This window comes from Leptosomus discolor, unplaced genomic scaffold (genome assembly GCF_034619465.1).
Source record: "Leptosomus discolor isolate bLepDis1 unplaced genomic scaffold, bLepDis1.hap2 HAP2_SCAFFOLD_30, whole genome shotgun sequence".
Taxonomy (NCBI): domain Eukaryota; kingdom Metazoa; phylum Chordata; class Aves; order Leptosomiformes; family Leptosomidae; genus Leptosomus; species Leptosomus discolor.
Window position 1 is genome coordinate 3,178,425 of NW_028237788.1, and position 288,358 is coordinate 3,466,782.

The following is a 288,358-nucleotide window of genomic DNA, read 5'->3' on the forward strand; positions in this document are numbered from 1 at the left end:
TGAAAGTAAAATAAATCCTGATCTAGAGCCCAACGCACGTCCCGACGTAGAGCTGAAAGTAAGCTAAATCCCGACGTAGAGCCCAACGCACGTAGCGACGTAGAGCCCAACGCGCGTCCCGACGTAGAGCTGAAAGTTAGCTAACTACAGACGTAGAGCCCAACGCGCGTCCCGACGTAGAGCCCAACGCGTGTCCCGACGTAGAGCCCAACGCACGTCCCGACGTAGAGCTGAAAGTAAGCTAAATCCCGACGTAGAGGCCAACGCACGTCCCGACGTAGAGCCCAACGCACGTCCTGACGTAGAGCTGAAAGTAACCTAAATCCCGACGTAGAGCCCAACGCACGTCCCGACGTAGAGCCCAACGCGCGTCCCGACGTAGAGCTGAAAGTTAGCTAACTACAGACGTAGAGCCCAACGCGCGTCCCGACGTAGAGCCCAACGCGTGTCCCGACGTAGAGCCCAACGCACGTCCCGACGTAGAGCTGAAAGTAAGCTAAATCCCGACGTAGAGGCCAACGCACGTCCCGACGTAGCGCCCAACGCACGTCCCGACGTAGAGACCAACGCACATCCCGACGTAGAGCTGAAAGTAAGCTAAATCCCGACGTAGAGCCCAACTCGTGTCCCGACGTAGAGCCCAACGCACGTCCTGACGTAGAGCTGAATGTAAGCTAAATCCCGACGTAGAGCCCAACGCACGTCCCGACGTAGAGGCCAACGCACGTCCCGACGTAGAGGCCAACGCACGTCCCGACGTAGCGCCCAACGCACGTCCCGACGTAGAGGCCAACGCACGTCCCGACGTAGAGCTGAAAGTAACCTAAATCCCGACGTAGAGCCCAACGCACGTCCCGACGTAGAGCCCAACGCACGTCCCGAGGTAGAGCCCAACGCACGTCCCGACGTAGCGCCCAACGCACGTCCCGACGTAGAGCTGAACGTTAGCTAACTACAGACGTAGAGCCCAACGCACGTCCTGACGTAGAGCAGAAAGTTAGCTAACTACAGACGTGGAGCCCAACGCACGTCCCGACGTAGAACCAAACGCACGTCCCGACGTAGAGCCCAACGCACGTCCCGACGTAGAGCCCAACGCACGTCCCGACGTAGAGCTGAAAGGTAAATGCCGACGTAGAGGCCAACGCACGTCCCGACGTAGAGCTGAAAGTAAGCTAAATCCCGACGTAGAGCCCAACGCACGTCCCGACGTAGAGCCCAACGCACGTCCCGATGTAGAGTCCAACGCACGTCCCGACGTAGAGGCCAACGCACGTCTCGACGTAGAGCTGAAATTAAGCTAAATCCCGAGGTAGAGCCCAACGCACGTCCCGACTTAGAGCCCAACGCACGTCCCAACGTAGAGCCCAACGCACGTCCCGACGTAGCGCCCAACGCACGTCCCGACGTAGAGCTGAAAGTTACCTAACTACAGACGTAGAGCCCAACGCACGTCCCGACGTAGAGCAGAAAGTTAGCTAACTAAAGACGTAGAGCCCAACGCACGTCCCGACGTAGAGCCCAACGCACGTCCCGACGTAGAGCCCAACGCACGTCCCGACGTAGAGCTGAAAGTAAGCTAAATCCTGACGTAGAGCCCAACGCACGTCCCGACGTAGAGCCCAACGCACGTCCCGACATAGCGCCCAACGCACGTCCCGACGTAGAGCTGAAAGTTAGCTAACTACAGACGTACAGCCCAACGCACGTCCCGACGTAGAACCCAACGCACGTCCCGACGTAGAGCCCAACGCACGTCCCGACGTAGAGCCCAACGCACGTCCCGACGTAGAGCTGAAAGGTAAATGCCGACGTAGAGGCCAACGCACGTCCCGACGTAGAGCTGAAAGTAAGCTAAATCCCGACGTAGAGCCCAACGCACGTCCCGACGTGGAGCCCAACTCACGTCCCGACGTAGAGCCCAACGCACGTCCCGACGTAGAGGTGAAAGTTAGCTAACTACAGACGTAGAGCCCAACGCACGTCCCGACGTAGAGCCCAACGCACGTCCCGACGTAGAGCTGAAAGTAAGCTAAATTCCGACGTAGAGCCCAACGCACGTCCCGACGTAGAGCTGAAAGTAAGCTAAGTCCCGACGTAGAGGCCAACGCACGTCCCGATGTAGAGGCCAACGCGCGTCCCGACGTAGAGCTGAAAGTAAGCTAAATCCCGACGTAGAGGCCAACGCACGTCCCGACGTAGACCTGAAAGTAAGCTAAATCCCGACGTAGAGCCCAACGCACGTCCCGACGTAGAGCTGAAAGTTAGCTAACTACAGACGTAGAGCCCAACGCACGTCCCAACGTAGAGTTGAAAGTTAGCTAACTACAGACGTAGAGCCCAACGCACGTCCCGACGTAGAGCCCAACGCACGTCCCGACGTAGACCTGCAAGTAAGCTAAATCCCGACGTAGAGCCCAACGCACGTCCCAACGTAGAGCCCAACGCACGTCCCGACGTAGAGCCTAACGCACGTCCCGATGTAGAGCTGAAAGTAAGCTAAATCCCGACGTAGAGCTCAACGCACGTCCCGACGTAGAACCCAACGCACGTCCCGACGTAGAGCCCAACGCACGTCCCAACGTAGAGCCCAACGCACGTCCCGACGTAGAGCTGAAAGTTAGCTAACTACAGACGAAGAGCCCAACGCGCGTCCCGACGTAGAGCTGAAAATTAGCTAACTACAGACGTAGAGCCCAACGCGTGTCCCGACGTAGAGCCCAACGCACGTCCCGACGTAGAGCCCAACGCACGTCCCGACGTAGAGCTGAAAGTAAGCTAAATCCCGACGTAGAGCCCAACGCACGTCCCGACGTAGAGCCCAACGCACGTCCCGATGTAGAGGCCAACGCACGTCCCGACGTAGAGGCCAACGCACGTCTCGACGTAGAGCTGAAATTAAGCTAAATCCCGAGGTAGAGCCCAACGCACGTCCCGACTTAGAGCCCAACGCACGTCCCGACGTAGAGCCCAACGCACGTCCCGACGTAGCGCCCAACGCACGTCCCGACGTAGAGCTGAAAGTTACCTAACTACAGACGTAGAGCCCAACGCACGTCCCGACGTAGAGCAGAAAGTTAGCTAACTAAAGACGTAGAGCCCAACGCACGTCCCGACGTAGAGCCCAACGCACGTCCCGACGTAGAGCCCAACGCACGTCCCGACGTAGAGCTGAAAGTAAGCTAAATCCTGACGTAGAGCCCAACGCACGTCCCGACGTAGAGCCCAACGCACGTCCCGACATAGCGCCCAACGCACGTCCCGACGTAGAGCTGAAAGTTAGCTAACTACAGACGTAGAGCCCAACGCACGTCCTGACGTAGAACCCAATGCACGTCCCGACGTAGAGCCCAACGCACGTCCCGACGTAGCGCCCAATGCACGTCCCGACGTAGAGCTGAAAGTAAGCTAAATCCCGACGTAGAGCCCAACGCACGTCCCGACGAGAGCCCAACCACGTCCCGACGTAGAGCTGAAAGATAGGTAACTACAGACGAAGAGCCCAACGCGCGTCCCGACGTAGAGCTGAAAGTAACCTAAATCCCGACGTAGAGCCCAACGCACGTCCTGACGTAGAGCATAACGCACGTCCCGACGTAGAGCCCAACGCACGTCCCGACGTAGAGCCCAACGCACGTCCCGACGTAGAGCTGAAAGCTAAATGCCGACGTAGAGGCCAACGCACGTCCCGACGTAGAGCTGAAAGTAAGCTAAATCCCGACGTAGAGCCCAACGCACGTCCCGACGTGGAGCCCAACTCACGTCCCGACGTAGAGCCCAACACACGTCCCGACCTAGAGGTGAAAGTTACCTAACTACAGACGTAGAGCCCAACGCACGTCCTGACGTAGAGCCCAACGCACGTCCCGACGTAGAGCTGAAAGTAAGCTAAATCCCGACGTAGAGCCCAACGCACGTCCCGACGTAGAGCTGAAAGTAAGCTAAATCCCGACGTAGAGGCCAACGCACGTCCCGATGTAGAGGCCAACGCACGTCCCGACGTAGAGCTGAAAGTAAGCTAAATCCCGACGTAGAGGCCAACGCACGTCCCGACGTAGAGCTGAAAGTAAGCTAAATCCCAACGTAGAGCCCAACGCACGTCCCGACGTAGAGCCCAACGCACGTCCCGACATAGAGCCCAACGCACGTCCCGACGTAGAGCTGAAAGTAAGTTAATCCCGACGTAGCGCCCAACGCACGTCCCGAAGTAGCGCCCAACGCACGTCCCGACTTAGCGCCCAACGCACGTCTCGACTTAGAGCTGAAAGTAAGCTAAATCCCGACGTAGAGGCCAACGCACATCCCGACGTAGAGGCCAACGCACGTCCCGACGTAGAGGCCAACGCACGTCCCGACGTAGAGCTGAAAGTAAGCTAAATCCCGACGTAGAGCCCAACGCACGTCCCGACGTAGAGCCCAACGCACGTCCCGACGTAGAGCCCAACGCACGTTCCGACGTAGCGCCCAACGCACGTCCCGACGTAGAGCTGAAAGTTAGCTAACTACAGATGTAGAGCCCAACGCACGTCCCGACGTAGAACTGAAAGTTAGCTAACTACAGACGTAGAGCCCAACGCACGTCCCGACGTAGAGTTGAAACTTAGCTAACTACAGACGTAGAGCCCAACGCACGTCCCGACGTAGAGCCCAACGCACGTCCCGACGTAGACCTGAAAGTAAGCTAAATCCCGACGTAGAGCCCAACGCACGTCCCGACGTAGAGCCCAAAGCACGTCCCGACGTAGAGCCTAACGCACGTCCCGACGTAGAGCTGAAAGTAAGCTAAATCCCGACGTAGAGCTCAACGCACGTCCCAACGTAGAACCCAACGCACGTCCCGACGTAGAGCCCAACGCACGTCCCAACGTAGAGCCCAACGCACGTCCCGACGTAGAGCTGAAAGTTAGCTAACTACAGACGAAGAGCCCAACGCGCGTCCCGACGTAGAGCCCAACGCGTGTCCCGACGTAGAGCCCAACGCACGTCCCGACGTAGAGCCCAACGCACGTCCCGACGTAGAGCTGAAAGTAAGCTAAATCCCGACGTAGAGCCCAACGCACATCCCGACGTAGAGCCCAACGCACGTCCCGATGTAGAGGCCAACGCACGTCCCGACGTAGAGGCCAACGCACGTCTCGACGTAGAGCTGAAAGTAAGTTAAATCCCGACATAGCGCCCAACGCACGTCCCGACGTAGAGCTGAAAGTTAGCTAACTACAGACGTAGAGCCCAACGCAAGTCCCGACGTAGAGCACAACGCACGTCCCGACGTAGCGCCCAATGCACGTCCCGACGTAGAGCTGAAAGTAAGCTAAATCCCGACGTAGAGCCCAACGCACGTCCCGACGTAGAGCCCAACGCACGTCCCGACGTAGAGCTGAAAGTTAGCTAACTACAGACGAAGAGCCCAACGCGCGTCCAGACGTAGAGCTGAAAGTTAGCTATCTACAGACGTAGAGCCCAACGCGCGTCGCGACGTAGAGCCCAACGCGTGTCCCGACGTAGAGGCCAACGCACGTCCCGACGTAGAGCTGAATTTAACCTAAATCCCGACGTAGAGCCCAACGCACGTCCCGACGTAGAGCCCAACGCACGTCCCGACGTAGAGCCCAACGCACGTCCCGACGTAGCGCCCAACGCACGTCCCGACGTAGAGGTGAAAGTTACCTAACTACAGACGTAGAGCCCAACGCACGTCCCGACGTAGAACCCAACGCACGTCCCGACGTAGAGCCCAACGCACGTCCCGACGTAGAGCCCAACGCACGTCCCGACGTAGAGCCCAACGCAAGTCCCGACGTAGAGCTGAAAGCTAAATGCCGACGTAGAGGCCAACGCACGTCCCGACGTAGAGCTGAAAGTAAGCTAAATCCCGACGTAGAGCCCAACGCACGTCCCGACGTGGAGCCCAACTCACGTCCCGACGTAGAGCCCAACGCACGTCCCGACGTAGAGCTGAAAGTTAGCTAACTACAGACGTAGAGCCCAACGCACGTCCCGACGTAGAGCCCAACGCACGTCCCGACGTAGAGCTGAAAGTAAGCTAAATCCCGACGTAGAGCCCAACGCACGATCCGACGTAGAGCTGAAAGTAAGCTAAATCCCGACGTAGAGGCCAACGCACGTCCCGATGTAGAGGCCAACGCACGTCCCGACGTAGAGCTGAAAGTAAGATAAATCCCGACGTAGAGGCCAACGCACGTCCCGACGTAGAGGCCAACGCACGTCCCGACGTAGAGCTGAAAGTAAGCTAAATCCCGACGTAGAGCCCAACGCACGTCCCGACGTAGAGCCCAACGCACGTCCCGACGTAGAGCTGAAAGTAAGCTAAATCCCGACGTAGCGCCCAACGCACGTCCCGACGTAGCGCCCAACGCACGTCCCGACGTAGCGCCCAACGCACGTCCCGACGTAGCGCGCAACGCACGTCCCGACGTAGAGCTGAAAGTAAGCTAAATCCCGACGTAGAGGCCAACGCACGTCCCGACGTAGAGGCCAACGCACGGCCCGACGTAGAGGTCAACGCACGTCCCGACGTAGAGGCCAACGCACGTCCCGACGTAGAGCCCAACGCACGTCCCGACGTAGAGCCCAACGCACGTTCCAACGTAGCGCCCAACGCACGTCCCGACGTAGAGCTGAAAGTTAGCTAACTACAGATGTAGAGCCCAACGCACGTCCCGATGTAGAGCTGAAAGTTAGCTAACTACAGACGTAGAGCCCAACGCACGTCCCAACGTAGAGTTGAAAGTTAGCTAACTACAGACGTAGAGCCCAACGCACGTCCCGACGTAGAGGCCAACGCACGTCCCGACGTAGAGCCCAACGCACGTCCCGACGTAGACCTGAAAAGTAAGCTAAATCCTGACGTAGAGCCCAACGCACGTCCCGACGTAGAGCCCAACGCACGTCCCGACATAGCGCCCAACGCACGTCCCGACGTAGAGCTGAAAGTTAGCTAACTACAGACGTAGAGCCCAACGCACGTCCCGACGTAGAACCCAACGCACGTCCCGACGTAGAGCCCAACGCACGTCCCGACGTAGCGCCCAATGCACGTCCCGACGTAGAGCTGAAAGTAAGCTAAATCCCGACGTAGAGCCCAACGCACGTCCCGACGTAGAGCCCAACGCACGTCCCGACGTAGAGCTGAAAGATAGGTAACTACAGACGAAGAGCCCAACGCGCGTCCCGACGTAGAGCTGAAAGTAACCTAAATCCCGACGTAGAGCCCAACGCACGTCCTGACGTAGAGCATAACGCACGTCCCGACGTAGAGCCCAACGCACGTCCCGACGTAGAGCCCAACGCACGTCCCGACGTAGAGCTGAAAGCTAAATGCCGACGTAGAGGCCAACGCACGTCCCGACGTAGAGCTGAAAGTAAGCTAAATCCCGACGTAGAGCCCAACGCACGTCCCGACGTGGAGCCCAACTCACGTCCCGACGTAGAGCCCAACGCACGTCCCGACCTAGAGGTGAAAGTTAGCTAACTACAGACGTAGAGCCCAACGCACGTCCTGACGTAGAGCCCAACGCACGTCCCGACGTAGAGCTGAAAGTAAGCTAAATCCCGACGTAGAGCCCAACGCACGTCCCGACGTAGAGCTGAAAGTAAGCTAAATCCCGACGTAGAGGCCAACGCACGTCCCGATGTAGAGGCCAACGCACGTCCCGACGTAGAGCTGAAAGTAAGCAAAATCCCGACGTAGAGGCCAACGCACGTCCCGACGTAGAGCTGAAAGTAAGCTAAATCCCAACGTAGAGCCCAACGCACGTCCCGACGTAGAGCCCAACGCACGTCCCGACATAGAGCCCAACGCACGTCCCGACGTAGAGCTGAAAGTAAGTTAATCCCGACGTAGCGCCCAACGCACGTCCCGAAGTAGCGCCCAACGCACGTCCCGACGTAGCGCCCAACGCACGTCCCGACGTAGCGCCCAACGCACGTCTCGACTTAGAGCTGAAAGTAAGCTAAATCCCGACGTAGAGGCCAACGCACGTCCCGACGTAGATGCCAACGCACGTCCCGACGTAGAGCTGAAAGTAAGCTAAATCCCGACGTAGAGCCCAACGCACGTCCCGACGTAGAGCCCAACGCACGTCCCGACGTAGAGCCCAACGCACGTTCCGACGTAGCGCCCAACGCACGTCCCGACGTAGAGCTGAATGTTAGCTAACTACAGATGTAGAGCCCAACGCACGTCCCGACGTAGAACTGAAAGTTAGCTAACTACAGACGTAGAGCCCAACGCACGTCCCAACGTAGAGTTGAAACTTAGCTAACTACAGACGTAGAGCCCAACGCACGTCCCGACGTAGAGCCCAACGCACGTCCCGACGTAGACCTGAAAGTAAGCTAAATCCCGACGTAGAGCCCAACGCACGTCCCGACGTAGAGCCCAACGCACGTCCCGACGTAGAGCCTAACGCACGTCCCGACGTAGAGCTGAAAGTAAGCTAAATCCCGACGTAGAGCTCAACGCACGTCCCGACGTAGAACCCAACGCACGTCCCGACGTAGAGCCCAACGCACGTCCCAACGTAGAGCCCAACGCACGTCCCAACGTAGAGCTGAAAGTTAGCTAACTACAGACGAAGAGCCCAACGCGCGTCCCGACGTAGAGCCCAACGCGTGTCCCGACGTAGAGCCCAACGCACGTCCCGACGTAGAGCCCAACGCACGTCCCGACGTAGAGCTGAAAGTAAGCTAAATCCCGACGTAGAGCCCAACGCACATCCCGACGTAGAGCCCAACGCACGTCCCGATGTAGAGGCCAACGCAAGTCCCGACGTAGAGGCCAACGCACGTCTCGACGTAGAGCTGAAAGTAAGTTAAATCCCGACATAGCGCCCAACGCACGTCCCGACGTAGAGCTGAAAGTTAGCTAACTACAGATGTAGAGCCCAACGCACGTCCCGACGTAGAACTGAAAGTTAGCTAACTACAGACGTAGAGCCCAACGCACGTCCCAACGTAGAGTTGAAACTTAGCTAACTACAGACGTAGAGCCCAACGCACGTCCCGACGTAGAGCCCAACGCACGTCCCGACGTAGACCTGAAAGTAAGCTAAATCCCGACGTAGAGCCCAACGCACGTCCCGACGTAGAGCCCAACGCACGTCCCGACGTAGAGCCTAACGCACGTCCCGACGTAGAGCTGAAAGTAAGCTAAATCCCGACGTAGAGCTCAATGCACGTCCCGACGTAGAACCCAACGCACGTCCCGACGTAGAGCCCAACGCACGTCCCAACGTAGAGCCCAACGCACGTCCCAACGTAGAGCTGAAAGTTAGCTAACTACAGACGAAGAGCCCAACGCGCGTCCCGACGTAGAGCCCAACGCGTGTCCCGACGTAGAGCCCAACGCACGTCCCGACGTAGAGCCCAACGCACGTCCCGACGTAGAGCTGAAAGTAAGCTAAATCCCGACGTAGAGCCCAACGCACATCCCGACGTAGAGCCCAACGCACGTCCCGATGTAGAGGCCAACGCACGTCCCGACGTAGAGGCCAACGCACGTCTCGACGTAGAGCTGAAAGTAAGTTAAATCCCGACATAGCGCCCAACGCACGTCCCGACGTAGAGCTGAAAGTTAGCTAACTACAGACGTAGAGCCCAACGCACGTCCCGACGTAGAGCAGAAAGTTAGCTAACTACAGACGTAGAGCCCAACGCACGTCCCGACGTAGAACCCAACGCACGTCCCGACGTAGAGCCCAACGCACGTCCCGACGTAGCGCCCAATGCACGTCCCGACGTAGAGCTGAAAGTAAGCTAAATCCCGACGTAGAGCCCAACGCACGTCCCGACGTAGAGCCCAACGCACGTCCCGACGTAGAGCTGAAAGTTAGCTAACTACAGACGAAGAGCCCAACGCGCGTCCCGACGTAGAGCTGAAAGTTAGCTAACTACAGACGTAGAGCCCAACGCGTGTCGCGACGTAGGGCCCAACGCGTGTCCCGACGTAGAGGCCAACGCACGTCCCGACGTAGAGCTGAAAGTAACCTAAATCCCGACGTAGAGCCCAACGCACGTCCCGACGTAGAGCCCAACGCACGTCCCGACGTAGAGCCCAACGCAAGTCCCGACGTAGCGCCCAACGCACGTCCCGACGTAGAGCTGAAAGTTACCTAACTACAGACGTAGAGCCCAACGCACGTCCCGACGTAGAGCAGAAAGTTAGCTAACTACAGACGTAGAGCCCAACGCACGTCCCGACGTAGAACCCAACGCACATCCCGACGTAGAGCCCAACGCACGTCCCGACGTAGAGCCCAACGCAAGTCCCGACGTAGAGCTGAAAGCTAAATGCCGACGTAGAGGCCAACGCACGTCCCGACGTAGAGCTGAAAGTAAGCTAAATCCCGACGTAGAGCCCAACGCACGTCCCGACGTGGAGCCCAACTCACGTCCCGACGTAGAGCCCAACGCACGTCCCGACGTAGAGCTGAAAGTTAGCTAACTACAGATGTAGAGCCCAAAGCACGTCCCGACGTAGAGCCCAACGCACGTCCCGACGTAGAGCTGAAAGTAAGCTAAATCCCGACGTAGAGCACAACGCACGATCCGACGTAGAGCTGAAAGTAAGCTAAATCCCGACGTAGAGGCCAACGCACGTCCCGATGTAGAGGCCAACGCACGTCCCGACGTAGAGCTGAAAGTAAGATAAATCCCGACGTAGAGGCCAACGCACGTCCCGACGTAGAGGCCAACGCACATCCCGACGTAGAGCTGAAAGTAAGCTAAATCCCGACGTAGAGGCCAACGCACGTCCCGACGTAGAGGCCAACGCACGTCCCGAAGTAAAGGCCAACGCAAGTCCCGACGTAGAGCTTAAAGTAAGCTAAATCCCGACGTAGAGCCCAACGCACGTCCCGACGTAGAGCCCAACACACGTCCCGACGTAGAGGCCAACGCACGTCCCGACGTAGAGGCCAACGCACGTCCCGACGTAGAGCTGAAAGTAAGCTAAATCCCGACGTAGAGCCCAACGCACGTCCCGACGTAGAGCCCAACGCACGTCCCGACGTAGAGCCCAACGCACGTCCCGACGTAGAGCCCAACGCACGTTCCGACGTAGCGCCCAACGCACGTCCCGACGTAGAGCTGAAAGTTAGCTAACTACAGATGTAGAGCCCAACGCACGTCCCGATGTAGAGCTGAAAGTTAGCTAACTACAGACGTAGAGCCCAACGCACGTCCCAATGTAGAGTTGAAAGTTAGCTAACTACAGACGTAGAGCCCAACGCACGTCCCGACGTACAGCCCAACGCACGTCCCGACGTAGAGCTGAAAGTAAGCTACATCCCGACGTAGAGCCCAACGCACGTCCCGACGTAGAGCCCAACGCACGTCCCGACGTAGAGCCCAACGCACGTCCCGACGTAGAGCTGAAAGTAAGCTAAATCCCGACGTAGAGCCCAACGCACGTCCCGAAGTAGCGCCCAACGCACGTCCCGACCTAGCGCCCAACGCACGTCCCGACGTAGCGCCCAACGCACGTCTCGACGTAGAGCTGAAAGTAAGCTAAATCCCGACGTAGAGGCCAACGCACGTCCCGACGTAGAGGCCAACGCACGTCCCGACATAGAGGCCAACGCACGTCCCGACGTAGAGCAGAAAGTTAGCTAACTACAGACGTAGAGCCCAACGCACGTCCCGACGTAGAACCCAACGCACGTCCCGACGTAGAGCCCAACGCACGTCCCGACGTAGAGCCCAACGCACGTCCCGACGTAGAGCCCAACGCAAGTCCCGACGTAGAGCTGAAAGCTAAATGCCGACGTAGAGGCCAACGCACGTCCCGACGTAGAGCTGAAAGTAAGCTAAATCCCGACGTAGAGCCCAACGCACGTCCCGACGTGGAGCCCAACTCACGTCCCGACGTAGAGCCCAACGCACGTCCCGACGTAGAGCTGAAAGTTAGCTAACTACAGACGTAGAGCCCAACGCACGTCCCGACGTAGAGCCCAACACACGTCCCGACGTAGAGCTGAAAGTAAGCTAAATCCCGACGTAGAGCCCAACGCACGTCCCGATGTAGAGGCCAACGCACGTCCCGACGTAGAGCTGAAAGTAAGATAAATCCCGACGTAGAGGCCAACGCACGTCCCGACGTAGAGGCCAACGCACGTCCCGACGTAGAGCTGAAAGTAAGCTAAATCCCGAGATAGAGCCCAACGCACGTCCCGACGTAGAGCCCAACGCACGTGCCGACGTAGAGCCCAACGCACGTCCCGACGTAGAGCTGAAAGTAAGCTAAATCCCGACGTAGCGCCCAACGCACGTCCCGAAGTAGCGCCCAACGCACGTCCCGACATAGCGCCCAACGCACGTCCCGACGTAGCGCGCAACGCACGTCCCGACGTAGAGCTGAAAGTAAGCTAAATCCCGACGTAGAGGCCAACGCACGTCCCGACGTAGAGGCCAACGCACGGCCCGACGTAGAGGTCAACGCACGTCCCGACGTAGAGGCCAACGCACGTCCCGACGTAGAGCTGAAAGTAAGCTAAATCCCGACGTAGAGCCCAAGGCACGTCCCGACGTAGAGTCCAACGCACGTCCCGACGTAGAGCCCAACGCACGTCCCGACGTAGAGCCCAACGCACGTTCCGACGTAGCGCCCAACGCACGTCCCGACGTAGAGCTGAAAGTTAGCTAACTACAGATGTAGAGCCCAACGCACGTCCCGATGTAGAGCTGAAAGTTAGCTAACTACAGACGTAGAGTCCAACGCACGTCCCAACGTAGAGTTGAAAGTTAGCTAACTACAGACGTAGAGCCCAACGCACGTCCCGACGTAGAGCCCAACGCACGTCCCGACGTAGACCTGAAAAGTAAGCTAAATCCTGACGTAGAGCCCAACGCACGTCCCGACGTAGAGCCCAACGCACGTCCCGACATAGCGCCCAACGCACGTCCCGACGTAGAGCTGAAAGTTAGCTAACTACAGACGTAGAGCCCAACGCACGTCCCGACGTAGAACCCAACGCACGTCCCGACGTAGAGCCCAACGCACGTCCCGACGCAGCGCCCAATGCACGTCCCGACGTAGAGCTGAAAGTAAGCTAAATCCCGACGTAGAGCCCAACGCACGTCCCGACGTAGAGCCCAACGCACGTCCCGACGTTGAGCTGAAAGATAGGTAACTACAGACGAAGAGCCCAACGCGCGTCCCGACGTAGAGCTGAAAGTAACCTAAATCCCGACGTAGAGCCCAACGCAAGTCCTGACGTAGAGCATAACGCACGTCCCGACGTAGAGCCCAACGCACGTCCCGACGTAGAGCCCAACGCACGTCCCGACGTAGAGCTGAAAGCTAAATGCCGACGTAGAGGCCAACGCACGTCCCGACGTAGAGCTGAAAGTAAGCTAAATCCCGACGTAGAGCCCAACGCACGTCCCGACGTGGAGCCCAACTCACGTCCCGACGTAGAGCCCAACGCACGTCCCGACCTAGAGGTGAAAGTTAGCTAACTACAGACGTAGAGCCCAACGCACGTCCTGACGTAGAGCCCAACGCTCGTCCCGACGTAGAGCTGAAAGTAAGCTAAATCCCGACGTAGAGCCCAACGCACGTCCCGACGTAGAGCTGAAAGTAAGCTAAATCCCGACGTAGAGGCCAACGCACGTCCCGATGTAGAGGCCAACGCACGTCCCGACGTAGAGCTGAAAGTAAGCTAAATCCCGACGTAGAGGCCAACGCACGTCCCGACGTAGAGCTGAAAGTAAGCTAAATCCCAACGTAGAGCCCAACGCACGTCCCGACGTAGAGCCCAACGCACGTCCCGACATAGAGCCCAACGCACCTCCCGACGTAGAGCTGAAAGTAAGTTAATCCCGACGTAGCGCCCAACGCACGTCCCGAAGTAGCGCCCAACGCACGTCCCGACGTAGCGCCCAACGCACGTCCCGACGTAGCGCCCAACGCACGTCTCGACTTAGAGCTGAAAGTAAGCTAAATCCCGACGTAGAGGCCAACGCACGTCCCGACGTAGAGGCCAACGCACGTCCCGACGTAGAGCTGAAAGTAAGCTAAATCCCGACGTAGAGCCCAACGCACGTCCCGACGTAGAGCCCAACGCACGTCCCGACGTAGAGCCCAACGCACGTTCCGACATAGCGCCCAACGCACGTCCCGACGTAGAGCTGAAAGTTAGCTAACTACAGATGTAGAGCCCAACGCACGTACCGACGTAGAACTGAAAGTTAGCTAACTACAGACGTAGAGCCCAACGCACGTCCCAACGTAGAGTTGAAACTTAGCTAACTACAGACGTAGAGCCCAACGCACGTCCCGACGTAGACCTGAAAGTAAGCTAAATCCCGACGTAGAGCCCAACGCACGTCCCGACGTAGAGCCCAACGCACGTCCCGACGTAGAGCCTAACGCACGTCCCGACGTAGAGCTGAAAGTAAGCTAAATCCCGACGTAGAGCTCAACGCACGTCCCGACGTAGACCCCAACGCACGTCCCGACGTAGAGCCCAACGCACGTCCCAACGTAGAGCCCAACGCACGTCCCGACGTAGAGCTGAAAGTTAGCTAACTACAGACGAAGAGCCCAACACGCGTCCCAACGTAGAGCCCAACGCGTGTCCCGACGTAGAGCCCAACGCACGTCCCGACGTAGAGCCCAACGCACGTCCCGACGTAGAGCTTAAAGTAAGCTAAATCCCGACGTAGAGCCCAACGCACATCCCGACGTAGAGCCCAACGCACGTCCCGATGTAGAGGCCAACGCACGTCCCGACGTAGAGGCCAACGCACGTCTCGACGTAGAGCTGAAAGTAAGCTAAATCCCGACATAGCGCCCAACGCACGTCCCGACGTAGAGCTGAAAGTTAGCTAACTACAGACGTAGAGCCCAACGCACGTCCCGACGTAGAGCAGAAAGTTAGCTAACTACAGACGTAGAGCCCAACGCACGTCCCGACGTAGAACCCAACGCACGTCCCGACGTAGAGCCCAACGCACGTCCCGACGTAGCGCCCAATGCACGTCCCGACGTAGAGCTGAAAGTAAGCTAAATCCCGACGTAGAGCCCAACGCACGTCCCGACGTAGAGCCCAACGCACGTCCCGACGTAGAGCTGAAAGTTAGCTAACTACAGACGAAGAGCCCAACGCGCGTCCTGACGTAGAGCTGAAAGTTAGCTAACTACAGACGTAGAGCCCAACGCGCGTCGCGACGTAGGGCCCAACGCGTGTCCCGACGTAGAGGCCAACGCACGACCCGACGTAGAGCTGAAAGTAACCTAAATCCCGACGTAGAGCCCAACGCACGTCCCGACGTAGAGCCCAACGCACGTCCCGACGTAGCGCCCAACGCACGTCCCGACGTAGAGCTGAAAGTTACCTAACTACAGACGTAGAGCCCAACGCACGTCCCGACGTAGAGCAGAAAGTTAGCTAACTACAGACGTAGAGCCCAACGCACGTCCCGACGTAGAACCCAACGCACGTCCCGACGTAGAGCCCAACGCACGTCCCGACGTAGAGCCCAACGCAAGTCCCGACGTAGAGCTGAAAGCTAAATGCCGACGTAGAGGCCAACGCACGTCCCGACGTAGAGCTGAAAGTAAGCTAAATCCCGACGTAGAGCCCAACGCACGTCCCGACGTGGAGCCCAACTCACGTGCCGACGTAGAGCCCAACGCACGTCCCGACGTAGAGCTGAAAGTTAGCTAACTACAGACGTAGAGCCCAACGCACGTCCCGACGTAGAGCCCAACGCACGTCCCAACGTAGAGCTGAAAGTAAGCTAAATCCCGACGTAGAGGCCAACGCACGTCCCGATGTAGAGGCCAACGCACGTCCCGACGTAGAGCTGAAAGTAAGATAAATCCCGACGTAGAGGCCAACGCACGTCCCGACGTAGAGGACAACGCACGTCCCGACGTAGAGCTGAAAGTAAGCTAAATCCCGACGTAGAGCCCAACGCACGTCCCGACGTAGAGGCCAACGCACGTCCCGACGTAGCGCCCAACGCACGTCCCGACGTAGAGCTGAAAGTAAGCTAAATCCCGACGTAGAGCCCAACGCACGTCCCGAAGTAGCGCCCAACGCACGTCCCGACGTAGCGCCCAACGCACGTCCCGACGTAGCGCGCAACGCACGTCCCGACGTAGAGCTGAAAGTAAGCTAAATCCCGACGTAGAGGCCAACGCACGTCCCGACGTAGAGGCCAACGCACGGCCCGACGTAGAGGCCAACGCACGTCCCGACGTAGAGGCCAACGCACGTCCCGACGTAGAGCTGAATGTAAGCTAAATCCCGACGTAGAGCCCAACGCACATCCCGACGTAGAGTCCAACGCACGTCCCGACGTAGAGCCCAACGCACGTCCCGACGTAGAGCCCAACGCACGTTCCGACGTAGCGACCAACGCACGTCCCGACGTAGAGCTGAAAGTTAGCTAACTACAGATGTAGAGCCCAACGCACGTCCCGATGTAGAGCTGAAAGTTAGCTAACTACAGACGTAGAGCCCAACGCACGTCCCAACGTAGAGTTGAAAGTTAGCTAACTACAGACGTAGAGCCCAACGCACGTCCCGACGTAGAGGCCAACGCACGTCCCGACGTAGAGCTGAAAGTAAGCTAAATCCCGACGTAGAGCCCAACGCACGTCCCGACGTAGAGCCCAACGCACGTCCCGACGTAGAGCTGAAAGTAAGCTAAATCCCGACGTAGCGCCCAACGCACGTCCCGAAGTAGCGCCCAACGCACGTCCCGACCTAGCGCCCAACGCACGTCCCGACGTAGCGCCCAACGCACGTCTCGACGTAGAGCTGAAAGTAAGCTAAATCCCGACGTAGAGGCCAACGCACGTCCCGACGTAGAGGCCAACGCACGTCCCGACGTAGACCTGAAAGTAAGCTAAATCCCGACGTAGAGCCCAACGCAAGTCCCGACGTAGAGCCCAACGCACGTCCCGATGTAGAGGCCAACGCACGTCCCGACGTAGAGGCCAACGCACGTCTCGACGTAGAGCTGAAAGTAAGCTAAATCCCGAGGTAGAGCCCAACGCACGTCCCGACTTAGAGCCCAACGCACGTCCCGACGTAGAGCCCAACGCACGTCCCGACGTAGCGCCCAACGCACGTCCCGACGTAGAGCTGAAAGTTACCTAACTACAGACGTAGAGCTCAACGCACGTCCCGACGTAGAGCAGAAAGTTAGCTAACTACAGACGTAGAGCCCAACGCACATCCCGAAGTAGAGCCCAACGCACGTCCCGACGTAGAGCCCAACGCACGTCCCGACGTAGAGCTGAAAGTAAGCTAAATCATGACGTAGAGCCCAACGCACGTCCCGACGTAGAGCCCAACGCACGTCCCGACGTAGAGCTGAAAGTAAGCTAAATCCCGACGTAGCGCCCAACGCACGTCATGAAGTAGCGCCCAACGCACGTCCCGACGTAGCGCCCAACGCACGTCCCGACGTAGAGCTGAAAGTAAGCTAAATCCCGACGTAGAGCCCAACGCACGTCCCGACGTAGAGTCCAACGCACGTCCCGGTGTAGAGCCCAACGCACGTCCCGACGTAGAGCCCAACGCACGTTCCGACGTAGCGCCCAACGCACGTCCCGACGTAGAGCTGAAAGTTAGCTAACTACAGATGTAGAGCCCAACGCACGTCCCGACGTAGAGCTGAAAGTTAGCTAACTACAGACGTAGAGCCCAACGCACGTCCCAACGTAGAGTTGAAAGTTAGCTAACTACAGACGTAGAGCCCAACGCACGTCCCGACGCAGAGCCCAACGCACGTCCCGACGTAGACCTGAAAGTAAGCTAAATCCCGACGTAGAGCCCAACGCACGTCCCGACGTAGAGCCCAACGCACGTCCCGACGTAGAGCCTAACGCGCGTCCCGACGTAGAGCTGAAAGTAAGCTAAATCCCGACGTAGAGCTCAACGCACGTCCCGACGTAGAACCCAACACACGTCCCGACGTAGAGCCCAACGCACGTCCCGACGTAGAGCCCAACGCACGTCCCGACGTAGAGCTGAAAGTTAGCTAACTACAGACGAACAGCCCAACGAGCGTCCCGACGTAGAGCTGAAAGTTAGCTAACTACAGACGTAGAGCCCAAAGCGCGTCCCGACGTAGAGCCCAACGCGTGTCCCGACGTAGAGCCCAACGCACGTCCCGACGTAGAGCCCAACGCACGTCCCGACGTAGAGCTGAAAGTAAGCTAAATCCCGACGTAGAGCCCAACGCACGTCCCGATGTAGAGCCCAACGCACGTCCCGACGTAGAGCTCAACGCACGTCCCGACGTAGCGCCCAACGCACGTCCCGACGTAGAGCTGAAAGTTACCTAACTACAGACGTAGAGCCCAACGCACGTCCCGATGTAGAGCAGGAAGTTAGCTAACTACAGACGTAGAGCCCAACGCACGTCCCGACGTAGAGCCCAACGCACGTTCCGACGTAGAGCCCAACGCACGTCCCGACGTAGAGCTGAAAGTAAGCTAAATCCCGACGTAGAGCCCAACGCACGTCCCGACGTAGAGCCCAACGCACGTCGCGACGTAGAGCCCAACGCACGTCCCGACGTAGAGCTGAAAGTTAGCTAACTACAGACGAAGAGCCCAACGCGCGTCCCGACGTAGAGCTGAAAGTTAGCTAACTACAGACGTAGAGCCCAACGCGCGTCGCGACGTAGAGCCCAACGCGTGTCCCGACGTAGAGGCCAACGCACGTCCTGACGTAGAGCTGAAAGTAAGCTAAATCCCGACGTAGAGGCCAACGCACGTCCCGACGTAGAGGCCAACGCACGTCCCGACGTAGAGCTGAAAGAAGCTAAATCCCGACGTGGAGCCCAACGCACGTCCCGACGTAGAGCCCAACGCACGTCCCGACATAGAGCCCAACGCACGTCCCGACGTAGAGCTGAAAGTAAGCTAAATCCCGACGTAGCGCCCAACGCACGTCATGAAGTAGCGCCCAACGCACGTCCCGACGTAGCGCCCAACGCACGTCCCGACGTAGAGCTGAAAGTAAGCTAAATCCCGACGTAGAGGCCAACGCACGTCCCGACGTAGAGGCCAACGCACGTCCCGACGTAGAGGCTACGCACGTCCCGACGTAGAGGCCAACGCACGTCCCGACGTAGAGCTGAAAGTAAGCTAAATCCCGACGTAGAGCCCAACGCACGTCCCGACGTAGAGTCCAACGCACGTCCCGGTGTAGAGCCCAACGCACGTCCCGACGTAGAGCCCAACGCACGTTCCGACGTAGCGCCCAACGCACGTCCCGACGTAGAGCTGAAAGTTAGCTAACTACAGATGTAGAGCCCAACGCACGTCCCGACGTAGAGCTGAAAGTTAGCTAACTACAGACGTAGAGCCCAACGCACGTCCCAACGTAGAGTTGAAAGTTAGCTAACTACAGACGTAGAGCCCAACGCACGTCCCGACGCAGAGCCCAACGCACGTCCCGACGTAGACCTGAAAGTAAGCTAAATCCCGACGTAGAGCCCAACGCACGTCCCGACGTAGAGCCCAACGCACGTCCCGACGTAGAGCCTAACGCGCGTCCCGACGTAGAGCTGAAAGTAAGCTAAATCCCGACGTAGAACTCAACGCACGTCCCGACGTAGAACCCAACACACGTCCCGACGTAGAGCCCAACGCACGTCCCGACGTAGAGCCCAACGCACGTCCCGACGTAGAGCTGAAAGTTAGCTAACTACAGACGAAGAGCCCAACGCGCGTCCCGACGTAGAGCTGAAAGTTAGCTAACTACAGACGTAGAGCCCAACGCGCGTCGCGACGTAGAGCCCAACGCGTGTCCCGACGTAGAGGCCAACGCACGTCCTGACGTAGAGCTGAAAGTAAGCTAAATCCCGACGTAGAGGCCAACGCACGTCCCGACGTAGAGGCCAACGCACGTCCCGACGTAGAGCTGAAAGAAGCTAAATCCCGACGTGGAGCCCAACGCACGTCCCGACGTAGAGCCCAACGCACGTCCCGACATAGAGCCCAACGCACGTCCCGACGTAGAGCCCAACGCACATCCCGACGTAGAGCCCAACGCACGTCCCGACGTAGCGCCCAACGCACGTCCCGACGTAGAGCTGAAAGTTACCTAACTACAGACGTAGAGCCCAACGCACGTCCCGACGTAGAGCAGAAAGTTAGCTAACTACAGACGTAGAGCCCAACGCACGTCCCGACGTAGAGCCCAACGCACGTCCCGACGTAGAGCCCAACGCACGTCCCGACGTAGAGCTGAAAGTAAGCTAAATGCCGACGTAGAGGCCAACGCACGTCCCGACGTAGAGCTGAAAGGAAGCTAAATCCCGACGTAGAGCCCAACGCACGTCCCGACGTAGACCTGAAAGTAAGCTAAATCCCGACGTAGAGCCCAACGCACGTCCCGACGTAGAGGCCAACGCACGTCCCGACGTAGAGCCTAACGCACGTCCCGACGTAGAGCTGAAAGTAAGCTAAATCCCGACGTAGAGCTCAACGCACGTCCCGACGTAGAACCCAACGCACGTCCCGACGTAGAGCCCAACGCACATCCCGACGTAGAGCCCAACGCACGTCCCGACGTAGCGCCCAACGCACGTCCCGACGTAGAGCTGAAAGTTACCTAACTACAGACGTAGAGCCCAACGCACGTCCCGACGTAGAGCAGAAAGTTAGCTAACTACAGACGTAGAGCCCAACGCACGTCCCAACGTAGAGCCGAACGCACGTCCCGACGTAGAGCCCAACGCACGTCCCGACGTAGAGCCCAACGCACGTCCCGACGTAGAGCTGAAAGGAAGCTAAATCCCGACGTAGAGCCCAACGCACGTCCCGACGTAGAGCCCAACGCACGTCCCGACATAGCGCCCAACGCACGTCCCGACGTAGAGCTGAAAGTTAGCTAACTACAGACGTACAGCCCAACGCACGTCCCGACGTAGAGCAGAAAGTTAGCTAAATACAGACGTAGAGCCCAACGCACGTCCCGACGTAGAACCCAACGCACGTCCCGACGTAGAGCCCAACGCACGTCCCGACGTAGAGCCCAACGCACGTCCCGACGTAGAGCTGAAAGTAAGCTAAATGCCGACGTAGAGGCCAACGCACGTCCCGACGTAGAGCTGAAAGTAAGCTAAATCCCGACGTAGAGGCCAACGCACGTCCCGACGTAGAGGCCAACGCACGTCCCGACGTAGAGGCCAAAGCACGTCCTGACGTAGAGCTGAAAGTAAGCTAAATCCCGACGTAGAGCCCAACGCACGTCCCGACGTAGAGCCCAACGCACGTCCCGACGTAGAGCCCAACGCACGTCCCGACGTAGAGCCCAACGCACGTTCCGACGTAGCGCCCAACGCACGTCCCGACGTAGAGCTGAAAGTTAGCTAACTACAGATGTAGAGCCCAACGCACGTCCCGACGTAGAGCTGAAAGTTAGCTAACTACAGACGTAGAGCCCAACGCACGTCCCAACGTAGAGTTGAATGTTAGCTAACTACAGACGTAGAGCCCAACGCACGTCCCGAAGTAGAGCCCAACGCACGTCCCGACGTAGACCTGAAAGTAAGCTAAATCCCGACGTAGAGCCCAACGCACGTCCCGACGTAGAGCCCAACGCACGTCCCGACGTAGAGCCTAACGCGCGTCCCGACGTAGAGCTGAAAGTAAGCTAAATCCCGACGTAGAGCTCAACGCACGTCCCGACGTAGAACCCAACGCACGTCCCGACGTAGAGCCCAACGCACGTCCCGACGTAGAGCCCAACGCACGTCCCGACGTAGAGCTGAAAGTTAGCTAACTACAGACGAAGAGCCCAACGCGCGTCCCGACGTAGAGCTGAAAGTTACCTAACTACAGACGAAGAGCCCAACGCACGTCCCGACGTAGAGCCCAACGCACGTCCCGACGTAGAGCTGAAAGTAAGCTAAATCCCGACGTAGAGGCCAACGCACGTCCCGACGTAGAGGCCAACGCACGTCCCGATGTAGAGGCCAACGCACGTCCCGACGTAGAGGCCAACGCACGTCTCGACGTAGAGCTGAAAGTTAGCTAACTACAGACGTACAGCCCAACGCACGTCCCGACGTAGAGCAGAAAGTTAGCTAAATACAGACGTAGAGCCCAACGCACGTCCCGACGTAGAACCCAACGCACGTCCCGACGTAGAGCCCAACGCACGTCCCGACGTAGAGCCCAACGCACGTCCCGACGTAGAGCTGAAAGTAAGCTAAATCCCGACGTAGAGGCCAACGCACGTCCCGACGTAGAGGCCAACGCACGTCCCGACGTAGAGGCCAAAGCACGTCCTGACGTAGAGCTGAAAGTAAGCTAAATCCCGACGTAGAGCCCAACGCACGTCCCGACGTAGAGCCCAACGCACGTCCCGACGTAGAGCCCAACGCACGTTCCGACGTAGCGCCCAACGCACGTCCCGACGTAGAGCTGAAAGTTAGCTAACTACAGATGTAGAGCCCAACGCACGTCCCGACGTAGAGCTGAAAGTTAGCTAACTACAGACGTAGAGCCCAACGCACGTCCCAACGTAGAGTTGAATGTTAGCTAACTACAGACGTAGAGCCCAACGCACGTCCCGAAGTAGAGCCCAACGCACGTCCCGACGTAGACCTGAAAGTAAGCTAAATCCCGACGTAGAGCCCAACGCACGTCCCGACGTAGAGCCCAACGCACGTCCCGACGTAGAGCCTAACGCGCGTCCCGACGTAGAGCTGAAAGTAAGCTAAATCCCGACGTAGAGCTCAACGCACGTCCCGACGTAGAACCCAACGCACGTCCCGACGTAGAGCCCAACGCACGTCCCGACGTAGAGCCCAACGCACGTCCCGACGTAGAGCTGAAATTTAGCTAACTACAGACGAAGAGCCCAACGCGCGTCCCGACGTAGAGCTGAAAGTTAGCTAACTACAGACGTAGAGCCCAACGCACGTCCCGACGTAGAGCCCAACGCACGTCCCGACGTAGAGCTGAAAGTAAGCTAAATCCCGACGTAGAGGCCAACGCACGTCCCGACGTAGAGGCCAACGCACGTCCCGATGTAGAGGCCAACGCACGTCCCGACGTAGAGGCCAACGCACGTCTCGACGTAGAGCTGAAAGTAAGCTAAATCCCGACGTAGAGCCCAACGCACGTCCCGACGTAGAGCCCAACGGACGTCCCGACGTAGAGCCCAACGCACGTCCCGACGTAGAGCTGAAAGTTAGCTAACTACAGACGAAGAGCCCAACGCGCGTCCCGACGTAGAGCTGAAAGTTAGCTAACTACAGACGTAGAGCCCAACGCGCGTCCCGACGTAGAGCCCAGCGCGTGTCCCGACGTAGAGCCCAACGCACGTCTCGACGTGGAGCTGAAAGTAAGCTAAATCCCGACGTAGAGCCCAACGCACGTCCCGACGTAGAGCCCAACGCACGTCCCGATGTAGAGGCCAACGCACGTCTCGACGTAGAGCTGAAAGTAAGCTAAATCCCGATGTAGAGCCCAACGCACGTCCCGACGTAGAGCCCAACGCACGTCCCGACGTAGAGACCAACGCACGTCCCGACGTAGAGCTGAAAGTTAGCTAACTACAGACGAAGAGCCCAACGCGCGTCCCGACGTAGAGCTGAAAGTTAGCTAACTACAGACGTAGAGCCCAACGCGCGTCGCGACGTAGAGCCCAACGCGTGTCCCGACGTAGAGGCCAACGCACGTCCCGACGTAGAGCTGAAAGTAACCTAAATCCCGACGTAGAGCCCAACGCACGTCCCGACGTAGAGCCCAAAGCACGTCCTGACGTAGAGCCCAACGCACGTCCCGACGTAGCGCCCAACACACGTCCCGACGTAGAGCTGAAAGTTACCTAACTACAGACGTATAGCCCAATGCACGTCCCGACGTAGAGCCCAACGCACGTCCCGACGTAGAGCGCAACGCACGTCCCGACGTAGAGCTGAAAGCTAAATGCTGACGTAGAGGCCAACGCACGTCCCGACGTAGAGCTGAAAGTAAGCTAAATCCCGACGTAGAGCCCAACGCACGTCCCGACGTGGAGCCCAACTCACGTCGCGACGTAGAGCCCAACGCACGTCCCGACGTAGAGCTGAAAGTTAGCTAACTACAGACGTAGAGCCCAACGCACGTCCCGACGTAGAGCTGAAAGTAAGCTAAATCCCGACGTAGAGCCCAACGCACGTCCCGACGTAGAGCTGAAAGTAAGCTAAATCCCGACGTAGAGGCCAACGCACGTCCCGATGTAGAGGCCAACGCACGTCCCGACGTAGAGCTGAAAGTAAGCTAAATCCCGACGTAGAGCCCAACGCACGTCCCGACGTAGAGCTGAAAGTTAGCTAACTACAGACGTAGAGCCCAACGCGCGTCGCGACGTAGAGCCCAACGCGTGTCCCGACGTAGAGGCCAACGCACGTCCCGACGTAGAGCTGAAAGTAACCTAAATCCCGACGTAGATCCCAACGCACGTCCCGACGTAGAGCCCAAAGCACGTCCTGACGTAGAGCGCAACGCACGTCCCGACGTAGCGCCCAACACACGTCCCGACGTAGAGCTGAAAGTTACCTAACTACAGACGTAGAGCCCAACGCACGTCCCGACGTAGAGCCCAACGCACGTCCCGACGTAGAGCGCAACGCACGTCCCGACGTAGAGCTGAAAGCTAAATGCTGACGTAGAGGCCAACGCACGTCCCGACGTAGAGCTGAAAGTAAGCTAAATCCCGACGTAGAGCCCAACGCACGTCCCGACGTGGAGCCCAACTCACGTCGCGACGTAGAGCCCAACGCACGTCCCGACGTAGAGCTGAAAGTTAGCTAACTACAGACGTAGAGCCCAACACACGTCCCGACGTAGAGCCCAACGCATGTCCCGACGTAGAGCTGAAAGTAAACTAAATCCCGACGTAGAGCCCAACGCACGTCCCGACGTAGAGCTGAAAGTAAGCTAAATCCCGACGTAGAGGCCAACGCACGTCCCGATGTAGAGGCCAACGCACGTCCCGACGTAGAGCTGAAAGTAAGCTAAATCCCGACGTAGAGCCCAACGCACGTCCCGACGTAGAGCTGAAAGTTAGCTAACTACAGACGAAGAGCCCAACGCGCGTCCCGACGTAGAGCTGAAAGTTAGCTAACTACAGACGTAGAGCCCAACGCGCGTCCCGACGTAGAGCCCAGCGCGTGTCCCGACGTAGAGCCCAACGCACGTCTCGACGTGGAGCTGAAAGTAAGCTAAATCCCGACGTAGAGCCCAACGCACGTCCCGACGTAGAGCCCAACGCACGTCCCGATGTAGAGGCCAACGCACGTCTCGACGTAGAGCTGAAAGTAAGCTAAATCCCGACGTAGAGCCCAACGCACGTCCCGACGTAGAGCCCAACGCACGTCCCGACGTAGAGACCAACGCACGTCCCGACGTAGAGCTGAAAGTTAGCTAACTACAGACGAAGAGCCCAACGCGCGTCCCGACGTAGAGCTGAAAGTTAGCTAACTACAGACGTAGAGCCCAACGCGCGTCGCGACGTAGAGCCCAACGCGTGTCCCGACGTAGAGGCCAACGCACGTCCCGACGTAGAGCTGAAAGTAACCTAAATCCCGACGTAGAGCCCAACGCACGTCCCGACGTAGAGCCCAAAGCACGTCCTGACGTAGAGCCCAACGCACGTCCCGACGTAGCGCCCAACACACGTCCCGACGTAGAGCTGAAAGTTACCTAACTACAGACGTAGAGCCCAACGCACGTCCCGACGTAGAGCCCAACGCACGTCCCGACGTAGAGCGCAATGCACGTCCCGACGTAGAGCTGAAAGCTAAATGCTGACGTAGAGGCCAACGCACGTCCTGACGTAGAGCTGAAAGTAAGCTAAATCCCGACGTAGAGCCCAACGCACGTCCCGACGTGGAGCCCAACTCACGTCGCGACGTAGAGCCCAACGCACGTCCCGACGTAGAGCTGAAAGTTAGCTAACTACAGACGTAGAGCCCAACGCACGTCCCGACGTAGAGCCCAACGCATGTCCCGACGTAGAGCTGAAAGTAAGCTAAATCCCGACGTAGAGCCCAACGCACGTCCCGACGTAGAGCTGAAAGTAAGCTAAATCCCGACGTAGAGGCCAACGCACGTCCCGATGTAGAGGCCAACGCACGTCCCGACGTAGAGCTGAAAGTAAGCTAAATCCCGACGTAGAGGCCAACGCACGTCCCGACGTAGAGGCCAACGCACGTCCCGACGTAGAGCTGAAAGTAAGCTAAATCCCGACGTAGAGCACAACGCACGTCCCGACGTAGAGCCCAACGCACGTCCCGACGTAGAGCCCAACGCACGTCCCGACGTAGAGCCCAACGCACGTCCCGACGTAGAGCTGAAAGTAAGCTAAATCCCGACTTAGCGCCCAACGCACGTCCCGAAGTAGCGCCCAACGCACGTCCCGACGTAGCGCCCAACGCACGTCCCGACGTAGAGCTGAAAGTAAGCTAAATCCCGACGTAGAGGCCAACGCACGTCCCGACGTAGAGGCCAACGCACGTCCCGACGTAGAGGCCAACGCACGTCCCGACGTAGAGCTGAAAGTAAGCTAAATCCCGACGTAGAGCCCAACGCACGTCCCGACGTAGAGCCCAACGCACGTCCCGATGTAGAGCCCAACGCACGTCCCGACGTAGAGCTGAAAGTAAGCTAAATCCCGACGTAGCGCCCAACGCACATCCCGAAGTACCACCCAACGCACGTCCCGACGTAGCGCCCAACGCACGTCCCGACGTAGCGCCCAATGCACGTCCCGACGTAGAGCTGAAAGTAAGCTAAATCCCGACGTAGAGGCCAACGCACGTCCCGACGTAGAGCCCAACGCACGTCCCGACGTAGAGCTGAAAGTTAGCTAACTACAGACGTAGAGCCCAACGCACGTCCCGACGTAGAGCAGAAAGTTAGCTAAATACAGACGTAGAGCCCAACGCACGTCCCGACGTAGAACCCAACGCACGTCCCGACGTAGAGCCCAACGCACGTCCCGACGTAGAGCCCAACGCACAACCCGACGTAGAGCCCAAAGCACGTCCCGACGTAGAGCTGCAAGTAAGCTAAATGCCGACGTAGAGGCCAACGCACGTCCCGACGTAGAGCTGAAAGGAAGCTAAATCCCGACGTAGAGCCCAACGCACGTCCCGACGTAGAGCCCAACTCACGTCCCAACGTATAGCCCAACGCACGTCCCGACGTAGAGCTGAAACTTAGCTAACTACAGACGTAGAGCCCAACGCACGTCCCGACGTAGAGCCCAACGCACGTCCCGACGTAGAGCCCAACGCACGTCCCGACGTAGAGCTGAAAGTAAGCTAAATCCCAACGTAGAGCCCAACGCACGTCCCGACGTAGAGCTGAAAGTAAGCTAAATCCCGACGTAGAGGCCAACGCACGTCCCGACGTAGAGGCCAACGCACGTCCCGACGTAGAGCTGAAAGTAAGCTAAATCCCGACGTAGAGGCCAACGCACGTCCCGACGTAGAGGCCAACGCACGTCCCGACGTAGAGCTGAAAGTAAGATAAATCCCGACATAGAGCCCAACGCACGTCCCGACGTAGAGCCCAACGCACGTCCCGACCTAGAGCCCAACGCACGTCCCGACGTAGAGCTGAAAGTAAGCTAAATCCCGACGTAGCGCCCAACGCACATCCCGAAGTACCGCCCAACGCACGTCCCGACGTAGCGCCCAATGCACGTCCCGACGTAGAGCTGAAAGTAAGCTAAATCCCGACCTAGAGCCCAACGCACGTCCCGACGTAGAGGCCAACGCACATCCCGACGTAGAGGCCAACGCACGTCCCGACGTAGAGCTGAAAGTAAGCTAAATCCCGACGTAGAGCCCAACGCACGTCCCGACGTAGAGCCCAACGCACGTCCCGACGTAGAGCCCAACGCACGTCCCGACGTAGCGCCCAACGCACGTCCCGACGTAGAGCTGAAAGTTAGCTAACTACAGACGTAGAGCCCAACGCACGTCCCGACGTAGAGCAGGAAGTTAGCTAACTACAGACGTAGAGCCCAACGCACGTCCCAACGTAGAGCCCAAGGCACGTCCCGACGTAGAGCGAAACGCACGTCCCGACGTAGAGCTGAAAGTAAGCTAAATCCCGACGTAGAGCCCAACGCACGTCCCGACGTAGAGCCCAACGCACGTCCCGACGTACAGCCCAACGCACGACCCGACGTAGAGCTGAAAGTAAGCTAAATCCCGACGTAGAGCTCAACGCACGTCCCGACGTAGAGCCCAACGCACGTCCCGACGTAGAGACCAACGCACGTCCCGACGTAGAGCTGAAAGTAAGCTAAATCCCAACGTAGAGCCCAACGCACGTCCCGACGTAGAGCCCAACGCACGTCCCGACGTAGCGCCCAACGCACGTCCCGACGTAGAGCTGAAAGTTAGCTAACTACAGATGTAGAGCCCAACGCACGTCCCGACGTAGAGCTGAAAGTAAGCTAAATCCCGACGTAGAGCCCAACGCACGTCCCGACGTAGAGCTGAAAGTAAGCTAAATCCCGACGTAGAGCCCAACGCACGTCCCGACGTAGAGCTGAAAGTAAGCTAAATCCTGACGTAGAGGCCAACGCACGTCCCGAAGTAGAGGCCAACGCACGTCCCAACGTAGAGCTGAAAGTAAGCTAAATCCCGACGTAGAGCCCAACGCACGTCCCGATGTAGAGCCCAACGCACGTCCCGACGTAGAGCCCAACGCACGTTCCGACATAGAGCCCAACGCACGTTCCGACATAGAGCCCAACGCACGTCCCGACGTAGAGGCCAACGCACGTCCCTACGTAGAGGCCAACGCACGTCCCTACGTAGAGGCCAACGCACGTCCCGACGTAGAGCTGAAAGTAAGCTAAATCCCGACGTAGAGCCCAACGCACGTCCCGACGTAGAGCCCAACGCACGTCCCGACGTAGCGCCCAACGCACGTCCCGACGTAGAGCTGAAATTTAGCTAACTACAGACGTAGAGCCCAACGCACGTCCCGACGTAGAGCAGAAAGTTAGCTAACTACAGACGTAGAGCCCAACGCACGTCCCAACGTAGAGCCCAACGCACGTCCCGACGTAGAGCCCAACGCACGTCCCGACGTAGAGCCCAACGCACGTCCCGACATAGAGCCCAACGCACGTCCCGACGTAGAGCTGAAAGGAAGCTAAATCCCGACGTAGAGCCCAACGCACGTCCCGACGTAGAGCCCAACGCACGTCCCGACGTAGAGCTGAAAGTTAGCTAAATCCCGACGTAGAGGCCAACGCATATCCCGACGTAGAGCCCAACGCACGTCCCGACGTAGAGCCCAACGCACGTCCCGACGTAGAGCCCAACGCACGTCCCGACGTAGAGCCCAACGCACATCCCGACGTAGAGCTGAAAGTTAGCTAACTACAGACGTAGAGTCCAACGCACGTCCCGATGTAGAGCCCAACGCACGTCCCGACGTAGAGCCCAACGCACGTCCCGACGTAGAGCTGAAAATAAGCTAAATCCGGACGTAGAGCCCAACGCACGTCCCGACGTAGAGCTGAAAGTAAGCTAAATCCCGACGTAGAGCCCAACGCACGTCCCGACGTACAGGCCAACGCACGTCCTGACGTAGAGCTGAAATTAAGCTAAATCCCGACGTAGAGGCCAACGCACGTCCCGACGTAGAGGCCAGCGCACGTCCCGACGTAGAGCCCAACGCACGTCCCGACGTAGAGCTGAAAGTAAGCTAAATCCCGACGTAGAGCCCAACGCACGTCCCGACGTAGAGCCCAACGCACGTCCCGACATAGAGCCCAATGCACGTCCCGACGTAGAGCTGAAAGTTAGCTAACTACAGACGTAGACCCCAACGCACGTCCCGACGTAGAGCCCAACGCACGTCCCGACGTACAGCCCAACGCACGTCCCGACGTAGAGCTGAAAGTAAGCTAAATCCCGACGTAGAGCCCAATGCACGTCCCGACGTAGAGCCCAACGCACGTCCCGACGTAGAGACCAACGCACGTCCCGACGTAGAGCTGAAAGTAAGCTAAATGCCGACGTAGAACCCAACGCACGTCCCGACGTAGAGCCCAACACACGTCCCGACGTAGCGCCCAACGCACGTCCCGACGTAGAGCTGAAAGTTAGCTAACTACAGATGTAGAGCCCAACGCACGTCCCGACGTAGAGCTGAAAGTTAGCTAACTACAGACGTAGAGCCCAACGAACGTCCCGACGTAGAGCTGAAAGTTAGCTAACTACAGACGTAGAGCCCAACGCACGTCCCGACGTACAGCCCAACGCACGTCCCGAAGTAGCGCCCAACGCACGTCCCGACGTATATCCCAACGCACGTCCCGAAGTAGAGCCCAACGAACGTCCACACGTAGACCTGAAAGTAAGCTAAATCCCGACGTAGAGCCCAAAGCACGTCCCGACGTAGAGCCCAACGCACGTCCCGATGTAGAGCCCAACGCACGTCCCGATGTAGAGCTGAAAGTAAGCTAAATCCCGACGTAGAGCGCAACGCACGTCCCGACGTAGCGCCCAACGCACGTCCCGATGTAGAGGCCAACGCACGTCCCGACGTAGAGCCCAACGCACGTCCCGACGTAGCGCCCAACGCACGTCCCGACGTAGAGCTGAAAGTTAGCTAAATACAGACGTAGAGCCCAACGCACGTCCCGACGTAGAGCAGAAAGTTAGCTAACTACAGACGTAGAGCCCAACGCACGTCCCGACGTAGAGCCCAACGCACGTCCCGACGTAGAGCCCAACGCACGTCCCGACATAGAGCTGAAAGTAAGCTAAATCCCGTCGTAGCGCCCAACGCACGTCCCGACGTAGAGCTGAAAGTTAGCTAACTACAGACGTAGAGCCCAACGCACGTCCCGACGTAGAGCAGAAAGTTAACTAACTACAGACGTAGAGCCCAACGCACGTCCCGACGTAGAACCCAATGCACGTCCCGATGTAGAGCCCAACGCACGTCCCGACGTAGAGCCCAACGCACTTCCCGACGTAGAGCCCAACGCACGTCCCAACGTAGAGCTGAAAGTAAGCTAAATGCCGTCGTAGAGGCCAACGCACGTCCCGACGTAGAGCCCAACGCACGTCCCGACGTAGAGCCCAACGCACGTCCCGTTGTAGAGCTGAAAGTTAGCTAACTACAGACGTAGAGCCCAACGCACGTCCCGACGTAGAGCCCAACGCACGTCCCGACGTAGAGCCCAACGCACGTCCCGACGTAGAGCTGAAAGTAAGCTAAATCCCGACGTAGAGGCCAACGCACGTCCCGACGTAGAGGCCAACGCAAGTCCCGACGTAGAGCTGAAAGTAAGCTAAATCCCAACGTAGAGCCCAACGCACGTCCCGATGTAGAGCCCAACGCACGTCCCGACGTAGAGCCCAACGCACGTCCTGACGTAGAGCTGAAAGTAAGCTAAATCCCGACGTAGAGGCCAACGCACGTCCCGACGTAGAGGCCAACGCACGTCCCGACGTAGAGGCCAACGCACGTCCCGACGTAGAGCTGAAAGTAAGCTAAATCCCGACGTAGAGGCCAACGCACTTCCCGACGTAGAGGCCAACGCACGTCCTGACTTAGAGCTGAAAGTAAGCTTAATCCCGACGTAGAGGCCAACGCACGTCCCGACGTAGAGGCCAACGCACGTCCCGACGTAGAGCACAAAGTAAGCTAAATCCCGACGTAGAGCCCAACGCACGTCCCGACGTAGAGCCCAACGCACGTACCGACATAGAGCCCAACGCACGTCCCGACGTAGAGCTGAAAGCAAGCTAAATCCCGACGTAGCGCCCAACGCACGTCCCGAAGTACCGCCCAACGCACGTCCCGACGTAGCGCAAAACGCACGTCCCGACGTAGAGCTGAAAGGAAGCTAAATCCCGACGTAGAGGCCAACGCACGTCCCGACGTAGAGGCAAACGCACGTCCCGACTTAGAGGCCAACACACGTCCCGACGTAGAGGACAACGCACGTCCCGACGTAGAGCCCAACGCACGTCCCGACGTAGAGCTGAAAGTTAGCTAAATCCCGACGTAGAGCCCAACGCACGTCCCGACGTAGAGCCCAACGCACGTCCCGACGTAGAGCTGAAAGTTAGCTAACTACAGACGTAGAGCCCAACGCACGTCCCGACGTAGAGCCCAACGCACGTCCCGACGTAGAGCCCAACGCACGTCCCGACGTAGAGCTGAAAGGAAGCTAAATCCCGACGTAGAGCCCAACGCACGTCCCGACGTAGAGCCCAACGCACGTCCCGACGTAGAGCTGAAAGTTAGCTAAATCCCGACGTAGAGCCCAAGGCATATCCCGACGTAGAGCCCAACGCACGTCCCGATGTAGAGCCCAACGCACGTCCCGACGTAGAGCCCAACGCACATCCCGACGTAGAGCTGAAAGTTAGCTAACTACAGACGTAGAGCCCAACGCACGTTCCGATGTAGAGCCCAACGCACGTCCCGACGTAGAGCCCAACGCACGTCCCGACGTAGAGCTGAATGTTGGCTAAATCCGGACGTAGAGCCCAACGCACGTCCCGACGTAGAGCTGAAAGTAAGGTAAATCCCGACGTAGAGGCCAACGCACGTCCCGACGTACAGGCCAACGCACGTCCCGACGTAGAACTGAAATTAAGCTAAATCCCGACGTAGAGCCCAACGCACGTCCCGACATAGAGCTTAAAGTAAGCTAAATCCCGACGTAGAGCCCAACGCACGTCCCGACGTAGAGCCCAACGCACGTCCCGACGTAGAGCCCAACGCACGTCCCGACGTAGAGCTGAAAGTAAGCTAAATCCCGACGTAGAGCCCAACGCACGTCCCGACGTAGAGCCCAACGCACGTCCCGACGTAGCGCCCAACGCACGTCCCGACGTAGAGCTGAAGGTTAGCTAACTACAGACGTAGAGCCCAACGCACGTCCCGACCTAGAGCCCAACGCACGTCCCGACGTAGAGCCCAACGCACGTCCCGACTTAGAGCTGAAAGTAAGCTAAATCCCGACGTAGACCCCAACGCACGTCCCGACGTAGAGCCCAACGCACGTCCCGACGTAGAGCCCAATGCACGTCCCGACGTAGAGCTGAAAGTTAGCTAACTACAGACGTAGAGCCCAACGCACGTCCCGACGTAGAGCCCAACGCACGTCCCGACGTAGACCTGAAAGTAAGCTAAATCCCGACGTAGAGCCCAACACACGTCCCGACGTAGAGCTGAAAGTAAGCTAAATCGCGAAGTAGAAGCCAACGCACGTCCCGACGTAGAGGCCAACGCACGTCCCGACGTAGAGCTGAAAGTAAGCTAAATCCCGACGTAGAGGCCAACGCACGTCCCGACCTAGAGGCCAACGCACGTCCCGACGTAGAGGCCAACGCACGTCCCGACGTAGAGCTGAAAGTAAGCTAAATCCCGACGTAGAGCCCAACGAACGTCCCGACGTAGAGCCCAACGCACGTCCCGACGTAGAGCCCAACGCACGTCCCGACATAGAGCCCAACGCACGTCCCGACGTAGAGCTGAAAGTAAGCTAAATCCCGACGTAGCGCCCAACGCACGTCCCAAAGTAGCGCACAACGCACGTCCCAAAGTAGCGCCCAACGCACGTCCCGACGTAGAGCTGAAAGTAAGCTAAATCCCGACGTAGAGGCCAACGCACGTCCCGACGTAGAGGCCAACGCACGTCCCGATGTAGAGCTGAAAGTAAGCTAAATCCCGAAGTAGAGCCCAACGCACGTCCCGACGTAGAGCCCAACGCACGTCCCGACGTAGAGCTGAAAGTTAGCTAAGTACAGACGTAGAGCCCAACGCACGTCCCGACGTAGAGCCCAACGCACGTCCCGACGTAGAGCCCAACGCAAGTCCCGACGTAGAGCTGAAAGGAAGCTAAATCCCGACGTAGAGCCCAACGCACGTCCCGACGTAGAGCCCAACGCACGTCCCGACGTAGATCTGAAAGTTAGCTAAATCCCGACGTAGAGCCCAACGCATATCCCGACGTAGAGCCCAACGCACGTCCCGACGTAGAGCGCAACGCACGTCCCGACGTAGAGCCCAACGCACATCCCGACGTAGAGCTGAAAGTTAGCTAACTACAGACGTAGAGTCCAACGCACGTCCCGATGTAGAGCCCAACGCACGTCCCGACGTAGAGCCCAACGCACATCCCGACGTAGAGCTGAAAGTAAGCTAAATCCGGACGTAGAGCCCAACGCACGTCCCGACGTAGAGCTGAAAGTAAGCTAAATCCCGACGTAGAGGCCAACGCACGTCCCGACGTACAGGCCAACGCACGTCCTGACGTAGAGCTGAAATTAAGCTAAATCCCGACGTAGAGGCCAACGCACGTCCCGACGTAGAGGCCAGCGCACGTCCCGACGTAGAGCCCAACGCACGTCCCGACGTAGAGCCCAACGCACGTCCCGACGTAGAGCTGAAAGTTAGCTAACTACAGACGAAGAGCCCAACGCGCGTCCCGACTTAGAGCCCAACGCGTGTCCCTACGTAGAGCCCAACGCACGTCCCGACGTAGAGCCCAACGCACGTCCCGACGTAGAGCTGAAAGTAAGCTAAATCCCGACGTAGAGCCCAACGCACGTCCCGACGTAGAGGCCAACGCACGTCCCGACGTAGAGGCCAACGCACGTCCCGACGTAGAGCTGAAAGTAAGCTAAATCCCGACGTAGAGCCCAACGCACGTCCCGACGTAGAGCCCAACGCACGTCCCGACGTAGAGCCCAACGCACGTCCCGACGTAGCGCCCAACGCACGTCCCGACGTAGAGCTGAAAGTTAGCTAACTACAGACGTAGAGCCCAACGCACGTCCCGACGTAGAGCCCAACGCACGTCCCGACGTAGAGCCCAACGCACGTCCCGACTTAGAGCTGAAAATAAGCTAAATCCCGACGTAGAGCCCAACGCACGTCCCGACGTAGAGCCCAACGCACGTCCCGACGTAGAGCCCAACGCACGTCCCGACGTAGAGCCCAACGCACGTCCCGACGTAGAGCTGAAAGTTAGCTAACTACAGACGTAGAATCCAACGCACGTCCCGACGTAGAGCCCAACGCACGTCCCGACGTAGACCTGAAAGTTAGCTAACTACAGACGTAGAGCCCAACGCACGTCCCGACGTAGAGCCCAACGCACGTCCCGACGTAGAGCCCAACGCACGTCCCGACGTAGAGCTGAAAGTAAGCTAAATCCCGAAGTAGAGCCCAACGCACGTCCCGACGTAGAGCTGAAAGTAAGCTAAATCCCGACGTAGAGGCCAACGCACGTCCCGACGTAGAGGCCAACGCACGTCCCGACGTAGAGCTGAAAGTAAGCTAAATCCCGACGTAGAGGCCAACGCACGTCCCGACGTAGAGGCCAACGCACGTCCCGACGTAGAGCTGAAAGTAAGATAAATCCCGACATAGAGCCCAACGCATGTCCCGACGTAGAGCCCAACGCTCGTCCCGACCTAGAGCCCAACGCACGTCCCGACGTAGAGCTGAAAGTAAGCTAAATCCCGACGTAGCGCCCAACGCACATCCCGAAGTACCGCCCAACGCACGTCCCGACGTAGCGCCCAATGCACGTCCCGACGTAGAGCTGAAAGTAAGCTAAATCCCGACCTAGAGCCCAACGCACGTCCCGACGTAGAGGCCAACGCACGTCCCGACGTAGAGGCCAACGCACGTCCCGACGTAGAGCTGAAAGTAAGCTAAATCCCGACGTAGAGCCCAACGCACGTCCCGACGTAGAGCCCAACGCACGTCCCGACGTAGAGCCCAACGCACGTCCCGACGTAGCGCCCAACGCACGTCCCGACGTAGAGCTGAAAGTTAGCTAACTACAGACGTAGAGCCCAACGCACGTCCCGACGTAGAGCAGAAAGTTAGCTAACTACAGACGTAGAGCCCAACGCACGTCCCAACGTAGAGCCCAAGGCAAGTCCCGACGTAGAGCGAAACGCACGTCCCGACGTAGAGCTGAAAGTAAGCTAAATCCCGACGTAGAGCCCAACGCACGTCCCGACGTAGAGCCCAACGCACGTCCCGACGTACAGCCCAACGCACGACCCGACGTAGAGCTGAAAGTAAGCTAAATCCCGACGTAGAGCCCAACGCACGTCCCGACGTAGAGCCCAACGCACGTCCCGACGTAGAGACCAACGCACGTCCCGACGTAGAGCTGAAAGTAAGCTAAATCCCAACGTAGAGCCCAACGCACGTCCCGACGTAGAGCCCAACGCACGTCCCGACGTAGCGCCCAACGCACGTCCCGACGTAGAGCTGAAAGTTAGCTAACTACAGATGTAAAGCCCAACGCACGTCCCGACGTAGAGCTGAAAGTAAGCTAAATCCCGACGTAGCGCCCAACGCACATCCCGAAGTACCGCCCAACGCACGTCCCGACGTAGCGCCCAACGCACGTCCCGACGTAGCGCCCAATGCACCTCCGACGTAGAGCTGAAAGTAAGCTAAATCCCGATCTAGAGGCCAACGCACGTCCCGACGTAGAGGCCAACGCACGTCCCGACGTAGAGCTGAAAGTAAGCTAAATCCCGACGTAGAGCCCAAGGCACGTCCCGACGTAGAGCCCAACGCACGTCCCGACGTAGAGCCCAACGCACGTCCCGACGTAGCACCCAACGCACGTCCCGACGTAGAGCTGAAAGTTAGCTAACTACAGACGTAGAGCCCAATGCACGTCCCGACGTAGAGCAGAAAGTTAGCTAACTACAGACGTAGAGCCCAACGCACGTCCCAACGTAGAGCCCAAGGCACGTCCCGACGTAGAGCCCAACGCACGTCCCGACGTAGAGCCCAACGCACGTCCCGACGTAGAGCTGAAAGTAAGCTAAATCCCGACGTAGAGCCCAACGCACGTCCCGACGTAGAGCCCAACGCACGTCCCGACATAGAGCCCAATGCACGTCCCGACGTAGAGCTGAAAGTTAGCTAACTACAGACGTAGAACCCAACGCACGTCCCGACGTAGAGCCCAACGCACGTCCCGACGTACAGCCCAACGCACGACCCGACGTAGAGCTGAAATAAGCTAAATCCCGACGTAGAGCCCAACGCACGTCCCGACGTAGAGCCCAAAGCACGTCCCGACGTAGAGACCAACGCACGTCCCGACGTAGAGCTGAAAGTAAGCTAAATCCCGATGTAGAGCCCAACGCACGTCCCGACGTAGCGCCCAACGCACGTCCCGACGTAGAGCTGAAAGTTAGCTAACTACAGACGAAGAGCCCAACGCGCGTCCCGACGTAGAGCTGAAAGTTAGCTAACTACAGACGTAGAGCCCAACGTACGTCCCGACGTAGAGCCCAACGCACGTCCCGACGTAGCGCCCAACGCACGTCCCGACGTATATCCCAACGCACGTCCCGACGTAGAGCCCAACGCACGTCCCGACGTAGACCTGAAAGTAAGCTAAATCCCGACGTAGAGCCCAAAGCACGTCCCGACGTAGAGCCGAACACACGTCCCGACGTAGAGCGTAACGCACGTCCCGACGTAGAGCTGAAAGTAAGCTAAATCCCGACGTAGAGCCCAACGCACGTCCCGACGTAGAGCCCAACGCACGTCCCGACGTAGAGCTGAAAGTAAGCTAACTACAGACGAAGAGCGCAACGCGCGTCCCGACGTAGAGCTGAAAGTTAGCTAACTACAGACGTAGAGCCCAACGGACGTCCCGACGTAGAGGCCAACGCACGTCCCGACGTAGAGCTGAAAGTAACCTAAATCCCGACGTAGAGCCCAACGCACGTCCCGACGTAGAGCCCAACGCACGTCCCGACGTAGAGCCCAACGCACGTCCCGACGTAGAGCCCAACGCACGTCCCGACGTAGAGCTGAAAGTTACCTAAATACAGACGTAGAGCCCAACGCACGTCCCGACGTAGAACCCAACGCACGTCCCGACGTAGAGCCCAACGCACGTCCCGACGTAGAGCCCAACGCACGTCCCGACGTAGAGCCCAACGCACGTCCCGACGTAGAGCCCAACGCACGTCCCGACGTAGAGCTGAAAGCTAAATGCCGACGTAGAGGCCAAAGGAAGTTTCGACGTAGAGCTGAAAGTAAGCTAAATCCCGACGTAGGGCCCAACGCACGTCCCGACGTAGAGCCCAACGCACGTCCCGACGTAGAGCCCAACGCACATCCCGACGTAGAGCTGAAAGTTAGCTAACTACAGACGTAGAGCCCAACGCACGTCCCGACGTAGAGCCCAACGCACGTCCCGACGTAGAGCTAAAGTAAGCAAAATCCCGACGTAGAGCCCAACGCACGTCCCGACGTAGAGCTGAAAGTAAGCTAAATCCCGACGTAGAGGCCAACGCACGTCCCGATGTAGAGGCCAACGCACGTCCAGACGTAGAGCTGAAAGTAAGCTAAATCCCGACGTAGAGGCCAACGCACGTCCCGACGTAGAGGCCAACGCAAGTCCCGACGTAGAGCTGAAAGTAAGCTAAATCCCAACGTAGAGCCCAACGCACGTCCCGACGTAGAGCCCAACGCACGTCCCGACATAGAGCCCAACGCACGTCCCGACGTAGAGCTGAAAGTAAGCTAAATCCCGACGTAGCGCCCAACGCACGTCCCGAAGTAGCGCCCAACGCACGTCCCGACGTAGCGCCCAACGCACGTCCCGACGTAGCGCCCAACGCACGTCCCGACGTAGAGCTGAAAGTAAGCTAAATCCCGACGTAGAGGCCAACGCACGTCCCGACGTAGAGGCCAACGCACGTCCCGACGTAGAGGCCAACGCACGTCCCGACGTAGAGCTGAAAGTAAGCTAAATCCCGAGGTAGAGCCCAACGCACGTCCCGACGTAGAGCCCAACAAACGTCCCAACGTAGAGTTGAAAGTTAGCTAACTACAGACGTAGAGCCCAACGCACGTCCCGACGTAGAGCCCAACGCACGTCCCGACGTAGAGCTGAAAGTAAGCTAAATCCCGACGTAGCGCCCAACGCACATCCCGAAGTACCGCCCAACGCACGTCCCGACGTAGCGCCCAATGCACGTCCCGACGTAGAGCTGAAAGTAAGCTAAATCCCGACCTAGAGCCCAACGCAAGTCCCGACGTAGAGGCCAACGCACGTCCCGACGTATAGGCCAACGCACGTCCCGACGTACAGCTGAAAGTAAGCTAAATCCCGACGTAGAGCCCAACGCACGTCCCGACGTAGAGCCCAACGCACGTCCCGACGTAGCGCCCAACGCACGTCCCGACGTAGAGCTGAAAGTTAGCTAACTACAGACGTAGAGCCCAACGCACGTCCCGACGTAGAGCAGAAAGTTAGCTAACTACAGACGTAGAGCCCAACGCACGTCCCAACGTAGAGCCCAAGGCACGTCCCGACGTAGAGCGAAACGCACGTCCCGACGTAGAGCTGAAAGTAAGCTAAATCCCGACGTAGAGCCCAACGCACGTCCCGACGTAGAGCCCAACGCACGTCCCGACGTAGAGCCCAACGCACGACCCGACGTAGAGCTGAAAGTAAGCTAAATCCCGACGTAGAGCCCAACGCACGTCCCGACGTAGAGCCCAACGCACGTCCCGACGTAGAGACCAACGCACGTCCCGACGTAGAGCTGAAAGTAAGCTAAATCCCAACGTAGAGCCCAACGCACGTCCCGACGTAGAGCCCAACGCACGTCCCGACGTAGCGCCCAACGCACGTCCCGACGTAGAGTTGAAAGTTAGCTAACTACAGATGTAAAGCCCAACGCACGTCCCGACGTAGAGCTGAAAGTAAGCTAAATCCCGACGTAGCGCCCAACGCACATCCCGAAGTACCGCCCAACGCACGTCCCGACGTAGAGCCCAACGCACGTCCCGACGTACAGCCCAACGCACGTCCCGACGTAGAGCCCAACGCACGTCCCGACGTAGAGCCCAACACACGTCCCGACGTAGAGCCCAACGCACGTCCCGACGTAGAGCTGAAAGTTAGCTAACTACAGACGTAGAGGCCAACGCACGTCCAGACGTAGAGCTGAAAGTAAGCTAAATCCCGACGTAGAGCCCAACGCACGTCCCGACGTAGAGCCCAACGCACGTCCCGACGTAGAGCTGAGAGTAAGCTAAATCCCGATGTAGCGCCCAACGCACGTCCCGACGTAGCGCCCAATGCACGTCCCGACGTACAGCCCAACGCACGTCCCGACGTAGAGCCCAACGCACGTCCCGACGTAGAGCCCAACACACGTCCCGACGTAGAGCCCAACGCACGTCCCGACGTAGAGCTGAAAGTTAGCTAACTACAGACGTAGAGGCCAACGCACGTCCAGACGTAGAGCTGAAAGTAAGCTAAATCCCGACGTAGAGCCCAACGCACGTCCCGACGTAGAGGCCAACGCACGTCCCGACGTAGAGCCCAAAGCACGTCCCGACGTAGAGCTGAAAGTAAGCTAAATCCCGACGTAGAGCCCAACGCACGTCCCAACGTAGAGCCCAACGCACGTCCCAACGTAGAGCCCAACGCACGTCCCGACGTAGCGCCCAACGCACGTCCCGACGTAGCGCCCAACGCACGTCCCGACGTAGAGCTGAAAGTTAGCTAACTACAGACGTAGAGCACAACGCACGTCCCGACGTAGAGCTGAAAGTTAGCTAACTACAGACGTAGAGCCCAATGCACGTCCCGACGTACAGCTGAAAGCTAGCTAACTACAGACGTAGAGGCCAACGCACGTCCCGACGTAGATCCCAACGCACGTCCCGACGTAGCGCCCAACGCACGTCCCGACGTAGAGCTGAAAGTTATTTAACTACAGACGTAGAGCCCAACACACGTCTCGACGTAGAGCTGAAAGTTAGCTAACTACAGACGTAGAGCCCAACGCACGTCCCGACGTAGAGCCCAACGCACGTCCCGACGTAGCGCCCAACGCACGTCCCGACGTAGAGCTGAAAGTTAGCTAACTACAGACGTAGAGCCCAACGCACGTCCCGACGTAGAGCTGAAAGTTGGCTAACTACAGACGTAGAGCCCAACGCACGTCCCGACGTAGAGCCCAACGCACGTCCCGATGTAGAGCTGAAGGTTAGCTAACTACAGACGTAGAGCCCAACGCACGTCCCGACGTAGAGCCCAACGCACGTCCCGACGGAGAGCCCAACGCACGTCCCGACGTAGAGCCCAACGCACGTCCCGACGTAGAGCTGAAAGTAAGCTAAATCCCAACGTAGAGCCCAACGCACGTCCCGACGTAGAGCTGAAAGTAAGCTAAATCCCGACGTAGAGGCCAACGCACGTCCCGACGTAGAGGCCAACGCATGTCCCGACGTAGAGCCCAACGCACGTCCCGACGTAGAGCTGAAAGTTAGCTAACTACAGACGTAGAGCCGAACGCACGTCCCGACGTAGAGCTGAAAGTTAGCTAACTACAGACGTAGAGCCCAACGCACGTCCCGACGTAGAGCCCAACGCGCGTCCCGACGTAGAGCCCAACGCGCGTCCCGACGTAGAGCCCAACGCGCGTCCCGACGTGGAGCTGAATGTAAGCTAAATCCGGACGTAGAGGCCAACGCACGTCCCGACGTAGAGCCCAACGCACGTCCCGACGTAGAGCCCAACGCACGTCCCGACGTAGAGCTGAAAGTAAGCTAAATCCGGACGTAGAGCCCAACGCACGTCCCGACGTAGTGCCCAACGCACGTCCCGACGTAGAGCCCAACGCACGTCCCGACGTAGAGCTGAAAGTTAGCTAACTACAGACGAAGAGCCCAACGTGCGTCCCGACGTAGAGCAGAAAGTTAGCTAACTACAGACGTACAGCCCAACGCGCGTCCCGACGTAGAGCCCAACGCACGTCCCGACGTAGAGCCCAACGCACGTCCCGATGTAGAGCTGAAGGTTAGCTAACTACAGACGTAGAGCCCAACGCACGTCCCGACGTAGAGCCCAACGCACGTCCCGACGTAGAGCCCAACGCACGTCCCGACGTAGAGCTGAAAGTAAGCTAAATCCCGATGTAGCGCCCAACGCACGTCCCGACGTAGCGCCCAATGCACGTCCCGACGTAGAGCCCAACGCACGTCCCAACGTAGCGCCCAACGCACGTCCCGACGTAGAGCTGAAAGTTAGCTAACTACAGACGTAGAGGCCAACGCACGTCCCGACGTAGAGCCCAACGCACGTCCCGACGTAGAGCTGAAAGTAAGCTAAATCCCGAAGTAGAGCCCAACACACGTCCCGACGTAGAGCTGAAAGTAAGCTAAATCCCGACGTAGAGGCCAACGCACGTCCCGACGTAGAGGCCAACGCACGTCCCGACCTAGAGGCCAACGCACGTCCCGACGTAGAGGCCAACGCACGTCCCGACGTAGAGCTGAAAGTAAGCTAAATCCCGACGTAGAGCCCAACGCACGTCCCGACGTAGAGCCCAACACACGTCCCGACGTAGAGCCCAACGCACGTCCCGACGTAGAGCCCAACGCACGTCCCGACGTAGAGCCCAACGCACGTCCCGACGTAGCGCCAAACGCACATCCCGACGTAGAGCTGAAAGTTAGCTAACTACAGACGTAGAGCCCAACGCACGTCCCGACGTAGAGCCCAACGCACGTCCCGACGTAGAGCCCAACGCACGTCCCGACGTAGCGCCCAACGCATGTCCCGACGTAGAGCCCAACGCACGTCCCGACGTAGAGCTGAAAGTTAGCTAACTACAGACGTAGAGCCCAACGCACGTCCCGACGTAGAGCCCAACACACGTCCCGACGTATAGCCCAACGCACGTCCCGACGTAGAGCCCAACGCACGTCCCGACGTAGAGCCCAACGCACGTCCCGACGTAGAGCTGAAAGTTAGCTAACTACAGACGTAGAGCCCAACGCACGTCCCGACGTAGAGCCCAACGCACGTCCCGACGTAGAGCCCAACGCACGTCCCGACGTAGAGCTGAAAGGAAGCTAAATCCCGACGTAGAGCCCAACGCACGTCCCGACGTAGAGCCCAACGCACGTCCCGACGTAGAGCTGAAAGTTAGCTAAATCCCGACGTAGAGCCCAAGGCATATCCCGACGTAGAGCCCAACGCACGTCCCGACGTAGAGCCCAACGCACGTCCCGACGTAGAGCCCAACGCACATCCCGACGTAGAGCTGAAAGTTAGCTAACTACAGACGTAGAGCCCAACGCACGTCCCGATGTAGAGCCCAACGCACGTCCCGACGTAGAGCCCAACGCACGTCCCGACGTAGAGCTGAAAGTTGGCTAAATCCGGACGTAGAGCCCAACGCACGTCCCGACGTAGAGCTGAAAGTAAGGTAAATCCCGACGTAGAGGCCAACGCACGTCCCGACGTACAGGCCAACGCACGTCCCGACGTAGAACTGAAATTAAGCTAAATCCCGACGTAGAGCCCAACGCACGTCCCGACATAGAGCTTAAAGTAAGCTAAATCCCGACGTAGAGCCCAACGCACGTCCCGACGTAGAGCCCAACGCACGTCCCGACGTAGAGCCCAACGCACGTCCCGACGTAGAGCTGAAAGTAAGCTAAATCCCGACGTAGAGCCCAACGCACGTCCCGACGTAGAGCCCAACGCACGTCCCGACGTAGCGCCCAACGCACGTCCCGACGTAGAGCTGAAGGTTAGCTAACTACAGACGTAGAGCCCAACGCACGTCCCGACCTAGAGCCCAACGCACGTCCCGACTTAGAGCTGAAAGTAAGCTAAATCCCGACGTAGACCCCAACGCACGTCCCGACGTAGAGCCCAACGCACGTCCCGACGTAGAGCCCAACGCACGTCCCGACGTAGAGCTGAAAGTTAGCTAACTACAGACGTAGAGCCCAACGCACGTCCCGACGTAGAGCCCAACGCACGTCCCGACGTAGAGCCCAACGCACGTCCCGACGTAGACCTGAAAGTAAGCTAAATCCCGACGTAGAGCCCAACACACGTCCCGACGTAGAGCTGAAAGTAAGCTAAATCGCGAAATAGAAGCCAACGCACGTCCCGACGTAGAGGCCAACGCACGTCCCGACGTAGAGCTGAAAGTAAGCTAAATCCCGACGTAGAGGCCAACGCACGTCCCGACGTAGAGGCCAACGCACGTCCCGACGTAGAGGCCAACGCACGTCCCGACGTAGAGCTGAAAGTAAGCTAAATCCCGACGTAGAGCCCAACGAACGTCCCGACGTAGAGCCCAACGCACGTCCCGACGTAGAGCCCAACGCACGTCCCGACATAGAGCCCAACGCACGTCCCGACGTAGAGCTGAAAGTAAGCTAAATCCCGACGTAGCGCCCAACGCACGTCCCAAAGTAGCGCCCAACGCACGTCCCAAAGTAGCGCCCAACGCACGTCCCGACGTAGAGCTGAAAGTAAGCTAAATCCCGACGTAGAGGCCAACGCACGTCCCGACGTAGAGGCCAACGCACGTCCCGATGTAGAGCTGAAAGTAAGCTAAATCCCGAAGTAGAGCCCAACGCACGTCCAGACGTAGAGCCCAACGCACGTCCCGACGTAGAGCTGAAAGTTAGCTAAGTACAGACGTAGAGCCCAACGCACGTCCCGACGTAGAGCCCAACGCACGTCCCGACGTAGAGCCCAACGCAAGTCCCGACGTAGAGCTGAAAGGAAGCTAAATCCCGACGTAGAGCCCAACGCACGTCCCGACGTAGAGCCCAACGCACGTCCCGACGTAGATCTGAAAGTTAGCTAAATCCCGACGTAGAGCCCAACGCATATCCCGACGTAGAGCCCAACGCACGTCCCGACGTAGAGCGCAACGCACGTCCCGACCTAGAGCCCAACGCACATCCCGACGTAGAGCTGAAAGTTAGCTAACTACAGACGTAGAGTCCAACGCACGTCCCGATGTAGAGCCCAACGCACGTCCCGACGTAGAGCCCAACGCACGTCCCGTTGTAGAGCTGAAAGTAAGCTAAATCCGGACGTAGAGCCCAACGCACGTCCCGACGTAGACCTGAAAGTAAGCTAAATCCCGACGTAGAGGCCAACGCACGTCCCGACGTACAGGCCAACGCACGTCCTGACGTAGAGCTGAAATTAAGCTAAATCCCGACGTAGAGGCCAACGCACGTCCCGACGTAGAGGCCAGCGCACGTCCCGACGTAGAGCCCAACGCACGTCCCGACGTAGAGCCCAACGCACGTCCCGACGTAGAGCTGAAAGTTAGCTAACTACAGACGAAGAGCCCAACGCGCGTCCCGACGTAGAGCCCAACGCGTGTCCCTACGTAGAGCCCAACGCACGTCCCGACGTAGAGCCCAACGCACGTCCCGACGTAGAGCTGAAAGTAAGCTAAATCCCGACGTAGAGGCCAACGCACGTCCCGACGTAGAGGCCAACGCACGTCCCGACGTAGAGGCCAACGCACGTCCCGACGTAGAGCTGAAAGTAAGCTAAATCCCGACGTAGAGCCCAACGCACGTCCCGACGTAGAGCCCAACGCACGTCCCGACGTAGAGCCCAACGCACGTCCCGACGTAGCGCCCAACGCACGTCCCGACGTAGAGCTGAAAGTTAGCTAACTACAGACGTAGAGCCCAACGCACGTCCCGACGTAGAGCCCAACGCACGTCCCGACGTAGAGCCCAACGCACGTCCCGACGTAGAGCCCAACGCACGTCCCGACGTAGAGCCCAACGCACGTCCCGACTTAGAGCTGAAAATAAGCTAAATCCCGACGTAGAGCCCAACGCACGTCCCGACGTAGAGTCCAACGCACGTCCCGACGTAGAGCCCAACGCACGTCCCGACGTAGAGCCCAACGCACGTCCCGACGTAGAGCTGAAAGTTAGCTAACTACAGACGTAGAATCCAACGCACGTCCCGACGTAGAGCCCAACGCACGTCCCGACGTAGACCTGAAAGTTAGCTAACTACAGACGTAGAGCCCAACGCACGTCCCGACGTAGAGCCCAACGCACGTCCCGACGTAGAGCCCAACGCACGTCCCGACGTAGAGCTGAAAGTAAGCTAAATCCCAACGTAGAGCCCAACGCACGTCCCGACGTAGAGCTGAAAGTAAGCTAAATCCCGACGTAGAGGCCAACGCACGTCCCGACGTAGAGGCCAACGCACGTCCCGACGTAGAGCTGAAAGTAAGCTAAATCCCGACGTAGAGGCCAACGCACGTCCCGACGTAGAGGCCAACGCACGTCCCGACGTAGAGCTGAAAGTAAGATAAATCCCGACATAGAGCCCAACGCATGTCCCGACGTAGAGCCCAACGCTCGTCCCGACCTAGAGCCCAACGCACGTCCCGACGTAGAGCTGAAAGTAAGCTAAATCCCGACGTAGCGCCCAACGCACATCCCGAAGTACCGCCCAACGCACGTCCCGACGTAGCGCCCAATGCACGTCCCGACGTAGAGCTGAAAGTAAGCTAAATCCCGACCTAGAGCCCAACGCACGTCCCGACGTAGAGGCCAACGCACGTCCCGACGTAGAGGCCAACGCACGTCCCGACGTAGAGCTGAAAGTAAGCTAAATCCCGACGTAGAGCCCAACGCACGTCCCGACGTAGAGCCCAACGCACGTCCCGACGTAGCGCCCAACGCACGTCCCGACGTAGAGCTGAAAGTTAGCTAACTACAGACGTAGAGCCCAACGCACGTCCCGACGTAGAGCAGAAAGTTAGCTAACTACAGACGTAGAGCCCAACGCACGTCCCAACGTAGAGCCCAAGGCACGTCCCGACGTAGAGCGAAACGCACGTCCCGACGTAGAGCTGAAAGTAAGCTAAATCCCGACGTAGAGCCCAACGCACGTCCCGACGTAGAGCCCAACGCACGTCCCGACGTACAGCCCAACGCACGACCCGACGTAGAGCTGAAAGTAAGCTAAATCCCGACGTAGAGCTGAAAGTAAGCTAAATCCCGACGTAGAGCCCAACGCACGTCCCGACGTAGAGCCCAACGCACGTCCCGACGTAGAGCCCAACGCACGTCCCGACGTAGAGCCCAACGCACGTCCCGACGTAGAGCTGAAAGTAAGCTAAATCCCAACGTAGAGCCCAACGCACGTCCCGACGTAGAGCCCAACGAACGTCCCGACGTAGCGCCCAACGCACGTCCCGACGTAGAGCTGAAAGTTAGCTAACTACAGATGTAAAGCCCAACACACGTCCCGACGTAGAGCTGAAAGTAAGCTAAATCCCGACGTAGCGCCCAACGCACATCCCGAAGTACCGCCCAACGCACGTCCCGACGTAGCGCCCAACGCACGTCCCGACGTAGCGCCCAATGCACGTCCCGACGTAGAGCTGAAAGTAAGCTAAATCCCGATCTAGAGGCCAACGCACGTCCCGAGGTAGAGGCCAACGCACGTCCCGACGTAGAGCTGAAAGTAAGCTAAATCCCGACGTAGAGCCCAAGGCACGTCCCGACGTAGAGCCCAACGCACGTCCCGACGTAGCGCCCAACGCACGTCCCGACGTAGAGCTGAAAGTTAGCTAACTACAGACGTAGAGCCCAACGCACGTCCCGACGTAGAGCAGAAAGTTAGCTAACTACAGACGTAGAGCCCAACGCACGTCCCAACGTAGAGCCCAAGGCACGTCCCGACGTAGAGCGAAACGCACGTCCCGACGTAGAGCTGAAAGTAAGCTAAATCCCGACGTAGAGCCCAACGCACGTCCCGACGTAGAGCCCAACGCACGTCCCGACGTACAGCCCAACGCACGACCCGACGTAGAGCTGAAAGTAAGCTAAATCCCGACGTAGAGCCCAACGCACGTCCCGACGTAGAGCCCAACGCACGTCCCGACGTAGAGACCAACGCACGTCCCGACGTAGAGCTGAAAGTAAGCTAAATCCCAACGTAGAGCCCAACGCACGTCCCGACGTAGAGCCCAACGAACGTCCCGACGTAGCGCCCAACGCACGTCCCGACGTAGAGCTGAAAGTTAGCTAACTACAGATGTAAAGCCCAACACACGTCCCGACGTAGAGCTGAAAGTAAGCTAAATCCCGACGTAGCGCCCAACGCACATCCCGAAGTACCGCCCAACGCACGTCCCGACGTAGCGCCCAACGCACGTCCCGACGTAGCGCCCAATGCACGTCCCGACGTAGAGCTGAAAGTAAGCTAAATCCCGATGTAGAGGCCAACGCACGTCCCGACGTAGAGGCCAACGCACGTCCCGACGTAGAGCTGAAAGTAAGCTAAATCCCGACGTAGAGCCCAAGGCACGTCCCGACGTAGAGCCCAACGCACGTCCCGACGTAGAGCTGAAAGTAAGCTAAATCCCGAAGTAGAGCCCAACACACGTCCCGACGTAGAGCTGAAAGTAAGCTAAATCCCGACGTAGAGGCCAACGCACGTCCCGACGTAGAGGCCAACGCACGTCCCGACCTAGAGGCCAACGCACGTCCCGACCTAGAGGCCAACGCACGTCCCGACGTAGAGGCCAACGCACGTCCCGACGTAGAGCTGAAAGTAAGCTAAATCCCGACGTAGAGCCCAACGCACGTCCCGACGTAGAGCCCAACGCACGTCCCGACGTAGAGCCCAACGCACGTCCCGACGTAGAGCCCAACGCACATCCCGACGTAGAGCTGAAAGTTAGCTAACTACAGACGTAGAGCCCAACGCACGTCCCGACGTAGAGCCCAACGCACGTCCCGACGTAGAGCCCAACGAAAGTCCCAACGTAGAGCCCAACGCACGTCCCGACGTAGAGCTGAAAGTTAGCTAACTACAGACGTAGAGCCCAACGCACGTCCCGACGTAGAGCCCAAAGCACGTCCCGACGTAGAGCCCAGCGCACGTCCCGACGTATATCCCAAAGCATGTCCCGACGTAGAGCCCAACGCACGTCCCGACGTAGACCTGAAAGTAAGCTAAATCCCGACGTAGAGCCCAACGCACGTCCCGACGTAGAGACCAACACACGTCCCGACGTAGAGCTGAAAGCAAGCTTAATCCCGACGTAGAGCCCAACGCACGTCCTGACGTAGAGCTGAAAGCAAGCTAAATCCCGACGTAGAGCCCAACGCACGTCCCGACGTAGAGCCCAGCGCACGTCCCGACGTAGAGCCCAGCGCACGTCCCGACGTATATCCCAAAGCATGTCCCGACGTAGAGCCCAACGCACGTCCCGACGTAGACCTGAAAGTAAGCTAAATCCCGACGTAGAGCCCAACGCACGTCCCGACGTAGAGCCCAACGCACGTCCCGACGTAGAGCTGAAAGCCAGCTAAATCCCGACGTAGAGCCCAACGCACGTCCCGACGTAGAGCCCAACGCACGTCCCGACGTAGAGCCCAACGCACGTCCCGACGTAGAGCTGAAAGTTAGCTAACTACAGACGTAGAGACCAACGCACGTCCCGACGTAGAGCCCAACGCATGTCCCGACGTAGAGCCCAACGCACGTCCCGACGTAGAGCTGAAAGTAAGTTAAATCCCGACGTAGCGCCCAACGCACGTCCCGACGTAGAGCCCAACGCACGTCCCGACGTAGAGCTGAAAGTAAGCTAAATCCCGACGTAGAGGCGAACGCACGTCCCGACGTAGAGGCCAACGCACGTCCCGACGTAGAGCTGAAAGTAAGCTAAATCCCGACGTAGAGCCCAACGCACGTCCCGACGTAGAGCCCAACGCACGTCCCGACGTAGAGCCCAACGCACGTCCCGACATAGAGCCCAACGCACGTCCCGACATAGAGCCCAACGCACGTCCCGACGTAGAGCTGAAAGTAAGCTAAATCCCGACGTAGAGGCCAACGCACGTCCCGACGTAGAGGCCAACGCACGTCCCGACGTAGAGCTGAAAGTAAGCTAAATCCCGAAGTAGAGCCCAACGCACGTCCCGACGTAGAGCCCAACGCACGTCCCGACGTAGAGCCCAACGCACGTCCCGACGTAGAGCCCAACGCACGTCCCGACGTAGAGCTGAAAGTAAGCTAAATCCCGACGTAGCGCCCAACACACGTCCCGACGTAGCGCCCAACGCACGTCCCGACGTAGCGCCCAACGCACGTCCCGACGTAGCGCCCAACGCACGTCCCGACGTAGAGCCCAACGCACGTCCCGACGTAGAGCTGAAAGTAAGCTAAATCCCGACGTAGAGGCCAACGCACGTCCCGACGTAGAGGCCAACGCACGTCCCGAAGTAGAGCTGAAAGTAAGTTAAATCCCGACGTAGCGCCCAACGCACGTCCCGACGTAGAGCCCAACGAACGTCCCGACGTAGAGCCCAACGAACGTCCCGACGTAGAGCTGAAAGTAAGCTAAATCCCGACGTAGAGGCCAACGCACGTCCCGACGTAGAGGCCAACGCACGTCCCGACGTAGAGCTGAAAGTAAGCTAAATCCCGACGTAGAGCCCAACGCACGTCCCGACGTAGAGCCCAACGCACGTCCCGACGTAGAGCCCAACGCACGTCCCGACGTAGAGCCCAACGCACGTCCCGACGTAGAGCTGAAAGTAAGCTAAATCCCGACGTAGCGCCCAACGCACGTCCCGACGTAGAGCTGAAAGTAAGCTAAATCCCGACGTAGCGCCCAACGCACGTCCCGACGTAGCGCCCAACGCACGTCCCGACGTAGAGCCCAACGCACGTCCCGACGTAGAGCTGAAAGTAAGCTAAATCCCGACGTAGAGGCCAACGCACGTCCCGACGTAGAGGCCAACGCACGTCCCGAAGTAGAGGCCAACGCACGTCCCGACGTAGAGCTGAAAGTAAGCTAAATCCCGACGTAGAGCCCAACGCATGTCCCGACGTAGAGCCCAACGCACGTCCCGACGTAGAGCTGAAAGTAAGTTAAATCCCGACGTAGCGCCCAACGCACGTCCCGACGTAGAGCCCAACGCACGTCCCGACGTAGAGCTGAAAGTAAGCTAAATCCCGACGTAGAGGCCAACGCACGTCCCGACGTAGAGGCCAACGCACGTCCCGACGTAGAGCTGAAAGTAAGCTAAATCCCGACGTAGAGCCCAACGCACGACCCGACGTAGAGCCCAACGCACGTCCCGACGTAGAGCCCAACGCACGTCCCGACGTAGAGCTGAAAGCAAGCTAAATCCCGACGTAGAGCCCAATGCACGTCCCGACGTAGAGCCCAACGCACGTCCCGACGTAGAGCCAAACGCACGTCCCGAATAGAGCCCAACGCACGTCCCGACGTAGAGCTGAAAGTTAGCTAACTACAGACGTAGAGACCAACGCACATCCCGACGTAGAGCCCAACGCATGTCCCGACGTAGAGCTGAAAGTAAGTTAAATCCCGACGTAGCGCCCAACGCACGTCCCGACGTAGAGGCCAACGCACGTCCCGACGTAGAGCTGAAAGTAAGCTAAATCCCGACGTAGAGGCCAACGCACGTCCCGACGTAGAGGCCAACGCACGTCCCGACGTAGAGCTGAAAGTAAGCTAAATCCCGACGTAGAGCCCAACGCACGTCCCGACGTAGAGTCCAACGCACGTCCCGACGTAGAGCCCAACGCACGTCCCGACGTAGAGCCCAACGCACGTCCCGACGTAGAACTGAAAGTAAGCTAAATCCCGACGTAGCGCCCAACGCACGTCCCGAAGTAGCGCCCAACACACGTCCCGACGTAGCGCCCAACGCACGTCCCGACGTAACGCCCAACGCACGTCCCGACGTAGCGCCCAACGCACGTCCCGACGTAGAGCTGAAAGTAAGCTAAATCCCGACGTAGAGCCCAACACACTTCCAGACGTAGAGCCCAACGCACGTCCCGACGTAGAGCTGAAAGTAAGCTAAATCCCGACGTAGAGGCCAACGTCGTCCCAACGTACAGGCCAACGCACGTCCCGACGTAGAGCTGAAAGTAAGCTAAATCCCGACGTAGAGGCCAACGCACGTCCCGACGTAGAGGCCAACGCACGTCCCGACGTAGAGCTGAAAGTAAGCTAAATCCCGACGTAGAGCCCAACGCACGTCCCGACGTAGAGCCCAACGTACGTCCCGACGTAGAGCTGAAAGTAAGCTAAATCCCGACGTAGAGGCCAACGCACGTCCCGACGTAGAGCTGAAAGTAAGTTAAATCCCGACGTAGCGCCCAACGCACGTCCCGACGTAGAGCCCAACGCACGTCCCGACGTAGAGCTGAAAGTAAGCTAAATCCCGACGTAGAGGCCAACGCACGTCCCGACGTAGAGCCCAACGCAAGTCCCGACGTAGAGCCCAACGCACGTCCCGACGTAGAGCCCAACGCACGTCCCGACATAGAGCCCAACGCACGTCCCGACGTAGAGCTGAAAGTAAGCTAAATCCCGACGTAGCGCCCAACGCACGTCCCGAAGTAGCGCCCAACACACGTCCCGACGTAGCGCCCAACGCACGTCCCGACGTAGCGCCCAACGCACGTCCCGACGTAGCGCCCAACGCACGTCCCGACGTAGCGCCCAACGCACGTCCCGACGTAGAGCTGAAAGTAAGCTAAATCCCGACGTAGAGGCCAACGCACGTCCCGACGTAGAGGCCAACGCACGTCCCGAAGTAGAGGCCAGCGCACGTCCCGACGTAGAGCTGAAAGTAAGCTAAATCCCGACGTAGAGCCCAACGCACGTCCCGACGTAGAGCCCAAACCACGTCCCGACGTAGAGCTGAAAGTAAGTTAAATCCCGACGTAGCGCCCAACGCACGTCCCGACGTAGAGCCCAACGCACGTCCCGACGTAGAGCTGAAAGTAAGCTAAATCCCGACGTAGAGGCCAACGCACGTCCCGACGTAGAGGCCAACGCACGTCCCGACGTAGAGCTGAAAGTAAGCTAAATCCCGACGTAGAGCCCAACGCACGTCCCGACGTAGAGCCCAACGCACGTCCCGACGTAGAGCCCAACGCACGTCCCGACGTAGAGCCCAACGCACGTCCCGACGTAGAGCCCAACGCACGTCCCGACATAGAGCCCAACGCACGTCCCGACGTAGAGCCCAACGCACGTCCCGACGTAGAGCTGAAAGCAAGCTAAATCCCGACGTAGAGCCCAACGCACGTCCCGACGTAGAGCCCAACGCACGTCCCGACGTAGAGCTGAAAGTAAGTTAAATCCCGACGTAGCGCCCAACGTACGTCCCGACGTAGAGCCCAACGCACGTCCCGACGTAGAGCTGAAAGTAAGCTAAATCCCGACGTAGAGGCCAACGCACGTCCCGACGTAGAGGCCAACGCACATCCCGACATAGAGCTGAAAGTAAGCTAAATCCCGACGTAGAGCCCAACGCACGTCCCGACGTAGAGGCCAACGCACGTCCCGACGTAGAGCTGAAAGTAAGCTAAATCCCGACGTAGCGCCCAACGCACGTCCCGAAGTAGCGCCCAACACACGTCCCGACGTAGCGCCCAACGCACGTCCCGACGAAGCGCCCAACGCACGTCCCGACGTAGAGCTGAAAGTAAGCTAAATCCCGACGTAGAGGCCAGCGCACGTCCCGACGTAGAGCCCAACGCACTTCCCGACGTAGAGCCCAACGCACGTCCCGACGTAGAGCTGAAAGTAAGCTAAATCCCGACGTAGAGCCCAACGCACGTCCCGACGTAGAGCCCAAAGCATGTCCCGACGTTAAGGCCAGCGCACGTCCCGACGTAGAGGCCAGCGCACGTCCCGACGTAGAGGCCAGCGCACGTCCCGACGTAGAGGCCAGCGCACGTCCCGACGTAGAGCCCAACGCACGTCCCGACGTAGAGCTTAAAGTAAGCTAAATCCCGACGTAGAGCCCAACACACTTCCAGACGTAGAGCCCAACGCACGTCCCGACGTAGAGCTGAAAGTAAGCTAAATGCCGACGTAGAGGCCAACGCACGTCCCGACGTACAGGCCAACGCACGTCCCGACGTAGAGCTGAAAGTAAGCTAAATCCCGACGTAGAGGCCAACGCACGTCCCGACGTAGAGCTGAAAGTAAGCTAAATCCCGACGTAGAGGCCAACGCACGTCCCGACGTAGAGCCCAACGCACGTCCCGACGTAGAGCTGAAAGTAAGCTAAATCCCGACGTAGAGGCCAACGCACGTCCCGACGTAGAGTCCAACGCACGTCCCGACGTAGAGCCCAACGCACGTCCCGACGTAGAGCTGAAAGTAAGCTAAATCCCGACGTAGCGCCCAACGCACGTCCCGAACTAGCGCCCAACGCACGTCCCGACGTAGCGCCCAACGCACATCCCGACGTAGAGCTGAAAGTAAGCTAAATCCCGACGTAGAGGCCAACGCACGTTCCGACGTAGAGGCCAACGCACGTCCCGACGTAGAGGCCAACGCACGTCCCGACGTAGAGGCCAACGCACGTCCCGACGTAGAGGCCAACGCACGTCCCGACGTAGAGCTGAAAGTAAGCTAAATCCAGACGTAGAGCCCAACGAATGTCCCGACGTAGAGCCCAACGCACGTCCCGACGTAGAGCCCAACGCACGTCCCGACGTAGAGCCCAACGCACGTCCCGACGTAGAGCCCAACGCACGTCCCGACGTAGCGCCCAACGCACGTCCCGACGTAGAGCTGAAAGTTAGCTAACTACAGACATAGAGCCCAACGCACGTCCCGACGTAGAGCCCAACGCACGTCCCGACGTAGCGCCCAACGCACGTCCCGACGTAGAGCTCAAAGTTACCTAACTACAGACGTAGAGCCCAACGCACGTCCCGACGTAGAGCCCAACGCACGTCCCGACGTAGAGCCCAACGCACGTCCCGACGTAGAGCTGAAAGTAAGCTAAATCCCGACGTAGAGCCCAACGCACGTCCCGACGTAGAGCCCAACGCACGTCCCGACGTAGAGCCGAACGCACGTCCCGACGTAGAGCTGAAAGTAAGCTAAATCCCGACGTAGAGGCCAACGCACGTCCCAACGTAGAGCTGAAAGTAAGCTAAATCCCGACGTAGAGCCCAACGCACGTCCCGACGTAGAGCCCAACGCATGTCCCGACGTAGAGCTGAAAGTTAGCTAAATCCTGACGTAGAGCCCAACGCACGTCCCGACGTAGAGCCCAACGCACGTCCCGACGTAGAGCCCAACGCACGTCCCGACGTAGAGCTGAAAGTTAGCTAACTACAGACGTAGAGCCCAACGCACGTCCCGACGTAGAGCCCAACGCACGTCCCGACGTAGAGCCCAACGCACGTCCCGACGTAGAGCTGAAAGTAAGCTAAATCCCGACGTAGAGCCCAACGCACGTCCCGACGTAGAGCTGAAAGTAAGCTAAATCCCGACGTAGAGCCCAACGCACGTCCCGACGTACAGGCCAAAGCACGTCCCGACGTAGAGCTGAAAGTAAGATAAATCCCGACGTAGAGGCCAACGCACGTCCCGACGTAGAGGCCAGCGCACGTCCCGACGTAGAGGCCAGCGCACGTCCCGACGTAGAGCCCAGCGCACGTCCCGACGTAGAGCCCAACGCACGTCCCGACGTAGAGCTTAATGTAAGCTAAATCCCGACGTAGAGCCCAACGCACGTCCCGACGTAGAGCCCAACGCACGTCTCGACGTAGAGCCCAACGCACGTCTCGACGTAGAGCCCAACGCACGTCTCGACGTAGAGCCCAACGCACGTCCCGACGTAGAGCTGAAAGTAAGCTAAATCCCGACGTAGAGCCCAACGCACGTCCCGACGTAGCGCCCAACGCACGTCCCGACGTAGAGCTGAAAGTTAGCTAACTACAGACGTAGAGCCCAACGCACGTCCCGACGTAGAGCTGAAAGTTAGCTAACTACAGACGAAGAGCCCAACGCGCGTCCCGACGTAGAGCTGAAAGTTAGCTAACTACAGACGTAGAGCCCAACGCGTGTCCCGACGTAGAGCTCAACGCACGTCCCGACGTAGAGGCCAACGCACGTCCCGACGTAGAGGCCAACGCACGTCCCGACGTAGAGCTGAAAGTAAGCTAAATCCCGACGTAGAGGCCAACGCACGTCCCGACGTAGAGGCCAACGCACGTCCCGAAGTAGAGGCAAACGCACGTCCCGACGTAGAGCTGTAAGTAAGCTAAATCCCGACGTAGAGCCCAACGCACGTCCCGACGTAGAGCCCAACGCATGTCCCGACGTAGCGCCCAACGCACGTCCCGACGTAGAGCTGAAAGTTAGCTAACTACAGACGTAGAGCCCAACGCACGTCCCGACGTAGAGCAGAAAGTTAGCTAACTACAGACGTAGAGCCCAACGCACGTCCCGACGTAGAGCCCAACGCACGTCCCGACGTAGAGCCCAACGCACGTCCCGACGTAGAGCTGAAAGTTAGCTAACTACAGACGTAGAGCCCAACGCACGTCCCGACGTAGAGCCCAACGCACGTCCCGACGTAGAGCCCAACGCACGTCCCGACGTAGAGCCCAACGCACGTCCCGACGTAGAGCTGAAAGTAAGCTAAATCCCGACGTAGAGCCCAACGCACGTCCCGACGTAGAGCTGAAAGTAAGCTAAATCCCGACGTAGAGGCCAACGCACGTCCCGACGTACAGGCCAAGGCACGTCCCGACGTACAGGCCAAGGCACGTCCCGACGTAGAGATAAAAGTAAGCTAAATCCCGACGTAGAGGCCAACGCACGTCCCAACGTAGAGCTGAAAGTAAGCTAAATCCCAACGTAGAGGCCAACGCACGTCCCGACGTAGAGGCCAACGCACGTCCCGACGTAGAGCTGAAAGTAAGCTAAATCCCGACGTAGAGGCCAACGCACGTCCCGACGTAGAGGCCAACGCACGTCCCGACGTAGAGCTGAAATTAAGCTAAATCCCGACGTAGAGGCCAACGCACGTCCCGACGTACAGCCCAACGCACGTCCCGACGTAGAGCCCAACGCACGTCCCGACGTAGAGCCCAACGCACGTCCCGACGTAGAGCTGAAAGTAAGCTAAAACCCGACGTAGCGCCCAACACACGTCCCGAAGCAGCGCCCAACGCACGTCCCGACGTAGCGCCCAACGCACGTCCCGACGTAGCGCCCAACGCACGTCCCGACGTAGAGCCCAACGCACGTCCCGACGTAGAGGCCAACGCACGTCCCGACGTAGAGGCCAACGCACGTCCCGACGTAGAGCCCAACGCACGTCCCGACGTAGAGCCCAACGCACGTCCCGACGTAGCGCCAAACGCACGTCCCGACGTAGATCTGAAACTTATCTAACTACAGACGTAGAGCCCAACGCACGTCCCGACGTAGAGCCCAACGCACGTCCCGACGTAGAGCTGAAAGTTAGCTAACTACAGATGTACAGCCCAACGCACGTCCCGACGTAGAGCCCAACGCAAGTCCCGACGTAGAGCCCAACGCACGTCCCGACGTAGAGCTGAAAGTTAGCTAACTACAGACGTAGAGCCCAACGCACGTCCCGACGTAGAGCCCAACGCACGTCCCGACGTAGAGCCCAACGCACGTCCCGACGTAGAGCCCAACGCACGTCCCGACGTAGAGCTGAAAGTAAGCTAAATCCCGACGTAGAGCCCAACGCACGTCCCGACGTAGAGCCCAACGCACGTCCCGACGTAGCGCCCAACGCACGTCCCGACGTAGAGCTGAAAGTTAGCTAACTACAGACATAGAGCCCAACGCACGTCCCGACGTAGAGCCCAACGCACGTCCCGACGTAGAGCTGAAAGTAAGCTAAAACCCGATGTAGAGCCCAACGCACGTCCCGACGTAGAGCTGAAAGTAAGCTAAATCCCGACGTAGAGGCCAACGCACGTCCCGACGTAGAGCCCAACGCACGTCCCGACGTAGAGCTGAAAGTAAGCTAAATCCCGACGTAGAGGCCAACGCACGTCCCGACGTAGAGGCCAACGCACGTCCCGACGTAGAGCTGAAAGTAAGCTAAATCCCGACGTAGAGGCCAACGCACGTCCCGACGTAGAGCCCAACGCACGTCCCGACGTAGAGCTGAAAGTAAGCTAAATCCCGACGTAGAGGCCAACGCACGTCCCGACGTAGAGTCCAACGCACGTCCCGACGTAGAGCCCAACGCACGTCCCGACGTAGAGCTGAAAGTAAGCTAAATCCCGACGTAGCGCCCAACGCACGTCCCGAACTAGCGCCCAACGCACGTCCCGACGTAGCGCCCAACGCACGTCCCGACGTAGAGCTGAAAGTAAGCTAAATCCCGACGTAGAGGCCAACGCACGTCCCGACGTAGAGGCCAACGCACGTCCCGACGTAGAGGGCAACGCACGTCCCGACGTAGAGCTGAAAGTAAGCTAAATCCAGACGTAGAGCCCAACGCACGTCCCGACGTAGAGCCCAACGCACGTCCCGACGTAGAGCCCAACGCACGTCCCGACGTAGCGCCCAACGCACGTCCCGACGTAGAGCTGAAAGTTAGCTAACTACAGACATAGAGCCCAACGCACGTCCCGACGTAGAGCCCAACGCACGTCCCGACGTAGCGCCCAACGCACGTCCCGACGTAGCGCCCAACGCACGTCCCGACGTAGAGCTGAAAGTTACCTAACTACAGACGTAGAGCCCAACGCACGTCCCGACGTAGAGCCCAACGCACGTCCCGACGTAGAGCCGAACGCACGTCCCGACGTAGAGCTGAAAGTAAGGTAAATCCCGACGTAGAGGCCAACGCACGTCCCAACGTAGAGCTGAAAGTAAGCTAAATCCCGACGTAGAGCCCAACGCACGTCCCGACGTAGAGCCCAACGCATGTCCCGACGTAGAGCTGAAAGTTAGCTAAATCCTGACGTAGAGCCCAACGCACGTCCCGACGTAGAGCCCAACACACGTCCCGACGTAGAGCCCAACGCACGTCCCGACGTAGAGCCCAACGCACGTCCCGACGTAGAGCTGAAAGTTAGCTAACTACAGACGTAGAGCCCAACGCACGTCCCGACGTAGAGCCCAACGCACGTCCCGACGTAGAGCCCAACGCACGTCCCGACGTAGAGCCCAACGCACGTCCCGACGTAGAGCTGAAAGTTAGCTAACTACAGACGTAGAGCCCAACGCACGTCCCGACGTAGAGCCCAACGCACGTCCCGACGTAGAGCCCAACGCACGTCCCGACGTAGAGCTGAAAGTAAGCTAAATCCCGACGTAGAGCCCAACGCACGTCCCGACGTACAGGCCAAAGCACGTCCCGACGTAGAGCTGAAAATAAGATAAATCCCGACGTAGAGGCCAACGCACGTCCCGACGTAGAGGCCAGCGCACGTCCCGACGTAGAGGCTAGCACACGTCCCGACGTAGAGGCCAGCGCACGTCCCGACGTAGAGGCCAGCGCACGTCCCGACGTAGAGGCCAGCGCACGTCCCGACGTAGAGGCCAGCGCACGTCCCGACGTAGAGCCCAACGCACGTTCCGACGTAGAGCTTAATGTAAGCTAAATCCCGACGTAGAGCCCAACGCACGTCCAGACGTAGAGCCCAACGCACGTCCCGACGTAGAGCCCAACGCACGTCCCGACGTAGAGCTGAAAGTAAGCTAAATCCCGACGTAGAGCCCAACGCACGTCCCGACGTAGCGCCCAACGCACGTCCCGACGTAGAGCTGAAAGTTAGCTAACTACAGACGTAGAGCCCAACGCACGTCCCGACGTAGAGCTGAAAGTTAGCTAACTACAGACGAAGAGCCCAACGCGCGTCCCGACGTAGAGCTGAAAGTTAGCTAACTACAGACGTAGAGCCCAACGCGTGTCCCGACGTAGAGCTCAACACACGTCCCGACGTAGAGGCCAACGCACGTCCCGACGTAGAGCTGAAAGTAAGCTAAATCCCGACGTAGAGGCCAACGCACGTCCCGACGTAGAGGCCAACGCACGTCCCGAAGTAGAGGCAAACGCACGTCCCGACGTAGAGCTGAAAGTAAGCTAAATCCCGACGTAGAGCCCAACGCACGTCCCGACGTAGAGCCCAACGCATGTCCCGACGTAGCGCCCAACGCACGTCCCGACGTAGAGCTGAAAGTTAGCTAACTACAGACGTAGAGCCCAACGCACGTCCCGACGTAGAGCAGAAAGTTAGCTAACTACAGACGTAGAGCCCAACGCACGTCCCGACGTAGAGCCCAACGCACGTCCCGACGTAGAGCCCAACGCACGTCCCGACGTAGAGCTGAAAGTTAGCTAACTACAGACGTAGAGCCCAACGCACGTCCCGACGTAGAGCCCAACGCACGTCCCGACGTAGAGCCCAACGCACGTCCCGACGTAGAGCCCAACGCACGTCCCGACGTAGAGCTGAAAGTAAGCTAAATCCCGACGTAGAGCCCAACGCACGTCCCGACGTAGAGCTGAAAGTAAGCTAAATCCCGACGTAGAGGCCAACGCACGTCCCGACGTACAGGCCAAGGCACGTCCCAACGTAGAGATAAAAGTAAGCTAAATCCCGACGTAGAGGCCAACGCACGTCCCGACGTAGAAGCCAGCGCACGTCCCGACGTAGAGGCCAGCGCACGTCCCGACGTAGAGGCCAGCGCACGTCCCGACGTAGAGCCCAACGCACGTCCCGACGTAGAGCTGAAAGTAAGCTAAATCCCGACGTAGCGCCCAACGCACGTCCCGACGTAGCGCCCAACGCACGTCCCGACGTAGAGCTGAACGTTAACTAACTACAGACGTAGAGACCAACGCACATCCCGACGTAGAGCTGAAAGTTAGCTAACTACAGACGTAGAGCCCAACGCGCGTCCCGACGTAGAGCCCAACGCGAGTCCCGACGTAGAGTCCAACGCACGTCCCGACGTAGAGCCCAACGCACGTCCCGACGTAGAGCTGAAAGTAAGCTAAATCCCGACGTAGAGCCCAACGCACGTCCCGACGTAGAGCCCAACGCACGTCCCGACGTAGAGCTGAAAGTTAGCTAACTACAGACGTAGAGACCAACGCACGTCCCGACGTAGAGCCCAACGCATGTCCCGACGTAGAGCCCAACGCACGTCCCGATGTAGAGCTGAAAGTAAGCTAAATCCCGACGTAGAGGCCAACGCACGTCCCAACGTAGAGCTGAAAGTAAGCTAAATCCCAACGTAGAGGCCAACGCACGTCCCGACGTAGAGGCCAACGCACGTCCCGACGTAGAGCTGAAAGTAAGCTAAATCCCGACGTAGAGGCCAACGCACGTCCCGACGTAGAGGCCAACGCACGTCCCGACGTAGAGGCCAACGCACGTCCCGACGTAGAGGCCAACGCACGTCCCGACGTAGAGGCCAACGCACGTCCCGACGTAGAGCTGAAATTAAGCTAAATCCCGACGTAGAGCCCAACGCACGTCCCGACGTAGAGCCCAACGCACGTCCCGACGTAGAGCCCAACGCACGTCCCGACGTAGAGCCCAACGCACGTCCCGACGTAGAGCTGAAAGTAAGCTAAATCCCGACGTAGCGCCCAACACACGTCCCGAAGCAGCGCCCAACGCACGTCCCGACATAGCGCCCAACGCACGTCCCGACGTAGCGCCCAACGCACGTCCCGACGTAGAGCTGAAAGTAAGCTAAATCCCGACGTAGAGGCCAACGCACGTCCCGACGTAGAGGCCAACGCACGTCCCGACGTAGAGCCCAACGCACGTCCCGACGTAGAGCCCAACGCACGTCCCGACGTAGAGCCCAACGCACGTCCCGACGTAGAGCCCAACGCACGTCCCGACGTAGCGCCAAACGCACGTCCCGACGTAGATCTGAAACTTATCTAACTACAGACGTAGAGCCCAACGCACGTCCCGACGTAGAGCCCAACGCACGTCCCGACGTAGAGCTGAAAGTTAGCTAACTACAGATGTACAGCCCAACGCACGTCCCGACGTAGAGCCCAACGCAAGTCCCGACGTAGAGCCCAACGAAAGTCCCAACGTAGAGCCCAACGCACGTCCCGACGTAGAGCTGAAAGTTAGCTAACTACAGACGTAGAGCCCAACGCACGTCCCGACGTAGAGCCCAACGCACGTCCCGACGTAGAGCCCAACGCACGTCCCGACGTAGAGCCCAACGCACGTCCCGACGTAGAGCTGAAAGTAAGCTAAATCCCGACGTAGAGGCCAACGCACGTCCCGACGTAGAGGCCAACGCACGTCCCGACGTAGAGCCCAAAGCACGTCCCGACGTAGAGGCCAACGCACGTCCCAACGTAGAGCTGAAAGTAAGCTAAATCCCGACGTAGAGCCCAATGCACGTCCCGACGTAGAGCCCAACGCACGTCCCGACGTAGCGCCCAACGCACGTCCCGACGTAGAGCTGAAAGTAAGCTAAAACCCGACGTAGAGCCCAACGCACGTCCCGACGTAGAGCTGAAAGTAAGCTAAATCCCGACGTAGAGGCCAACGCACGTCCCGACGTAGAGGCCAACGCATGTCCCGACGTAGAGCTGAAAGTAAGCTAAATCCCGAAGTAGAGGCCAACGCACGTCCCGACGTAGAGGCCAACGCACGTCCCGACGTAGAGCTGAAAGTAAGCTAAATCCCGACGTAGAGCCCAACGCACGTGCCGACGTAGAGCCCAACGCACGTCCCGACGTAGAGCCCAACGCACGTCCCGACGTAGAGCCCAACGCACGTCCCGACGTAGAGCTGAAAGTAAGCTAAATCCCGACGTAGCGCCCAACACACGTCCCGAAGCAGCGCCCAACGCACGTCCCGACGTAGCGCCCAACGCACGTCCCGACGTAGCGCCCAACGCACGTCCCGACGTAGAGCTGAAAGTAAGCTAAATCCCGACGTAGAGCCCAACGCACGTCCCGACGTAGAGCCCAACGCACGTCCCGACGTAGAGCCCAACGCACGTCCCGACGTAGAGCCCAACGCACGTCCCGACGTAGAGCCCAACGCACGTCCCGACGTAGAGCCCAACGCACGTCCCGACGTAGCGCCAAACGCACGTCCCGACGTAGATCTGAAACTTATCTAACTACAGACGTAGAGCCCAACGCACGTCCCGACGTAGAGCCCAACGCACGTCCCGACGTAGAGCTGAAAGTTAGCTAACTACAGATGTACAGCCCAACGCACGTCCCGACGTAGAGCCCAACGCAAGTCCCGACGTAGAGCCCAACGAAAGTCCCAACGTAGAGCCCAACGCACGTCCCGACGTAGAGCTGAAAGTTAGCTAACTACAGACGTAGAGCCCAACGCACGTCCCGACGTAGAGCCCAACGCACGTCCCGACGTAGAGCCCAACGCACGTCCCGACGTAGAGCCCAACGCACGTCCCGACGTAGAGCTGAAAGTAAGCTAAATCCCGACGTAGAGGCCAACGCACGTCCCGACGTAGAGGCCAACGCACGTCCCGACGTAGAGCCCAAAGCACGTCCCGACGTAGAGGCCAACGCACGTCCCAACGTAGAGCTGAAAGTAAGCTAAATCCCGACGTAGAGCCCAATGCACGTCCCGACGTAGAGCCCAACGCACGTCCCGACGTAGCGCCCAACGCACGTCCCGACGTAGAGCTGAAAGTAAGCTAAAACCCGACGTAGAGCCCAACGCACGTCCCGACGTAGAGCTGAAAGTAAGCTAAATCCCGACGTAGAGGCCAACGCACGTCCCGACGTAGAGGCCAACGCATGTCCCGACGTAGAGCTGAAAGTAAGCTAAATCCCGAAGTAGAGGCCTACGCACGTCCCGACGTAGAGGCCAACGCACGTCCCGACGTAGAGCTGAAAGTAAGCTAAATCCCGACGTAGAGCCCAACGCACGTGCCGACGTAGAGCCCAACGCACGTCCCGACGTAGAGCTGAAAGTAAGCTAAATCCCGATGTAGAGGCCAACGCACGTCCCGATGCAGAGGCCAACGCACATCCCGACTTAGAGGCCAACGCACGTCCCGACATAGAGGACACCGCACGTCCCGACGTAGAGGCCAACGCACGTCCCGACGTAGAGCTGAAAGTAAGCTAAATCCCGACGTAGAGCCCAACGCACGTCCCGACGTAGAGCCCAACGCACGTCCCGACGTAGAGGTGAAAGTTAGCTAACTACAGACGTAGAGCCCAACGCACGTCCCGACGTAGAGCTGAAAGTTAGCTAACAACAGACGTAGAGCCCAACGCACGTCCCGACGTAGAGCCCAACGCACGTCCCGACGTAGAGCTGAAAGTAAGCTAAATCCCGACGTAGAGGCCAACGCACGTCCCAGCGTAGAGCTGAAAGTAAGCTAAATCCCGACGTAGAGCCCAACGCACGTCCCGACGTAGAGCCCAACGCATGTCCCGACGTAGAGCTGAAAGTTAGCTAAATCCTGACGTAGAGCCCAACGCACGTCCCGACGTAGAGCCCAACGCACGTCCCAACGTAGAGCTTGAAGTTAGCTAACTACAGACGTAGAGCCCAACACACGTCCCGACGTAGAGCCCAACGCATGTCCCGACGTAGAGCTGAAAGTAAGCTAAATCCCGACGTAGAGCCCAACGCACGTCCCGACGTAGAGCTGAAAGTTAGCTAACTACAGACGTAGAGGCCAACGCACGTCCCGACGTACAGGCCAACGCACGTCCCGACGTAGAGCTGAAAGTAAGCTAAATCCCGACGTAGAGGCCAACGCACGTCCCGACGTAGAGGCCAGCGCACGTCCCGACGTAGAGGCCAGCACACGTCCCGACGTAGAGGCCAGCGCACGTCCCGACGTAGAGCTGAAATTAAGCTAAATCCCGACGTAGAGCCCAACGCACGTCCCGACGTAGAGCTGAAAGTTAGCTAACTACAGACGTAGAGCCCAACGCACGTCCCGACGTAGAGCTGAAAGTTAGCTAACTACAGACGAAGAGCCCAACGCGCGTCCCGACGTAGAGCTGAAAGTTAGCTAACTACAGACGTAGAGCCCAACGCGCGCCCGGACGTAGAGCCCAATGCGTGTCCCGACGTAGAGCTCAACGCACGTCCCGACGTAGAGCCCAACGCACGTCCCGACGTAGAGCTGAAAGTAAGCTAAATCCCGACGTAGATGCCAACGCACGTCCCGACGTAGAGGCCAACGCACGTCCCGAAGTAAAGGCCAACGCACGTCCCGACGTAGAGCTTAAAGTAAGCTAAATCCCGACGTGGAGCCCAACGCACGTCCCGACATAGAGCCCAACGCACGTCCCGACGTAGAGCCCAACGCACGTCCCGACGTAGCGCCCAACGCACATCCCGACGTAGAGCTGAAAGTTAGCTAACTACAGACGTAGAGCCAAACGCACGTCCCGACGTAGAGCAGTAAGTTAGCTAACTACAGACGTAGAGCCCAACGCACGTCCCGACGTAGAGCCCAACGCACGACCCGTCGTAGAGGCCAACGCACGTCCCGACGTAGCGCCCAACGCACGTCCCGACGTAGAGCTGAAAGTAAGCTAAATCCCGACGTAGAGCCCAACGCACGTCCCGACGTAGAGCCCAACGCACGTCCCGACGTAGAGCCCAACGCACGTCCCGACGTAGAGCCCAACGCACATCCCGACGTAGAGCTGAAAGTTAGCTAACTACAGACGTAGAACCCAACGCAGGTCCCGACGTAGAGCCCAACGCACGTCCCGACGTAGAGCTGAAAGTAAGCTAAATCCCGAAGTAGAGCCCAACACACATCCCGACGTAGAGCTGAAAGTAAGCTAAATCCCGACGTAGAGGACAACGCACGTCCCGACGTAGAGGCCAACGCACGTCCCGACGTAGAGCTGAAAGTAAGCTAAATCCCGACGTAGAGCCCAACGCACATCCCGACGTAGAGCCCACCGCACGTCCCGATGTAGAGCCCACCGCACGTCCCGACGTAGAGCCCACCGCACGTCCCGACGTAGAGCTGAAATTAAGCTAAATCCCGACGTTGCGCCCAACGCACGTCCCGACATAGCGCCCAACGCACGTCCCAACGTAGAGCTGAAAGTAAGCTAAATCCCGACGTAGAGGCCAACGCACGTCCCGACGTAGAGGCCAACGCACGTCCCGACCTAGAGGCCAACGCACGTCCCGACCTAGAGGCCAACGCACGTCCCGACGTAGAGGCCAACGCACGTCCCGACGTAGAGCTGAAAGTAAGCTAAATCCCGACAAAGAGCCCAACGCACGTCCTGACGTAGAGCCCAACGCACGTCCCGACGTAGAGCCCAACGCACGTCCCGACGTAGAGCCCAACGCACGTCCCGACGTAGCGCCCAACGCACGTCCCGACGTAGAGCTGAAAGTTAGCTAACTACAGACGTAGAGCCCAACGCACGTCCCGACGTAGAGCCCAACGCACGTCCCGACGTAGCGCCCAACGCACGTCCCGACGTAGAGCTGAAAGTAAGTTAAATCCCGACGTAGAGGCCAACGCACGTCCCGACGTAGAGGCCAACGCACGTCCCGACTTAGAGGCCAACGCACGTCCCGACTTAGAGGCCAACGCACGTCCCGACTTAGAGGCCAACGCACGTCCCGACTTAGAGGCCAACGCACGTCCCGACGTAGAGCTGAAAGTAAGCTAAATCCCGACGTAGAGCCCAACGCACGTCCCGACGTAGAGCCCAACGCACGTCCCGACGTAGAGCCCAACGCACGTCCCGACGTAGAGCCCAACGCACGTCCCGATGCAGAGGCCAACGCACGTCCCGACTTAGAGGCCAACGCACGTCCCGACATAGAGGACAACGCACGTCCCGACATAGAGGAGAACGCACGTCCCGACGTAGAGGCCAACGCACGTCCCGACGTAGAGGCCAACGCACGTCCCGACGTAGAGCTGAAAGTAAGTTAAATCCCGACGTAGAGCCCAACGCACGTCCCGACGTAGAGCCCAACGCACGTCCCGACGTAGAGCCCAACGCACGTCCCGACGTAGAGCCCAACGCACGTCCCGACGTAGAGCTGAAAGTTAGCTAACTACAGACGTAGAGCCCAACGCACGTCCCGACGTAGAGCTGAAAGTTAGCTAACAACAGACGTAGAGCCCAACGCACGTCCCGACGTAGAGCCCAACGCACGTCCCGACGTAGAGCCCAACGCACGTCCCGACGTAGAGCTGAAAGTAAGCTAAATCCCGACGTAGAGGCCAACGCACGTCCCAACGTAGAGCTGAAAGTAAGCTAAATCCTGACGTAGAGCCCAACGCACGTCCCGACGTAGAGCCCAACGCACGTCCCGACGTAGAGCCCAACGCACGTCCCGACGTAGAGCTTGAAGTTACCTAACTACAGACGTAGAGCCCAACACACGTCCCGACGTAGAGCCCAACGCACGTCCCAACGTAGAGCTGAAAGTAAGCTAAATCCCGACGTAGAGCCCAACGCACATCCCGACGTAGAGCTGAAAGTTAGCTAACTACAGACGTAGAGGCCAACGCACGTCCCGACGTACAGGCCAACGCACGTCCCGACGTAGAGCTGAAAGTAAGCTAAATCCCGACGTAGAGGCCAACGCACGTCCCGACGTAGAGGCCAGCGCACGTCCCGACGTAGAGGCCAGCACACGTCCCGACGTAGAGGCCAGCGCACGTCCCGACGTAGAGGCCAGCGCACGTCCCGACGTAGAGCCCAACGCACGTCCCGACGTAGAGATGAAATTAAGCTAAATCCCGACGTAGAGCCCAACGCACGTCCCGACGTAGAGCCCAACGCACGTCCCGACGTAGAGCCCAACGCACGTCCCGACGTAGAGCTGAAAGTAAGCTAAATCCCGACGTAGCGCCCAACGCACGTCCCGACGTAGAGCTGAAAGTTAGCTAACTACAGACGTAGAGCCCAACGCACGTCCCGACGTAGAGCTGAAAGTTAGCTAACTACAGACGAAGAGCCCAACGTGCGTCCCGACGTAGAGCTGAAAGTTAGCTAACTACAGACGTAGAGCCCAACGCGCGTCCCGACGTAGAGCCCAACGCGTGTCCCGACGTAGAGCTCAACGCACGTCCCGACGTAGAGCCCAACGCACGTCCCGACGTAGAGCTGAAAGTAAGCTAAATCCCGACGTAGATGCCAACGCACGTCCCGACGTAGAGGCCAACGCACGTCCCGAAGTAAAGGCCAACGCACGTCCCGACGTAGAGCTTAAAGTAAGCTAAATCCCGACGTAGAGCCCAACGCACGCCCCGACATAGAGCCCAACGCACGTCCCGACGTAGAGCCCAACGCACATCCCGACGTAGCGCCCAACGCACGTCCCGACGTAGAGCTGAAAGTTAGCTAACTACAGACGTAGAGCCCAACGCACGTCCCGACGTAGAGCTGAAAGTTAGCTAACTACAGACGTAGAGCCCAACGCACGTCCCGACGTAGAGCCCAACGCACGACCCGACGTAGAGCCCAACGCACGTCCCGACGTAGCGCCCAACGCACGTCCCGACGTAGAGCTGAAAGTAAGTTAAATCCCGACGTAGAGGCCAACGCACGTCCCGACGTAGAGGCCAACGCACGTCCCGACTTAGAGGCCAACGCACGTGGCGACGTAGAGCCCAAAGCACGTCCCGACTTAGAGGCCAACGCACGTCCCGACTTAGAGGCCAACGCACGTCCCGACGTAGAGCCCAACGCACGTCCCGACGTAGAGCCCAACGCACGTCCCGACGTAGAGCCCAACGCACGTCCCGACGTAGAGCTGAAAGTTAGCTAACTACAGACGTAGAGCCCAACGCACGTCCCGACGTAGAGCCCAACGCACGTCCCGACGTAGCGCCCAACGCACGTCCCGACGTAGAGCTGAAAGTAAGTTAAATCCCGACGTAGAGGCCAACGCACGTCCCGACTTAGAGGCCAACGCACGTCCCGACTTAGAGGCCAACGCACGTCCCGACTTAGAGGCCAACGCACGTCCCGACTTAGAGGCCAACGCACGTCCCGACGTAGAGCTGAAAGTAAGCTAAATCCCGACGTAGAGCCCAACGCACGTCCCGACGTAGAGCCCAACGCACGTCCCGACGTAGAGCCCAACGCACGTCCCGACGTAGAGCTGAAAGTTAGCTAACTACAGACGTAGAGCCCAACGCACGTCCCGACGTAGAGCCCAACGCACGTCCCGACGTAGATCTAAAAGTAAGCTAAATCCCGACGTAGAGCCCAACACACGTCCCGACGTAGAGCTGAAAGTAAGATAAATCCCGACGTAGAGGGCAACGCACGTCCCGACGTAGAGGCCAACGCACGTCCCGACGTAGAGCTGAAAGTAAGCTAAATCCCGTCGTAGAGGCCAACGCACGTCCCGACGTAGAGGCCAACGCACGTCCCGACGTAGAGCTGAAAGTAAGCTAAATCCCGACGTAGAGCCCAACGCACGTCCCGACGTAGAGCCCAACGCACGTCCCGACGTAGAGCCCAACGCACGTCCCGACGTAGAGCCCACCGCACGTCCCGACGTGGAGGCCAACGCACGTCCCGACGTAGAGCTGAAAGTAAGCTAAATCCCGACGCAGAGGCCAACGCACGTCCCGACGTAGAGGCCAACGCACGTCCCGACATAGAGGCCAACGCACGTCCCGACGTAGAGCTGAAAGTAAGCTAAATCCCGACGTAGAGCCCAACGCACGTCCCGACGTAGAGCCCAACGCACGTCCCGACATAGAGCCCAACGCACGTCCCGACGTAGAGCTGAAATTAAGCTAAATCCCGACGTAGCGCCCAACGCACGTCCCGAAGTAGCGCCCAACACACGTCCCGACGTAGCGCCCAACGCACGTCCCGACGTAGAGCTGAATGTAAGCTAAATCCCGACGTAGAGGCAAACGCACGTCCCGACGTAGAGGCCAACGCACGTCCCGACGTAGAGGCCAACGCACGTCCCGACGTAGAGCTGAAAGTAAGCTAAATCCCGACGTAGAGCCCAAAGCACGTCCCGACGTAGAGCCCAACGCACGTCCCGACGTAGAGCCCAACACACGTCCCGACGTAGAGCCCAACACACGTCCCGACGTAGAGCCCAACGCACGTCCCGACGTAGAGCTGAAAGTTAGCTAACTACAGATGTAGAGCCCAACGCACGTCCCGACGTAGAGCTGAAAGTTAGCTAACTACAGACGTAGAGCCCAACGCACGTCCCGACGTAGAGCTGAAAGTTAGCTAACTACAGACGTAGAGCCCAACGCACATCCCGACGTAGAGCCCAACGCACGTCCCGACGTAGAGCCCAACGCACGTCCCGACGTAGAGCTGAAAGTAAGCTAAATCCCGACGTAGAGGCCAACGCACGTCCCGACGTAGAGGCCAACGCACGTGGCGACGTAGAGCCCAAAGCACGTCCCGACGTAGAGGCCAACGCACGTCCCGACGTAGAGGCCAACGCATGTCCCGACGTAGAGCTGAAAGTAAGCTAAATCCCGACGTAGAGCCCAACGCACGTCCCGACGTAGAGCCCAACGCACGTCCCGACGTAGAGCTGAAAGTTAGCTAACTACAGACGTAGAGCCCAACGCACGTCCCGACGTAGAGCCCAATGCACGTCCCGACGTAGAGCCCAACGCACGTCCCGACGTAGAGCCCAACGCACGTCCCGACGTAGAGCTGAAAGTAAGCTAAATCCCGACGTAGAGCCCACCGCACGTCCCGACGTAGAGCTTAATGTAAGCTAAATCCCGACGTAGAGCCCAACGCACGTCCCGACGTAGAGCTTAATGTAAGCTAAATCCCGACGTAGAGCCCAACGCACGTCCCGACGTAGAGCCCAACGCACGTCCCGACGTAGAGCCCAACGCACGTCCCGACGTAGAGCCCAACGCACGTCCCGACGTAGAGCCCAACGCACGTCCCGACGTAGAGCTGAATGTAAGCTAAATCCCGACGTAGAGGCCAACGCACGTCCCGACGTAGAGGCCAACGCACGTCCCGACTTAGAGGCCAACGCACGTCCCGACGTAGAGGACAACGCACATCCCGACGTAGAGGACAACGCACATCCCGACGTAGAGGACAACGCACATCCCGACGTAGAGCTGAAATTAAGCTAAATCCCGACGTAGCGCCCAACGCACGTCCCGACGTAGCGCCCAACGCACGTCCCGACGTAGCGCCCAACGCACGTCCCGACGTAGAGCTGAAAGTTAGCTAACTACAGACGTAGAGCCCAACGCACGTCCCGACATAGAGCCCAACGCACGTCCCGACGTAGAGCTGAAAGTAAGCTAAATCCCGAAGTAGAGCCCAACACACGTCCCGACGTAGAGCTGAAAGTAAGCTAAATCCCGACGTAGAGGCCAACGCACGTCCCGACGTAGAGGCCAACGCACGTCCCGACCTAGAGGCCAACGCACGTCCCGACCTAGAGGCCAACGCACGTCTCGACCTAGAGGCCAACGCACGTCCCGACGTAGAGCTGAAAGTAAGCTAAATCCCGACGTAGAGCCCAACGCACGTCCCGACGTAGAGCCAAACGCACGTCCCGACGTAGCGCCAAACGCACGTCCCGACGTAGAGCTGAAAGTTAGCTAACTACAGACGTAGAGCCCAGCGCACGTCCCGACGTAGAGCCCAATGCACGTCCCCACGTAGAGCCCAACGCACGTCCCGACGTAGCGCCCAACGCACGTCCCGACGTAGAGCTGAAAGTAAGTTAAATCCCGACGTAGAGGCCAACGCACGTCCCGACGTAGAGGCCAACGCACGTCCCGACTTAGAGGCCAACGCACGTCCCGACTTAGAGGCCAACGCACGTCCCGACTTAGAGGCCAACGCACGTCCCGACGTAGAGCTGAAAGTAAGCTAAATCCCGACGTAGAGCCCAACGCACGTCCCGACGTAGAGCTGAAAGTTAGCTAACTACAGACGTAGAGCCCAACGCACGTCCCGACGTAGAGCCCAAAGCACGTCCCGACGTAGAGCCCAACGCACGTCCCGACGTAGAGCTAAAAGTAAGCTAAATCCCGACGTAGAGGCCAACGCACGTCCCGACGTAGAGCTGAAAGTAAGTTAAATCCCGACATAGAGCCCACCGCACGTCCCGACGTAGCGCCCAACGCACGTCCCGACGTAGAGCTGAAAGTTAGCTAACTACAGACATAGAGCCCAACGCACGTCCCGACGTAGAGCAGAAAGTTAGCTAACTACAGACATAGAGCCCAACGCACGTCCCGACGTAGAGCCCAACGCACGTCCCGACGTAGAGCACAACGCACGTCCCGACGTAGAGCTGAAAGTAAGTTAAAACCCGACGTAGAGCCCAACGCACGTCCCGACGTAGAACTGAAAGTAAGCTAAATCCCGACGTAGAGGCCAACGCACGTCCCGACGTAGAGGCCAACGCACGTCCCGACGTAGAGCTGAAAGTAAGCTAAATCCCGAAGTAGAGGCCAACGCACGTCCCGACGTAGAGGCCAACGCACGTCCCGACGTAGAGCTGAAAGTAAGCTAAATCCCGACGTAGAGCCCAACGCACGTCCCGACGTAGAGCCCAACGCACGTCCCGACGTAGAGCCCAACGCACGTCCCGACGTAGAGCTGAAAGTAAGCTAAATCCCGATGTAGAGGCCAACGCACGTCCCGACGTAGAGGCCAACGCACGTCCCGACTTAGAGGCCAACGCACGTCCCGACTTAGAGGCCAACGCACGTCCCGACTTAGAGGCCAACGCACGTCCCGACTTAGAGGCCAACGCACGTCCCGACTTAGAGGCCAACGCACGTCCCGACGTAGAGCCCAACGCACGTCCCGACTTAGAGCTGAAAGTAAGCTAAATCCCAATGTAGAGGCCAACGCACGTCCCGACGTAGAGGCCAACGCACGTCCCGACGTAGAGGCCAACGCACGTCCCGACGTAGAGGCCAACGCACGTCCCGACGTAGAGCTGAAAGTAAGCTAAATCCCGACGTAGAGGCCAACGCACGTCCCGACGTAGAGGCCAACGCACGTCCCGACGTAGAGCTGAAAGCAAGCTAAATCCCGACGTAGAGCCCAACGCACGTCCCGACGTAGAGCTGAAAGCAAGCTAAATCCCGACGTAGAGCCCAACGCACGTCCCGACGTAGAGGCCAACGCACGTCCCGACGTAGAGCCCAACGCACGTCCCGACGTAGAGCCCAACGCACGTCCCGACGTAGAGCTGAAAGTAAGCTAAATCCCGATGTAGAGGCCAACGCACGTCCCGACTTAGAGTTCAACGCACGTCCCGACGTAGAGCCCAACGCACGTCCCGACGTAGAGCCCAACGCACGTCCCGACGTAGAGCCCAACGCACGTCCCGACGTAGAGCCCAACGCACGTCCCGACGTAGAGCTGAAAGTAAGCTAAATCCCGATGTAGAGGCCAACGCACGTCCCGACGTAGAGGCCAACGCACGTCCCGACGTAGAGCTGAAAGTAAGTTAAATCCCGACGTAGAGCCCAACGCACGTCCCGACGTAGAGCCCAACGCACGTCCCAACGTAGCGCCCAACGCACGTCCCGACGTAGAGCTGAAAGTAAGTTAAATCCCGACGTAGAGACCAACGCACGTCCCGACGTAGAGGCCAACGCACGTCCCGACGTAGAGCTGAAAGTAAGCTAAATCCCGACGTAGAGCCCAACGCACGTCCCGACGTAGAGCCCAACGCACGTCCCGACGTAGAGCTGAAAGTTAGCTAACTACAGACGTAGAGCCCAACGCACGTCCCGACGTAGAGCCCAACGCACGTCCCGACGTAGAGCTAAAAGTAAGCTAAATCCCGACGTAGAGCCCAACACACGTCCCGACGTAGAGCTGAAAGTAAGATAAATCCCGACGTAGAGGCCAACGCACGTCCCGACGTAGAGGCCAACGCACGTCCCGACGTAGAGCTGAAAGTAAGCTAAATCCCGACGTAGAGGCCAACGCACGTCCCGACGTAGAGGCCAACGCACGTCCCGACGTAGAGCTGAAAGCAAGCTAAATCCCGACGTAGAGGCCAACGCACGTCCCGACGTAGAGCCCAACGCACGTCCCGACGTAGAGCCCAATGCACGTCCCGACGTAGAGCTGAAAGTAAGCTAAATCCCGACGTAGCGCCCAACGCACGTCCCGACGTGGCGCCCAACGCACGTCCCGAAGTAGAGCCCACCGCACGTCCCGACGTAGAGCCCAATGCACGTCCCGAAGTAGAGCTGAAAGTAAGCTAAATCCCGACGCAGAGGCCAACGCACGTCCCGACGTAGAGGCCAACGCACGTCCCGACCTAGAGGCCAACGCACGTCCCGACCTAGAGGCCAACGCACGTCCCGACCTAGAGGCCAACGCACGTCCCGACCTAGAGGCCAACGCACGTCCCGACGTAGAGGCCAACGCACGTCCCGACGTAGAGCTGAAAGTAAGCTAAATCCCGACGTAGAGCCCAACGCACGTCCCGACGTAGAGGCCAACGCACGTCCCGACGTAGAGGCCAACGCACGTCCCGACCTAGAGGCCAACGCACGTCCCGACCTAGAGGCCAACGCACGTCCCGACCTAGAGGCCAACGCACGTCCCGACCTAGAGGCCAACGCACGTCCCGACCTAGAGCCCAACGCACGTCCCGACGTAGCGCCCAACGCACGTCCCGACGTAGCGCCCAACGCACGTCCCGACGTAGAGCTGAAAGTTAGCTAATTACAGACAAAGAGCCCAACGCACGTCCCGACGTAGAGCAGAAAGTTAGCTAACTACAGACATAGAGCCCAACGCACGTCCCGACGTAGAGCCCAACGCACGTCCCGACGTAGAGCTGAAAGTAAGCTAAAACCCGACATAGAGCCCAACGCACGTCCCGACGTAGAGCTGAAAGTAAGCTAAATCCCGACGTAGAGGCCAACGCACGTCCCGACGAAGAGGCCAACGCACGTCCCGACGTAGAGCTGAAAGTGAGCTAAATCCCGAAGTAGAGGCCAAAGCACGTCCCGACGTAGAGGCCAACGCACGTCCCGACGTTGAGCTGAAAGTAAGCTAAATCCCGACGTAGAGCCCAAAGCACGTCCCGACGTAGAGTCCAACGCACGTCCCGACGTAGACCTGAAAGTAAGCTAAATCCCGACGTAGAGGCCAACGCGCGTCCCGACTTAGAGGCCAACGCACGTCCCGACGTAGAGGCCAACGCACGTCCCGACGTAGAGCTGAAAGTAAGTTAAATCCCAACGTAGAGCCCAACGCACGTCCCGACGTAGAGCCCAACGCACGTCCCGACGTAGCGCCCAACGCACGTCCCGACGTAGCGCCCAACGCACGTCCCGACGTAGAGCTGAAAGTTAGCTAACTACAGACGTAGAGCCCAACGCACGTCCCGACGTAGAGCTGAAAGTTAGCTAACTACAGACGTAGAGCCCAACGCACGTCCCGACGTAGAGCTGAAAGTTACCTAACTACAGACGTAGAGCCCAACGCACGTCCCGACGTAGAGCCCAACGCACGTCCCGACGTAGAGCCCAACGCACGTCCCGACGTAGAGCCCAACGCACGTCCCGACGTAGAGCTGAAAGTAAGCTAAATCCCGACGTAGAGTCCAACGCACGTCCCAACGTAGAGCTGAAAGTAAGCTAAATCCCGACGTAGAGCCCAACGCACGTCCCGACGTAGAGCCCAACGCATGTCCCGACGTAGAGCTGAAAGTTAGCTAAATCCTGACGTAGAGCCCAACGCACGTCCCGTCGTAGAGCCCAACGCACGTCCCGACGTAGAGCCCAACGCACGTCCCGACGTAGAGCCCAACGCACGTCCCGACGTAGAGCCCAACGCACGTCCCGACGTAGAGCTGAAAGTTAGCTAACTACAGACGTAGAGCCCAACGCACGTCCCGACGTAGAGCCCAACGCACGTCCCGACGTAGAGGCCAACGCACGTCCCGACGTAGAGCTGAAAGTAAGCTAAATCCCGACGTAGAGGCCAACGCACGTCCCGACGTAGAGGCCAACGCACGTCCCGACATAGAGCTGAAAGTAAGCTAAATCCCGACGTAGAGCCCAACGCACGTCCCGACGTAGAGCCCAACGCACGTCCCGACGTAGAGCCCAACGCACGTCCCGACGTAGAGCCCAACGCACGTCCCGACGTAGAGCTGAAAGTTAGCTAACTACAGACGTAGAGCCCAACGCACGTCCCGACGTAGAGGCCAACGCACGTCCCGACGTAGAGCTGAAAGTAAGCTAAATCCCGACGTAGAGGCCAACGCACGTCCCGACGTAGAGGCCAACGCACGTCCCGACGTAGAGGCCAACGCACGTCCCGACATAGAGCTGAAAGTAAGCTAAATCCCGACGTAGAGCCCAACGCACGTCCCGACGTAGAGCCCAACGCACGTCCCGACGTAGAGCCCAACGCACGTCCCGACGTAGAGCCCAACGCACGTCCCGACGTAGAGCCCAACGCACGTCCCGACGTAGAGCCCAACGCACGTCCCGACGTAGAGCTCAAAGTAAGCTAAAACCCGACGTAGCGCCCAACGCACGTCCCGACGTAGCGCCGAACGCACGTCCCGACGTAGAGCTGAAAGTAAGCTAAATCCCGACGCAGAGGCCAACGCACGTCCCGACGTAGAGGCCAACGCACGTCCCGACGTAGAGGCCAACGCACGTCCCGACGTAGAGCTGAAAGTAAGCTAAATCCCGACGTAGAGGCCAACGCACGTCCCGACGTAGAGCCCAACGCACGTCCCGACGTAGAGCTGAAAGTAAGCTAAATCCCGACGTAGAGCCCAACGCACGTCCCGACGTAGAGCCCAACGCACGTCCCGACGTAGAGCTGAAAGTAAGCTAAATCCCGACGTAGAGGCCAACGCACGTCCCGACGTAGAGGCCAACGCACGTCCCGACGTAGAGGCCAACGCACGTCCCGACGTAGAGGCCAACGCACGTCCCGACGTAGAGGCCAACGCACGTCCCGACGTAGAGGCCAACGCACGTCCCGACGTAGAGGCCAACGCACGTCCCGACGTAGAGGCCAACGCACGTCCCGACGTAGAGGCCAACGCACGTCCCGACGTAGAGCTGAAAGTAAGCTAAATCCCGAAGTAGAGGCCAACGCACGTCCCGACGTAGAGCTGAAAGTAAGCTAAATCCCGAAGTAGAGGCCAACGGACGTCCCGACGTAGAGGCCAACGGACGTCCCGACGTAGAGGCCAACGGACGTCCCGACGTAGAGGCCAACGGACGTCCCGACGTAGAGGCCAACGGACGTCCCGACGTAGAGGCCAACGGACGTCCCGACGTAGAGGCCAACGGACGTCCCGACGTAGAGGCCAACGGACGTCCCGACGTAGAGGCCAACGGACGTCCCGACGTAGAGCTAAAAGTAAGCTAAATCCCGACGTAGAGCCCAACGCACGTCCCGACGTAGAGCCCAACGCACGTCCCGACGTAGAGCTGAAAGTAAGCTAAATCCCGATGTAGAGGCCAACGCACGTCCCGACGTAGAGGCCAACGCACGTCCCGACATAGAGCTGAAAGTAAGCTAAATCCCGACGTAGAGCCCAACTCACGTCCCGACGTAGAGCCCAACGCACGTCCCGACGTAGAGCCCAACGCACGTCCCGACGTAGAGCCCAACGCACGTCCCGACGTAGAGCCCAACGCACGTCCCGACGTAGAGCCCAACGCACGTCCCGACGTAGAGCTGAAAGTTAGCTAACTACAGACGTAGAGCCCAACGCACGTCCCGACGTAGAGGCCAACGCACGTCCCGACGTAGAGCTGAAAGTAAGCTAAATCCCGACGTAGAGGCCAACGCACGTCCCGACGTAGAGGCCAACGCACGTCCCGACGTAGAGGCCAACGCACGTCCCGACATAGAGCTGAAAGTAAGCTAAATCCCGACGTAGAGCCCAACGCACGTCCCGACGTAGAGCCCAACGCACGTCCCGACGTAGAGCCCAACGCACGTCCCGACGTAGAGCCCAACGCACGTCCCGACGTAGAGCCCAACGCACGTCCCGACGTAGAGCCCAACGCACGTCCCGACGTAGAGCCCAACGCACGTCCCGACGTAGAGCTCAAAGTAAGCTAAAACCCGACGTAGCGCCCAACGCACGTCCCGACGTAGCGCCGAACGCACGTCCCGACGTAGAGCTGAAAGTAAGCTAAATCCCGACGCAGAGGCCAACGCACGTCCCGACGTAGAGGCCAACGCACGTCCCGACGTAGAGTCCAACGCACGTCCCGACGTAGAGCTGAAAGTAAGCTAAATCCCGATGTAGAGGCCAACGCACGTCCCGACGTAGAGCCCAACGCACGTCCCGACGTAGAGCTGAAAGTAAGCTAAATCCTGACGTAGAGCCCAACGCACGTCCCGACGTAGAGCCCAACGCACGTCCCGACGTAGAGCTGAAAGTAAGCTAAATCCCGACGTAGAGGCCAACGCACGTCCCGACGTAGAGGCCAACGCACGTCCCGACGTAGAGGCCAACGCACGTCCCGACGTAGAGGCCAACGCACGTCCCGACGTAGAGCTGAAAGTAAGCTAAATCCCAATGTAGAGGCCAACGCACGTCCCGACGTAGAGCTGAAAGTAAGCTAAATCCCAATGTAGAGGCCAACGGACGTCCCGACGTAGAGCTGAAAGTAAGCTAAATCCCGAAGTAGAGGCCAACGGACGTCCCGACGTAGAGGCCAACGGACGTCCCGACGTAGAGGCCAACGGACGTCCCGACGTAGAGGCCAACGGACGTCCCGACGTAGAGGCCAACGGACGTCCCGACGTAGAGGCCAACGGACGTCCCGACGTAGAGGCCAACGGACGTCCCGACGTAGAGCTAAAAGTAAGCTAAATCCCGACGTAGAGCCCAACGCACGTCCCGACGTAGAGCCCAACGCACGTCCCGACGTAGAGCTGAAAGTAAGCTAAATCCCGATGTAGAGGCCAACGCACGTCCCGACGTAGAGGCCAACGCACGTCCCGACTTAGAGGCCAACACACGTCCCGACTTAGAGGCCAACGCACGTCCCGACGTAGAGCCCAACGCACGTCCCGACGTAGAGCTGAAAGTAAGCTAAATCCCGATGTAGAGGCCAACGCACGTCCCGACGTAGAGGCCAACGCACGTCCCGACGTAGAGCTGAAAGTAAGTTAAATCCCGACGTAGAGCCCAACGCACGTCCCGACGTAGAGCCCAACGCACGTCCCGACGTAGCGCCCAACGCACGTCCCGACGTAGCGCCCAACGCACGTCCCGACGTAGAGCTGAAAGTAAGTTAAATCCCGACGTAGAGGCCAACGCACGTTTTGACGTAGAGGCCAACGCACGTCCCGACTTAGAGGCCAACGCACGTCCCGACTTAGAGGCCAACGCACGTCCCGACGTAGAGCTGAAAGTAAGCTAAATCCCGACGTAGAGCCCAACGCACGTCCCGACGTAGAGCCCAACGCACGTCCCGACGTAGAGCCCAACGCACGTCCCGACGTAGAGCCCAACGCACGTCCCGACGTAGAGCTGAAAGTTAGCTAAATCCTGACGTAGAGCCCAACGCACGTCCCGTCGTACAGCCCAACGCACGTCCCGACGTAGAGCCCAACGCACGTCCCGACGTAGAGCCCAACGCACGTCCCGACGTAGAGCCCAACGCACGTCCCGACGTAGAGCCCAACGCACGTCCCGACGTAGAGCTGAAAGTTAGCTAACTACAGACGTAGAGCCCAACGCACGTCCCGACGTAGAGGCCAACGCACGTCCCGACGTAGAGCTGAAAGTAAGCTAAATCCCGACGTAGAGGCCAACGCACGTCCCGACGTAGAGGCCAACGCACGTCCCGACATAGAGCTGAAAGTAAGCTAAATCCCGACGTAGAGCCCAACGCACGTCCCGACGTAGAGCCCAACGCACGTCCCGACGTAGAGCCCAACGCACGTCCCGACGTAGAGCTCAAAGTAAGCTAAAACCCGACGTAGCGCCCAACGCACTTCCCGACGTAGAGCTGAAAGTAAGCTAAATCCCGATGTAGAGGCCAACGCACGTCCCGACGTAGAGGCCAACGCACGTCCCGACGTAGAGCTGAAAGTAAGTTAAATCCCGACTTAGAGCCCAACGCACGTCCCGACGTAGAGCCCAACGCACGTCCCGACGTAGAGCCCAACGCACGTCCCAACGTAGCGCCCAACGCACGTCCCGACGTAGAGCTGAAAGTAAGTTAAATCCCGACGTAGAGGCCAACGCACGTCCCGACGTAGAGGCCAACGCACGTCCCGACGTAGAGCTGAAAGTAAGCTAAATCCCGACGTAGAGCCCAAAGCACGTCCCGACGTAGAGCCCAACGCACGTCCCGACGTAGAGCCCAACGCACGTCCCGACGTAGAGCTGAAAGTTAGCTAACTACAGACGTAGAGCCCAACGCACGTCCCGACGTAGAGCCCAACGCACGTCCCGACGTAGAGCTAAAAGTAAGCTAAATCCCGACGTAGAGCCCAACACACGTCCCGACGTAGAGCTGAAAGTAAGATAAATCCCGACGTAGAGGCCAACGCACGTCCCGACGTAGAGGCCAACGCACGTCCCGACGTAGAGGCCAACGCACGTCCCGACGTAGAGCTGAAAGTAAGCTAAATCCCGACGTAGAGGCCAACGCACGTCCCGACGTAGAGGCCAACGCACGTCCCGACGTAGAGCTGAAAGCAAGCTAAATCCCGACGTAGAGGCCAACGCACGTCCCGACGTAGAGCCCAACGCACGTCCCGAAGTAGAGCCCACCGCACGTCCCGACGTAGAGCCCAATGCACGTCCCGACGTAGAGCTGAAAGTAAGCTAAATCCCGACGTAGCGCCCAACGCACGTCCCGACGTGGCGCCCAACGCACGTCCCAACGTGGCGCCCAACGCACGTCCCGAAGTAGAGCCCACCGCACGTCCCGACGTAGAGCCCAATGCACGTCCCGAAGTAGAGCTGAAAGTAAGCTAAATCCCGACGCAGAGGCCAACGCACGTCCCGACGTAGAGGCCAACGCACGTCCCGACCTAGAGGCCAACGCACGTCCCGACCTAGAGGCCAACGCACGTCCCGACCTAGAGGCCAACGCACGTCCCGACCTAGAGGCCAACGCACGTCCCGACCTAGAGGCCAACGCACGTCCCGATGTAGAGGCCAACGCACGTCCCGACGTAGAGCTGAAAGTAAGCTAAATCCCGACGTAGAGCCCAACGCACGTCCCGACGTAGAGGCCAACGCACGTCCCGACGTAGAGGCCAACGCACGTCCCGACCTAGAGGCCAACGCACGTCCCGACCTAGAGGCCAACGCACGTCCCGACCTAGAGGCCAACGCACGTCCCGACCTAGAGCTGAAAGTAAGCTAAATCCCGACGTAGAGACCAACGCACGTCCCGACGTAGAGCCCAACGCACGTCCCGACGTAGCGCCCAACGCACGTCCCGACGTAGCGCCCAACGCACGTCCCGACGTAGAGCTGAAAGTTAGCTAATTACAGACAAAGAGCCCAACGCACGTCCCGACGTAGAGCAGAAAGTTAGCTAACTACAGACATAGAGCCCAACGCACGTCCCGACGTAGAGCCCAACGCACGTCCCGACGTAGAGCTGAAAGTAAGCTAAAACCCGACATAGAGCCCAACGCACGTCCCGACGTAGAGCTGAAAGTAAGCTAAATCCCGACGTAGAGGCCAACGCACGTCCCGACGAAGAGGCCAACGCACGTCCCGACGTAGAGCTGAAAGTAAGCTAAATCCCGAAGTAGAGGCCAACGCACGTCCCGACGTAGAGGCCAACGCACGTCCCGACGTAGAGCTGAAAGTAAGCTAAATCCCGACGTAGAGCCCAAAGCACGTCCCGACGTAGAGTCCAACGCACGTCCCGACGTAGACCTGAAAGTAAGCTAAATCCCGACGTAGAGGCCAACGCGCGTCCCGACTTAGAGGCCAACGCACGTCCCGACGTAGAGGCCAACGCACGTCCCGACGTAGAGCTGAAAGTAAGTTAAATCCCAACGTAGAGCCCAACGCACGTCCCGACGTAGAGCCCAACGCACGTCCCGACGTAGCGCCCAACGCACGTCCCGACGTAGCGCCCAACGCACGTCCCGACGTAGAGCTGAAAGTTAGCTAACTACAGACGTAGAGCCCAACGCACGTCCCGACGTAGAGCTAAAAGTTACCTAACTACAGATGTAGAGCCCAACGCACGTCCCGACGTAGAGCCCAACGCACGTCCCGACGTAGAGCCCAACGCACGTCCCGACGTAGAGCCCAACGCACGTCCCGACGTAGAGCCAAACGCACGTCCCGACGTAGAGCTGAAAGTAAGCTAAATCCCGACTTAGAGGCCTACGCACGTCCCAACGTAGAGCTGAAAGTAAGCTAAATCCCGACGTAGAGGCCAACGCACGTCCCGACGTAGAGCCCAACGCACGTCCCGACGTAGAGCTGAAAGTAAGATAAATCCCGAAGTAGAGGCCAACGCACGTCCCGACGTAGAGGCCAACGCACGTCCCGACGTAGAGCTGAAAGTAAGCTAAATCCCGACGTAGAGCCCAACGCACGTCCCGACGTAGAGTCCAACGCACGTCCCGACGTAGAGCTGAAAGTAAGCTAAATCCCGACGTAGAGGCCAACGCACGTCCCGACGTAGAGGCCAACGCACGTCCCGACGTAGAGGCCAACGCACGTCCCGACGTAGAGGCCAACGCACGTCCCGACGTAGAGGCCAACGCACGTCCCGATGTAGAGCTGAAAGTAAGTTAAATCCCGACGTAGAGCCCAACGCACATCCCGTTTAGAGCCCAACGCACGTCCCGACGTAGAGCCCAACGCACGTCCCGACGTAGCGCCCAACGCACGTCCCGACGTAGAGCTGAAAGTTAGCTAACTACAGACGTAGAGCCCAACGCACGTCCCGACGTAGAGCTGAAAGTTAGCTAACTACAGACGTAGAGCCCAACGCACGTCCCGACGTAGAGCTGAAAGTTACCTAACTACAGACGTAGAGCCCAACGCACGTCCCGACGTAGAGCCCAACGCACGTCCCGACGTAGAGCCCAACGCACGTCCCGACGTAGAGCCCAACGCACGTCCCGACGTAGAGCCCAACGCACGTCCCGACGTAGAGCCCAACGCACGTCCCGACGTAGAGCTGAAAGTAAGCTAAATCCCGACGTAGAGTCCAACGCACGTCCCAACGTAGAGCTGAAAGTAAGCTAAATCCCGACGTAGAGCCCAACGCACGTCCCGACGTAGAGCCCAACGCATGTCCCGACGTAGAGCTGAAAGTTAGCTAAATCCTGACGTAGAGCCCAACGCACGTCCCGTCGTAGAGCCCAACGCACGTCCCGACGTAGAGCCCAACGCACGTCCCGACGTAGAGCCCAACGCACGTCCCGACGTAGAGCTGAAAGTTAGCTAACTACAGACGTAGAGCCCAACGCACGTCCCGACGTAGAGCCCAACGCACGTCCCGACGTAGAGGCCAACGCACGTCCCGACGTAGAGCTGAAAGTAAGCTAAATCCCGACGTAGAGGCCAACGCACGTCCCGACGTAGAGGCCAACGCACGTCCCGACATAGAGCTGAAAGTAAGCTAAATCCCGACGTAGAGCCCAACGCACGTCCCGACGTAGAGCCCAACGCACGTCCCGACGAAGAGCCCAACGCACGTCCCGACGTAGAGCCCAACGCACATCCCGACGTAGAGCCCAACGCACATCCCGACGTAGAGCCCAACGCACGTCCCGACGTAGAGCCCAACGCACGTCCCGACGTAGAGCTGAAAGTTAGCTAACTACAGACGTAGAGCCCAACGAACGTCCCGACGTAGAGGCCAACGCACGTCCCGACGTAGAGCTGAAAGTAAGCTAAATCCCGACGTAGAGGCCAACGCACGTCCCGACGTAGAGGCCAACGCACGTCCCGACGTAGAGGCCAACGCACGTCCCGACATAGAGCTGAAAGTAAGCTAAATCCCGACGCAGAGCCCAACGCACGTCCCGACGTAGAGCCCAACGCACGTCCCGACGTAGAGCCCAACGCACGTCCCGACGTAGAGCCCAACGCACGTCCCGACGTAGAGCCCAACGCACGTCCCGACGTAGAGCCCAATGCACGTCCCGACGTAGAGCTCAAAGTAAGCTAAAACCCGACGTAGCGCCCAACGCACGTCCCGACGTAGAGCTGAAAGTAAGCTAAATCCCGACGCAGAGGCCAACGGACGTCCCGACGTAGAGCCCAACGCACGTCCCGACGTAGAGCCCAACGCACGTCCCGACGTAGAGCCCAACGCACGTCCCGACGTAGAGCCCAACGCACGTCCCGACGTAGAGCTGAAAGTTAGCTAACTACAGACGTAGAGCCCAACGCACGTCCCGACGTAGAGGCCAACGCACGTCCCGACGTAGAGCCCAACGCACGTCCCGACGTAGAGGCCAACGCACGTCCCGACGTAGAGCTGAAAGTAAGCTAAATCCCGACGTAGAGGCCAACGCACGTCCCGACGTAGAGGCCAACGCACGTCCCGACATAGAGCTGAAAGTAAGCTAAATCCCGACGTAGAGCCCAACGCACGTCCCGACGTAGAGCCCAACGCACGTCACGACGAAGAGCCCAACGCACGTCCCGACGTAGAGCCCAACGCACATCCCGACGTAGACCCCAACGCACGTCCCGACGTAGAGCCCAACGCACGTCCCGACGTAGAGCTGAAAGTTAGCTAACTACAGACGTAGAGCCCAACGAACGTCCCGACGTAGAGGCCAACGCACGTCCCGACGTAGAGCTGAAAGTAAGCTAAATCCCGACGTAGAGGCCAACGCACGTCCCGACGTAGAGGCCAACGCACGTCCCGACGTAGAGGCCAACGCACGTCCCGACGTAGAGGCCAACGCACGTCCCGACATAGAGCTGAAAGTAAGCTAAATCCCGACGCAGAGCCCAACGCACGTCCCGACGTAGAGGCCAACGGACGTCCCGACGTAGAGGCCAACGGACGTCCCGACGTAGAGGCCAACGGACGTCCCGACGTAGAGGCCAACGGACGTCCCGACGTAGAGCTAAAAGTAAGCTAAATCCCGACGTAGAGCCCAACGCACGTCCCGACGTAGAGCCCAACGCACGTCCCGACGTAGAGCTGAAAGTAAGCTAAATCCCGATGTAGAGGCCAACGCACGTCCCGACGTAGAGGCCAACGCACGTCCCGACTTAGAGGCCAACGCACGTCCCGACTTAGAGGCCAACGCACGTCCCGACTTAGAGGCCAACGCACGTCCCGACGTAGAGCTGAAAGTAAGCTAAATCCCGATGTAGAGGCCAACGCACGTCCCGACGTAGAGGCCAACGCACGTCCCGACGTAGAGGCCAACGCACGTCCCGACGTAGAGCTGAAAGTAAGTTAAATCCCGACGTAGAGCCCAACGCACGTCCCGACGTAGCGCCCAACGCACGTCCCAACGTAGCGCCCAACGCACGTCCCGACGTAGAGCTGAAAGTAAGTTAAATCCCGACGTAGAGGCCAACGCACGTTTTGACGTAGAGGCCAACGCACGTCCCGACTTAGAGGCCAACGCACGTCCCGACGTAGAGGCCAACGCACGTCCCGACGTAGAGGCCAACGCACGTCCCGACGTAGAGGCCAACGCACGTCCCGACGTAGAGCTGAAAGTAAGCTAAATCCCGACGTAGAGCCCAACGCACGTCCCGACGTAGAGCCCAACGCACGTCCCGACGTAGAGCCCAACGCACGTCCCGACGTAGAGCCCAACGCACGTCCCGACGTAGAGCCCAACGCACGTCCCGACGTAGAGCCCAACGCATGTCCCGACGTAGAGCTGAAAGTTAGCTAAATCCTGACGTAGAGCCCAACGCACGTCCCGTCGTACAGCCCAACGCAAGTCCCGACGTAGAGCCCAACGCACGTCCCGACGTAGAGCCCAACGCACGTCCCGACGTAGAGCCCAACGCACGTCCCGACGTAGAGCTGAAAGTTAGCTAACTACAGACGTAGAGCCCAACGCACGTCCCGACGTAGAGGCCAACGCACGTCCCGACGTAGAGCTGAAAGTAAGCTAAATCCCGACGTAGAGGCCAACGCACGTCCCGACGTAGAGGCCAACGCACGTCCCGACATAGAGCTGAAAGTAAGCTAAATCCCGACGTAGAGCCCAACGCACGTCCCGACGTAGAGCCCAACGCACGTCCCGACGTAGAGCCCAACGCACGTCCCGACGTAGAGCTCAAAGTAAGCTAAAACCCGACGTAGCGCCCAACGCACGTCCCGACGTAGCGCCGAACGCACTTCCCGACGTAGAGCTGAAAGTAAGCTAAATCCCGACGCAGAGGCCAACGCACGTCCCGACGTAGAGGCCAACGCACGTCCCGACGTAGAGGCCAACGCACGTCCTGACGTAGAGCTTAAAGTAAGCTAAATCCTGATGTAGAGGCCAACGCACGTCCCGACGTAGAGCCCAACGCACGTCCCGACATAGAGCTGAAAGTAAGCTAAATCCCGACGTAGAGCCCAACGCACGTCCCGACGTAGAGCCCAACGCACGTCCCGACGTAGAGCTGAAAGTAAGCTAAATCCCGACGTAGAGGCCAACGCACGTCCCGACGTAGAGGCCAACGCACGTCCCGACGTAGAGTCCAACGCACGTCCCGACGTAGAGGCCAACGCACGTCCCGACGTAGAGGCCAACGCACGTCCCGACGTAGAGGCCAACGCACGTCCCGACGTAGAGGCCAACGCACGTCCCGACGTAGAGCTGAAAGTAAGCTAAATCCCAATGTAGAGGCCAACGCACATCCCGACGTAGAGGCCAACACACGTCCCGACGTAGAGGCCAACGCACGTCCCGACGTAGAGCTGAAAGTAAGCTAAATCCCGAAGTAGAGGCCAACGCACGTCCCGACGTAGAGGCCAACGGACGTCCCGACGTAGAGCTGAAAGTAAGCTAAATCCCGATGTAGAGGCCAACGCACGTCCCGACGTAGAGGCCAACGCACGTCCCGACTTAGAGGCCAACGCACGTCCCGACTTAGAGGCCAACGCACGTCCCGACGTAGAGCCCAACGCACGTCCCGACGTAGAGCTGAAAGTAAGCTAAATCCCGATGTAGAGTCCAACGCACGTCCCGACGTAGAGGCCAACGCACGTCCCGACGTAGAGCTGAAAGTAAGTTAAATCCCGACGTAGAGCCCAACGCACGTCCCGACGTAGAGCCCAACGCACGTCCCGACGTAGCGCCCAACGCACGTCCCGACGTAGAGCTGAAAGTAAGTTAAATCCCGACGTAGAGGAAGCGCACGTTTTGACGTAGAGGCCAACGCACGTCCCGACGTAGAGGCCAACGCACGTCCCGACGTAGAGGCCAACGCACGTCCCGACGTAGAGCTGAAAGTAAGCTAAATCCCGACGTAGAGCCCAACGCACGTCCCGACGTAGAGGCCAACGCACGTCCCGACCTAGAGGCCAACGCACGTCACGACGTAGAGGCCAACGCACGTCCCGACGTAGAGCTGAAAGTAAGCTAAATCCCGACGTAGAGCCCAACGCACGTCCCGACGTAGAGCCCAACGCACGTCCCGACGTAGAGCCCAACGCACGTCCCGACGTAGAGCCCAACGCACGTCCCGACGTAGAGCCCAACGCACGTCCCGACGTAGAGCCCAACGCACGTCCCGACGTAGCGCCCAACGCACGTCCCGACGTAGCGCCCAACGCACGTCCCGACGTAGAGCTGAAAGTTAGCTAACTACAGACATAGAGCCCAACGCACGTCCCGACGTAGAGCAGAAAGTTAGCTAACTACAGACATAGAGCCCAACGCACGTCCCGACGTAGAGCCCAACGCACATCCTGACGTAGAGCCCAACGCACGTCCCGACGTAGAGCTGAAAGTAAGCTAAAACCCGACGTAGAGCCCAACGCACGTCCCGACGTAGAACTGAAAGTAAGCTAAATCCCGACGTAGAGGCCAACGCACGTCCCGACGTAGAGCTGAAAGTAAGCTAAATCCCGAAGTAGAGGCCAACGCACGTCCCGACGTAGAGGCCAACGCACGTCCCGACGTAGAGCTGAAAGTAAGCTAAATCCCGACGTAGAGCCCAACGCACGTCCCGACGTAGAGCTGAAAGTAAGCTAAAGCCCGACGTAGAGGCCAACGCACGTCCCGACGTAGAGGCCAACGCACGTCCCGACGTAGAGGCCAACGCACGTCCCGACGTAGAGGCCAACGCGCGTCCCGACGTAGAGGCCAACGCGCGTCCCGACGTAGAGGCCAACGCGCGTCCCGACGTAGAGGCCAACGCGCGTCCCGACGTAGAGGCCAACGCACGTCCCGACGTAGAGGCCAACGCGCGTCCCGACGTAGAGCTGAAAGTAAGCTAAATCCCAATGTAGAGGCCAACGCACGTCCCGACGTAGAGGCCAACGCACGTCCCGACGTAGAGCTGAAAGTAAGCTAAATCCCGAAGTAGAGGCCAACGCACGTCCCGACGTAGAGGCCAACGCACGTCCCGACGTAGAGCTGAAAGTAAGCTAAATCCCGACGTAGAGCCCAACGCACGTCCCGACGTAGAGCCCAACGCACGTCCCGACGTAGAGCTGATAGTAAGCTAAATCCCGATGTAGAGGCCAACGCACGTCCCGACCTAGAGCCCAACGCACGTCCCGAGGTAGAGCTGAAAGTAAGCTAAATCCCGATGTAGAGGCCAACGCACGTCCCGACGTAGAGGCCAACGCACGTCCCGACGTAGAGCTGAAAGTAAGTTAAATCCCGACGTAGAGCCCAACGCACGTCCCGACGTAGAGCCCAACGCACGTCCCGACGTAGAGCCCAACGCACGTCCCGACGTAGCGCCCAACGCACGTCCCGACGTAGAGCTGAAAGTAAGTTAAATCCCGACGTAGAGGCCAACGCACGTCCCGACGTAGAGGCCAACGCACGTCCCGACGTAGAGGCCAACGCACGTCCCGACGTAGAGGCCAACGCACGTCCCGACGTAGAGGCCAACGCACGTCCCGACGTAGAGGCCAACGCACGTCCCGACGTAGAGGCCAACGCACGTCCCGACGTAGAGCTGAAAGTAAGCTAAATCCCGACGTAGAGCTGAAAGTAAGCTAAATCCCGACGTAGAGCTGAAAGTAAGCTAAATCCCGACGTAGAGCTGAAAGTAAGCTAAATCCCGACGTAGAGCTGAAAGTAAGCTAAATCCCGACGTAGAGCTGAAAGTAAGCTAAATCCCGACGTAGAGCCCAACGCACGTCCCGACGTAGAGCCCAACGCACGTCCCGACGTAGAGCCCAACGCACGTCCCGACGTAGAGCCCAACGCACGTCCCGACGTAGAGCCCAACGCACGTCCCGACGTAGAGCCCAACGCACGTCCCGACGTAGAGCCCAACGCACGTCCCGACGTAGAGCCCAACGCACGTCCCGACGTAGAGCTGAAAGTTAGCTAACTACAGACGTAGAGCCCAACGCACGTCCCGAAGTAGAGCCCAACGCACGTCCCGACGTAGAGCTAAAAGTAAGCTAAATCCCGACGTAGAGGCCAACGCACGTCCCGACGTAGAGGCCAACGCACGTCCCGACGTAGAGGCCAACGCACGTCCCGACGTAGAGCTGAAAGTAAGCTAAATCCCGACGTAGAGGCCAACGCACGTCCCGACGTAGAGGCCAACGCACGTCCCGACGTAGAGCTGAAAGTAAGCTAAATCCCGACGTAGAGGCCAACGCACGTCCCGACGTAGAGGCCAACGCACGTCCCGACGTAGAGCTGAAAGTAAGCTAAATCCCGACGTAGAGGCCAACGCAGGTCCCGACGTAGAGGGCAACGCACGTCCCGACGTAGAGCTGAAAGTAAGCTAAATCCCGACGTAGAGCCCAACGCACGTCCCGACGTAGAGCCCAACGCACGTCCCGAAGTAGAGCCCACCGCACGTCCCGACGTAGAGCCCAATGCACGTCCCGACGTAGAGCTGAAAGTAAGCTAAATCCCGACGTAGCGCCCAACGCACGTCCCGACGTAGCGCCCAACGCACGTCCCGAAGTAGAGCTGAAAGTAAGCTAAATCCCGACGCAGAGGCCAACGCACGTCCCGACCTAGAGGCCAACGCACGTCCCGACCTAGAGGCCAACGCACGTCCCGACCTAGAGGCCAACGCACGTCCCGACCTAGAGGCCAACGCACGTCCCGACCTAGAGGCCAACGCACGTCCCGACCTAGAGCCCAACGCACGTCCCGACGTAGAGCTGAAAGTAAGCTAAATCCCGACGTAGAGCCCAACGCACGTCCCGACGTAGAGCCCAACGCACGTCCCGACGTAGAGCCCAACGCACGTCCCGACGTAGAGCTGAAAGTTAGCTAACTACAGACATAGAGCCCAACGCACGTCCCGACGTAGAGCAGAAAGTTAGCTAACTACAGACATAGAGCCCAACGCACGTCCCGACGTAGAGCCCAACGCACGTCCCGACGTAGAGCCCAACGCACGTCCCGACGTAGAGCTGAAAGTAAGCTAAAACCCGACGTAGAGCCCAACGCACGTCCCGACGTAGAGCTGAAAGTAAGCTAAATCCCGACGTAGAGGCCAACGCACGTCCCGACGTAGAGGCCAACGCACGTCCCGACGTAGAGCTGAAAGTAAGCTATATCCCGAAGTAGAGGCCAACGCACGTCCCGACGTAGAGCTGAAAGTAAGCTAAATCCCGACGTAGAGCCCAACGCACGTCCCGACATAGAGTCCAACGCACGTCCCGACGTAGACCTGAAAGTAAGCTAAATCCCGACGTAGAGGCCAACGCACGTCCCGACGTAGAGGCCAACGCACGTCCCGACGTAGAGCTGAAAGTAAGCTATATCCCGAAGTAGAGGTCAACGGACGTCCCGACGTAGAGCTGAAAGTAAGCTAAATCCCGACGTAGAGCTGAAAGTAAGCTAAATCCCGACGTAGAGCTGAAAGTAAGCTAAATCCCGACGTAGAGCCCAACGCACGTCCCGACATAGAGTCCAACGCACGTCCCGACGTAGATCTGAAAGTAAGCTAAATCCCGACGTAGAGGCCAACGCACGTCCCGACTTAGAGGCCAACGCACGTCCCGACTTGGAGGCCAACGCACGTCCCGACTTAGAGGCCAACGCACGTCCCGACTTAGAGGCCAACGCACGTCCCGACGTAGAGGCCAACGCACGTCCCGACGTAGAGCTGAAAGTAAGCTAAATCCCGACGTAGAGCCCAACGCACGTCCCGACGTAGAGCCCAACGCACGTCCCGACGTAGAGCCCAACGCACGTCCCGACGTAGCGCCCAACGCACGTCCCGACGTAGAGCTGAAAGTTAGCTAACTACAGACGTAGCGCCCAACGCACGTCCCGACGTAGAGCTGAAAGTTAGCTAACTACAGACGTAGCGCCCAACGCACGTCCCGACGTAGAGCTAAAAGTTAGCTAACTACAGACGTAGAGCCCAACGCACGTCCCGACGTAGAGCCCAACGCACGTCCCGACGTAGAGCCCAACGCACGTCCCGACGTAGAGCCCAACGCACGTCCCGACGTAGAGCTGAAAGTAAGCTAAATCCCGACGTAGAGCCCAACGCACGTCCCGACGTAGAGCCCAACGCACGTCCCGACGTAGAGCCCAACGCACGTCCCGACGTAGAGCCCAACGCACGTCCCGACGTAGAGCCCAACGCACGTCCCGACGTAGAGCCCAACGCACGTCCCGACGTAGAGCCCAACGCACGTCCCGACGTAGAGCCCAACGCACGTCCCGACGTAGAGCCCAACGCACGTCCCGACGTAGAGCCCAACGCACGTCCCGACGTAGAGCTGAAAGTAAGCTAAATCCCGACGTAGAGCCCAACGCACGTCCCGACGTAGAGCCCAACGCACGTCCCGACGTAGAGCTGAAAGTAAGCTAAAACCCGACATAGAGCCCGACGCACGTCCCGACGTAGAGCTGAAAGTAAGCTAAATCCCGACGTAGAGGCCAACGCACGTCCCGACGTAGAGGCCAACGCACGTCCCGACGTAGAGGCCAACGCACGTCCCGACGTAGAGGCCAACGCACGTCCCGACGTAGAGGCCAACGCACGTCCCGACGTAGAGGCCAACGCACGTCCCGACGTAGAGCTGAAAGTAAGCTAAATCCCGAAGTAGAGGCCAACGCACGTCCCGACGTAGAGCTGAAAGTAAGCTAAATCCCGACGTAGAGCCCAACGCAAGTCCCGACGTAGAGTCCAACGCACGTCCCGACGTAGAGCTGAAAGTAAGCTAAATCCCGACGTAGAGGCCAACGCACGTCCCGACGTAGAGGCCAACGCACGTCGCGACGTAGAGGCCAACGCACGTCCCGACGTAGAGGCCAACGCACGTCCCGACGTAGAGGCCAACGCACGTCCCGACGTAGAGGCCAACGCACGTCCCGACGTAGAGCTGAAAGTAAGTTAAATCCCGACGTAGAGCTGAAAGTAAGTTAAATCCCGACGTAGAGCCCAACGCACGTCCCGGTGTAGAGCCCAACGCACGTCCCGACGTAGAGCCCAACGCACGTCCCGACGTAGAGCCCAACGCACGTCCCGACGTAGAGCCCAACGCACGTCCCGACGTAGAGCTGAAAGTTAGCTAACTACAGACGTAGAGCCCAACGCACGTCCCGACGTAGAGCTGAAAGTTACCTAACTACAGACGTAGAGCCCAACGCACGTCCCGACGTAGAGCCCAACGCACGTCCCGACGTAGAGCCCAACGCACGTCCCGACGTAGAGCCCAACGCACGTCCCGACGTAGAGCCCAACGCACGTCCCGACGTAGAGCCCAACGCACGTCCCGACGTAGAGCCCAACGCACGTCCCGACGTAGAGCTGAAAGTAAGCTAAATCCCGACGTAGAGTCCAACGCACGTCCCAACGTAGAGCTGAAAGTAAGCTAAATCCCGACGTAGAGCCCAACGCACGTCCCGACGTAGAGCCCAACGCATGTCCCGACGTAGAGCTGAAAGTTAGCTAAATCCTGACGTAGAGACCAACGCACGTCCCGTCGTAGAGCCCAACGCACGTCCCGACGTAGAGCCCAACGCACGTCCCGACGTAGAGCTGAAAGTTAGCTAACTACAGACGTAGAGCCCAAAGCACGTCCCGACGTAGAGCCCAAAGCACGTCCCGACGTAGAGCTAAAAGTAAGCTAAATCCCGACGTAGAGCCCAACACACGTCCCGACGTAGAGCTGAAAGTAAGCTAAATCCCGACGTAGAGGCCAACGCACGTCCCGGCGTAGAGGCCAACGCACGTCCCGACGTAGAGCTGAAAGTAAGCTAAATCCCGATGTAGAGCCCAACGCACGTCCCGACGTAGAGCCCACCGCACGTCCCGACGTAGAGCCCACCGCACGTCCCGACGTAGAGCCCACTGCACGTCCCGACGTAGAGCCCACCGCACGTCCCGACGTAGAGCTGAAAGTAAGCTAAATCCCGACGTAGAGCCCAACGCACGTCCCGACTTAGAGCCCAACGCACGTCCCGACGTAGCGCCTAACGCACGTCCCGACGTAGAGCAGAAAGTTAGCTAACTACAGACATAGAGCCCAACGCACGTCCCGACGTAGAGCAGAAAGTTAGCTAACTACAGACATAGAGCCCAACGCACGTCCCGACGTAGAGCCCAACGCACGTCCCGACGTAGAGCCCAACGCACTTCCCGACGTAGAGCCCAACGCACTTCCCGACGTAGAGCTGAAAGTAAGCTAAATCCCGACGTAGAGGCCAACGCACGTCCCGACGTAGAGCCCAACGCACGTCCCGACGTAGAGCTGAAAGTAAGCTAAATCCCGACGTAGAGCCCAACGCACGTCCCGACGTAGAGCCCAACGCACGTCCCGACGTAGAGCTGAAAGTAAGCTAAATCCCGACGTAGAGGCCAACGCACGTCCCGACGTAGAGGCCAACGCACGTCCCGACTTAGAGGCCAACGCACGTCCCGACTTAGAGGCCAACGCACGTCCCGACTTAGAGGCCAACGCACGTCCCGACTTAGAGGCCAACGCACGTCCCGACTTAGAGCCCAACGCACGTCCCGACGTAGAGCCCAACGCACGTCCCGACGTAGAGCTGAAAGTAAGCTAAATCCCGACGTAGAGCCCAACGCACGTCCCGACGTAGAGCCCAACGCACGTCCCGACGTAGAGGCCAACGCACGTCCCGACGTAGAGGCCAACGCACGTCCCGACGTAGAGGCCAACGCACGTCCCGACGTAGAGGCCAACGCACGTCCCGACGTAGAGGCCAACGCACGTCCCGACGTAGATCTGAAAGTAAGCTAAATCCCGAAGTAGAGGCCAACGCACGTCCCGACGTAGAGGCCAACGCACGTCCCGACGTAGAGCTGAAAGTAAGCTAAATCCCGACGTAGAGCCCAACGCACGTCCCGACGTAGAGCCCAACGCACGTCCCGACGTAGAGCTGAAAGTAAGCTAAATCCCGACGTACAGCCCAACGCACGTCCCGACGTAGAGCCCAACGCAGGTCCCGACGTAGCGCCCAACGCACGTCCCGACGTAGAGGCCAACGCACGTCCCGACTTAGAGGCCAACGCACGTCCCGACTTAGAGGCCAACGCACGTCCCGACTTAGAGGCCAACGCACGTCCCGACGTAGAGCCCAACGCACGTCCCGACGTAGAGCTGAAAGTAAGCTAAATCCCCATGTAGAGGCCAACGCACGTCCCGACGTAGAGCTGAAAGTAAGTTAAATCCCGACGTAGAGCCCAACGCACGTCCCGACGTAGAGCCCAACGCAGGTCCCGACTTAGCGCCCAACGCACGTCCCGACGTAGAGCTGAAAGTAAGTTAAATCCCGACGTAGAGGCCAACGCACGTCCCGACGTAGAGGCCAACGCACGTCCCGACGTAGAGGCCAACGCACGTCCCGACGTAGAGGCCAACGCACGTCCCGACGTAGAGGCCAACGCACGTCCCGACGTAGAGGCCAACGCACGTCCCGACGTAGAGGCCAACGCACGTCCCGACGTAGAGCTGAAAGTAAGCTAAATCCCGACGTAGAGCCCAACGCACGTCCCGACGTAGAGCCCAACGCACGTCGCGACGTAGAGCTGAAAGTTAGCTAACTACAGACGTAGAGCCCAACGCACGTCCCGACGTAGAGCCCAACGCACGTCCCGACGTAGAGCCCAACGCACGTCCCGACGTAGAGCCCAACGCACGTCCCGACGTAGAGCCCAACGCACGTCCCGACGTAGAGCTGAAAGTTAGCTAACTACAGACGTAGAGCCCAACGCACGTCCCGACGTAGAGCCCAACGCACGTCCCGACGTAGAGCCCAACGCACGTCCCGACGTAGAGCCCAACGCACGTCCCGACGTAGAGCCCAACGCACGTCCCGACGTAGAGCCCAACGCAGGTCCCGACGTAGAGCCCAACGCAGGTCCCGACGTAGAGCTGAAAGTAAGCTAAATCCCGACGTAGAGGCCAACGCACGTCCCGACGTAGAGGCCAACGCACGTCCCGACGTAGAGGCCAACGCACGTCCCGACGTAGAGGCCAACGCACGTCCCGACTTAGAGGCCAACGCACGTCCCGACTTAGAGGCCAACGCACGTCCCGACTTAGAGGCCAACGCACGTCCCGACTTAGAGGCCAACGCACGTCCCGACGTAGAGCTGAAAGTAAGCTAAATCCCGATGTAGAGGCCAACGCACGTCCCGACGTAGAGCTGAAAGTAAGCTAAATCCCGACGTAGAGGCCAACGCACGTCCCGACGTAGAGGCCAACGCACGTCCCGACGTAGAGCTGAAAGTAAGCTAAATCCCGACGTAGAGCCCACCGCACGTCCCGACGTAGAGCCCACCGCACGTCCCGACGTAGAGCCCACCGCACGTCCCGACGTAGAGCCCACCGCACGTCCCGACGTAGAGCCCACCGCACGTCCCGACGTAGAGCCCAATGCACGTCCCGACGTAGAGCTGAAAGTAAGCTAAATCCCGACGTAGCGCCCAACGCACGTCTCGACGTAGCGCCCAACGCACGTCTCGACGTAGCGCCCAACGCACGTCCCGACGTAGAGCTGAAAGTAAGCTAAATCCCGACGCAGAGGCCAACGCACGTCCCGACCTAGAGGCCAACGCACGTCCCGACCTAGAGGCCAACGCACGTCCCGACCTAGAGGCCAACGCACGTCCCGACCTAGAGGCCAACGCACGTCCCGACCTAGAGGCCAACGCACGTCCCGACCTAGAGGCCAACGCACGTCCCGACCTAGAGACCAACGCACGTCCCGACCTAGAGGCCAACGCACGTCCCGACCTAGAGCCCAACGCACGTCCCGACGTAGAGCCCAACGCACGTCCCGACGTAGAGCCCAACGCACGTCCCGACGTAGAGCCCAACGCACGTCCCGACGTAGAGCCCAACGCACGTCCCGACGTAGAGCTGAAAGTAAGCTAAAACCCGACGTAGAGCCCAACGCACGTCCCGACGTAGAGCTGAAAGTAAGCTAAATCCCGACGTAGAGGCCAACGCACGTCCCGACGTAGAGGCCAACGCACGTCCCGAAGTAGAGCTGAAAGTAAGCTAAATCCCGAAGTAGAGGCCAACGCACGTCCCGACGTAGAGGCCAACGCACGTCCCGACGTAGAGCTGAAAGTAAGCTAAATCCCGACGTAGAGCCCAACGCACGTCCCGACGTAGAGTCCAACGCACGTCCCGACGTAGCGCCCAACGCACGTCCCGACGTAGCGCCCAACGCACGTCCCGACGTAGAGCTGAAAGTTAGCTAACTACAGACGTAGAGCCCAACGCACGTCCCGACGTAGAGCTGAAAGTTAGCTAACAACAGACGTAGAGCCCAACGCACGTCCCGACGTAGAGCTAAAAGTTAGCTAACTACAGACTTAGAGCCCAACGCACGTCCCGACGTAGAGCTAAAAGTTACCTAACTACAGACGTAGAGCCCAACGCACGTCCCGACGTAGAGCCCAACGCACGTCCCGACGTAGAGGCCAACGCACATCCCGACGTAGAGGCCAACGCACGTCCCGACGTAGAGCTGAAAGTAAGCTAAACCCCGACCTAGAGCCCAACGCACGTCCCGACGTAGAGCTGAAAGTTAGCTAACTACAGACGTAGAGCCCAACGCACGTCCCGACGTAGAGCTGAAAGTTAGCTAACTACAGACGTAGAGCCCAACGCACGTCCCGACGCAGAGCTGAAAGTAAGTTAAATCCCGACGTAGAGCCCAACGCACGTCCCGACGTAGAGCCCAACGCACGTCCCGACGTAGAGCCCAACGCACGTCCCGACGTAGAGCTGAAAGTAAGCTAAATCCCGACGTAGAGGCCAACGCACGTCCCGACGTAGAGGCCAACGCACGTCCCGACGTAGAGCTGAAAGTAAGCTAAATCCCGACGTAGAGCCCAACGCACGTCCCGACGTAGTGCCCAACGCACGTCCCGACGTAGAGCCCAACGCACGTCCCGACGTAGAGCTGAAAGTAAGCTAAATCCCGACGTAGAGCCCAACGCACGTCCCGACGTAGAGCCCAACGCACGTCGCGACGTAGAGCTGAAAGTTAGCTAACTACAGACGTAGAGCCCAACGCACGTCCCGACGTAGAGCCCAACGCACGTCCCGACGTAGAGCCCAACGCACGTCCCGACGTAGAGCCCAACGCACGTCCCGACGTAGAGCCCAACGCACGTCCCGACGTAGAGCTGAAAGTTAGCTAACTACAGACGTAGAGCCCAACGCACGTCCCGACGTAGAGCCCAACGCACGTCCCGACGTAGAGCCCAACGCACGTCCCGACGTAGAGCCCAACGCACGTCCCGACGTAGAGCCCAACGCACGTCCCGACGTAGAGCCCAACGCACGTCCCGACGTAGAGCCCAACGCAGGTCCCGACGTAGAGCTGAAAGTAAGCTAAATCCCGACGTAGAGGCCAACGCACGTCCCGACGTAGAGGCCAACGCACGTCCCGACGTAGAGGCCAACGCACGTCCCGACGTAGAGGCCAACGCACGTCCCGACTTAGAGGCCAACGCACGTCCCGACTTAGAGGCCAACGCACGTCCCGACTTAGAGGCCAACGCACGTCCCGACTTAGAGGCCAACGCACGTCCCGACTTAGAGGCCAACGCACGTCCCGACTTAGAGGCCAACGCACGTCCCGACGTAGAGCTGAAAGTAAGCTAAATCCCGATGTAGAGGCCAACGCACGTCCCGACGTAGAGCTGAAAGTAAGCTAAATCCCGACGTAGAGGCCAACGCACGTCCCGACGTAGAGGCCAACGCACGTCCCGACGTAGAGCTGAAAGTAAGCTAAATCCCGACGTAGAGCCCACCGCACGTCCCGACGTAGAGCCCACCGCACGTCCCGACGTAGAGCCCACCGCACGTCCCGACGTAGAGCCCACCGCACGTCCCGACGTAGAGCCCACCGCACGTCCCGACGTAGAGCCCAATGCACGTCCCGACGTAGAGCTGAAAGTAAGCTAAATCCCGACGTAGCGCCCAACGCACGTCTCGACGTAGCGCCCAACGCACGTCTCGACGTAGCGCCCAACGCACGTCCCGACGTAGAGCTGAAAGTAAGCTAAATCCCGACGCAGAGGCCAACGCACGTCCCGACCTAGAGGCCAACGCACGTCCCGACCTAGAGGCCAACGCACGTCCCGACCTAGAGGCCAACGCACGTCCCGACCTAGAGGCCAACGCACGTCCCGACCTAGAGGCCAACGCACGTCCCGACCTAGAGGCCAACGCACGTCCCGACCTAGAGGCCAACGCACGTCCCGACCTAGAGACCAACGCACGTCCCGACCTAGAGGCCAACGCACGTCCCGACCTAGAGCCCAACGCACGTCCCGACGTAGAGCCCAACGCACGTCCCGACGTAGAGCCCAACGCACGTCCCGACGTAGAGCCCAACGCACGTCCCGACGTAGAGCCCAACGCACGTCCCGACGTAGAGCTGAAAGTAAGCTAAAACCCGACGTAGAGCCCAACGCACGTCCCGACGTAGAGCTGAAAGTAAGCTAAATCCCGACGTAGAGGCCAACGCACGTCCCGACGTAGAGGCCAACGCACGTCCCGAAGTAGAGCTGAAAGTAAGCTAAATCCCGAAGTAGAGGCCAACGCACGTCCCGACGTAGAGGCCAACGCACGTCCCGACGTAGAGCTGAAAGTAAGCTAAATCCCGACGTAGAGCCCAACGCACGTCCCGACGTAGAGTCCAACGCACGTCCCGACGTAGCGCCCAACGCACGTCCCGACGTAGCGCCCAACGCACGTCCCGACGTAGAGCTGAAAGTTAGCTAACTACAGACGTAGAGCCCAACGCACGTCCCGACGTAGAGCTGAAAGTTAGCTAACAACAGACGTAGAGCCCAACGCACGTCCCGACGTAGAGCTAAAAGTTAGCTAACTACAGACTTAGAGCCCAACGCACGTCCCGACGTAGAGCTAAAAGTTACCTAACTACAGACGTAGAGCCCAACGCACGTCCCGACGTAGAGCCCAACGCACGTCCCGACGTAGAGGCCAACGCACATCCCGACGTAGAGGCCAACGCACGTCCCGACGTAGAGCTGAAAGTAAGCTAAACCCCGACCTAGAGCCCAACGCACGTCCCGACGTAGAGCTGAAAGTTAGCTAACTACAGACGTAGAGCCCAACGCACGTCCCGACGTAGAGCTGAAAGTTAGCTAACTACAGACGTAGAGCCCAACGCACGTCCCGACGCAGAGCTGAAAGTAAGTTAAATCCCGACGTAGAGCCCAACGCACGTCCCGACGTAGAGCCCAACGCACGTCCCGACGTAGAGCCCAACGCACGTCCCGACGTAGAGCTGAAAGTAAGCTAAATCCCGACGTAGAGGCCAACGCACGTCCCGACGTAGAGGCCAACGCACGTCCCGACGTAGAGCTGAAAGTAAGCTAAATCCCGACGTAGAGCCCAACGCACGTCCCGACGTAGAGCCCAACGCACGTCCCGACGTAGAGCTGAAAGTTAGCTAACTACAGACGTAGAGCCCAACGCACGTCCCGACGTAGAGCTGAAAGTTAGCTAACTACAGACGTAGAGCCCAACGCACGTCCCGACGTAGAGCTAAAAGTTAGCTAACTACAGACGTAGAGCCCAACGCACGTCCCGACGTAGAGCTGAAAGTTAGCTAACTACAGACGTAGAGCCCAACGCACGTCCCGACGTAGAGCTGAAAGTTAGCTAACTACAGACGTAGAGCCCAACGCACGTCCCGACGTAGAGCCCAACGCACGTCCCGACGTAGAGCCCAACGCACGTCCCGACGTAGAGCCCAACGCACGTCCCGACGTAGAGCCCAACGCACGTCCCGACGTAGAGCTGAAAGTAAGCTAAATCCCGACGTAGAGCCCAACGCACGTCCCGACGTAGAGCTGAAAGTAAGCTAAATCCCGACGTAGAGCCCAACGCACGTCCCGACGTAGAGCTGAAAGTAAGCTAAATCCCGACGTAGAGCCCAACGCACGTCCCGACGTAGAGCTGAAAGTAAGCTAAATCCCGACGTAGAGGCCAACGCACGTCCCGACGTAGAGCTGAAAGTAAGCTAAATCCCGACGTAGAGGCCAACGCACGTCCCGACGTAGAGCTGAAAGTAAGCTAAATCCCGACGTAGAGGCCAACGCACGTCCCGACGTAGAGGCCAACGCACGTCCCGACGTAGAGGCCAACGCACGTCCCGACGTAGAGGCCAACGCACGTCCCGACGTAGAGGCCAACGCACGTCCCGACGTAGAGGCCAACGCACGTCCCGACGTAGAGGCCAACGCACGTCCCGACGTAGAGGCCAACGCACGTCCCGACGTAGAGGCCAACGCACGTCCCGACGTAGAGGCCAACGCACGTCCCGACGTAGAGCTGAAAGTAAGCTAAATCCCGACGTAGAGGCCAACGCACGTCCCGACGTAGAGGCCAACGCACGTCCCGACGTAGAGGCCAACGCACGTCCCGACGTAGAGCTGAAAGTAAGCTAAATCCCGACGTAGAGGCCAACGCACGTCCCGACGTAGAGGCCAACGCACGTCCCGACGTAGAGGCCAACGCACGTCCCGACGTAGAGCTGAAAGTAAGCTAAATCCCGACGTAGAGCCCAACGCACGTCCCGACGTAGAGCCCACCGCACGTCCCGACGTAGAGCCCACCGCACGTCCCGACGTAGAGCCCACCGCACGTCCCGACGTAGAGCCCACCGCACGTCCCGACGTAGAGCCCACCGCACGTCCCGACGTAGAGCTGAAAGTAAGCTAAATCCCGACGTAGCGCCCAACGCACGTCCCGACGTAGCGCCCAACGCACGTCCGGACGTAGAGCTGAAAGTAAGCTAAATCCCGACGTAGAGGCCAACGCACGTCCCGACCTAGAGGCCAACGCACGTCCCGATGTAGAGGCCAACGCACGTCCCGACGTAGAGCTGAAAGTAAGCTAAATCCCGACGTAGAGCCCAACGCACGTCCCGACGTAGAGCCCAACGCACGTCCCGACGTAGCGCCCAACGCACGTCCCGACGTAGCGCCCAACGCACGTCCCGACGTAGCGCCCAACGCACGTCCCGACGTAGCGCCCAACGCACGTCCCGACGTAGAGCTGAAAGTTAGCTAACTACAGACATAGAGCCAAACGCACGTCCCCACGTAGAGCAGAAAGTTAGCTAACTACAGACATAGAGCCCAACGCACGTCCCGACGTAGAGCCCAACGCACGTCCCGACGTAGAGCTGAAAGTAAGCTAAAACCCGACGTAGAGCCCAACGCACGTCCCGACGTAGAGCTGAAAGTAAGCTAAATCCCGAAGTAGAGGCCAACGCACGTCCCGACGTAGAGCTGAAAGTAAGCTAAATCCCGACGTAGAGCCCAACGCACGTCCCGACGTAGAGCCCAACGCAAGTCCCGACGTAGAGCTGAATGTAAGCTAAATCCCGACGTAGAGGCCAACGCACGTCCCGACGTAGAGGCCAACGCACGTCCCGACTTAGAGGCCAACGCACGTCCCGACTTAGAGGCCAATGCACGTCCCGACTTAGAGGCCAACGCACGTCCCGACTTAGAGGCCAACGCACGTCCCGACTCAGAGGCCAACGCACGTCCCGACTCAGAGGCCAACGCACGTCCCGACGTAGAGGCCAACGCACGTCCCGACGTAGAGGCCAACGCACGTCCCGACGTAGAGCTGAAATTAAGCTAAATCCCGACGTAGAGCCCAACGCACGTCCCGACGTAGAGCCCAACGCACGTCCCGACGTAGAGCCCAACGCACGTCCCGACGTAGAGCTGAAAGTTAGCTAACTACAGACGTAGAGCCCAACGCACGTCCCGACGTAGACCAGAAAGTTAGCTAACTACAGACGTAGAGCCCAACGCACGTCCCGACGTAGAGCCCGACGTAGAGCCCAACGCACGTCCCGACGTAGAGCCCAACGCACGTCCCGACGTAGAGCCCAACGCACGTCCCGACGTAGAGCCCAACGCACGTCCCGACGTAGAGCCCAACGCACGTCCCGACGTAGAGCTGAAAGTAAGCTAAATCCCGACGTAGAGGCCAACGCACGTCCCGACGTAGAGCTGAAAGTAAGCTAAATCCCGACGTAGAGCCCAACGCACGTCCCGACGTAGAGCCCAACGCACGTCCCGACGTAGAGCTGAAAGTAAGCTAAATCCCGACGTAGAGGCCAACGCACGTCCCGACGTAGAGCTGAAAGTAAGCTAAATCCCGACGTAGAGGCCAACGCACGTCCCGACGTAGAGGCCAACGCACGTCCCGACGTAGAGGCCAACGCACGTCCCGACGCAGAGGACAACGCACGTCCCGACGTAGAGGCCAACGCACGTCCCGACGTAGAGCTGAAAGTAAGTTAAATCCCGACGTAGAGCCCAACGCACGTCCCGACGTAGAGCCCAACGCACGTCCCGACGTAGAGCCCAACGCACGTCCCGACGTAGAGCTGAAAGTAAGCTAAATCCCGACGTAGAGGCCAACGCACGTCCCGACGTAGAGGCCAACGCACGTCCCGACGTAGAGCTGAAAGTAAGCTAAATCCCGACGTAGAGCCCAACGCACGTCCCGACGTAGAGCCCAACGCACGTCCCGACGTAGAGCTGAAAGTTAGCTAACTACAGACGTAGAGCCCAACGCACGTCCCGACGTAGAGCTGAAAGTTAGCTAACTACAGACGTAGAGCCCAACGCACGTCCCGACGTAGAGCTGAAAGTTAGCTAACTACAGACGTAGAGCCCAACGCACGTCCCGACGTAGAGCTGAAAGTTAGCTAACTACAGACGTAGAGCCCAACGCACGTCCCGACGTAGAGCTGAAAGTTAGCTAACTACAGACGTAGAGCCCAACGCACGTCCCGACGTAGAGCTGAAAGTTAGCTAACTACAGACGTAGAGCCCAACGCACGTCCCGACGTAGAGCTGAAAGTTAGCTAACTACAGACGTAGAGCCCAACGCACGTCCCGACGTAGAGCTGAAAGTTAGCTAACTACAGACGTAGAGCCCAACGCACGTCCCGACGTAGAGCCCAACGCACGTCCCGACGTAGAGCCCAACGCACGTCCCGACGTAGAGCCCAACGCACGTCCCGACGTAGAGCCCAACGCACGTCCCGACGTAGAGCCCAACGCACGTCCCGACGTAGAGCTGAAAGTAAGCTAAATCCCGACGTAGAGCCCAACGCACGTCCCGACGTAGAGCTGAAAGTAAGCTAAATCCCGACGTAGAGCCCAACGCACGTCCCGACGTAGAGCTGAAAGTAAGCTAAATCCCGACGTAGAGGCCAACGCACGTCCCGACGTAGAGCTGAAAGTAAGCTAAATCCCGACGTAGAGGCCAACGCACGTCCCGACGTAGAGCTGAAAGTAAGCTAAATCCCGACGTAGAGGCCAACGCACGTCCCGACGTAGAGGCCAACGCACGTCCCGACGTAGAGGCCAACGCACGTCCCGACGTAGAGGCCAACGCACGTCCCGACGTAGAGGCCAACGCACGTCCCGACGTAGAGGCCAACGCACGTCCCGACGTAGAGGCCAACGCACGTCCCGACGTAGAGGCCAACGCACGTCCCGACGTAGAGGCCAACGCACGTCCCGACGTAGAGGCCAACGCACGTCCCGACGTAGAGGCCAACGGACGTCCCGACGTAGAGGCCAACGCACGTCCCGACGTAGAGCTGAAAGTAAGCTAAATCCCGACGTAGAGGCCAACGCACGTCCCGACGTAGAGGCCAACGCACGTCCCGACGTAGAGGCCAACGCACGTCCCGACGTAGAGCTGAAAGTAAGCTAAATCCCGACGTAGAGCCCACCGCACGTCCCGACGTAGAGCCCACCGCACGTCCCGACGTAGAGCCCACCGCACGTCCCGACGTAGAGCCCACCGCACGTCCCGACGTAGAGCCCACCGCACGTCCCGACGTAGAGCCCACCGCACGTCCCGACGTAGAGCCCACCGCACGTCCCGACGTAGAGCTGAAAGTAAGCTAAATCCCGACGTAGCGCCCAACGCACGTCCCGACGTAGCGCCCAACGCACGTCCGGACGTAGAGCTGAAAGTAAGCTAAATCCCGACGTAGAGGCCAACGCACGTCCCGACCTAGAGGCCAACGCACGTCCCGATGTAGAGGCCAACGCACGTCCCGACGTAGAGCTGAAAGTAAGCTAAATCCCGACGTAGAGCCCAACGCACGTCCCGACGTAGAGCCCAACGCACGTCCCGACGTAGCGCCCAACGCACGTCCCGACGTAGCGCCCAACGCACGTCCCGACGTAGCGCCCAACGCACGTCCCGACGTAGCGCCCAACGCACGTCCCGACGTAGAGCTGAAAGTTAGCTAACTACAGACATAGAGCCAAACGCACGTCCCCACGTAGAGCAGAAAGTTAGCTAACTACAGACATAGAGCCCAACGCACGTCCCGACGTAGAGCCCAACGCACGTCCCGACGTAGAGCTGAAAGTAAGCTAAAACCCGACGTAGAGCCCAACGCACGTCCCGACGTAGAGCTGAAAGTAAGCTAAATCCCGAAGTAGAGGCCAACGCACGTCCCGACGTAGAGCTGAAAGTAAGCTAAATCCCGACGTAGAGCCCAACGCACGTCCCGACGTAGAGCCCAACGCAAGTCCCGACGTAGAGCTGAATGTAAGCTAAATCCCGACGTAGAGGCCAACGCACGTCCCGACGTAGAGGCCAACGCACGTCCCGACTTAGAGGCCAACGCACGTCCCGACTTAGAGGCCAACGCACGTCCCGACTTAGAGGCCAACGCACGTCCCGACTCAGAGGCCAACGCACGTCCCGACTCAGAGGCCAACGCACGTCCCGACGTAGAGGCCAACGCACGTCCCGACGTAGAGGCCAACGCACGTCCCGACGTAGAGGCCAACGCACGTCCCGACGTAGAGCTGAAATTAAGCTAAATCCCGACGTAGAGCCCAACGCACGTCCCGACGTAGAGCCCAACGCACGTCCCGACGTAGAGCCCAACGCACGTCCCGACGTAGAGCTGAAAGTTAGCTAACTACAGACGTAGAGCCCAACGCACGTCCCGACGTAGACCAGAAAGTTAGCTAACTACAGACGTAGAGCCCAACGCACGTCCCGACGTAGAGCCCGACGTAGAGCCCAACGCACGTCCCGACGTAGAGCCCAACGCACGTCCCGACGTAGAGCCCAACGCACGTCCCGACGTAGAGCCCAACGCACGTCCCGACGTAGAGCCCAACGCACGTCCCGACGTAGAGCCCAACGCACGTCCCGACGTAGAGCCCAACGCACGTCCCGACGTAGAGCCCAACGCACGTCCCGACGTAGAGCCCAACGCACGTCCCGACGTAGAGCCCAACGCACGTCCCGACGTAGAGCCCAACGCACGTCCCGACGTAGAGCTGAAAGTAAGCTAAATCCCGACGTAGAGCCCAACGCACGTCCCGACGTAGAGCCCAACGCACGTCCCGACGTAGAGCTGAAAGTAAGCTAAATCCCGACGTAGAGGCCAACGCACGTCCCGACGTAGAGCTGAAAGTAAGCTAAATCCCGACGTAGAGGCCAACGCACGTCCCGACGTAGAGGCCAACGCACGTCCCGACGTAGAGGCCAACGCACGTCCCGACGTAGAGGCCAACGCACGTCCCGACGTAGAGGCCAACGCACGTCCCGACGTAGAGGCCAACGCACGTCCCGACGTAGAGGCCAACGCACGTCCCGACGTAGAGGCCAACGCACGTCCCGACGTAGAGCTGAAAGTAAGCTAAATCCCGACGTAGAGCCCAACGCACGTCCCGACGTAGAGCCCAACGCACGTCCCGACGTAGCGCCCAACGCACGTCCCGACGTAGAGCTGAAAGTTAGCTAACTACAGACGTAGAGCCCAACGCACGTCCCGACGTAGAGCTGAAAGTTAGCTAACTACAGACGTAGAGCCCAACGCACGTCCCGACGTAGAGCCCGACGTAGAGCCCAACGCACGTCCCGACGTAGAGCCCAACGCACGTCCCGACGTAGAGCCCAACGCACGTCCCGACGTAGAGCCCAACGCACGTCCCGACGTAGAGCCCAACGCACGTCCCGACGTAGAGCCCAACGCACGTCCCGACGTAGAGCCCAACGCACGTCCCGACGTAGAGCCCAACGCACGTCCCGACGTAGAGCCCAACGCACGTCCCGACGTAGAGTTGAAAGTTAAATCCCGACGTAGAGCCCAACGCACGTCCCGACGTAGAGTTGAAAGTTAAATCCCGACGTAGAGCCCAACGCACGTCCCGACGTAGAGCCCAACGCACGTCCCGACGTAGAGCCCAACGCACGTCCCGACGTAGAGCCCAACGCACGTCCCGACGTAGAGCCCAACGCACGTCCCGACGTAGAGCCCAACGCACGTCCCGACGTAGAGCCCAACGCACGTCCCGACGTAGAGCCCAACGCACGTCCCGACGTAGAGCCCAACGCACGTCCCGACGTAGAGTTGAAAGTTAAATCCCGACGTAGAGGCCAACGCACGTCCCGACGTAGAGGCCAACAGACGTCCCGACGTAGAGCCCAACAGACGTCCCGACGTAGAGCCCAACAGACGTCCCGACTTAGAGGCCAACGCACGTCCCGACTTAGAGCTAAAAGTAAGCTAAATCCCGACGTAGAGGCCAACGCACGTCCCGACGTAGAGGCCAACGCACGTCCCGACGTAGAGCTGAAAGTAAGCTAAATCCCGACGTAGAGGCCAACGCACGTCCCGACGTAGAGGACAGCGCACGTCCCGACGTAGAGGACAGCGCACGTCCCGACGTAAGGCCAGCGCACGTCCCGACGTAGAGCCCAACGCACGTCCCGACGTAGAGCTGAAAGTAAGCTAAATCCCGACGTAGAGCCCAACGCACGTCCCGACGTAGAGGCCAGCGCACGTCCCGACGTAAGGCCAGCGCACGTCCCGACGTAGAGCCCAACGCACGTCCCGACGTAGAGCTGAAAGTAAGCTAAATCCCGACGTAGAGCCCAACGCACGTCCCGACGTAGAGCCCAACGCACGTCCCGACGTAGAGCCCAACGCACGTCCCGACGTAGAGCCCAACGCACGTCCCGACGTAGAGCCCAACGCACGTCCCGACGTAGAGCCCAACGCACGTCCCGACGTAGAGCCCAACGCACGTCCCGACGTAGAGCCCAACGCACGTCCCGACGTAGAGCTGAAAGTTAGCTAACTACAGACGTAGAGCCCAACGCACGTCCCGACGTAGAGCAGAAATTAGCTAACTACAGACGTAGAGCCCAACGCACGTCCCGACGTAGCGCCCAACGCACGTCCCGACGTAGCGCCCAACGCACGTCCCGACGTAGAGCTATAAGTTAGCTAACTACAGACGTAGAGCCCAACGCACGTCCCGACGTAGAGCAGAAATTAGCTAACTACAGACGTAGAGCCCAACGCACGTCCCGACGTAGAGCCCAACGCACGTCCCGACGTAGAGCCCAACGCACGTCCCGACGTAGAGCCCAACGCACGTCCCGACGTAGAGCCCAACGCACGTCCCGACGTAGAGCCCAACGCACGTCCCGACGTAGAGGCCAACGCACGTCCCGACGTAGAGCTGAAAGTAAGTTAAATCCCGACGTAGAGGCCAACGCACGTCCCGACGTAGAGGCCAACGCACGTCCCGACGTAGAGGCCAACGCACGTCCCGACGTAGAGGCCAACGCACGTCCCGACGTAGAGGCCAACGCACGTCCCGACGTAGAGGCCAACGCACGTCCCGACGTAGAGCTGAAAGTAAGCTAAATCCCGACGTAGAGGCCAACGCACGTCCCGACGTAGAGGCCAACGCACGTCCCGACGTAGAGGCCAACGCACGTCCCGACGTAGAGCCCAACGCACGTCCCGACGTAGAGCCCAACGCACGTCCCGACGTAGAGCCCAACGCACGTCCCGACGTAGAGCCCAACGCACGTCCCGACGTAGAGCTGAAAGTAAGTTAAATCCCGACGTAGAGGCCAACGCACGTCCCGACGTAGAGGCCAACGCACGTCCCGACGTAGAGGCCAACGCACGTCCCGACGTAGAGGCCAACGCACGTCCCGACGTAGAGGCCAACGCACGTCCCGACGTAGAGCTGAAAGTAAGCTAAATCCCGACGTAGAGGCCAACGCACGTCCCGACGTAGAGGCCAACGCACGTCCCGACGTAGAGGCCAACGCACGTCCCGACGTAGAGGCCAACGCACGTCCCGACGTAGAGCCCAACGCACGTCCCGACGTAGAGCCCAACGCACGTCCCGACGTAGAGCCCAACGCACGTCCCGACGTAGAGCTGAAAGTAAGTTAAATCCCGACGTAGAGGCCAACGCACGTCCCGACGTAGAGGCCAACGCACGTCCCGACGTAGAGGCCAACGCACGTCCCGACGTAGAGGCCAACGCACGTCCCGACGTAGAGGCCAACGCACGTCCCGACGTAGAGCTGAAAGTAAGCTAAATCCCGACGTAGAGGCCAACGCACGTCCCGACGTAGAGGCCAACGCACGTCCCGACGTAGAGGCCAACGCACGTCCCGACGTAGAGGCCAACGCACGTCCCGACGTAGAGGCCAACGCACGTCCCGACGTAGAGCTGAAAGTAAGCTAAATCCCGACGTAGAGCCCAACGCACGTCCCGACGTAGAGCTGAAAGTAAGCTAAATCCCGACGTAGAGCCCAACGCACGTCCCGACGTAGAGCTGAAAGTAAGCTAAATCCCGACGTAGAGCCCAACGAACGTCCCGACGTAGAGGCCAACGCACGTCCCGACGTAGAGCTGAAAGTAAGCTAAATCCCGACGTAGAGGCCAACGCACGTCCCGACGTAGAGCTGAAAGTAAGCTAAATCCCGACGTAGAGCCCAACGCACGTCCCGACGTAGAGCTGAAAGTAAGCTAAATCCCGACGTAGAGCCCAACGCACGTCCCGACGTAGAGCTGAAAGTAAGCTAAATCCCGACGTAGAGCCCAACGCACGTCCCGACGTAGAGCTGAAAGTAAGCTAAATCCCGACGTAGAGCCCAACGAACGTCCCGACGTAGAGGCCAACGCACGTCCCGACGTAGAGGCCAACGCACGTCCCGACGTAGAGCTGAAAGTAAGCTAAATCCCGACGTAGAGGCCAACGCACGTCCCGACGTAGAGCTGAAAGTAAGCTAAATCCCGACGTAGAGCCCAACGCACGTCCCGACGTAGAGCTGAAAGTAAGCTAAATCCCGACGTAGAGCCCAACGCACGTCCCGACGTAGAGCTGAAAGTAAGCTAAATCCCGACGTAGAGCCCAACGCACGTCCCGACGTAGAGCTGAAAGTAAGCTAAATCCCGACGTAGAGCCCAACGCACGTCCCGACGTAGAGCCCAACGCACGTCCCGACGTAGAGCCCAACGCACGTCCCGACGTAGAGCCCAACGCACGTCCCGACGTAGAGCCCAACGCACGTCCCGACGTAGAGCCCAACGCACGTCCCGACGTAGAGCCCAACGCACGTCCCGACGTAGAGCCCAACGCACGTCCCGACGTAGAGCCCAACGCACGTCCCGACGTAGAGCCCAACGCACGTCCCGACGTAGAGCCCAACGCACGTCCCGACGTAGAGCCCAACGCACGTCCCGACGTAGAGCTGAAAGTTACCTAACTACAGACGTAGAGCCCAAAGCACGTCCCGACGTAGAGCCCGACGTAGAGCCCAAAGCACGTCCCGACGTAGAGCCCGACGTAGAGCCCAACGCACGTCCCGACGCACGTCCCGACGTAGCGCCCCGACGCACGTCCCGACGTAGCGCCCCGACGCACGTCCCGACGTAGCGCCCCGACGCACGTCCCGACGTAGCGCCCCGACGCACGTCCCGACGTAGCGCCCCGACGCACGTCCCGACGTAGCGCCCCGACGCACGTCCCGACGTAGCGCCCCGACGCACGTCCCGACGTAGAGCTGAAAGTTAAATCCCGACGTAGAGGCCAACGCACGTCCCGACGTAGAGCCCAACAGACGTCCCGACGTAGAGCCCAACAGACGTCCCGACGTAGAGCCCAACGCACGTCCCGACTTAGAGCTAAAAGTAAGCTAAATCCCGACGTAGAGGCCAACGCACGTCCCGACGTAGAGGCCAGCGCACGTCCCGACGTAGAGGCCAGCGCACGTCCCGACGTAGAGGTCAGCGCACGTCGCGACGTAGAGGCCAGCGCACGTCCCGACGTAGAGGCCAGCGCACGTCCCGACGTAGAGGCCAGCGCACGTCCCGACGTAGAGGCCAGCGCACGTCCCGACGTAGAGCTGAAAGTAAGCTAAATCCCGACGTAGAGCCCAACGCACGTCCCGACGTAGAGCCCAACGCACGTCCCGACGTAGAGGCCAAGGCACGTCCCGACGTAGCGCCCAACGCACGTCCCGACGTAGAGCAGAAAGTTAGCTAACTACAGACGTAGAGCCCAACGCACGTCCCGACGTAGAGCAGAAAGTTAGCTAACTACAGACGTAGAGCCCAACGCACGTCCCGACGTAGAGCCCAACGCACGTCCCGACGTAGAGCCCAACGCACGTCCCGACGTAGAGCCCAACGCACGTCCCGACGTAGAGCTGAAAGTAAGTTAAATCCCGACGTAGAGGCCAACGCACGTCCCGACGTAGAGGCCAACGCACGTCCCGACGTAGAGGCCAGCGCACGTCCCGACGTAGAGGCCAGCGCACGTCCCGACGTAGAGGCCAGCGCACGTCGCGACGTAGAGGCCAGCGCACGTCCCGACGTAGAGGCCAGCGCACGTCCCGACGTAGAGGCCAGCGCACGTCCCGACGTAGAGGCCAGCGCACGTCCCGACGTAGAGCTGAAAGTAAGCTAAATCCCGACGTAGAGCCCAACGCACGTCCCGACGTAGAGCCCAACGCACGTCCCGACGTAGAGGCCAAGGCACGTCCCGACGTAGAGGCCAAGGCACGTCCCGACGTAGCGCCCAACGCACGTCCCGACGTAGAGCAGAAAGTTAGCTAACTACAGACGTAGAGCCCAACGCACGTCCCGACGTAGAGCAGAAAGTTAGCTAACTACAGACGTAGAGCCCAACGCACGTCCCGACGTAGAGCCCAACGCACGTCCCGACGTAGAGCCCAACGCACGTCCCGACGTAGAGCCCAACGCACGTCCCGACGTAGAGCCCAACGCACGTCCCGACGTAGAGCCCAACGCACGTCCCGACGTAGAGCTGAAAGTAAGTTAAATCCCGACGTAGAGGCCAACGCACGTCCCGACGTAGAGGCCAACGCACGTCCCGACGTAGAGGCCAACGCACGTCCCGACGTAGAGGCCAACGCACGTCCCGACGTAGAGGCCAACGCACGTCCCGACGTAGCGCCCAACGCACGTCCCGACGTAGAGCTGAAAGTTAAATCCCGACGTAGAGGCCAACGCACGTCCCGACGTAGAGCCCAACAGACGTCCCGACGTAGAGCCCAACAGACGTCCCGACGTAGAGGCCAACGCACGTCCCGACTTAGAGCTAAAAGTAAGCTAAATCCCGACGTAGAGGCCAGCGCACGTCCCGACGTAGAGGCCAGCGCACGTCCCGACGTAGAGGCCAGCGCACGTCCCGACGTAGAGGCCAGCGCACGTCCCGACGTAGAGGCCAGCGCACGTCCCGACGTAGAGCTGAAAGTAAGCTAAATCCCAACGTAGAGCCCAACGCACGTCCCGACGTAGAGCCCAACGCACGTCCCGACGTAGAGCCCAACGCACGTCCCGACGTAGAGGCCAAGGCACGTCCCGACGTAGCGCCCAACGCACGTCCCGACGTAGAGCAGAAAGTTAGCTAACTACAGACGTAGAGCCCAACGCACGTCCCGACGTAGAGCAGAAAGTTAGCTAACTACAGACGTAGAGCCCAACGCACGTCCCGACGTAGAGCCCAACGCACGTCCCGACGTAGAGCCCAACGCACGTCCCGACGTAGAGCCCAACGCACGTCCCGACGTAGAGCCCAACGCACGTCCCGACGTAGAGCCCAACGCACGTCCCGACGTAGAGCCCAACGCACGTCCCGACGTAGAGCCCAACGCACGTCCCGACGTAGAGCCCAACGCACGTCCCGACGTAGAGCCCAACGCACGTCCCGACGTAGAGCCCAACGCACGTCCCGACGTAGAGCCCAACGCACGTCCCGACGTAGAGCCCAACGCACGTCCCGACGTAGAGCTGAAAGTAAGTTAAATCCCGACGTAGAGGCCAACGCACGTCCCGACGTAGAGGCCAACGCACGTCCCGACGTAGAGGCCAACGCACGTCCCGACGTAGAGCCCAACGCACGTCCCGACGTAGAGCCCAACGCACGTCCCGACGTAGAGCCCAACGCACGTCCCGACGTAGAGCTGAAAGTAAGCTAAATCCCGACTTAGAGGCCAACGCACGTCCCGACTTAGAGGCCAACGCACGTCCCGACTTAGAGGCCAACGCACGTCCCGACTTAGAGGCCAACGCACGTCCCGACTTAGAGGCCAACGCACGTCCCGACTTAGAGGCCAACGCACGTCCCGACTTAGAGGCCAACGCACGTCCCGACTTAGAGGCCAACGCACGTCCCGACTTAGAGGCCAACGCACGTCCCGACTTAGAGGCCAACGCACGTCCCGACTTAGAGGCCAACGCACGTCCCGACTTAGAGGCCAACGCACGTCCCGACTTAGAGGCCAACGCACGTCCCGACTTAGAGGCCAACGCACGTCCCGACTTAGAGGCCAACGCACGTCCCGACTTAGAGGCCAACGCACGTCCCGACTTAGAGGCCAACGCACGTCCCGACTTAGAGGCCAACGCACGTCCCGACTTAGAGGCCAACGCACGTCCCGACTTAGAGGCCAACGCACGTCCCGACTTAGAGGCCAACGCACGTCCCGACTTAGAGGCCAACGCACGTCCCGACTTAGAGGCCAACGCACGTCCCGACTTAGAGGCCAACGCACGTCCCGACTTAGAGGCCAACGCACGTCCCGACTTAGAGGCCAACGCACGTCCCGACTTAGAGGCCAACGCACGTCCCGACGTAGAGCTGAAAGTTAGCTAACTACAGACGTAGAGCCCAACGCACGTCCCGACGTAGAGCCCAACGCACGTCCCGACGTAGAGCTGAAAGTAAGCTAAATCCCGACGTAGAGCCCAACGCACGTCCCGACGTAGAGGACAACGCACGTCCCGACGTAGAGCTGAAAGTAAGCTAAATCCCGACGTAGAGGCCAACGCACGTCCCGACGTAGAGGCCAACGCACGTCCCGACGTAGAGCTGAAAGTAAGCTAAATCCCGACGTAGAGCCCAACGCACGTCCCGACTTAGAGGCCAACGCACGTCCCGACTTAGAGGCCAACGCACGTCCCGACTTAGAGGCCAACGCACGTCCCGACTTAGAGCTGAAAGTTAGCTAACTACAGACGTAGAGCCCAACGCACGTCCCGACGTAGAGCCCAACGCACGTCCCGACGTAGAGCTGAAAGTAAGCTAAATCCCGACGTAGAGCCCAACGCACGTCCCGACGTGGAGGACAACGCACGTCCCGACGTAGAGCTGAAAGTAAGCTAAATCCCGACGTAGAGGCCAACGCACGTCCCGACGTAGAGGCCAACGCACGTCCCGACGTAGAGCTGAAAGTAAGCTAAATCCCGACGTAGAGCCCACCGCACGTCCCGACGTAGAGCCCACCGCACGTCCCGACGTAGAGCTGAAAGTAAGCTAAATCCCGACGCAGCGCCCAACGCACGTCCCGACGCAGCGCCCAACGCACGTCCCGACGCAGCGCCCAACGCACGTCCCGACGCAGCGCCCAACGCACGTCCCGACGCAGCGCCCAACGCACGTCCCGACGCAGCGCCCAACGCACGTCCCGACGCAGCGCCCAACGCACGTCCCGACGCAGCGCCCAACGCACGTCCCGACGCAGCGCCCAACGCACGTCCCGACGCAGCGCCCAACGCACGTCCCGACGCAGCGCCCAACGCACGTCCCGACGCAGAGCCCAACGCACGTCCCGACGCAGAGCCCAACGCACGTCCCGACGCAGAGCCCAACGCACGTCCCGACGCAGAGCCCAACGCACGTCCCGACGCAGAGCCCAACGCACGTCCCGACGCAGAGCCCAACGCACGTCCCGACGCAGAGCCCAACGCACGTCCCGACGCAGAGCCCAAGAGAAGTTCCGAAGTAGAGCTGAAAGTGAGCTAACAATAAAATTAGAGCCCAACGCACGTCCCGACGTAGAGCTGAAAGTAAGCTAAATCCCGACGCAGAGCCCAACGCACGTCCCGACGTAGAGCTGAAAGTAAGCTAAATCCCGACGCAGAGCCCAACGCACGTCCCGACGCAGAGCTGAAAGTAAGCTAAATCCCGACGCAGAGCCCAACGCACGTCCCGACGCAGAGCTGAAAGTAAGCTAAATCCCGACGCAGAGCCCAACGCACGTCCCGACGCAGAGCCCAACGCACGTCCCGACGCAGAGCCCAACGCACGTCCCGACGCAGAGCCCAACGCACGTCCCGACGCAGAGCCCAACGCACGTCCCGACGCAGAGCCCAACGCACGTCCCGACGCAGAGCCCAACGCACGTCCCGACGCAGAGCCCAACGCACGTCCCGACGCAGAGCCCAACGCACGTCCCGACGCAGAGCCCAACGCACGTCCCGACGCAGAGCCCAACGCACGTCCCGACGCAGAGCCCAACGCACGTCCCGACGCAGAGCCCAACGCACGTCCCGACGCAGAGCTGAAAGTAAGCTAACTACAGACGCAGAGCCCAACGCACGTCCCGACGCAGAGCTGAAAGTAAGCTAAACCAGATGTAGAGCCCAACAGACGTCCCGACTTAGAGGCGAAAGCAAGCTCAAGCCAGACTTCCCGACCTACAACCCAACAAACGTCCCGACGTTGATCCCAACAGATGTCCCGACGTAGAGCCCAAGAGATGTCCCGACATAGAGCCTAACAGACGTCCCGACGCAGAGCCCAACACATGTCCAGTTGTAGAACTCAACATACGTCCCGACATAGAGCCGAAAGCGAGCTCAAGCCAGACATATCGAAGTAGAGACCAACAGACGTTCCGACGTAGAGCCAAAAGTGAGCTACAGCCGGACGTAGAGCCTAAAAGACGTCCTGACGTAGAGCCCGAGACATGTCCCGACATAGAGCCCAACACACGTCCCGACGTATATCCCAAAAGACATTCCGAAGTAGAGCTGAAATTAACGTCAAGCCAGACGTAGAAACCAACATACGTTCCGACGTAGAGACCAACAGACGTCCCGACGTATAGCTCAGAAGATGACCCGACGTATAGCCGCAAGACGGAGGGATGGGGGGGCATAGACAGGTGCAGACGTGGTGCGCATCCTCACGGCTGCTCGATAGTCTCACCTTCAAGTCCCAGGAAGGGAAATGCGGTCACAAACACTCCTCACAAAAACCAAGTTGCCATCCTGCAGGAAGTTCAGAATTCCGGGAAAAACCAGTGCACCTAGAACAAAACAGCACCAAAACTATCAGTTAAAAAAAAGGCTATGTGTTTTAAAACCCTCCTGTCACCCCTGAACACCCCCTAGGAAACTGCTGACGTAAAAAAAAAAAAAACAAACCAAAAAAACCCCAAAACCCAAGCTGCATCCCAGCCAGGGCGCTCTCTCCTGTGGGTGCCGCTGGACCCTGCCCAGTCCCACAGCTCTCGCCTCGCCCAGAAGGAGCTCCCTGGGCAGAGCCCGGGGCTCATCTACTCCAGGGCCCCCCGCACCGAACCGGCACTTGGGCATCCTGGAGGACTGCGGGCCCATAGAGCGCAAGTTCGGAGGACTGAGGGGCACTTCCGGCATCATGGAGGACCGCGGGGAAGCGGCGGGAGCCTGCCGGAGCCCTGGAGGAGCCGGTGAGTCCCCCGCGAAACGAGTGCCGACGGCGGCCGCGGTGGCGGCACCGCCGTCTCGGGGCCGCATCCGCGTCATTTCTCTCCGGAGCTGCGGACGGTGCTTGGAGGGGGGGGGGGGGGGGGGGGTATGGCGCCGCCATCTTCTGAATGAGGCATGGACAGGTGGATAGGGAGTGGCATATACAGGTGCATACATGTTGCACATTCTAATACCTAATAATCTCACCTTCAGTCCTATTAAGGGAAAAGCTGTCAGCCAAACTAGGGAAAAAAACAAGGTTACATCCTGCATGAAGTCCAGAGTTCCAGGAAAATCCAGTGCAGCTAGAACAAAAAAAATTCAGTTAAAAAAAATTCTGTGTTTTTAAAGTATCTTGCCACCCCTGAACACTCAGTATAAAATTGCTGACATCAAAACCAACAAACCGGCATCCAATGGCACTCTCTATGTGCTGCTGGACCTTGCCCAGTCCCACAACTCTTACCTCAGATGCTTCTGCTTCTCTCCGTGTCCAAACCGCAATACCCACACAGCCCAGCCAGCTCCCAAACTGCCACCGCTGATAGCACCAACAGAGCACCCACACCACAGCAACCTCAGAGCAGAATGAGCTCCCTGAGCAGAGACCCAGACCCCGACCACCACCCTTCCCACAATCACAGGGAACTGAATAAACGGAGACACCGAGAGAGGGAGACCTAGAAATGCCATTGTCACAAGCAACGAGGAAGAATGAAATCAGAGCTGGTGGGGTGCCAGAAAGGAAGAGACATAGAAAGGAAAGGTAGAAGGTGATACTTTACAGGGCAATGCTAGCAGAAGAGCAAAAAGCTTTGGGGAACTAGACAGCCTGAAAGGCAGACAGAAGCAGGGACAGGCAAGGAGGCAGGCAGAGACCTGCAGAACCAGGGCAGGGATGGGCCCGGACACACACGAGGGGACACGTGGCTCCTGGTGCCAACGGCAGACCTTCACCGCCCCGAGGCTTTTCTCTCTGCTTCTGCCCCTTCCTCCTCCACAGTGCCAGCTGCCTGACCTTAGGAGTAAGCGGTGCGTGACTCAATGCACTTCTCTCACGAGGTTTCCTGGACATGCAGCAGCTCACACGTGTGGCCAACAGAGCCGCCAGGGTCCTGGTGTCGTGTGCTGGTGGCGTGCTCTGTTGGGGACGGCTGGGAGGGATCCTTCCTTGCCACAGGGACCGGCTAGAGACAGCTGCCTGTGGAAGCCCCTTGGTTTGACTCCTCAGCCACCTCCTGCAGGCAGGCATGCCCAGGCAGCCCCCTTCCTAGCCCAAAGCAGGGCCAGCCCCATCATTAGCCTCACTGGCCACACCTGCCCCAGCTGGAGCCCGTCAGGAACAGGGGCCTGGCCAAATCCCCACAGCACATGGCCCCCTCCCTGGCACCTGCTCACAGCCATGAGCTCTGCACCCAGGGGCTTGAATACCATCCAGGGGCACAGAGGAGGCAGGAAAAGTTTACTCACCTCTGCCCAGAACAAATCCTGGCACTGAGCTGGCTACAAGGCTCAGTGCTCAAACGCAGCAGGACAGCAGGAGAGAAGGGAAAAAACAGGAGGAAGATAGAGAAGAGGTGGGGGACAGGCAGCCAGTAAACGGGATGCTGCAAACAGGGGAGGGACAGGGAGCAGGACAGTAGCATAGAGAGAGGAGTACTGGGACACTGAGCAAAAAACCCAGGGAGAGGTGGAGGAATACATAAGAGAGAGGAGGAGCAGGAGAAAGAGTCCAAAGGCACCAGCAGGACCACAAGGCAAGGACAAGACGAGGGACAGGCAAATATTGTAAAGCAATAGGGGAAAAGAAACAGAGGCAAGAACTAACACATAGGGTCAGGAAGACAAAAAGAGGGAGCCTTACAAAGACAATGTAAAAAGTGACACCATTTCCACCCACTCTTGATTTCCACATTTTCCCTGACTTCGCACCCCATCTCAGCCTCCACTTTCTTCCAGCCCTGCCACCTCCCCCTGGCTTGAGGGGAAGCCCCAGTGCCATCGGAATGGCAGCAGGGTGCCTGGCAGGCTTCCACAGCAAAGTGGCCAGGACAGAAAGCCATCGTTGGCCCTCCCCATCCCTGGGCAGCCCTTTCCCAGGCAGCGGAAGGAGCGACAGGCAGGGCAGCAGAGATGGACCAGGATGTGCATGGGAGAACATGTGACTCACCCCAGCTCCCAGCACCGGCTCAGACCTTCAGTGCCCCAACACTTTTCTCTCAACTCCCCTCCACTGCCAGGCTGGCCAGCGGCTCACACACAGCCGATGCAGGCACCAAGCTCTTGGCAACACATGCTGGTGGTCTGCTCCATCACGGACAGCTCAGAGGAACCCTTCTTCACCACAGGGACCAGCCATTCCATGCTGGAGGCACCTCCAGCTCCTCCTCAGCCAGTTCCCCTTTACCAGCTCCCTCAGGCAGCCCCTTTATAGTCCACAGCAGGGCCAGTCATGCCATTAGCCCCACTGGCCACACCTGGAGCCCATCAGGAACAGGGGCCACAGGCAAGAACAAACACCCAGGGACAAGGAGCTCAGAAGAGGGAGATGTAGGAAGAAAACGTAAAAAGTAATGCTGCTTTTCCACTCTCCCACCCACCTCTGCCCTTGGGAAAGCCTGATGGAAACCATGAGACTTCAGGGTGTCCCTGCTGGGTGCCCCTCATTCCCCCTGACATCTACTGGTGATGGCATTTTGCGGTAGTCTTAGGGATTTGGGGCCCAAGGAAGTGCCAGAGCAAAGTTCGGAATGCTAACAGTTTATTCGTGCTGTAAACCTGGAGCAGCAATACTTGGAGAGGTGGGGGCAAGGCAGCTGCATGGAGCAGAGACAAGGGGGGGACAATGCATGCCCATGGGAGGCAGGTGCAAGGCAGAAGCACAGGGCGAGGACAACAGTGTGAGCTATGCACACCCATAAAGAGGGAACACAAAGCAGGCAAAGCACACCCATTGGAGGCAGGGACACGAGAAGTAGGGCCAGGCACACCCACCCTTGGCAAGGCCACCGAGTTGGGGGTGGCATGGGAAAAATCCCACCTGCAGCCACGGACGGAGGGATGGGGGGGCATAGACAGGTGCGGACGTGGTGCGCATCCTCACGGCTGCTCGATATTCTCACCTTCAAGTCCGAGGAAGGGAAATGCGGTCACAAACACTCCTCGCAAAAAACAAGTTGCCATCCTGCAGGAAGTTCAGAATTCTGGGAGAATCCAGTGCACCTAGAACAAAACAGCACCAAAACTATCAGTTAAAAAAAGGCTGTGTGTTTTAAAACCCTCCTGTCACCCCTGAACACCCCGTAGGAAACTGCCGACGTAAAAAAAAAAAAAAAAAACAAACCAAAAAAACCCCACCAAAACCCAAGCTGCAGCCCAGGGCACTCTCTCCTGTGGGTGCCGCTGGACCCTGCCCAGTCCCACAGCTCTCGCCTCGCCCAGAAGGAGCTCCCTGGGCAGAGCCCGGGGCTCATCTACTCCAGGGCCCCCCGCACCGAACCGGCACTTGGGCATCCTGGAGGACTGCGGGCCCATAGAGCGCAAGTTCGGAGGACTGAGGGGCACTTCCGGCATCATGGAGGACCGCGGGGAAGCGGCGGGAGCCTGCCGGAGCCCCGGAGGAGCCGGTGAGTCCCCCGCGAAACGAGTGCCGACGGCGGCCGCGGTGGCGGCGCCGCTGTCTCGGGGCCGCATCCGCGTCGTTTCTCTCCGGAGCTGCGGCCGGTGCTTGGAGGGGGGCGGGGGGGGGGGGGGGGGTATGGCGCCGCCATCTTCTGAAGGCTAAGGCTGCCCGCGGCGGGGATGGGGCCGCGCGGCCAGGAGGGGACAGGCCGCCGCCCCGCCGTGCAGAGCTGCGTTCCTTGCGTGTTTCGGCAGGAATCGCTGTTGAATCCGTCTCGCTCTCGAATCCGTCTCGCTCTCCACGGCTTCCGGGCAGTTTCTCCGCCCGCCCTGCCGGTCCGCGGTTAGGCCGGCGCGGAGCACCGGTGACGGGACCTGCGGGCGTGCGGGCGTGCGGGCGTGAGGGGCTCTTGCGAGAAGAGCCTCACAATAAGCAGGCTCAGCTCCGGGGCGGCACTAGTAAATGGCGTGGTCCTCGGGCGCCGTTAATTCGTGCCACGCGTTTGAGCTGGAATTTGAGAGAATAGTCTGTTATTTAAACGGCCCGATTGAAGAGTTGACTGGTACAAAAAGCCGGTGAACGAACGGCTCACAGCCGGCGAGCGCTCCGTGTACCGCTGCTGAAGGGAGCAGGAGCAAAGCGCAGGCACCCGACTGACACAAGAGGAAAAGGTTCATTACCGTTGGAAATCACGGTTTCGGATTGTGAATTAGGACTCGAATTAGGGGTACGCTCACGACGACCGTTACCCTAAACTGCTCCCAATTGGTATTCTATTTCTGCTTCCCAAGGAGAAAATTTTCACCTGATGGTGCTGCGGGGGTATCTTTAATGCATCAGTTTAAGATGGCTAGTATTGTTAAATGGGCATTCATGATGCCCAGTTAGCGTTCGATCTGTTTCTAAAATGAAATCTAAGTTTTTGTTCGTCGGATTTAATGGGCGTCGGTTTTTTCTTTTAGCTCTACTTGGAAGGAATTGGTACCCGTCCCCTCCTCCCCCCCCAACGGCTATGTTTAAATTTTGGCAGTCGTGACTCCCTGTTGGTTTTCTAATCTTCCTTTTATTTTAAATCTAAATCTTTTAGCGTTATGTTAGTTCACCACCGCCCGGGAATTCTTTTAGTACCTACGTTTAAACGTAGCCGTTATTGAACGATTCCTTTTTTTATTTCTCTTTATCTAAAGATCTAAAGCTTCGATTACTCTTTTGGTTCTAAGCAGGAGTCACTGTTGCCTCCCAGCTTGCTTACAGCGGTGTGATCGTTTAAGCGTTAGAGCCTCCCAATTAGTTTCCAGTTCAATTGGTTTAGCAGTGGTTATGTTTAAATGGAGCTGTTAACGACTCCCAATTAGTTTTCTGTCTTTATCACTTCAAGAGGGTCTCTAAACTATTCATTTTTTGAATTGCAATACGGACCGGGAATCATTACTGCCCGGTTCATTAAGTAACATCTGCCACTAAATTTAGTCATTACTCAACCCTAGGTAATATTTCTTCTCTTTAGGCGCGCTCTAATATTTTGTGACTTTACCACGAAGTGGATTAACTAGGACGCGTGATTTTTTTCTTTTCCTGTTAGAGTTGTTTCGCTACAGCTATTACTTCCAGTTAGTGCTCTGTTGTTGATATTCTGCTGCTTGCCCTTTGATTACATCAATGGGGAGTAAGTACTGTCTGCAAAGCGGGAAGCAATAGCTAGAGCGGACGACGGGCAGTATTTGCTCCCAAAGACTATTCTGGTTACTGTGACGGACATTTTTATTTTAAACGTTTTGACGTAAACGAGCGGTAAAAATTAAACTAATAGAAACTGACCACTTTGGAATTCCCCAGGAAAAACCACCGGAGCGCCTCGACGCGACCGGAGCCAGGACGCCTGCCGCGGTCCACTTGGGACGCTCGACGGTTTTGCACTCCGTCTCCAAAGCTTGAAGCTCCGCGGAGCGCAACCTCCCCGAGCGGCGACTCGGCCTGTAGCCACCGCCCGCTCTTCTCTCCGGCTCCGCCACCCGTTTTTCCAGAGCAGCCCAAAATCCCGGGGAAGCGAACCCGCGCACAGCAGATACGCCGCGACACCAAACCTCCGGCTGTCCAGCTGCGCCGCCCCCGACCGTCGCTGCTGCGCCAACGGGAGCCTCCGGCCGACGCAGTGCCGAGCGCCCGCGACCCCGTCGGCCGCCGGCTCTGCCAGCGGCGCGGTCCGGCGAAATCCGCGACGCTGCCGAGTCTGCGGCGAGTCCGGGGCGTGTTTTTTTAGCGAAGGAAAAGGCCATTGCAAGTCTCAAGTCCGACCTGCAAGGAAAAAGAAAGCCCGCGTAACAAGGCTAGACCCGTTCCTGTCTGTTGCAGAACTTGTACCAGCGCTACATTCTGGACGGGACCGAATGACAAAGCCGAATGACAGCCTGCAAGAATCCTCCTCTCAGAGCTCTCTGGTTGCAAAGGGAATATTGTAGATCACCAGCAGTTGTAAGACACTGAGACTCCTACTTTTCTCCATCTGCCTCCCTCAACAGAAATAAGTCCCAAAGGACAGAAAACCCCAGGATCGGGTTGAAATCAAACGGAACCCAAACCAAAAACCAAAACCAAGGAAAAACCGTCGGGGAAAAGAACCCCAAAGCATCAGGAACTGTACCAAGCACCTTAAGTAACACTGAAGCGACTCGAACCAAAACAAGTGACAAAGCACCTCAGGAGAGGTGCCAGGAAAGACAAATGAGTCCACACAGAGCAACGCCCGTGTCCTTCTGAGAGGACTAGGCAGGTGAGAGAAGGCCCTTTGAAGGCCTGTGGTTCTGAGAAGGCCGCTTGTCACGCAGATTGATTCTGGTGCCTGGATGGGAAATGGAGGGGACTGAGGGGCGCACGAAGGGGAGGGAGGAACTCGGACAGCTTACGGAGATGCCTGCGGTGCAAAGCCGGGCTGCAGGATGGCTCGGCGTCGGTGCCATCGACCCCCCCCAAAAGATGCTGTGACCCCACTTGGGGACGACAACCTCTGGCCCCGGCGCCCCCGGGGCCGGGCAGAGGCAGCAGCGCTGGGCGTAGCTGGTGGCAGGGGGCCCGACGGGGGGGAACGCGTCCCGGCAGGGCCTGGCCAGGCCCAGGAGCACATCTGGTCCTCGCTGAGGGGCTGGAGCCGATAGGGGCCTGAGGAGTACAGGGGTGGCCTGGTGTCCCCGGCCGCAGCTCTTCCCTGCCGCAGCCGCCTGCGCTCCTGTCCGCGCCCGAAGCCCCATGCCCGCAGAGGCAGCTGGGTCTGGAGCTGCCAGCGCCAGCAGCCCCAGAGCAGAATGAGCTCCCTGAGCAGAGGCCGAGGCTCATATACCCCAGGCCCCGCCCCCGGGCAAGTGGTGGGGATGGGACACAAGGGGGGGCGGTGCCGGTGAGGGGGGGGGGGTGGGCAGCAAGGCACGCCAACGGGAGGGTGGGGCATGGGGCAAAAAAGTCACGCCCGGGGGGGGGGCGGTGCTGGGGTGGGGTGCAGAATAACAAAGGCAAACCCGGGAAGGGGAAGGGGGTGGGGGCCGGGCAGGGCACGGCCACTGTCGGCGAGGCCATGGGGGGGGCGGTGCTGGGGCGAGGTGCAAAGCAGCAAGGCACTCCCACGGGGGGAGCGGTGCCGGGGCGGGGCGCGGGGAAGCAGGGCACGCCCACGGGGGGGCAGTGACGGGGCGGGGCGCGGAAAAGCAAGGCACACCCACCGGGGGGGGGATCAGTGCCGGGGCGGGGCGCGGGGAAGCAGGGCACGCCCACGGGGGGGGTGGTGCCGGGGCAGAAAAGGCACACCGGGGGGGGGGGTCGGGGGGGGGGGCAAGCAGGGCACGCCTACAGTGGCCAGTGCCGAAGAACAGCAGCAAGGCACGCTCACGGCGGGGGGGAGGCGCCGGGTGGATTTGGGGCCAGGCACACCCACCCTTAGCAAGGCCACCGAGTTGGGGGTGGCATGGGAAAAACCCCACCTGAAGGCAGAGACAGGGGTATGGGGGGGCATAGACAGGTGCAGACGTGCGCATCCTAACGGCTGCTCGATATTCTCACCTTCAAGTCCGAGGAAGGGAAATGCGGTCACAAACACTCCTCGCAAAAAACAAGTTGCCATCCTGCAGGAAGTTCAGAATTCCGGGAAAATCCAGTGCACCTAGAACAAAACAGCACCAAAACTATCAGTTAAAAAAAAGGCTGTGTGTTTTAAAACCCTCCTGTCACCCCTGAACACCCCCTAGGAAACTGACGTAAAAAAAAAAAAAACAAACCAAAAAAACCCCAAAACCCAAGCTGCATCCCAGCCAGGGCGCTCTCTCCTGTGGGTGCCGCTGGACCCTGCCCAGTCCCACAGCTCTCGCCTCGCCCAGAAGGAGCTCCCTGGGCAGAGCCCGGGGCTCATCTACTCCAGGGCCCCCCGCACCGAACCGGCACTTGGGCATCCTGGAGGACTGCGGGCCCATAGAGCGCAAGTTCGGAGGACTGAGGGGCACTTCCGGCATCATGGAGGACCGCGGGGAAGCGGCGGGAGCCTGCCGGAGCCCCGGAGGAGCCGGTGAGTCCCCCGCGAAACGAGTGCCGACGGCGGCCGCGGTGGCGGCGCCGCTGTCTCGGGGCCGCATCCGCGTCGTTTCTCTCCGGAGCTGCGGCCGGTGCTTGGAGGGGGGCGGGGGGGGGGGGTATGGCGCCGCCATCTTCTGAAGGCTGAGGCTGCCCACGGCGGGGATGGGGCCGCGCGGGCAGGAGGGGACAGGCCGCCGCCCCGCCGTGCAGAGCTGCGTTCCTTGCGTGTTTCGGCAGGAATCGCTGTTGAATCCGTCTCGCTCTCAAATCCGTCTCGCTCTCCACGGCTTCCGGGCAGTTTCTCCGCCCGCCCTGCCGGTCCGCGGTTAGGCCGGCGCGGAGCACCGGTGACGGGACCTGCGGGCGTGCGTGAGGGGCTCTTGCGAGAAGAGCCTCACAATAAGCAGGCTCAGCTCCGGGGCGGCACTAGTAAATGGCGTGGTCCTCGGGCGCCGTTAATTCGTGCCACGCGTTTGAGCTGGAATTTGAGAGAATAGTCTGTTATTTAAATGGCCCGATTGAAGAGTTGACTGGTACAAAAAGCCGCTGAACGAACGGCTCACAGCCAGCGAGCACTCCGTGTACCGCTGCTGAAGGGAGCAGGAGCAAAGCGCAGGCACCCGACTGACACAAGAGGAAAAGGTTCATTACCGTTGGAAATCACGGTTTCGGATTGTGAATTAGGACTCAAATTAGGGGTACGTTCACGACGACCGTTACCCTAAACTGCTCCCAATTGGTATTCTATTTCTGCTTCCCAAGGAGAAAATTTTCATCTGATGGTGCTGCGGGGGTATCTTTAATGCATCAGTTTAAGATGGCTAGTATTGTTAAACGGGCATTCATGATGCCCAGTTAGCATTCGATCTGTTTCTAAAATGAAATCTAAGTTTTTGTTCGTCGGATTTAATGGGCGTCGGTTTTTTCTTTTAGCTCTACTTGGAAGGAATTGGTACCCGTCCCCTCCTCCCCCCCCAACGGCTATGTTTAAATTTTGGCAGTCGTGACTCCCTGTTGGTTTTCTAATTTTCCTTTTATTTTAAATCTAAATCTTTTAGCGTTATGTTAGTTCACCACCGCCCGGGAATTCTTTTAGTACCTACGTTTAAACGGAGCCGTTATTGAACGATTCCTTTTTTTATTTCTCTTTATCTAAAAATCTAAAGCTTCGATTACTCTTTTGGTTCTAAGCAGGAGTCACTGTTGCCTCCCAGCTTGCTTACAGCGGTGTGATCGTTTAAGCGTTAGAGCCTCCCAATTAGTTTCCAGTTCAATTGGTTTAGCAGTGGTTATGTTTAAATGGAGCTGTTAACGACTCCCAATTAGTTTTCTGTCTTTATCACTTCAAGAGGGTCTCTAAACTATTCATTTTTTGAATTGCAGTACGGACCGGGAATCATTACTGCCCGGTTCATTAAGTAACATCTGCCACTAAATTTAGTCATTACTCAACCCTAGGTAATATTTCTTCTCTTTAGGCGCGCTCTAATATTTTGTGACTTTACCACGAAGTGGATTAACTAGGACGCGTGATTTTTTTCTTTTCCTGTTAGAGTTGTTTCGCTACAGCTATTACTTCCAGTTAGTGCTCTGTTGTTGATATTCTGCTGCTTGCCCTTTGATTACATCAATGGGGAGTAAGTACTGTCTGCAAAGCGGGAAGCAATAGCTAGAGCGGACGACGGGCAGTATTTGCTCCCAAAGACTATTCTGGTTACTGTGACGGACATTTTTATTTTAAACGTTTTGACGTAAACGAGCGGTAAAAATTAAACTAATAGAAACTGACCACTTTGGAATTCCCCAGGAAAAACCACCGGAGCGCCTCGACGCGACCGGAGCCAGGACGCCTGCCGCGGTCCACTTGGGACGCTCGACGGTTTTGCACTCCGTCTCCAAAGCTTGAAGCTCCGCGGAGCGCAACCTCCCCGAGCGGCGACTCGGCCTGTAGCCACCGCCCGCTCTTCTCTCCGGCTCCGCCACCCGTTTTTCCAGAGCAGCCCAAAATCCCGGGGAAGCGAACCCGCGCACAGCAGATACGCCGCGACACCAAACCTCCGGCTGTCCAGCTGCGCCGCCCCCGACCGTCGCTGCTGCGCCAACGGGAGCCTCCGGCCGACGCAGTGCCGAGCGCCCGCGACCCCGTCGGCCGCCGGCTCTGCCAGCGGCGCGGTCCGGCGAAATCCGCGACGCTGCCGAGTCTGCGGCGAGTCCGGGGCGTGTTTTTTTAGCGAAGGAAAAGGCCATTGCAAGTCTCAAGTCCGACCTGCAAGGAAAAAGAAAGCCCGCGTAACAAGGCTAGACCCGTTCCTGTCTGTTGCAGAACTTGTACCAGCGCTACATTCTGGACGGGACCGAATGACAAAGCCGAATGACAGCCTGCAAGAATCCTCCTCTCAGAGCTCTCTGGTTGCAAAGGGAATATTGTAGATCACCAGCAGTTGTAAGACACTGAGACTCCTACTTTTCTCCATCTGCCTCCCTCAACAGAAATAAGTCCCAAAGGACAGAAAACCCCAGGATAGGGTTGAAACCAAACCGAACCCAAACCAAAAACCAAAACCAAGGAAAAACCGTCGGGGAAAAGAACCCCACAGCATCAGGAACTGTACCAAGCACCTTAAGTAACACTGAAGCGACTCGAACCAAAACAAGTGACAAGGCACCTCAGGAGAGGTGCCAGGAAAGACAAATGAGTCCACACAGAGCAACGCCCGTGTCCTTCTGAGAGGACTAGGCAGGTGAGAGAAGGCCCTTTGAAGGCCTGTGGTTCTGAGAAGGCCACTTGTCACGCAGATTGATTCTGGTGCCTGGATGGGAAATGGAGGGGACTGAGGGGCACACGAAGGGGAGGGAGGAACTCGGACAGCTTACGGAGATGCCTGCGGTGCAAAGCCAGGCTGCAGGATGGCTCGGCGTCGGTGCCATCGACCCCCCCCAAAAGATGCTGTGACCCCACTTGGGGACGACAACCTCTGGCCCCGGCGCCCCCGGGGCCGGGCAGAGGCAGCAGCGCTCGGCGTAGCTGGTGGCAGGGGGCCCGACGGGGTGGAACGCGTCCCGGCAGGGCCTGGCCAGGCCCAGGAGCACATCTGGTCCTCGCTGAGGGGCTGGAGCCGATGGGGGCCTGAGGAGTACAGGGGTGGCCTGGTGTCCCCGGCCGCAGCTCTTCCCTGCCGCAGCCGCCTGCGCTCCTGTCCGCGCCCGAAGCCCCATGCCCGCAGAGGCAGCTGGGTCTGGAGCTGCCAGCGCCAGCAGCCCCAGAGCAGAATGAGCTCCCTGAGCAGAGGCCGAGGCTCATATACCCCAGGCCCCGCCCCCGGGCAAGTGGTGGGGATGGGACACAAGGGGGGGGCGGGGCCGGGGGGGGGGGGGGGCAGCAAGGCACGCCAACAGGAGGGTGGGGCATGGGGCAAAAAAGTCACGCCCGGGGGGGGCGGTGCTGGGGTGGGGTGCAGAATAACAAAGGCAAACCCGGGAAGGGGAGGGGGTGGGGGCCGGGCAGGGCACAGCCACTGTCGGCGAGGCCATGGGGGGGGGGCGGTGCTGGGGCGAGGTGCAAAGCAGCAAGGCACTCCCACGGGGGGAACGGTGCCGGGGCGGGGCGCGGGGAAGCAGGGCACGCCCACGGGGGGGGGGCGGTGCCGGGGCAGAAAAGGCACACGGGGGGGGGGGGGTCGGGGGGGGGGGCAAGCAGGGCACGCCTACAGTGGCCAGTGCCGAAGAACAGCAGCAAGGCACGCTCACGGCGGGGGGGAGGCGCCGGGTGGATTTGGGGCCAGGCACACCCACCCTTAGCAAGGCCACCGAGTTGGGGGTGGCATGGGAAAAACCCCACCTGAAGGCGGAGACAGGGGTACGGGGGGGCATAGACAGGTGCAGACGTGGTGCGCATCCTCACGGCTGCTCGATAGTCTCACCTTCAAGTCCTAGGAAGGGAAATGCGGTCACAAACACTCCTCACAAAAAACAAGTTGCCATCCTGCAGGAAGTTCAGAATTCCGGGAAAATCCAGTGCACCTAGAACAAAACAGCACCAAAACTATCAGTTAAAAAAAAGGCTGTGTGTTTTAAAACCCTCCTGTCACCCCTGAACACCCCCTAGGAAACTGCTGACATAAAAACAAGAAAAAAAAAAACCCCAAGCTTCATCCCAGGGCACTTTCTACTGTGGGTGCTGCTGGACCCTGCCTAGTCCCAGAGTTCTTGCTTCACACGTAAGAAGGAGCTTCCTGGGAGAGCTCAGGGCTCATCTACCCCAGGCCCCAACCACCACCCTTCCCACAATCATAGGCAACTGGGTAAACTGAGACACGGAGAGAGGGGACCTAGAAATGCCAGTTTCACAAGCAATGAGGAAGAATGAAATCAGAGCTGGTGGGGTGCCAGAAAGGAAACGACATAGAAAGGAAAGGTAGAAGGTGACACTTTACAGGGCAATGCTAGCAAAAGAGCAAAAAGCTTTGGGGAACTAGACAGCCTGAAAGGCAGACAGAGGCAGGGACAGGCAAGGAGGCAGGCAGAGATCCAGAGAACCAGGGCAGGGATGGCCCTGGACACACACGAGGGGACACGTGGCTCCTGGTGACAACGGCAGACCTTCACCGCCCCGAGGCTTTTCTCTCTGTCTCTGCCCCTTCCTCCTCCACAGTGCCAGCTGCCTGACCTTAGGAGCAGGCGGTGGGTGACTCAATGCACTTCTCTCACGAGGTTTCCTGGACATGCAGCAGCTCACACGTGTGCAGCCAACAGAGGCGCCAAGGTCCTGGTGCTGTGTTATGGTGGCATTCTCTGTTGTGGATGGGTGGGAGGGATCATTCCTTGCCACAGGGACCAGCTGGAGACAGTTGCCTGTGGAAGCCCCTTGGTTTGACTCCTCAGCCAGCTCCTGCAGGCAGGCATGCCCAGGCAGCCCCCTTCATAGCCCAAAGTAGGGCCAGCCCCATCATTAGCCTCACTGGCCACACCTGCCCCAGCTGGAGCCCATCAGGAACAGGGGCCTGGGCAAAGCCCCACAGCACATGGCCCCCTCCCCGGCACCTGCCCACAGCCACGAGCTCTGCACCCAGGGGCTTGAATACCATCCAGGGGCACAGAGGAGGCAGGAAAAGTTTACTCACCTCTGCCCAGAACAAATCCTGGCACTTAGCTGGCTACAAGGCTCGATGTGCAAACACAACAAACGCAGCAGGAGAGAAGGGAAAAAGCAGGAGGAAGGTAGAGAAGAGGTGGGGGACAGGCAGCCAGTAAACGGGATGCTGCAAACAGGAGAGGGACAGGGAGCAGGACAGTAGCATAGAGAGAGGAGTACTGGGACACTGAGCAAAAAACCCAGGGAGAGATGGAGGAATACATAAGAGCGAGGAGGAGCAGGAGAGAGAGGCCAAAGGGACCAGCAGGACCACAAAGCAGGGACAAGACAAGGGACAGCGGAATATTGTAAAGCAATAGGGGAAAAGAAACAGAGGCAAGAACTAACACATAGGGTCAGGAAGACAAAAAGAGGGAGCCTTACAAAGACAATGTAAAAAGTGACACCATTTCCACCCCCATCTTGACTTCCACATTTTCCCTGACTTCGCACCCCATCTCAGCCTCCACTTTCTTCCAGCCCTGCCTCTCCCCCTGGCTTGAGGGGAAGCCCCAGTGCAGTCAGGAAGGTGTTAGGCTGTCCATCAGGCTCCCACAGCAAAGGGGCCAGGACAGAAAGCCATTGCTGGCCCTCCCCATCCCTGGGCAGCCCTTTCCCAGGCAGCAGAAGGAGCGGCAGGCAGGGCAGCAGAGGTGGACTGGGACACACACAGGAGAACGTGTGACTCACCCCAGCTCCTGGCACCAGCTCAGATCTTCAGCACCCCAACACTTTTCTCTCAACTCCCCTCCACCGCCAGGCTGGCCAGCGGCTCACACACACAGCCGATGCAGGCACCAAGCTGCCAGCAACGTGTGCTGGTGGTCTGCTCCATCATGGACAGCTCAGGGGGATCCTTCCTTACCACAGGGACCAGCCATTCCATTCTGGAGGTACCTCCAGCTACCTCCTCAACCAGTTCCCCTTTATCAGCTCCCTCAGGCAGCCCCTTTATAGCCCACAGGAGGGCCGGCCCTGTTATTAGCCCCACTGGCCACACCTGGAGCCCATCAGGAACAGGGGCCACAGGCAAGAACAAGCACCCAGGGACAAGGAGCTCTGAAGAGGGAGATGTAGGAAGAAAATGTAAAAAGCGATACTGCTTTTCCACTCTCCCACCCACCCCTGCCCTTGGGAAAGCCTGATGGAAACCATGAGACTTCAGGGTGTCCCTGCTGGGTGCCCCTCATTCCCCCTGATATCTACTGGTGATGGCATTTTGGGCCCAAGGAAGTGCCAGAGCGAAGTTTGGAATGCAAACAGTTTGTTTAAAACAGTTTGCATCTGGAGCAGCACTTCTTGTAGCGGTGGGGGCAAGGCAGGTGCATGGAGCAGGGACAAGGGGGGGGGGGACACAAAACATGGTAATGGGAGGCAGGTGCAAGGCACACCCATGGTGGGGGGGCGGGGGGGGGGGGAGGAAGGCAGGTGCACAGGGGGAGGATAGGGTGTGAGCTATGCACACCCATAAAGTGGGTACAAAAATCTGTCAGGGATAACCTGATTGAGGAAGATGAAGTTGACCTTGACAGCATTCCAGTATACCCTTGAAAAGACAGAAGAAGTGGATGAAGAATGTTGTAAACAAGTTTGAGGAAGTTATAAGAGATTGAGCAAGAAGAGACTGAGCAAGTAATACCACAGAGCAGAAACTTGGCAAGAGAACAGTAGGTACAGTGAGAAATACAGTAGGAGCTCCAGCCAATCATTATGTGAATGGAGGTGAATGGACAAAGCTATTGAGCGAATCATTTTAGCAGCCTTAGTGCATGAACAGGTGGACAGATAAGAAAGGTTATAAAAGGGTACGCTTTTTCTGCTGCACCATCTCAGCCATCTTGGTTTTTGCAACTTAATAAAGACTGCCTTCTTACATATACTCTTGTCGTTGTCCATCCCTACCATGAAAAAAAGCAGGCAAGGCAGGCCCATGGGAGGCAGGGACATGACAAGTAGGGCCAGGCACACACACGGGAGTCAAGGCCACAAAGATCGGGGTGGCATGGGAAAAACCCCACCTGAAGGCAGAGACAGGGGTATGGGGGGGCATAGACAGGTGCAGATGTGGTGCACATCCTCATGCTACTCGATAATCTCACCTTCAGTCCTAGGAAAGGAAATGGGATCACAAACCCTTGTCACAAAAAACAAGTTGCCATCCTGCAGGAAGTTCAGAATTCCAGGAAAATCCAGTGCACCTATGTCTTGGTTTGAAAGACAGGTGTCTGTGGAGGAAGGCAGGAGCCTCCCTTGAAATGGAAAGTGCAACCCCCTTCCCTCCAAATTATTATAATTTTGAAATTAACGGGCGTTCAGGCAAAGATATGGGGAATAGGAATAACAGTTCTTTACTAATATATATATATATATAAATATATATATATATATATATATATAACACAAGGCAGGGAAAAAACAAACAACCCACTGGTTTACACTGACAGAGTCAGGAATACAACCTGACACCCTGTTAGGGTGGCAGTAGCAGTCCGATAAGATGGTGGCTGCAGTCCTCCTGAAGCGATGGATGTAGTTCTGTGGAAGCAGCAATCAGGTAAAAGAGTCTGGTCTTCCTCCGAAGGTCCAGTGGTAGGTAGGTAGCTCTTGTCCTCTGGAACTCCAGTGGGGGGAAAAGCTCCTCTGGGAATCCACTGGAAGAAGGCTGCTAGGGTGTTCAAAATCTCTGTTTTTATTTGGCATGGACTGCTTGGCTCCTTCCCCCCCGCCCCCCGCCCCCCCCCCCCCCCCCCCCCCCCCCCGGGCGGAGCATCTCACAATGGGATGGGGAGTCGTGAGGCAGTTCCTTGATGGGCCATTAACAGGAGATAGTCCAGGAGCGAGTTATCGATGAGTCAGGCGATAAGGCATTGTTGTGCCCAGTAACAGGAGATAGTCCGGGGGGGGGGGGGAGGCAGAGAGCACCGCCCCACCTGGTCTCAACAGCTCCTGAAGATGGTAATAGAATATTTTTTTCTTTTGGCACATTTTGCACTGTAACCCAGGACAACCTAGAACAAAACCACAGCAAAACTGTCAGTTAAAAAAGCTGTGTGTTTTAGAACCCTCTCATCACCCCTTAACACTCCGTATGAAACTGCTGACAAATAATAAAAAAAAAAAGCCCAAGCTGCATCCCAGGGCTCTCTCTACTGTGGGTGCTGCTGGACCTTGCCCAATCCCACAGCTCTCACCTCGCACGGAAGGAGCTCCCTGGGCAGAGCCCGGGACTCATCTACCCCAGGCCCCGCCCACTGCCTTTCCAAACATCCCCAGGGGAAGGGGCCGCCGCGGGGCACAAAGGTGAGAGCGTCCGGTGCGTAGCCCACTCACTGTAGGCGGTAGCAGGAGAGAGCGCGGCAGCGCGCACCCGGAGCTGCAGTACCGTCTTTTGGTCACAGGGTGGCAGCAGGGTGCGCGGCAGCGCCGCCGGGGCTGCATAACCGCTTTTTGGTCATAGGGTGGCAGCAGGGAGCGCGGAAAGCTCCGCTGGGCCTGCAGTACCGACTTTCGGTCACAGGGTGGCAGCAGGGAGCGCGGCAGCGCCTTCGGGGCTGCAGTACTGCTTTTTGGTCACAGGGTGGCAGCAGAGAGCGCCACAAATCGGTGTCACCGCACACGCGCGTGTACCACGCCCCAGTACCCAACCCTAGTCAAATCGTGGTAGCAGAGCGCGCCGCGGGCGGCCGCCAGCGCGCATGCGCGTACCCCGGCCTGCAGTACCGCACACCCCCCACGCGCAGGCAGCACAAAGCGCCGTTTCACGCAGCACCCCCGTGCGGTCACAGCGGCGCAGCAGCACCTGCGTCTTTCTCTGACACTGGGGGTACAGGGGGACCCGGAGAGGGGTGGGGGATGACCGACACCAACGGCTCTCCCCGGCATAACCCACAGACGAGCACTCACCTGCCACAGCCCACGAGACAGAATCCATGCTCGATGCCTGCCCCCCGCCAGATCATCGACGCCGGCTGCCGCACAGCAGAGGGGTGGCAGGGCGTCCGCCAAAGGACGGTGCCATGGCTCTTGCTCGCACTCGGCTCTGCCACGTTCCCCGTCTCGGACCACGCCCGGACGGGCTCCCCAGAGCAACAACTGCCCCTTTCCCCACCGGACAGCCGTGGCAGAAAGCTTGGACAGAGACAGAGCTGGCCCCGCGGGGCGAGAGTGCTGAGCCACCGGCAGGCAAACCTGGGGGGGGGGGGCGAGCTGCTGCGCAGCACCGGACACTCACAGCAAGACATCGGGAAACAAAAGGCCCCAGCCATAGTTCAGCACATTAGAAGAACAACACAGAAGCAAGGAGAGGAATTCAATAGAACGAGGGACAGGAGAGCAGTCGAACTGAAGGAGACCAGCCCGAAATACAGACACATCCTCTACAAACCAGAGTGATTTGAATACTTAACACTCCATAGAAAGACAAACAGATACGATTTCCAACCCCTTCTTAGCAGAAAAGCAACTGCTCTTGCTCATGTTTGATGCCCTTCCTTAGAGCGCTGCTGCAGAACAAGGCTGTACACCCCCATCTAGATCTATGCTTACACCTGTCTCCAAAATACACAGTTGTTAATTGACTCTGCTCCTGCCCCACCTTGTTCTATCATGTCACATGATTAGAAACCAAGTACTTCAGAGCGCTCTGTCAAAACACAGGGAAGAAACTCAGTAACATGCAGCTGCCTCTGGCTTGGAAAGAGTTAGAGAAACCCCTGACCGCTTAAGTACACCTCATACATTACATGCTGTACTGATTCGGCAGCGAGTTTAAACCGCGTTAGTCATTCTGCCAATTATACAATTTTAACTTTCTCTAGAGTTTCATATATGACAGGAAAAGATCAGTGAAATAATAGATCCCCCACATGGTTTTACTCATTAAAAAGAAAAAAAAAAAAAAAGAAATTCAAATCCCCAGGGCTGCAACAGGTAAGGCCACCGAACAGGACTGGCAGATGCACTAAGGCTTCTGGCTGTACCAAAGCACGCAGAGGAACATTTTTTAATCGTATCTCGACCGTTGCAACCAAGAATGTAAAGACCAGCGACGCCATCCACTTTTGGAACACTTGCTGTGCTTCAGTCTTTGGAAACAAATTGACTTTGCTGTTGTTTTGTTTTTCAAAAGAGGGCAAAAAGTCTCACTGCTCATGACTTCTACAGCCAAGCACACAGAGTCCGACAGGCAGTTCGTACAACGCAATTTCTTTGAAGGAGAAAGATTTCCATTCCAGGAAAATCCCTTTTCCAACTGAAATCAAAGTTACGCACTGCAGGACAACGGTCCCTGGTCCCTCAGCTTCGCTTCCAGAGGGCTGGGGATCCGCGTCCATCCTCAGCAGAAACCACATCAACTAACCTGATTACTCCTGCAGTTGCCACGTTCCTCCTCATCGCCTACAGAAAAGAAAAAAAAAAAACCACACACACCGCTGACAGTGGTAGCTGTCACACGGGTCACCACAGACCTCCTCGAAACACCCTCCTCCTCAAAAGGAACGTGGTCTTCCGCTCAACTGCTCCGCACCGATTCCCGTGTTGGACGCTGCAGCTGTCATCGCTTGCGGCCCCCCTAAGGTAGCAACAGACAGAGAAATACCGTCACGCTTGGGAGAAATCACCAGCCCCACGCTCCTCCTTGCTGCTCCTTAGCTCACCACCTCAAAAGCTCACCCAACTCCAAAGGCAGCTGCGTAACACCTGCACAAACGCACAGAAACGCTTGACCGAGCTGCCGCAGGATGCTCCGCTCTTGGACGCCGGCCCGGCTGACAACCGCCTCGCCTCCTCAGGCCGCTGGTCGGCGCGCAGCTTCGCCCCTCCGAGGCTACGTGCGTGACCTGCGAAAGCCAAAACAAAAGGCACGTGCTGAGATACCGCCCGAAACCACAGCCTGCCCGTGCCCATTCCCCTCTCCTCCTCCTCTACCTCGGCCGCCCACCCACCCTACCTCTGCCAGCTGCCGCGTTGAGGCTCCGGTACCACCTGTAAAACACAACCCATAAGGGATGCTTATAAACTTCACAAACGACACAACGCCTGAAAAGTAACTTCTCTGCTGCAGCCCACCAGTCCCAGCTCACCTCGCCCCAGCCACCCGCAGTGCCGATACCCTGCTTCGCTCGCTACTTCGTGCCTTTGGAATACAACAAACCTACCAAGACCTGTCAGCTGCTCACACAGCCATCGGCCGCATCTGCCCGCTGACACTGCGTGCCAACCCACCTTCTTATGGCCGCTCCCCCGCCCCTCCTCTAACCCTTTGGTGCACGGCTCGTCTCACTGCATCTGAAAACGGCATCGAACGAGTCACCCGGCTGCGGAGCAACAGCTTAACGGTTCCGGAGATCTCCTTTCCATGTAGGAATACCCTCTAGACTCCAACAACAGCCAGCCAGCCATCACAGAAAACCAAAGCCAAAGCAACACCTGGCCCTACGCGTACGACCCTTAGCACCTTCCACCCCGGAAGTCAAATGCCACGGCCCCTGACGAAAAGATACGGCCGCGGCCGCAACCGCAACGGTGGACGCGCGAGAAGCCGGGCCCCAAGACCCAACATCCACAGGACGCGGAGAAGTCGTCGTCCCAGAAGAGGGCTCCGTGAGAACAGACCGCTCGACAGCGGATACCCCAGCGCATCCTGGACCACTCGTCACCTTCTCGGACACGAGACGTGCTGGACAGATCTGTGTGTGGAGCTTCTCGCGCGAGACGGGGAGCGCTCGGTCGGCGGTACCCCGGTGAGTCGAGGAGCACGAGACCCTCGGTGCGGCTACCGATGCGCCCGCCTACCGCAAAAGAATAAACCTCCGGAGCATCGAGACCTCATTAATGTGCAGTATAGCGCACACGGAACAAGCACCACCGACCGCCTCCTTACCACTGAACCCCTCAAGGAATCACAGCGGCGGTCAGCTGACGGAAAAACCACGGCGGCTGAAAGATCTAACACAGGCACCTTACAACCACAGAAACCGGTGCTAAACACACAACAGGTGAAAAACTACACGGAAACGTAACTGCTGTGACCGGCACTACGACACGTCTCATCAGGCGCGTCATGAAAAAGTCAGAAACGGAGTAATGGGAAGGCTCGCGTGCCCGGGCCTACGACAGAAGACAGACCCTGGCTGGAGACTGTTACCAGCGCAAAGAACGCAGACCCTCTTCTCTGAGAAGTTCTGGGGAAGATGCCTTCTCGAGAAACTCTCAAGCTCCGTATACAGGCGAGTACAAGATGCTCACCCTAACCCTCGCTGGACAATTTCACCATCAGTCCTATTAAGAGAGAAAAAAGAGCATAGATCAAGACATCAGCAACTTACACAGCACACAGTAAAAACGGTGGGGAAAAAAAACAAGGTTCCATCTCCCATAGTCAGGAATTCCAAAAAAATGCAATGCATCTAAAATTTAAAAAAAAAAAATGGCAGGCTATTAAACCATTTTGCCACCCCCAAACCCTCAGCGGAAAACCGCCAGCCTGAAACAACAAAAACAACTGCATAAAAGGGTACTTCCTACTATGCCTACAGCCGAACCTCGGCCGGTCTCGAAACTCTTCCCTCACACCGACGCCTCCGCTTCTTGCCGTGAGCAAACCCCCGACGCCCGCGCAGCCCAGCCGGCTCCAAGAGCTGCCGCCAGCGACCAGACCAGCGGAGCGCCCGCACCGCAGCAGCCCCGGAGCAGAACGGGCTCCCTGTGCAGAGGCCAGGGCTCGTACACCCGGGGCCCTGCTCACCACCCTTCCTGCAATCCCCTGGGAAAGGGGCTGGGGCGACCCCCAGCAGACACAAGGGCGGCCGGAGGAGCAGCGGGGAGTTTCCTCACCTGCCTCCGTGTCACGGGGTACAAAGCACTGAGCAAAGACAGCGACCCGTACCGCAAAGGCCGACACCTGCTCTTCTACTGCAGGTATCTGCGGCACCAGCAACGTGACCGGGCAGGGAATTAAACTAACGGAACCGCTTTAACTGGGAGAATAAGGACACAAACCTGAGCCAGGTGCAGTCAGCAACATCCCCGGGGAGGAACCGGCAACCAAGTCCTCAGCGCTGCCCCTGGGAGACACAAAGAACGGCCAACTGTTGTCCACAGCGACGGCCACCCCTTTCCCCAGGCAGGAACCCCTCCTTCTGCAGGAGCTCCTGGAGACGCCCCCTCCTGCCCCAGACCATTGCCAACGGCACCCGTGCTTATGGGGCAATAAAGCACGTTCGCGGGTCAGCTTGCTGCTGCGAGGGCAGGGTCTGGGGTGGTCAGGGGCTACGGGACAGGTGCTGGAGCTGTGGGCAGCTGCATGGGGCGCGCAGGCTGGAGCACTTTTCCAGGGGGTGGGAAGGCCTCCAGGTGCCCGGAGGCAGCCATCTGCCCCTCTTCCTCCTTCCTCTCCACCAGCTCACAAAACCCCTGGGAGCTGCCCTGACGGGGCCCGACGTCTGCTGTCGGCACTCTCGGGCAGGCGTGCCCTAGCAGCACCATCCCCTGGGGCTGCGGCCCCATGACACAGAGCGGCCATCGCCATCAGCCTCGCTGGCTCCCTCCGGGGCTCCTCCGGCACCAGCCCGCAGCTGCAGCCATGGCCCCTTACCCCCGCTGTGTACCTGCTCCCCTGGACTCTCTGACCGCTGCTCAGCAAGTACAAAGGAGACAGAGCGAGGGTTTATTTGCAAACCCATCTAAGTGCGAGGAACACGCCTGCTCTGGGGCTCAGAGCCCGTCCACTCACCCTTCCCTGGGACCGCTCGGCAGTCCACGCTGGGGCAGCAGGTACGGAGAACGAAAACACAGCCATGGGGAGCTGGGCAGAGGAACAGAAAGAGAAAAATAAGGTGAGGGAGAGGAACTGAGGAGCAGAGAAAGAGAGGTACCGGGAAAAGAACAGAGAGGGGGAGACACAGATAAAGAAAGGACACAGAGTCCTGGTCTGTGGAAGGAAAACGGGGTCAGGGAGCCAGGCGGGTGAAAAGAGCACGCCCACCAGCCCTGTGCCCAGGGGGCAGCAGCGGCCTTTCCTCACGGGGAAGTGGCAGCGGGCACGGCGGCCCCATCCCACAGGCCCTGCAGCATCGCGCGGCCGTTACCGGCGGCGCCCGGCGGCAGGACAGCCTGCTGCTCGCCGGATGCAGCGCTGAGCATGGTGCCCGAGCCGGACGCCCGCAGGCAGCCATGCGGCCCTGGCAACGAGCCCACAGCTCGTGCGGCGGCTGTGGCGAGGGCTGGGCCGTGCCGCAGGAGCGGGGGGCCATCACTCGACCCCCGCAGCGCAGCACCTCCTCCCCTGGGCTCCCTCACAGCCCCTCGCCTGCTGTGAAGGGACTGCAAACGCAGCTGGGAGGGCAAAGGAGACTGCGAACGTTTCTTCAGTCACGCAGGTAGCGGATGCAGCGAGAGCGCCTGAGGCAGGGAACAGGATGGCGAGAGAAAGACAGGGACAGGGAGCCCGACAGGTGGAGAAAGAAGCAGCAGGGAGAGAAGAAGAGAGGCAGCAGATAGAGGGAGAAGGGAGCAGGGCAGAGACTGACAAAGGAGGACGGAGACGCAGGACAAAACTGGGACAGGCAGCACGACAGAGAGGAAGGAAAGAAGAACAGGGGCAGGAAGCTGGACCGAGACACATGGAGAAAGACAACAAAGAACAGGGCAGAGAGGGAGGATGAAACAACAGGGACAGGGAGCCAAGACAGCCAACGATGGAGGGAAGGGGCGGGGGTGGGGGGAACAACAACACGGTACAAACCACAGAGCTACACACTACAGGTGGAAGAATTAAAAAATAGAGCCGGGGAGCCAGGAAAAAAAAAAAAAAAGCTGGAGAGCAAAAAGTATAGCGATTCATACAAAAAGGGAGGGAATATTAAAATAGCGTCATCAGGGAGCCAGAGAAAGCGAGACGGAGAAAGGACAAAAGCAACAGGCTACAGGGCAGAGAGGGAGGAACTCATGAGCAGCAACAGAGCTCCGGCCAGAGAGAGACAGAAAAAAGTACAAGACTGCAGGGGCTGCAGGGCAGAGAAGGAAGAATTGACCAACAGGGACAGGGGACCAGACAGAGCGTGATCGAGAACAGAAAAAAACAGCAGCGGGCTACAGGGAAGAGGAATTCAAGAGCAGGGACTGGGAGCTGGACAAAGAGACAGAAAAAAAAAAAACAAACCACGAAACAGTGATGGGCTATGAGACAAATAAGGAGGAAAGAAAAAACAGCAGCAGGGAGCCAGACAGAAGAGACTGAGAAACACAGACAAATAGCCTGGGGCTATGGGACAGAGAATGTGGAATGAAAAGGCAGAGAGAGGGAGCCAGACAGAGAGCAGGGGGAAAATCCAGACAGGCTACGGAGGGGCAGAAGAAGGAATTAAAATCTGGGGACAGAGAGCTGAACAGAGAGGGATGGCGACAGCAGGGAATAGCAGCGGGTGCAGGAGTAAGAGGGAGAAAATAATCGATAGGGACAGGGAGCTGGATACAGAGGGTCAGAGAAAGGTGAAAATAGGGGTAGGGTAGAGGGCAGAGAGTAAGAATTAAAAAATGGGGGCACTGAGACACAGAGATGGAGAAAAGAAAAAAGCAACAGGCTACACAGCAAAGGAGGAGGAATTAAAAAACACGGACAGGAAGTGCGAAAGTGAGAAGGGGCTGGGGGGGGGGGGGTGGGCCGGGGACTCCAGGACACACGACTCCTGACAGGCAACAGGACAGAGAGGGAGGAATTAAAAGGGAGGGACTGGGAGCTGGGAGAGGGGGAGAAAGAAAAAGAATCACGGCACACTACAGGGCTGAGAAGGAAGAAACTGAACAACAGGGACAGGGAAACGGCCAAAGAGAGCCCAACGAAAGAAAATGTGCCGATGGGCTACAGGACAGAGAGGGAGGAGTGAAACAACAGGGAGCCAGAGCCAGGCACAGAGAGATCGAGACAGAAAAAACAGCCAGGAGCAACGAGGCGGGACAGGGGTGGGGGGAAGCTGCGAGGATCTGGAGCCAGACAGAGCAACAGCAAAAGAAAATGACAGCGACAAGCTCCAGGGAGGAGCGGGAGGAATGAAAAGACAGAGATGAGGGGCCGGACCCAGTGTGACACACGCAGGAAGCACAGCAACAGCTGGAGGGCAGAAAGGGAAGAATTAAAACACAGGGACAGGGCGCCAGAGGTGGAGTGGGGAGACAGATAAAGGGGGAGAGGGCAGACAGAAAGACAGGCTACAGGGAGAAGCAGGAGGAATTAAAGAAATGGGATCCACAGCCGGACAGAGAGAAGGAGAAAGCAGCACAATCACCACAGGCTACAGGGCCCAGAAGGAAGAAACTGAAAAACAGGGAAGCGGGAGCCGTCCAGAGAGAGATATGAAGAAAGGGAAGATAGCGGGGAGCCGCCACACGGCAGCAAGGGAAGGATTAAAAAGATGGGGCAGGGAGACGGACAGGGAGCGATGGAGAAAGAAACAAAGCCCCTTGATGGGCTACAGGACAGAGAGGGAGCAACTGAAGACTCGGGGAAAAGGAGCAGGACAGAGAACGGAAAACCAGTGACGGGCCACAGGGCAGAGGGAGGAACCACATATGTGGGGAGAGGCAACTGGCCAGAGAGAGATGAGGACAGACAGATAACAGCAGTGGGCTACAGGGCTGAGAGAGAGAAACTGAAAAACGGGGACCGAGAGCCGGGAACAGGAGACACGCAGAAACACCAAATCGCAACAGGCCACAGGACAGAGAGGGAAGAAATAAACATCTGGGACCAGGAGCAACCTACAGAGAGACGTCGGGAAACGGAAGTTTCAAGAACAATGCATACGAGGCAGAGAGGAAGGCATTTTTAGAAGTGGGTCAAGACAGGGACAGGGAGCCCAACAGAGACAGAGAGAACAAGAAAGCAACAACGGGCTGCGAGACAGACAGGGAGGAATTGAAAAATCCCAGCAGGGAGAGACGGCAAAAGGAATGAAATCGCAACACGAACTTCGAAAGCGACAGGCTGCAGGGCAGAGAGGGAGGAATTTTAAAAAATCCGGATCTTGTGCTGGACCAAGAGAGACCGAGCAAATAAAAATGGTGAGGCCTAAAAGGGCACACAGGAAGGAATTAAACAACAGGGACAGAGAGCCAGACAGAGAAAAGTCCTGACAGGCTTCCAGAGAGAGAGGGGAATTTAAAATTAGAGACCAGGAGCTGGACAGAGAGAGACTGAGACAGGGGAGGGATAAAAAAAAAAAAAAAAAAAAGACGGGGGCGGGCAAGGGGGAAATCACAGCACCATGTGAAAGACAGGGGGCCAGGGGAGGGGGATAGGGAGGGCCTGGGACACACAAGTGGGGCGATGGGGCCCCGAGGGCCCAGGACTCACCGCATCCCTTGTTCTCAGTGCTGCCAGGAGAATTTGCCCGTTCAGACGCTTCCTTCTCTTCCTCTCCTCCCTTCCTCTTCTGCAGCTCCGGTCACATGGTGGTTCTCCACCTAAAAGATTACATGGCTGTCTCAACTCTTGCGAGACAAGGCTTCCTAGACATGTAGCCTCGCTCGTTCATGCGTCACACGGCCGTACCACGCCGTGGGTTACGCACATGGACTCTCCGCTTGCCTGCGGTGGGAGGCAGCTGCCGGCCGGCCGGCCTCTGATTCCTTCTTCTTTACCTTTCTCTGGCCTCTCCAGCTTCAGCCGCAGCAGCTCCTGTCCACTGCCCACAGCCAGCAAGCGCTCCGCCCGCCCCTTTTTGCCCCCACGCCGCGACGAGAGCGAGGTCAGGCAGAGACAACCCAGGCAAGACCGAGGCGGGTGCAGACAACAGCATCCTCAGGGGAGGAAGGGACACCTGTGCCCTCAGTGCAGCCTCTGGGAGACAAGGAGAATCAGTGACCATTATGACCGTCGATCATCCCCGGCCAAATCGCCTCCTTCCACAGCAGCTTCTGGAGATGCCACTTTTTCCCTGCACTGCAGCTAATGGCATCCACGTTAAGGCAGAATCAAGTGCATCCGAGGGCCAGCTTGCTGCCATCACAACAGGATGACCTGGGGAGACAGGCTGCAGGGGAGGTGCTGGAGCTGGAGGCAGCTGCGCGGGGCCAGCGGGGCCGGGGAAGGCTCAAGGGGAGCTCTGGCGAGTTGGGAAGGCACCCGGCGCCTGGAGGGGCGTCCGCCTCCTTCCCCTCTTCCCTCCCACCAGCTCCCGGGAGCTCCCCGGGGCTGCCCGCCGCAGCACGGGCCTTGAGGCTTCCCGTCCCGCCACCCCCGGCGGCCAGCGGCCAGCAGAGACTCCCGCACCAGCCGAAGGAGCTCGCTCGCCTCACCGCCGGCCTCGCCCCTCACCCGCCGCCATGCTGCTCTCGCGCACCGCGCATGCGCGAGCCGCCGCCGGCGCGCCGGAAGGTCCACGCCCGGCGCGCGACCGCCGCGCTGCGGGACCGCGCTTTGGCCGCGCGGCAGCAGCGCCCGCCGGGCGGCGCGTGCCCGGGGCGGCCCCGACGCTGCAGCCCCGCGCGTTGCGCGCCGAGCGCCCGCCGGCCCCGCGCCCCTGGGGCGGGAGGACACGCCCCCGGCGGGGCGGGAGCGGGGAAGGGGCGGGTCTGAGCTTGGGCTGGGGGCGAGGGGCAAGTCGGCGGGTGCAGGCGGCACCCGAGGGGCGGTGGGAGGGCGGTGCCGAGCATGGTGGGGCGGAGGGGGCACAAGGTCGGAGGGCAGGGGGTTCGGGGGCACGTCCCGCAAAAACCTCGCATGGGGCAACATCTCCATGGGAATCACTTGGGGGGGGGGGGGGGGGGGGACGGACGGGACGACACGACGGACGACAGGGATGGGGGGGGCGGGGGCAGGCAGAACAGCGGGGAGGAGACCCTCTGGGCCCCGGACTCTCCCCACCGGACAGCCCCGGCTGCAGCACCCGCAGGTCCCCGCTGGAGACAGAGCCAGGAGCCTCCGGCCGCAGGGCTGGCGCCGCCGGGCGAGCACGCTGAACGGCCGGCAGGCAAACCTGGGCAGGGGGAGCTGCCGAGCAGCACCAGACACAACACGGCAGCTCAAGAACAAAAATCCCAAGTTATGTCTCAGCATATGAGAAAAGTAACACAGGAGAAAGCAGAAGAATTCAGTGAGAATGAGGGATAGGATAGCAGTTGAGCTAAAGGAGGTCAGCTCAAACTACAACACATCTGTTCAAAGCCAGAGCCATCGGTACGCTTAAAAAAAAATTTAAAAAAAAAAATCAATACTAAGACTCATCAATACAATTTTGAAAGCATTCTCAGCATAAAAGCAAACACCCTTGATAGTGCTGGAAAACGTCTCGTCCCTTTCTCACAGCACCCCTGGGGGGAGATACACACCCCCCCCCCCCCCCCCGCCCGTGAGACCGCATGAAGACCTCGTACCATCCTCGGACTCACCATAACAGCTACAGCCCTTGCGCCACCGCCGCTGCTGCTGCACGTCTCGCTTGCTCAGTCAATAAATCTGCAGAGTGAAGTGTAAAACTCTAAATAAACATAACAAAGTCATGTTTAAAACGTTCTTTAAAGAAAGAACAAATCTCAGTCGTTCACTTTATACCGAAAAAGCACGTGGATGTTCATGTACATCCAACAAAAACGCTTACACTACCAAAGTATTTGATTTGATGTTTGCGTTAACTGCACTCACCCAGCTGCAAGCAGATACCATTAAATCACCTGTCTCCAAAATACACCGTTCCCATCCGACTGGGGGGTTTCTTGTGCATTACACCATTAGGAGGGACATCTGGGCAGCTGCACCGCCCAGGAGAGATGCCACCAAATGGCCAGGGAAATGCACCACCGAAAGCCAGACAGAAATAAAGTACTTTGGAGTGCTCCCTCCAAATATGGGGAAAACCACCCATAACATTCAGCAGCCTCTCTTTTTAAACACATAGAAGAAATACCGAATTGCTTAAACACCCTCTTCAATCGTACCCTGAAGCTCGCGGGCGGTTACAGTTTAAACAAGGCAAGTTCATTTGTATATTACACAACATGAACTGTTTGGGGTTTTTTCCTATCAGAAATGAAACTTATAAAAAATTAGTAAGATAAGAGATCCCCATACTATTTTACTTTGGGGGACACACACACACACGACACACACACGGACGGGACGATGACGGACAGGGATGACGACACAATGCAGAAATCAACTACCCAGTTCTGCAATGCTTAAGGCTACCAAACAGGACTGGAAGATTTGCCAGAGAGAGGTGGGGGGAAAAAACCCACCAAACAAGCAAAAAAACCCCAAACAACAAAACAAAACAACACAACACAAAAAAAACCCCAACCCACGACCTTGATTGCTCTTAGTACAGATGTCAGTATCTCAGTCAGGTTTTCACGTACCCCTATGAGATATTTTAAACACTTAAGGACTGAAAAAGGAGAAAGCTTTTATCTGGAACACAGTCCATTTCTTCAGAACATCCAAACTCTGACACACAGTTTCTTTCCCCTTTCAGCACCACACGATTCTCACAGAATCGTTTCTCAGCAAGCACACAAAACAGAAAGCTACGCACGCTCTCAGGAAGAGCAAATAAACGGAGGGGAGTACACTTCACACAGGCACAACGTGCTCCAGAACAGATCTTATTTTGAGTGTTTCTGCTGAAGCACTTCCTATCAAAACTAGAGAAGGAGAGCTGGCACGTTCTTCACGTTCACTTTAAAGTCCGTACTACAAGTACCTGGGGAAAAATGCAGACGCACGGGGCAGATGTACCTTGTCCTTGCAGGCCACTCGGGATCCTCTGGGCCAGTCTTGTACCTCCAGGGCAGAAGAAAGGGTCACCATGGTGAAATGATGCCAGTTGATAGTCTGCTGAGAGAGGAAAAAAAAAAAAAACAAGCCACCTTTTAGCACAAAGCGGGCTAGGAATCAAAAGCTTCCTATTTCGGCGAAGGTTTGCAATGACTACAACCGAGTGGAGGAAAAAGCATTTTGCATCATCTTTGGTACAGCTGTTGAGACAGGCCACTAGAGATTTTGGTTTTCATAGAAAACTGGGTGCTTTCTGCCTTTTTTTTTTTTTTCTTTTTTTTCCTCCTTCTGACTCATTGGCAGCTTCAGTCTCACCAGAACTCCCTTCCTTAGATCGACACAGATAACTACGCACCTTTTCTCAAGCCTACACAGAGCCAGGGTTTCCTCACCCTAGACATCCCAAATCGAATACTATCCTTAAAATGTACAGCGACCCACCTGTCCTTGTCAACCGCCTCCTTGCAGAAACTGCCCCTTCACAGCTCGTCCCCGTCTCGGCGGATTGTCCTGCTGGAGGATGAAGTGCAGAAGATGCGTATCCCCACAGCATTTGTCTGTGAGGGTACATGTTCAGAAATACTCCGAATCTGTAAGACAGACAGGTGTCATTTCTGTGATTTCAATCATCAGAACTCAATTGTGAGGAAACAAACTAACGTTTAAATGAAGGGTCTGTACGCTACAGTCCTAGGAGAGGGGCAGGGGGGAGAAAGGCATTACAAATTGGAAAAAAAAAAAAGGGCATGATTCGGAGCTCCCAATCATGACGGAGCGGTGGGGACAGTAACAAAAGCAAAGACAAACAGCAGCAACGTTAAGTGAAATCCAGCTTTAATTCTGATCACGTCTTTAAGAGACTCCCCAAGTCTATACCTCAGTCCTACGAAGGACTAGTTCTTTTTTTTGAAGGACAAGCTTTTTTTTTTTTAACACATAAAAGTCCCAGACTGAGGGCTCCACGGAATAGCATGTGGACTGAACCACAGGACAAGCAGTCATCAACACTCTAATGAAAAAACCAAATCGACTATAAACCAAGTTTAAACATCACTGTCCATCCTGTGTCTTTGGTTACATTTCTACCGGCATCTAGGTGCTCAAGAGTTCACTGTCCTCACACCACAGGTTACTGACAATGTACTCGGGCATCTAAAAATAAAAAGCCATCTCCACCCCACCCATAAAATCAGGGTGAACCACGAGAAGAGAAACTCTCAAGGCGGCAACAGGCAGCTCTGCACTTACCACGGAGGAAAGTCTGTTCCTCGGCCCGGAAAAAAAAAACACTCTCGACTCCCAAGAGACCTCCCGGGGAACGAACCGTGCTCCATTAACGGCGTTTTGTCCCCAGCTTCTCTGCCCCGGGCTTGGGTGGGGAGGGGCGGCGGGGCCCTTCCACTCGCCCTGGCCCCTCCGCGCTCCCCCAGCCCCACGTGGGCCATCGCCCAAGCACCGACCGCATCCGCCCGCGCGGGATCTCCCTCGTGGGACGCGGAACGCGACGCCGGGAAGAGGCGGCGGAACAGGAACCTCTTGGTCAGGTCGCCCGGCCAGCGGCGAGAAGACCGAGCAAGGTTCTGCCCGAGGGGCCGGGCAGGGCCCCCTGGAGCCCCAGCCGGCCCCTTTCCGTCCCCTTTGCCCGGCACCGAGCAGGCCCCGCCGCCCCGCCCCAGACACCGGCGAGCACCGCCCGGCCCGCTCCGGCGCACCGGCAGGGCAGCCCGGCAGCGCCGCGCCCCGGGACCGCCGCTCCCGCCGTGTCGCGAGAGGCGCCTGCCCGGCTTCCGGCCCTGCGGGGACATCGCCCTCCCCACCCTCCCCCCCACGGCGCGGCTCCCCCCCGCTCCTTCCCACACGGCGCGGCTCCGCCCGCAGCCCCCCCCCGCTCCGCGCCTCCGACACGGGCCCCGCCGGCCTGGCCGCCCGCCTCACGGCTTTCCCCGGGACCCACCGGTCGATCGCCCGCTCCCCACTCACCCGCTCCCCCGGCGGAGCCCGAGCCAGAAGAGCCCCAGCCGCAGCCCCAGCCCCGCAACGTTCGGTGACCGCGCCGCTCCTGCCGCGACTCGCACTGCCGGGCGGTGCACCGGAGAGTGCAGGAAGCCACGCGCCCCGGAGGGGCGGGGAGAGAGGCGGAAGTGACGCTTCCGGCGGCGCGACAGGATGCAGGAACACGCGCCCACCAGGACGGGGGGATGCGGCAAAGCGCGCCCCCTGCCGGGCGGGGGGAGCATGGAAGACACACCCCTGGGCGGGCGGGAGCACCGCTGGGCAGCGCCAAAGCACGCGCACCAGGGGCGGGAGAAGGGAGCGGGACGGCACCTCCGGGCCGCCGCCGACCAGGAGACCCCGCGCACCCGCCGAAAGGGATGACTCGCTCGCCTCACCGGTGGCCTCGGCCCTCCCCCGGCGCGCCGCCGTGCTGCTGCCGGGCACGCGTTTGCCCGGCACGCGCTTGCCCCGCCCACCACCGACGCGCCGGAGGGGCCGGAGCCGGCGCGCGAACGGGCAGAGGGCGAGGGGCAGAACGGCAGCGCCGGCCCCGCGCCCGCGGAGCGGCAGCGGGGCTGCCTTACCGGGAGGCAGCAGACGGCGCCAGGCAGCCCCCGCGGTCTCGCATGGCCGCTGCGGGCGAACGGCAGCGTGGAAACAGCGAGCGACACCGCGCATGCGCGGGTCGGGGCTGCAGTACCTGCCCTTGGCCGCATGGTGGCAGCAGAGCGCCGCAAAGCGAACTGAAACGCGCAGAAAGCCCATTTAAGAAGCGCGGGCTCTGAGGAAATCCGGGGGCGATGGACAGAAAAGGCAGCGAACGTGCCCCTCCAGCCCGTGTCCGGGGCTACACGGCAACAGCTGCCCTGTCCCCCGATGACCCCTCACTAGCCAGGGAGGGGCGTCGAGAAAAGGGGAGGAGACCTGCGGGTCGAAGTGAAATCGGGTTTAACGAGACAGCACCACTACCAACAGAGGCATGCAAAGTTACACTGGGCCAAATGAACGTGCAGCAGCCACGATCGACAGGAGAGGGGTCCTCGGGAGCAAGGAGAAGCAGGGAAAGGAGAGAGCCCTGCAGGAGCCCCGCGGGAGATCCCCTTCCTCAGCAAACCTTCCCGCTTTATACTGAGCATGACACAATGGTCCGGGCTACACCTGTAGCTGACTCAAACTGCTAACAGCCTGCTGAGCATTGCTGGGCTGTGATTCTGGACCAGCCAAACCGTGACAGTGAAACACAGACAAGCAAGTCTGTAGACAGAAACTTTTAAAAGTGATGGGGATTAAGGAAATAAGGGAAAAAAATAAAAATAGTAATGGAGAAGTAGAAAGAAAAATCTATAAAGCAAAGGCACTGAAGAAAAAGAAAAAGTTAAAACTTAAGATATCAAAAAGCAAAGAGTAGATGTAGAAAATACAGTGTAAGCAATAGGGATTAGGGAAATAAAGGGGAAAGATATAAAAATACAGAAAGTGACAGCCAACAAAAATGGAGACAGAGAAAGAAAAATTTAAAAGGATGGTGGTAAGGAAAGATAAGGCATAATTAAAAAATAAAGACAGGATGTGGGATAAAAGTAGATAGAAATCTTTAAGAGCAACAGGGTACAAGAAACAGAAATAATTTAAAAATAGGGTTGGGGAGGTGGATAGAAGAAAATTGAGGAAGAATTTTTTTTTTTTTTTAAGTGAGAGCATACAGGACAGAGAGAGGAATTAAAAAAGGAGGGACAGGGTGCCAGAGGGAGGGAAAATGAGAAAGAGAAATTGCAATGCAGTGAGGCACAAGAAACACGGGAAAGCATTAAGAAATTGGGAGAGGGAGCCAGAAAATGGGACACCATGAACAAGAGAGGGATGGAGAGGGGGACAAGGGTGTAGAGAGGAGAGCTGAGAGATTGCACCAGAAAATAGGGACTGAGAGACAAATGGGAGAGATGGGGAGTGAGGCAGAAGGGACTGACGAGACAGAGGCAAAACAAGGGCCAGGGACAAATTCTAAAGCAACAGGGGAAAAGAAACATAGGCAAGAAATTAAAAATAGAAACAGGGAGCCAAATAGAAACACATGTAGAACAAATATTTCAAAAAGCGATGGAGTACGGGAAACACAGGCAAGAAATAACACATGGGGGCAGGGTGACAGATGGAAGAAGCAAAACTGAAGAAGTGGTTGGGTAGAGGACACAGAGGGAAGAATTAAGAACTAGAGACAGGGAGATGGACAGAGGGAAAAGCAGAAAGAATATTTTAAATGTGAAAGGGTACAAGAATTAAAAGAATAGGTATATGGACCTGCGTAAAGGGATGCAGGCAAAAATGTGAAAAACAACAGGAGACGAGAAACATAGGCAAGAAATTAAAATTAGGTCAGGGAGGGGGAGAGCAAGAGAGAGGTTGCAAGAAAATTTAAAAAGCGACTGGGTTCAAGAGACTTAAGTGAGAAGTTAAAAGACAGGAACGGAGAGGTAGAAACTTTCAAAAGCGATGGGGTACAAGAAACATGCAAGAAGGAAAAAACAGGAACAGAGAGCCCAGTAGAAGCAAACTGCCATGGGTTGACCTTGGCTGGCTGTTGAGTGCCCACCAAGGTGCTCCATCACTTCCTTTCCTCAACCAGAGGAAGAAAATACAACAAAAGCGCCAGTGGAAACCCACCACACTTCCCACAATCAACAGGGACCTGGATAAATGGAGGCAGGGAGAGAGGGAGACCTAGAAATGCCCTTTTCACAAGCAAAAGAAACTTTACAGCAAACTGAAGTCACATCCACTTCCTGTCACCCCAGTTTTGGCAGGAGAGCATAAAGGGCCTTTAATCCTCAGTAGTCCCAGAGTTTCAGGAGCTTGCCCAATGATTGCTGGAAAGTCAGTGTCATAGGGAAGACCAGAGCCCCATTGCTAGTCCCTGCTCTGACTGGTCTGCTAACATGAATGAAAAGAGACTCAAGCAACTAAAACAGTTCATAAAATAAAACCAACTTAGAAAGATGTCCAAAGAGGAACAAATCTGAAGTAAGGAAAATCCGACAGTGAAGCACTTATCATATGCAGCTGTAGTGCACAGTTGATTTTAAGGACTCCAGAATTAGGACTGCAGTGTGCTGTGTTGATCAGCATGCGACACACTGGCAAATCACATTGAGTGCACTAGAAATCTTTTTGCATGTGCACTTGCCTTTTGGTAATAATCATATTTCACACAATAAGTGCAAAGCCTTTGGTCTTTTGCACGTGCATTGATGTGGCTTGTGCTTGCTTTGGTACTGCACGCCTGTTTCTTGTGTCATGCTGAAGTACAGCAAAACACTCGAGTATCTTTTTTAAGAACAAAGCCAATCAGATGCAAATTTGGACACAGGCATATGCATCTTTTTGAGTCAGAGTTAAGCAGACGTGTATGCTTTTCAGTGATGCAGTTATTCCCTCTGCTTTGCCTGATGCCATGAAGCTGCCTGCTTAATCCAGCGCTTTTATAAACTGTATTTTTCAGCTCCACTTTGACACCACCAGTCATTATAATCTGTTTTAAACATGTATGCTGATTAATCCAAGGTGTCTTGTTTGCAGCAACCTAGAACTTTGAATCTTATTCTCTAACTTAATCTCCTCATTAATTTTGAGGCTTAATTTTGGAATACAAATGACAGTGAGCAGGAGTGAGCCATGGAAGATGCCAGGCACTGCTTGCTGGCATAGGAAATGGTCTCCCAGTGGAAGCCTTGAGCCATCTTGCAGGTTGCTGCTTAGACTCTGGTAGCCTGGTACCTGTCAGAGGAAGGGGAAAGAAGCACATCCTAACAGCTGGACATGTATCCTGGTGGTCTGTCATAGTCATCAAGATTCCAAGCCTAAACCTGGGAATGTGCCGAGAGCTGATGGGTTAAGCTGGTGGTTAGGATGGCATGCTGCCTTATGAATGGTGCCAGTGTTACAAGTACTTCTTTTATTATAGGAGTACTGAGAGTTCCCAGTTATGCTGGATGCTGCCCAGTAATTCATGGGGTAAAAAATAGTCCACGACCAAAACAGCTGACCACGATATTCAGCAAGACAGTCAATGGAAGGTGCTTTACTTGAGGGGATGTTATTAGCTGTATTCTGCATATAGGTGAACTGAGGTAGAGGAGGGATGAAAATTACTAGTGCAGGGAGGATGTCTCTGACAGAATGGTTGAAGCGATTCAGGCTACAGCATGAAGCAGTTATGCCTGTAGTTTTTGAAGTGTCTGGCCTGGCATAAAAAAATAGGAAAACTGCTGTCTTGAAAATGAATCCGAAAGAAACATTTCCCATCCTTAATCCATTACACCTCTACATCCAGTCTGTACACTGCATTTTGGACTCCTTTGGAACCAAATCTTGCGGGTGGTTGTTGTTAGTATGAAAGGATACTTTCTGTAATAAATTCCAAGACTGCTTCTTGCTGGAAAAGCCTGATGTGGCATCCTGTACACCACTGGCAAATCTCCTACTGACTTGGCCAGCAGGATCTCACCTGAGCCATTTTTACAAAGCACAGCATCTGGCATTGAGCAGAAGCTGGTTGATTGTTTTATTTTTTTAGCTAGTTTCCCAGTCCACTCTGGAAAAAGACCAGCCTATCAGAATCGGCAGAGGACAAGGGTATGTTAGGATGGGGCTTGGCAGAGAAAAAATGGGCAAAACATGCTGCCATGTGACCTACTTCTTGCCAAGAAAATTGATTCTCTCCCTTCCCAGAGCTCTCCCAGCTGGGATGCCAGGGAGAGGAATAGCAATGGTTTTGGCATATAAATTGCAGTGAGCACTAGGATAAGCTGAGGAAGGACTGGCATCATTTGAAGCGTGCACGTTTGTCAGAGGAATAGAAACCATAATGTTCCTCCATCGCAGATCCAATGCATCCTTGCTACAAAATTGGCTGGCTCATGAACAAACTGCCCCCGACAGCCGTAACCTCTTACTTGTCAGTACGAAATGCACACGCATGCCGCCATTCAGTTTAAACCTTAGAGAAATCTTTTGCTAAGGGCCGATTGCCAGAAGGGACAGAATTTGTGACATACTTGCTCTGGACTGAAACTCTTAAACAGTAAACACTCGTGCAGTAAACCTTTCTATGGGAGTCTTCTCTAAAAGAAGGCATTTTGCAGGTAATTGGGAAATGGAGAGTCAGCAAGAGGATGAGCAAATACCTGCTGCAAAAAAAAGCCTGCCACATTTTTCCTCTAAAAATTCCAAGTGTTCCCACGTGCTTGCCACCTGGCTGTCTGTGAAGGTCATCTGTTTGCAGGAAGACAACAGACTCTGTGGGAATCAGGTATGTGTTGGCTCCTCTCTGAGCTTCCCTATTTGCCAGTCCTTGTCAGACTACCATTTGCTGAGGTGAAATGTCAGTATCTGCAAAATTCAGTCGTTAATGTTGCAGAAGTAGGAGCCCTGAACTGAGTCCTCTTTGAGGTCAGACACTGTGCTTCTGCTCTGCCCCAGCAATGGCAGGAAACCAATGACTCAATACTCTCAGGAGTTTCCTCACCAGAGGGAAGCAACACAGACTGACCTGTCAGTCTGTGCACAAAAAACAGAGACAGCTTTACTTTCAGCTTTTAGCTAGAGATAGTGCTTTCTTGCCAAGCGGAAAAGGTACAGTATGAGAAGTGGTTACACATCTGCAGGCAACACTAAATTTATTCTCACAGCCCAGTTTAAGAGTAAGTGGAGTGTAGATGGGATAGACCCAGGCATACTGAAACTCCAGGTGCTCATACAACACCACAAATCACACATATCCATTCCTCCTACTGCGTGCTCTTCAGTCCTTCATTTCAGCTTCTATTCTCACTTCTTTGCTCCTTAGTTGCTTTCAGTACAGAGACCCTGAGGATCCTGCTTTATTCTCACTCCTCTTTTGGCAGTGGCAGAAGAGAGCGGTAGTGGAGAGATATAGTCTTAGTCTCGTCACGAGCAGAATTTTGGCTGGCAGGAGTACGGAGGTTGCCAGTACCAGAACTGTCCAGCATCTTTCACAGCAAGCCCTTTAGACTCTTTTGATGGCAGAGAACAAGGCCTTCGATTACTTTACAGAATTTAAGGTATGTTTTTCAAGCTGTTGAGGAGAGAAGGGGGAAGGGAGAGGCAGACTTGACCTGGGAAGCAATGTACCATAGGAGATAAATGGCCCTGCTCCAGCCAGATAAAGCGCACAAGTAACTATGTGAGAAGAAAAGATAGAAAGAGACATGGAAATCATATGTGGCTGGGGCTGGTGACAGCATTGTTCTCTGACACCTTGCTGAAAGCAGCATTCCCACAGGGAAAACATTTTCCACCCCAGTGGGTACCTATGAGAGAATACAGCAGTTGTGTCTCACTGCCTTTCTGGAAGGAAAGCATCTCTTCTTAGATTTTTTTTTTTCCCTGTCAAAGCAGAGACAGCTTCCCTGCTGGCATTGATCCCTGCTGCCCTATTGGTTTATGAAGCTTTGCCAGCGTGAGAAGAGCTATGTCTGCCATTGGAAGTTACTGCGCAATAAGGTATGATACAAATTTGCTGTGCACTAATTAATCAGCATGCTTTGTGAAGAGTGAGACTGAGGAACTGATTCCATTCAAGGGTAGTCTTACTGCATGCCAAGAACCAGACTAGCCACACACTGCTGCCCAGTGAGAGTGGTCTTCTTCCTTTCCAGTCGCCACTCTCAGTGTCACTCTCAGTGCTACCAGTTCTTTCCTGCTCTGTCCGTTGCTGACTGAGCTTACTAGCCCAGAAGAGGGCAAATCCATTTCTTTTTTGCTTGGACTGGTTTTCTGTTGGGTTGAATGATTGAATTGCCTCATGAAGTGTTCTGATGAACCCAGAAATGGCATGACACAAACAGTGGGAGTGAGGATGGTAACAGGAGACTTGGCTTTCCGTCTTGGCCACAGTGTACCATTAGATTAGATCAACCATATCATCTCTCTTAACCCCATGAGTGTCTGTATAAGGAACAGGTGTAGCATATGCCGTATGCTGCACATTCATGACCTCCCTCACTCTGAATGAACTTCCTTTTAGATGGGAGTTCCTTCCTTCGAGAAGGGTGTGCTTTTCTGGTCAAATTGCAGAAGAGGATCTTTTTTTGATTACTCCTAGGTGCATTCACATTAAATTTCCGTCTTTTTCATTGTCTCCTCTGTGTTGTCGTGTACTTCAAAGGGGATGGAGGAGAAAGGCTGCTATATTGTGTCTGTTCTTCAAAGGGATAAGATCCATTATCCTTTTCTCACTTGTGTTGGCAACCAGCCAGAGTCTTAGTCTCCTGAAAACACGGGCACTGTATGCGAGTTTTATGCTGGTCCCTAAAGGCCAAGGGAGTGTGTCCTTTAGAAGACTGCTCTTAACAAATCCGTAAGCAGAGGAGTCTGACTTTGTGGACAGTAATAGGGGCATCAGCAGAGGTAAAGCTCTATCAGTAAATGATACTATAACCCAGGAGAACTTTCCAGTTGCTCCAGAGTTTCTCAAGGCCTTGAACCTTAACATGCACTTTGCCAGTTTGAGCCCTAAAAGAGAAGGAAAAAAAAACTGGCCAGTTTTACGCCGGAACAGGAGAAGCGAGTTGCCTTGTGTGTGATGGCAGTAACCAATGAGGAAATGATCAGTATGTATCTTTTCACTGAAGAAAGAGGTTTTGCAGTCTTAGAGTATGGCTTTCCAAGTTGTCCCTGTCTTGCAGACCCATCTTTCCACCTCACATGGTCTCTCTTTCTCTTGCCTGAGAGCATTGCTCTAAGTTCCTCCTTAATTCAAAGGCATTTTGATGACCAAAAAGGACACGGAAGATGTATATGGGCAAGGAGCACTTGGAATCCTTGAATCAATGTATTGTGTCTCATTGTTTTCATTACTGTCTCAATTTTGCTTTTCCAATTGGGAAGGAAGAGACAGAATGGAAAGGTAAAAATAAAATGTGTGTTGGGAAAGGGAGCTGTTGATCCCATGGGTTACTCAGAGTGCACAGCTTTGCCCTAAACCTCATTGTTATCTGGGCCGCAGGCCAAATGTTTGGCTGAAAAAAATATGCATAGTTCCAAAACACTGTGTTAATTTATGTCCTCTATTACAATACCACTGAGTAAGAGCATAATTCTTTTTAGTAAACATCTGATAGCATGATAAATACAGTCATCTTTTCAGAGAAGCTACCCTAGCTCCGGCCGTGGTATTTATCAGAGCAAGCAAGAACAGCCAAACAATTTTGCATGTCTGGTTTTCTTCTTGAGCCTGTCTCCTCTTTAGGTCAAATCACATCTTACCCAGGAAGGTTTGGATGGATACCAAAAAATAACTCCTAATTTACCTTATGTAATGTCATTACCAAAATTCAGCATTTCTTAAAAACTGAAAGATGGAATCCAGGTTATGCTGTCTTTAGGTGTCTTTCCGCTCTTATACTTGCAATGCATTTAATCTCTCGAGCCTTACAGGCCTTTAGATGCAGCTGTCCAGGTGAAAAACAAGGGCAGTGACCCACGAGTTTTATAAAAACATGAAGGTAGAAGTTCTTAGTATGACAGTCCTCCGCTTCTTTCCTTCCCTTCAAAATATTTCAGAAGGGCAGAAACTATATTTGGCTTAAATTTTACTGAGGAGCTGCCTCCAAGTCCTATTTTCAAGCAATGAACGGATGTCCCTTCTTCACACAGGGTTGAAGTATAACGGTAGAATATCTCTCCTAGGTAGCAGAAAGACTGCTTTTTCTGCAGTCGAGTTTGCCAGATTGTTGCAGGTGACTGAAGAAAAGCTGGAGGTGATATCCCCTACCACTGAAACAGAAGAATCCTGAAGGGGACATCTGTCCACCACGTTTGATACCTACATGCTGATTCTCTTCTCATTCAGCTTTATACAGCCACAATTCCACTGAGCACATCGAATTAGTCTAGATTTACACCACAGATAAACAGAACCTGGATCAGATCTTTGGAACTAGACCGTTAACAGGCATAAGAACCCATGACTTTAAATCCTCTATATTACTGTGCTAAGCCTGTTTACCCTCTAGTTCAGTAGTCACAGTGAACGCAGTTGTAGTTTATGTCCTTAACAATTATGTTAGGAGGAGGAGGCAGCAAGATCTATGCTTCATCTCAGGACCAGCTTGCAGTAACCTGAGTAAATGGGAGTCATTAGAGTTACTCCAGTTTTAATTACAGTGGTGCACCTGCACAGAGAACGTGGCCCATGCTGGAAGGAACAAACTAGCTTTGCTCAAATCCTTTTGCAACTAAAGGGAAGAACCACGAGAAAATCACAGGCAATTGCTGTATGCAGCATTGCCACAGACTTCTTAGGGGGAGCTCCATGGAGGTATGCTAGCATCTGTGTGCGTAGAGCCCCTTTGAGAAAAGGCAGGCAGCTCAAGCATTTCTGGGTCCTATCCTATGAGAAGCCATGCGTCAGACTGTGTAACAGGGCCATGCATGTGTATGCCAATGCCTTGCAGCAGGGAACAGTCAATGGCTGCATCCAGAGACAGGATGCCTTTCAGTTGGGCTCCTTCAAATTAAAGACCTACTTAAACGGCACGCCTTCTCTGGCTACTCCTCAGCACAGATGCAGTTAGGCCGGTGTCCCTTCAACTACACTGGCCTTTGGGCAACAATGCTGAGCACATAACTCACTACAGGCCATCACTCCTCTCTCCTCGGTTGGCCTGGGCTGTAACTGTAGAAAGTAAACATCTTCCAGATGTTTACACCAAGTGAACATTTAGATCAGATCCAAAGTGTTAAAAAATTCCCTCAGTGATTTTGGAGTGAGACCCTCATTCAATGTAGCCGGTCCTTTGCGGCTTTACCACTTCATGTATATTTAAGAAGTGACCCATTAAATCTCCAAAGAAAGCACCCCCAATATATTCTTGTTCTGTCACCATTTGCCATTGAAATATATCTTTCAGCATACTCTTTAAATGCATTCTGGCAAAATGATACTATAGTTACGCGCGTATTTTTAACACCACAGTGCTATTAAAATACCATGAAAAGCAGTTTACTATGCAGTGGACGTAATCCGTGAACACTCAAGACTAAAAGAAAACTTTTTCTTTCCCAAATCTGAAGCTCAAATGCGCATGTTAAAGGGAACCTCTGGATCATTCAGAACTTGCCAACTAATATTAGCTTATATTTATTTTTGGTGCATTTTATGCCAGTGATTGAGTAATCACCTGTTTTATCACGTTCCATATATGCTAGCAAATAATTCGAAACAATGTAAAGCCAAATGCTTGGATATAAATTTGCTTACTGTGTTTACAGGAGTGGGTTCAATTGTTTGGATGAAGTTTAATTTGGATGATCTTGTGGCCTGTTTGATGTGCCAAATTTTCACTCTCAAACCACAGGGAAAACAATTTAGACCTTAGCACTAGAAATTGAACTATTGTACTCTAGTATTTTTGTACTAGAGCACTGGGTTGGTGTCAGAGATTTGAACCACTGGGAAAAAAAAATTATGGCAATGGATCAGTGCAGATCTGCCAGAACAGCTACACAGGTTTTTACAAAAACACACACACACATATATAAAACCATTGGCATTGAGCTTTAGTGTGAAGTAAAGCTTGGAACATTTAATGGGTTATGTAATACGGTGTTATTTCCTGTCCCCATCAAATAAGACAGACTTCTTTCTTTGCTTTTCCTTTTACCATCTTATCAGGAATCTTAATAGACTTGCGGAAGCGTTTCTATTCTCTGCTTAGAAACACATGTCCCGACGTAGAGCCCAACGCACGTCCCGACGTAGAGCCGAAAGTTAGCTAACTACAGACGTAGAGCCCAACGCACGTCCCGACGTAGAGCCCAACGCACGTCCCGACGTAGAGCCCAACGCACGTCCCGACGTAGAGCCCAATGCACGTCCCGACGTAGAGCTGAAAGTAAGCTAAATCCCGACGTAGAGCCCAACGCACGTCCCGACGTAGAGCCCAACGCACGTCCCGACGTAGAGCCCAACGCACATCCCGACGTAGAGCCCAACGCACGTCCCGACGTAGAGCTGAAAGTAAGCTAAATCCCGACGTAGAGCCCAACGCACGTCCCGACGTAGAACTGAAAGTTAGCTAACTACAGACGTAGAGCCCAACGCACGTCCCGACGTAATGCCCAACGCACGTCCCGACGTAGAGCCCAACGCACGTCCCGACGTAGAGCTGAAAGTAAGCTAAATCCCGACGTAGAGGCCAAAGCACGTCCCGACGTAGAGCTGAAAGTAAGCTAAATCCCGACGTAGAGCCCAACGCACGTCCCGACGTAGAGCCCAACGCACGTCCCGACGTAGAGCCCAACGCACGTCCCGACGTAGAGCTGAAAGTAAGCTAAATCCCGACGTAGAGCCCAACACACATCCCGACGTAGAGCCCAACACACGTCCCGACGTAGAGCCCAACACACGTCCCGAAGTAGAGCTGAAAATAAGCTAAATCCTGATGTAGAGCCCAACACACGTCCCGACGTAGAGCCCAACACACGTCCCGACGTAGAGCCCAACACACGTCTCGACGTAGAGCTGAAAGGAAGCTAAATCTTGATGTAGAGCCCAACACACTTCCCGACGTAAAGCCCAACACACGTTCCGACTTAGAGCCCAACACACTTCCCGACGTAGAGCCCAACACACTTCCCGACGTAGAGCTCAACACACTTCCCGACGTAGATGCCAACACACGTCCCGACGTAGAGCTGAAAGTAAGCTAAATCCTGATGTAGAGCCCAACACACGTCCCGACGGAGAGCCCAACGCACGTCCCTACGTAGAGCCCAACCCATGTCCCGACGTAGAGCCCAACGCACGTCCCGATGTAGAGCCCAACGCACGTCCCGACGTAGAGCTGAAAGTTAGCTAACTACAGACGTAGAGCCCAACGCACGTCGCGACGTAGAGCCCAACACACGTCCCGACGTAGAGCCCAACACACGTCCCGACATAGAGCTCAAAGTAAGCTAAATCCTGATGTAGAGCCCAACACACGTCTAGACGTAGAGCCCAACACACGTCCCAACGTAGAGCCCAACACACGTCCCGACATAGAGCTCAAAGTAAGCTAAATCCTTATGTAGAGCCAAAAACACGTCTAGACGTAGAGACCAACACACGTCCCGAGGTAGAGCCAAACGCACGTCCCGACGTGGAGCCCAACACACGTCCCGACGTAGAGCTGAAAGGAAGCTAAATCCCGACGTAGAGCCCAACGCACGTCCCGACGTAGAGCTCAACGCACGTCCCGACGTAGAGCCCAACGCACGTCCCGACGTAGAGCCCAACGCACGTCCCGACGTAGAGCTGAAAGTAAGCTAAATCCCGACGTAGAGCCCAACGCACGTCCCGACGTAGAACTGAAAGTTAGCTAACTACAGACGTAGAGCCCAACGCACGTCCCGACGTAATGCCCAACGCACGTCCCGACGTAGAGCCCAACGCACGTCCCGACGTAGAGCTGAAAGTAAGCTAAATCCCGACGTAGAGGCCAAAGCACGTCCCGACGTAGAGCTGAAAGTAAGCTAAATCCCGACGTAGAGGCCAACGCACGTCCCGAAGTAGAGGCCAACGCACGTCCCGACGTAGAGCTGAAAGTTAGCTAACTACAGGCGTAGAGCCCAAAGCACGTCCCGCAGTAGAGCCCAACGCACGTCCCGACGTAGAGCCCAACGCACGTCCCGACGTAGAGCCCAACGCACATCCCGACATAGAGCCCAACGCACGTCCCGACGTAGAGCTGAAAGTAAGCTAAATCCCGACGTAGAGCCCAACGCACGTCCCGACGTAGAGCCCAACGCACGTCCCGACGTAGAGCCCAACGCACGTCCCGACGTAGACCTGAAAGTTAGCTAATTACAGACGTAGAGCCCAACGCACGTCCCGACGTAGAGCCCAACGCACGTCCCGACGTAGAGCCCAACGCACGTCCCGACGTAGAGCACAACACACGTCCCGAAGTGGAGATGAAAGTCAGCTAAATCCTGATGTAGAGCCCAACACACGTCCCGACGTAGAGCCCAACACACGTCCCGACGTAGAGCCCAACACACGTCCCCACGTAGAGCCCAACACACGTCCCCACGTAGAGCCCAATACACGTCCGAACGTAGAGCCCAACACACGTTCCGAGGTAGAGCTGAAAGTAAGTTAAATCCTGAAGTAAAGCCCAACACACATCCCGACGTAGAGCCCAACACACGTCCCGACGAAGAGCTGAATGTAAGTTAAATCCTGATGTAGAGCCCAACACACGTCCCGACGTAGAGCCCAACACACGTCCCGACGTAGAGCTGAAAGTAAGCTAAATCTTGATGTGGAGCCCAACACACGTCCCGACGTAGAGCTGAAAGTAAGCTAAATCCTGATGTAGAGCACAACACACGTCCCGAAGTAGAGCCCAACACACGTCCCGACGTAGAGCCCAACACACAGCCCGACGTAGAGACCAACACACGTCCCGACGTAGAGCTGAAAGTAAGCTAAATCCTGATGTAGAGCCCAACACATGTCCCGACGTAGAGCCCAACACACGTCCCGACGTAGAGCCCAACACACGTCCCGAAGTAGAGATGAAAGTCAGCTAAATCCTGATGTAGAGCCCAACACACGTCCCGACGTAGAGCCCAACACACGTCCCGACGTAGAGCCCAACACACGTCCCCACGTAGAGCCCAACACACGTCCCCACGTAGAGCCCAATACACGTCCCGACGTAGAGCCCAACACACGTTCCGAGGTAGAGCCCAACACACGTCCTGACATGGAGCCCAACACACGTCCCGACATGGAGCCAAACACACGTCCCGACGTGGAGCAGAAAGTAAGCTAAATCGTGATGTAGAGCCCCACACACGTCCCGACGTATAGCCCAACACATGTCCCGACGTAGAGCCCAACACACGTCCCGACGTAGAGCCCAACACACGTCCCGACGTGGAGATGAAAGTTAGCTAACTACAGACATAGAGCCCAACACACGTTCCGACGTAGAGCCCAACACACGTCCCGACATGGAGCCCAACACACGTCCCGACGTAGAGCTGAATGTATGCTAAACCACCACGTAGAGCCCAACAAACGTCCCGACGTAGAGCCCGACAGACGTCCCAACGTAGAGCTCAACACACGTCCCGACGCAGAGCCCAACACACGTCCCGACGTAGAGCTGAATGTAAGCTAAACCCCGACGTAGACCCCAGCACACGTCCCGACGTAGAGCCCAGCACACGTCCCGACGTAGAGCCCAGCACACGTCCCGACGTAGAGCTGAAAGTATGCTAAATCCTGATGTAGAGCCCAACACATGTCCCGACGTATAGCCCAACACACGTCCCGACGTAGAGCCCAACACATGTCCCGACGTAGAGCCCAACACACGTCCCGACGTAGAGCTGAAAGTAAGCTAAATCCTGATGTAGAGCCCAACACACGTCCCGACGTAGAGCCCAACACACGTCCCGACGTAGAGCCCAACACACGTCTCGACGTAGAGCCCAACACACGTCCCGAGGTAGAGCCCAACGCACGTCCCGACGTGGAGCCCAACACACGTCCCGACGTAGAGCCCAACACACTTCCCGACGTAGAGCCCAACACACGTCCCGACGTAGAGCTGAAAGTAAGCTAAATCCTGATGTAGAGCCCAACACACGTCCCGACGTAGAGCCCAACACACGTCCCGACGTAGAGCTGAAAGTAAGCTAAATCCTGATGTGGAGCCCAACACATGTCCCGACGTAGAGCCCAACACACGTCCCGACGTAGAGCCCAACACACGTCCCGACGTAGAGCTGAATAGAAGCTAAATCTTGATGTAGAGCCCAACACACTTCCCGACGTAGAGCCCAACACACGTCCCGACTTAGAGCCCAACACACTTCCCGATGTAGACCCCAACACACTTCCCGACGTAGAGTCCAACACACTTCCCGACGTAGAGCCCAACACACGTCCCGACGTAGAGCCGAAAGTAAGCTAAATCCTGATATAGAGCCCAACACACGTCCCGACGAAGAGCCCAACGCACGTCCCGACGTAGAGACCAACGCACGTCCCGACGTAGAGCCCAACGCACGTCCCGACGTAGAGCTGAAATTTAGCTAACTACAGACGCAGAGCCCGACACACGTCCCGACGTAGAGCCCAACACACGTCCCGACGTAGAGCCCAACACACGTCCCGAGGTAGAGCCCAACGCACGTCCCGACGTGGAGCCCAACACACGTCCCGACGTAGAGCCCAACACACGTCCCGACGTAGAGCTGAAAGGAAGCTAAATCCTGATGTAGAGCCCAACACACGTCGCGACGTAGAGCCAAACACACGTCCCGACGTAGAGCTGAAAGTAAGCTAAATCCTGATGTAGAGCCCAACACACGTCCCGACGTAGAGCCCAACACACGTCCCGACGTAGAGCCCCACACAGGTCCCGACGTAGAGCCCAACACACGTCCCGACGTAGAGCCCAACACAAGTCCCGACGTAGAGCTGAAATTTAGCTAACTACAGACATAGAGCCCAACACACGTCCCGACATGGAGCCCAACACACGTCCCGACATGGAGCCCAACACACGTCCCGACGTGGAGCCCAACACACGTCCCGACGTAGAGCTGAATGTATGCTAAACCCCCACGTAAAGCCCAACAAACGTCCCGACGTAGAGCCCAACACACGTCCCGACGTAGAGCCCAACACACGTCCCGACATAGAGATGAAAGTTAGCTAACTACAGACATAGAGCCCAACACACGTCCCGACATGGAGCCCAACACACGTCCCGACATGGAGCCAAACACACGTCCCGACGTGGAGCCCAACACACGTCCCGACGTAGAGCTGAATGTATGTTAAACCCCCACATAGAGCCCAACAAACGTCCCGACGTAGAGCCCAACAGACGTCCCAACGTAGAGCTCAACACACGTCCCGACGCAGAGCCCAACACACGTCCCGACATAGAGCTGAATGTAAGCTAAACCCCGACGTAGAGCCCAGCACACGTCCCGACGTAGAGCCCAACACACGTCGCGACGTAGAACCCAACACACGTCCCGACGTAGAGCCCAACACACGTCCCGACGTAGAGCTGAAAGTAAGCTAAATCCTGATGTAGAGCCCAACATACGTCTCGACGTAGAGCCCAACACACGTCGCGACGTAGAACCCAACACACGTCCCGACGTAGAGCCCAACACATGTCCCGACGTAGAGCTGAAAGTAAGCTAAATCCTGATGTAGAACCCAACGCACGTCCCGACGTAGAGCCCAACACACGTCCCGACGTAGAGCCCAACACACGTCCCGACGTAGAGCTGAAAGTAAGCTAAATCCTGATGTAGAGCCCAACATACGTCTCGACGTAGAGCCCAACACACGTCGCGACGTAGAACCCAACACACGTCCCGACGTAGAGCCCAACACACGTCCCGACGTAGAGCTGAAAGTACGCTAAATCCTGATGTAGAGCCCAACACACGTCCCGACGTAGAGCCCAACGCACGTCCTGACGTAGAGCCCAACACACATCCCGACGTTGAGCTGAAAGTAAGCTAAATCCTGATGTAGAGCCCAACACACATCCCAACGTAGAGCCCAACACACGTCCCGACGTAGAGCTGAAAGTAAGCTAAGTCCTGATGTAGAGCCCAACACACGTCCCAACGTAGAGCCCAACACATGTCCCGACGTAGAGCTGTAAGTAAGCTAAATCCTGATGTAGAGCCCAACACACGTCCCGATGTAGAGCCCAACACACGTCCCGAAGTAGAGCTGAAAACAAGCTAAATCCTGATGTAGAGCCCAACACAAGTCCCGACGTAGAGCTGAAAGAAAGCTAAATCTGATGTAGAGCCCAACACACGTCCCGACAAAGAGCATAACACATTTCCCGACGTAGAGCTGAAAGTAAGCTAAATCCTGATGTAGAGCCCAACACACGTGCCGACGTAGAGCCCAACACACGTCCCGACGTAGAGCCCAACACACGTCCCGACGTAGAGCTGAAAGTACGCTAAATCCTGATGTAGAGCCCAACACACGTCCCGACGTAGAGCCCAACACACGTCCCGACGTAGAGCCCAACACATGTCCCGACGTAGAGGTGAAAGTAAGCTAAACCCTGATGTAGAACCCAACAGACGTCCCGACGTAGAGCCCAAAACACGTCACGACGTAGAGCCCAACAACACACGTCCCGACGTAGAGCCCAACACACGTCCCGACGTAGAGCTGAAAGTAAGCTAAATCCTGATGTAGAGCCCAATACACGTCCCGACGTAGAGCCCAACACACGTCCCGACGTAGAGCTGAAAGTAAGCTAAATCCTGATGTGGAGCCCAACACACGTCCCGACGTAGAGCCCAACACATGTCACGACGTAGAGCTGAAAGTAAGCTAAATCCTGATATAGAGCCCAACACACGTCCCGACGTAGAGCCCAACACACGTCCCGACGTAGAGCCCAACACACGTCCCGACGTAGAGCTGAAAGTAAGCTAAATCCTGATGTAGAGCCCAACATACGTCTCGACGTAGAGCCCAACACACGTCCCGACGTAGAGCCCAACACACGTCCCGACGTAGAGCCCAACGCACGTCCCGACGTAGAGCTGAAAGTACGCTAAATCCTGATGTAGAGCCCAACACACTTCCCGACGTAGAGCCCAAAACATGTCCCGACGTAGAGCCTAACACACGTCCCGACGTAGAGCCCAACACACGTCCCGACGTAGAGCTGAGAGTAAGCTAAATCCTGATGTCAAGCCCAACACACGTCCCCACGTAGAGCTGAAAGTAAGCTAAATTCTGATGTAGAGCCCAACACATGTCCCGAGGTAGAGCCCAACACACGTCCAGACGAAGAGCTGAAAGTAATCTAAATCCTGATGTAGAGCCCAACACACGTCCCGACATGCACCCCAACACACGTCGCGACGTACAGCCCAACACACGTCCCGACGTAGAGCCCAACACACGTCCCGACGTAGAGCTGAAAGTAAGCTAAATCCTGATGTCGAGCCCAACACACGTCCCCTCGTAGAGCTGAAAGTAAGCTAAATCCTGATCTAGAGCCCAACACACGTCCCGACGTAGAGCCCAACACACGTCCCGACGTAGAGCCAAACACACGTCCCGATGTAGAGCTGAAAACAAGCTAAATCCTGACGTAGAGCCCAACAGACGTCCCGACGAAGAGCCCAACACACGTCCCGACGTAGAGCCCAGCACACATCCCGACGTAGAGCCCAGCACACGTCCCGACACAGAGCCCAGCACACGTCCCGAAGTAGAGCTGAAAGTAAGCTAAGTCCTGATGTCGAGCCCAACACACGTCCCGACGTAGAGCTGAAAGTAAGCTAAACCCTGATGTAGAGCCCAACACACGTCCCGACGTAGAGCCCAACACATGTCGCGACGTAGAGCTGAAAGTAATCTAAATCCTGATGTAGAGCCCAACACACGTCCCGACGTAGAGCCCAACACACGTCCCGACGTAGAGCTGAAAGTAAGCTAAATCCTGATGTAGAGCCGAACACACGTCCCGACGTAGAGCCCAACACACGTCCCGACGTAGAGCCCAACACACGTCCCGACGTAGAGCCCAACGCACGTCCCGACGTAGAGCCCAACGCACGTCCCGAAGTAGAGCCCAACGCACGTCCCGAAGCAGAGACCAACACACGTCGCGACGTAGAGCCCAACACACGTCCCGACGTAGAGCTGAAAATAAGCTAAATCCAGATGTAGAGCCCAATACACGTCCCGACGTAGAGCCCAACGCACGTCCCGACGTAGAGCCCAACGCACGTCCCGACGTAGAGCTGTAAGTACGCTAAATCCTGATGTAGAGCCCAACACACGTCCCGACGTAGAGCCCAACACACGTTCCGACTTAGAGCTGAAAGTAATCTAAATCCTGATGTAGAGCCCAACACACGTCCCGACGTAGAGCTGAAAGTAATTTAAATCCTGATGTAGAGCCCAACACACGTCCCGACGTAGAGCTGAAAGTAAGCTAAATCCTGATGTAGAGCCCAACACACGTCCCGACGTAGAGCCCCACATACGTCCCGACGTAGAACCCAACACACGTCCCGACGTAGAGGTGAAAGTAAGGTAAACCCTGATGTCGAGCCCAACACACGTCCCCACGTAGAGCTGAAAAAAAGCTAAATCCTGATGTAGAGCCCAACACACGTCCCGACGTAGAGCCCAACACACGTCCTGACGTAGAGCCCAACACAAGTCCCGACGTAGAGCACAACACACGTCCCGACGTAGAGACCAACACAAGTCCCGACGTAGAGCCCAACACACGTCCCGACGTAGAGACCAACACACGTCCTGACGTAGAGCCCAACACACGTCCCGACGCAGAGTCCAACACTCGTCGCGACGCAGAGCCCAACACACGTCCCAACGTAGAGCCCAACACACGTACCGACGTAGAGCCCAAGACACGTCCCGACGTAGAGCTGAAAATACGCTAAATTCTGATGTAGAGCCCAACAGACGTCCTGACGTAGAGCCCAACACATGTCCCGACGTAGACCTGAAAGTACGCTAAATTCTGATGTAGAGCCCAACACATGTCCCGACGTAGAGCCCAACACACGTCCCGACGTAGAGCTGAAAGTAAGCTAAATCCTGATGTCGAGTCCAACACACGTCCCACATACAGCTGAATGTAAGCTAAATCCTGATGTAGACTCCAACACACATCCCGACGTAGAGCCCAACACAGGTCCCGACGTAGAGATGAAAGTAATCTAAATCCTGATGTAGAGCGCAACACACGTCCCGACGTAGAGCCCAACACATGTCGCGACGTAGAGCTGAAAGTAAGCTAAATCCTGATGTAGAGCCCAACACACGTCCCGGCGTAGAGCCCAACACACGTCCCGGCGTAGAGCCCAACACACGTCCCAACGTAGTGACCAACACACGTCCCGACGTAGAGCTTAAACTAAGCTAAATCCTGATGTAGAGCCCAACACACATCCCGACGTAGAGCCCAACACATGTCCCGATGTAGAGCCCAACACACGTCCCAACGTAGAGCACAACACACGTCCCGACGTAGAGCCCAACACACGTCCCGACGTAGAACCCAACACACGTCCCGACGTAGAGCTGAAAGTAAGCTAAATCCTGATGTAGAGCCCAACACACGACCCGACGTACAGCTGAAAGTCAGCTAACTACAGACGTAGAGCCCAACACACGTCTCGACGTAGAGCTGAACGTTAGCTAACTACAGACGTAGAACCCAACACACGTCCCGACGTAGGGCCCAACTCACGTACCGACGTAGGGCCCAACACACGTACCGACGTAGGGCCCAACACACGTCCCGACGTAGGGCCCAACATACGTCCCAACGTAGAGCTGAAAGTTAGCTAACAACAGACGTAGAACCCAACACAAGTCCCGACATGGAGCCCAACACACGTCCCGACGTAGAGCCCAACACACGTCCCGACGTAGAGCCCAACACACGTCCCGACGTAGAGCTGAAATTAAGCTAAATCCTGATGTAGAGCCCAACACACGTCCCGACGTAGAGCCCAACGCACGTCCCGACGTAGAGCCCAACGCAAGTCCCGACGTAGAGCCCAACGCACGTGCCGACGTAGAGCCCAACGCACGTGCCGACGAAGAGCCCAACGCACGTGCCGACGTAGAGCTGAAAGTTAGCTATCTACAGATGTAGAGCCCAACACACGTCCCGACGTAGAGCCCAACACACGTCCCGACGTAGAGCCCAACACACATCCCGACGTAGAGCCCAACACACGTCCCGATGTAGAGCCCAACACACGTCCCGACGTAGAGCCCAACACATGTCCCGACGTAGAGGTGAAAGTAAGCTAATTCTGATGTAGAGCCCAACACACGTCCCGACGTAGAGCCCAACACACGTCCCGACGTAGAGCTCAATATAAGCTAAACCTGATGTAGAGCCCAACACACGTCCCGACGTAGAGCCCAACACACGTCCCGACGTAGAGCCCAACACACGTCCCGACGTAGAGCTGAAAACAAGCTAAATCGTGATGTAGAGCCCAACACACCTCCCGACGTACAGCTGAAAGTAAGCTAACTACAGACGTACAGCCCAACACACGTCTCGATTTAGAGCTGAACGTTAGCTAACTACATTCATAGAACCCAACAGACGTCCCGACGTAGAGCCCAACGCACGTCCCGACGTAGAGCCCAACGCACGTCCCGACGTAGAGCCGAAAGTAAGCTAAGTCCTGATGTAGAGCCCAACACACGTCCCGACGTAGAGCCCAACACACGTCCCGACGTAGAGCCCAATGCATGTCCCGACGTAGAGCCCAACACACGTCCCGACGTAGAGCTAAAAGTAAGCTAAATCCTGATGTAGAGCCCAACACACGTCCCGACGTAGAGCCCAACACACGTCCCGATGAAGAGCCCAACACACGTCCCGACATAGAGCTGAAAGTAAGCTAAATCCTGACGTAGAGACCAACACACGTCCCGACGCAGAGCCCAACACATGTCACGACGTAGAGCCCAACAGATGTCCCGACGTAGAGCCCGACAGACGTCCCGACGTAGAGCCCAACCCACGTCCCGACGTAGGGCCCGACAGACGTCCCGACGTAGAGCCCAACCCACGTCCCGACGTAGAGCCCAACCCACGTCCCGACGTAGAGCCCATCACACGTCCCGACGTACAGCCAACCGACGTCCCGACGTAGAGCCCAAAACACGTCCCGACGTAGAGCCCAACACACGTCCCGACGTAGAGCCCAACACACGTCCCGGGCCAGACTCCAACACAAGTCGCGACGTAGAGCCCAACACACGTCCCGACGTAGAGCCCAGCACACGTCCCGACGTAGAGCCCAGCACACGTCCCGACGTAGACACAAACTCACGTCCCGACGTAGAGCTGAAAGTAAGGTAAACCCTGATGTAGAGTCCAACATACGTCTCGACGTAGAGCCCAACACACGTCGCGACGTAGAGCCCAACACACGTCCCGACATAGAGCCCAACACACGTCCCGACACAGAGCTGAAAGTAAGCTAAATCCCGACGTAGAGCCGAAGAGACGTCCCGACGAAGAGCCCAACACACGTCCCGACGTAGAGCCCAACACACGTCCCGATGTAGAGCCCAACACACGTCCCGAAGTAGAGCTGAAAGTAAGCTAAATCCTGATGTCGAGCCCAACACACGTCACCACGTAGAGCTGAAAGTAAGCTAAATCCTCATGTAGAGCCCAACACACATCCCGACGTAGAGCCCAACACAAGTCCCGACGTAGAGCTGAAAGTACGCTAAATCGTGATGTAGAGCCCAACACACGTCCCGACGTAGAGCCCAACACACGTCCCGACGTAGAGCCCAACACACGTCCGGACATAGAGCCCAACACACGTCCCGACGTAGAGCCCAACACATGTCCCGACGTAGAGGTGAAAGTAAGCTAAACACTGATGTAGAGCCCAACACACGTCCCGACGTAGAGCCCAACACACGTCCCGACGTAGAGCTGAAAACAAGCTAAATCCTGATGTCGAGCCCAACACACTTCCCGACGTAGAGCTGAAAGTAAGCTAAATCCTGATGTAGAGCCCAACACACGTCCCGACGTACAGCTGAAAGTCAGCTAACTACAGACGTAGAGCCCAACACACGTCTCGATGTAGAGCTGAACGTTAGCTAACTACAGACGTAGAACCCAACACACGTCCCGACGTAGGGCCCAACGCACGTCCCGACGTAGAGCCCAACGCACGTCCCGACGTAGAGCCCAACGCACGTCCCGACGTAGAGCCCAACGCACGTCCCGACGTAGAGCCGAAAGTAAGCTAAGTCCTGATGTAGAGCCCAACACACGTCCCGACGTAGAGCCCAACACACGTCCCGACGTAGAGCCCAACACACGTCCCGACGTAGAGCCCAATGCATGTCCCGACGTAGAGCCCAACACACGTCCCGACGTAGAGCTAAAAGTAAGCTAAATCCTGATGTAGAGCCCAACACACGTCCCGATGAAGAGCCCAACACACGTCCCGACATAGAGCTGAAAGTAAGCTAAATCCTGACGTAGAGACCAACACACGTCCCGACGCAGAGCCCAACACATGTCACGACGTAGAGCCCAACAGATGTCCCGACGTAGAGCCCGACAGACGTCCCGACGTAGAGCCCAACCCACGTCCCGACGTAGGGCCCGACAGACGTCCCGACGTAGAGCCCAACCCACGTCCCGACGTCGAGCCCATCACACGTCCCGACGTAGAGCCAACCGACGTCCCGACGTAGAGCCCAACACACGTCCCGACGTAGAGCCCAACACACGTCCCGGGCCAGACTCCAACACAAGTCGCGACGTAGAGCCCAAAACACGTCCCGACGTAGAGCCCAGCACACGTCCCGACGTAGAGCCCAGCACACGTCCCGACGTAGACACAAACTCACGTCCCGAAGTAGAGCTGAAAGTAAGGTAAACCCTGATGTAGAGCCCAACATACGTCTCGACGTAGAGCCCAACACACATCGCGACGTAGAGCCCAACACACGTCCCGACATAGAGCCCAACACACGTCCCGACATAGAGCCCAACACACGTCCCGACATAGAGCTGAAAGTAAGCTACATCCCGATGTAGAGCCGAACAGATGTCCTGACGAAGAGCCCAACACACGTCCCGACGTAGAGCCCAACACACGTCCTGAAGTAGAGCTGAAAGTAAGCTAAATCCTGATGTCGAGCCCAACACACGTCCCGACGTAGAGCCCAACACACGTCCCGACGTAGAGCCCAACACACGTCCCGACGTAGAGCCCAACACACGTCCGGACGTAGAGCCCAACACACGTCCCGACGTAGAGCCCAACACATGTCCCGACGTAGAGGTGAAAGTAAGCTAAACACTGATGTAGAGCCCAACACACGTCCCGACGTAGAGCCCAACACACGTCCCGACGTAGAGCTCAATATAAGCTAAACCTGATGTAGAGCCCAACACACGTCCCGACGTAGAGCCCAACGCACGTCCCGACGTAGAGCTGAAAACAAGCTAAATCCTGATGTCGAGCCCAACACACTTCCCGACGTAGAGCTGAAAGTAAGCTAAATCCTGATGTAGAGCCCAACACACGTCCCGACGTACAGCTGAAAGTCAGCTAAGTAGAGACGTAGAGCCCAACACACGTCTCGATGTAGAGCTGAACGTTAGCTAACTACAGACGTAGAACCCAACACACGTCCCGACGTAGGGCCCAACGCACGTCCCGACGTAGAGCCCAACACACGTCCCGACGTAGAGCCCAACGCACGTCCCGACGTAGAGCCCAACGCACGTCCCGACGTAGAGCCGAAAGTAAGCTAAGTCCTGATGTAGAGCCCAACACACGTCCCGACGTAGAGCCCAACACACGTCCCGACGTAGAGCCCAACACACGTCCCGACGTAGAGCCCAATGCATGTCCCGACGTAGAGCCCAACACACGTCCCGACGTAGAGCTAAAAGTAAGCTAAATCCTGATGTAGAGCCCAACACACGTCCCGACGTAGAGCCCAACACACGTCCCGATGAAGAGCCCAACACACGTCCCGACATAGAGCTGAAAGTAAGCTAAATCCTGACGTAGAGACCAACACACGTCCCGACGCAGAGCCCAACACATGTCACGACGTAGAGCCCAACAGATGTCCCGACGTAGAGCCCGACAGACGTCCCGACGTAGAGCCCAACCCACGTCCCGACGTAGGGCCCGACAGACGTCCCGACGTAGAGCCCAACCCACGTCCCGACGTAGAGCCCATCACACGTCCCGACGTAGAGCCAACCGACGTCCCGACGTAGAGCCCAACACACGTCCCGACGTAGAGCCCAACACACGTCCCGGGCCAGACTCCAACACAAGTCGCGACGTAGAGCCCAAAACACGTCCCGACGTAGAGCCCAGCACACGTCCCGACGTAGAGCCCAGCACACGTCCCGACGTAGACACAAACTCACGTCCCGACGTAGAGCTGAAAGTAAGGTAAACCCTGATGTAGAGCCCAACATACGTCTCGACGTAGAGCCCAACACACGTCGCGACGTAGAGCCCAACACACGTCCCGACATAGAGCCCAACACACGTCCCGACATAGAGCTGAAAGTAAGCTACATCCCGACGTAGAGCCGAACAGATGTCCCGACGAAGAGCCCAACACACGTCCCGACGTAGAGCCCAACACACGTCCTGAAGTAGAGCTGAAAGTAAGCTAAATCCTGATGTCGAGCCCAACACACATCCCGACGTAGAGCCCAACACACGTCCCGACGTAGAGCCCAACACACGTCCCGACGTAGAGCCCAACACACGTTCGGACGTAGAGCCCAACACACGTCCCGACGTAGAGCCCAACACATGTCCCGACGTAGAGGTGAAAGTAAGCTAAACACTGATGTAGAGCCCAACACACGTCCCGACGTAGAGCCCAACACACATCCTGAAGTAGAGCTGAAAGTAAGCTAAATCCTGATGTCGAGCCCAACACACGTCCCGACGTAGAGCCCAACACACGTCCCGACGTAGAGCCCAACACACGTCCCGACGTAGAGCCCAACACACGTCCGGACGTAGAGCCCAACACACGTCCCGACGTAGAGCCCAACACATGTCCCGACGTAGAGGTGAAAGTAAGCTAAACACTGATGTAGAGCCCAACACACGTCCCGACGTAGAGCCCAACACACGTCCCGACGTAGAGCTCAATATAAGCTAAACCTGATGTAGAGCCCAACACACGTCCCGACGTAGAGCCCAACGCACGTCCCGACGTAGAGCTGAAAGTAAGCTAAATCCTGATGTAGAGCCCAACACACGTCCCGACGTACAGCTGAAAGTCAGCTAAGTAGAGACGTAGAGCCCAACACACGTCTCGATGTAGAGCTGAACGTTAGCTAACTACAGACGTAGAACCCAACACACGTCCCGACGTAGGGCCCAACGCACGTCCCGACGTAGAGCCCAACACACGTCCCGACGTAGAGCCCAACGCACGTCCCGACGTAGAGCCCAACGCACGTCCCGACGTAGAGCCGAAAGTAAGCTAAGTCCTGATGTAGAGCCCAACACACGTCCCGACGTAGAGCCCAACACACGTCCCGACGTAGAGCCCAACACACGTCCCGACGTAGAGCCCAATGCATGTCCCGACGTAGAGCCCAACACACGTCCCGACGTAGAGCTAAAAGTAAGCTAAATCCTGATGTAGAGCCCAACACACGTCCCGACGTAGAGCCCAACACACGTCCCGATGAAGAGCCCAACACACGTCCCGACATAGAGCTGAAAGTAAGCTAAATCCTGACGTAGAGACTAACACACGTCCCGACGCAGAGCCCAACACATGTCACGAAGTAGAGCCCAACAGATGTCCTGACGTAGAGCCCGACAGACGTCCCGACGTAGAGCCCAACCCACGTCCCGACGTAGGGCCCGACAGACGTCCCGACGTAGAGCCCAACCCACGTCCCGACGTAGAGCCCAACCCACATCCCGACGTAGAGCCCATCACACGTCCCGATGTAGAGCCAACCGACGTCCCGACGTAGAGCCCAACACACGTCCCGACGTAGAGCCCAACACACGTCCCGACGTAGACACAAACTCACGTCCCGACGTATAGCTGAAAGTAAGATAAACCCTGATGTAGAGCCCAACATACGTCTCGACGTAGAGCCCAACACACGTCGCGACGTAGAGCCCAACACACGTCCGGACATAGAGCCCAACACACGTCCCGACATAGAGCCCAACACACGTCCCGACATAGAGCTGAAAGTAAGCTACATCCCGACGTAGAGCCGAACAGATGTCCCGACGAAGAGCCCAACACACGTCCCGACGTAGAGCCCAACACACGTCCCGAAGTAGAGCTGAAAGTAAGCTAAATCCTGATGTCGAGCCCAACACACGTCCCGACGTAGAGCCCAACACACGTCCCGACGTAGAGCCCAACACACGTCCGGACGTAGAGCCCAACACACGTCCCGACGTAGAGCCCAACACATGTCCCGACGTAGAGGTGAAAGTAAGCTAAACACTGATGTAGAGCCCAACACACGTCCCGACGTAGAGCCCAACACACGTCCCGACGTAGAGCTCAATAAAAGCTAAACCTGATGTAGAGCCCAACACACGTCCCGACGTAGAGCCCAACACACGTCCCGACGTAGAGCCCAACACACGTCCCGACGTAGAGCCCAACACACGTCCCGACGTAGAGCTGAAAACAAGCTAAATCCTGATGTCGAGCCCAACACACTTCCCGACGTAGAGCTGAAAGTAAGCTAAATCCTGATGTAGAGCCCAACACACGTCCCGACGTACAGCTGAAAGTCAGCTAACTACAGACGTAGAGCCCAACACACGTCTCGATGTAGAGCTGAACGTTAGCTAACTACAGACGTAGAACCCAACACACGTCCCGACGAAGGGCCCAACGCACGTCCCGACGTAGAGCCCAACGCACGTCCCGACGTAGAGCTGAAAGTAAGCTAAATCCTGATTTAGAGCCCAACACACGTCCCGACGTACAGCTGAAAGTCAGCTAACTACAGACGTAGAGCCCAACACACGTCTCGATGTAGAGCTGAACGTTAGCTAATTACAGACGTAGAACCCAACACACGTCCCGACGTAGAGCCCAACGCACGTCCCGACGTAGAGCCGAAAGTAAGCTAAGTCCTGATGTAGAGCCCAACACACGTCCCGACGTAGAGCCCAACACACGTCCCGACGTAGAGCCCAACACATGTCCCGACGTAGAGCCCAACGCATGTCCCGACGTAGAGCCCAACACACGTCCCGACGTAGAGCTAAAAGTAAGCTAAATCCTGATGTAGAGCCCAACACACGTCCCGACGTAGAGCCCAACACATGTCCCGATGAAGAGCCCAACACACGTCCCGACATAGAGCTGAAAGTAAGCTAAATCCTGACGTAGAGACCAACACACGTCCCGACGCAGAGACCAACACATGTCACGACGTAGAGCCCAACAGATGTCCCGACGTAGAGCCCGACAGACGTCCCGACGTAGAGCCCAACCCACGTCCCGACGTAGGGCCCGACAGACGTCCCGACGTAGAGCCCAACCCACGTCCCGACGTAGAGCCCAACCCACGTCCCGACGTAGAGCCCATCACACGTCCCGACGTAGAGCCAACCGACGTCCCGACGTAGAGCCCAACACACGTCCCGACGTAGAGCCCAACACACGTCCCGGGCCAGACTCCAACACAAGTCGCGACGTAGAGCCCAACACACGTCCCGACGTAGAGCCCAGCACACGTCCCGACGTATAGCCCAGCACACGTCCCGACGTAGACACAAACTCACGTCCTGACGTAGAGCTGAAAGTAAGGTAAACCCTGATGTAGAGCCCAACATACGTCTCGACGTAGACCCCAACACACATCGCGACGTAGAGCCCAACACACGTCCCGACATAGAGCCCAACACACGTCCCGACGTAGAGCTCAATATAAGCTAAACCTGATGTAGAGCCCAACACACGTCCCGACGTAGAGCCCAACACACGTCCCGACGTAGAGCCCAACACACGTCCCGACGTAGAGCTGAAAACAAGCTAAATCCTGATGTCGAGCCCAACACACTTCCCGACGTAGAGCTGAAAGTAAGCTAAATCCTAAAGTAGAGCCCAACACACGTCCCGACGTACCGCTGAAAGTCAGCTAACTACAGACGTAGAGCCCAACACACGTCTCGATGTAGAGCTGAACGTTAGCTAACTACAGACGTAGAACCCAACACACGTCCCGACGTAGGGCCCAACGCACGTCCCGACGTAGAGCCCAACGCACGTCCCGACGTAGAGCTGAAAGTAAGCTAAATCCTAAAGTAGAGCCCAACACACGTCCCGACGTACCGCTGAAAGTCAGCTAACTACAGACGTAGAGCCCAACACACGTCTCGATGTAGAGCTGAACGTTAGCTAACTACAGACGTAGAACCCAACACACGTCCCGACGTAGAGCCCAACGCACGTCCCGACGTAGAGCCGAAAGTAAGCTAAGTCCTGATGTAGAGCCCAACACACGTCCCGACGTAGAGCCCAACACACGTCCCGACGTAGAGCCCAACACAAGTCCCGACGTAGAGCCCAACGCATGTCCCGACGTAGAGCCCAACACACGTCCCGACGTAGAGCTAAAAGTAAGCTAAATCCTGATGTAGAGCCCAACACACGTCCCGACGTAGAGCCCAACACACGTCCCGATGAAGAGCCCAACACACGTCCCGACATAGAGCTGAAAGTAAGCTAAATCCTGACGTAGAGACCAACACACGTCCCGACGCAGAGCCCAACACATGTCACGAAGTAGAGCCCAACAGATGTCCCGACGTAGAGCCCGACAGACGTCCCGACGTAGAGCCCAACCCACGTCCCGACGTAGGGCCCGACAGACGTCCCGACGTAGAGCCCAACCCACGTCCCGACGTAGAGCCCAACCCACGTCCCGACGTAGAGCCCATCACACGTCCCGATGTAGAGCCAACCGACGTCCCGACGTAGAGCCCAACACACGTCCCGACGTAGAGCCCAACACACGTCCCGACGTAGACACAAACTCACGTCCCGACGTATAGCTGAAAGTAAGATAAACCCTGATGTAGAGCCCAACATACGTCTCGACGTAGAGCCCAACACACGTCGCGACGTAGAGCCCAACACACGTCCGGACATAGAGCCCAACACACGTCCCGTCATAGAGCCCAACACACGTCCCGACATAGAGCTGAAAGTAAGCTACATCCCGACGTAGAGCCGAACAGATGTCCCGACGAAGAGCCCAACACACGTCCCGACGTAGAGCCCAACACACGTCCCGAAGTAGAGCTGAAAGTAAGCTAAATCCTGATGTCGAGCCCAACACACGTCCCGACGTAGAGCCCAACACACGTCCCGACGTAGAGCCCAACACACGTCCGGACGTAGAGCCCAACACACGTCCCGACGTAGAGCCCAACACATGTCCCGACGTAGAGGTGAAAGTAAGCTAAACACTGATGTAGAGCCCAACACACGTCCCGACGTAGAGCCCAACACACGTCCCGACGTAGAGCTCAATATAAGCTAAACCTGATGTAGAGCCCAACACACGTCCCGACGTAGAGCCCAACCCACGTCCCGACGTAGAGCCCAACACACGTCCCGACGTAGAGCCCAACCCACGTCCCGACGTAGGGCCCGACAGACGTCCCGACGTAGAGCCCAACACACGTCCCGACGTAGAGCCCAACCCACGTCCCGACGTAGAGCCCATCACACGTCCTGACGTAGAGCCAACCGACGTCCCGACGTAGAGCCCAACACACGTCCCGACGTAGAGCCCAACACACGTCCCGACGTAGACACAAACTCACGTCCCGACGTAGAGCTGAAAGTAAGATAAACCCTGATGTAGAGCCCAACATACGTCTCGACGTAGAGCCCAACACACGTCGCGACGTAGAGCCCAACACACGTCCGGACATAGAGCCCAACACACGTCCCGACATAGAGCCCAACACACGTCCCGACATAGAGCTGAAAGTAAGCTACATCCCGACGTAGAGCCGAACAGATGTCCCGACGAAGAGCCCAACACACGTCCCGACGTAGAGCCCAACACACGTCCCGAAGTAGAGGTGAAAGTAAGCTAAACACTGATGTAGAGCCCAACACACGTCCCGACGTAGAGCCCAACACACGTCCGGACGTAGAGCCCAACACACGTCCCGACGTAGAGCCCAACACATGTCCCGACGTAGAGGTGAAAGTAAGCTAAACACTGATGTAGAGCCCAACACACGTCCCGACGTAGAGCCCAACACACGTCCCGACGTAGAGCTCAATATAAGCTAAACCTGATGTAGAGCCCAACACACGTCCCGACGTAGAGCCCAACAGACGTCCCGACGTAGAGCCCAACCCACGTCCCGACGTAGGGCCCGACAGACGTCCCGACGTAGAGCCCAACCCACGTCCCGACGTAGAGCCCAACCCACGTCCCGACGTAGAGCCCATCACACGTCCCGACGTAGAGCCACCCGACGTCCCGACGTAGAGCCCAACACACGTCCCGACGTAGAGCCCAACACACGTCCCGACGTAGACACAAACTCACGTCCCGACGTAGAGCTGAAAGTAAGATAAACCCTGATGTAGAGCCCAAAATACGTCTCGACGTAGAGCCCAACACACGTCGCGACGTAGAGCCCAACACACGTCCCGACGTAGAGCCCAACACATGTCCCGACGTAGAGGTGAAAGTAAGCTAAACACTGATGTAGAGCCCAACACACGTCCCGACGTAGAGCCCAACACACGTCCCGACGTAGAGCCCAACACACGTCCCGACGTAGAGCCCAACACACGTCCGGACGTAGAGCCCAACACACGTCCCGACGTAGAGCCCAACACATGTCCCGACGTAGAGGTGAAAGTAAGCTAAACACTGATGTAGAGCCCAACACACGTCCCGACGTAGAGCCCAACACACGTCCCGACGTAGAGCTCAATATAAGCTAAACCTGATGTAGAGCCCAACACACGTCCCGACGTAGAGCCCAACACACGTCCCGACGTAGAGCCCAACACACGTCCCGACGTAGAGCTGAAAACAAGCTAAATCCTGATGTCGAGCCCAACACACTTCCCGACGTAGAGCTGAAAGTAAGCTAAATCCTGATGTAGAGCCCAACACACGTCCCGACGTACAGCTGAAAGTCAGCTAACTACAGACGTAGAGCCCAACACACGTATCGATGTAGAGCTGAACGTTAGCTAATTACAGACGTAGAACCCAACACACGTCCCGACGTAGAGCCCAACGCACGTCCCGACGTAGAGCCCAACGCACGTCCCGACGTAGAGCCCAACGCACGTCCCGACGTAGAGCCGAAAGTAAGCTAAGTCCTGATGTAGAGCCCAACACACGTCCCGACGTAGAGCCCAACACACGTCCCGACGTAGAGCCCAACACACGTCCCGACGTAGAGCCCAACGCATGTCCCGACGTAGAGCCCAACACACGTCCCGACGTAGAGCTAAAAGTAAGCTAAATCCTGATGTAGAGCCCAACACACGTCCCGACGTAGAGCCCAACACACGTCCCGATGAAGAGCCCAACACACGTCCCGACATAGAGCTGAAAGTAAGCTAAATCCTGACGTAGAGACCAACACATGTCCCGACGCAGAGACCAACACATGTCACGACGTAGAGCCCAACAGATGTCCCGACGTAGAGCCCGACAGACGTCCCGACGTAGAGCCCAACCCACGTCCCGACGTAGGGCCCGACAGATGTCCCGACGTAGAGCCCAACCCACGTCCCGACGTAGAGCCCAACCCACGTCCCGACGTAGAGCCCATCACACGTCCCGACGTAGAGCCAACCGACGTCCCGACGTAGAGCCCAACACACGTCCCGACGTAGAGCCCAACACACGTCCCGGGCCAGACTCCAACACAAGTCGCGACGTAGAGCCCAACACACGTCCCGACGTAGAGCCCAGCACACGTCCCGACGTATAGCCCAGCACACGTCCCGACGTAGACACAAACTCACGTCCCGACGTAGAGCTGAAAGTAAGGTAAACCCTGATGTAGAGCCCAACATACGTCTCGACGTAGAGCCCAACACACATCGCGACGTAGAGCCCAACACACGTCCCGACATAGAGCCCAACACACGTCCCGACATAGAGCTGAAAGTAAGCTACATCCCGACGTAGAGCCGAACAGACGTCCCGACGAAGAGCCCAACACACGTCCCGACGTAGGGCCCAACGCACGTCCCGACGTAGAGCCCAACACACGTCCCGACGTAGAGCCCAACGCACGTCCCGACGTAGAGCCCAACGCACGTCCCGACGTAGAGCCGAAAGTAAGCTAAGTCCTGATGTAGAGCCCAACACACGTCCCGACGTAGAGCCCAACACACGTCCCGACGTAGAGCCCAACACACGTCCCGACGTAGAGCCCAATGCATGTCCCGACGTAGAGCCCAACACACGTCCCGACGTAGAGCTAAAAGTAAGCTAAATCCTGATGTAGAGCCCAACACACGTCCCGACGTAGAGCCCAACACACGTCCCGATGAAGAGCCCAACACACGTCCCGACATAGAGCTGAAAGTAAGCTAAATCCTGACGTAGAGACCAACACACGTCCCGACGCAGAGCCCAACACATGTCACGACGTAGAGCCCAACAGATGTCCCGACGTAGAGCCCGACAGACGTCCCGACGTAGAGCCCAACCCACGTCCCGACGTAGGGCCCGACAGACGTCCCGACGTAGAGCCCAACCCACGTCCCGACGTAGAGCCCAACCCACGTCCCGACGTAGAGCCCATCACACGTCCCGACGTAGAGCCAACCGACGTCCCGACGTAGAGCCCAACACACGTCCCGACGTAGAGCCCAACACACGTCCCGGGCCAGACTCCAACACAAGTCGCGACGTAGAGCCCAAAACACGTCCCGACGTAGAGCCCAGCACACGTCCCGACGTAGAGCCCAGCACACGTCCCGACGTAGACACAAACTCACGTCCCGACGTAGAGCTGAAAGTAAGGTAAACCCTGATGTAGAGCCCAACATACGTCTCGACGTAGAGCCCAACACACGTCGCGACGTAGAGCCCAACACACGTCCCGACATAGAGCCCAACACACGTCCCGACATAGAGCTGAAAGTAAGCTAACTACAGACGTAGAGCCCAACGCACGTCCCGACATAGAGCCCAACGCACGTCCCGACATAGAGCCCAACGCACGTCCCGACGTGGAGCCCAACACACGTCCCGACGTAGAGCCCAACACACGTCCCGACGTAGAGCTGAATGTAAGCTAAATCCTGATGTAGAGCCCAACACACGTCCCGACGTAGAGCCCAACACAGGTCCCGACGTAGAGCCCAACACACGTCCCGACGTAGAGCTGAAAGTAAGCTAAATCCTGATGTAGAGCCCAACAAACATCCCGATGTAGAGCACAACACACGTCCCGACGTAGAGCTGAAAGTAAGCTAAATCCTGATGTAGAGCCCAACACACGTCCCGACGTAGAGCCCAACACACGTCCCGACGCAGAGCCCAACACACGTCCCGACGCAGAGTCCAACACACGTCGCGACGTAGAGCCCAACACAAATCCCGACGTAGAGCCCAACACACGTCCCGACGTAGAGCTGAAAGTAACTAAATCCCGACATAGAGCCCAACACACGTCTCGACGCAGAGCCCAACACACGTCCCGACATGCAGCCCAACACGCGTCCCGACGTGGAGCGCAACACAGGTCCCGACGTAGAGCCCAACACACGTCCCGACATGCAGCCCAACACGCGTCCCGACGTGGAGCCCAACACACGTCCCGACGTAGAGCCCAACACAGGTCCCCACGTAGAGCTGAAAGTACGCTAAATCCTGATGTCGAGCCCAAGACACGTCCCCTCGTAGAGCTGGAAGTAAGATAAATCCTGATCTAGTGCCCAAAACACGTCGCGACGCAGAGCCCAACACACGTCGCGACGTAGAGCCCAACACACGTCGCGACGTAGAGTCCAACACACGTCGCGACGTAGAGCCCAACACACGTCCCGACGAAGAGCTGAAAGTAATCCAAATCCTGATGTAGAGCCCAACACACGTCCCGAAGTAGAGCCCAACACACGTCCCGACGTAGAGCTGAAAGTAAGCTAAAACCTGATGTAGAGCCCAACACACGTCCCGACGTAGTGCCCTACACACGACCCGATGTAGTGCTGAAATTAACCTAAATCCTGATGTAGATCCCAACACACGTCCCGACTTAGAGCCCAACGCACGTCCCGACGTAGAGCCCAACGCACGTCCCGACGTAGAGCCCAACACACGTCCCGACGTAGAGCCCAACACACGTCCCGACGTACAGCCCAACACACGTCCCAACGTAGAGCCCAACACACGTCCCGACGTAGAGCGCAACACACGTCCCGATGTAGAGCCCAACACACGTCCCGACGTAGAGGTGAAAGTAAGCTAAACCCTGATGTAGAGCACAACGCACGTCCCGACGTAGAGCCCAACGCAAGTCCCGACGTAGAGCCCAACGCATGTCCCGACGTAGAGCCCAGCGCACGTCCCGACGTAGAGCCCAGCGCACGTCCCGACGTAGAGCCCAACGCACGTCCCGAGGTAGAGCTGAAAACAAGCTAAATCCTGATGTAGAGCCCAACACACGTCCCGACGTAGAGCTGAAAGTAAGCTAAATCATGATGTAGAGCCCAACACACGTCCCGACGTAGAGCTGAAAGTAAGCTAAATCCTGATGTAGAGTCCAACCCACGTCCCGACGTAGAGCCCAACACACGTCCCGAGGCAGACTCCAACACACGTCGCGACGTAGAGCCCAACACATCTCCCGACGTAGAGCTAAAAGTAAGCTAAATCCTGATGTACAGCCCAACACATGTCCCAACGTAGAGCCCAACACACGTCCCGACGAAGAGCTGAAAGTAATCCAAATCCTGACGTAGAGCCCAACACACGTCCCGACGTAGAGCCCAAAACACGTCCCGACGTAGAGCCCAACGCACGTCCCGACGTAGAGCCCAACGCACGTCCCGACGTAGAGCTGAAAGTTAGCTAACTACAGATGTAGAGCCTAACGCACGTCCCGACGTAGAGCCCAACACACGTCCCGACGTAGAGCCCAACGCACGTCCCGACGTAGAGCCCAACGCACGTCCCGACGTAGAGCTGAAAGTAAGCTAAATCCTGACGTAGAGCCCAACGCACGTCCCGACGTAGAGCTGAAAGTAAGCTAAATCCCGAAGTAGAGCCCAACGCACGTCCTGACGTAGAGCCCAACGCACGTCCCGACGTAGAGCCCAACACACGTCCCGACGCAGTGCCCAACACACGTCCCGACGCAGAGTCCAACACACGTCGTGACGTAGAGCCCAACACAAGTCCCGACGTAGAGCCCAACACACGTCCCGACATGCAGCCCAACACGTGTCCCGACGTGGAGCCCAACACACGTCCCGACGTAGAGCCCAACACACGTCCCGACATGCAGCCCAACACGCGTCCCGACGTGGAGCCCAACACACGTCCCGACGTAGAGCCCAACACAGGTCCCCACGTAGAGCTGAAAGTACGCTAAATCCTGTTGTCGAGCCCAAGACACGTACCCTCGTAGAGCTGAAAGTAAGATAAATCCTGATCTAGTGCCCAAAACACGTCCCGACGTAGAGCCCAACACACGTCCCGACGTAGAGCCCAACACACGTCCCGACGCAGAGCCCAACACACGTCGCGACGCAGAGCCCAACACACGTCGCGACGTACAGCCCAACACACGTCGCGACGTAGAGTCCAACACACGTCGCGACGTAGAGGCCAACACACGTCCCGACGTAGAGCTGAAAGTAACTAAATCCCGACGTAGAGCCCAACACACGTCCCGACATGCAGCCCAACACGCGTCCCGACGTGGAGCCCAACACACGTCCCGACGTAGAGCCCAACACACGTCCCGACGTAGAGCTGAAAGTACGCTAAATCCTGATGTCGAGCCCAACACACGTCCCCTCGTAGAGCTGAAAGTAAAATAAATCCTGATCTAGAGCCCAACGCACGTCCCGACGTAGAGCTGAAAGTAAGCTAAATCCCGACGTAGAGCTAAACGCACGTACCGACGTAGAGCCCAACGCGCGTCCCGACGTAGAGCTGAAAGTTAGCTAACTACAGACGTAGAGCCCAACGCGCGTCCCGACGTAGAGCCCAACGCGTGTCCCGACGTAGAGCCCAACGCACGTCCTGACGTAGAGGCCAACGCACGTACCGACGTAGAGCTGAAAGTAATCTAAATCCCGACGTAGAGGCCAACGCACGTCCCAACGTAGAGGCCAACGCACGTCCCGACGTAGAGCCCAACACACGTCCCGACGCAGAGCCCAACACACGTCCCGACGCAGAGTCCAACACACGTCGTGACGTAGAGCCCAACACAAGTCCCGACGTAGAGCCCAACACACGTCCCGACGTAGAGCTGAAAGTAACTAAATCCCGACGTAGAGCCCAACACACGTCCCGACGCAGAGCCCAACACACGTCCCGACATGCAGCCCAACACGTGTCCCGACGTGGAGCCCAACACACGTCCCGACGTAGAGCCCAACACACGTCCCGACATGCAGCCCAACACGCGTCCCGACGTGGAGCCCAACACACGTCCCGACGTAGAGCCCAACACAGGTCCCCACGTAGAGCTGAAAGTACGCTAAATCCTGATGTCGAGCCCAGGACACGTCCCCTCGTAGAGCTGAAAGTAAGATAAATCCTGATCTAGTGCCCAAAACACGTCCCGACGTAGAGCCCAACACACGTCCCGACGCAGACCCAACACAAGTCGCGACGCAGAGCCCAACACACGTCGCGACGTACAGCCCAACACACGTCGCGACGTAGAGTCCAACACACGTCGCGAAGTAGAGGCCAACACACGTCCCGACGTAGAGCTGAAAGTAACAAAATCCCGACGTAGAGCCCAACACACGTCCCGACATGCAGCCCAACACGCGTCCCGACGTGGAGCCCAACACACGTCCCGACGTAGAGCCCAACACAGGTCCCCACGTAGAGCTGAAAGTACGCTAAATCCTGATGTCGAGCCCAGGACACGTCCCCTCGTAGAGCTGAAAGTAAGATAAATCCTGATCTAGTGCCCAAAACACGTCCCGACGTAGAGCCCAACACACGTCCCGACGCAGAGCCCAACACAAATCGCGACGCAGAGCCCAACACACGTCGCGACGTACAGCCCAACACACGTCGCGACGTAGAGTCCAACACACGTCGCGACGTAGAGGCCAACACATGTCCCGACGTAGAGCTGAAAGTAACTAAAACCCGACGTAGAGCCCAACACACGTCCCGACATGCAGCCCAACACGCGTCCCGACGTGGAGCCCAACACACGTCCCGACGTAGAGCCCAACACACGTCCCGACATAGAGCTGAAAGTACGCTAAATCCTGATGTCGAGCCCAACACACGTCCCCTCGTAGAGCTGAAAGTAAAATAAATCCTGATCTAGAGCCCAACGCACGTCCCGACGTAGAGGCCAACGCACGTCCCGACGTAGAGCTGAAAGTAAGCTAAATCCCGACGTAGAGGCCAACGCACGTCCCGACGTAGAACCCAACGCACGTCCTGACGTAGAGCTGAAAGTAACCTAAATCCCGACGTAGAGCCCAACGCACGTCACGACGTAGAGCCCAACGCACGTCCCGACGTAGCGCCCAACGCGCGTCCCGACGTAGAGCTGAAAGTTAGCTAACTACAGACGTAGAGCCCAACGCACGTCCCGACGTAGAGCAGAAAGTTAGCTAACTACAGACGTAGAGCCCAACGCACGTCCCGACGTAGAGCCCAACGCACGTCCCGACGTAGAGCTGAAAGTAAGCTAAATGCCGACTTAGAGGCCAACGCACGTCCCGACGTAGAGCTGAAAGTAAGCTAAATCCCGACGTAGAGCCCAACGCACGTCCCGACGTAGAGCCCAACTCACGTCCCGACGTAGAGCCCAACGCACGTCCCGACGTAGAGCTGAAAGTTAGCTAACTACAGACGTAGAGCCCAACGCACGTCCCGACGTAGAGCCCAACGCACGTCCCGACGTAGAGCTGAAAGTTACCTATCTACAGACGTAGAGCCCAACGCACGTCCCGACATAGAGCCCAACGCACGTCCCGACGTAGAGCCGAACGCACGTCCCGACGTAGAGCTGAAAGTAAGCTAAATCCCGACGTAGAGCCCAACGCGCGTCCCGACGTAGAGGTGAAAGTAAGCTAAATCCCGACGTAGAGGCCAACGCACGTCCCGACGTAGAGGCCAACGCACGTCCCGACGTAGAGCTGAAAGTAAGCTAAATCCCGACGTAGAGGCCAACGCACGTCCCAATGTAGAGGCCAACGCACGTCCCGACGTAGAGCTGAAAGTAAGCTAAATCCCGACGTAGAGCCCAACGCACGTCCCGACGTAGAGCCCAACGCACGTCCCGACATAGAGCCCAACGCACGTCCCGACGTAGAGCTGAAAGTAAGCTAAATCCCGACGTAGCGCCCAACGCATTTCCCGAAGTACCGCCCAAAGCACGTCCCGACGTAGCGCCCAACGCACGTCCCGACGTAGCGCACAATGCACGTCCCGACGTAGAGCTGAAAGTAAGCTAAATCCCGACGTAGAGGCCAACGCACGTCCCGACGTAGAGGCCAACGCACGTCCCGACGTAGAGGCCAACGCACGTCCCGACGTAGAACCCAACGCACGTCCCGACGTAGCGCCCAACGCACGTCCCGACGTAGAGCTGAAAGTTAGCTAACTACAGACGTAGAGCCCAACACACGTCCCGACGTAGAGCTAAAAGTAAGCTAAATGCCGGCTTAGAGGCCAACGCACGTCCCGACGTAGAGCTGAAAGTAAGCTAAATCCCGACGTAGAGCCCAACGCACGTCCCGACGTAGAGCCCAACTCACGTCCCGACGTAGAGCTGAAAGTAAGCTAAATCCCGACGTAGAGCCCAACGCACGTCCCGACGTAGAGCCCAACGCACGTCCCGACGTAGAGCTGAAAGTTAGCTAACTACAGACGTAGAGCCCAACGCACGTCCCGACGTAGAGCCCAACGCACGTCCCGACGTAGAGATGAAAGTAAGCTAAATCCCGACGTAGAGCCCAACGCGCGTCCCGACGTAGAGCTGAAAGTAAGCTAAATCCCGACGTAGAGGCCAACGCACGTCCCGACGTAGAGGCCAACGCACGTCCCGACGTAGAGCTGAAAGTAAGCTAAATCCCGACGTAGAGGCCAACGCACGTCCCAATGTAGAGGCCAACGCACGTCCCGACGTAGAGCTGAAAGTAAGCTAAATCCCGACGTAGAGCCCAACGCACGTCCCGACGTAGAGCCCAACGCACGTCCCGACATAGAGCCCAACGCACGTCCCGACGTAGAGCTGAAAGTAAGCTAAATCCCGACGTAGCGCCCAACGCATTTCCCGAAGTACCGCCCAACGCACGTCCCGACGTAGCGCCCAACGCACGTCCCGACGTAGCGCCCAATGCACGTCCCGACGTAGAACTGAAAGTAAGCTAAATCCCGACGTAGAGCCCAACGCATGTCCCGACGTAGAGCCCAACGCACGTCCCGACGTAGCGCCCAACGCACGTCCCGACGTAGAGCTGAAAGTTAGCTAACTACAGACGTAGAGCCCAACGCACGTCCCGATGTAGAGCTGAAAGTTAGCTAACTGCAGACGTAGAGCCCAACGCACGTCCCGACGTAGAGCCCAACGCACGTCCCGACGTAGAGCTGAAAGTAAGCTAAATCCCGACGTAGAGGCCAACGCACGTCCCGACGTAGAGGCCAACGCACGTCCCGATGTAGAGGCCAACGCACGTCCCGACGTAGAGGCCAACGCACGTCTCGACGTAGAGCTGAAAGTAAGCTAAATCCCGACGTAGAGCCCAACGCACGTCCCGAAGTAGAGCCCAACGGACGTCCCGACGTAGAGCCCAACGCACGTCCCGACGTAGTGCCCAACGCACGTCCCGACGTAGAGCTGAAAGTTAGCTAACTACAGACGTAGAGCCCAACGCACGTCCCGACGTAGAGCAGAAAGTTAGCTAACTACAGACGTAGAGCCCAACGCACGTCCCGACGTGGAGCCCAACGCACGTTCCGACGTAGAGCCCAACGCACGTCCCGACGTAGAGCTGAAAGTAAGCTAAATCCCGACGTAGAGGCCAACGCACGTCCCGACGTAGAGGCCAACGCACGTCCCGACGTAGAGGCCAACGCACGTCCCGACGTAGAGCTGAAAGTAAGCTAAATCCCGACGTAGAGCCCAACGCACGTCCCGACGTAGAGCCCAACGCACGTCCCGACGTAGAGCCCAACGCACGTTCCGACGTAGCGCCCAACGCACGTCCCGACGTAGAGCTGAAAGTTAGCTAACTACAGATGTAGAGCCCAACGCACGTCCCGACGTAGAACTGAAAGTTAGCTAACTACAGACGTAGAGCCCAACGCACGTCCCAACGTAGAGTTGAAAGTTAGCTAACTACAGACGTAGAGCCCAACGCACGTCCCGACGTAGAGCCCAACGCACGTCCCGACGTAGACCTGAAAGTTAGCTAAATCCCGACGTAGAGCCCAACGCACGTCCCGACGTAGAGCCCAACGCACGTCCCGACGTAGAGCCTAACGCACGTCCCGACGTAGAGCTGAAAGTAAGCTAAATACCGACGTAGAGCTCAACGCACGTCCCGACGTAGAACCCAACGCACATCCCGACGTAGAGCCCAACGCACGTCCCAACGTAGAGCCCAACGCACGTCCCGACGTAGAGCTGAAAGTTAGCTAACTACAGACGAAGAGCCCAACGCGCGTCCCGACGTAGAGCTGAAAGTTAGCTAACTACAGACGTAGAGCCCAACGCGCGTCCCGACGTAGAGCCCAACGCGTGTCCCGACGTAGAGCCCAACGCACGTCCCGACGTAGAGCCCAACGCACGTCCCGACGTAGAGCTGAAAGTAAGCTAAATCCCGAGGTAGAGCCCAACGCACGTCCCGACTTAGAGCCCAACGCACGTCCCGACGTAGAGCCCAACGCACGTCCCGACGTAGCGCCCAACGCACGTCCCGACGTAGAGCTGAAAGTTACCTAACTACAGACGTAGAGCCCAACGCACGTCCCGACGTAGAGCAGAAAGTTAGCTAACTACAGACGTAGAGCCCAACTCACGTCCCGACGTAGAGCCCAACGCACGTCCCGACGTAGAGCCCAACGCACGTCCCGACGTAGAGCTGAAAGTAAGCTAAATCCTGATGTAGACCCCAACGCACGTCCCGACGTAGAGCCCAACGCACGTCCCGACATAGCGCCCAACGCACGTCCCGACGTAGAGCTGAAAGTTAGCTAACTACAGACGTAGAGCCCAACGCACGTCCCGACGTAGAACCCAACGCACGTCCCGACGTAGAGCCCAACGCACGTCCCGACGTAGCGCCCAATGCACTTCCCGACGTAGAGCTGAAAGTAAGCTAAATCCCGACGTAGAGCCCATCGCACGTCCCGACGTAGAGCCCAACGCACGTCCCGACGTAGAGCTGAAAGATAGGTAACTACAGACGAAGAGCCCAACGCGCGTCCCGACGTAGAGATGAAAGTAACCTAAATCCCGACGTAGAGGCCAACGCACGTCCTGACGTAGAGCATAACGCACGTCCCGACATAGAGCCCAACGCACGTCCCGACGTAGAGCCCAACGCACGTCCCGACGTAAAGCTGAAAGCTAAATGCCGACGTAGAGGCCAATGCACGTCCCGACGTAGAGCTGAAAGTAAGCTAAATCCCGACGTAGAGCCCAACGCACGTCCCGACGTGGAGCCCAACTCACGTCCCGACGTAGAGCCCAACGCACGTCCCGACCTAGAGGTGAAAGTTAGCTAACTACAGACGTAGAGCCCAACGCACGTCCTGACGTAGAGCCCAACGCACGTCCCGACGTAGAGCTGAAAGTAAGCTAAATCCCGACGTAGAGCCCAACGCACGTCCCGACGTAGAGCTGAAAGTAAGCTAAATCCCGACGTAGAGGCCAACGCACGTCCTGATGTAGAGGCCAACGCACGTCCCGACGTAGAGCTAAAAGTAAGCTAAATCCCGACGTAGAGGCCAACGCACGTCCCGAAGTAGAGCTGAAAGTAAGCTAAATCCCAACGTAGAGCCCAACGCACGTCCCGACGTAGAGCCCAACGCACGTCCCGACATAGAGCCCAACGCACGTCCCGACGTAGAACTGAAAGTAAGTTAATCCCGACGTAGCGCCCAACGCACGTCCCGAAGTAGCGCCCAACGCACGTCCCGACGTAGCGCCCAACGCACGTCTCCACTTAGAGCTGAAAGTAAGCTAAATCCCGATGTAGAGGCCAACGCACGTCCCGACGTAGAGGCCAACGCACGTCCCGACGTAGCGCCCAACGCACGTCTCGACTTAGAGCTGAAAGTAAGCTAAATCCCGACGTAGAGCCCAACGCACGTCCCGACGTAGAGCCCAACGCACGTCCTGACGTAGCGCCCAACGCACGTCCCGACATAGAGCTGAAAGTTAGCTAACTCCAGATGTAGAGCCCAACGCACGTCCTGACGTAGAACTGAAATTTAGCTAACTACAGACGTAGAGCCCAACGCACGTCCCAACGTAGAGTTGAAACTTAGCTAACTACAGACGTAGAGCCCAACGCACGTCCCGACGTAGAGCCCAACGCACGTCCCGACGTAGAGGCCAACGCACGTCTCGACGTAGAGCTGAAAGTAAGCTAAATCCCGAGGTAGAGCCCAACGCACGTCCCGACGTAGAGCCCAACGCACGTCCCGACGTAGAGCCCAACGCACGTCCCGACGTAGCGCCCAACGCACGTCCCGACGTAGAGCTGAAAGTTACCTAACTACAGACGTAGAGCCCAACGCACGTCCCGACGTAGAGCAGAAAGTTAGCTAACTACAGACGTAGAGCCCAACGCACATCCCGACGTAGAGCCCAACGCACGTCCCGACGTAGAGCCCAACGCACGTCACGACGTAGAGCTGAAAGTAAGCTAAATCCTGACGTAGAGCCCAACGCACGTCCCAACGTAGAGCCCAACGCACGTCCCGACATAGCGCCCAACGCACGTCCCGACGTAGAGCTGAAAGTTAGCTAACTACAGACGTAGAGCCCAACGCACGTACCGACGTAGAGCAGAAAGTTAGCTAACTACAGACGTAGAGCCCAACGCACGTCCCGACGTAGATCCCAACGCACGTCCCGACGTAGCGCCCAACGCACGTCCCGACGTAGAGCTGAAAGTTAGCTAACTACAGACGTAGAGCCCAACGCACGTCCCGATGTAGAGCTGAAAGTTAGCTAACTACAGACGTAGAGCCCAACGCACGTCCCGACGTAGAGCCCAACGCACGTCCCGACGTAGAGCTGAAAGTAAGCTAAATCCCGACGTAGAGGCCAACGCACGTCCCGACGTAGAGGCCAACGCACGTCCCGATGTAGAGGCCAACGCACGTCCCGACGTAGAGGCCAACGCACGTCTCGACGTAGAGCTGAAAGTAAGCTAAATCCCGACGTAGAGCCCAACGCACGTCCCGACGTAGAGCCCAACGGACGTCCCGACGTAGAGCCCAACGCACGTCCCGACGTAGCGCCCAACGCACGTCCCGACGTAGAGCTGAAAGTTAGCTAACTACAGACGTAGAGCCCAACGCACGTCCCGACGTAGAGCAGAAAGTTAGCTAACTACAGACGTAGAGCCCAACGCACGTCCCGACGTGGAGCCCAACGCACGTTCCGACGTAGAGCCCAACGCACGTCCCGACGTAGAGCTGAAAGTAAGCTAAATCCCGACGTAGAGGCCAACGCACGTCCCGACGTAGAGGTCAACGCACGTCCCGACGTAGAGGCCAACGCACGTCCCGACGTAGAGCTGAAAGTAAGCTAAATCCCGACGTAGAGCTCAACGCACGTCCCGACGTAGAACCCAACGCACGTCCCGACGTAGAGCCCAACGCACGTCCCAACGTAGAGCCCAACGCACGTCCCGACGTAGAGCTGAAAGTTAGCTAACTACAGACGAAGAGCCCAACGCGCGTCCCGACGTAGAGCTGAAAGTTAGCTAACTACAGACGTAGAGCCCAACGCGCGTCCCGACGTAGAGCCCAACGCGTGTCCCGACGTAGAGCCCAACGCACGTCCCGACGTAGAGCCCAACGCACGTCCCGACGTAGAGCTGAAAGTAAGCTAAATCCCGACGTAGAGCCCAACGCAAGTCCCGACATAGAGCCCAACGCACGTCCCGATGTAGAGGCCAACGCACGTCCCGACGTAGAGGCCAACGCACGTCTCGACGTAGAGCTGAAATTAAGCTAAATCCCGAGGTAGAGCCCAACGCACGTCCCGACTTAGAGCCCAACGCACGTCCCGACGTAGAGCCCAACGCACGTCCCGACGTAGCGCCCAACGCACGTCCCGACGTAGAGCTGAAAGTTACCTAACTACAGACGTAGAGCCCAACGCACGTCCCGACGTAGAGCAGAAAGTTAGCTAACTACAGACGTAGAGCCCAACGCACGTCCCGACGTAGAGCCCAACGCACGTCCCGACGTAGAGCTGAAAGTAAGCTAAATCCTGATGTAGAGCCCAACGCACGTCCCGACGTAGAGCCCAACGCACGTCCCGACGTAGAACCCAACGCACGTCCCGACGTAGAGCCCAACGCACGTCCCGACGTAGCGCCCAATGCACGTCCTGACGTAGAGCTGAAAGTAAGCTAAATCCCGACGTAGAGCCCAACGCACGTCCCGACGTAGAGCCCAACGCACGTCCCGACGTAGAGCTGAAAGATAGGTAACTACAGACGAAGAGCCCAACGCGCGTCCCGACGTAGAGCTGAAAGTAACCTAAATCCCGACGTAGAGCCCAACGCAAGTCCTGACGTAGAGCATAACGCACGTCCCGACGTAGAGCCCAACGCACGTCCCGACGTAGAGCTGAAAGCTAAATGCCGACGTAGAGGCCAATGCACGTCCTGACGTAGAGCTGAAAGTAAGCTAAATCCCGACGTAGAGCCCAACGCACGTCCCGACGTGGAGCCCAACTCACGTCCCGACGTAGAGCCCAACGCACGTCCCGACCTAGAGGTGAAAGTTAGCTAACTACATACGTAGAGCCCAACGCACGTCCTGACGTAGAGCCCAACGCACGTCCCGACGTAGAGCTGAAAGTAAGCTGAATCCCGACGTAGAGCCCAACGCACGTCCCGACGTAGAGCTGAAAGTAAGCTAAATCCCGACGTAGAGGCCAACGCACGTCCCGATGTAGAGGCCAACGCACGTCCCGACGTAGAGCTGAAAGTAAGCTAAATCCCGACGTAGAGGCCAACGCACGTCCCGACGTGGAGCTGAAAGTAAGCTAAATCCCAACGTAGAGCCCAACGCACGTCCCGACGTAGAGCCCAACGCACGTCCCGACATAGAGCCCAACGCACGTCCCGACGTAGAGCTGAAAGTAAGTTAATCCCGACGTAGCGCCCAAAGCACGTCCCGAAGTAGCGCACAACGCACGTCCCGACGTAGCGCCCAACGCACGTCTCGACTTAGAGCTGAAAGTAAGCTAAATCCCGACGTAGAGGCCAACGCACGTCCCGACGTAGAGCTGAAAGTAAGCTAAATCCCGACGTAGAGCCCAACGCACGTCCCGACGTAGAGCCCAACGCACGTCCCGACGTAGAGCCCAACGCACGTCCCGACGTAGCGCCCAACGCACGTCCCGACGTAGAGCTGAAAGTTAGCTAACTACAGATGTAGAGCCCAACGCACGTCCTGACGTAGAACTGAAAGTTAGCTAACTACAGACATAGAGCCCAACGCACGTCCCAACTTAGAGTTGAAACTTAGCTAACTACAGACGTAGAGCCCAACGCACGTCCCGACGTAGAGCCCAACGCACGTCCCGACGTAGACCTGAAAGTAAGCTAAATCCCGACGTAGAGCCCAACGCACGTCCCGACGTAGAGCCCAACGCACGTCCCGATGTAGAGGCCAACGCACGTCCCGACGTAGAGGCCAACGCACGTCTCGACGTAGAGATGAAAGTAAGCTAAATCCCGAGGTAGAGCCCAACGCACGTCCCGACTTAGAGCCCAACGCACGTCCCGACGTAGAGCCCAACGCACGTCCCGACGTAGAGCTGAAAGTAAGCTAAATCCTGACGTAGAGCCCAACGCACGTCCCGACGTAGAGCCCAACGCACGTCCCGACATAGCGCCCAACGCACGTCCCGACGTAGAGCTGAAAGTTAGCTAACTACAGACGTAGAGCCCAACGCACGTACCGACGTAGAGCAGAAAGTTAGCTAACTACAGACGTAGAGCCCAACGCACGTCCCGACGTAGCGCCCAATGCACGTCCCGACGTAGAGCTGAAAGTAAGCTAAATCCCGACGTAGAGCCCAACGCACGTCCAGACGTAGAGCCCAACGCACGTCCCGACGTAGAGCTGAAAGTTAGCTAACTACAGACGAAGAGCCCAACGCGCGTCCCGACGTAGAGCTGAAAGTTAGCTAACTACAGACGTAGAGCCCAACGCACGTCCCGACGTAGAGCCCAACGCACGTCCCGACATAGAGCCCAATGCACGTCCCGACGTAGAGCTGAAAGTTACCTAACTACAGACGTAGAGCCCAACGCACGTCCCGACGTACAGCCCAACGCACGTCCCGACGTAGAGCTGAAAGTAAGCTAAATCCCGACGTAGAGCCCAACGCACGTCCTGACGTAGAGCCCAACGCACGTCCCGACGTAGAGCCCAACGCACGTCCCGACGTAGAGCTGAAAGTAAGCTAAATCCCGACGTAGAGCCCAACGCACGTCCCGATGTAGAGCCCAACACACGTCCCGACGTAGAGCCCAACGCACGTCCCGACGTAGAGCTGAAAGTTAGCTAACTACAGACGAAGAGCCCAACGCGCGTCCCAACGTAGAGCTGAAAGTTAGCTATCTGCAGACGTAGAGCCCAACGCGCGTCGCGACGTAGAGCCCAACGCGTGTCCCGACGTAGAGCCCAATGCACGTCCCGACGTAGAGGCCAACGCACGTCCCGACGTAGAGCTGAAAGTAAGCTAAATCCCGACGTAGAGGCCAACGCACGTCCCGACGTAGCGCCCAACGCACGTCCCGACGTAGAGACCAACGCACGTCCCGACGTAGAGCTGAAAGTAAGCTAAATCCCGACGTAGAGCCCAACTCGTGTCCCGACGTAGAGCCCAACGCACGTCCTGACGTAGAGCTGAAAGTAAGCTAAATCCCGACGTAGAGCCCAACGCACGTCCCGACGTAGAGGCCAACGCACGTCCCGACGTAGAGGCCAACGCACGTCCCGACGTAGCGCCCAACGCACGTCCCGACGTAGAGGCCAACGCACGTCCCGACGTAGAGCTGAAAGTAACCTAAATCCCGACGTAGAGCCCAACGCACGTCCCGACGTAGAGCCCAACGCACGTCCCGAGGTAGAGCCCAACGCACGTCCCGACGTAGCGCGCAACGCACGTCCCGACGTAGAGCTGAAAGTTAGCTAACTACAGACGTAGAGCCCAACGCACGTCCTGACGTAGAGCAGAAAGTTAGCTAACTACAGACGTGGAGCCCAACGCACGTCCCGACGTAGAACCAAACGCACGTCCCGACGTAGAGCCCAACGCACGTCCCGACGTAGAGCCCAACGCACGTCCCGACGTAGAGCTGAAAGGTAAATGCCGACGTAGAGGCCAACGCACGTCCCGACGTAGAGCTGAAAGTAAGCTAAATCCCGAAGTAGAGCCCAACGCACGTCCCGACGTGGAGCCCAACTCACGTCCCGACGTAGAGCCCAACGCACGTCCCGACGTAGAGGTGAAAGTTAGCTAACTACAGACGTAGAGCCCAACGCACGTCCCGACGTAGAGCCCCACGCACGTCCCGACGTAGAGCTGAAAGTAAGCTAAATCCCGACGTAGAGCCCAACGCACGTCCCGACGTAGAGCTGAAAGTAAGCTAAGTCCCGACGTAGAGGCCAACGCACGTCCCGATGTAGAGGCCAACGCGCGTCCCGACGTAGAGCTGAAAGTAAGCTAAATCCCGACGTAGAGGCCATCGCACGTCCCGACGTAGACCTGAAAGTAAGCTAAATCCCGACGTAGAGCCCAACGCACGTCCCGACGTAGAGCTGAAAGTTAGCTAACTACAGACGTAGAGCCCAACGCACGTCCCAACGTAGAGTTGAAAGTTAGCTAACTACAGACGTAGAGCCCAACGCACGTCCCGACGTAGAGCCCAACGCACGTCCCGACGTAGACCTCAAAGTAAGCTAAATCCCTACTTAGAGCCCAACGCACGTCCCGACGTAGAGCCCAACGCACGTCCCGACGTAGAGCCTAACGCACGTCCCGACGTAGAGCTGAAAGTAAGCTAAATCCCGACGTAGAGCTCAACGCACGTCCCGACGTACAACACAACGCACGTCCCGACGTAGAGCCCAACGCACGTCCCAATGTAGAGCCCAACGCACGTCCCGACGTAGAGCTGAAAGTTAGCTAACTACAGACGAAGAGCCCAACGCGCGTCCCGACGTAGAGCTGAAAGTTAGCTAACTACAGACGTAGAGCCCAACGCGCGTCCCGACGTAGAGCCCAACGCATGTCCCGACGTAGAGCCCAACGCACGTCCCGACGTAGAGCCCAACGCACGTCCCGACGTAGAGCTGAAAGTAAGCTAAATCCCGACGTAGAGCCCAACGCAAGTCCCGACATAGAGCCCAACGCACGTCCCGATGTAGAGGCCAACGCACGTCCCGACGTAGAGGCCAACGCACGTCTCGACGTAGAGCTGAAATTAAGCTAAATCCCGAGGTAGAGCCCAACGCACGTCCCGACTTAGAGCCCAACGCACGTCCCGACGTAGAGCCCAACGCACGTCCCGACGTAGCGCCCAACGCACGTCCCGACGTAGAGCTGAAAGTTACCTAACTACAGACGTAGAGCCCAACGCACGTCCCGACGTAGAGCAGAAAGTTAGCTAACTACAGACGTAGAGCCCAACGCACGTCCCGACGTAGAGCCCAACGCACGTCCCGACGTAGAGCTGAAAGTAAGCTAAATCCTGATGTAGAGCCCAACGCACGTCCCGACGTAGAGCCCAACGCACGTCCCGACGTAGAACCCAACGCACGTCCCGACGTAGAGCCCAACGCACGTCCCGACGTAGCGCCCAATGCACGTCCTGACGTAGAGCTGAAAGTAAGCTAAATCCCGACGTAGAGCCCAACGCACGTCCCGACGTAGAGCCCAACGCACGTCCCGACGTAGAGCTGAAAGATAGGTAACTACAGACGAAGAGCCCAACGCGCGTCCCGACGTAGAGCTGAAAGTAACCTAAATCCCGACGTAGAGCCCAACGCAAGTCCTGACGTAGAGCATAACGCACGTCCCGACGTAGAGCCCAACGCACGTCCCGACGTAGAGCTGAAAGCTAAATGCCGACGTAGAGGCCAATGCACGTCCTGACGTAGAGCTGAAAGTAAGCTAAATCCCGACGTAGAGCCCAACGCACGTCCCGACGTGGAGCCCAACTCACGTCCCGACGTAGAGCCCAACGCACGTGCCGACCTAGAGGTGAAAGTTAGCTAACTACATACGTAGAGCCCAACGCACGTCCTGACGTAGAGCCCAACGCACGTCCCGACGTAGAGCTGAAAGTAAGCTGAATCCCGACGTAGAGCCCAACGCACGTCCCGACGTAGAGCTGAAAGTAAGCTAAATCCCGACGTAGAGGCCAACGCACGTCCCGATGTAGAGGCCAACGCACGTCCCGACGTAGAGCTGAAAGTAAGCTAAATCCCGACGTAGAGGCCAACGCACGTCCCGACGTGGAGCTGAAAGTAAGCTAAATCCCAACGTAGAGCCCAACGCACGTCCCGACGTAGAGCCCAACGCACGTCCCGACATAGAGGCCAACGCACGTCCCGACGTAGAGCTGAAAGTAAGTTAATCCCGACGTAGCGCCCAAAGCACGTCCCGAAGTAGCGCACAACGCACGTCCCGACGTAGCGCCCAACGCACGTCTCGACTTAGAGCTGAAAGTAAGCTAAATCCCGACGTAGAGGCCAACGCACGTCCCGACGTAGAGCTGAAAGTAAGCTAAATCCCGACGTAGAGCCCAACGCACGTCCCGACGTAGAGCCCAACGCACGTCCCGACGTAGAGCCCAACGCACGTCCCGACGTAGCGCCCAACGCACGTCCCGACGTAGAGCTGAAAGTTAGCTAACTACAGATGTAGAGCCCAACGCACGTCCTGACGTAGAACTGAAAGTTAGCTAACTACAGACATAGAGCCCAACGCACGTCCCAACTTAGAGTTGAAACTTAGCTAACTACAGACGTAGAGCCCAACGCACGTCCCGACGTAGAGCCCAACGCACGTCCCGACGTAGACCTGAAAGTAAGCTAAATCCCGACGTAGAGCCCAACGCACGTCCCGACGTAGAGCCCAACGCACGTCCCGATGTAGAGGCCAACGCACGTCCCGACGTAGAGGCCAACGCACGTCTCGACGTAGAGATGAAAGTAAGCTAAATCCCGAGGTAGAGCCCAACGCACGTCCCGACTTAGAGCCCAACGCACGTCCCGACGTAGAGCCCAACGCACGTCCCGACGTAGAGCTGAAAGTAAGCTAAATCCTGACGTAGAGCCCAACGCACGTCCCGACGTAGAGCCCAACGCACGTCCCGACATAGCGCCCAACGCACGTCCCGACGTAGAGCTGAAAGTTAGCTAACTACAGACGTAGAGCCCAACGCACGTACCGACGTAGAGCAGAAAGTTAGCTAACTACAGACGTAGAGCCCAACGCACGTCCCGACGTAGCGCCCAATGCACGTCCCGACGTAGAGCTGAAAGTAAGCTAAATCCCGACGTAGAGCCCAACGCACGTCCAGACGTAGAGCCCAACGCACGTCCCGACGTAGAGCTGAAAGTTAGCTAACTACAGACGAAGAGCCCAACGCGCGTCCCGACGTAGAGCTGAAAGTTAGCTAACTACAGACGTAGAGCCCAACGCACGTCCCGACGTAGAGCCCAACGCACGTCCCGACATAGAGCCCAATGCACGTCCCGACGTAGAGCTGAAAGTTACCTAACTACAGACGTAGAGCCCAACGCACGTCCCGACGTACAGCCCAACGCACGTCCCGACGTAGAGCTGAAAGTAAGCTAAATCCCGACGTAGAGCCCAACGCACGTCCTGACGTAGAGCCCAACGCACGTCCCGACGTAGAGCCCAACGCACGTCCCGACGTAGAGCTGAAAGTAAGCTAAATCCCGACGTAGAGCCCAACGCACGTCCCGATGTAGAGCCCAACGCACGTCCCGACGTAGAGCCCAACGCACGTCCCGACGTAGAGCTGAAAGTTAGCTAACTACAGACGAAGAGCCCAACGCGCGTCCCAACGTAGAGCTGAAAGTTAGCTATCTGCAGACGTAGAGCCCAACGCGCGTCGCGACGTAGAGCCCAACGCGTGTCCCGACGTAGAGCCCAATGCACGTCCCGACGTAGAGGCCAACGCACGTCCCGACGTAGAGCTGAAAGTAAGCTAAATCCCGACGTAGAGGCCAACGCACGTCCCGACGTAGCGCCCAACGCACGTCCCGACGTAGAGACCAACGCACGTCCCGACGTAGAGCTGAAAGTAAGCTAAATCCCGACGTAGAGCCCAACTCGTGTCCCGACGTAGAGCCCAACGCACGTCCTGACGTAGAGCTGAAAGTAAGCTAAATCCCGACGTAGAGCCCAACGCACGTCCCGACGTAGAGGCCAACGCACGTCCCGACGTAGAGGCCAACGCACGTCCCGACGTAGCGCCCAACGCACGTCCCGACGTAGAGGCCAACGCACGTCCCGACGTAGAGCTGAAAGTAACCTAAATCCCGACGTAGAGCCCAACGCACGTCCCGACGTAGAGCCCAACGCACGTCCCGAGGTAGAGCCCAACGCACGTCCCGACGTAGCGCGCAACGCACGTCCCGACGTAGAGCTGAAAGTTAGCTAACTACAGACGTAGAGCCCAACGCACGTCCTGACGTAGAGCAGAAAGTTAGCTAACTACAGACGTGGAGCCCAACGCACGTCCCGACGTAGAACCAAACGCACGTCCCGACGTAGAGCCCAACGCACGTCCCGACGTAGAGCCCAACGCACGTCCCGACGTAGAGCTGAAAGGTAAATGCCGACGTAGAGGCCAACGCACGTCCCGACGTAGAGCTGAAAGTAAGCTAAATCCCGAAGTAGAGCCCAACGCACGTCCCGACGTGGAGCCCAACTCACGTCCCGACGTAGAGCCCAACGCACGTCCCGACGTAGAGGTGAAAGTTAGCTAACTACAGACGTAGAGCCCAACGCACGTCCCGACGTAGAGCCCCACGCACGTCCCGACGTAGAGCTGAAAGTAAGCTAAATCCCGACGTAGAGCCCAACGCACGTCCCGACGTAGAGCTGAAAGTAAGCTAAGTCCCGACGTAGAGGCCAACGCACGTCCCGATGTAGAGGCCAACGCGCGTCCCGACGTAGAGCTGAAAGTAAGCTAAATCCCGACGTAGAGGCCATCGCACGTCCCGACGTAGACCTGAAAGTAAGCTAAATCCCGACGTAGAGCCCAACGCACGTCCCGACGTAGAGCTGAAAGTTAGCTAACTACAGACGTAGAGCCCAACGCACGTCCCAACGTAGAGTTGAAAGTTAGCTAACTACAGACGTAGAGCCCAACGCACGTCCCGACGTAGAGCCCAACGCACGTCCCGACGTAGACCTCAAAGTAAGCTAAATCCCGACGTAGAGCCCAACGCACGTCCCGACGTAGAGCCCAACGCACGTCCCGACGTAGAGCCTAACGCACGTCCCGACGTAGAGCTGAAAGTAAGCTAAATCCCGACGTAGAGCTCAACGCACGTCCCAACGTAGAACCCAACGCACGTCCCGACGTAGAGCCCAACGCACGTCCCAACGTAGAGCCCAACGCACGTCCCGACGTAGAGCTGTAAGTTAGCTAACTACAGACGAAGAGCCCAACGCGCGTCCCGACGTAGAGCCCAACGCGTGTCCCGACGTAGAGCCCAACGCACGTCCCGACGTAGAGCCCAACGCACGTCCCGACGTAGAGCTGAAAGTAAGATAAATCCCGACGTAGAGCCCAACGCACGTCCCGACGTAGAGCCCAACGCACGTCCCGACGTAGAGGCCAACGCACGTCTCGACGTAGAGCTGAAAGTAAGCTAAATCCCGACATAGCGCCCAACGCACGTCCCGACGTAGAGCTGAAAGTTAGCTAACTACAGACGTAGAGCCCAACGCACGTCCCGACGTAGAGCAGAAAGTTAGCTAACTACAGACGTAGAGCCCAACGCACGTCCCGACGTAGAACCCAACGCACGTCCCGACGTAGAGCCCAACGCACGTCCCGACGTAGCGCCCAATGCACGTCCCGACGTAGAGCTGAAAGTAAGCTAAATCCCGACGTAGAGCCCAACGCACGTCCCGACGTAGAGCCCAACGCACGTCCCGACGTAGAGCTGAAAGTTAGCTAACTACAGACGAAGAGCCCAACGCGCGTCCCGACGTAGAGCTGAAAGTTAGCTAACTACAGACGTAGAGCCCAACGCGCGTCGCGACGTAGAGCCCAACGCGTGTCCCGACGTAGAGGCCAACGCACGTCCCGACGTAGAGCTGAAAGTAACCTAAATCCCGACGTAGAGCCCAACGCACGTCCCGACGTAGAGCCCAACGCACGTCCCGACGTAGAGCCCAACGCACGTCCCGACGTAGCGCCCAACGCACGTCCCGACGTAGAGCTGAAAGTTACCTAACTACAGACGTAGAGCCCAACGCACGTCCCGACGTAGAGCAGAAAGTTAGCTAACTACAGACGTAGAGCCCAACGCACGTCCCGACGTAGAACCCAACGCACGTCCCGACGTAGAGCCCAACGCACGTCCCGACGTAGAGCCCAACGCACGTCCCGACGTAGAGCCCAACGCAAGTCCCGACGTAGAGCTGAAAGCTAAATGCCGACGTAGAGGCCAACGCACGTCCCGACGTAGAGCTGAAAGTAAGCTAAATCCCGAAGTAGAGCCCAACGCACGTCCCGACGTGGAGTCCAACTCACGTCCCGACGTAGAGCCCAACGCACGTCCCGACGTAGAGCTGAAAGTTAGCTAACTACAGACGTAGAGCCCAACGCACGTCCCGACGTAGAGCCCAACGCACGTCCCGACGTAGAGCTGAAAGTAAGCTAAATCCCGACGTAGAGCCCAACGCACGATCCGACGTAGAGCTGAAAGTAAGCTAAATCCCGACGTAGAGGCCAACGCACGTCCCGATGTAGAGGCCAACGCACGTCCCGACGTAGAGCTGAAAGTAAGATAAATCCCGACGTAGAGGCCAACGCACGTCCCGACGTAGAGGCCAACGCACGTCCCGACGTAGAGCTGAAAGTAAGCTAAATCCCGACGTAGAGCCCAACGCACGTCCCGACGTAGAGCCCAACGCACGTCCCGACGTAGAGCTGAAAGTAAGCTAAATCCCGACGTAGCGCCCAACGCACGTCCCAAAGAAGCGCCCAACGCACGTCCCGACGTAGCGCCCAACGCACGTCCCGACGTAGCGCGCAACGCACGTCCCGACGTAGAGCTGAAAGTAAGCTAAATCCCGACGTAGAGGCCAACGCACGTCCCGACGTAGAGGCCAACGCACGGCCCGACGTAGAGGTCAACGCACGTCCCGACGTAGAGGCCAACGCACGTCCCGACGTAGAGCTGAAAGTAAGCTAAATCCCGACGTAGAGCCCAACGCACGTCCCGACGTAGAGTCCAACGCACGTCCCGACGTAGAGCCCAACGCACGTCCCGACGTAGAGCCCAACGCACGTTCCGACGTAGCGCCCAACGCACGTCCCGATGTAGAGCTGAAAGTTAGCTAACTACAGATGTAGAGCCCAACGCACGTCCCGATGTAGAGCTGAAAGTTAGCTAACTACAGACGTAGAGCCCAACGCACGTCCCAACGTAGAGTTGAAAGTTAGCTAACTACAGACGTGGAGCCCAACGCACGTCCCGACGTAGAGGCCAACGCACGTCCCGACGTAGAGCCCAACGCACGTCCCGACGTAGACCTGAAAAGTAAGCTAAATCCTGACGTAGAGCCCAACGCACGTCCCGACGTAGAGCCCAACGCACGTCCCGACATAGCGCCCAACGCACGTCCCGACGTAGAGCTGAAAGTTAGCTAACTACAGACGTAGAGCCCAACGCACGTCCCGACGTAGAACCCAACGCACGTCCCGACGTAGAGCCCAACGCACGTCCCGACGTAGCGCCCAATGCACGTCCCGACGTAGAGCTGAAAGTAAGCTAAATCCCGACGTAGAGCCCAACGCACGTCCCGACGTAGAGCCCAACGCACGTCCCGACGTAGAGCTGAAAGATAGGTAACTACAGACGAAGAGCCCAACGCGCGTCCCGACGTAGAGCTGAAAGTAACCTAAATCCCGACGTAGAGCCCAACGCACGTCCTGACGTAGAGCATAACGCACGTCCCGACGTAGAGCCCAACGCACGTCCCGACGTAGAGCCCAACGCACGTCCCGACGTAGAGCTGAAAGCTAAATGCCGACGTAGAGGCCAAAGCACGTCCCGACGTAGAGCTGAAAGTAAGCTAAATCCCGACGTAGAGCCCAACGCACGTCCCGACGTGGAGCCCAACTCACGTCCCGACGTAGAGCCCAACGCACGTCCCGACCTAGAGGTGAAAGTTAGCTAACTACAGACGTAGAGCCCAACGCACGTCCTGATGTAGAGCCCAACGCACGTCCCGACGTAGAGCTGAAAGTAAGCTAAATCCCGACGTAGAGCCCAACGCACGTCCCGACGTAGAGCTGAAAGTAAGCTAAATCCCGACGTAGAGGCCAACGCACGTCCCGATGTAGAGGCCAACGCACGTCCCGACGTAGAACTGAAAGTAAGCAAAATCCCGACGTAGAGGCCAACGCACGTCCCGACGTAGAGCTGAAAGTAAGCTAAATCCCAACGTAGAGCCCAACGCACGTCCCGACATAGAGCCCAACGCACGTCCCGACGTAGAGCTGAAAGTAAGTTAATCCCGACGTAGCGCCCAACGCACGTCCCGAAGTAGCGCGCAACGCACGTCCTGACGTAGCGCCCAACGCACGTCCCGACGTAGCGCCCAACGCACGTCTCGACTTAGAGCTGAAAGTAAGCTAAATCCCGACGTAGAGGCCAACGCACGTCCCGACGTAGAGGCCAACGCACGTCCCGACGTAGAGCTGAAAGTAAGCTAAATCCCGACGTAGAGCCCAACGCACGTCCCGACGTAGAGCCCAACGCACGTCCCGACGTAGAGCCCAACGCACGTTCCGACGTAGCGCCCAACGCACGTCCCGACGTAGAGCTGAAAGTTAGCTAACTACAGATGTAGAGCCCAACGCACGTCCCGACGTAGAACTGAAAGTTAGCTAACTACAGACGTAGAGCCCAACGCACGTCCCAACGTAGAGTTGAAACTTAGCTAACTACAGACGTAGAGCCCAACGCACGTCCCGACGTAGAGCCCAACGCACGTCCCGACGTAGACCTGAAAGTAAGCTAAATCCCGACGTAGAGCCCAACGCACGTCCCGACGTAGAGCCCAACGCACGTCCCGACGTAGAGCCTAACGCACGTCCCGACGTAGAGCTGAAAGTAAGCTAACTACAGACGAAGAGCCCAACGTTTGTCCCGACGTAGAGCCCAACGCACGTCCCGACGTAGAGCCCAACGCACGTCCCGACGTAGAGCTGAAAGTAAGCTAAATCCCGACGTAGAGCCCAACGCACATCCCGACGTAGAGCCCAACGCACGTCCCGATGTAGAGGCCAACGCACGTCCCGACGTAGAGGCCAACGCACGTCTCGACGTAGAGCTGAAAGTAAGCTAAATCCCGACATAGCGCCCAACGCACGTCCCGACGTAGAGCTGAAAGTTAGCTAACTACAGACGTAGAGCCCAACGCACGTCCCGACGTAGAGCAGAAAGTTAGCTAACTACAGACGTAGAGCCCAACGCACGTCCCGACGTAGAACCCAACGCACGTCCCGACGTAGAGCTTAACGCACGTCCCGACGTAGCGCCCAATGCACGTCCCGACGTAGAGCTGAAAGTAAGCTAAATCCCGACGTAGAGCCCAACGCACGTCCCGACGTAGAGCCCAACGCACGTCCCGACGTAGAGCTGAAAGTTAGCTAACTACAGACGTAGAGCCCAACGCGTGTCGCGACGTAGGGCCCAACGCGTGTCCCGACGTAGAGGCCAACGCACGTCCCGACGTAGAGCTGAAAGTTACCTAACTACAGACGTAGAGCCCAACGCACGTCCCGACGTAGAGCAGAAAGTTAGCTAACTACAGACGAAGAGCCCAACGCACGTCCCGACGTAGAGCAGAAAGTTAGCTAACTACAGACGAAGAGCCCAACGCACGTCCCGACGTAGAACCCAACGCACGTCCCGACGTAGCGCCCAACGCACGTCCCGACGTAGAGCTGAAAGTTACCTAACTACAGACGTAGAGCCCAACGCACGTCCCGACGTAGAGCAGAAAGTTAGCTAACTACAGACGAAGAGCCCAACGCACGTCCCGACGTAGAACCCAACGCACATCCCGACGTAGAGCCCAACGCATGTCCCGACGTAGAGCCCAACGCAAGTCCCGACGTAGAACTGAAAGCTAAATGCCGACGTAGAGGCGAACGCACGTCCCGACGTAGAGCTGAAAGTAAGCTAAATCCCGACGTAGAGCCCAACGCACGTCCCGACGTGGAGCCCAACTCACGTCCCGACGTAGAGCCCAACGCACGTCCCGACGTAGAGCTGAAAGTTAGCTAACTACAGACGTAGAGCCCAACGCACGTCCCGACGTAGAGCCCAACGCACGTCCCGACGTAGAGCTGAAAGTAAGCTAAATCCCGACGTAGAGCCCAACGCACGATCCGACGTAGAGCTGAAAGTAAGCTAAATCCCGACGTAGAGGCCAACGCACGTCCCGATGTAGAGGCCAACGCACGTCCCGACGTAGAGCTGAAAGTAAGATAAATCCCGACGTAGAGGCCAACGCACGTCCCGACGTAGAGGCCAACGCACGTCCCGACGTAGAGCTGAAAGTAAGCTAAATCCCGACGTAGAGGCCAACGCACGTCCCGACGTAGAGACCAACGCACGTCCCGACGTAGAGCCCAACGCACGTCCCGACGTAGAGCTGAAAGTAAGCTAAATCCCGACGTAGCGCCCAACGCACGTCCCGAAGTAGCGCCCAACGCTCGTCCCGACGTAGCGCCCAACGCACGTCCCGACGTAGCGCGCAACGCACGTCCCGACGTAGAGCTGAAAGTAAGCTAAATCCCGACGTAGAGGCCAACGCACGTCCCGACGTAGAGGCCAACGCACGGCCCAACGTAGAGGCCAACGCACGTCCCGACGTAGAGGCCAACGCACGTCCCGACGTAGAGCTGAAAGTAAGCTAAATCCCGACGTAGAGCCCAACGCACGTCCCGACGTAGAGTCCAACGCACGTTCCGACGTAGCGCCCAACGCACGTCCCGACGTAGAGCTGAAAGTTAGCTAACTACAGATGTAGAGCCCAACGCACGTCCCGATGTAGAGCTGAAAGTTAGCTAACTACAGACGTAGAGCCCAACGCACGTCCCAACGTAGAGTTGAAAGTTAGCTAACTACAGACGTAGAGCCCAACGCACGTCCCGACGTACAGGCCAACGCACGTCCCGACGTAGAGCTGAAAGTAAGCTAAATCCCGACGTAGAGCCCAACGCACGTCCCGACGTAGAGCCCAACGCACGTCCCGACGTAGAGCCCAACGCACGTCCCGACGTAGAGCTGAAAGTAAGCTAAATCCCGACGTAGCGCCCAACGCACGTCCTGAAGTAGCGCCCAACGCACGTCCCGACCTAGCGCCCAACGCACGTCCCGACGTAGCGCCCAACGCACGTCTCGACGTAGAGCTGAAAGTAAGCTATATCCCGACGTAGAGGCCAACGCACGTCCCGACGTAGAGGCCAACGCACGTCCCGACGTAGAGGCCAACGCACGTCCCGACGTAGAGCTGAAAGTAAGCTAAATCCCGACGTAGAGCCCAACGCACGTCCCGACGTAGAGCCCAACGCACGTCCCGACGTAGAGCCCAACGCACGTTCCGACGTAGCGCCCAACGCACGTCCCGACGTAGAGCTGAAAGTTAGCTAACTACAGATGTAGAGCCCAACGCACGTCCCGACGTAGAACTGAAAGTTAGCTAACTACAGACGTAGAGCCCAACGCACGTCCCAACGTAGAGTTGAAAGTTAGCTAACTACAGACGTAGAGCCCAACGCACGTCCCGACGTAGAGCCCAACGCGTGTCCCAACGTAGAGCCCAACGCACGTCCCGACGTATAGCCCAACGCACGTCCCGACGTAGAGCCCAACGCACGTCCCGACGTAGACCTGAAAGTAAGCTAAATCCCGACGTAGAGCCCAACGCACGTCCCGACGTAGAGCCCAACGCGTGTCCCAACGTAGAGCCCAACGCACGTCCCGACGTATAGCCCAACGCACGTCCCGACGTAGAGCTGAAAGTAAGCTAAATCCCGACGTAGAGCCCAACGCAAGTCCCGACGTAGAGCCCAACGCACGTCCCGATGTAGAGGCCAACGCACGTCCCGACGTAGAGGCCAACGCACGTCTCGACGTAGAGCTGAAAGTAAGCTAAATCCCGAGGTAGAGCCCAACGCACGTCCCGACTTAGAGCCCAACGCACGTCCCGACGTAGAGCCCAACGCACGTCCCGACGTAGCGTCCAACGAACGTCCCGACGTAGAGCTGAAAGTTACCTAACTACAGACGTAGAGCCCAACGCACGTCCCGACGTAGAGCAGAAATTAGCCAACTACAGACGTAGAGCCCAACGCACATCCCGACGTAGAGCCCAACGCACGTCCCGACGTAGAGCCCAACGCACGTCCCGACGTAGAGCTGAAAGTAAGCTAAATCATGACGTAGAGCCCAACGCACGTCCCGACGTAGAGCCCAACGCACGTCCCGACATAGCGCCCAACGCACGTCCCGACGTAGAGCTGAAAGTTAGCTAACTACAGACGTAGAGCCCAACGCACGTCCCGACGTAGAGCAGAAAGTTAGCTAACTACAGACGTAGAGCCCAACGCACGTCCCGACGTAGAACCCAACGCACGTCCCGACGTAGAACCCAACGCACGTCCCGACGTAGAGCCCAACGCACGTCCCGACGTAGCGCCCAATGTACGTCCCGACGTAGAGCTGAAAGTAAGCTAAATCCCGACGTAGAGCCCAACGCACGTCCCGACGTAGAGCCCAACGCACGTCCCGACGTAGAGCTGAAAGTTAGGTAACTACAGACGAAGAGCCCAACGCGCGTCCCGACGTAGAGCTGAAAGTTAGCTAACTACAGACGTAGAGCCCAACGCGCGTCGCGACGTAGAGCCCAACGCGTGTCCCGACGTAGAGGCCAACGCACGTCCCGACGTAGAGCTGAAAGTAACCTAAATCCCGACGTAGAGCCCAACGCACGTCCCGACGTAGAGCCCAACGCACGTCCCGACGTAGAGCCCAACGCACGTCCCGACGTAGCGCCCAACGCACGTCCCGACGTAGAGCTGAAAGTTACCTATCTACAGAAATAGAGCCCAACGCACGTCCCGACGTAGAGCAGAAAGTTAGCTAACTACAGACGTAGAGCCCAACGCACGTCCCGACGTAGAACCCAACGCACGTCCCGACGTAGAGCCCAACGCAAGTCCCGACGTAGAGCCCAACGCACGTCCCGACGTAGAGCCCAACGCAAGTCCCGACGTAGAGCTGAAAGATAAATGCCGACATAGAGGCCAACGCACGTCCCGACGTAGAGCTGAAAGTAAGCTAAATCCCGACGTAGAGCCCAACGCACGTCCCGACGTGGATCCCAACTCACGTCCCGACGTAGAGCCCAACGCACGTCCCGACGTAGAGCTGAAAGTTAGCTAACTACAGACGTAGAGCCCAACGCACGTCCCGACGTAGAGCCCAACACACGTCCCGACGTAGAGCTGAAAGTATGCTAAATCCCGACGTAGAGCCCAACGCACGATCCGACGTAGAGCTGAAAGTAAGCTAAATCCCAACGTAGAGGCCAACGCACGTCCCGATGTAGAGGCCAACGCACGTCCCGACGTAGAGCTGAAAGTAAGATAAATCCCGACGTAGAGGCCAACGCACGTCCCGACGTAGAGGCCAACGCACGTCCCGACGTAGAGCTGAAAGTAAGCTAAATCCCGACGTAGAGCCCAACGCACGTCCCGACGTAGAGCCCAACGCACGTCCCGACGTAGAGCTGAAAGTAAGCTAAATCCCGACGCAGCGCCCAACGCACGTCCCGAAGTAGCGCCCAACGCACGTCCCGACGTAGCGCCCAACGCACGTCCCGACGTAGCGCGCAACGCACGTCCCGACGTAGAGCTGAAAGTAAGCTAAATCCCGACGTAGAGGCCAACGCACGTCCCGACGTAGAGGCCAACGCACGGCCCGACGTAGAGGTCAACGCACGTCCCGACGTAGAGGCCAACGCACGTCCCGACGTAGAGCTGAAAGTAAGCTAAATCCCGACGTAGAGCCCAACGCACGTCCCGACGTAGAGTCCAACGCACGTCCCGACGTAGAGCCCAACGCACGTCCCGACGTAGAGCCCAACGCACGTTCCGACGTAGCGCCCAACGCACGTCCCGACGTAGAGCTGAAAGTTAGCTAACTACAGATGTAGAGCCCAACGCACGTCCCGATGTAGAGCTGAAAGTTAGCTAACTACAGACGTAGAGCCCAACGCACGTCCCAACGTAGAGTTGAAAGTTAGCTAACTACAGACGTAGAGCCCAACGCACGTCCCGACGTAGAGGCCAACGCACGTCCCGACGTAGAGCCCAACGCACGTCCCGACGTAGACCTGAAAAGTAAGCTAAATCCTGACGTAGAGCCCAACGCACGTCCCGACGTAGAGCCCAACGCACGTCCCGACATAGCGCCCAACGCACGTCCCGACGTAGAGCTGAAAGTTAGCTAACTACAGACGTAGAGCCCAACGCACGTCCCGACGTAGAACCCAACGCACGTCCCGACGTAGAGCCCAACGCACGTCCCGACGTAGCGCCCAATGCACGTCCCGACGTAGAGCTGAAAGTAAGCTAAATCCCGACGTAGAGCCCAACGCACGTCCCGACGTAGAGCCCAACGCACGTCCCGACGTAGAGCTGAAAGATAGGTAACTACAGACGAAGAGCCCAACGCGCGTCCCGACGTAGAGCTGAAAGTAACCTAAATCCCGACGTAGAGCCCAACGCACGTCCTGACGTAGAGCATAACGCACGTCCCGACGTAGAGCCCAACGCACGTCCCGACGTAGAGCTGAAAGCTAAATGCCGACGTAGAGGCCAACGCACGTCCCGACGTAGAGCTGAAAGTAAGCTAAATCCCGACGTAGAGCCCAACGCACGTCCCGACGTGGAGCCCAACTCACGTCCCGACGTAGAGCCCAACGCACGTCCCGACCTAGAGGTGAAAGTTAGCTAACTACAGATGTAGAGCCCAACGCACGTCCTGATGTAGAGCCCAACGCACGTCCCGACGTAGAGCTGAAAGTAAGCTAAATCCCGACGTAGAGCCCAACGCACGTCCCGACGTAGAGCTGAAAGTTAGCTAACTACAGACGTAGAGCCCAACGCACGTCCCGACGTAGAGCCCAACACACGTCCCGACGTAGAGCTGAAAGTATGCTAAATCCCGACGTAGAGCCCAACGCACGATCCGACGTAGAGCTGAAAGTAAGCTAAATCCCAACGTAGAGGCCAACGCACGTCCCGATGTAGAGGCCAACGCACGTCCCGACGTAGAGCTGAAAGTAAGATAAATCCCGACGTAGAGGCCAACGCACGTCCCGACGTAGAGGCCAACGCACGTCCCGACGTAGAGCTGAAAGTAAGCTAAATCCCGACGTAGAGCCCAACGCACGTCCCGACGTAGAGCCCAACGCACGTCCCGACGTAGAGCTGAAAGTAAGCTAAATCCCGACGCAGCGCCCAACGCACGTCCCGAAGTAGCGCCCAACGCACGTCCCGACGTAGCGCCCAACGCACGTCCCGACGTAGCGCGCAACGCACGTCCCGACGTAGAGCTGAAAGTAAGCTAAATCCCGACGTAGAGGCCAACGCACGTCCCGACGTAGAGGCCAACGCACGGCCCGACGTAGAGGTCAACGCACGTCCCGACGTAGAGGCCAACGCACGTCCCGACGTAGAGCTGAAAGTAAGCTAAATCCCGACGTAGAGCCCAACGCACGTCCCGACGTAGAGTCCAACGCACGTCCCGACGTAGAGCCCAACGCACGTCCCGACGTAGAGCCCAACGCACGTTCCGACGTAGCGCCCAACGCACGTCCCGACGTAGAGCTGAAAGTTAGCTAACTACAGATGTAGAGCCCAACGCACGTCCCGATGTAGAGCTGAAAGTTAGCTAACTACAGACGTAGAGCCCAACGCACGTCCCAACGTAGAGTTGAAAGTTAGCTAACTACAGACGTAGAGCCCAACGCACGTCCCGACGTAGAGGCCAACGCACGTCCCGACGTAGAGCCCAACGCACGTCCCGACGTAGACCTGAAAAGTAAGCTAAATCCTGACGTAGAGCCCAACGCACGTCCCGACGTAGAGCCCAACGCACGTCCCGACATAGCGCCCAACGCACGTCCCGACGTAGAGCTGAAAGTTAGCTAACTACAGACGTAGAGCCCAACGCACGTCCCGACGTAGAACCCAACGCACGTCCCGACGTAGAGCCCAACGCACGTCCCGACGTAGCGCCCAATGCACGTCCCGACGTAGAGCTGAAAGTAAGCTAAATCCCGACGTAGAGCCCAACGCACGTCCCGACGTAGAGCCCAACGCACGTCCCGACGTAGAGCTGAAAGATAGGTAACTACAGACGAAGAGCCCAACGCGCGTCCCGACGTAGAGCTGAAAGTAACCTAAATCCCGACGTAGAGCCCAACGCACGTCCTGACGTAGAGCATAACGCACGTCCCGACGTAGAGCCCAACGCACGTCCCGACGTAGAGCTGAAAGCTAAATGCCGACGTAGAGGCCAACGCACGTCCCGACGTAGAGCTGAAAGTAAGCTAAATCCCGACGTAGAGCCCAACGCACGTCCCGACGTGGAGCCCAACTCACGTCCCGACGTAGAGCCCAACGCACGTCCCGACCTAGAGGTGAAAGTTAGCTAACTACAGATGTAGAGCCCAACGCACGTCCTGATGTAGAGCCCAACGCACGTCCCGACGTAGAGCTGAAAGTAAGCTAAATCCCGACGTAGAGCCCAACGCACGTCCCGACGTAGAGCTGAAAGTAAGCTAAATCCCGACGTAGAGGCCAACGCACGTCCCGATGTAGAGGCCAACGCACGTCCCGACGTAGAACTGAAAGTAAGCAAAATCCCGACGTAGAGGCCAACGCACGTCCCGACGTAGAGCTGAAAGTAAGCTAAATCCCAACGTAGAGCCCAACGCACGTCCCGACATAGAGCCCAACGCACGTCCCGACGTAGAGCTGAAAGTAAGTTAATCCCGACGTAGCGCCCAACGCACGTCCCGAAGTAGCGCCCAACGCACGTCCCGACGTAGCGCCCAACGCACGTCCCGACGTAGCGCCCAACGCACGTCTCGACTTAGAGCTGAAAGTAAGCTAAATCCCGACGTAGAGGCCAACGCACGTCCCGACGTAGAGGCCAACGCACGTCCCGACGTAGAGCTGAAAGTAAGCTAAATCCCGACGTAGAGGCCAACGCACGTCCCGACGTAGAGCCCAACGCACGTCCCGACGTAGAGCCCAACGCACGTTCCGACGTAGCGCCCAACGCACGTCCCGACGTAGAGCTGAAAGTTAGCTAACTACAGATGTAGAGCCCAACGCACGTCCCGACGTAGAACTGAAAGTTAGCTAACTACAGACGTAGAGCCCAACGCACGTCCCAACGTAGAGTTGAAACTTAGCTAACTACAGACGTAGAGCCCAACGCACGTCCCGACGTAGAGCCCAACGCACGTCCCGACGTAGACCTGAAAGTAAGCTAAATCCCGACGTAGAGCCCAACGCACGTCCCGACGTAGAGCCCAACGCACGTCCCGACGTAGAGCCTAACGCACGTCCCGACGTAGAGCTGAAAGTAAGCTAAATCCCGACGTAGAGCTCAACGCACGTCCCGACGTAGAACCCAACGCACGTCCCGACGTAGAGCCCAACGCACGTCCCAACGTAGAGCCCAACGCACGTCCCGAGGTAGAGCTGAAAGTTAGCTAACTACAGACGAAGAGCCCAACGCGCGTCCCGACGTAGAGCCCAACGCTTGTCCCGACGTAGAGCCCAACGCACGTCCCGACGTAGAGCCCAACGCACGTCCCGACGTAGAGCTGAAAGTAAGCTAAATCCCGACGTAGAGCCCAACGCACATCCCGACGTAGAGCCCAACGCACGTCCCGATGTAGAGGCCAACGCACGTCCCGACGTAGAGGCCAACGCACGTCTCGACGTAGAGCTGAAAGTAAGCTAAATCCCGACATAGCGCCCAACGCACGTCCCGACGTAGAGCTGAAAGTTAGCTAACTACAGACGTAGAGCCCAACGCACGTCCCGACGTAGAGCAGAAAGTTAGCTAACTACAGACGTAGAGCCCAACGCACGTCCCGACGTAGAACCCAACGCACGTCCCGACGTAGAGCTTAACGCACGTCCCGACGTAGCGCCCAATGCACGTCCCGACGTAGAGCTGAAAGTAAGCTAAATCCCGACGTAGAGCCCAACGCACGTCCCGACGTAGAGCCCAACGCACGTCCCGACGTAGAGCTGAAAGTTAGCTAACTACAGACGAAGAGCCCAACGCGCGTCCCGACGTAGAGCTGAAAGTTAGCTAACTACAGACGTAGAGCCCAACGCGTGTCGCGACGTAGGGCCCAACGCGTGTCCCGACGTAGAGGCCAACGCACGTCCCGACGTAGAGCTGAAAGTAACCTAAATCCCGACGTAGAGCCCAACGCACGTCCCGACGTAGAGCCCAACGCACGTCCCGACGTAGAGCCCAACGCACGTCCCGACGTAGCGCCCAACGCACGTCCCGACGTAGAGCTGAAAGTTACCTAACTACAGACGTAGAGCCCAACGCACGTCCCGACGTAGAGCAGAAAGTTAGCTAACTACAGACGAAGAGCCCAACGCACGTCCCGACGTAGAACCCAACGCACGTCCCGACGTAGAGCCCAACGCACGTCCCGACGTAGAGCCCAACGCAAGTCCCGACGTAGAGCTGAAAGCTAAATGCCGACGTAGAGGCGAACGCACGTCCCGACGTAGAGCTGAAAGTAAGCTAAATCCCGACGTAGAGGCCAACGCACGTCCCGACGTAGAGGCCAACGCACGTCCCGACGTAGAGGCCAACGCACGTCCCGACGTAGAGCTGAAAGTAAGCTAAATCCCGACGTAGAGCCCAACGCACGTCCCGACGTAGAGCCCAACGCACGTCCCGACGTAGAGCCCAACGCACGTTCCGACGTAGCGCCCAACGCACGTCCCGACGTAGAGCTGAAAGTTAGCTAACTACAGATGTAGAGCCCAACGCACGTCCCGACGTAGAACTGAAAGTTAGCTAACTACAGACGTAGAGCCCAACGCACGTCCCAACGTAGAGTTGAAATTAGCTAACTACAGACGTAGAGCCCAACGCACGTCCCGACGTAGAGCCCAACGCGTGTCCCAACGTAGAGCCCAACGCACGTCCCGACGTATAGCCCAACGCACGTCCCGACGTAGAGCCCAACGCACGTCCCGACGTAGACCTGAAAGTAAGCTAAATCCCGACGTAGAGCCCAACGCACGTCCCGACGTAGAGCCCAACGCGTGTCCCAACGTAGAGCCCAACGCACGTCCCGACGTATAGCCCAACGCACGTCCCGACGTAGAGCTGAAAGTAAGCTAAATCCCGACGTAGAGCCCAACGCAAGTCCCGACGTAGAGCCCAACGCACGTCCCGATGTAGAGGCCAACGCACGTCCCGACGTAGAGGCCAACGCACGTCTCGACGTAGAGCTGAAAGTAAGCTAAATCCCGAGGTAGAGCCCAACGCACGTCCCGACTTAGAGCCCAACGCACGTCCCGACGTAGAGCCCAACGCACGTCCCGACGTAGCGTCCAACGAACGTCCCGACGTAGAGCTGAAAGTTACCTAACTACAGACGTAGAGCCCAACGCACGTCCCGACGTAGAGCAGAAATTAGCCAACTACAGACGTAGAGCCCAACGCTCATCCCGACGTAGAGCCCAACGCACGTCCCGACGTAGAGCCCAACGCACGTCCCGACGTAGAGCTGAAAGTAAGCTAAATCATGACGTAGAGCCCAACGCACGTCCCGACGTAGAGCCCAACGCACGTCCCGACATAGCGCCCAACGCACGTCCCGACGTAGAGCTGAAAGTTAGCTAACTACAGACGTAGAGCCCAACGCACGTCCCGACGTAGAGCAGAAAGTTAGCTAACTACAGACGTAGAGCCCAACGCACGTCCCGACGTAGAACCCAACGCACGTCCCGACGTAGAACCCAACGCACGTCCCGACGTAGAGCCCAACGCACGTCCCGACGTAGCGCCCAATGTACGTCCCGACGTAGAGCTGAAAGTAAGCTAAATCCCGACGTAGAGCCCAACGCACGTCCCGACGTAGAGCCCAACGCACGTCCCGACGTAGAGCTGAAAGTTAGGTAACTACAGACGAAGAGCCCAACGCGCGTCCCGACGTAGAGCTGAAAGTTAGCTAACTACAGACGTAGAGCCCAACGCGCGTCGCGACGTAGAGCCCAACGCGTGTCCCGACGTAGAGGCCAACGCACGTCCCGACGTAGAGCTGAAAGTAACCTAAATCCCGACGTAGAGCCCAACGCACGTCCCGACGTAGAGCCCAACGCACGTCCCGACGTAGAGCCCAACGCACGTCCCGACGTAGCGCCCAACGCACGTCCCGACGTAGAGCTGAAAGTTACCTATCTACAGAAATAGAGCCCAACGCACGTCCCGACGTAGAGCAGAAAGTTAGCTAACTACAGACGTAGAGCCCAACGCACGTCCCGACGTAGAACCCAACGCACGTCCCGACGTAGAGCCCAACGCAAGTCCCGACGTAGAGCCCAACGCACGTCCCGACGTAGAGCCCAACGCAAGTCCCGACGTAGAGCTGAAAGATAAATGCCGACGTAGAGGCCAACGCACGTCCCGACGTAGAGCTGAAAGTAAGCTAAATCCCGACGTAGAGCCCAACGCACGTCCCGACGTGGATCCCAACTCACGTCCCGACGTAGAGCCCAACGCACGTCCCGACGTAGAGCTGAAAGTTAGCTAACTACAGACGTAGAGCCCAACGCACGTCCCGACGTAGAGCCCAACACACGTCCCGACGTAGAGCTGAAAGTATGCTAAATCCCGACGTAGAGCCCAACGCACGATCCGACGTAGAGCTGAAAGTAAGCTAAATCCCAACGTAGAGGCCAACGCACGTCCCGATGTAGAGGCCAACGCACGTCCCGACGTAGAGCTGAAAGTAAGATAAATCCCGACGTAGAGGCCAACGCACGTCCCGACGTAGAGGCCAACGCACGTCCCGACGTAGAGCTGAAAGTAAGCTAAATCCCGACGTAGAGCCCAACGCACGTCCCGACGTAGAGCCCAACGCACGTCCCGACGTAGAGCTGAAAGTAAGCTAAATCCCGACGCAGCGCCCAACGCACGTCCCGAAGTAGCGCCCAACGCACGTCCCGACGTAGCGCCCAACGCACGTCCCGACGTAGCGCGCAACGCACGTCCCGACGTAGAGCTGAAAGTAAGCTAAATCCCGACGTAGAGGCCAACGCACGTCCCGACGTAGAGGCCAACGCACGGCCCGACGTAGAGGTCAACGCACGTCCCGACGTAGAGGCCAACGCACGTCCCGACGTAGAGCTGAAAGTAAGCTAAATCCCGACGTAGAGCCCAACGCACGTCCCGACGTAGAGTCCAACGCACGTCCCGACGTAGAGCCCAACGCACGTCCCGACGTAGAGCCCAACGCACGTTCCGACGTAGCGCCCAACGCACGTCCCGACGTAGAGCTGAAAGTTAGCTAACTACAGATGTAGAGCCCAACGCACGTCCCGATGTAGAGCTGAAAGTTAGCTAACTACAGACGTAGAGCCCAACGCACGTCCCAACGTAGAGTTGAAAGTTAGCTAACTACAGACGTAGAGCCCAACGCACGTCCCGACGTAGAGGCCAACGCACGTCCCGACGTAGAGCCCAACGCACGTCCCGACGTAGACCTGAAAAGTAAGCTAAATCCTGACGTAGAGCCCAACGCACGTCCCGACGTAGAGCCCAACGCACGTCCCGACATAGCGCCCAACGCACGTCCCGACGTAGAGCTGAAAGTTAGCTAACTACAGACGTAGAGCCCAACGCACGTCCCGACGTAGAACCCAACGCACGTCCCGACGTAGAGCCCAACGCACGTCCCGACGTAGCGCCCAATGCACGTCCCGACGTAGAGCTGAAAGTAAGCTAAATCCCGACATAGAGCCCAACGCACGTCCCGACGTAGAGCCCAACGCACGTCCCGACGTAGAGCTGAAAGATAGGTAACTACAGACGAAGAGCCCAACGCGCGTCCCGACGTAGAGCTGAAAGTAACCTAAATCCCGACGTAGAGCCCAACGCACGTCCTGACGTAGAGCATAACGCACGTCCCGACGTAGAGCCCAACGCACGTCCCGACGTAGAGCTGAAAGCTAAATGCCGACGTAGAGGCCAACGCACGTCCCGACGTAGAGCTGAAAGTAAGCTAAATCCCGACGTAGAGCCCAACGCACGTCCCGACGTGGAGCCCAACTCACGTCCCGACGTAGAGCCCAACGCACGTCCCGACCTAGAGGTGAAAGTTAGCTAACTACAGATGTAGAGCCCAACGCACGTCCTGATGTAGAGCCCAACGCACGTCCCGACGTAGAGCTGAAAGTAAGCTAAATCCCGACGTAGAGCCCAACGCACGTCCCGACGTAGAGCTGAAAGTAAGCTAAATCCCGACGTAGAGGCCAACGCACGTCCCGATGTAGAGGCCAACGCACGTCCCGACGTAGAACTGAAAGTAAGCAAAATCCCGACGTAGAGGCCAACGCACGTCCCGACGTAGAGCTGAAAGTAAGCTAAATCCCAACGTAGAGCCCAACGCACGTCCCGACATAGAGCCCAACGCACGTCCCGACGTAGAGCTGAAAGTAAGTTAATCCCGACGTAGCGCCCAACGCACGTCCCGAAGTAGCGCCCAACGCACGTCCCGACGTAGCGCCCAACGCACGTCCCGACGTAGCGCCCAACGCACGTCTCGACTTAGAGCTGAAAGTAAGCTAAATCCCGACGTAGAGGCCAACGCACGTCCCGACGTAGAGGCCAACGCACGTCCCGACGTAGAGCTGAAAGTAAGCTAAATCCCGACGTAGAGGCCAACGCACGTCCCGACGTAGAGCCCAACGCACGTCCCGACGTAGAGCCCAACGCACGTTCCGACGTAGCGCCCAACGCACGTCCCGACGTAGAGCTGAAAGTTAGCTAACTACAGATGTAGAGCCCAACGCACGTCCCGACGTAGAACTGAAAGTTAGCTAACTACAGACGTAGAGCCCAACGCACGTCCCAACGTAGAGTTGAAACTTAGCTAACTACAGACGTAGAGCCCAACGCACGTCCCGACGTAGAGCCCAACGCACGTCCCGACGTAGACCTGAAAGTAAGCTAAATCCCGACGTAGAGCCCAACGCACGTCCCGACGTAGAGCCCAACGCACGTCCCGACGTAGAGCCTAACGCACGTCCCGACGTAGAGCTGAAAGTAAGCTAAATCCCGACGTAGAGCTCAACGCACGTCCCGACGTAGAGCCCAACGCACGTCCCGACGTAGAGCCCAACGCACGTCCCAACGTAGAGCCCAACGCACGTCCCGAGGTAGAGCTGAAAGTTAGCTAACTACAGACGAAGAGCCCAACGCGCGTCCCGACGTAGAGCCCAACGCTTGTCCCGACGTAGAGCCCAACGCACGTCCCGACGTAGAGCCCAACGCACGTCCCGACGTAGAGCTGAAAGTAAGCTAAATCCCGACGTAGAGCCCAACGCACATCCCGACGTAGAGCCCAACGCACGTCCCGATGTAGAGGCCAACGCACGTCCCGACGTAGAGGCCAACGCACGTCTCGACGTAGAGCTGAAAGTAAGCTAAATCCCGACATAGCGCCCAACGCACGTCCCGACGTAGAGCTGAAAGTTAGCTAACTACAGACGTAGAGCCCAACGCACGTCCCGACGTAGAGCAGAAAGTTAGCTAACTACAGACGTAGAGCCCAACGCACGTCCCGACGTAGAACCCAACGCACGTCCCGACGTAGAGCTTAACGCACGTCCCGACGTAGCGCCCAATGCACGTCCCGACGTAGAGCTGAAAGTAAGCTAAATCCCGACGTAGAGCCCAACGCACGTCCCGACGTAGAGCCCAACGCACGTCCCGACGTAGAGCTGAAAGTTAGCTAACTACAGACGAAGAGCCCAACGCGCGTCCCGACGTAGAGCTGAAAGTTAGCTAACTACAGACGTAGAGCCCAACGCGTGTCGCGACGTAGGGCCCAACGCGTGTCCCGACGTAGAGGCCAACGCACGTCCCGACGTAGAGCTGAAAGTAACCTAAATCCCGACGTAGAGCCCAACGCACGTCCCGACGTAGAGCCCAACGCACGTCCCGACGTAGAGCCCAACGCACGTCCCGACGTAGCGCCCAACGCACGTCCCGACGTAGAGCTGAAAGTTACCTAACTACAGACGTAGAGCCCAACGCACGTCCCGACGTAGAGCAGAAAGTTAGCTAACTACAGACGAAGAGCCCAACGCACGTCCCGACGTAGAACCCAACGCACGTCCCGACGTAGAGCCCAACGCACGTCCCGACGTAGAGCCCAACGCAAGTCCCGACGTAGAGCTGAAAGCTAAATGCCGACGTAGAGGCGAACGCACGTCCCGACGTAGAGCTGAAAGTAAGCTAAATCCCGACGTAGAGCCCAACGCACGTCCCAACGTGGAGCCCAACTCACGTCCCGACGTAGAGCCCAACGCACGTCCCGACGTAGAGCTGAAAGTTAGCTAACTACAGACGTAGAGCCCAACGCGTGTCGCGACGTAGGGCCCAACGCGTGTCCCGACGTAGAGGCCAACGCACGTCCCGACGTAGAGCTGAAAGTAACCTAAATCCCGACGTAGAGCCCAACGCACGTCCCGACGTAGAGCTGAAAGTAAGCTAAATCCCGACGTAGAGCCCAACGCACGATCCGACGTAGAGCTGAAAGTAAGCTAAATCCCGACGTAGAGGCCAACGCACGTCCCGATGTAGAGGCCAACGCACGTCCCGACGTAGAGCTGAAAGTAAGATAAATCCCGACGTAGAGGCCAACGCACGTCCCGACGTAGAGGCCAACGCACGTCCCGACGTAGAGCTGAAAGTAAGCTAAATCCCGACGTAGAGGCCAACGCACGTCCTGATGTAGAGCCCAACGCACGTCCCGACGTAGAGCTGAAAGTAAGCTAAATCCCGACGTAGAGCCCAACGCACGTCCCGACGTAGAGCTGAAAGTAAGCTAAATCCCGACGTAGAGGCCAACGCACGTCCCGATGTAGAGGCCAACGCACGTCCCGACGTAGAACTGAAAGTAAGCAAAATCCCGACGTAGAGGCCAACGCACGTCCCGACGTAGAGCTGAAAGTAAGCTAAATCCCAACGTAGAGCCCAACGCACGTCCCGACATAGAGCCCAACGCACGTCCCGACGTAGAGCTGAAAGTAAGTTAATCCCGACGTAGCGCCCAACGCACGTCCCGAAGTAGCGCCCAACGCACGTCCCGACGTAGCGCCCAACGCACGTCCCGACGTAGCGCCCAACGCACGTCTCGACTTAGAGCTGAAAGTAAGCTAAATCCCGACGTAGAGGCCAACGCACGTCCCGACGTAGAGGCCAACGCACGTCCCGACGTAGAGCTGAAAGTAAGCTAAATCCCGACGTAGAGGCCAATGCACGTCCCGACGTAGAGCCCAACGCACGTCCCGACGTAGAGCCCAACGCACGTTCCGACGTAGCGCCCAACGCACGTCCCGACGTAGAGCTGAAAGTTAGCTAACTACAGATGTAGAGCCCAACGCACGTCCCGACGTAGAACTGAAAGTTAGCTAACTACAGACGTAGAGCCCAACGCACGTCCCAACGTAGAGTTGAAACTTAGCTAACTACAGACGTAGAGCCCAACGCACGTCCCGACGTAGAGCCCAACGCACGTCCCGACGTAGACCTGAAAGTAAGCTAAATCCCGACGTAGAGCCCAACGCACGTCCCGACGTAGAGCCCAACGCACGTCCCGACGTAGAGCCTAACGCACGTCCCGACGTAGAGCTGAAAGTAAGCTAAATCCCGACGTAGAGCTCAACGCACGTCCCGACGTAGAGCCCAACGCACGTCCCGACGTAGAGCTGAAAGATAGGTAACTACAGACGAAGAGCCCAACGCGCGTCCCGACGTAGAGCTGAAAGTTAGCTAACTACAGACGTAGAGCCCAACGCACGTCCCGACGTAGAGGCCAACGCACGTCCCGACGTAGAGCCCAACGCACGTCCCGACGTAGACCTGAAAAGTAAGCTAAATCCTGACGTAGAGCCCAACGCACGTCCCGACGTAGAGCCCAACGCACGTCCCGACATAGCGCCCAACGCACGTCCCGACGTAGAGCTGAAAGTTAGCTAACTACAGACGTAGAGCCCAACGCACGTCCCGACGTAGAACCCAACGCACGTCCCGACGTAGAGCCCAACGCACGTCCCGACGTAGCGCCCAATGCACGTCCCGACGTAGAGCTGAAAGTAAGCTAAATCCCGACGTAGAGCCCAACGCACGTCCCGACGTAGAGCCCAACGCACGTCCCGACGTAGAGCTGAAAGATAGGTAACTACAGACGAAGAGACCAACGCGCGTCCCGACGTAGAGCTGAAAGTAACCTAAATCCCGACGTAGAGCCCAACGCACGTCCTGACGTAGAGCATAACGCACGTCCCGACGTAGAGCCCAACGCACGTCCCGACGTAGAGCTGAAAGCTAAATGCCGACGTAGAGGCCAACGCACGTCCCGACGTAGAGCTGAAAGTAAGCTAAATCCCGACGTAGAGCCCAACGCACGTCCCGACGTGGAGCCCAACTCACGTCCCGACGTAGAGCCCAACGCACGTCCCGACCTAGAGGTGAAAGTTAGCTAACTACAGATGTAGAGCCCAACGCACGTCCTGATGTAGAGCCCAACGCACGTCCCGACGTAGAGCTGAAAGTAAGCTAAATCCCGACGTAGAGCCCAACGCACGTCCCGACGTAGAGCTGAAAGTAAGCTAAATCCCGACGTAGAGGCCAACGCACGTCCCGATGTAGAGGCCAACGCACGTCCCGACGTAGAACTGAAAGTAAGCAAAATCCCGACGTAGAGGCCAACGCACGTCCCGACGTAGAGCTGAAAGTAAGCTAAATCCCAACGTAGAGCCCAACGCACGTCCCGACATAGAGCCCAACGCACGTCCCGACGTAGAGCTGAAAGTAAGTTAATCCCGACGTAGCGCCCAACGCACGTCCCGAAGTAGCGCCCAACGCACGTCCCGACGTAGCGCCCAACGCACGTCCCGACGTAGCGCCCAACGCACGTCTCGACTTAGAGCTGAAAGTAAGCTAAATCCCGACGTAGAGGCCAACGCACGTCCCGACGTAGAGGCCAACGCACGTCCCGACGTAGAGCTGAAAGTAAGCTAAATCCCGACGTAGAGGCCAACGCACGTCCCGACGTAGAGCCCAACGCACGTCCCGACGTAGAGCCCAACGCACGTTCCGACGTAGCGCCCAACGCACGTCCCGACGTAGAGCTGAAAGTTAGCTAACTACAGATGTAGAGCCCAACGCACGTCCCGACGTAGAACTGAAAGTTAGCTAACTACAGACGTAGAGCCCAACGCACGTCCCAACGTAGAGTTGAAACTTAGCTAACTACAGACGTAGAGCCCAACGCACGTCCCGACGTAGAGCCCAACGCACGTCCCGACGTAGACCTGAAAGTAAGCTAAATCCCGACGTAGAGCCCAACGCACGTCCCGACGTAGAGCCCAACACACGTCCCGACGTAGAGCCTAACGCACGTCCCGACGTAGAGCTGAAAGTAAGCTAAATCCCGACGTAGAGCTCAACGCACGTCCCGACGTAGAACCCAACGCACGTCCCGACGTAGAGCCCAACGCACGTCCCAACGTAGAGCCCAACGCACGTCCCGACGTAGAACCCAACGCACGTCCCGACGTAGAGCTTAACGCACGTCCCGACGTAGCGCCCAATGCACGTCCCGACGTAGAGCTGAAAGTAAGCTAAATCCCGACGTAGAGCCCAACGCACGTCCCGACGTAGAGCCCAACGCACGTCCCGACGTAGAGCTGAAAGTTAGCTAACTACAGACGAAGAGCCCAACGCGCGTCCCGACGTAGAGCTGAAAGTTAGCTAACTACAGACGTAGAGCCCAACGCGTGTCGCGACGTAGGGCCCAACGCGTGTCCCGACGTAGAGGCCAACGCACGTCCCGACGTAGAGCTGAAAGTAACCTAAATCCCGACGTAGAGCCCAACGCACGTCCCGACGTAGAGCCCAACGCACGTCCCGACGTAGAGCCCAACGCACGTCCCGACGTAGCGCCCAACGCACGTCCCGACGTAGAGCTGAAAGTTACCTAACTACAGACGTAGAGCCCAACGCACGTCCCGACGTAGAGCAGAAAGTTAGCTAACTACAGACGAAGAGCCCAACGCACGTCCCGACGTAGAACCCAACGCACGTCCCGACGTAGAGCCCAACGCACGTCCCGACGTAGAGCCCAACGCAAGTCCCGACGTAGAGCTGAAAGCTAAATGCCGACGTAGAGGCGAACGCACGTCCCGACGTAGAGCTGAAAGTAAGCTAAATCCCGACGTAGAGCCCAACGCACGTCCCGACGTGGAGCCCAACTCACGTCCCGACGTAGAGCCCAACGCACGTCCCGACGTAGAGCTGAAAGTTAGCTAACTACAGACGTAGAGCCCAACGCGTGTCGCGACGTAGGGCCCAACGCGTGTCCCGACGTAGAGGCCAACGCACGTCCCGACGTAGAGCTGAAAGTAACCTAAATCCCGACGTAGAGCCCAACGCACGTCCCGACGTAGAGCTGAAAGTAAGCTAAATCCCGACGTAGAGCCCAACGCACGATCCGACGTAGAGCTGAAAGTAAGCTAAATCCCGACGTAGAGGCCAACGCACGTCCCGATGTAGAGGCCAACGCACGTCCCGACGTAGAGCTGAAAGTAAGATAAATCCCGACGTAGAGGCCAACGCACGTCCCGACGTAGAGGCCAACGCACGTCCCGACGTAGAGCTGAAAGTAAGCTAAATCCCGACGTAGAGGCCAACGCATGTCCTGATGTAGAGCCCAACGCACGTCCCGACGTAGAGCTGAAAGTAAGCTAAATCCCGACGTAGAGCCCAACGCACGTCCCGACGTAGAGCTGAAAGTAAGCTAAATCCCGACGTAGAGGCCAACGCACGTCCCGATGTAGAGGCCAACGCACGTCCCGACGTAGAACTGAAAGTAAGCAAAATCCCGACGTAGAGGCCAACGCACGTCCCGACGTAGAGCTGAAAGTAAGCTAAATCCCAACGTAGAGCCCAACGCACGTCCCGACATAGAGCCCAACGCACGTCCCGACGTAGAGCTGAAAGTAAGCTAAATCCCGACGTAGAGGCCAACGCACGTCCCGATGTAGAGGCCAACGCACGTCCCGACGTAGAACTGAAAGTAAGCAAAATCCCGACGTAGAGGCCAACGCACGTCCCGACGTAGAGCTGAAAGTAAGCTAAATCCCAACGTAGAGCCCAACGCACGTCCCGACATAGCGCCCAACGCACGTCCCGACATAGCGCCCAACGCACGTCCCGACGTAGCGCCCAACGCACGTCTCGACTTAGAGTTGAAAGTAAGCTAAATCCCGACGTAGAGCCCAACGCACGTCCCGACGTAGAGGCCAACGCACGTCCCGACGTAGAGCTGAAAGTAAGCTAAATCCCGACGTAGAGCCCAACGCACGTCCCGACGTAGAGCCCAACGCACGTCCCGACGTAGAGCCCAACGCACGTTCCGACGTAGCGCCCAACGCACGTCCCGACGTAGAGCTGAAAGTTAGCTAACTACAGACGTAGAGCCCAACGCACGTCCCAACGTAGAGTTGAAACTTAGCTAACTACAGACGTAGAGCCCAACGCACGTCCCGACGTAGAGCCCAACGCACGTCCCGACGTAGACCTGAAAGTAAGCTAAATCCCGACGTAGAGCCCAACGCACGTCCCGACGTAGAGCCCAACGCACGTCCCGACGTAGAGCCTAACGCACGTCCCGACGTAGAGCTGAAAGTAAGCTAAATCCCGACGTAGAGCTCAACGCACGTCCCGACGTAGAACCCAACGCACGACCCGACGTAGAGCCCAACGCACGTCCCAACGTAGAGCCCAACGCACGTCCCGACGTAGAGCTGAAAGTTAGCTAACTATAGACGAAGAGCCCAACGCGCGTCCCGACGTAGAGCCCAACGCTTGTCCCGACGTAGAGCCCAACGCACGTCCCGACGTAGAGCCCAACGCACGTCCCGACGTAGAGCTGAAAGTAAGCTAAATCCCGACGTAGAGCCCAACGCACATCCCGACGTAGAGCCCAACGCACGTCCCGATGTAGAGGCCAACGCACGTCCCGACGTAGAGGCCAACGCACGTCTCGACGTAGAGCTGAAAATAAGCTAAATCCCGACATAGCGCCCAACGCACGTCCCGACGTAGAGCTGAAAGTTAGCTAACTACAGACGTAGAGCCCAACGCACGTCCCGACGTAGAGCAGAAAGTTAGCTAACTACAGACGTAGAGCCCAACGCACGTCCCGACGTAGAACCCAACGCACGTCCCGACGTAGAGCTTAACGCACGTCCCGACGTAGCGCCAAATGCACGTCCCGACGTAGAGCTGAAAGTAAGCTAAATCCCGACGTAGAGCCCAACGCACGTCCCGACGTAGAGCCCAACGCACGTCCCGACGTAGAGCTGAAAGTTAGCTAACTACAGACGAAGAGCCCAACGCGCGTCCCGACGTAGAGCTGAAAGTTAGCTAACTACAGACGTAGAGCCCAACGCGTGTCGCGACGTAGGGCCCAACGCGTGTCCCGACGTAGAGGCCAACGCACGTTTCGACGTAGAGCTGAAAGTAACCTAAATCCCGACGTAGAGCCCAACGCACGTCCCGACGTAGAGCCCAACGCACGTCCCGACGTAGAGCCCAACGCACGTCCCGACGTAGCGCCCAACGCACGTCCCGACGTAGAGCTGAAAGTTACCTAACTACAGACATAGAGCCCAACGCACGTCCCGACGTAGAGCAGAAAGTTAGCTAACTACAGACGAAGAGCCCAACGCACGTCCCGACGTAGAACCCAACGCACGTCCCGACGTAGAGCCCAACGCACGTCCCGACGTAGAGCCCAACGCAAGTCCCGACGTAGAGCTGAAAGCTAAATGCCGACGTAGAGGCGAACGCACGTCCCGACGTAGAGCTGAAAGTAAGCTAAATCCCGACGTAGAGCCCAACGCACGTCCCGACGTGGAGCCCAACTCACGTCCCGACGTAGAGCCCAACGCACGTCCCGACGTAGAGCTGAAAGTTAGCTAACTACAGACGTAGAGCCCAACGCGTGTCGCGACGTAGGGCCCAACGCGTGTCCCGACGTAGAGGCCAACGCACGTCCCGACGTAGAGCTGAAAGTAACCTAAATCCCGACGTAGAGCCCAACGCACGTCCCGACGTAGAGCTGAAAGTAAGCTAAATCCCGACGTAGAGCCCAACGCACGATCCGACGTAGAGCTGAAAGTAAGCTAAATACCGACGTAGCGGCCAACGCACGTCCCGATGTAGAGGCCAACGCACGTCCCGACGTAGAGCTGAAAGTAAGATAAATCCCGACGTAGAGGCCAACGCACGTCCCGACGTAGAGGCCAACGCACGTCCCGACGTAGAGCTGAAAGTAAGCTAAATCCCGACGTAGAGGCCAACGCACGTCCCGACGTAGAGACCAACGCACGTCCCGACGTAGAGCCCAACGCACGTCCCGACGTAGAGCTGAAAGTAAGCTAAATCCCGACGTAGCGCCCGACGCACGTCCCGAAGTAGCGCCCAACGCATGTCCCGACCTAGCGCCCAACGCACGTCCCGACGTAGCGCCCAACGCACGTCTCGACGTAGAGCTGAAAGTAAGCTAAATCCCGACGTAGAGGCCAACGCACGTCCCGACGTAGAGGCCAACGCACGTCCCGACGTAGAGGCCAACGCACGTCCCGACGTAGAGCTGAAAGTAAGCTAAATCCCGACGTAGAGCCCAACGCACGTCCCGACGTAGAGCCCAACGCACGTTCCGACGTAGCGCCCAACGCACGTCCCGACGTAGAGCTGAAAGTTAGCTAACTACAGATGTAGAGCCCAACGCACGTCCCGACGTAGAACTGAAAGTTAGCTAACTACAGACGTAGAGCCCAACGCACGTCCCAACGTAGAGTTGAAAGTTACCTATCTACAGAAATAGAGCCCAACGCACGTCCCGACGTAGAGCCCAACGCACGTCCCGACGTAGACCTGAAAGTAAGCTAAATCCCGACCTAGAGCCCAACGCACATCCCGACGTAGAGCCCAACGCGTGTCCCAACGTAGAGCCCAACGCACGTCCCGACGTAGAGCCCAACGCACGTCCCGACGTAGAGCTGAAAGTAAGCTAAATCCCGACGTAGAGCCCAACGCACGTCCCGACGTAGAGCCCAACGCACGTCCCGATGTAGAGGCCAACGCACGTCCCGACGTAGAGGCCAACGCACGTCTCGACGTAGAGATGAAAGTAAGCTAAATCCCGAGGTAGAGCCCAACGCACGTCCCGACTTAGAGCCCAACGCACGTCCCGACGTAGAGCCCAACGCACGTCCCGACGTAGCGCCCAACGCACGTCCCGACGTAGAGCTGAAAGTTACCTAACTACAGACGTAGAGCCCAACGCACGTCCCGACGTAGAGCAGAAATTAGCTAACTACAGACGTAGAGCCCAAAGCACATCCCGACGTAGAGCCCAACGCACGTCCCGACGTAGAGCCCAACGCACGTCCCGACGTAGAGCTGAAAGTAAGCTAAATCATGACGTAGAGCCCAACACACGTCCCGACGTAGAGCCCAACGCACGTCCCGACATAGAGCTGAAAGTTAGCTAACTACAGACGTAGAGCCCAACGCACGTCCCGACGTAGAGCAGAAAGTTAGCTAACTACAGACGTAGAGCCCAACGCACGTCCCGACGTAGAGCTGAAAGTTAGCTAACTACAGACGTAGAGCCCAACGCACGTCCCGACGTAGAGCCCAACGCACGTCCCGACGTAGCGCCCAATGCACGTCCCGACGTAGAGCTGAAAGTAAGCTAAATCCCGACGTAGAGCCCAACGCACGTCCCGACGTAGAGCCCAACGCACGTCCCGACGTAGAGCTGAAAGTTAGGTAACTACAGACGAAGAGCCCAACGCGCGTCCCGACGTAGAGCTGAAAGTTAGCTAACTACAGACGTAGAGCCCAACGCGCGTCGCGACGTAGAGCCCAACGCGTGTCCCGACGTAGAGGCCAACGCACGTCCCGACGTAGAGCTGAAAGTAACCTAAATCCCGACGTAGAGCCCAACGCACGTCCCGACGTAGAGCCCAACGCACGTCCCGACGTAGCGCCCAACGCACGTCCCGACGTAGAGCTGAAAGTTACCTATCTACAGAAATAGAGCCCAACGCACGTCCCGACGTAGAGCAGAAAGTTAGCTAACTACAGACGTAGAGCCCAACGCACGTCCCGACGTAGAACCCAACGCACGTCCCGACGTAGAGCCCAACGCAAGTCCCGACGTAGAGCCCAACGCACGTCCCGACGTAGAGCCCAACGCAAGTCCCGACGTAGAGCTGAAAGCTAAATGCCGACGTAGAGGCCAACGCACGTCCCGACGTAGAGCTGAAAGTAAGCTAAATCCCGACGTAGAGCCCAACGCACGTCCCGACGTGGAGCCCAACTCACGTCCCGACGTAGAGCCCAACGCACGTCCCGACGTAGAGCTGAAAGTTAGCTAACTACAGACGTAGAGCCCAACGCACGTCCCGACGTAGAGCCCAACACACGTCCCGACGTAGAGCTGAAAATATGCTAAATCCCGACGTAGAGCCCAACGCACGATCCGACGTAGAGCTGAAAGTAAGCTAAATCCCAACGTAGAGGCCAACGCACGTCCCGATGTAGAGGCCAACGCACGTCCCGACGTAGAGCTGAAAGTAAGATAAATCCCGACGTAGAGGCCAACGCACGTCCCGACGTAGAGGCCAACGCACGTCCCGACGTAGAGCTGAAAGTAAGCTAAATCCCGACGTAGAGCCCAACGCACGTCCCGACGTAGAGCCCAACGCACGTCCCGACGTAGAGCTGAAAGTAAGCTAAATCCCGACGCAGCGCCCAACGCACGTCCCGAAGTAGCGCCCAACGCACGTCCCGACGTAGCGCCCAACGCACGTCCCGACGTAGCGCGCAACGCACGTCCCGACGTAGAGCTGAAAGTAAGCTAAATCCCGACGTAGAGGCCAACGCACGTCCCGACGTAGAGGCCAACGCATGGCCCGACGTAGAGGTCAACGCACGTCCCGACGTAGAGGCCAACGCACGTCCCGACGTAGAGCTGAAAGTAAGCTAAATCCCGACGTAGAGCCCAACGCACGTCCCGACGTAGAGCCCAACGCACGTCCCGACGTAGAGCCCAACGCACGTTCCGACGTAGCGCCCAACGCACGTCCCGACGTAGAGCTGAAAGTTAGCTAACTACAGACGTAGAGCCCAACGCACGTCCCAACGTAGAGTTGAAAGTTAGCTAACTACAGACGTAGAGCCCAACGCACGTCCCGACGTAGAGGCCAACGCACGTACCGACGTAGAGACCAACGCACGTCCCGACGTAGACCTGAAAAGTAAGCTAAATCCTGACGTAGAGCCCAACGCACGTCCCGACGTAGAGCCCAACGCACGTCCCGACATAGCGCCCAACGCACGTCCCGACGTAGAGCTGAAAGTTAGCTAACTACAGACGTAGAGCCCAAAGCACGTCCCGACGTAGAACCCAACGCACGTCCCGACGTAGAGCCCAACGCACGTCCCGACGTAGCGCCCAATGCACGTCCCGACGTAGAGCTGAAAGTAAGCTAAATCCCGACGTAGAGCCCAACGCACGTCCCGACGTAGAGCCCAACGCACGTCCCGACGTAGAGCTGAAAGATAGGTAACTACAGACGAAGAGCCCAACGCGCGTCCCGACGTAGAGCTGAAAGTAACCTAAATCCCGACGTAGAGCCCAACGCAAGTCCTGACGTAGAGCATAACGCACGTCCCGACGTAGAGCCCAACGCACGTCCCGACGTAGAGCCCAACGCACGTCCCGACGTAGAGCTGAAAGCTAAATGCCGACGTAGAGGCCAACGCACGTCCCGACGTAGAGCTGAAAGTAAGCTAAATCCCGACGTAGAGCCCAACGCATGTCCCGACGTAGCGCCCAACGCACGTCTCGACTTAGAGCTGAAAGTAAGCTAAATCCCGACGTAGAGGCCAACGCACGTCCCGACGTAGAGGCCAACGCACGTCCCGACGTAGAGCTGAAAGTAAGCTAAATCCCGACGTAGAGCCCAACGCACGTCCCGACGTAGAGCCCAACGCACGTCCCGACGTAGAGCCCAACGCACGTTCCGACGTAGCGCCCAACGCACGTCCCGACGTAGAGCTGAAAGTTAGCTAACTACAGATGTAGAGTCCAACGCACGTCCCGACGTAGAACTGAAAGTTAGCTAACTACAGACGTAGAGCCCAACGCACGTCCGAACGTAGAGTTGAAAGTTAGCTAACTACAGACGTAGAGCCCAACGCACGTCCCGACGTAGAGCCCAACGCACGTCCCGACGTAGACCTGAAAGTAAGCTAAATCCCGACGTAGAGCCCAACGCACGTCCCGACGTAGAGCCCAACGCGTGTCCCGACGTAGAGCCCAACGCACGTCCCGACGTAGAGCCCAACGCACGTCCCGACGTAGAGCTGAAAGTAAGCTAAATCCCGACGTAGAGCCCAACGCAAGTCCCGACGTAGAGCCCAACGCACGTCCCGATGTAGAGGCCAACGCACGTCCCGACGTAGAGGCCAACGCACGTCTCGACGTAGAGCTGAAAGTAAGCTAAATCCCGAGGTAGAGCCCAACGCACGTCCCGACTTAGAGCCCAACGCACGTCCCGACGTAGAGCCCAACGCACGTCCCGACGTAGCGCCCAACGCACGTCCCGACGTAGAGCTGAAAGTTACCTAACTACAGACGTAGAGCCCAACGCAGGTCCCGACGTAGAGCAGAAAGTTAGCTAACTACAGACGTAGAGCCCAACGCACATCCCGACGTAGAGCTCAACGCACGTCCCGACGTAGAGCCCAACGCACGTCCCGACGTAGAGCTGAAAGTAAGCTAAATCATGACGTAGAGCCCAACGCACGTCCCGACGTAGAGCCCAACGCACGTCCCGACATAGCGCCCAACGCACGTCCCGACGTAGAGCTGAAAGTTAGCTAACTACAGACGTAGAGCCCAACGCACGTCCCGACGTAGAGCAGAAAGTTAGCTAACTACAGACGTAGAGCCCAACGCACGTCCCGACGTAGAACCCAACGCACGTCCCGACGTAGAGCCCAACGCACGTCCCGACGTAGCGCCCAATGCACGTCCCGACGTAGAGCTGAAAGTAAGCTAAATCCCGACGTAGAGCCCAACGCACGTCCCAACGTAGAGCCCAACGCACGTCCCGAAGTAGAGCTGAAAGTTAGGTAACTACAGACGAAGAGCCCAACGCGCGTCCCGACGTAGAGCTGAAAGTTAGCTAACTACAGACGTAGAGCCCAACGCGCGTCGCGACGTAGAGCTGAAAGATAGGTAACTACAGACGAAGAGCCCAACGCGCGTCCCGACGTAGAGCTGAAAGTAACCTAAATCCCGACGTAGAGCCCAACGCAAGTCCTGACGTAGAGCATAACGCAAGTCCCGACGTAGAGCCCAACGCACGTCCCGACGTAGAGCCCAACGCACGTCCCGACGTAGAGCTGAAAGCTAAATGCCGACGTAGAGGCCAACGCACGTCCCGACGTAGAGCTGAAAGTAAGCTAAATCCCGACGTAGAGCCCAACGCACGTCCCGACGTGGAGCCCAACTCACGTCCCGACGTAGAGCCCAACGCACGTCCCGACCTAGAGGTGAAAGTTAGCTAACTACAGACGTAGAGCCCAACGCACGTCCTGACGTAGAGCCCAACGCACGTCCCGACGTAGAGCTGAAAGTAAGCTAAATCCCGACGTAGAGCCCAACGCACGTCCCGACGTAGAGCTGAAAGTAAGCTAAATCCCGACGTAGAGGCCAACGCACGTCCCGATGTAGAGGCCAACGCACGTCCCGACGTAGAGCTGAAAGTAAGCTAAATCCCGACGTAGAGCCCAACGCACGTCCCGACGTAGAGCTGAAAGTAAGCTAAATCCCAACGTAGAGCCCAACGCACGTCCCGACATAGAGCCCAACGCACGTCCCGACGTAGAGCTGAAAGTAAGTTAATCCCGACGTAGCGCCCAACGCACGTCCCGAAGTAGCGCCCAACGCACGTCCCGACGTAGCGCCCAACGCACGTCCCGACGTAGCGCCCAACTCACGTCTCGACTTAGAGCTGAAAGTAAGCTAAATCCCGACGTAGAGGCCAACGCACGTCCCGACGTAGAGGCCAACGCACGTCCCGACGTAGAGGCCAACGCACGTCCCGACGTAGAGCTGAAAGTAAGCTAAATCCCGACGTAGAGCCCAACGCACGTCCCGACGTAGAGCCCAACGCATGTCCCGACGTAGAGCCCAACGCACGTTCCGACATAGCGCCCAACGCACGTCCCGACGTAGAGCTGAAAGTTAGCTAACTACAGATGTAGAGCCCAACGCACGTCCCGACGTAGAACTGAAAGTTAGCTAACTACAGACGTAGAGCCCAACGCACGTCCCAACGTAGAGTTGAAACTTAGCTAACTACAGACTTAGAGCCCAACGCACGTCCCGACGTAGACCTGAAAGTAAGCTAAATCCCGACGTAGAGCCCAACGCACGTCCCGACGTAGAGCCCAACGCACGTCCCGACGTAGAGCCTAACGCACGTCCCGACGTAGAGCTGAAAGTAAGCTAAATCCCGACGTAGAGCTCAACGCACGTCCCGACGTAGACCCCAACGCACGTCCCGACGTAGAGCCCAACGCACGTCCCAACGTAGAGCCCAACGCACGTCCCGACGTAGAGCTGAAAGTTAGCTAACTACAGACGAAGAGCCCAACGCGCGTCCCAACGTAGAGCCCAACGCACGTCCCGATGTAGAGGCCAACGCACGTCCGGACGTAGAGGCCAACGCACGTCTCGACGTAGAGCTGAAAGTAAGCTAAATCCCGACATAGCGCCCAACGCACGTCCCGACGTAGAGCTGAAAGTTAGCTAACTACAGACGTAGAGCCCAACGCACGTCCCGACGTAGAGCAGAAAGTTAGCTAACTACAGACGTAGAGTCCAACGCACGTCCCGACGTAGAACCCAACGCACGTCCCGACGTAGAGCCCAACGCACGTCCCGACGTAGCGCCCAATGCACGTCCAGACGTAGAGCTGAAAGTAAGCTAAATCCCGACGTAGAGCCCAACGCACGTCCCGACGTAGAGCCCAACGCACGTCCCGACGTAGAGCTGAAAGTTAGCTAACTACAGACGAAGAGCCCAACGCGCGTCCCGACGTAGAGCTGAAAGTTAGCTAACTACAGACGTAGAGCCCAACGCGCGTCGCGACGTAGGGCCCAACGCGTGTCCCGACGTAGAGGCCAACGCACGTCCCGACGTAGAGCCCAACTCAAGTCCCGACGTAGAGCTGAAAGCTAAATGCCGACGTAGAGGCCAACGCACGTCCCGACGTAGAGCTGAAAGTAAGCTAAATCCCGACGTAGAGCCCAACGCACGTCCCGACGTGGAGCCCAACTCACGTCCCGACGTAGAGCCCAACGCACGTCCCGACGTAGAGCTGAAAGTTAGCTAACTACAGACGTAGAGCCCAACGCACGTCCCGACGTAGAGCCCAACGCACGTCCCGACGTAGAGCTGAAAGTAAGCTAAATCCCGACGTGGAGCCCAACGCACGATCCGACGTAGAGCTGAAAGTAAGCTAAATCCCGACGTAGAGGCCAACGCACGTCCCGATGTAGAGGCCAACGCACGTCCCGACGTAGAGCTGAAAGTAAGATAAATCCCGACGTAGAGGCCAACGCACGTCCCGACGTAGAGGCCAACGCACGTCCCGACGTAGAGCTGAAAGTAAGCTAAATCCCGACGTAGAGGCCAACGCACGTCCCGACGTAGAGGCCAACGCACGTCCCGACGTAGAGCCCAACGCACGTCCCGACGTAGAGCTGAAAGTAAGCTAAATCCCGACGTAGCGCCCAACGCACGTCCCGAAGTAGCGCCCAACGCACGTCCCGACGTAGCGCCCAACGCACGTCCCGACGTAGCGCGCAACGCACGTCCCGACGTAGAGCTGAAAGTAAGCTAAATCCCGACGTAGAGGCCAACGCACGTCCCGACGTAGAGGCCAACGCACGGCCCGACGTCGAGGCCAACGCACGTCCCGACGTAGAGGCCAACGCACGTCCCGACGTAGAGCTGAAAGTAAGCTAAATCCCGACGTAGAGCCCAACGCACATCCCGACGTAGAGTCCAACGCACGTCCCGACGTAGAGCCCAACGCACGTCCCGACGTAGAGCCCAACGCACGTTCCGACGTAGCGCCCAACGCACGTCCCGACGTAGAGCTGAAAGTTAGCTAACTACAGATGTAGAGCCCAACGCACGTCCCGATGTAGAGCTGAAAGTTAGCTAACTACAGACGTAGAGCCCAACGCACGTCCCAACGTAGAGTTGAAAGTTAGCTAACTACAGACGTAGAGCCCAACGCACGTCCCGACGTAGAGCCCAACGCACGTCCCGAAGTAGACCTGAAAGTAAGCTAAATCCCGACGTAGAGCCCAACGCACGTCCCGACGTAGAGCCCAACGCGTGTCCCGACGTAGAGCCCAACGCACGTCCCGACGTAGAGCCCAACGCACGTCCCGACGTAGAGCTGAAAGTAAGCTAAATCCCGACGTAGAGCCCAACGCAAGTCCCGACGTAGAGCCCAACGCACGTCCCGATGTAGAGGCCAACGCACGTCCCGACGTAGAGGCCAACGCACGTCTCGACGTAGAGCTGAAAGTAAGCTAAATCCCGAGGTAGAGCCCAACGCACGTCCCGACTTAGAGCCCAACGCACGTCCCGACGTAGAGCCCAACGCACGTCCCGACGTAGCGCCCAACGCACGTCCCGACGTAGAGCTGAAAGTTACCTAACTACAGACGTAGAGCCCAACGCACGTCCCGACGTAGAGCAGAAAGTTAGCTAACTACAGACGTAGAGCCCAACGCACATCCCGACGTAGAGCCCAACGCACGTCCCGACGTAGAGCCCAACGCACGTCCCGACGTAGAGCTGAAAGTAAGCTAAATCATGACGTAGAGCCCAACGCACGTCCCGACGTAGAGCCCAACGCACGTCCCGACATAGCGCCCAACGCACGTCCCGACGTAGAGCTGAAAGTTAGCTAACTACAGACGTAGAGCCCAACGCACGTCCCGACGTAGAGCAGAAAGTTAGCTAACTACAGACGTAGAGCCCAACGCACGTCCCGACGTAGAACCCAACGCACGTCCCGACGTAGAACCCAACGCAAGTCCCGACGTAGAGCCCAACGCACGTCCCGACGTAGCGCCCAATGCACGTCCCGACGTAGAGCTGAAAGTAAGCTAAATCCCGACGTAGAGCCCATGGCACGTCCCGACGTAGAGCCCAACGCACGTCCCGAAGTAGAGCTGAAAGTTAGGTAACTACAGACGAAGAACCCAACGCGCGTCCCGACGTAGAGCTGAAAGTTAGCTAACTACAGACGTAGAGCCCAACGCGCGTCGCGACGTAGAGCCCAACGCGTGTCCCGACGTAGAGGCCAACGCACGTCCCGACGTACAGCTGAAAGTAACCTAAATCCCGACGTAGAGCCCAACGCACGTCCCGACGTAGAGCCCAACGCACGTCCCGACGTAGAGCCCAACGCACGTCCCGACGTAGCGCCCAACGCACGTCCCGACGTAGAGCTGAAAGTTACCTAACTACAGACGTAGAGCCCAACGCACGTCCCGACGTAGAGCAGAAAGTTAGCTAACTACAGACGTAGAGCCCAACGCACATCCCGACGTAGAGCCCAACGCACGTCCCGACGTAGAGCCCAACGCACGTCCCGACGTAGAGCTGAAAGTAAGCTAAATCATGACGTAGAGCCCAACGCACGTCCCGACGTAGAGCCCAACGCACGTCCCGACATAGCGCCCAACGCACGTCCCGACGTAGAGCTGAAAGTTAGCTAACTACAGACGTAGAGCCCAACGCACGTCCCGACGTAGAGCAGAAAGTTAGCTAACTACAGACGTAGAGCCCAACGCACGTCCCGACGTAGAACCCAACGCACGTCCCGACGTAGAACCCAACGCAAGTCCCGACGTAGAGCCCAACGCACGTCCCGACGTAGCGCCCAATGCACGTCCCGACGTAGAGCTGAAAGTAAGCTAAATCCCGACGTAGAGCCCATGGCACGTCCCGACGTAGAGCCCAACGCACGTCCCGAAGTAGAGCTGAAAGTTAGGTAACTACAGACGAAGAACCCAACGCGCGTCCCGACGTAGAGCTGAAAGTTAGCTAACTACAGACGTAGAGCCCAACGCGCGTCGCGACGTAGAGCCCAACGCGTGTCCCGACGTAGAGGCCAACGCACGTCCCGACGTACAGCTGAAAGTAACCTAAATCCCGACGTAGAGCCCAACGCACGTCCCGACGTAGAGCCCAACGCACGTCCCGACGTAGAGCCCAACGCACGTCCCGACGTAGCGCCCAACGCACGTCCCGACGTAGAGCTGAAAGTTACCTATCTACAGAAATAGAGCCCAACGCACGTCCCGACGTAGAGCAGAAAGTTAGCTAACTACAGACGTAGAGCCCAACGCACGTCCCGACGTAGAACCCAACGCACGTCCCGACGTAGATCCCAACGCACGTCCCGACGTAGAGCCCAACGCACGTCCCGACGTAGAGCCCAACGCAAGTCCCGACGTAGAGCTGAAAGCTAAATGCCGACGTAGAGGCCAACGCACGTCCCGACGTAGAGCTGAAAGTAAGCTAAATCCCGACGTAGAGCCCAACGCACGTCCCGACGTGGAGCCCAACTCACGTCCCGACGTAGAGCCCAACGCACGTCCCGACGTAGAGCTGAAAGTTAGCTAACTACAGACGTAGACCCCAACGCACGTCCCGACGTAGAGCCCAACGCACGTCCCGACGTAGAGCTGAAAGTAAGCTAAATCCCGACGTAGAGCCCAACGCACGATCCGACGTAGAGCTGAAAGTAAGCTAAATCCCGACGTAGAGGCCAACGCACGTCCCGATGTAGAGGCCAACGCACGTCCCGACGTAGAGCTGAAAGTAAGATAAATCCCGACGTAGAGGCCAACGCACGTCCCGACGCAGAGGCCAACGCACGTCCCGACGTAGAGCTGAAAGTAAGCTAAATCCCGACGTAGAGCCCAACGCACGTCCCGACGTAGAGCCCAACGCACGTCCCGACGTAGAGCCCAACGCACGTCCCGACGTAGAGCTGAAAGTAAGCTAAATCCCGACGTAGCGCCCAACGCACGTCCCGAAGTAGCGCCCAACGCACGTCCCGACGTAGCGCCCAACGCACGTCTCGATGTAGAGCTGAAAGTAAGCTAAATCCCAACGTAGAGGCCAACGCACGTCCCGACGTAGAGGCCAACGCACTACCCGACGTAGAGCTGAAAGTAAGCTAAATCCCGACGTAGAGCCCAACGCACGTCCCGACGTAGAGCCCAACGCACGTCCCGACGTAGAGCCCAACGCACGTTCCGACGTAGCGCCCAACGCACGTCCCGACGTAGAGCTGAAAGTTAGCTAACTACAGATGTAGAGCCCAACGCACGTCCCGACGTAGAACTGAAAGTTAGCTAACTACAGACGTAGAGCCCAACGCACGTCCCAACGTAGAGTTGAAAGTTAGCTAACTACAGACGTAGAGCCCAACGCAAGTCCCGACGTAGAGCCCAACGCACGTCCCGACGTAGACCTGAAAGTAAGCTAAATCCCGACGTAGAGCCCAACGCACGTCCCGACGTAGAGCCCAACGCACGTCCCGACGTAGAGCCTAACGCACGTCCCGACGTAGAGCTGAAAGTAAGCTAAATCCCGACGTAGAGCTCAACGCACGTCCCGACGTAGAACCCAACGCACGTCCCGACGTAGAGCCCAACGCACGTCCCAACGTAGAGCCCAACGCAAGTCCCGACGTAGAGCTGAAAGTTAGCTAACTACAGACGAAGAGCCCAACGCGCGTCCCGACGTAGAGCTGAAAGTTAGCTAACTACAGACGTAGAGCCCAACGCGCGTCCCGACGTAGAGCCCAACGCGTGTCGCGACGCAGAGCCCAACGCACGTCCCGACGTAGAGCCCAACGCACGTCCCGACGTAGAGCTGAAAGTAAGCTAAATCCCGACGTAGAGCCCAACGCACGTCCCGACGTAGAGCCCAACGCACGTCCCGATGTAGAGGCCAACGCACGTCCCGACGTAGAGGCCAACGCACGTCTCGACGTAGAGCTGAAAGTAAGCTAAATCCCGAGGTAGAGCCGAACGAACGTCCCGACTTAGAGCCCAACGCACGTCCCGACGTAGAGCCCAACGCACGTCCCGAAGTAGCGCCCAACGCACGTCCCGACGTAGAGCTGAAAGTTACCTAACTACAGACGTAGAGCCCAACGCACGTCCCGACGTAGAGCAGAAAGTTAGCTAACTACAGACGTAGAGCCCAACGCACATCCCGACGTAGAGCCCAACGCACGTCCCGACGTAGAGCCCAACGCACGTCCCGACGTAGAGCTGAAAGTAAGCTAAATCCTGACGTAGAGCCCAACGCACGTCCCGACGTAGAGGCCGTCGCACGTCCCGACATAGCGCCCAACGCACGTCCCGACGTAGAGCTGAAAGTTAGCTAACTACAGACGTAGAGCCCAACGCACGTCCCGACGTAGAGCAGAAAGTTAGCTAACTACAGACGTAGAGCCCAACGCACGTCCCGACGTAGAACCCAACGCACGTCCCGACGTAGATCCCAACGCACGTCCCGACGTAGCGCCCAATGCACGTCCCGACGTAGAGCTGAAAGTAAGCTAAATCCCGACGTAGAGCCCAACGCACGTCCCGACGTAGAGCACAACGCGCGTCCCGACGTAGAGCTGAAAGTTAGCTAACTACAGACGTAGAGCCCAACGCACGTCCCGACGTAGCGCCCAACGCACGTCCCGACGTAGAGCTGAAAGTTAGCTAACTACAGACGTAGAGCCCAACGCACGTCCCGACGTAGAGCCCAACGCACGTCCCGACGTAGAGCCCAACGCACGTCCCGACGTAGAGCTGAAAGCTAAATGCCGACGTAGAGGCCAACGCACGTCCCGACGTAGAGCTGAAAGTAAGCTAAATCCCGACGTAGAGCCCAACGCACGTCCCGACGTGGAGCCCAACTCACGTCCCGACGTAGAGCCCAACGCACGTCCCGACGTAGAGCTGAAAGTTAGCTAACTACAGACGTAGAGCCCAACGCACGTCCCGACGTAGAACCCAACGCACGTCCCGACGTAGAGCTGAAAGTAAGCTAAATCCCGACGTAGAGCCCAACGCACGATCCGACGTAGAGCTGAAAGTAAGCTAAATCCCGACGTAGAGGCCAACGCACGTCCCGATGTAGAGGCCAACGCACGTCCCGACGTAGAGCTGAAAGTAAGATAAATCCCGACGTAGAGGCCAACGCACGTCCCGACGTAGAGGCCAACGCACGTCCCGACGTAGAGCTGAAAGTAAGCTAAATCCCGACGTAGAGCCCAACGCACGTCCCGACGTAGAGCCCAACGCACGTCCCGACGTAGAGCCCAACGCACGTCCCGACGTAGAGCTGAAAGTAAGCTAAATCCCGACGTAGCGCCCAACGCACGTCATGAAGTAGCGCCCAACGCACGTCCCGACGTAGCGCCCAACGCACGTCCCGACGTAGCGCCCAACGCACGTCCCGACGTAGAGCTGAAAGTAAGCTAAATCCCGAAGTAGAGGCCAACGCACGTCCCGACGTAGAGGCCAACGCACGTCCCGACGTAGAGGCTACGCACGTCCCGACGTAGAGGCCAACGCACGTCCCGACGTAGAGCTGAAAGTAAGCTAAATCCCGACGTAGAGCCCAACGCACGTCCCGACGTAGAGTCCAACGCACGTCCCGGTGTAGAGCCCAACACACGTCCCGACGTAGAGCCCAACGCACGTTCCGACGTAGCGCCCAACGCACGTCCCGACGTAGAGCTGAAAGTTAGCTAACTACAGATGTAGAGCCCAACGCACGTCCCGACGTAGAGCCCAACGCACGTCCCGACGTAGAGCCTAACGCGCGTCCCGACGTAGAGCTGAAAGTAAGCTAAATCCCGACGTAGAGCTCAACGCACGTCCCGACGTAGAACCCAACACACGTCCCGACGTAGAGCCCAACGCACGTCCCGACGTAGAGCCCAACGCACGTCCCGACGTAGAGCCCAACGCACGTTCCGACGTAGCGCCCAACGCACGTCCCGACGTAGAGCTGAAAGTTAGCTAACTACAGATGTAGAGCCCAACGCACGTCCCGACGTAGAGCTGAAAGTTAGCTAACTACAGACGTAGAGCCCAACGCACGTCCCAACGTAGAGTTGAAAGTTAGCTAACTACAGACGTAGAGCCCAACGCACGTCCCGACGTAGAGCCCAACGCACGTCCCGACGTAGACCTGAAAGTAAGCTAAATCCCGACGTAGAGCCGAACGCACGTCCCGACGTAGAGCCCAACGCACGTCCCGACGTAGAGCTGAAAGTTAGCTAACTACAGACGAAGAGCCCAACGCGCGTCCCGACGTAGAGCAGAAAGTTAGCTAACTACAGACGTAGAGCCCAACGCACGTCCCAACGTAGAGCCCAACGCACGTCCCGACGTAGAGCCCAACGCACGTCCCGACGTAGAGCTGAAAGGAAGCTAAATCCCGACGTAGAGCCCAACGCACGTCCCGACGTAGAGCCCAACGCACGTCCCGACGTAGAGCCCAACGCACATCCCGACGTAGAGCCCAACGCACGTCCCGACGTAGCGCCCAACGCACGTCCCGACGTAGAGCTGAAAGTTACCTAACTACAGACGTAGAGCCCAACGCACGTCCCGACGTAGAGCAGAAAGTTAGCTAACTACAGACGTAGAGCCCAACGCACGTCCCGACGTAGAGCCCAACGCACGTCCCGACGTAGAGCCCAACGCACGTCCCGACGTAGAGCTGAAAGTAAGCTAAATCCCGACGTAGAGCCCAACGCACGTCCCGACGTAGAGCAGAAAGTTAGCTAACTACAGACGTAGAGCCCAACGCACGTCCCGACGTAGAACCCAACGCACGTCCCGACGTAGAGCCCAACGCACGTCCCGACGTAGAGCTGAAAGTAAGCTAAATGCCGACGTAGAGGCCAACGCACGTCCCGACGTAGAGCTGAAAGGAAGCTAAATCCCGACGTAGAGTCCAACGCACGTCCCGACGTAGACCTGAAAGTAAGCTAAATCCCGACGTAGAGCCCAACGCACGTCCCGACGTAGAGGCCAACGCACGTCCCGACGTAGAGCCTAACGCACGTCCCGACGTAGAGCTGAAAGTAAGCTAAATCCCGACGTAGAGCCCAACGCACGTCCCGACGTAGACCTGAAAGTAAGCTAAATCCCGACGTAGAGCCCAACGCACGTCCCGACGTAGAGCCCAACGCACATCCCGACTTAGAGCCCAACACACGTCCCGACGTAGCGCCCAACGCACGTCCCGACGTAGAGCTGAAAGTTACCTAACTACAGACGTAGAGCCCAACGCACGTCCCGACGTAGAGCAGAAAGTTAGCTAACTACAGACGTAGAGCCCAACGCACGTCCCAACGTAGAGCCCAACGCACGTCCCGACGTAGAGCCCAACGCACGTCCCGACGTAGAGCTGAAAGGAAGCTAAATCCCGACGTAGAGCCCAACGCACGTCCCGACGTAGAGCCCAACGCACGTCCCGACATAGCGCCCAACGCACGTCCCGACGTAGAGCTGAAAGTTAGCTAACTACAGACGTACAGCCCAACGCACGTCCCGACGTAGAGCAGAAAGTTAGCTAAATACAGACGTAGAGCCCAACGCACGTCCCGACGTAGAACCCAACGCACGTCCCGACGTAGAGCCCAACGCACGTCCCGACGTAGAGCCCAACGCACGTCCCGACGTAGAGCTGAAAGTAAGCTAAATGCCGACGTAGAGGCCAACGCACGTCCCGACGTAGAGCTGAAAGTAAGCTAAATCCCGACGTAGAGGCCAACGCACGTCCCGACGTAGAGGCCAACGCACGTCCCGACGTAGAGGCCAACGCACGTCCCGACGTAGAGCTGAAAGTAAGCTAAATCCCGACGTAGAGCCCAACGCACGTCCCGACGTAGAGCCCAACGCACGTCCCGACGTAGAGCCCAACGCACGTCCCGACGTAGAGCCCAACGCACGTTCCGACGTAGCGCCCAACGCACGTCCCGACGTAGAGCTGAAAGTTAGCTAACTACAGATGTAGAGCCCAACGCACGTCCCGACGTAGAGCTGAAAGTTAGCTAACTACAGACGTAGAGCCCAACGCACGTCCCAACGTAGAGTTGAATGTTAGCTAACTACAGACGTAGAGCCCAACGCACGTCCCGAAGTAGAGCCCAACGCACGTCCCGACGTAGACCTGAAAGTAAGCTAAATCCCGACGTAGAGCCCAACGCACGTCCCGACGTAGAGCCCAACGCAAGTCCCGACGTAGAGCCTAACGCGCGTCCCGACGTAGAGCCCAACGCACGTCCCGACGTAGAGCTGAAAGTTAGCTAACTACAGACGAAGAGCCCAACGCGCGTCCCGACGTAGAGCTGAAAGTTAGCTAACTACAGACGTAGAGCCCAACGCACGTCCCGACGTAGAGCCCAACGCACGTCCCGACGTAGAGCTGAAAGTAAGCTAAATCCCGACGTAGAGGCCAACGCACGTCCCGACGTAGAGGCCAACGCACGTCCCGATGTAGAGGCCAACGCACGTCCCGACGTAGAGGCCAACGCACGTCTCGACGTAGAGCTGAAAGTAAGCTAAATCCCGACGTAGAGCCCAACGCACGTCCCGACGTAGAGCCCAACGGACGTCCCGACGTAGAGCCCAACGCACGTCCCGACGTAGAGCTGAAAGTTAGCTAACTACAGACGAAGAGCCCAACGCGCGTCCCGGCGTAGAGCTGAAAGTTAGCTAACTACAGACGTAGAGCCCAACGCGCGTCCCGACGTAGAGCCCAGCGCGTGTCCCGACGTAGAGCCCAACGCACGTCCCGACGTGGAGCTGAAAGTAAGCTAAATCCCGACGTAGAGCCCAACGCACGTCCCGACGTAGAGCCCAACGCACGTCCCGATGTAGAGGCCAACGCACGTCTCGACGTAGAGCTGAAAGTAAGCTAAATCCCGACGTAGAGCCCAACGCACGTCCCGACGTAGAGCCCAACGCACGTCCCGACGTAGAAACCAACGCACGTCCCGACGTAGAGCTGAAAGTTAGCTAACTACAGACGAAGAGCCCAACGCGCGTCCCGACATAGAGCTGAAAGTTAGCTAACTACAGACGTAGAGCCCAACGCGCGTCGCGACGTAGAGCCCAACGCGTGTCCCGACGTAGAGGCCAACGCACGTCCCGACGTAGAGCTGAAAGTAAACTAAATCCCGACGTAGAGCCCAACGCACGTCCCGACGTAGCGCCCAACGCACGTCCCGACGTAGAGCGCAACGCACGTCCCGACGTAGAGCTGAAAGCTAAATGCTGACGTAGAGGCCAACGCACGTCCCGACGTAGAGCTGAAAGTAAGCTAAATCCCGACGTAGAGCCCAACGCACGTCCCGACGTGGAGCCGAACTCACGTCGCGACGTAGAGCCCAACGCACGTCCCGACGTAGAGCTGAAAGTTAGCTAACTACAGACGTAGAGCCCAACGCACGTCCCGACGTAGAGCCCAACGCATGTCCCGACGTAGAGCTGAAAGTAAGCTAAATCCCGACGTAGAGCCCAACGCACGTCCCGACGTAGAGCTGAAAGTAAGCTAAATCCCGACGTAGAGGCCAACGCACGTCCCGATGTAGAGGCCAACGCACGTCCCGACGTAGAGCTGAAAGTAAGCTAAATCCCGACGTAGAGGCCAACGCACGTCCCGTCGTAGAGGCCAACGCACGTCCCGACGTAGAGCTGAAAGTAAGCTAAATCCCGACGTAGAGCCCAACGCACGTCCCGACGTAGAGCCCAACGCACGTCCCGACATAGAGCCCAACGCACGTCCCGACGTAGAGCTGAAAGTAAGCTAAATCCCGACGTAGCGCCCAACGCACGTCCCGAAGTAGCGCCCAACGCACGTCCCGACGTAGCGCCCAACGCACGTCCCGACGTAGAGCTGAAAGTAAGCTAAATCCCGACGTAGAGGCCAACGCACGTCCCGACGTAGAGGCCAACGCACGTCCCGACGTAGAGGCCAACGCACGTCCCGACGTAGAGCTGAAAGTAAGCTAAATCCCGACGTAGAGCCCAACGCACGTCCCGACGTAGAGCCCAACGCACGTCCCGACGTAGAGCCCAACGCACGTTCCGACGTAGCGCCCAACGCACGTCCCGACGTAGAGCTGAAAGTTAGCTAACTACAGATGTAGAGCCCAACGCACGTCCCGACGTAGAGCTCAAAGTTAGCTAACTACAGACGTAGAGCCCAACGCACGTCCCAACGTAGAGTTGAAAGTTAGCTAACTACAGACGTAGAGCCCAACGCACGTCCCGACGTAGAGCCCAACGCACGTCCCGACGTAGACCTGAAAGTAAGCTAAATCCCGACGTAGAGCCCAACGCACGTCCCGACGTAGAGCCTAACGCGCGTCCCGACGTAGAGCTGAAAGTAAGCTAAATCCCGACGTACAGCTCAACGCACGTCCCGACGTAGAACCCAACGCACGTCCCGACGTAGAGCCCAACGCACGTCCCGACGTAGAGCCCAACGCACGTCCCGACGTAGAGCTGAAAGTTACCTAACTACAGACGTAGAGCCCAACGCACGTCCCGACGTAGAGCAGAAAGTTAGCTAACTACAGACGTAGAGCCCAACGCACGTCCCGACGTAGAGCCCAACGCACGTCCCGACGTAGAGCCCAACGCACGTCCCGACGTAGAGCTGAAAGTAAGCTAAATCCCGACGTAGAGCCCAACGCACGTCCCGACGTAGAGCCCAACGCACGTCCCGACATAGCGCCCAACGCACGTCCCGACGTAGAGCTGAAAGTTAGCTATCTACAGACGTAGAGCCCAACGCACGTCCCGACGTAGAGCAGAAAGTTAGCTAATACAGACGTAGAGCCCAACGCACGTCGCGACGTAGAACCCAACGCACGTCCCGACGTAGAGCCCAACGCACGTCCCGACGTAGAGCCCAACGCACGTCCCGACGTAGAGCTGAAAGTAAGCTAAATGCCGACGTAGAGGCCAACGCACGTCCCGACGTAGAGCTGAAAGGAAGCTAAATCCCGACGTAGAGCCCAACGCACGTCCCGACGTAGAACCCAACGCACGTCCCGACGTAGAGCCCAACGCACGTCCCGACGTAGAGCCCAACGCACATCCCGACGTAGAGCCCAAAGCACGTCCCGACGTAGAGCTGCAAGTAAGCTAAATGCCGACGTAGAGGCCAACGCACGTCCCGACGTAGAGCTGAAAGGAAGCTAAATCCCGACGTAGAGCCCAACGCACGTCCCGACGTAGAGCCCAACTCACGTCCCAACGTAGAGCCCAACGCACGTCCCGACGTAGAGCTGAAAGTTAGCTAACTACAGACGTAGAGCCCAACGCACGTCCCGACGTAGAGCCCAACGCACGTCCCGACGTAGAGCCCAACGCACGTCCCGACGTAGAGCTGAAAGTAAGCTAAATCCCAACGTAGAGCCCAACGCACGTCCCGACGTAGAGCTGAAAGTAAGCTAAATCCCGACGTAGAGGCCAACGCACGTCCCGACGTAGAGGCCAACGCACGTCCCGACGTAGAGCTGAAAGTAAGCTAAATCCCGACGTAGAGGCCAACGCACGTCCCGACGTAGAGGCCAACGCACGTCCCGACGTAGAGCTGAAAGTAAGATAAATCCCGACATAGAGCCCAACGCACGTCCCGACGTAGAGCCCAACGCACGTCCCGACCTAGAGCCCAACGCACGTCCCGACGTAGAGCTGAAAGTAAGCTAAATCCCGACGTAGCGCCCAACGCACATCCCGAAGTACCGCCCAACGCACGTCCCGACGTAGCGCCCAATGCACGTCCCGACGTAGAGCTGAAAGTAAGCTAAATCCCGACCTAGAGGCCAACGCACGTCCCGACGTAGAGGCCAACGCATGTCCCGACGTAGAGCTGAAAGTAAGCTAAATCCCGACGTAGAGCCCAACGCACGTCCCGACGTAGAGCCCAACGCACGTCCCGACGTAGAGCCCAACGCACGTCCCGACGTAGCGCCCAACGCACGTCCCGACGTAGAGCTGAAAGTTAGCTAACTACAGACGTAGAGCCCAACGCACGTCCCGACGTAGAGCAGAAAGTTAGCTAACTACAGACGTAGAGCCCAACGCACGTCCCGACGTAGAGCCCAAGGCACGTCCCGACGTAGAGCGAAACGCACGTCCCGACGTAGAGCTGCAAGTAAGCTAAATCCCGACGTAGAGCCCAACGCACGTCCCGACGTAGAGCCCAACGCACGTCCCGACGTACAGCCCAACGCACGACCCGACGTAGAGCTGAAAGTAAGCTAAATCCCGACGTAGAGTCCAACGCACGTCCCGACGTAGAGCCCAACGCACGTCCCGACGTACAGCCCAACGCACGACCCGACGTAGAGCTGAAATTAAGCTAAATCCCGACGTAGAGCCCAACGCACGTCCCGACGTAGAGCCCAACGCACGTCCCGACGTAGAGCCCAACGCACGTCCCGACGTAGAGCTGAAAGTAAGCTAAATCCCAACGTAGAGCCCAACGCACGTCCCGACGTAGAGCCCAACGCACGTCCCGACGTAGCGCCCAACGCACGTCCCGACGTAGAGCTGAAAGTTAGCTAACTACAGATGTAGAGCCCAACGCACGTCCCGACGTAGAGCTGAAAGTAAGCTAAATCCCGACGTAGCGCCCAACGCACGTCCCGACGTAGAGCCCAACGCGCGTCCCGACGTAGAGCTGAAAGTTAGCTAACTACAGACGTAGAGCCCAACGTACGTCCCGACGTAGAGCCCAACGCACGTCCCGACGTAGCGCCCAACGCACGTCCCGACGTATATCCCAACGCACGTCCCGACGTAGAGCCCAACGCACGTCCCGACGTAGACCTGAAAGTAAGCTAAATCCCGACGTAGAGCCCAAAGCACGTCCCGACGTAGAGCCCAACACACGTCCCGACGTAGAGCGTAACGCACGTCCCGACGTAGAGCTGAAAGTAAGCTAAATCCCGACGTAGAGCCCAACGCACGTCCCGACGTAGAGCCCAACGCACGTCCCGATTAGAGCTGAAAGTAAGCTAACTACAGACGAAGAGCCCAACGCGCGTCCCGACGTAGAGCTGAAAGTTAGCTAACTACAGACGTAGAGCCCAACGCACGTCCCGACGTAGAGGCCAACGCACGTCCCGACGTAGAGCTGAAAGTAACCTAAATCCCGACGTAGAGCCCAACGCACGTCCCGACGTAGAGCCCAACGCACGTCCCGACGTAGAGCCCAACGCACGTCCCGACGTAGAGCTGAAAGTTACCTAAATACAGACGTAGAGCCCAACGCACGTCCCGACGTAGAGCAGAAAGGTAGCTAACTACAGACGTAGAGCCCAACTCACGTCCCGACGTAGAACCCAACGCACGTCCCGACGTAGAGTCCAACGCACGTCCCGACGTAGAGCCCAACGCACGTCCCGACGTAGAGCCCAACGCACGTCCCGACGTAGAGCTGAAAGCTAAATGCCGACGTAGAGGCCAAAGGACGTTTCGACGTAGAGCTGAAAGTAAGCTAAATCCCGACGTAGAGCCCAACGCACGTCCCGACGTGGAGCCCAACTCACGTCCGGACGTAGAGCCCAACGCACGTCCCGACGTAGAGCTGAAAGTAAGCTAAATCCCGACGTAGCGCCCAACGCACGTCCCGAAGTAGCGCCCAACGCACGTCCCGACGTAGCGCCCAACGCACGTCCCGACGTAGCGCCCAACGCACGTCCCGACGTAGAGCTGAAAGTAAGCTAAATCCCGACGTAGAGGCCAACGCACGTCCCGACGTAGAGGCCAACGCACGTCCCGACGTAGAGCCCAACGCACGTCCCGACGTAGAGCCCAACGCACGTCCCGACGTAGACCTGAAAGTAAGCTAAATCCCGACGTAAAGCCCAACGCACGTCCCGATGTAGAGCCCAACGCACGTCCCGACGTAGAGGCCAACGCACGTCCCGACGTAGAGGCCAACGCACGTCCCGACGTAGAGCTGAAAGTAAGCTAAATCCCGACGTAGCGCCCAACGCACGTCCCGACGTAGAGCTGAAATTTAGCTAACTACAGACGTAGAGCCCAACGCACGTCCCGACGTAGAGCAGAAAGTTAGCAAACTACAGACGTAGAGCCCAACGCACATCCCAACGTAGAGCCCAACGCACGTCCCGACGTAGAGCCCAACGCACGTCCCGACGTAGAGCCCAACGCACGTCCCGACGTAGAGCCCAACGCACGTCCCGACGTAGAGCTGAAAGGAAGCTAAATCCCGACGTAGAGCCCAACGCACGTCCCGACGTAGAGCCCAACGCACGTCCCGACGTAGAGGTGAAAGTTAGCTAAATCCCGACGTAGAGCCCAACGCATATCCCGACGTAGAGCCCAACGCACGTCCCGACGTAGAGCCCAACGCACGTCCCGACGTAGAGCCCAACGCACATCCCGACGTAGAGCTGAAAGTTAGCTAACTACAGACGTAGAGTCCAACGCACGTCCCGATGTAGAGCCCAACGCACGTCCCGACGTAGAGCCAAACGCACGTCCCGACGTAGAGCTGAAAATAAGCTAAATCCGGACGTAGAGCCCAACGCACGTCCCGACGTAGAGCTGAAAGTAAGCTAAATCCCGACGTAGAGGCCAACGCACGTCCCGACGTACAGGCCAACGCACGTCCTGACGTAGAGCTGAAATTAAGCTAAATCCCGACGTAGAGGCCAACGCACGTCCCGACGTAGAGGCCAGCGCACGTCCCGACGTAGAGCCCAACGCACGTCCCGACGTAGAGCTGAAAGTAAGCTAAATCCCGACGTAGAGCCCAACGCACGTCCCGACGTAGAGCCCAACGCACGTCCCAACATAGAGCCCAATGCACGTCCCGACGTAGAGCTGAAAGTTAGCTAACTACAGACGTAGACCCCAACGCACGTCCCGACGTAGAGCCCAACGCACGTCCCGACGTACAGCCCAACGCACGTCCCGACGTAGAGCTGAAAGTAAGCTAAATCCCGACGTAGAGCCCAATGCACGTCCCGACGTAGAGCCCAACGCACGTCCCGACGTAGAGCCCAACACACGTCCCGACGTACAGCCCAACGCACGTCCCGACGTAGAGCTGAAAGTAAGCTAAATGCCGACGTAGAGCCCAACGCACGTCCCGACGTAGAGCCCAACGCACGTCCCGACGTAGAGCCCAACACACGTCCCGACGTAGCGCCCAACGCACGTCCCGACGTAGAGCTGATAGTTAGCTAACTACAGACGTAGAGCCCAACGCACGTCCCGACGTAGAGCTGAAAGTTAGCTAACTACAGACGTAGAGCTCAACGCACGTCCCGACGTATAGCCCAACGCACGTCCCGAAGTAGCGCCCAACGCACGTCCCGACGTATATCCCAACGCACGTCCCGACGTAGAGCCCAACGAACGTCCACACGTAGACCTGAAAGTAAGCTAAATCCCGACGTAGAGCCCAAAGCACGTCCCGACGTAGAGCCCAACGCACGTCCCGACGTAGAGCCCAACTCACGTCCCGACGTAGAGCCCAACGCACGTCCCGATGTAGAGCTGAAAGTAAGCTAAATCCCGACGTAGAGCCCAACGCACGTCCCGACGTAGAGCCCAACGCACGTCCCGACGTAGAGCTGAAAGTTAGCTAACTACAGACGAAGAGCCCAACGCACGTCCCGACGTAGAGCTGAAAGTCAGCTAACTACAGAGGAAGAGCCCAACGCGCGTCCCGACGTAGAGCCCAACGCGTGTCCCGACGTAGAGCCCAACGCACGTCCCGACGTAGAGCCCAACGCACGTCCCGACGTAGAGCTGAAAGTAAGCTAAATCCCGACGTAGAGGCCAACGCACGTCCCGACGTAGAGGCCAACGCACGTCCCGATGTAGAGGCCAACGCACGTCCCGACGTAGAGCCCAACGCACGTCCCGACGTAGCGCCCAACGCACGTCCCGACGTAGAGCTGAAAGTTAGCTAAATACAGACGTAGAGCCCAATGCACGTCCCGACGTAGAGCAGAAAGTTAGCTAACTACAGACGTAGAGCCCAACGCACGTCCCGACGTAGAGCCCAACGCACGTCCCGACGTAGAGCCCAACGCACGTCCCGACGTAGAGCTGAAAGTAAGCTAAATCCCGACGTAGCGCCAAACGCACGTCCCGACGTAGAGCTGAAAGTTAGCTAACTACAGACGTAGAGCCCAACGCATGTCCCGACGTAGAGCAGAAAGTTAACTAACTACAGACGTAGAGCCCAACGCACGTCCCGACGTAGAACCCAATGCACGTCCCGACGTAGAGCCCAACGCACGTCCCGACGTAGAGCCCAACGCACTTCCCGACGTAGAGCCCAACGCACGTCCCAACGTAGAGCTGAAAGTAAGCTAAATGCCGTCGTAGAGGCCAACGCACGTCCCGACGTAGAGCCCAACGCACGTCCCGACGTAGAGCCCAACGCACGTCCCGTTGTAGAGCTGAAAGTTAGCTAACTACAGACGTAGAGCCCAACGCACGTCCCGACGTAGAGCCCAACGCACGTCCCGACGTAGAGCCCAACGCACGTCCCGACGTAGAGCTGAAAGTAAGCTAAATCCCGACGTAGAGCCCAACGCACGTCCCGACGTAGAGCTGAAAGTAAGCTAAATCCCGACGTAGAGGCCAACGCACGTCCCGACGTAGAGGCCAACGCACGTCCCGACGTAGAGCTGAAAGTAAGCTAAATCCCGACGTAGAGCCCAACGCACGTCCCGATGTAGAGCCCAACGCACGTCCCGACGTAGAGCCCAACGCACGTCCCGACGTAGACCTGAAAGTAAGCTAAATCCCGACGTAGAGGCCAACGAACGTCCCGACATAGAGGCCAACGCACGTCCCGACGTAGAGGCCAACGCACGTCCCGACGTAGAGCTGAAAGTAAGCTAAATCCCGACGTAGAGGCCAACGCACGTCCCGACGTAGAGGCCAACGCACGTCCTGACTTAGAGCTGAAAGTAAGCTTAATCCCGACGTAGAGGCCAACGCACGTCCCGACGTAGAGGCCAACGCACGTCCCGACGTAGAGCACAAAGTAAGCTAAATCCCGACGTAGAACCCAACGCATGTCCCGACGTAGAGCCCAACGCACGTCCCGACGTAGAGCCCAACGCACGTCCCGACGTAGAGCCCAACGCACGTCCCGACGTAGAGCTGAAAGCAAGCTAAATCCCGACGTAGCGCCCAACGCACGTCCCGAAGTACCGCCCAACGCACGTCCCGACGTAGCGCCCAACGCACGTCCCGACGTAGAGCTGAAAGGAAGCTAAATCCCGACGTAGAGGCCAACGCACGTCCCGACGTAGAGGCAAACGCACGTCCCGACTTAGAGGCCAACAAGCGTCCCGACGTAGAGGACAACGCACGTCCCGACGTAGAGGCCAAGGCACGTCCCGACGTAGAGCTGAAAGTAAGCTAAATCCCGACTTAGAGCCCAACGCACGTCCCGACGTAGAGCCCAACGCACGTCCTGACGTAGAGCTGAAAGTTAGCTAACTACAGACGTAGAGCCCAACGCACGTCCCGACGTAGAGCCCAACGCACGTCCCGAAGTAGCGCCCAACGCACGTCCCGACGTAGAGCCCAACGCACGTCCCGACGTAGAGCCAAACGCACGTCCCGACGTAGAGCTGAAAGTTAGCTAAATCCCGACGTAGAGCCCAACGCACGTCCCGACGTAGAGCCCAACGCACGTCACGACGTAGAGCTGAAAGTTAGCTAACTACAGACGTAGAGCCCAACGCACGTCCCGACGTAGAGCCCAACGCACGTCCCGACGTAGAGCTGAAAGTTAGCTAAATCCCGACGTAGAGCCCAAGGCATATCCCGACGTAGAGCCCAACGCACGTCCCGACGTAGAGCCCAACGCACGTCCCGACGTAGAGCCCAACGCACATCCCGACGTAGAGCTGAAAGTTAGCTAACTACAGACGTAGAGCCCAACGCACGTCCCGATGTAGAGCCCAACGCACGTCCCGACGTAGAGCCCAACGCACGTCCCGACGTAGAGCTGAAAGTTGGCTAAATCCGGACGTAGAGCCCAACGCACGTCCCGACGTAGAGCTGAAAGTAAGCTAAATCCCGACGTAGAGGCCAACGCACGTCCCGACGTACAGGCCAACGCACGTCCCGACGTAGAACTGAAATTAAGCTAAATCCCGACGTAGAGCCCAACGCACGTCCCGACATAGAGCTTAAAGTAAGCTAAATCCCGACGTAGAGCCCAACGCACGTCCCGACGTAGAGCCCAACGCACGTCCCGACGTAGAGCCCAACGCACGTCCCAACGTAGAGCTGAAAGTAAGCTAAATCCCGATGTAGAGCCCAACGCACGTCCCGACGTAGAGCCCAACGCACGTCCCGACGTAGCGCCCAACGCACGTCCCGAAGTAGAGCTGAAGGTTAGCTAACTACAGACGTAGAGGACAACGCACGTCCCGACCTAGAGCCCAACGCACGTCCCGACGTAGAGCCCAACGCACGTCCCGACTTAGAGCTGAAAGTAAGCTAAATCCCGACGTAGAGCCCAACGCACGTCCCGACGTAGAGCCCAACGCACGTCCCGACGTAGAGCCCAACGCACGTCCCGACGTAGAGCTGAAAGTTAGCTAACTACAGACGTAGAGCCCAACGCACGTCCCGACGTAGAGCCCAACGCACGTCCCGACGTAGACCTGAAAGTAAGCTAAATCCCGACGTAGAGCCCAACACACGTCCCGACGTAGAGCTGAAAGTAAGCTAAATCGCGACGTAGAAGCCAACGCACGTCCCGACGTAGAGGCCAACGCACGTCCCGACGTAGAGCTGAAAGTAAGCTAAATCCCGACGTAGAGGCCAACGCACGTCCCGACGTAGAGCCCAACGCACGTCCCGACGTAGAGGCCAACGCACGTCCCGACGTAGAGCTGAAAGTAAGCTAAATCCCGACGTAGAGCCCAACGAACGTCCCGACGTAGAGCCCAACGCACGTCCCGACGTAGAGCCCAACGCACGTCCCGACATAGAGCCCAACGCACGTCCCGACGTAGAGCTGAAAGTAAGCTAAATCCCGACGTAGCGCCCAACGCACGTCCCAAAGTAGCTCACAACGCACGTCCCAAAGTAGCGCCCAACGCACGTCCCGACGTATAGCTGAAAGTAAGCTAAATCCCGACGTAGAGGCCAACGCACGTCCCGACGTAGAGGCCAACGCACGTCCCGACGTAGAGCTGAAAGTAAGCTAAATCCCGACGTAGAGCCCAACGCACGTCCCGACGTAGAGCCCAACGCACGTCCCGACGTAGAGCTGAAAGTTAGCTAAGTACAGACGTAGAGCCCAACGCACGTCCCGACGTAGAGCCCAACGCACGTCCCGACGTAGAGCTGAAAGGAAGCTAAATCCGGACGTAGAGCCCAACGCACGTCCCGACGTAGTGCCCAACGCACGTCCCGACGTAGATCTGAAAGTTAGCTAAATCCCGACGTAGAGCCCAACGCATATCCCGACGTAGAGCCCAACGCACGTCCCGACGTAGAGCGCAACGCACGTCCCGACGTAGAGCCCAACGCACATCCCGACGTAGAGCTGAAAGTTAGCTAACTACAGACGTAGAGTCCAACGCACGTCCCGATGTAGAGCCCAACGCACGTCCCGACGTAGAGCCCAACGCACGTCCCGACGTAGAGCTGAAAGTAAGCTAAATCCGGACGTAGAGCCCAACGCACGTCCCGACGTAGAGCTGAAAGTAAGCTAAATCCCGACGTAGAGGCCAACGCACGTCCCGACGTACAGGCCAACGCACGTCCTGACGTAGAGCTGAAATTAAGCTAAATCCCGACGTAGAGGCCAACGCACGTCCCGACGTAGAGGCCAGCGCACGTCCCGACGTAGAGCCCAACGCACGTCCCGACGTAGAGCCCAACGCACGTCCCGACGTAGAGCTGAAAGTTAGCTAACTACAGACGAAGAGCCCAACGCGCGTCCCGACGTAGAGCCCAACGCGTGTCCCTACGTAGAACCCAACGCACGTCCCGACGTAGAGCCCAACGCACGTCCCGACGTAGAGCTGAAAGTAAGCTAAATCCCGACGTAGAGCCCAACGCACGTCCCAACGTAGAGGCCAACGCACATCCCGACGTAGAGGCCAACGCACGTCCCGACGTAGAGCTGAAAGTAAGCTAAATCCCGACGTAGAGCCCAAAGCACGTCCCGACGTAGAGCCCAACGCACGTCCCGACGTAGAGCCCAACGCACGTCCCGACGTAGCGCCCAACGCACGTCCCGACGTAGAGCTGAAAGTTAGCTAACTACAGACGTAGAGCCCAACGCACGTCCCGACGTAGAGCCCAACGCACGTCCCGACGTAGAGCCCAACGCACGTCCCGACGTAGAGCTGAAAGTTAGCTAACTACAGACGTAGAATCCAACGCACGTCCCGACGTAGAGCCCAACGCACGTCCCGACGTAGACCTGAAAGTAAGCCAAATCCAGACGTAGAGCCCAACACACGTCCCGACGTAGAGCTGAAAGTAAGCTAAATCGCGACGTAGAAGCCAACGCACGTCCCGACGTAGAGGCCAACGCACGTCCGACGTAGAGCTGAAAGTAAGCTAAATCCCGACGTAGAGGCCAACGCACGTCCTGACGTAGAGGCCAACGCACGTCCCGACGTAGAGGCCAACGCACGTCCCGACGTAGAGCTGAAAGTAAGCTAAATCCCGACGTAGAGCCCAACGAACGTCCTGACGTAGAGCCCAACGCACGTCCCGACGTAGAGCCCAACGCACGTCCCGACGTAGAACTGAAAGTAAGCTAAATCCCGACGTAGCGCCCAACGCACGTCCCAAAGTAGCGCCCAACGCACGTCCTGACGTAGCGCCCAACGCACGTCCCGACGTAGAGCTGAAAGTAAGATAAATCCCGACGTAGAGGCCAACGCACGTCCCGACATAGAGGCCAACGCACATCCCGACGTAGAGCTGAAAGTAAGCTAAATCCCGACGTAGAGCCCAACGCACGTCCCGACGTAGAACCCAACGCACGTCCCGACGTAGAGCCCAACGCACGTCCCGACGTAGAGCCCAACGCACGTCCCGACATAGAGCCCAACGCACGTCCCGACGTAGAGCTGAAAGTAAGCTAAATCCCGACGTAGAGCCCAACGCACGTCCCGAAGTAGCGCCCAACGCACGTCCCGACGTAGCGCCCAACGCACCTCCCGACTTAGAGCTGAAAATAAGCTAAATACCGATGTAGAGGCCAACGCACGTCCCGACGTAGAGGCCAACGCACGTCCCGACGTAGAGCCCAACGCACGTCCCGACGTAGCGCCAAACGCACGTCCCGACGTAGAGCTGAAAGTTAGCTAACTACAGACGTAGAGCCCAACGCACGTCCCGACGTAGAGCTGAAAGTAAGCTAAATCCCGATGTAGCGCCCAACGCACGTCCCGAAGTAGCGCTCAACGCACGTCCCGACGTAGCGCCCAACGCACGTCCCGACGTAGAGCTGAAAGTAAGCTAAATCCCGACGTAGAGCCCAACGCACATCCCGACGCAGAGGCCAACGCACGTCCCGACGTAGAGGCCAACGCACGTCCCGACGTAGAGCTGAAAGTAAGCTAAATCCCGTCGTAGAGCCCAACGCACGTCCCGACGTAGAGCCCAACGCACGTCCCGACGTAGAGCCCAACGCACGTCCCGACATAGCGCCCAACGCACGTCCCAACGTAGAGCTGAAAGTTAGCTAACTACAGATGTAGAGCCCAACGCACGTCCCGACGTAGAGCTGAAAGTTAGCTAACTACAGACGTAGAGCCCAACGCACGTCCCGACGTAGAGCTCAAAGTTAGCTAACTACAGACGTAGAGCCCAATGCACGTCCCGACGTAGAGCCCAACGCACGTCCCGACGTAGAGTCCAACGCACGTCCCGACGTATATCCCAACGTACGTCCCGACGTAGAGCCCAACGCACGTCCCGACGTAGACCTGAAAGTAAGCTAAATCCCGAGGTAGACCCCAACGCACGTCCCGACGTAGAGCCCAACGCACGTCCCGACGTAGAGCCCAACGCACGTCCCGACGTAGAGCTGAAAGTAAGCTAAATCCCGACGTAGAGCCCAACGGACGTCCCGACGTAGAGCCCAACGCACGTCCCGACGTAGATCCCAACGCACGTCCCGACGTAGAGCTGAAAGTTAGCTAACTACAGACGAAGAGCCCAACGCGCGTCCCGACGTAGAGCTGAAAGTTAGCTAACTACAGACGTAGAGCCCATCGCGCGTCCCGACGTAGAGCCCAACGCGTGTCCCGACGTAGAGCCCAACGCACGTCCCAACATAGAGCTGAAAGTAAGCTAAATCCCGACGTAGAGCCCAACGCACGTCCCGACGTAGAGGCCAACGCACGTCCCGACGTAGAGCCCAACGCACGTCCCGACATAGAGCCCAACGCACGTCCCGACGTAGAGGCCAACGCACGTCCCGACGTAGAGCCCAACGCACGTCCCGACGTAGAGCCCAACGCACATCCCGACGTAGAGCTGAAAGTAACCTAAATCCCGACGTAGAGCCCAACGCACGTCCCGACGTAGAGCCCAACGCACGTCCCGACGTAGATCCCAACGCACGTCCCGACGTAGAGCTGAAAGTTAGCTAACTACAGACGAAGAGCCCAACGCGCGTCCCGACGTAGAGCTGAAAGTTAGCTAACTACAGACGTAGAGCCCAACGCACGTCCCAACGTAGAGCCCAACGCACGTCCCGACGTAGAGCCCAACGCACGTCCCGACGTAGAGCTGAAAGTAAGCTAAATCCCGACGTAGCGCCCAACGCACGTCCCGAAGTAGCGCCCAACGCACGTCCCGACGTAGCGCCCAACGCACATCCCGACGTAGAGCTGAAAGTAAGCTAAATCCCGACGTAGAGGCCAACGCACGTCCCGACGTAGAGGCCAACGCACGTCCCGACGTAGAGGACAACGCACGTCTCGACGTAGAGGACAACGCACGTCCCGACGTAGAGGCCAACGCACGTCCCGACGTAGGGCTGAAAGTAAGCTAAATCCCGACGTAGAGCCCAACGCACGTCCCGACGTAGAGCCCAACGCAGTCCCGACGTAGCGCCCAACGCACGTCCCGACGTAGAGCTGAAATTTAGCTAACTACAGATGTAGAGCCCAACGCACGTCCCGACGTAGAGCTGAAAGTTAGCTAACTACAGACGTAGAGCCCAACGCACGTCCCGACGTAGAGCCCAACGCACGTCCCGACGTAGAGCCCAACGCACGTCCCGACGTAGAGCTGAAAGTAAGCTAAATGCCGACGCAGAGGCCAACGCACGTCCCAACGTAGAGCTGAAAGTAAGCTAAATCCCGACGTAGAGCCCAACGCACGTCCCGACGTAGAGCCCAACGCACGTCCCGACGTAGAGCTTAAAGTTAGCTAAATCCCGACGTAGAGCCCAACGCACGTCCCAACGTAGAGCCCAACGCACGTCCCGACGTAGAGCTGAAAGTTAGCTAACTACAGACATAGAGCCCAACGCACGTCCCGACGTAGAGCCCAACGCACTTCCCGACGTAGAGCTGAAAGTAAGCTAAATCCCGACGTAGAGGCCAACGCACGTCCCGACGTAGAGCTGAAAGTTAGCTAACTACAGACGTAGAGCCCAACGCACGTCCACACGTAGAGCCCAACGCACGTCCCGACGTAGAGCCCAACGCACGTCCCGACGTAGAGCTGAAAGTAAGCTAAATCCCGACGTAGAGGCCAACGCACGTCCCAACGTAGAGCTGAAAGTAAGCTAAATCCCGACGTAGAGCCCAACGCACGTCCCGACGTAGAGCCCAACGCACGTCCCAAAGTAGCGCCCAACGCACGTCCCGACGTATAGCTGAAAGTAAGCTAAATCCCGACGTAGAGGCCAACGCACGTCCCGACGTAGAGGCCAACGCACGTCCCGACGTAGAGCTGAAAGTAAGCTAAATCCCGAAGTAGAGCCCAACGCACGTCCCGACGTAGAGCCCAACGCACGTCCCGACGTAGAGCTGAAAGTTAGCTAAGTACAGACGTAGAGCCCAACGCACGTCCCGACGTAGAGCCCAACGCACGTCCCGACGTAGAGCCCAACGCACGTCCCGACGTAGAGCTGAAAGGAAGCTAAATCCCGACGTAGAGCCCAACGCACGTCCCGACGTAGAGCCCAACGCACGTCCCGACGTAGATCTGAAAGTTAGCTAAATCCCGACGTAGAGCCCAACGCATATCCCGACGTAGAGCCCAACGCACGTCCCGACGTAGAGCGCAACGCACGTCCCGACGTAGAGCTGAAAGTAAGCTAAATCCGGACGTAGAGCCCAACGCACGTCCCGACGTAGAGCTGAAAGTAAGCTAAATCCCGACGTAGAGGCCAACGCACGTCCCGACGTACAGGCCAACGCACGTCCTGACGTAGAGCTGAAATTAAGCTAAATCCCGACGTAGAGGCCAACGCACGTCCCGACGTAGAGGCCAGCGCACGTCCCGACGTAGAGCCCAACGCACGTCCCGACGTAGATCCCAACGCACGTCCCGACGTAGAGCTGAAAGTTAGCTAACTACAGACGAAGAGCCCAACGCGCGTCCCGACGTAGAGCTGAAAGTTAGCTAACTACAGACGTAGAGCCCATCGCGCGTCCCGACGTAGAGCCCAACGCGTGTCCCGACGTAGAGCCCAACGCACGTCCCAACGTAGAGCTGTAAGTAAGCTAAATCCCGACGTAGAGGCCAACGCACGTCCCGACGTAGAGGCCAACGCACGTCCCGACGTAGAGCCCAACGCACGTCCCGACATAGAGCCCAACGCACGTCCCGACGTAGAGGCCAACGCACGTCCCGACGTAGAGCCCAACGCACGTCCCGACGTAGAGCCCAACGCACATCCCGACGTAGAGCTGAAAGTAACCTAAATCCCGACGTAGAGCCCAACGCACGTCCCGACGTAGATCCCAACGCACGTCCCGACGTAGAGCTGAAAGTTAGCTAACTACAGACGAAGAGCCCAACGCGCGTCCCGACGTAGAGCTGAAAGTTAGCTAACTACAGACGTAGAGCCCAACGCACGTCCCGACGTAGAGCCCAACGCACGTCCCGACGTAGAGCTGAAAGTAAGCTAAATCCCGACGTAGAGGCCAACGCACGTCCCAACGTAGAGCTGAAAGTAAGCTAAATCCCGACGTAGAGCCCAACGCACGTCCCGACGTAGAGCCCAACGCACGTCCCAAAGTAGCGCCCAACGCACGTCCCGACGTATAGCTGAAAGTAAGCTAAATCCCGACGTAGAGGCCAACGCACGTCCCGACGTAGAGGCCAACGCACGTCCCGACGTAGAGCTGAAAGTAACCTAAATCCCGACGTAGAGCCCAACGCACGTCCCGACGTAGATCCCAACGCACGTCCCGACGTAGAGCTGAAAGTTAGCTAACTACAGACGAAGAGCCCAACGCGCGTCCCGACGTAGAGCTGAAAGTTAGCTAACTACAGACGTAGAGCCCAACGCACGTCCCGACGTAGAGCCCAACGCACGTCCCGACGTAGAGCTGAAAGTAAGCTAAATCCCGACGTAGAGGCCAACGCACGTCCCAACGTAGAGCTGAAAGTAAGCTAAATCCCGACGTAGAGCCCAACGCACGTCCCGACGTAGAGCCCAACGCACGTCCCAAAGTAGCGCCCAACGCACGTCCCGACGTATAGCTGAAAGTAAGCTAAATCCCGACGTAGAGGCCAACGCACGTCCCGACGTAGAGGCCAACGCACGTCCCGACGTAGAGCTGAAAGTAAGCTAAATCCCGACGTAGAGCCCAACGCACGTCCCGACGTAGAGCCCAACGCACGTCCCGACGTAGAGCTGAAAGTTAGCTAAGTACAGACGTAGAGCCCAACGCACGTCCCGACGTAGAGCCCAACGCACGTCCCGACGTAGAGCCCAACGCACGTCCCGACGTAGAGCTGAAAGGAAGCTAAATCCCGACGTAGAGCCCAACGCACGTCCCGACGTAGAGCCCAACGCACGTCCCGACGTAGATCTGAAAGTTAGCTAAATCCCGACGTAGAGCCCAACGCATATCCCGACGTAGAGCGCAACGCACGTCCCGACGTAGAGCGCAACGCACGTCCCGACGTAGAGCTGAAAGTAAGCTAAATCCGGACGTAGAGCCCAACGCACGTCCCGACGTAGAGCTGAAAGTAAGCTAAATCCCGACGTAGAGGCCAACGCACGTCCCGACGTACAGGCCAACGCACGTCCTGACGTAGAGCTGAAATTAAGCTAAATCCCGACGTAGAGGCCAACGCACGTCCCGACGTAGAGGCCAGCGCACGTCCCGACGTAGAGCCCAACGCACGTCCCGACGTAGATCCCAACGCACGTCCCGACGTAGAGCTGAAAGTTAGCTAACTACAGACGAAGAGCCCAACGCGCGTCCCGACGTAGAGCTGAAAGTTAGCTAACTACAGACGTAGAGCCCATCGCGCGTCCCGACGTAGAGCCCAACGCGTGTCCCGACGTAGAGCCCAACGCACGTCCCAACGTAGAGCTGTAAGTAAGCTAAATCCCGACGTAGAGGCCAACGCACGTCCCGACGTAGAGGCCAACGCACGTCCCGACGTAGAGCCCAACGCACGTCCCGACATAGAGCCCAACGCACGTCCCGACGTAGAGGCCAACGCACGTCCCGACGTAGAGCCCAACGCACGTCCCGACGTAGAGCCCAACGCACATCCCGACGTAGAGCTGAAAGTAACCTAAATCCCGACGTAGAGCCCAACGCACGTCCCGACGTAGATCCCAACGCACGTCCCGACGTAGAGCTGAAAGTTAGCTAACTACAGACGAAGAGCCCAACGCGCGTCCCGACGTAGAGCTGAAAGTTAGCTAACTACAGACGTAGAGCCCAACGCACGTCCCGACGTAGAGCCCAACGCACGTCCCGACGTAGAGCCCAACGCACGTCCCGACGTAGAGCTGAAAGTAAGCTAAATCCCGACGTAGCGCCCAACGCACGTCCCGAAGTAGCGCCCAACGCACGTCCTGACGTAGCGCCCAACGCACATCCCGACGTAGAGCTGAAAGTAAGCTAAATCCCGACGTAGAGGCCAACGCACGTCCCGACGTAGAGGCCAACGCACGTCCCGACGTAGAGGACAACGCACGTCTCGACGTAGAGGACAACGCACGTCCCGACGTAGAGGCCAACGCACGTCCCGACGTAGAGCTGAAAGTAAGCTAAATCCCGACGTAGAGCCCAACGCACGTCCCGACGTAGAGCCCAACGCACGTCCCGACGTAGCGCCCAACGCACGTCCCGACGTAGAGCTGAAATTTAGCTAACTACAGACGTAGAGCCCAACGCACGTCCCGACGTAGAGCTGAAAGTTAGCTAACTACAGACGTAGAGCCCAACGCACGTCCCGACGTAGAGCCCAACGCACGTCCCGACGTAGAGCCCAACGCACGTCCCGACGTAGAGCTGAAAGTAAGCTAAATGCCGACGCAGAGGCCAACGCACGTCCCAACGTAGAGCTGAAAGTAAGCTAAATCCCGACGTAGAGCCCAACACACGTCCCGACGTAGAGCCCAACGCACGTCCCGACGTAGAGCTGAAAGTTAGCTAAATCCCGACGTAGAGCCCAACGCACGTCCCGACGTAGAGCCCAACGCACGTCCCGACGTAGAGCTGAAAGTTAGCTAACTACAGACATAGAGCCCAACGCACGTCCCGACGTAGAGCCCAACGCACGTCCCGACGTAGAGCTGAAAGTAAGCTAAATACCGACGTAGAGGACAACGCACGTCCCGACGTAGAGCTGAAAGTTAGCTAACTACAGACGTAGAGCCCAACGCACGTCCACACGTAGAGCCCAACGCACGTCCCGACGTAGAGCCCAACGCACGTCCCGACGTAGAGCTGAAAGTAAGCTAAATCCCGACGTAGAGGCCAACGCACGTCCCAACGTAGAGCTGAAAGTAAGCTAAATCCCGACGTAGAGCCCAACGCACGTCCCGACGTAGAGCCCAACGCACGTCCCAAAGTAGCGCCCAACGCACGTCCCGACGTATAGCTGAAAGTAAGCTAAATCCCGACGTAGAGGCCAACGCACGTCCCAACGTAGAGGCCAACGCACGTCCCGACGTAGAGCTGAAAGTATGCTAAATCCCGACGTAGAGCCCAACGCACGTCCCGACGTAGAGCCCAACGCACGTCCCGACGTAGAGCTGAAAGTTAGCTAAGTACATTCGTAGAGCCCAACGCACGTCCCGACGTAGAGCCCAACGCACGTCCCGACGTAGAGCCCAACGCACGTCCCGACGTAGAGCTGAAAGGAAGCTAAATCCCGACGTAGAGCCCAACGCACGTCCCGACATAGAGCCCAACGCACGTCCCGACGTAGATCTGAAAGTTAGCTAAATCCCGACGTAGAGCCCAACGCATATCCCGACGTAGAGCCCAACGCACGTCCCGACGTAGAGCGCAACGCACGTCCCGACGTAGAGCTGAAAGTAAGCTAAATCCGGACGTAGAGCCCAACGCACGTCCCGACGTAGAGCTGAAAGTAAGCTAAATCCCGACGTAGAGGCCAACGCATGTCCCGACGTACAGGCCAACGCACGTCCTGACGTAGAGCTGAAATTAAGCTAAATCCCGACATAGAGGCCAACGCACGTCCCGACGTAGAGTCCAGCGCACGTCCCGACGTAGAGCCCAACGCACGTCCCGACGTAGAGCCCAACGCACGTCCCGACGTAGAGCTGAAAGTTAGCTAACTACAGACGAAGAGCCCAACGCGCGTCCCGACGTAGAGCCCAACGCGTGTCCCTACGTAGAGCCCAACGCACGTCCCGACGTAGAGCCCAACGCACGTCCCGACGTAGAGCTGAAAGTAAGCTAAATCCCGACGTAGAGCCCAACGCACGTCCCGACGTAGAGGCCAACGCACGTCCCGACGTAGAGGCCAACGCACGTCCCGACGTAGAGCTGAAAGTAAGCTAAATCCCGACGTAGAGCCCAACGCACGTCCCGACGTAGAGCCCAACGCACGTCCCGACGTAGAGCCCAACGCACGTCCCGACGTAGCGCCCAACGCACGTCCCGACGTAGAGCTGAAAGTTAGCTAACTACAGACGTAGAGCCTAACGCACGTCCCGACGTAGAGCCCAACGCACGTCCCGACGTAGAGCCCAAGGCACGTCCCGACGTAGAGCTGAAAGTTAGCTAACTACAGACGTAGAATCCAACGCACGTCCCGACGTAGAGCCCAACGCACGTCCCGACGTAGACCTGAAAGTAAGCCAAATCCAGACGTAGAGCCCAACACACGTCCCGACGTAGAGCTGAAAGTAAGCTAAATCGCGACGTAGAAGCCAACGCACGTCCCGACGTAGAGGCCAACGCACGTCCGACGTAGAGCTGAAACTAAGCTAAATCCCGACGTAGAGGCCAACGCACGTCCTGACGTAGAGGCCAACGCACGTCCCGACGTAGAGGCCAACGCACGTCCCGACGTAGAGCTGAAAGTAAGCTAAATCCCGACGTAGAGCCCAACGAACGTCCTGACGTAGAGCCCAACGCACGTCCCGACGTAGAGCCCAACGCACGTCCCGACGTAGACCTGAAAGTAAGCTAAATCCCGACGTAGCGCCCAACGCACGTCCCAAAGTAGCGCCCAACGCACGTCCTGACGTAGCGCCCAACGCACGTCCCGACGTAGAGCTGAAAGTAAGATAAATCCCGACGTAGAGGCCAACGCACGTCCCGACGTAGAGGCCAACGCACGTCCCGACGTAGAGCCCAACGCACGTCCCGACATAGAGCCCAACGCACGTCCCGACGTAGAGGCCAACGCACGTCCCGACGTAGAGCCCAACGCACGTCCCGACGTAGAGCCCAACGCACATCCCGACGTAGAGCTGAAAGTAACCTAAATCCCGACGTAGAGCCCAACGCACGTCCCGACGTAGAGCCCAACGCACGTCCCGACGTAGATCCCAACGCACGTCCCGACGTAGAGCTGAAAGTTAGCTAACTACAGACGAAGAGCCCAACGCGCGTCCCGACGTAGAGCTGAAAGTTAGCTAACTACAGACGTAGAGCCCAACGCACGTCCCGACGTAGAGCCCAACGCACGTCCCGACGTAGAGCCCAACGCACGTCCCGACGTAGAGCTGAAAGTAAGCTAAATCCCGACGTAGCGCCCAACGCACGTCCCGAAGTAGCGCCCAACGCACGTCCCGACGTAGCGCCCAACGCACATCCCGACGTAGAGCTGAAAGTAAGCTAAATCCCGACGTAGAGGCCAACGCACGTCCCGACGTAGAGGCCAACGCACGTCCCGACGTAGAGGACAACGCACGTCCCGACGTAGAGGACAACGCACGTCCCGACGTAGAGGCCAACGCACGTCCCGACGTAGAGCTGAAAGTAAGCTAAATCCCGACGTAGAGCCCAACGCACGTCCCGACGTAGAGCCCAACGCACGTCCCGACGTAGAGCTGAAATTTAGCTAACTACAGACGTAGAGCCCAACGCACGTCCCGACGTAGAGCTGAAAGTTAGCTAACTACAGACGTAGAGCCCAACGCACGTCCCGACGTAGAGCCCAACGCACGTCCCGACGTAGAGCCCAACGCACGTCCCGACGTAGAGCTGAAAGTAAGCTAAATGCCGACGCAGAGGCCAACGCACGTCCCAACGTAGAGCTGAAAGTAAGCTAAATCCCGACGTAGAGCCCAACACACGTCCCGACGTAGAGCCCAACGCACGTCCCGACGTAGAGCTGAAAGTTAGCTAAATCCCGACGTAGAGCCCAACGCACGTCCCGACGTAGAGCCCAACGCACGTCCCGACGTAGAGCTGAAAGTTAGCTAACTACAGACATAGAGCCCAACGCACGTCCCGACGTAGAGCCCAACGCACGTCCCGACGTAGAGCTGAAAGTATGCTAAATCCCGACGTAGAGCCCAACGCACGTCCCGACGTAGAGCCCAACGCACGTCCCGACGTAGAGCTGAAAGTTAGCTAAGTACATTCGTAGAGCCCAACGCACGTCCCGACGTAGAGCCCAACGCACGTCCCGACGTAGAGCCCAACGCACGTCCCGACGTAGAGCTGAAAGGAAGCTAAATCCCGACGTAGAGCCCAACGCACGTCCCGACATAGAGCCCAACGCACGTCCCGACGTAGATCTGAAAGTTAGCTAAATCCCGACGTAGAGCCCAACGCATATCCCGACGTAGAGCCCAACGCACGTCCCGACGTAGAGCGCAACGCACGTCCCGACGTAGAGCTGAAAGTAAGCTAAATCCGGACGTAGAGCCCAACGCACGTCCCGACGTAGAGCTGAAAGTAAGCTAAATCCCGACGTAGAGGCCAACGCATGTCCCGACGTACAGGCCAACGCACGTCCTGACGTAGAGCTGAAATTAAGCTAAATCCCGACATAGAGGCCAACGCACGTCCCGACGTAGAGGCCAGCGCACGTCCCGACGTAGAGCCCAACGCACGTCCCGACGTAGAGCCCAACGCACGTCCCGACGTAGAGCTGAAAGTTAGCTAACTACAGACGAAGAGCCCAACGCGCGTCCCGACGTAGAGCCCAACGCGTGTCCCTACGTAGAGCCCAACGCACGTCCCGACGTAGAGCCCAACGCACGTCCCGACGTAGAGCTGAAAGTAAGCTAAATCCCGACGTAGAGCCCAACGCACGTCCCGACGTAGAGGCCAACGCACGTCCCGACGTAGAGGCCAACGCACGTCCCGACGTAGAGCTGAAAGTAAGCTAAATCCCGACGTAGAGCCCAACGCACGTCCCGACGTAGAGCCCAACGCACGTCCCGACGTAGAGCCCAACGCACGTCCCGACGTAGCGCCCAACGCACGTCCCGACGTAGAGCTGAAAGTTAGCTAACTACAGACGTAGAGCCTAACGCACGTCCCGACGTAGAGCCCAACGCACGTCCCGACGTAGAGCCCAACGCACGTCCCGACGTAGAGCTGAAAGTTAGCTAACTACAGACGTAGAATCCAACGCACGTCCCGACGTAGAGCCCAACGCACGTCCCGACGTAGACCTGAAAGTAAGCCAAATCCAGACGTAGAGCCCAACACACGTCCCGACGTAGAGCTGAAAGTAAGCTAAATCGCGACGTAGAAGCCAACGCACGTCCCGACGTAGAGGCCAACGCACGTCCGACGTAGAGCTGAAACTAAGCTAAATCCCGACGTAGAGGCCAACGCACGTCCTGACGTAGAGGCCAACGCACGTCCCGACGTAGAGGCCAACGCACGTCCCGACGTAGAGCTGAAAGTAAGCTAAATCCCGACGTAGAGCCCAACGAACGTCCTGACGTAGAGCCCAACGCACGTCCCGACGTAGAGCCCAACGCACGTCCCGACGTAGACCTGAAAGTAAGCTAAATCCCGACGTAGCGCCCAACGCACGTCCCAAAGTAGCGCCCAACGCACGTCCTGACGTAGCGCCCAACGCACGTCCCGACGTAGAGCTGAAAGTAAGATAAATCCCGACGTAGAGGCCAACGCACGTCCCGACGTAGAGGCCAACGCACGTCCCGACGTAGAGCCCAACGCACGTCCCGACATAGAGCCCAACGCACGTCCCGACGTAGAGGCCAACGCACGTCCCGACGTAGAGCCCAACGCACGTCCCGACGTAGAGCCCAACGCACATCCCGACGTAGAGCTGAAAGTAACCTAAATCCCGACGTAGAGCCCAACGCACGTCCCGACGTAGAGCCCAACGCACGTCCCGACGTAGATCCCAACGCACGTCCCGACGTAGAGCTGAAAGTTAGCTAACTACAGACGAAGAGCCCAACGCGCGTCCCGACGTAGAGCTGAAAGTTAGCTAACTACAGACGTAGAGCCCAACGCACGTCCCGACGTAGAGCCCAACGCACGTCCCGACGTAGAGCCCAACGCACGTCCCGACGTAGAGCTGAAAGTAAGCTAAATCCCGACGTAGCGCCCAACGCACGTCCCGAAGTAGCGCCCAACGCACGTCCCGACGTAGCGCCCAACGCACATCCCGACGTAGAGCTGAAAGTAAGCTAAATCCCGACGTAGAGGCCAACGCACGTCCCGACGTAGAGGCCAACGCACGTCCCGACGTAGAGGACAACGCACGTCCCGACGTAGAGGACAACGCACGTCCCGACGTAGAGGCCAACGCACGTCCCGACGTAGAGCTGAAAGTAAGCTAAATCCCGACGTAGAGCCCAACGCACGTCCCGACGTAGAGCCCAACGCACGTCCCGACGTAGCGCCCAACGCACGTCCCGACGTAGAGCTGAAATTTAGCTAACTACAGACGTAGAGCCCAACGCACGTCCCGACGTAGAGCTGAAAGTTAGCTAACTACAGACGTAGAGCCCAACGCACGTCCCGACGTAGAGCCCAACGCACGTCCCGACGTAGAGCCCAACGCACGTCCCGACGTAGAGCTGAAAGTAAGCTAAATGCCGACGCAGAGGCCAACGCACGTCCCAACGTAGAGCTGAAAGTAAGCTAAATCCCGACGTAGAGCCCAACACACGTCCCGACGTAGAGCCCAACGCACGTCCCGACGTAGAGCTGAAAGTTAGCTAAATCCCGACGTAGAGCCCAACGCACGTCCCGACGTAGAGCCCAACGCACGTCCCGACGTAGAGCTGAAAGTTAGCTAACTACAGACATAGAGCCCAACGCACGTCCCGACGTAGAGCCCAACGCACGTCCCGACGTAGAGCTGAAAGTAAGCTAAATCCCGACGTAGAGGCCAACGCACGTCCCAACGTAGAGCTGAAAGTCAGCTAAATCCCGACGTAGAGCCCAACGCACGTCCCGACGTAGAGGCCAACGCACGTCCCGACGTAGAGCTGAAAGTTAGCTAACTACAGACGTAGAGCCCAACGCACGTCCACACGTAGAGCCCAACGCACGTCCCGACGTAGAGCCCAACGCACGTCCCGACGTAGAGCTGAAAGTAAGCTAAATCCCGCCGTAGAGGCCAACGCACGTCTCGACGTAGAGGCCAACGCACGTCCTGACGTAGAGCTGAAAGTAAGCTAAATCGCGACGTAGAGCCCATCGCACGTCCCGACGTAGAGCCCAACGCACGTCCCGAAGTAGCGCCCAACGCACGTCCCGACGTAGAGCTGAAAGTTAGCTAACTACAGACGTAGAGCCCAACGCAGGTCCCGACGTAGAGCAGAAAGTTAGCTAACTACAGACGTAGAGCCCAACGCGGGTCCCGACGTAGAGCCCAACGCACGTCCCGATGTAGAGCCCAACGCACGTCCCGACGTAGAGCCCAACGCACGTCCCGACGTAGAGCCCAACGCACGTCCCGACGTAGAGCCCATCGCACGTCCCGACATAGAGCCCAACGCACGTCCCGACGTAGAGCTGAAAGTTAGCTAACTACAGACGTAGAGCCCAACGCACGTCCCGACGTAGAGCCCAACGCACGTCCCGACGTACAGCCCAACGCACTCCCGACGTAGAGCCCAACGCACGTCCCGAAGAAGAGCTGAAAGTAAGCTAAATCCTGACGTAGAGCCCAACACACGTCCCGACGTAGAGCTGAAAGTAAGCTAAATCCCGACGTAGAGGCCAACGCTCGTCCCGACGAAGAGCTGAAAGTAAGCTAAATCCCGACGTAGAGCCCAACGCACGTCCCGACGTAGAGCCCAACACACGTCCCGACGTAGAGCCCAACGCACGTCCCGACGTAGCGCCCAACGCACGTCCCGACGTAGAGCTGAAAGTAAGCTAAATCCCGACGTAGAGCCCAACGCACGTCCCGACGTAGAGCCCAACGCACGTCCCGACGTAGAGCCCAACGCACGTCCCAACGTAGAGCTGAAAGTAAGCTAAATCCCGACGTAGAGCCCAACGCACGTCCCGACGTAGAGGCCAACGCACGTCCCGACGTAGAGCTGAAAGTTAGCTAACTACAGACGTAGAGCCCAACGCACGTCCACACGTAGAGCCCAACGCACGTCCCGACGTAGAGCCCAACGCACGTCCCGACGTAGAGCTGAAAGTAAGCTAAATCCCGCCGTAGAGGCCAACGCACGTCTCGACGTAGAGGCCAACGCACGTCCTGACGTAGAGCTGAAAGTAAGCTAAATCGCGACGTAGAGCCCATCGCACGTCCCGACGTAGAGCCCAACGCACGTCCCGAAGTAGCGCCCAACGCACGTCCCGACGTAGAGCTGAAAGTTAGCTAACTACAGACGTAGAGCCCAACGCAGGTCCCGACGTAGAGCAGAAAGTTAGCTAACTACAGACGTAGAGCCCAACGCGGGTCCCGACGTAGAGCCCAACGCACGTCCCGATGTAGAGCCCAACGCACGTCCCGACGTAGAGCCCAACGCACGTCCCGACGTAGAGCCCATCGCACGTCCCGACATAGAGCCCAACGCACGTCCCGACGTAGAGCTGAAAGTTAGCTAACTACAGACGTAGAGCCCAACGCACGTCCCGACGTAGAGCCCAACGCACGTCCCGACGTACAGCCCAACGCACTCCCGACGTAGAGCCCAACGCACGTCCCGAAGAAGAGCTGAAAGTAAGCTAAATCCTGACGTAGAGCCCAACACACGTCCCGACGTAGAGCTGAAAGTAAGCTAAATCCCGACGTAGAGGCCAACGCTCGTCCCGACGAAGAGCTGAAAGTAAGCTAAATCCCGACGTAGAGCCCAACGCACGTCCCGACGTAGAGCCCAACACACGTCCCGACGTAGAGCCCAACGCACGTCCCGACGTAGCGCCCAACGCACGTCCCGACGTAGAGCTGAAAGTAAGCTAAATCCCGACGTAGAGCCCAACGCACGTCCCGACGTAGAGCCCAACGCACGTCCCGACGTAGAGCCCAACGCACGTCCCAACGTAGAGCTGAAAGTAAGCTAAATCCCGACGTAGAGCCCAACGCACGTCCCGACGTAGAGCCCAACGCACGTCCCGACGTAGAGCTGAAAGTTAGCTAAATCCCGACGTAGAGCCCAACGCACGTCCCGACGTAGAGCCCAACGCACGTCCCGACGTGGAGCCCAACGCACGTCCCGACGTAGAGCTGAAAGTTAGCTAACTACAGACATAGAGCCCAACGCACGTCCCGACGTAGAGCCCAACGCACGTCCCGACGTAGAGCCCAACGCACGTCCCGACGTAGAGCTTAAAGTAAGCTAAATCCCGACGTAGAGCCCAACGCACGTCCCGACGTAGAGCTGAAAGTTAGCTAACTACAGACATAGAGCCCAACGCACGTCCCGACGTAGAGCCCAACGCACGTCCCGACGTAGAGCCCAACGCACGTCCCGACGTAGGGCCCAACGCACGTCCCGACGTAGAGCTGAAAGTAAGCTAAATCCCGACGTAGAGCCCAACACACGTCCCGACGTAGAGCCCAACGCACGTCCCGACGTAGAGCTGAAAGTTAGCTAAATCCCGACGTAGAGCCCAACGCACGTCCCGACGTAGAGCCAAACGCACGTCCCGACGTAGAGCCCAACGCACGTCCCGACGTAGAGCTGAAAGTAAGCTAAATCCCGACGTAGAGCCCAACGCACGTCCCGACGTAGAGCCCAACGCACGTCCCGACGTAGCGCCCAACGCACGTCCCGACGTAGAGCTGAAAGTTAGCTAACTACAGACGTAGAGCCCAACGCACGTCCCGACGTAGAGCAGAAAGTTAGCTAACTACAGACGTAGAGCCCAACGCGCGTCCCGACGTAGAGCCCAACGCACGTCCTGACGTAGAGCCCAACGCACGTCCCGACGTAGAGCCCAACGCACGTCCCGACGTAGAGCCCAACGCACGTCCCGACGTAGAGCTGAAAGTTAGTTAACTACAGACGTAGAGCCCAACGCACGTCCCGACGTAGAGCCCAACGCACGTCCCGACGTACAGCCCAACGCACTCCCGACGTAGAGCCCAACGCACGTCCCGACGTAGAGCTGAAAGTAAGCTAAATCCTGACGTAGAACCCAACACACGTCCCGACGTAGAGCTGAAAGGAAGCTAAATCCCGACGTAGATGCCAACGCACGTCCCGACGTAGAGGCCAACGCTCGTCCCGACGAAGAGCTGAAAGTAAGCTAAATCCCGACGTAGAGGCCAACGCACGTCCCGACGTAGAGGCCAACGCACGTCCCGACGTAGAGCTGAAAGTAAGCTAAATCCCGACGTAGAGCCCAACGCACGTCCCGTCGTAGAGCCCAACGCACGTCGCGATGTAGAGCCCAACGCACGTCCCGACGTAGCGCCCAACGCACGTCCCGAAATAGCACCCAACGCACGTCCCGACGTAGAGCTGAAAGTAAGCTAAATCCCGACGTAGAGGCCAACGCACGTCCCGACGTAGAGGCCAACGCACGTCCCGACTTAGAGGCCAACGCACGTCCCGACGTAGAGCCCAAAGCACGTCCCGACGTAGAGCCCAACGCACGTCCCGACGTAGAGCTGAAAGTTAGCTAACTACAGACGTAGATCCCAACGCACGTCCCGACGTAGAGCTGAAAGTTAGCTAACTACAGACGTAGAGCCCAACGCACGTCCCGACGTAGAGCCCAACGCACGTCCCGACGTAGAGCCCAACGCACGTCCCGACTTAGAGCCCAACGCACGTCCCGACGTAGAGCCCAACGCACGTCCCGACGTAGAGCTGAAAGTAAGCTAAATCCCGACGTAGAGGCCAACGCACGTCCCAACGTAGAGCTGAAAGTAAGCTAAATCCCGACGTAGAGCCCAACGTACTTCCCGACGTAGAGCCCAACGCACGTCCCGACGTAGAGCTGAAAGTTAGCTTACTACAGACGTAGAGCCCAACGCACGTCCCGACGTAGAGCCCAACGCACGTCCCGACGTAGAGCTGAAAGTATGCTAAATGCCGACGTAGAGGCCAACGCACGTCCCGACGTAGAGCTGAAAGTAAGCTAAATCCCGACGTAGAGCCCAACGCACGTCCCGACGTAGAGCCCAACGCACGTCCCGACGTAGAGCCCAACGCACGTCCCGACGTAGAGCTGAAAGTAAGCTAAATCCCGACGTAGAGCCCAACGCACGTCCCGACGTAGAGCCCAACGCATGTCCCGACGTAGAGCTGAAAGTAAGCTAAATCCCGACGTAGAGCCCAACGCACGTCCCGACGTAGAGCCCAACGCACGTCCCGACGTAGCGCCCAACGCACGTCCCGACGTACAGCTGAAAGTAAGCTAAATCCCGACGTAGAGCCCAACGCACGTCCCGACGTAGAGCCCAACGCACGTCCCGACGTAGAGCTGAAAGTTAGCTAAATCCCGACGTAGAGCCCAACGCACGTCCCGACGTAGAGCCCAACGCACGTCCCGACGTAGAGCCCAACGCACATCCCGACATAGAGCCCAACGCACGTCCCGACGTAGAGCTGAAAGTAAGCTAAATCCCGACGTAGAGCCCAACGCACGTCCCGACGTAGAGCCCAACGCACGTCCCGACGTAGAGCCCAACGCACGTCCCGACGTAGAGCCCAACGCACGTCCCGACGTAGACCTGAAAGTTAGCTAATTACAGACGTAGAGCCCAACGCACGTCCCGACGTAGAGCCCAACGCACGTCCCGACGTAGAGCCCAACGCACGTCCCGACGTAGAGCACAACACACGTCCCGACGTAGAGCCCAACACACGTCCCGAAGTGGAGATGAAAGTCAGCTAAATCCTGATGTAGAGCCCAACACACGTCCCGACGTAGAGCACAACACACGTCCCGACGTAGAGCCCAACTCACGTCCACACGTAGAGCCCAACACACGTCTCCACGTAGAGCCCAATACACGTCCCGACGTAGAGCCCAACACACGTTCCGAGGTAGAGCTGAAAGTAAGTTAAATCCTGAAGTAAAGCCCAACACACATCCCGACGTAGAGCCCAACACACGTCCCGACGAAGAGCTGAATGTAAGTTAAATCCTGATGTAGAGCCCAACACACGTCCCGACGTAGAGCCCAACACACGTCCCGACGTAGAGCTGAAAGTAAGTTAAATCTTGATGTGGAGCCCAACACACGTCCCGACGTAGAGCTGAAAGTAAGCTAAATCCTGATGTAGAGCCCAACACATGTCCCGACGTAGAGCCCAACACACGTCCCGACGTAGAGCCCAACACACGTCCCGAAGTAGAGATGAAAGTCAGCTAAATCCTGATGTAGAGCCCAACACACGTCCCGACGTAGAGCCCAACACACGTCCCGACGTAGAGCCCAACGCACGTCCCGACGTAGAGCCCAACGCACGTCCCGACGTAGAGCTGAAAGTTAGCTAAATCCCGACGTAGAGCCCAACGCACGTCCCGACGTAGAGCCCAACGCACGTCCCGACGTGGAGCCCAACGCACGTCCCGACGTAGAGCTGAAAGTTAGCTAACTACAGACATAGAGCCCAACGCACGTCCCGACGTAGAGCCCAACGCACGTCCCGACGTAGAGCCCAACGCACGTCCCGACGTAGAGCTTAAAGTAAGCTAAATCCCGACGTAGAGCCCAACGCACGTCCCGACGTAGAGCTGAAAGTTAGCTAACTACAGACATAGAGCCCAACGCACGTCCCGACGTAGAGCCCAACGCACGTCCCGACGTAGAGCCCAACGCACGTCCCGACGTAGGGCCCAACGCACGTCCCGACGTAGAGCTGAAAGTAAGCTAAATCCCGACGTAGAGCCCAACACACGTCCCGACGTAGAGCCCAACGCACGTCCCGACGTAGAGCTGAAAGTTAGCTAAATCCCGACGTAGAGCCCAACGCACGTCCCGACGTAGAGCCAAACGCACGTCCCGACGTAGAGCCCAACGCACGTCCCGACGTAGAGCTGAAAGTAAGCTAAATCCCGACGTAGAGCCCAACGCACGTCCCGACGTAGAGCCCAACGCACGTCCCGACGTAGTGCCCAACGCACGTCCCGACGTAGAGCTGAAAGTTAGCTAACTACAGACGTAGAGCCCAACGCACGTCCCGACGTAGAGCAGAAAGTTAGCTAACTACAGACGTAGAGCCCAACGCGCGTCCCGACGTAGAGCCCAACGCACGTCCTGACGTAGAGCCCAACGCACGTCCCGACGTAGAGCCCAACGCACGTCCCGACGTAGAGCCCAACGCACGTCCCGACGTAGAGCTGAAAGTTAGTTAACTACAGACGTAGAGCCCAACGCACGTCCCGACGTAGAGCCCAACGCACGTCCCGACGTACAGCCCAACGCACTCCCGACGTAGAGCCCAACGCACGTCCCGACGTAGAGCTGAAAGTAAGCTAAATCCTGACGTAGAACCCAACACACGTCCCGACGTAGAGCTGAAAGGAAGCTAAATCCCGACGTAGATGCCAACGCACGTCCCGACGTAGAGGCCAACGCTCGTCCCGACGAAGAGCTGAAAGTAAGCTAAATCCCGACGTAGAGGCCAACGCACGTCCCGACGTAGAGGCCAACGCACGTCCCGACGTAGAGCTGAAAGTAAGCTAAATCCCGACGTAGAGCCCAACGCACGTCCCGTCGTAGAGCCCAACGCACGTCGCGATGTAGAGCCCAACGCACGTCCCGACGTAGCGCCCAACGCACGTCCCGAAATAGCACCCAACGCACGTCCCGACGTAGAGCTGAAAGTAAGCTAAATCCCGACGTAGAGGCCAACGCACGTCCCGACGTAGAGGCCAACGCACGTCCCGACTTAGAGGCCAACGCACGTCCCGACGTAGAGCCCAAAGCACGTCCCGACGTAGAGCCCAACGCACGTCCCGACGTAGAGCTGAAAGTTAGCTAACTACAGACGTAGATCCCAACGCACGTCCCGACGTAGAGCTGAAAGTTAGCTAACTACAGACGTAGAGCCCAACGCACGTCCCGACGTAGAGCCCAACGCACGTCCCGACGTAGAGCCCAACGCACGTCCCGACTTAGAGCCCAACGCACGTCCCGACGTAGAGCCCAACGCACGTCCCGACGTAGAGCTGAAAGTAAGCTAAATCCCGACGTAGAGGCCAACGCACGTCCCAACGTAGAGCTGAAAGTAAGCTAAATCCCGACGTAGAGCCCAACGTACTTCCCGACGTAGAGCCCAACGCACGTCCCGACGTAGAGCTGAAAGTTAGCTTACTACAGACGTAGAGCCCAACGCACGTCCCGACGTAGAGCCCAACGCACGTCCCGACGTAGAGCTGAAAGTATGCTAAATGCCGACGTAGAGGCCAACGCACGTCCCGACGTAGAGCTGAAAGTAAGCTAAATCCCGACGTAGAGCCCAACGCACGTCCCGACGTAGAGCCCAACGCACGTCCCGACGTAGAGCCCAACGCACGTCCCGACGTAGAGCTGAAAGTAAGCTAAATCCCGACGTAGAGCCCAACGCACGTCCCGACGTAGAGCCCAACGCATGTCCCGACGTAGAGCTGAAAGTAAGCTAAATCCCGACGTAGAGCCCAACGCACGTCCCGACGTAGAGCCCAACGCACGTCCCGACGTAGCGCCCAACGCACGTCCCGACGTACAGCTGAAAGTAAGCTAAATCCCGACGTAGAGCCCAACGCACGTCCCGACGTAGAGCCCAACGCACGTCCCGACGTAGAGCTGAAAGTTAGCTAAATCCCGACGTAGAGCCCAACGCACGTCCCGACGTAGAGCCCAACGCACGTCCCGACGTAGAGCCCAACGCACATCCCGACATAGAGCCCAACGCACGTCCCGACGTAGAGCTGAAAGTAAGCTAAATCCCGACGTAGAGCCCAACGCACGTCCCGACGTAGAGCCCAACGCACGTCCCGACGTAGAGCCCAACGCACGTCCCGACGTAGAGCCCAACGCACGTCCCGACGTAGACCTGAAAGTTAGCTAATTACAGACGTAGAGCCCAACGCACGTCCCGACGTAGAGCCCAACGCACGTCCCGACGTAGAGCCCAACGCACGTCCCGACGTAGAGCACAACACACGTCCCGACGTAGAGCCCAACACACGTCCCGAAGTGGAGATGAAAGTCAGCTAAATCCTGATGTAGAGCCCAACACACGTCCCGACGTAGAGCACAACACACGTCCCGACGTAGAGCCCAACTCACGTCCACACGTAGAGCCCAACACACGTCTCCACGTAGAGCCCAATACACGTCCCGACGTAGAGCCCAACACACGTTCCGAGGTAGAGCTGAAAGTAAGTTAAATCCTGAAGTAAAGCCCAACACACATCCCGACGTAGAGCCCAACACACGTCCCGACGAAGAGCTGAATGTAAGTTAAATCCTGATGTAGAGCCCAACACACGTCCCGACGTAGAGCCCAACACACGTCCCGACGTAGAGCTGAAAGTAAGCTAAATCTTGATGTGGAGCCCAACACACGTCCCGACGTAGAGCTGAAAGTAAGCTAAATCCTGATGTAGAGCCCAACACATGTCCCGACGTAGAGCCCAACACACGTCCCGACGTAGAGCCCAACACACGTCCCGAAGTAGAGATGAAAGTCAGCTAAATCCTGATGTAGAGCCCAACACACGTCCCGACGTAGAGCCCAACACACGTCCCGACGTAGAGCCCAACACACGTCCCCACGTAGAGCCCAACACACGTTCCGAGGTAGAGCCCAACACACGTCCCGACATAGAGCTGAAAGGAAGCTACATCCCGACGTAGAGCCGAACAGATGTCCCGACGAAGAGCCCAACACACGTCCCGACGTAGAGCCCAACACACGTCCCGAAGTAGAGCTGAAAGTAAGCTAAATCCTGATGTCGAGCCCAACACACGTCCCGACGTAGAGCCCAACACACGTCCGGACGTAGAGCCCAACACACTTCCCGACGTAGAGCCCAACACATGTCCCAACGTAGAGGTGAAAGTAAGCTAAACACTGATGTAGAGCCCAACACACGTCCCGACGTAGAGCCCAACACACGTCCCGACGTAGAGCTCAATATAAGCTAAACCTGATGTAGAGCCCAACACACGTCCCGACGTAGAGCCCAACACACGTCCCGACGTAGAGCCCAACACACGTCCCGACGTAGAGCTGAAAACAAGCTAAATCCTGATGTCGAGCCCAACACACTTCCCGACGTAGAGCTGAAAGTAAGCTAAATCCTGATGTAGAGCCCAACACACGTCCCGACGTACAGCTGAAAGTCAGCTAACTACAGACGTAGAGCCCAACACACGTCTCGATGTAGAGCTGAACGTTAGCTAACTACAGACGTAGAACCCAACACACGTCCCGACGAAGGGCCCAACGCACGTCCCGACGTAGAGCCCAACGCACGTCCCGACGTAGAGCTGAAAGTAAGCTAAATCCTGATGTAGAGCCCAACACACGTCCCGACGTACAGCTGAAAGTCAGCTAACTACAGACGTAGAGCCCAACACACGTCTCGATGTAGAGCTGAACGTTAGCTAATTACAGACGTAGAACCCAACACACGTCCCGACGTAGAGCCCAACGCACGTCCCGACGTAGAGCCCAATTCACGTCCCGACGTAGAGCCCAACGCACGTCCCGACGTAGAGCCGAAAGTAAGCTAAGTCCTGATGTAGAGCCCAACACACGTCCCGACGTAGAGCCCAACACACGTCCCGACGTAGAGCCCAACACACGTCCCGACGTAGAGCCCAACGCATGTCCCGACGTAGAGCCCAACACACGTCCCGACGTAGAGCTAAAAGTAAGCTAAATCCTGATGTAGAGCCCAACACACGTCCCGACGTAGAGCCCAACACACGTCCCGATGAAGAGCCCAACACACGTCCCGACATAGAGCTGAAAGTAAGGTAAATCCTGACGTAGAGACCAACACACGTCCCGACGCAGAGACCAACACATGTCACGACATAGAGCCCAACAGATGTCCCGACGTAGAGCCCGACAGACGTCCCGACGTAGAGCCCAACCCACGTCCCGACGTAGGGCCCGACAGACGTCCCGACGTAGAGCCCAACCCACGTCCAGACGTAGAGCCCAACCCACGTCCCGACGTAGAGCCCATCACACGTCCCGACGTAGAGCCAACCGACGTCCCGACGTAGAGCCCAACACACGTCCCGACGTAGAGCCCAACACACGTCCCGGGCCAGACTCCAACACAAGTCGCGACGTAGAGCCCAACACACGTCCCGACGTAGAGCCCAGCACACGTCCCGACGTAGAGCCCAGCACACGTCCCGACGTAGACACAAACTCACGTCCCGACGTAGAGCTGAAAGTAAGGTAAACCCTGATGTAGAGCCCAACATACGTCTCGACGTAGAGCCCAACACACATCGCGACGTAGAGCCCAACACACGTCCCGACATAGAGCCCAACACACGTCCCGACATAGAGCTGAAAGTAAGCTACATCCCGACGTAGAGCCGAACAGACGTCCCGACGAAGAGCCCAACACACGTCCTGACGTAGGGCCCAACGCACGTCCCGACGTAGAGCCCAACACACGTCCCGACGTAGAGCCCAACGCACGTACCGACGTAGAGCCCAACGCGCGTCCCGACGTAGAGCTGAAAGTTAGCTAACTACAGACGTAGAGCCCAACGCGCGTCCCGACGTAGAGCCCAACGCGTGTCCAGACGTAGAGCCCAACGCACGTCCCGACGTAGAGCTGAAAGTAAGCTAAATCCCGACGTAGAGGCCAACGCACGTCCCGACGTAGAGCCCAACGCACGTCCTGACGTAGAGCTGAAAGTAACCTAAATCCCGACGTAGAGCCCAACGCACGTCCCGACGTAGAGCCCAACGCGCGTCCCGACGTAGAGCTGAAAGTTAGCTAACTACAGACGTAGAGCCCAACGCGCGTCCCGACGTAGAGCCCAACGCGTGTCCCGACGTAGAGCCCAACGCACGTCCCGACGTAGAGCTGAAAGTAAGCTAAATCCCGACGTAGAGGCCAACGCACGTCCCGACGTAGAGCCCAACGCACGTCCTGACGTAGAGCTGAAAGTAACCTAAATCCCGACGTAGAGCCCAACGCACGTACCGACGTAGAGCCCAACGCACGTCCCGACGTAGCGCCCAACGCACGTCCCGACGTAGAGCTGAAAGGTAGCTAACTACAGACGTAGAGCCCAACGCACGTCCCGACGTAGAGCAGAAAGTTAGCTAACTACAGACGTAGAGCCCAACGCACGTCCCGACGTAGAGCCCAACGCACGTCCCGACGTAGAGCTGAAAGTAAGCTAAATGCCGACTTAGAGGCCAACGCACGTCCCGACGTAGAGCTGAAAGTAAGCTAAATCCCGACGTAGAGCCCAACGCACGTCCCGACGTAGAGCTGAAAGTAAGCTAAATCCCGACGTAGAGGCCAACGCACGTCCCAATGTAGAGGCCAACGCACGTCCCGACGTAGAGCTGAAAGTAAGCTAAATCCCGACGTAGAGCCCAACGCACGTCCCGACGTAGAGCCCAACGCACGTCCCGACATAGAGCCCAACGCACGTCCCGACGTAGAGCTGAAAGTAAGCTAAATCCCGACGTAGCGCCCAACGCATTTCCCGAAGTACCGCCCAACGCACGTCCCGACGTAGCGCCCAACGCACGTCCCGACGTAGCGCCCAATGCACGTCCCGACGTAGAGCTGAAAGTAAGCTAAATCCTGATGTCGAGCCCAGGACACGTCCCCTCGTAGAGCTGAAAAAAAGATAAATCCTGATCTAGTGCCCAAAACACGTCCCGACGTAGAGCCCAACACACGTCCCGACGCAGAGCCCAACACAAGTCGCGACGCAGAGCCCAACACACGTCGCGACGTACAGCCCAACACACGTCGCGACGTAGAGTCCAACACACGTCGCGACGTAGAGGCCAACACACGTCCCGACGTAGAGCTGAAAGTAACTAAAACCCGACGTAGAGCCCAACACACGTCCCGACATGCAGCCCAACACGCGTCCCGACGTGGAGCCCAACACACGTCCCGACGTAGAGCCCAACACACGTCCCGACATAGAGCTGAAAGTACGCTAAATCCTGATGTCGAGCCCAACACACGTGCCCTCGTAGAGCTGAAAGTAAAATAAATCCTGATCTAGAGCCCAACGCACGTCCCGACGTAGAGCTGAAAGTAAGCTAAATCCCGACGTAGAGCCCAACGCACGTAGCGACGTAGAGCCCAACGCGCGTCCCGACGTAGAGCTGAAAGTTAGCTAACTACAGACGTAGAGCCCAACGCGCGTCCCGACGTAGAGCCCAACGCGTGTCCCGACGTAGAGCCCAACGCACGTCCCGACGTAGAGCTGAAAGTAAGCTAAATCCCGACGTAGAGGCCAACGCACGTCCCGACGTAGAGCCCAACGCACGTCCTGACGTAGAGCTGAAAGTAACCTAAATCCCGACGTAGAGCCCAACGCACGTCCCGACGTAGAGCCCAACGCGCGTCCCGACGTAGAGCTGAAAGTTAGCTAACTACAGACGTAGAGCCCAACGCGCGTCCCGACGTAGAGCCCAACGCGTGTCCCGACGTAGAGCCCAACGCACGTCCCGACGTAGAGCTGAAAGTAAGCTAAATCCCGACGTAGAGGCCAACGCACGTCCCGACGTAGAGCCCAACGCACGTCCTGACGTAGAGCTGAAAGTAACCTAAATCCCGACGTAGAGCCCAACGCACGTCCCGACGTAGAGCCCAACGCACGTCCCGACGTAGCGCCCAACGCACGTCCCGACGTAGAGCTGAAAGGTAGCTAACTACAGACGTAGAGCCCAACGCACGTCCCGACGTAGAGCAGAAAGTTAGCTAACTACAGACGTAGAGCCCAACGCACGTCCCGACGTAGAGCCCAACGCACGTCCCGACGTAGAGATGAAAGTAAGCTAAATGCCGACTTAGAGGCCAACGCACGTCCCGACGTAGAGCTGAAAGTAAGCTAAATCCCGACGTAGAGCCCAACGCACGTCCCGACGTAGAGCCCAACTCACGTCCCGACGTAGAGCCCAACGCACGTCCCGACGTAGAGCTGAAAGTTAGCTAACTACAGACGTAGAGCCCAACGCACGTCCCGACGTAGAGCCCAACGCACGTCCCGACGTAGAGCTGAAAGTTACCTATCTACAGACGTAGAGCCCAACGCACGTCCCGACGTAGAGCCCAACGCACGTCCCGACGTAGAGCCCAACGCACGTCCCGACGTAGAGCTGAAAGTAAGCTAAATCCCGACGTAGAGCCCAACGCGCGTCCCGACGTAGAGCTGAAAGTAAGCTAAATCCCGACGTAGAGGCCAACGCACGTCCCGACGTAGAGGCCAACGCACGTCCCGACGTAGAGCTGAAAGTAAGCTAAATCCCGACGTAGAGGCCAACGCACGTCCCAATGTAGAGGCCAACGCACGTCCCGACGTAGAGCTGAAAGTAAGCTAAATCCCGACGTAGAGCCCAACGCACGTCCCGACGTAGAGCCCAACGCACGTCCCGACGTAGAGCTGAAAGTAAGCTAAATCCCGACGTAGCGCCCAACGCATTTCCCGAAGTACCGCCCAACGCACATCCCGACGTAGCGCCCAACGCACGTCCCGACGTAGCGCCCAATGCACGTCCCGACGTAGAGCTGAAAGTAAGCTAAATCCCGACGTAGAGGCCAACGCACGTCCCGACGTAGAGCCCAACTCACGTCCCGACGTAGAGCCCAACGCACGTCCCGACGTAGAGCTGAAAGTTAGCTAACTACAGACGTAGAGCCCAACGCACCTCCCGACGTAGAGCCCAACGCACGTCCCGACGTAGAGCTGAAAGTTACCTATCTACAGACGTAGAGCCCAACGCACGTCCCAACGTAGAGCCCAACGCACGTCCCGACGTAGAGCCCAACGCACGTCCCGACGTAGAGCTGAAAGTAAGCTAAATCCCGACGTAGAGCCCAACGCGCGTCCCGACGTAGAGCTGAAAGTAAGCTAAATCCCGACGTAGAGGCCAACGCACGTCCCGACGTAGAGGCCAACGCACGTCCCGACGTAGAGCTGAAAGTAAGCTAAATCCCGACGTAGAGGCCAACGCACGTCCCAATGTAGAGGCCAACGCACATCCCGACGTAGAGCTGAAAGTAAGCTAAATCCCGACGTAGAACCCAACGCACGTCCCGACGTAGAGCCCAACGCACGTCCCGACATAGAGCTCAACGCACGTCCCGACGTAGAGCTAAAAGTAAGCTAAATCCCGACGTAGCGCCAAACGCATTTCCCGAAGTACCGCCCAACGCACGTCCCGACGTAGCGCCCAACGCACGTCCCGACGTAGCGCCCAATGCACGTCCCGACGTAGAGCTGAAAGTAAGCTAAATCCCGACGTAGAGGCCAACGCACGTCCCGACGTAGAGGCCAACGCACGTCCCGACGTAGAGGCCAACGCACGTCTCGACGTAGAGCTGAAAGTAAGCTAAATCCCGACGTAGAGCCCAACGCACGTCCCGACGTAGAGCCCAACGGACGTCCCGACGTAGAGCCCAACGCACGTCCCGACGTAGAGCTGAAAGTTAGCTAACTACAGACGTAGAGCCCAACGCACGTCCCGACGTAGAGCAGAAAGTTAGCTAACTACAGACGTAGAGCCCAACGCATGTCCCGACGTGGAGCCCAACGCACGTTCCGACGTAGAGCCCAACGCACGTCCCGACGTAGAGCTGAAAGTAAGCTAAATCCCGACGTAGAGCCCAACGCACGTCCCGACGTAGAGCCCAACGCACGTCCCGACGTAGAGCCCAACGCACGTCCCGACATAGAGCCCAATGCACGTCCCGACGTAGAGCTGAAAGTTAGCTAACTACAGACGTAGAGCCCAACGCACGTCCCGACGTACAGCCCAACGCACATCCCGACGTAGAGCTGAAAGTAAGCTAAATCCCGACGTAGAGCCCAACGCACGTCCTGACGTAGAGCCCAACGCACGTCCCGACGTAGAGCCCAACGCACGTCCCGACGTAGAGCTGAAAGTAAGCTAAATCCCGACGTAGAGCCCAACGCACGTCCCGATGTAGAGCCCAACGCACGTCCCGACGTAGAGCCCACCGCACGTCCCGACGTAGAGCTGAAAGTTAGCTAACTACAGACGAAGAGCCCAAAGCGCGTCCCGACGTAGAGCCCAACACACGTCCCGACATGCAGCCCAACACGTGTCCCGACGTGGAGCCCAACACACGTCCCGATGTAGAGCCCAACACACGTCCCGACATGCAGCCCAACACGCGTCCCGACGTGGAGCCCAACACACGTCCCGACGTAGAGCCCAACACAGGTCCCCACGTAGAGCTGAAAGTACGCTAAATCCTGATGTCGAGCCCAAGACACGTCCCCTCGTAGAGCTGAAAGTAAGATAAATCCTGATCTAGTGCCCAAAACACGTCCCGACGTAGAGCCCAACACACGTCCCGACGTAGAGCCCAACACACGTCCCGACGCAGAGCCCAACACACGTCGCGACGCAGAGCCCAACACACGTCGCGACGTACAGCCCAACACACGTCGCGACGTAGAGTCCAACACACGTCGCGACGTAGAGGCCAACACACGTCCCGACGTAGAGCTGAAAGTAACTAAATCCCGACGTAGAGCCCAACACACGTCCCGACATTCAGCCCAACACGCGTCCCGACGTGGAGCCCAACACACGTCCCGACGTAGAGCCCAACACACGTCCCGACGTAGAGCTGAAAGTACGCTAAATCCTGATGTCGAGCCCAACACACGTCCCCTCGTAGAGCTGAAAGTAAAATAAATCCTGATCTAGAGCCCAACGCACGTCCCGACGTAGAGCACAACGCACGTCCCGACGTAGAGCTGAAAGTTACCTAACTACAGACGAAGAGCCCAACGCGCGTCCCGTCGTAGAGCTGAAAGTTAGCTATCTGCAGACGTAGAGCCCAACGCGCGTCGCGACGTAGAGCCCAACGCGTGTCCCGACGTAGAGCCCAATGCACGTCCCGACGTAGAGGCCAACGCACGTCCCGACGTAGAGCTGAAAGTAAGCTAAATCCCGACGTAGAGGCCAACGCACGTCCCGACGTAGCGCCCAACGCACGTCCCGACGTAGAGACCAACGCACGTCCCGACGTAGAGATGAAAGTAAGCTAAATCCCGACGTAGAGCCCAACTCGTGTCCCGACGTAGAGCCCAACGCACGTCCTGACGTAGAGCGAAAGTAAGCTAAATCCCGACGTAGAGCCCAACGCACGTCCCGACGTAGAGGCCAACGCACGTCCCGACGTAGCGCCCAACGCACTTCCCGACGTAGAGGACAACGCACGTCCCGACGTAGAGCTGAAAGTAACCTAAATCCCGACGTAGAGCCCAACGCACGTCCCGACGTAGAGCCCAACGCACGTCCCGACGTAGAGCCCAACGCACGTCCCGACGTAGCGCCCAACGCACCTCCCGACGTAGAGCTGAAAGTTAGCTAACTACAGACGTAGAGCCCAACGCACGTCCTGACGTAGAGCAGAAAGTTAGCTAACTACAGACGTGGAGCCCAACGCACGTCCCGACGTAGAACCCAACGCACGTCCCGACGTAGAGCCCAACGCACGTCCTGACGTACAGCCCAACGCACGTCCCGACGTAGAGCCCAACGCACGTCCCGACGTAGAGCTGAAAGGTAAATGCCGACGTAGAGGCCAACGCACGTCCCGACGTAGAGCTGAAAGTAAGCTAAATCCCGACGTAGAGCCCAATGCACGTCCCGACGTGGAGCCCAACTCACATCCCGATGTAGAGCCCAACGCACGTCCCGACGTAGAGGTGAAAGTTAGCTAACTACAGACGTAGAGCCCAACGCACGTCCCGACGTAGAGCCCAACGCACGTCCCGACGTAGAGCTGAAAGCTAAATGCCGACGTAGAGGCCAACGCATGTCCGACGTAGAGCTGAAAGTAAGCTAAATCCCGACGTAGAGCCCAAAGCACGTCCCGACGTAGAGCCCAACGCACGTCCCGACGTAGAGCCCAACGCACGTCCCGACGTAGAGCAGAAAGTTAGCTAACTACAGACGTAGAGCCCAACGCACGTCCCGACGTAGAGCCCAACGCACGTCCCGACGTAGAGCTGAAAGTAAGCTAAATCCCGACGTAGAGCCCAACGCACGTCCCGACGTAGAGCCCAACGCACGTCCCGACGTAGAGCCCAACGCACGTCCCGACGTAGAGCCCAACGCACGTCCCGACGTAGAGCTGAAAGTAACCTAAATCCCGACGTAGAGCCCAACGCGTGTCCCAACGTAGAGCCCAACGCACGTCCTGACGTAGAGCCCAACGCAGGTCCCGATGTAGAGCTGAAAGTAAGCTAAATCCCGACGTAGAGCCCAACGCACGTCCCGACGTAGAGGCCAACGCACGTCCCGACGTAGAGGCCAACGCACGTCCCGACGTAGCGCCCAACGCACGTCCCGACGTAGAGGCCAACGCACGTCCCGACGTAGAGCTGAAAGTTAGCTAACTACAGACGAAGAGCCCAACGCGTGTCCCGACGTAGAGCTGAAAGTTAGCTAACTACAGACGTGGAGCCCAACGCACGTCCCGACGTAGAACCCAACGCACGTCCCGACATAGAGCCCAACGCACGTCCCGACGTAGAGCCCAACGCACGTCCCGACGTAGAGCTGAAAGTAAGCTAAATCCTGACGTAGAGCCCAACGCACGTCCCGACGTAGAGCCCAACGCACGTCCCGACGTAGAGACTAACGCACGTCCCGACGTAGAGCTGAAAGTAATCTAAATCCCGACGTAGAGCTCAACGCACGTCCCGACGTAGAACCCAACGCACATCCCGACGTAGAGCCCAACGCACGTCCCAGCGTAGAGCCCAACGCACGTCCCGACGTAGAGCTGAAAGTTAGCTAACTACAGACGAAGAGCCCAACGCGCGTCCCGACGTAGAGCTGAAAGTTAGCTAACTACAGACGTAGAGCCCAACGCGCGTCCCGACGTAGAGCCCAACGCGTGTCCCGACGTAGAGCCCAACGCACGTCCCGACGTAGAGCCCAACGCACGTCCCGACGTAGAGCTGAAAGTAAGCTAAATCCCGACGTAGAGCCCAACGCACGTCCCGACGTAGAGCCCAACGCACCTCCCGATGTAGAGGCCAACGCACGTCCCGACGTAGAGGCCAACGCACGTCTCGACGTAGAGCTGAAATTAAGCTAAATCCCGAGGTAGAGCCCAACGCACGTCCCGACTTAGAGCCCAACGCACGTCCCGACGTAGAGCCCAACGCACGTCCCGACGTAGCGCCCAACGCACGTCCCGACGTAGAGCTGAAAGTTACCTAACTACAGACGTAGAGCCCAACGCACGTCCCGACGTAGAGCAGAAAGTTAGCTAACTACAGACGTAGAGCCCAACGCACGTCCCGACGTAGAGCCCAACGCACGTCCCGACGTAGAGCCCAACGCACGTCCCGACGTGGAGCTGAAAGTAAGCTAAATCCTGATGTAGAGCCCAACGCACGTCCCGACGTAGAGCCCAACGCACGTCCCGACATAGCGCCCAACGCACGTCCCGACGTAGAGCTGAAAGTTAGCTAACTACAGACGTAGAGCCCAACGCACGTCCCGACGTAGAGCCCAACGCACGTCCCGACGTAGCGCCCAATGCACGTCCCGACGTAGAGCTGAAAGTAAGCTAAATCCCGACGTAGAGCCCATCGCACGTCCCGACGTAGAGCCCAACGCACGTCCCGACGTAGAGCTGAAAGATAGGTAACTACAGACGAAGACCCCAACGCGCGTCCCGACGTAGAGCTGAAAGTAACCTAAATCCCGACGTAGAGGCCAACGCACGTCCTGACGTAGAGCATAACGCACGTCCCGACGTAGAGCCCAACGCATGTCCCGACGTAGAGCCCAACGCACGTCCCGACGTAAAGCTGAAAGCTAAATGCCGACGTAGAGGCCAACGCACGTCCCGACGTAGAGCTGAAAGTAAGCTAAATCCCGACGTAGAGCCCAACGCACGTCCCGATGTAGAGCCCAACGCACGTCCCGACCTAGAGGTGAAAGTTAGCTAACTACAGACGTAGAGCCCAACGCACGTCCTGACGTAGAGCCCAACGCACGTCCCGACGTAGAGCTGAAAGTAAGCTAAATCCCGACGTAGAGCCCAACGCACGTCCCGACGTAGAGCTGAAAGTAAGCTAAATCCCGACGTAGAGGCCAACGCACGTCCCGATGTAGAGGCCAACGCACGTCCCGACGTAGAGCTGAAAGTAAGCTAAATCCCAACGTAGAGGCCAACGCACGTCCCGACGTAGAGCTGAAAGTAAGCTAAATCCCAACGTAGAGCCCA